The sequence below is a fragment of the Cyclopterus lumpus genome, chromosome 19 (assembly GCF_009769545.1).
Source record: "Cyclopterus lumpus isolate fCycLum1 chromosome 19, fCycLum1.pri, whole genome shotgun sequence".
In the NCBI taxonomy this organism is placed as follows: domain Eukaryota; kingdom Metazoa; phylum Chordata; class Actinopteri; order Perciformes; family Cyclopteridae; genus Cyclopterus; species Cyclopterus lumpus.
Genome location: NC_046984.1, coordinates 14,311,157 through 14,525,018, shown reverse-complemented (window position 1 = coordinate 14,525,018; position 213,862 = coordinate 14,311,157). Strand labels below are relative to the sequence as shown.

Sequence of the window (213,862 nt, the reverse complement as noted above, 5' to 3'; positions counted from 1 at the left end):
ATTATGGTCTGGGGCTTTCAAATGAGCATTTTTCAAAATAAAATGTAAATATACCAACATTTACATTTTTTTATCTGCAATGAAATATGTATATTTAGCTAGTATATATATTTTTAAATATACAAGAATTGACAACCAGCTGAAAAGCACAAGGATCTATATTTTTCTATATATTTTTTTATTTTTATTTATCTTAAAGTGTATTTGGCCTCTGACAGAAGCCTTTCTGGGGGTTAGCTACCCTCAGGGATGCTATCTGTGTGGATGAATGGTCTCTCCGTGTTAGGTGGGTGTTTCCTCTGACACAGTGCCCTCCCTATATATCAATATATATTATATAAAATATGTAAGGTGATAAACTTAGTTATTCATATTGGTTTGAAAAAGTTATTTCTATATACTATGCACTAAAAAGAAAAACTGTGAACTTAGTCTTTGCCTCGACTTTCAATCATTCAATATTAGTAGTAATATGCAGTAATTGTGGTCAAGCAAAGACCATTATAAAATGGGCGTTGGCCGGCATGTGGACGAGCACTACTCAACCGCTAAATGAATGTGGGCATTTTTACAGTACGCTGAGTAAATAGGCACTCCATCTGAGATCTATGATTACCACAGAATGCATGTTGATAGATGTTGGCCAGCAGCACTCAGAACTGTGTCTGAAAACCACATTTAGTTGCAGCAATTTAAAAGTTCTCTCAGAATTACGCATATATTCCATTGCTAGTTGTTTACAGCTAAAATACACCCAGTGTAATACAACATCCCTGCAATAAATGCTACTGTCGCTACCTTGTGGTGCTGTTGAGTTGTATTGCATTATACTGAGAATATCTAATATTTAGTCCTATCAGTTTCTATCAGTGAGTATAGGCTAGATATCAGAAAGCCTCCCTTTTTAAGCGTAATACCTTTCAACAGGCCCACAAAATACATCTTATTAAGTTATCCTAAAGTTTGTGTCTTTCAAACATTTCACACAAACATTTGACCAAATAACTTACTCAACCTCTCACGGTATCAATCCATGATTTTTGAGTTGAATTATCCACGTTTTTGAAAAATCTGTCTCTGCAGGAGGATGGAATCTCTTTTGTGGTTTTAGTGTTTGATCATTAACCAAAATATTAGACAAATATATCCTTTGACCTGATGATGGTGCTAGAGGATAGATCTATCCCAATTCACCATGAGAAGGACATGGATGGATGTCGAAACTACATTTCCAATAGTTTTTGAGACATTTCAATTAAAACCACAAATGTCAACCATATGCTGGCGCTAGTTAAATCATTAGGATTATTTTTTATGAGCCACATCACTAGTGGAGCCAAAACCACTAAATGTATAAAAAATGTTAACAGAAATTTAGAGCTTTGAATTTATTAGCCCACAACTCAGTCAGCTGAGGTGCTCTGGTTGCTACTTTAGATGTTTCTAGACGATGGTTATTCATAGCAACTTCAAAAATGACTGAAGCAAATGTTGCATTTCTCAAGGATTGCATTTTTTCATCTACGTAACATTTCAAAAATCAGGCACATCTTGTCTCAAAAAGATGCAGAAAAGCTGGTTCACGCGTTTGTTACTTCCAGACTAGATTACTGCAACTCCTTATTATCAGGCTGCCCTAATAAGTCTCTTAAATCCCTCCAGTTGATCCAGAATGCTGCAGCTCGTGTACTTACAAAAACTAAGAAAAGAGATCACATTACTCCTGTATTAGCTGCGCTGCACTGGCTCCCTGTAAAATCAAGAATCACATTTAAAATTCTTCTCCTCACCTACAAAGCCTTGATTGGTGATGCACCATCATATCTTAAGGAGCTTGTAGTACCATATTGCCCCACTAGAGAGCTGCGCTCACTAAATGCGGGGCTACTTGTGGTTCCTAGAGTCCTAAAAAGTAGGATGGGAGCAAGAGCCTTCAGTTATCAAGCTCCTCTTTTATGGAACCAGCTTCCACTTTCAGTCCGGGAGGCAGACACAGTCACCTCATTCAAGAATAGACTTAAGACTTTCCTGTTTGATAGTGCTTATAGTTAGGGCTGAATCAGGTTTGCCCTGGTCGAGCCCCTAGATATGCTGCTATAGGCTTATACGCTGCTGGGGGACGTTTTAGGATACACTGAGCACCTCTCTCCTCTTCTCTCTCTCCTTATGGATACATTTACATCTCTCCATTGCACCTTATTAACTCTGCTTCCTCCCCGGAGTCGTTGTGACTTCACGTCTCATAGGGTCCATTGGACCTGGAGGTGTCTGATGCCTGGTGAGCCGGCCTCCCACCTTGGCCCTGCTGATGCCCCGCCCCCTCCTCTCTACCTCCTTCTGTTTCATGGATTGGAGTTCCATTCATACATTGTCATATTCATGTAATGTGTTTATGTAACTTTGTAAATGCTGTTCATTCTGTACACATGACATCTATTGCTTCTGTCCATCCGGGGAGAGGGATCCTCCTCTGTTGCTCTCCTGAAGGTTTCTTCCCTTTTTTCCCTGTGAAAGGTTATTTTTGGGGAGTTTTTCCTGATTCGATGTGAGGTCCTGGGACAGGGATGTCGTATGTGTACAGATTGTAAAGCCCTCTGAGGCAAATTTGTAATTTGTGATATTGGGCTATACAAAATAAACTGAATTGAATTGAATAGAAGAAAAAAAATCGTGATATAAATAGGAAAGTTATCTTTAATCTTCTTCATAACCAATCTTATAAGGCTCTTACTCACCATTGCTCCCTGTATGGTTGGTTGGACTGCATTGTCCATCCGTAGACTGAATCATTGGCATGTCCTTATTTACAAGGCAATTCTTAACGTACTTCCATCTTATGTACGTTAACTCATCAGAAAAATGCTGGAAGCTACCATCTTCGCTCTGTGACACATGCGCAAGGCCTCCTCTTGCTACCTGTCCCTAACGTCCATCTGGAAATGGCAAAAAGGGCTTTTAGGTTTGCTGCTCCTGCGGCTTGGAATCTGGTGTACGGGAGCCGGTCTCTTTAGGTGGTTTTAAAAAGAGATTGAAAGAGTTGGAGGAAGGTTCATCTGGTTGTAGATGTTTTTCTGACTGAGGTATGTGCACCTGTGTGAACTGGGATGTGATGACTTGTGTCTTAGTTTTGGTTTTACTCATTTTTTATTGTCTCTCACTGTTTTATGTTGTATGTCTGAAACTTTGTTAAATGTGCTTTTGCTGTCTTGGCCAGGACACTCTTGTAAAGGAGATTTTTAATCTCAATGAGGCTTTTCCTGGTTAAATAAATTGAAATAAAAAAAGTTTCCTGTAAGAATCTAGACAACCTGTGAGAGCACGTACGATACGGAGAGCCTTTATTGAAGATGTATAAATGGAGAAAACTCCATGAACAAGACAATATAACATTTCTCAAAGCATAAAAGAAAAAAAACACATTTACATTTGGTATATAAGGTTTCCCATCCTCTATTTTTGAGAGGCAAGACAAAGATTAAAATATATGAAAAGTAATTCGTTGAAATAAACCATTAACAAATCCCAGTATGATCCCTAAAAAAAAAAATTGAAATTCTGATTAAAATGCTTCAACAATGACACATGCAGTATAGGCAAAAAAGTGGTTAAGGGCGGAGGAGGGCGGGGCCTCTTTTATCAAGTTAATGTAATTTTTGTCACGTGAATCTGGTATTGGCCAAAAAAAACCCGTAAAATTAGAAAAGTAATTATAACATGCAAATTGTGTTCAGTGTGACCGCTAAAGCCCGAGAAGACTCCCAATTCACAGTGTTTGCACAGTTTAGGGTATCGATATTAATAATAGTAATCAGTTGATTGTGGCTGCTCTGTAATGAGCACAATGCATGTCCATGTTAACAACCTGACGAGCCCTACTTCCCTGTGTTCCATAGCAAAAAGAGACCAGTTAACAACGTGATGGCAGCTATGACATAGAAAAAGAAGAAAACTATGTTAATTATTTTAGCCACTCTGGTCCAGTAGCCGGGCTTCCTTTCTTTCTCCCTGCAGTTTAAGACCTGAGTCAGTGTCTTCTCCAACTCCTTCAGCTCATCTGAGATCTTTTCCAAAGCATTGGACTCCTCAGTCGGTTGGCTGCTGTTGGCCTGCAGAAGAGGTTTAGTACATCGGTAATTGATGAGATTATGGACTACAAAAGATTGTAAACTGCTACATTTGATATGGTGTTTTTTTTTTTAAAGGGTCGGTTCATCCTAATTAGTTTTTGTTGTTGTTGGTTTTTTAATTTAGATGAACAGACCTTTTTAAAATGCTACACAATCCTCACCTCTGTGGTCACCGACAGTTGTTCAGGCGGAGTTTCATCGACAGACACATTGCAGACACCAGCGCAGGAAATCCATTTCTTCAACTCTGAAAGAACATGTGCGATTCAATGACAACAGAGAGTGTAGAGTTGAATCGGACGTTTGTAGAAGTTCTGCTTTTGATCTCACTTGTACAACAGTCAGCTTTTCGTTGCTCTTCATTTGCTTCATTATCTCGGGATGCCGAGTCTCTCTCCAACAGATACATCATCAAAATCGTCTCCAGGAGGCTCAACATCATCAAACCAAAAATCCCAATGCAGTAGATGGCTAACAGAGGGGGGGGGGGGGGGGGGGGGGGGGGGGGGGTAAGGCAGTGTCATTAATGCGGACAAATAACCACACGTTGAATCAGTATAGGTTCAGTGTCGGCCAATCAAAGGCACGACTCTCACCCTCCTTACCTATTAGAGGAATCCTGTCTGAAGAGGAAGGCAGAATTTCATTCAGAATAAGTTGCATCACAGTGACGGCAAGCAGCACCGTGACCTTGAAGCTGAGCTTCTCCCCCCCGTTGTCTGGGATCAGGAAGGAGGCCAAGTCCAGACACAAGAAGAACAGGATCGGTAGCAAGAAGTTAGCGATGTAGAGGGCAGACCGCCTCTTCATGGTGATCTGTGAAATGATGTTCAAGGGTCGGTCGATGTTTACATGTGTAAACAACTTCCGGTACAAGAAGGTAACCTGCTTTCAGATCAGGAAACAAACTGCGAAATATACTTGAGTACCCGATGTAAAAGTAGTCATTGGGAAGATGATCAGAGTCTCTGGAAATCATTTATCTTTAGATTTACACATTTTCATATATTTAGATCAATTCAAGTTAGAAAGGGAGGAAAGAAAGCACTAAAAGTAGAAGGAAGAAAGGAAACGAATACAGGGAAAAGATAGGATGAAAATAATGAATCAAAATGAAAGAAATGGGACGGATAAAGGTAAACAAAGAAAGACAAAATGTAACTGTTGAGTTTTTAGAGATCTCTTGAGTGGTGGGATCCTGCAGAGGGTGCTATCCGATGCACAGCCTACTTATTAGTCTTCTATTTATCTATCTCTCACTTGTTTTCCTATATGTTGGCCTTGACAAAGATTTAATAATGAATCTGTTCTCTACATCATTTCCAATTTTCTTTAAGCGTATATGACTGTGTGTGTGTCTGAGTCCAGAGAGATGCTTACAGTGTAAACCATCACGCTTTGTTGGAGGTAAAAATTGTTGACAATATGGTGTTCGTTGACCATGTCGATGAACAGCCACTCGGACTGGGCCATGTTCTCCAGAGACAGTTCTGTGTTCCACGAGGAGTCACCAAACACAGTAAGCTCCAAATGCTGACCTGAGGTGCGAGATTAAAAAAAAAAACGTAAGGTTAGCAAAGGATTGTATTATATGTGTGTTCAGGTCCCGAGACACTGTAAAAGTAATTAACGCAAACGCATTCGGACACGAGAACACATAAACAATAGGAATTTACACAGCGTTGTAGACAACGGGTGAAGGGCTCACTAGTGTGTATGGTGGACTTGAAAGTCAGGTTGCATTCCTGAACATCGAAGGGAAACATGTAGACTTCCATCGGGCAGTTGGTGACCACCACCATGTAGGTCCTAAAAAAGACTTGTCCGCTCGAGTAAAGCTTGAGATAAGGACTGGAAAGAGCCTTGTTCTTCTGTGTCCTGTATGAGAACAACCACACATGTTTTTAACTGGATTTCACATGTTTTCTCTATAATACTATACAATATAACAAGTAGGAACCCCCAAACCATGTAAACGCAATATCGCCATTTCATAACTGCACAATACAGCTTGCAAATTACAACGTAAATACTCTGTGCATGTGGGGAATCAGTTTAATACTAGCTACTGGTTGGAAAGGGAAGACAGAAAATAATAAAAAATAATACGTTAGAGATGAATTACACTTTAAATATTTTTTAAAGCAGAGCTAGTAACGTATACAAGGATAAAATACACAGTCTTCCCTTTTACAGATAAAAACGTCATAAGCAACAAAATAACTTCATAAGCAACAAAATAACAAAATAACTTTATGACTCTTCTCTACTTTTAATACTATTAAAATTGAACATGTTTTACTTACTTACTGCTGTTTAGCTAAAGTTACTGTCGATACGCATATTAAATAATCACAGTGAACAGACTGGTGACCAATACAAAGTGAAGGTGAAACAAGTGGGGAACGTGGTTAGTTATGGTATAATTATCAAACAAATGACTCTACTCATGTCTAAAACTGTTAAAACATAAATGACATAAATCTGCTGAAAAGACAATACGTGCTTCTTTCATCCGACCACAGCTGCGAGAAGAAGAGGACCAGCGTAAAAGGAGCCAAACTATGTTTAGCACATTTAGTTAGTGAACCAAAATAACTCTTCTGAGGTTAAATGGACAACGTACATAATATAGTAACTTTCATTGTGCAAGTTATCCCAATCCCAAACCACCTCCGAGTATCAAGAGACGCTGTATGGTTTCACATATTATGCTGTAGTCAAAATACTTTTTATTCTTAGCTCTCAAACTAAATCAAGATCCCTGAACAAAATCATATTCAATTCAACAATAACTTTTAACATGTTACCTATTCCACTATTGTACTTATATACTGCTCGTATAGAGAAATATTCACCAATTCCCTCACACAGTTAAAATACAATTGTACAAATTGTTAATAAAAAAAACATGTTTTTTTTTCGCATCTAAATGTGTTTGTGTGATTTCTAACCAGTGGCATGATGCTCCACCACCAGTTACTGTTGTGGGCATGTACGTAGTATGCACATTCACACTTACATCTCTTCAATAGATACATCTGGCTTCCACAATGCATTCGTAGGAGGATAAATCGTGTAAATGTAACAGAAATCTTCAGAATTCCAAGACAGGTCTGGATCATCCCACCACTACAGAGGAAAACAAGGGAACATGCATTGAAACAGAAGACATTTGAGTTCCCCAAAAACAGTGAGACGTGGGAATATAGTTCAATCAGGACGTGCTTTCTTTATCAGAGAGAACTCACCGAATCAACCCAAAGGTAAGAAATAAATTGCTGTTCCTTCTCGTTCTATGAGGAAAAACAAATATGCGTGAAACATTTTTCCAGCCAGACATCCTGGCAACTGTCACGAAAATGCAAAATTCAGCGGTAATACAAGTTTCTTAAAAAAAAATTGCAAACATCAGATTTCAGAAGACACCGTTTTTTAACATGGGCCACCAGGTCAGCAGGGTGTGGTGATTTTTAAATACTCTCTCAGCCAGTCCCAACACTGGTCTCATGGCTATATGAAACAGCTGTGTCCATGACAGTTAAATGTGATGACAACAGCTCAGCAAACGGGAAAGCTTTACATGAATAGAAATCACCATGAACCCAGAGTCAATTTCTCATCCATCTGCCATTCACTTCTCACGCATGTCATCATCAGCCTGTCAATCATAATATCAGCTGTTCAGATCAGCTGAGTGCAGAGTGAATTATTCATGTTATTCAAGTGTACTAACGTGAGGCAACATTATAAAGTTCTTCATAAATGGGCAAATAGCGATGCTTAAAACAAAGAAACATATTTTCTTGCTCTTGGGCCTATGGACTAAATTTCCAGTAGATACAATGTGGTTTTGTAATATCCTGTTACATCACAGGCAAACAGAAAATTGGAACTAATATAACCTCCTCGACAATATCTTTTAAATTTGTAATCATAAGCAACTACTCACCACGTCAAGGATGGAAAAGAGCAGAACGTCGAGGATCACCTCTGTGGGCGATGAATCAGAACCGGGCCGGATCGCGGTCTTCGCATTGCCTTCCGTCATGTTCAAGTACTTATAAACATCCCGATGGGAGCAGTTGTTGTTGTTGTTGTCGTTGCTGTGGTTCCTATCTACACCCAAAGCTTTAAGACATATTATCTGTGAGAAAGTGTAGTCTTAACGGTCAAGAAATCAGGAAATGTAATGCCTTTAATTTCGACCTTCAGATCGTTACCCATGTACCTCTCGCATTGTCCCGATAGTCCTTGTGTTGACGCCTTGGATCTTCTGAGGAATTGTATGTAACTGCATCTGACGAACAGAAGGGTACAGGTCTGAAGTGTTATCTTTTAACAACATCTCTTTCTGAACACAAAATAAACTTTTGTATTTTGAGATAGCCGTTGCTAAAAGGTTTTGACATATGTTTTTTTCCTTTGAAACAAATAATGAGTGTTCCAAAATTGTTGAATACATTTTTTTTCTTTTGAGATATACGTATGTCTCAGACTTCTGAGTGGGATTTTGTTAGTGGAGCTCACAGCTCTGTAAAATGACAATTCAACATTTTAACAGCATTGTTGAGGAACATTATGTTGAATAATTCACTTAAAAGTGTTAGGAAATTGCTTGTATTATTTTTAGTCACATTTTTTGTTCTGTACCATAAACAAAACTCCATTCACCTCAATTGTATTGGGGTGGCAAAAGATATTTCCCACCTGCATACAACATACATTGTTCCATCTTACCTGTGACGAGGAGCAAAAAGAAGAAACCTGCCAGCATCTTGACCTGAGATCTGCACAGTTGATGAGCCGCCATGTCCTGTGCTGTCTGGAAAATGTGTGTTGCAGTAATAATTACCCCCTCTTGTAGTGGGAGAGGGCCGGGCAAATTTTATGACCAACCCTTTGTTTTTGTATTATTATCTCAGTCTAATAATAGAAACAGACCCGATGCAATAAAAGCTCCCAGGAATTGCCAACATCTTCCACATTTAGCCGCCTGTTGAAAGAACGAAGTTCAACGCAGGTGCTGCAACTGAAAGAAATCTTATGTCAAGCATAGACTAGAGATTATATTTATTAACAACTGATCTCAGGTGTGACTGGTTACTGCTCCAAGCTCTGGAGGGAGTCTCCAGAATAAAGAGACAAAACCAAAGGTTTATTAACCCATGAATGATATAGGTACATAACAGAGCTGTAGAAAATATTGAATTCTTTGTTTTTGTCGTAATTTAAAAGAAACAAGCGGCTCCAGGACGCTGTACAGCGAGGCTTCCAGCTGAAAGCTAACATAAGTATGCCAGCGTGCTCACAATGACATTATTATTATTATTATTATACAAAATTGAAAATGTAAAATTCAGCATTGGCACCGAGTTGTGTGTTTCTACTCAAACATCCATCATAAGAGAGCAGTCTCTACCACAGACATTAGAGCTTAGAGCATTAAGTAAAGTGAACAGAGAGAGAGAAAATGAAAAAGATGATGAAAATGATGAAGTCCTACAATTAGGGAGTTCTCACAAGTCCCCAAAAAGACAGACAGCTGACAAATACTCGTATAACGACTGTGATCTTTATTTGTACGACAGAGTGAGTCTCATATTTCAAAGTCAAGATTGTACATACAACAGATCACAGAACTGCTCCATCAATTAAATAATGTATGCACGATATAATGTTGTAGGGTGAAGCAAACAGCATTGACTAAAACTATAATCTTTAAATTTCCTGCAATAATCTATACAATCTGTGATGCATAATAATAATAAAGACATGCAAAAATCATATTAGTGTAAGGCAAGCCAAGGCAAGTTTATTTGTATAGCACATTCCAACAACAAGGCAATTCAAAGTGCTTCACATGAAACCATTAAAAGCATCAAAATATAATGCAAAAGAAAACAAGATTTAAAAATAATTAAGAACATTAAATAAAACATTTAAAACAGTCAAAAAGTAAGAAATAGAATAAAAGTTGCAATGCAGTTAAAACAAATAAAATGCAGTAGTGAGATGCAGAAATTGATAGATATCCTTTAACCTGTTCAATTAAAGGCAACAGCAAGGAGAAAAGTCTTCAATCTTGATTTAAAGGAGTTGAGGGTCTCAGCAGACCTGCAGCTTTCATGGACTTTGTTCCAGATATGTGGAGCAGAAAAACTGAACGCTGCTTCTCCGTGTTTAGTTCTGACTCTTGGAAACAGAAAGTAGACCAGTCCCAGACACCCTGAGGGCTTGGGATGGTTCATAAGGTAGCAGCAGACCACAAATATATTTAGGCCCTAAACCATTCAGTGCTTTATGAACTAGCAGCAGCATTTTAAAGTAAATTCTTTGTTGGACAGGAAGCCAGTGCAAAGACCTCAGAACTGGAATGATGTGATCCACTTTCCTGGTCTTAGTGAGGACTCGAGTGATTGAAGCTGAGCGCTGACTTTCAATCGTTCGTCCTTGGGACCAAAAACAATTACTTCTGTTTTATCTTTGTATAATGTATAGGATTATAGTCCCCTGGTGATATAATTATGTAGATTTGTGTGTCGTCTGCATAATTATGATAACACACTTTGTTGTTTTTCATAATCTGAGCCAGTGGAAGCACGTAGATGTTGAACAGAAGAGGCCCCAGTATTGAACCTTGGGGAACACCACATGTCATCCTAGTCAGCTCTGATGTGTAATTAGCTACAGACACAAAGTATTGTCGGTCCTTCAAGTAGGATTCAAACCAGTTAAGTGCTGCGCCAGAGAGCCCTACCCAGACTTGTAGTCTGTCTAGTAGTATGTCATGGTCGACCGTGTCGAATGCAGCACTGAGATCCAGTTATACTAAGACTGAAGTTCTGCCACTGTCTGTGTTTAAGTGGATGTCGTTGAAAACCTTAACAAGAGCAGTTTCAGTACTGTGGTGCTGACGAAAGCCGGACTGGAAGACATCAAAACAGTTCTTTGTGTACTAGAAATGTACAACAGCACCAGACTTAAACATTAATTATTGATGTAACATAGAGTTAAACATGCAAACAGTAGTTGCAAAATATTGAACCACCAAGTACATATTTCTGCATAAGTGTGTGGAAAAACAAGGTTTTTATTCGTGAACATCTTCCAGCAGAGCAAGATGTGGTCAAATAAAACCACCATCAGATGCAGCAGTTAGGATATGTGTGAAAGTTACAGTGTTGTTGTCAATGACGCAACTGAACGCAATGACATAATTACCAATGTTGTCATTAGACTTTGTTTGCAATGCTTAAACCATTCGAAATAAATCAATATGTAAAACATAAAATGTGTTATAAAATGTCTCAGGTGTGGAAACAGACAACAGGTAGGGTCAATCCATATCAAATAAACAGAACCACTTCCCATGTTGAAATACAGTATGATGGCGAAGTGTTGTTTTTTGATTGTTTACATGCGGTTTTGAAAGAAACCGCATGTAAACACTCAGCATCCCTTCACAAACTTGCAGGAAGATGCTGCATTTTTAATGAATGCAGCCAAAGGCCCTCTTCATCCTCTCTTTGTTTGTGTGTCCGCTCGGCCACTGACTGAAAACACACACACACACACACACACACACACACACACACACACACACACACACACACACACACACAGAAGCACATAGTAATGTGCAGTCCTCTCTGTATGTAGCAATAACCACCTCTATGCAGTGTTCCATTGAACAAAGATAATAATTAAAAACAGGCTGACCACTGTTATATAGAAAATAAAGAAATATTTGTTGACTTTTTTAGCCACTTTGGTCCAATAGCTGGGCTTCTCCTCTTCCTTCCTGTTGATGAGGAGCAGCGACAGTGTTTTCTCTACCTCTCTCAGCTCATCCGAGAGCTTCTCCAAGGCTTGGTACTCTTCTGTCAGTTTGCTGCTATTGCCCTGCAAAAAGTACAAGTATGGAGAGTCACCAGCAAATATATAATCAGGCAATTTGTGTCCATTGTGGTTCAAATGCAACCCGATTCTAACCTCTTTGGCCACAGGCAGCATTTCAGATGGGGTTTCACCAGTAGAGTCATCGTAGACACACGCACATTGAGTCCATTCGTGCACCTCTGTTAGGACAGGTTTTCCCAAATTGAAGTAATGGGATTAATAAGAATGTACAAATTAGGTAAAATGACTAAAAGACATAATAACAACAGTAAAATATATAAAAGAACTGTGTATATGCCTGAATGGGTTGCACCAGCTTGTGTGTGGTCATTTAGTCTAAAGTTTCTGACATGACGTTTTGTAATTTAAGGTGTTAAAAGTATTCCTAGTTTACATAATTATTTTTAAAAGGTTTTCGAACAAGCATACTGGAGACCTCTTATTCGCTTTAAACAACAGTATACAAGTCAGTTGAATTAGTCCGCTCTACAACAGTTCCACGTGGCAGATATTAGTTGTAAAAATATTTATCTTAATAAGGACCAATAACTACCAACGACTGTCAAGTTATTTTTTACCAGGCTAATTGTATACCTTCAAACAGCCGGTGCAACTGGCTCCTGGTCTTACCTCCGTGAGAGTTTTGGAAATTGGCCTTGCCCCGCTTGTTACCGCCCTCACTCCGGCCTTTATCTGCCTCAGAGTCTTTGGATGCTTGGGAGTCTTTCTCTATCAGATGCATCACCACTATCGTCTCCAGGAGGCTCAGCAGCATCAGAGAAAAAATCCCAATGCAGTAGAGCGCTGGGGAGGGAAGCAGCATCATCAATGTGGACAAGCAACGACTGAGTCCAAACGGAGGAAGGACTCCGAGCTTCTTTACCTATAAGAGGAATTCTGTTTGAAGAGGCGGGCAGAATTTCATTCAGAATAAGTTGCAACACAGTGACGGCAAGCAGCACCGTGACCTTGAAGCTGAGCTTCTCTCCCCCGTTGTCTGAGATCAGAAAGGAGGCCAAGTCCAGACACAAGAAGAACAGGACGGGCATCAAGAAGTTGACGATGTAGAGGATAGACCGCCTCTTCATGGTGATCTGTGAAAAGATGTTTGTGTCACGGGGTTCAGATGTTCCGACCTTTGCGCATCTGGAAAAGGCAGCATGTCGTATCACATTTTACAAAACAATAGTAATTAAGTAAAAGTGGAAGAGGAGACGTAGAGCATCTAAATCTCTTCTTAAAAACCTTCTCCCCGTCTATATCTCGCACAGTGTAAATATACGTACGGTGTAAATAACCATGTCTTGGCCGACAATATCACTGGCATTGTTGGTAGTAACTTTCATGTTGATGAACAGCCATTCGTACTGGGTCCGCATCAGCTCACGAGACCACTCTGTGGCCTCTGAAGAGTTGTCGGTGGCGTGGAGCCGAATGTCTCTCGCTGTGGTGGGAGAGAAAAGAACTGCAATGTTGATTCAGTTGAGATGACAAGGAAGGATGGGATGGTAAGTGGTGGAATCTGGTGGTGCGGAGGCAGTGAGCCGGTGCAAGTTAGGTTCATAAGCCAAGCCAGTCGGGGCAAACCCAGGACGAGCGACACGGGACATGTCTTCATACCGGAGAGAAGATGGAAGCACAAGCTAGAAAACTATTTTGGTATACAGATCAAAGTCTGAGGCTCTGTTTGTGAAGGGTGGCATGTTGACGTTTTACTTTGAGCGAGTGTAGAATAGAATGGGAAGCTGCATGTATTTATTTTTTGGGGGCCAATGCGGTCCATTGCTGGAAGCCCCTGCGTTACAATAAAATAAAGGTTTAACAGCTCAGACTGGTCGCATCCAGCAGCCATCGCTACAAAAGAAATGACGCGCAACAAACAACCATCTTTTAGCCAGGGAGACCCGGAACATGAAATAATGTAATTACGGCACTTCAATGGATATTTCAACCCAAACGACTATCTTTTTCCGAAAAACCTAACTTAGAAGTCGTGCGTCCTCTGAAGACGGAAGTTTATTATTATACATGCATTCTCAAAGTTGCAGGGAAAAGGAAAAAAAAAACATGCAGCTGAATTTTAAGTTGTTTTTCCAACAATAATATACTTTGCTTCTGCAGTGACTCAACCAGTTACATTTATTAAAATATATACATGCACACACACACACACACACATAAACACAAACACACATAAACACAAACACACTTACTAGTGTGTATGACAGACTTGAAGGTGAGGTTGCAACTCTGTATGTCGAAAGGGAATTTGTAAGTGTGCATCCTGCAGCTGCTGATCAGCACCTGGTCGTTCTGGACTTCGACGTCCCCTTTATCATTGATGGTGAGATAAGGACTCGGAGGGGCTTTGTCCTTCTCTGTCCTGTATGAGAAGACGGAGACACGCAAACACAAAAACACACGTGATGGCCATTTCTTCAGGACGCTTTAAAAACTACAGATGCACCGATTTAGATCCAACACCGGTGCTCTACTTTCCCCCCAAATTCAAGCACAGTATGCCTCACTGAAATAATGTATATACATGGTAACTTGAGGCCAAAATGTAGCTTTTTGTTTAAAGCTAAGTTGGCCCCTTATTATTATTATTTAATGTGGACCGGTCACGTTGCTGATACCAGATCAGGTTAGTTTATCGGCATAGATTGGATTAAAACCCTTGAGCTTTAAAGTGCATTTCACAGTTATTCTGTACTACAAAGCTAAATATACTAAACGTTGAAAATAACACAAAGGTTACAGTGTGCAATTGTTAGCCCTTAAAATGTCCAGGGTGCCACATCAACTGTCAATTAAATAATCAATACATTAAAATGTATTGATTATTTCATTGACAGTTGATCAATGTGTGTGTGTGTGTGTGTGTGTGTGTGTGTGTGTGTGTGTGTGTGTGTGTGTGTGTTCATTCACCTACATCTCTTCAATAGTAATATCTGGCTTCCACAGCATTCCAGAAGGAATAGAAACATTATTGATTCCACAAAACTCATTTGGATCCCAGGAAATGTAGTCGTTGTGCCACCTCTGCAGAGGAAAACAAGTCATGAACCGGAACATGAAGGATAAATGAGGATAAGAAACAATAAATTAAAAAGTGCAGTCTCTCCCGACAGAACTCACCATGACAGTCCAAACATAAGGGATGAATTGCTGGTCTTTTTCAACCTGTAAACAAAGAATGTGTGAAAATGTGTCCGGCCAGAGAAACGCTCCAGACAAGACACGTCAAATCTAATCTCCGGGACCTACCATACCTCAGACGACTCACAATGAATTAATGGTTTAGAACAATTTAAACTGGATTTGCATTAAACATGCATAAATGATCTGCAAAAGTGCCTCAGAGAATACCTAAAAAAGGTTCATTTATTTCTTACATTTGACTGAAATATATATATAAATTAGGATAAAACATGTTTGTAATGTAATCAAGTTTATTGTAAAAAAAACATATATAAAAGGCCGAAACAAATAATGCATTTTACCTTCTTATACCCTCAAGAGCTATATAGATTTTTATTAAATCTATATAGCTTACAGGGTACATTTTTGAGCCAAAAGATACATGAAATTTAGAAATTCTGCCGAATGTGCTCAAGAGTTATGAAACTCTATTACAACAAATGTGTCAGCTGAAAGAAATATAGAAAGTTGACTATCATGACCAATAATTACCACATCCAGAATGGCGTACAGCAGAACCTCCAGGGATACCAACGTGGGGCGCTTGTAGTTTTTAACGGGGCGGGTCATTGTGTACAACTCGTTGCTTTGGTTCAGCTGCAGGTGATTTAAAACATCCTGATAACTGCAGTCACGCTCAGAGTCCACCCCATCTGCAGCAGAAACATCAGACATCATTCTCTACGACGGAAACTTATATTTTACGTTAAATCGTCTTGTGTTTGCCGGGCTTGGAAATGTATCGTTTGTGCTTTATTTGCGTATAATTTAAAAGAAATTGGCAAGTAGTAGCCTCTGTGGGTCGTGTATGCATCGCTTCTGATTCTATTAGCAAACCATAAAAAAACACAAGCTCAGAAATAGCTGAAGAAACATTCAGTGCTCGCAGTCGCTGAAAGGCCATTATGAGATGGGCGTTGGCGGAACTGTGCGGGTTTGATCTCATCAGTCCGATAATGGTTTTCAAATTGAGAATTATTGCAGTCATTTGTGCCGAAATGAGCATTGTTCAGGTCAAAGCACAATTCAAAACTAAAAATCCTGATTTAAAAACCTTATTATGTCAGCGAATGTTTCTTAGTTTGTTTTAGTTTTTCTATACTAAGCTATTTTAATAGAAATATTAAAAACTACAAAAACATTTCATATAAATAAGCTTCCTTTTGCGTGGTTTTTATACTCTGGAATTCACATTTGTCAACAGGAAACTCTTGAGACTGGAAGCATCGTCTCTTCATTCCTTCACTATAAAACGTCAAGCAGACTCAAACAAAAAAAAACACTGTGAAAGTCATAATAGCTCGCCGAGCTTTTAAAAGACAAAAGATTAGTTCTTTTAATTATCAAGCCACAGGAATATCCAGGCAAGGAGTTTAGCCTTCATCCAACATGCAGGAGATGCCGAACATTGTCCAAGCTTACCTGTGAGGAAGAGCAGCAAGAGGAAAGCAGTGAGCATCATGACTGCAACACCTGTGAGGATCCAAAGTCAGCGTCGTCTGGAAATATCACCAAGTCGCCGTCTGATATGGAAGAAGGCCGGACGAACTGAATCACTTATCCGTGTGTTCTTTTTAATAATGTAATTAGTCCGAGAGCCAGACAGTGGCCACTCCCACAGTGGTCATTATTACATCATGTTTTAGTGGTCTTTTGGGGGAAGAATAAAAGACTCGGAGGCCCCTGGTGCAGACAAAATGGGCTGTAATGGTGTTTGGTGGTAAAATGAAGTACAGTTGCTGTAACCAATACACACGTTGCATCCACATCAAGGTGGAAAATACGTGTTCCAGTAAAACCTGAAACCGGTCAGAGAATGATGTTGTTATAACATGGATTTCTATTGTGTAACAAGTTATTGATCTAGGTTATCCTCCTAATTAATGATTGATTATACAACTCATGTCTGTATTGATCATTAATATGTAATGCATATGTCATCCATGCATTCTATATTCTAGTTGGTATATATGTGTATTAACTGTTGCCGTGGGTGACCTGCTGCTGTAACACAATAATTACCCAATTTGGGATGAATAAAGTACATCTAACCATCAACAAGCATCGTATTGGAGTGTGAGGTTGTGGGTGATTGTTAGTGTTGTTAGATTAAACTGCATTTGGGTGCAAATGTATTTCTTTGTTTTACATTTTGGAGAAGCCATTAGAGTGAAATCATTAAAAAAAAAAAAAAAAAAAAGTATCATCAACATTGATGAACACAGCCAGAGTGTGTGAATCAGATCTGGTGAAGGCAGTACGGGGACATACTGAAGCTGAGACAAATACTAAACAACTTGCTGGACAATTTTAATTCATTGTTGTATTAGGAATTGATGGAGGTGGATCACTCACTGGAAGGATAAGGGTCACTGCACAGGCCGTCCATAAACAAGTAAACAGTCAACACGAGACGTCGCCCATTGGTCTTTGGATCCAGAAGTGACACAAGAGGATGTAGCCAAGTACAACGCGGAGACATTTTTATATTACCAAAATGTAACAAATAACTTTCAGGAACTGAAAACACTGAAAGGGTTCAATTGAGGGTTAAATGGTCCATCATCGTCCAATGTGGCACCGGAAAATGTGGTACACTTTGGATGAAGCTGTCAGTGTGCTAACAGGATTTGGTCAGGGTTTATATTATTTCATTAAACTAAACGGCCGTATGTTATTGATCGTATCACAACGTCATTTCTGTCTCCACGTGGTCGCGTTAACGCTTCTCCTCGGCTCTCGGTATCGGAGCGCGGCCCCGCAATGCGCACAGAAAACGTGCGCGCGCACAGGTGAGCGCACTCCCACCGGGCGGCAGAGAGCGTCGAATATGTCGCGTGAAAAAGCAAACCGATATTTCTGCGTGCTGGAGATGGGACAAGTAGAACTCGGAGTAGCTCTCGTGCTCCGGGTTCACGTGCAGAAACGAGCCAAAGTGTCGAATATGTAGACGGCATAAACAGGCAGTTGTGAGAGGAAACCATTTATAGATTCTCCCTGTCCTACAGAAAGGATGTGTGGCTCTTCAATGCTGATGATGTCATTTCAGGCGACAGCGTCCTTACATCATTTGAGCCCACAGTTGTCCTGGAGCATGAGGCCGTCGTGGGGGCATTCAGGTGATTGTACTGGCTAATAAAGAATTAAATAGCTAAATATATATTTATATACATTATAAGTACCACACCAACTATCCAGCCTTGCTGCAAACTAGCTAATCTGTTGGGCTGATCTCTATATTGACAATGAACTAGATTTGTTCTTGCATAAAATGAGTTAAAGAATTCATATACTGCATTACATTGTCCAGTGTCTTTAAATATGAACTTTTCCAACTTTTTTTTTAGGTTGGCAAAAGCACCAGCTATATAGGTGTAGTATTTGAGAACATTGAGTTCAAGAGATTGAATTGAGTTTTGTAAAACCATGTTCAGATGCTCCTTTCGTATTGGTCACACACAGATTATGAGGGGATTAATCCTTCTGTATCCTGAGACACGAACACACACAAAATATGTGCATGTCATGTTTGCACAACGCTCAAGCAACACGCTATTTCGCATTAATCATGAACTGAAAGAATAGAGGATGGTCACCACCTCCGGATCATGTTTGCTTATCTCTTGACAATAGAAGAAAGACTTGTGTGTACTTTAATAAAGAAGGTAAATAAAGAAGTTATTCATCTCAGTATAGGTATTAAATGAATTAATGTTGAAGAGCTATAGCTCGGGAACCTCTAGAGGGAGTCCGGCACGTCACCAGCCTCAAATCCATTTGTTTTCTTTATACTCATAAATTCAACAAATGATATATAACATGTAAATGAGTTGCTGGCAGGTGGATTTTGTTTCGCTTCAGGCAGAGCCAGCCGTCTCATAAACGAAGAGGTCTGGTTACCAGAGCATTTCTCTAGAAACTGAAAACAGTTACGACATCATTTGAGAGAGACTATTATTTCGCAATTTAACATTAATCCAGTTAAACATGCATGAACTGTATGCATCGCTGTATATTCTCGCAATGTTCACACAGGTTTGATGTGTGGCCCATCGAATGCATAAGAAGTTATTGAAGTGGATTATTCTTTTACCGATATGTTTAATTGACAATTCATTATACTGCATGTCAGCTGAGGTGGTTCGGGCATCTAGTCAGGATGCCTCCTGGACGCCTCCCATTAGAGGTTTTCCGGGCACGTCCAACTGGTAGGAGGCCCCGGGGGAGACCGAGGACACGCTGGAGGGATTATATCTCCCGGCTGGCCTTGGAACGCCTCGGGATCCCCCAGAATGAGCTGGAAAGTGCTGCGGGTGAGAGGGAGGCCTGGGTCGGCCTGCTGAACCTGCTGCCACCGCGACCCGACCCCGGATAAGCGGGTGATAATGGATGGATGGATGGATATACTGCATGTAATTGATCACTTTAGGGTGCAAGGTTACAGGTAATATGGAGTAGTTAGATATTTGCAACATTTTGATTCACATTTCCGAGCTTCCATATCATAAAAGAATAATTGACTAATCAAGTCAATCATCAACTTTGACCTCACTCCTTCTGGAAAAGCGGGAATGTTAAAATACAAAGCTGGCCGTCTGCAAAGGGTGGAGCTCGCCACCTAGTGGCGGAACAAAGAAACAGCCAGAGGATGCTGATGGGATCAAATCTTCAGGGACACATTGAAACTGAAAGAACTAAAAAAAGGTCCAAGTAGCATGCACAGTATGATGATGGCATATACAGAAGTTGCTTTTGCAATGCGTCTAGGAATTAATTTGTCCACAACAATGATTGCATGATTATTAATTATTCAATCAAGCTTTTTAAATGTTTTCATTACATCATCAGGATAAATAGCACAAAAAATGGATCAACACCAAAAGTGTGTTTTCTGTCAACTGTCTTCCTCTGTGTTACAGATTGTGGACCTTTTAATCGACTCAGCATATTTTTAAATAGGCTGAAACTTGACAAACTGACCACATATTTGATGCTTGAACTAATAACTTCTCGCCTGAAAATATCCTAAAATTACAGTAGCTGCCGGTGCCAAATGTTTCGTTCTGTGAAGTCACCTCTGATGCATCATGGGTAAAATAGGCAAAGCAAACCATTTTTTCTTTGTGGATCAGCGGTGAAGGCCTTGGTCCTTCAAGCAGAGGCCTGAAGGTTCGATCCTCGGCTCCGCCTATCCATGCAGCCTTTAAGTCATATTTGCTCAAACTTTAAATACATCCTGATTGTACATTAAACAGGTTAATCTCGGAAGTAATCTGGTTCCTCTCCTCCATTTAGTGCTCCTCATAAGGGCATTTGTAAGACTCCACAGCTTCTGAAGCAAAACGACCAAAACGACCAACGTTTCCTGCAAACATGGTTCAAACTAAATCTACTGTAATTCAATGTGGTGAAACGTTAAAACGTTTAAGCCTGAGTGATGTACGTGCACGTGTTTTTGTCTCCTCTTGTTACTGCGTGCATCCACTGCAATAACCCCCGAGTCCCCTTCCCGATGATGTGTTTATGACATAGAGAATATCAGGCTGGCGAGGACGCACGTGATTGGTTTAAAGTCTGAGTGACAGATGATCTGTGAGGTGAAAGTAGACTGAAACAGGACACAATTGACAGATCTGTTGGTCTGAGTGGAGTGAAATGACGTGAAATGTTCCAGTGTAAGAGATATGCCATCAGTGAGGTCAGCGAGTCTGTGATCACGAGGCAAAGTGAAGGTTTGAACCGGAGGCAGTAAAGTTTAATCTCCTACAATCGATTGTCCTGATTGGATTAAGCGAGATTGCATTTGTCTCTATTTGTAGTGAACACACGCTTTTGTGGATTGCATCACCAGACACAGCTGCAACATCATTTATACAATTACATCGACATTGTTTTCACTTTTACAATGCAATGATAGATAGATAGATAGATAGATAGATAGATAGATAGATAGATAGATAGATAGATAGATAGATAGATAGATAGATAGATAGATAGATAGATAGATAGATAGATAGACAGAGCCCACAAAAAGATTACAATATATTTAAAGCGGTCAATGGTTTATTTTCTTCTCTTTTTTCGAAATTTAAATGTTTTACTTGGACTGAACATGGATTATTCACTACAGATTTTATACAATCATATTCAAAGGCAATGCATTAAACTGGACTCTGCAGTGACGTTTTCGTCATTGCAAAAATGAACCAAGTTTTCATCAGCGGTATAAATCTCAGCACCCCACGTCTACAGGATCGTGTCAATACACTTTCAACTAAAGAAACGTTATCTCATTTCAAACTACATAAAATAGATTCACAACGAAATACTGTAAATACAGAACGTGGCACGACTTCTAGATTCTAAATTGTTTTACATTACGTGTTGACATAAAGGTGTTACACAAAAAAAGTACTACGAGGTATTATTTTACATTTCTAAGTGTTCCATGCGATGAAGATGAGGGACAGAAACACTGGCACGGTGGTGACGTAGAAAATGAAGAAAGCTCTGTTGATTCTTGCGGCCCATTGGCTGAACTTCCCTCTGTTCTGTCTGCAGCTGAGGCGCAGAGTCAAAGTATTCTGCAGCCCCTTCAGCTCCTCCAGGATCAGCAGTAATGCATTAAACTCTACTGACTGAATGCCGCTGACAACCTGCACACACCAGGAGTAGACTGGGATTATTCATGCATTCATGTATTACAAGCCAGGTGGTCAAAATCTTCTTGTGTACGTTATCTACTTCTTTACAGGCCAAGTCATTAAGACTTTAAAGGGTTAAATCAGGCCTTTTAGGTTAAGAGGATGTAAATACATTGATATATTTTTTTGTTTTCAAAGTCAGCTTTATTGTCACTTCTTCCATTTGTGTAAACATACAAAAGATCTGAAAGTACGTTTATAATAATATATAATATTATATATATACAAATATATATATATATATATATATATATATATATATATATATATATATATATATATATTGCAGAAGAGAAACCACCAATGAGAGAAAACCATATGTAAAACATTTATGCTTCATGTAGTAAAATATCCCCAAACTGTCTCTTCGGTGGACTTAAGTCACATGCTTCATGTACATCGCGTTCTATTCAGTTTGTAGTTTTTAGGTAAACTCTAAATCGAAGCGTGAAGGTATATTTTTAAAGCAACAATGCATACAAATTCAATTAAAGCAAAAGGAAATGTTCTTGCTCCTGGTTTTGAACACATTGGAGAGTTCAAAATCGTGTGATGTTGATGTTTTATTTGAACCCGTAATGTCCGTACCTCTTGAGCCACCGGCAGCAACTCATCAGACGCTTTGCAGACGCACAAACAGCGCGTTTGTTTTTTCTCCTCTGAAAACACACAGGAGGTTTGTCAAGAGGTCGCACAGGAAATATGATTCACAATCATGCTGCATATTAAAAAGCACTGGAAAACAAAGTCTGTGTGATTCTATTTTATTACATGACCAAATATAAAAGAGAAAGCATCTCCAGTTACTGAGAGGTAGTTTTCAAGGCCTAGATTACCTCAAGATTATAAACTTAAACTAAAACAATAGCAGGAAAATTCCTCCAGGCATTTCCATTCAAGGAGCTTCTGATACGATCTGTTTCTCACCTGTGTTACGGTTCTTGACTGCCTCTCGTTGGACCTCCCTGTCGTCACTCAGACCGAGCTTCTCCTGGGAGTCTTTCTCCATGAGGTATGTAACCAAGATCGTCTCCAGCACGCTGAGCAGCATCAGAGCAAAAATCACGATGCAGTAGGTCGCTGGGAGGAGGAAACCAACAATAGATAGTTTTTGTTTTGGTGTCGTGAGCTCTTGACTGCATGAATCACAATCCAGTGAGCAGAACGCCCCTTGAAGCGCGAGTCGGTACCTATGAGTGGAGTCTTGTTGGATACGGAGGGCAGGATGTCATTCAGGATGAGCAGCAGGACGGAGATGGCCAGCAAAACGGTGACTTTGAAGCCCAGCTTCTCTCCTCGATGGTCTGCGATGAAGAAGGAGGCGAGGTCCAGAATCAGGAAGAACAGGACGGGCAACATGAAGTTGGTGACATGGAGGAGGGGCCTCCTCTTCATGGTGAACTAAGAAAATGGGTTCAAAGGTCAGGACAAGGTCGACCGACAGATATCACGACGTCATCGGGGGTTCAAGGCGTCAGGAGTACATTTAAGAAGGATTCTTCTTTACTTGTGTATACTGTGGTGGAAAATAAGCTTCACAACTCTATTCTTATCCTATACTTATACACTTAATACACCTGCTACGCCTCTTTAGTAGTAATACCAGCCTTGAATTATTTAATATGTATGTAATATGTAATTTATAAAAGTGTTTTGATCCGAGAGCACGATGTATTTAAATCCAGAGCAACTGACAATATTGTTTAAATTACGTTTTGGTAATTTGCACACCCAAATAAAAAAATGCAAGAGCACAAAATAAGTAACTAACTGTCAGGACTGTTCACCGCGGCGCTGCCCTAGGGCGCTGACCCCGCCTCTCACTTTATTTCGGTCCTCACTGTATATACATTTATGTCTGTATACACATACGTACAGTGTATATGAGAATGTTCCACGACCTATCGCCGAAGGTGAAATTGTGGCCGGAAACAGACAGTTGGAGGAACTCCCACTCTCCCTGAGTCTTTATCAGCTCTTGGGAGAACTGGGTGACCCGAGACGTGTTGGAGAAAGGACGGAGACGGATCTCGTCAACTGAGGAGAGAGGGAGAAGGTTTGAGTGAAAGGAAGTGGCGGTAACAACACCGGCCCAGACCGCCATGCACCACACGGTCTTACACGACACTCACCACAGTGTATTGCAGATCCAACGGAGATGTTGCAGCTCTGCGTGTCGAAGGGGAACTTGTGCACGTCCATTTTACAAGTGCTGACCACCTTCAAGCCCTCTTCAACAACGACCTTCCCGTCGTGGTACACGTACATGTACGGATTTTGAGTGGAGTCATCCTTTTGTATCCTTGAGGCACAAACACACACACAATGTGTTCATGTTGTGTTTGTAAATCACTTTACAGCAATCATTAACTGAATGAATAGAAGATGGAGCGCCTCCTGTCACCGCCTGATGATAATGTGTTTGTTTATTATTGCTCTTCACAATAGTATAACAGCTGTGTTCATACGATTCAAAGAAATACTTCCCATTCTCCACCAAACCTTTGCTTTCTTTTTGCCCTCTGTTTTTCCATCACCTGTTACACATTTGTTTAGCTGTCCATCAAATCCTTAGCTTAGATTAGTTTAGCGTAAAGCTCCTGCTCCCAGCCAGGAGGCTTTTTCACTTATGATTTAAACACGATATATCAAGTTAATTAGTGAGCTTTAGAGGAGCTGGTTGGTGGACGTGCTGTATGTATATGTGCTAAGCTAAGCTAAGCTAAGCTAAGCAGCTCTCAAATACAGTATGAGAGTGGTATTTTCTCATCGAATTAACTTTAAGATCTGTTTTTGTGAGCTTTTCTTTGCGCAAATCTTTGAATAAACTACAGTGTAATCTGCGTGTGCGACAGACTCACATCTCTTGGATAAAGAGGTCTGGTTTCCAGAGCATTTCCATAGGAACTGAAACCTGAGTGATTCCGCAAAACTGAGCAGGGTCCCATGAAATGCGTTCATTGTTCCACATCTGCAATAAATGAATTACCAGGAAAAAAAAATAAGAGACAGTGAGCTGTAGACAAATTAGAAATAAACAACAAGAACAAGAGGTGATTAAAGATAATAATTTATTTGCATTTAAATAATCAAAACTCACCATTATTACCCAGACAAAAGGAATAAAAGTTTGCGTTTTCTCAATCTGGGAATAAGCACACACACACACACACACACACACACACACACACACACACACACACACACACGTCAGAACAGATGCATGGCAACATTTAGCAGGTGACACAATAATGCAGCACCTACCACAGCCAGGATGGCATAGAGGAGGATGTCCAGCTGCACCACGGTGGGGTGTTTGTAGTCCAGAACGGGTCGGGTCATTTTGAACACACTGTTGTCTGCGGTCAGGTTCAGGTAGTCCACTACATCCTGGTAACTACACACTTCCTTACAGAACGACCCATCTACATTTAAACAGTTATCAGAAAGATGTTTTGTCTTAAAATGTCAAGAGAAAAAAAATATATGTTTCTTAGTTTGCCTCGCTGTAGTGTTTCTTCTTTCTTTTTATTAGATATTTCATTACTACTAATAGATTTGTATTATTTTATTTGTTTGCAATGTCTGTGTGCTAATCGTTTGATTATATAACACATGTAACAACTGTAACTGATGTTAAATGATCTTTTGTGTAAACAACTGGAGGTGTTTTGTGTTTAAATGTTGAGCGTATGAGAAAAAACACCCTAGATTCAAAAGCCATTGTAGACTGATCTTCTCTGATTGATCAGATTCTGGATTTCTGGTCATTTGTTGTTGTTTTTTTTCTTCTTTAAATAAAGAATAAACAGCAGCGTGAAGCCGGTAAACCAAAGAAGTCGTTGGCTTTTTCACATTCTCAAACAGTTTATAAAACAGATATAAACAAGTGCTGGAATGATGGAAAACACTACCGCAACTAAAGTAAACAAAACCCCAAAAATGATTTCCAAGGTTTCAAACACATAAACACACCGTAAACATGCTCATACAGCACAAAGTCTTACCTGTGAGGATGATCAGGAGGAGAAAAGTGAGGTGCATCATATCTACAGCGGTGTGTGTGTGTGTGTTTAAGTGTGTGTGTGTGTGTGTGTGTGCTAGAGCAGCTCCGTGTCGAGTGTGGGTCCTTCCTGTAAAACCAGACCGAATCTGTGAAGCTTCAATACGAACTTTCGAAGGCTGAATTAATGACCTCTGCCTGAAATGAGAAGCCCCTCCCACATGTGGACAGCAGGAACTCACATTGTAATTGGTTAACGGGCCTCGGTTTCTCTCTGGAGGCAGATTGAAGGTGACAAATAACAAAACTGAGGGAAAGGCAGGTGGGTCCATCCATATCTGGAACGAGACCTGATATGAATTTACGGCTCGCGTATTTGGGTGTAAATCTGCACAGTCACAAAACAGACACCCGCAGAGCAGCACACATCCTACGAGAACGTGGAATTAAATTAAAGTGGAACTTGATCACAAAAGACGACGTGGTAATTACGGCCAGCATGAAAGCAGAGTAATCATTGATGTATAAAGTCTCTCTTTGGACGGTAAGTGACTTTGTGCTGTTGCAGTTTCAATTCTGAGAAAGAAATGTTATAATAGTTTGAGTTAGGGTTCTTCTGTTCTCATGCTGGAGTTTATGAACAACTTATTATCATCTGATCAAAGGCCAAAGATATTTAAATGTGTAACCAATGTTTTTATTGGACTTTTGATCTGCGAAAAATCGGTAATAAAATGAATTAACAATTAAATTGAGTAAACAAGTAGTTTACTTCTTAAAAGAGAGTGAAATGTATTGTTTTAAAGTCTTACATTAGTGACCGGGTGGAAGGGTGACACACTGTGGGAAGGGGGAAACAAAGAGTGAGACGCAAACTGGGTGACCGTGAAGAATTATGGGGAAACAAATGACAGTTTCTAAGATATTGTTTGGTGGGAATTTAAAAGCTGTACTAATTGATTTTTGGCTCCTTCCCGCTGCAGCCCAAAGCCACGCGGATAAGAACAAAAACAATGAGCTGAAAGACGCTAAAACACTTAAAAAACACGTAAAGCCGAAGGGAAATACAGTCAGGGCTAATTCTCTGTGGCTTCACTTTTAAACACAGTAAATTGATTTTTGTTAACATGAATATATTGATTGGTGCACTTTTAAATAATCCGAAACATTCTTGCTTTGTTCTTTTTGTTTTATTTCTTGGTTTTGTTTCTTTATTGTAAATTGTCGACAATGTTTTAAATAATGTGTATGGATACGGGGCTTGCCACATTTTGCTGCTCGCATATAAGATACATTAAAAATAATTTAAAAAATATATATTTTGTCAAACGCAAATAATGCAAAGCAGACAATGTTTGAATTTCTTCCGTGGGAAGATGGTTATTTCCAGTCATTCCGAGTTATTTATACTGGTGGGCAGAAATACAAAATTGAGCTCTGTGGTGGAAAAAAAAAAGCTGCAGAGCAGAGTTTGAGAAATGATGAAGCAGCGAGGAGAATTTCATTTACGATGACCATGTTAGGAAACAACCTCGGAGCCGTGTTTCCTCTTCAGCCACAGGAACCGAACGTAACCCTGCGCTGATTCACGAGTCTTTCCCATTTAAAATAAACATTACATCACTCTTACGATTTAGTTGCAAAAACTTTATTGTCCTTATGATGTTTTTCTTTGACACGTTCACCCTTAGTTATAGAAAAGTGGGGGTCTTGCAGATCCAGGACCCACTCCTTTGATATCACACCGAGACTGGTGCCATGAGAGCGGCTTCATCTACACGCGTGGACTGTGATCACATGACTGTTTGCAGCTTGGATATAGAAGTGCGGTCCTCTTGACCGTAACGTTTCAGGTCAAGAGAATAGGGAGCCAGCCACCGATATATAACACTACAGATGGATATGGTCCGGCTTTGTGTGTATGCAATGATCCGCCATCAAGTATTCTACAGGAGGGTGCAGGCCGACCTAGACTAACATGCTTACTCTACAAACGCCTCGTGCTCCGCAAAGTGTGTCGTCTAGGAAACAGAGAATAGGGGCATTAAATGTTGATATCGTCCCTTTCAGTTTTGTTATGCGTGTGCAAGTGTGTAAAACTTGTCCATCATTTTTCATTCACATTCTAGTAAACAACGCAGCATTTTGCAACAAATTAAACAACAGAGAACATCAACGACCGGTGGAGATAGACATTAAAGTTATACAAAACCAAAACAACGAAAAGCTTCACAAAAACGAGGAGAAGAAAGGGCTCGAAATTAATATGAGGATGAACAAAACGCCAGCTAATGGCCTGAATGTCACGTTTAGGGGTTCAAAGTATAGGTGTGTTTTTCTCACAAAAGAAATGGCAACATTTTAATTAAAAAAAAACAAAAAAAACAATTAAACACAATGAAATGTCTGGATTTTAATGCAACAGGCGAGTGCAAACACAGTTTTTGTGTGAACTGCATACGAGCCTCCTCCTGCAGGAGACCCAGCTTCGGCATCTATATTGCTTGGTTGTACTTGTTGGTTTCGAGTTGCAATACGCTAATACTGACATGCTAAGATGGAGCTGCAGAAGGAGAGGGTGGCGTGGCGTGGCGTGGCGTGTGTGTGTGTGTGTGTGTGTGTGTGAGAGAGTTTGGAGAACCAGTTAAAGGTTCAAAGTTCATGTTTCATTCCAGTATAGATGACGATTTAATTGTCCCATATTGTTTCCCTTCCACGTTCATCGTGCTACATTCTGTGTGGAGAAGTATTTTTGTTGTTGTTGTCGTCAGTCCTTTTCCGTTTATTTCGGACAGTATTTGTTCCAGTATCGTGCGACCGCTTCTGTGTTCACATTCAGCAGATGTTGTTTGAAAATCATGAGAGGGAAACATCAACGGAGGTCAAAAGCTGCATGCGAAGTTGAGGAGGGAAGTTTTAGTTCACTAAAAGGTAAGGTAGTCTGGTGTGGCTGACTTTTAAATAGTGTACGAACACTCGTTCATGAATACAAGTTTAAAAGAGAGAAGAAGGATAGTACATTAGTAATACATCAGATTGCCCATCACAGTAGCCCCTGACTGTTTAGCTGGTAATAGAGAGAGAGGAGAAGGAAAAGAGCAGCAGTATTCTTCTAGAGATTAGTGGTCACAATACACAGATCTCATTAGTTTAAGACCTACATGTAATAAATAATTTACGTAGCAGAGGGATAATAACACCCACAACAAGTAAGGTCACATACAAAACAAACAAACAAACAACTCCTGTGAGATAAAAGTGCACAGACGAAGAAGAAGAAGAAGAAGAAGAAGAAGAAGAAGAAGAAGAAGAAGAAGAAGAAGAAGAAGAAGAGCTGAGTCTGGACGGAGGAGTCTGTGTGTTTTGGTGTTTGTTTGTTTCGAGTGCGTTACACAATGAGTGGTCCTCGGCGGGGATGTTTAGGACTCTGGCCGTCCCTGTTCTCAGGCCCCAGCTCCTCCAGGTTGATGTTGCTGGTGGAGGTGTGGTGAAGGAGGGGCTCCACAACAGGCCTGTAGCCTCCGAGGTACATCAGGCCTGAAGGAGAGAAGAAGACGGAGAGAGAGAGAGAGAGAGAGAGAGAGAGAGAGAAAGAGAAAGAGGGTTATGTTGCGAAACCTCAAACCTCTTGAGGACACAGTTGTATTTCCCCGGTGTAAATTAATATCCTAACGTACTGAATCACACTAATGATTTCTTTACTCGTAGGGCAATTTGGAAAAAAGATGAAAGATAAAAAAAAAGATAAATGTGAAGCGATGAGGAGACTGTGATGTTCCTCAAATGAATACATTAAACAAACATAAAAGTCATATTTACTTCATGTTTTCTTCCACCTAACTGGAGAATCAATGACACGAACCGTCTCCATGTGCCAAACTCATCTGTAAATGTTTGCGTGCCAGTGGTGGATGACAACACACATCACTTATATATTTTTGGGCTCAAGTGCTTCTCTTAAAAGTAGAATTAATAAATCAATCCATTGTTTATTGTTGCACTCTCTGCATTAAGTGTTTGGCTATCTGTCAAAATATGTGTCATATGTGTCTCCCGCTTTCTTCTCATCCTGTAAACACTCAAATATTCGACGACATCATCCTGCAGTCTGGTTTGGACTGGAGACCAGCAGCTCGGACACTCTTGACATGATACTCTCCCTTAACTGCACAATACTTGGTTGAATTAGTATTCTGTATTCTGGATCATGGTAAACAGAAATGGTTCATGGCAAACTACAATATAAGGCCCTGATGTCCTATCTGCCATCTAACCATAACTCCATACCTAGTCCTCAATGTGCACTGGGCACGACTCCTCATCTGTCCATCCGAAAGAAGGCGAAAGAAGGAAGAGAGGAGAAGAGAGAAAGGAGGAGAGGGGTGGGGAGGGAAATGTCCCAGGAAGAGACAGCCAAAGATGTGAAGAATGACGAGGGGAAAAGGAGAGAAACAGAGAGATAACAGAACACTTTTACGACACAGAAAGAGAAAACATGTCACACCATCCACCATAAAAGACCAAAGAGGTGACGTTAGGTTCAAGGTGATGATGATAAATCAGGATGTTAGTGGCTGAGAGCTACAAGAAGGATGCAGAGCTAAGCAAGCAAGTTTGTACCCAAACCAACACTTAAGAAAATATAGAAAAATCAGAAACTAGCTCTCATCAAAGGGAACCAGCTGAGTGTCACAAAGCAAGGAGGATGTTTAGGAAAGGACGGGAGGGAAGATGGAAGGGTGTGAGGATGAGTTGCAGATGTTTGGCGAAGCGGCAGACGCGGAGAACATGAACTTCAAACTCTGGGATGGACCAGACTCTTTTTGTCTCACACTCACACAAACAGAAAACACAGCATGCGGAAAGCGCTCGTCAGACACTCAGTAAGGTGCACTCATCACACACACACACACACACGCACACCACACCACAAACACACACACGCACACACACCAGGGCTTCAGCTAAAGGAGGAGAGGAGGGAGAGAGTGCACAGCTAACGGTCACTGAAACAAAGCAATGAAGCACCAGAACAACACCAAAGTGTAGGGATGAAGAGAAGAAGGAAGGCTCCAGATCTTCATGTCGGGCAGAATTGCTACAAAAATCTCCTCTCTGATCACTAACTGCGACTAAATTAAACATCTAATTAGTTGTTCTTGTTTCTGTCTGGCTTTAATGTGCATGCATGTTAGCATAGCAAGCACCCTTTCTCTCATCTTCCTCACATCTCCTCCATCTCTCCTAACTCCCCCCCGCCCCCCCGCCCCCCCACTCCCTCTTTACTCCCCTCACTCTCATGCCCAGTCCTCAGCTCTCATCGGTCCATGTTCGAGAGGTTGCCACTCACCGGCGAATCGGCTGTCGGGAGCCTGCTCATTATCCAACCCCAAAGAGGGCGTGTCACAGAGGGCGACGCCCTGATTGTTATTGGCCAACTCTGGACACCTGCTCCGCCCACCTGCAAGCGAGGGCAAAGGTCAAACAAGAGCAGCCAGGCACAGCAGGGGAGGGAGTGGGACAGGCATGGTGAGGGAGGGAGGGGGCAGGGTGTCAGAGGTGGAGGGGTGAGGTTGGCCATGCTGGAACGGCATTGATAAAATAATAAATGAGAGGATTTTTCTGCATTTTACCACCATGTATCTAACACCAAAATCAACTGATCCACTCTGATGCTCGGTGTCTTGAGAAGACTTTCTGTAAGGTGAAATGTGTGTGTGTGTGTGTGTGTGTCCACGGATTCTTAGACACAAAGACTCCTGGCGTTTTCCATTTGGTCTGAAGATTCATGAATTCTAACAAATATATAATATTCCATACAACAATATGTTGTGTGATCTGATCATTGCTCATTTTGCACAATTTAATTAGACAGGATGACTAAATGCTATAAAACATGCTAAAAATAACGGGAGAGATTTCTGTCATAAATGTATGAGTTAATTTTTTAAAAAGGTGGCATAGCGTACTGATACCCTTTATTTATTATATATAACTTCTAATATAGTATAATATCATATAGTACAATATCATATCATATAAACATACATCATGATGTTTTTATATATATATGAACTACTGTTATTTTTAAATATCATACTCAGATTTACGACATTTAAAAGCCTTGATTGTCCACTTTCTCTGGAAACAAAACTAAATAGATGATCTTATGTTTTTGTATGTGTGAAAATAATCTGCCATGTTGTTTTAATGCCGCTCTGCACTCTTACTCTCTCTCTCTTCGCTCATTACTCAACACAGTGCTCGCTGATACGAAATCACGACACACTGGAGCGAAAGAGCTTCTGAATTTCGGTTCCGTTTCCTCATTAATTAGGTAAGCTGACAAATGAGACAGAAATATTAACATGAACTTTCTGCATGAGCATTTTTCTGCCTTCTCCAGCATGGCCAGGTAACAGATACTGACATGTTTAATTAAGTCCCTCATGCCTGCAGCAAGCCTGCGTGTGCGTGCACGCACATGTGTGTGTGTATGTGTGTGTGTGTTAATGAGGAAGAGGATGACTGGATGATTGGCAGCCCAGCACAGAGACACAGACAGGGCACATACAGAAGCTGTCTGGCAGCGCTGGTGCAGATGCAAACACAACATCCGACAGCGCGTGTGCACATTCACAGTCTGTCAGGCAGCACAGGTCCACTCGTCTCCTAAAGAACTGAACGGTCATTCGGTAACTCCGGATAGATTGTTTCAGTCTGGCCCCAGGTGTCACACACACATACACACACACACACACACATATATACATACACAAGTTTCAAACTGTTGTTTAATGAAGGTGACCTTGTTGTTTTTGCTTCAAGCCTCTCTCGTCGTTGACTCACACTCTCTGTACACCGCAACACTTTCCCTCTTTCTTTCTCTCTCTCTCTCACACTTACACAGACAGACACACACACACTTACACAAACACAAACACACACAGATGAAGCATGAAGACGCTTGCCCTTCATGATGCAGCAGCAAAAGAAAATAAAGATGCTGAGCTTTTTAGCACATAAACACGTAAATGATATAACTCATACGCATAGATTAAATCTACAAGCACAAACACACACACACACACACACACACGTGTAAACACAAATATTCATTCAAAGGTGCAAATCATGCAAATGCAAGCCCGTCACCTGGTGTGCAGCAGAACCTCATCTCAACAACACAGGATGCCTGTACGTTCTCATTTCCTGTTGCGAATGAAAGGGCGCTCCAGTCGATTGGAATATGTTGATATTTGTGGCTAATTACGTGATTACCGGTAATTAAATTCAGCGATAAAGAAACACGGGAAGAATATAAATAAAAGTCACTCAAATAGACTTTTCCCTGTCTGATCCGTCAGCTGTGTAACAGGTCAGGGATGGATCCTCTGAAGGCTGTCGGGTTGATATCAGTTTGGTCTCTTTCATTATGTTTGTTCACATGTGTTGTTATTAGCTGGCTGGTGGAGGTTAAAGTTAGTGAAGCTAGCGGTCAGTAAATACCTCCGAAGTGAAGGCTGGCTTGTTGCCCTTGACTGTTGAACCCACAGTTTGTTGGCTATTTGAGGACAGCGGAAACAAGTTGTGGTACAAAGTTATTCAATCATCACTTGTAAGGTTGATATGGGGAACTTGCAAGCTAGCAGTTTCTTATTTACACATCCAGCAGTTACAAAGAAAGTAAGTCAGATATTCACTCTCTTTTAGTTCTGTTTTTGGTCTCTGTCAACATAACTTTAGCCGCGAAATGCTCCACTATGTTCACCCGCTGGTCTCCAACTGTGTCTGTCTGCTGTTTGGTACTGAGCAGGTTTTGCACCTTGGTTTTTTTTACTGCTTTATTTCTGAAAGCAGCCGTCGTTTGAGCCCCAGAGCTGAGCAATGAGCTGAAACTCATTATAAAGCTGCGTAAAGCAGAGAGGAGATGCAGATTGTCTTTTATCCTTCTTGCTTATTTAATGGATTTGGAGGAACTCTTTAATTGAAACGGGTTTTGTTGTTATGACATATTCGGTCTAGAAATACCGACTTTGGAGGATGCAGACCGTGAATTGGTACACAGTCTGAGACATCAAATGTTACTGTTTATCCTTTAACAAAATAAAAAGACAAGGACTGTTTTCTGTGGTGGGACTTGCTCTGGCAGAATCTTTGGGGTGAGGTATTAGAGGCAACGCAGAACTTCAAAGCAGGAGTATTTTTGGATGAAACAATGATCTTTGATCACAGTGTTAGAATCCGATTCGAGGAGCCAGTTTTTTTGCTACGTCCAGTCCAGTTCTGTGACCACAGAGGAAGACGACAGTGGGACAACCAGTGACAACTGGTTGAGTCATTTCAGTATTTTAATTAGGTCGGTCTTAAGAGCTCAGACTTCACTGTGAAGTAGACGGAAGTTCTGGTGCACGCATACTGTATGATAAGCCATTCACTCCAGTTCAGATAGTGCATGTTGCAATGGTTTCAGCCAGCATCACATGCATTTTGAAAGGGACTGCCCCATCTAGAGGACAATATCTGACAAAGAATCCCTTTACTTGAAAGGGTTGTTGTTACTCAGCCATGATTCGAAAAAGTTTACAGAAAGCAACAATATCGACCCCTCGGTCCATAATGTATAGTTTGTATGAAAAGGTGTATTTCTTTTTCACATGGGCTGAGAGCAACGAAATGCAAAGGGGGGTGGGAGGTCAGGGGTGAAAGGTGAAGGATGGTCACCATAGTTACCTTTCCCATTAGACGGGGAGGAGCAGTCCTCTTCAGTGACATCGTTTCCCTGGAGAAAACAGGAAAGAAGCTGTTGAATACTTAATCAAAGTTAAAGATAAATACATAAAATGTGTGTACTACTCACCTCTGAGTCCTGCTCCTCTACTGCCACTGAGTACTTTGGCTCCTGGGAAAACTCCTGAATGAAAGAAAAGATACAAAAGGGAGACAGTCCAACCTTTTTATAAAACATTTCTGGATCTTAAAGCCAATTTTCTCCTCCATCCCCAGATCCCTCACCCCGTCTTGCTGCGATGGTCCTCGGCTCTCCATGGGGGCATCCTGGATCTCCTCGCCCTCAGCATCTCCCCCCTCGTCCCCCCCAGGCTCGCCGTCAGCCCCGGCCAGGTAGGACCCTGACATGGAGGACATGGTGTCAGTGCTGATGTGGGAGTGCTGCGAGTGGGACGAGGCCATGGACATCACTGACTGGACCAGGCTGCTGCTCACTGGGTCTGACAGACAGACGGAGACACACATCACGGTCGGGCTCCGGGTCGGAGGACTTTTTATTGCTCGGTTGCCGCGGGGGAGATCTCCAACCTTGATAAAAGTAGTCCCTACTCTCACAGAATTACCAACAGCAGAACATGCATTCAGCAGATGATCGCCCTTTCTGAATAGTGGGCAAAGAAGAAATGTTTTTTTATCGTGTCTGTGCACGTAAGTACGGAGCTAGAGTCTAGAGGTTGGTTAGCGTCGCTTAGCATGAACCTACCTCTGAAGCTCATTAACTAACATGCTGAATCTTGTTTGTTTGTTTATTTAGATCCGAGTATCCCATCTTCTTAGTTCCAGACCTTAGTCAGGAGCACGAGGAGCTTTGTAGAAAAGAATAAACATGTTTGAAGTGATCATTTCACCGAGCCTTTCATTCCAGCTGGAACAACAGTCCTCTCTTCCTGTTTTGGGCCAAAAAGCCATCCAGGTTCTGGTGGTTTAAGTTTATGATTTATTTATGTTAAAATGATCTATCCAGCAGAGAGAGTTGTTTTAGCCTCTTCCAGTCGCATCATAAAAAAGGCAAAAAATATTTTTCATAAACTATTTAGATCTGAATTTCAAATTGGTTGTTGTTTATTAAACTATATTTTATGGGTGTTTATTCTTTGTCCAGAAGAGATCTCTCTGATTCAAACCATTTTAGTGAGGACATTTTGTCCGGTTCCCACTGCTTCAAAAGGGCTGTTTGGAGGTTTTGACCTGGTTAGAATTTAGTTTAGGTTAGGTAGAGAAAGACAAACATGTGTGCACCTTCAGGGGAGGTGATGGTGGAGGAGAGCGGGGTCCCCGTGCAGGACGACTGGTCGATTGCTCCAGACGAGGAAAGAGTCAGGTTCTCGCTGTCCGGCGTCACTCCACTCTGTAAAACAACACAGAGTTAAGAGAAGAGCTCACAACACACACACACACACGCACACACACACGATCTTTAGAAGTTTAAATGTATCCGACACTGGGATGAACAATAATGTATTTTCTCTTGTCACACACACACACACACACACACACACACCCACACACCTCCTGCGGGTCCACGGCGAGTTTGTGGCGGCAGGCCTCAGATTCACTGCAAGACTTCTCGTCCTCCTCCTCAGGAAGCACAGAGGAATTCTGGGAGAGTGACCTGAGATGAACAACACAATGGATAAGCTTCAGACCAAAATAACAGTGAGTGGGTTTGATGTAAAAACAAAGAAAAGAACAATTAAAAAACAAACAAATGAACCTAGTAGGATGTGGACACGATCCAAAAATACTAAACAAAAATCTGCTCACAAAAATCTGTATTTGAGTGCGAACATAAGCGCAGATTTGTGTATGGGAACATACTGTCTATACGTTAAATATAAGTTATTTTTTTCTTTATTATATTGAGGAACTATAGCGTATAATCAGTAGCTGTATTACATTTTCTCCCCATTTACTGTTTCTTTTATGCTGAGCATGTTCAACAAGGAGACCTGATAATAGGACTGTAAGGTATTGTGAAAAGTGCTACCTTGCAGCAGTGAGTGAGGACATCAAAAAAAAAGTTAGAAATCTAGTTAAAATCATACGTCAGCAGTTAAATAATCTGGGTAATCTTTTGCTAAGCACAAATAAACACAAAAGTAGCACTACATACATCTTCATTGACACAAATGGGGAGACGACAGTAAATAGATTTTTGAATATATTAATAATAATGTCCCAAAGACATCTGCTATCCCAGACAAACATTAACTGTTACTAACACTCACTTCGAACCACTCTTCTTGAGTTTGAGTCCCTGACTGGAGTTGGAGTGGTCTAGAGGGGAGAGGGAGCGTGCCGGTGCCGGGTGAGGCTCACTGCTGTACGGGGGCAGCACACCGGAGACGTGGCTGGGCCCGGAGTTGAGAGGAGGAGGATTCACCGAGGAGGTGTTGAGGGGGCCGTTCAAGGCCTCCAGGAGAGACACCACCTCGTACCCTGGAGGGATGTGCTCCGACGCCTGCAAACGAGGGGATAAAAACCTGGTAAACTTGACTGCGAATGATCATTATCTCATATTCACTGTTTTTTTCTGGGTCAGCTCTGTCTCACCGAGTGTTCCTCCGAGTCTGAGGTCTGTGAAGTGATGACGGGGTTAAAGCTGGTAGGCGACAGAGGACTGAGCTTCTTCCTCATGGCTCGGATCTGCAGCAGAGCTCTGAACGCTGAAAGAAAAAACAAGATGACAATATACATTGATTTAAACAATTTGTATATCAAAGAATAAAAATCAATGACGGTGGCATTTACACGGATGTATTTTGAGGCAACAATTAATATAAAACAGGCCAATGAGCCCGAATTTGCTGAAAAATAAGAGTGTTGTATAAGTCTAAAAATAAATGGAGTGCAACAGAAAGTGTTTCAATGAACATTGGCTGAGAGAGGCCACTTTTGGAAGTACAAGCATGTATTCATCTCGGGAAGACCATATGTGAGGAAATGTATTAAAAGCCTGATCTTATCAGCTCAACATAAAAAATGGAATGATGCACAAACTAGAGCAGCTGCTACAAGCCACAAAAGTCGAGAACAATAAGCATGAGCCAACTGCAGGACACAGAAGGCGGAAAAGATGTTGTTTGCCTGTGTCGTGGTGCTGAAACCGAGAGCTCTGCTAAGGTGACTTTGTAATGCGTCTTTTCTTGTTGTGTTTTCTTTTTTTTTTAATTTGCTTTTCCCAGATGTTACACTTTAGTTCAGTAGTTTTTCTCTGCTGCAGGGGTCAGCCAGCAGTGATGAATCAGTTGAAGTGGCTATTGTTTACATGTGTGCTTCTGAAGAGGAACGGCTACAAATAGATGTTGCATGAAACCAAACATTCCTTAAATAAAGGAAATACGCAATTTATCGCGTTTAAAAATTGTCCTTTTGGGTATAAAACACATCGTTCTTCATCGTAGGAGGAACTCACTGCAGTCTGCAGATGGGGCAGCAGTTGGCCTGGTAGCGCAGAGTGTCTGCGCAGGCGTTGCAGAGACACAGGTGTCGGCACGGCAGGATGAGTGTGTCGCGAACATCCGACAAACACACCACACACTCAGCACTGTTGTCACTGATCTCATCATCAGCAACCTGGAGATAAAAAAAGGACATTTGAATGTTAGGAGGAGGGATCATTTTTCAGCTACACTGATTTATTTTACCACACTGTCATGACACTTCTGACTCACTCAAAGAGGATCAGAAGAAAAGATATCTACCTTTGATTCTTGGCTGTTGTATTTGTTCTCTATCCCATAAATCTCCTGCAGTAGATAACTCACTCCATCCACCTGGGAAAAGGAACATAGTAAATAATGACTCGTCTTGTGGGTTCAGGGGTGTAATGTTAAAGAAGGGAATAGAACTTTGTGTATCTTTGGCTTTCAAAAACATTAAAACGTGTTTTAGAAAAGGAGGAAGAAAAACAGGTGTATTCACCACTTGTTTCTGCTTCAGAGGCTTCACACAGTAGCTCCCGTCCATGTGCTGCAGAAGAATAAAACAGTTGTTTCTTCCTTTGTCTAATTAATTCAAAAATGTGTTCAGAATGCCCTTCTTTCTTTCTTTTTTTGCATTGTTTATGCTGTGTAGAGGACTTCTGATGTGGTTACATATTCATATTTGAGGTCAAAGTTTTAACTTTGCGATAACATGTTATGTAATGACATGTAATGTAATATTTTTATTTGAGATGAGATATTCGCTGGTTATGGTTATTATGATATCCCTATCCAAAAGGTCCAAAAGGCTAGAAAGTGACAACATTTTTTAGAGGTATTTCAGATGAATGTTGAATGGTTTCTACCTGTGTTGCTGTCACAGTGGTACTAATTGTTTCCCAGTGTGTTATATATAAATATATATATATGTATAAATAAATATCTTCTGATATGTGCAATCATTGTTCTGATGACTACATATATGTAAGGTCAAGAGAGCATCAAGGCTCTTATTACGATGTATTTCATCAACACACAGCAGTATTTGTCTTTACACTATTATCAGTTATATAAAACCCAAAGTTTTAAAATGTACAATTATAGCAACACAAGAGAAAAGCAGAAAATACCCACAATTTAGAAGATGCAAGTGTTTGGTGAATCGTTTAAGACACTTTTTTTTGCTGAAATGCCAATTATCAAAATAGCTACTGAAAGATAAATCGTTTTGGCGATATCTGCAGAACAACAAATTCCTGCAACAAAGAGTGTTTTTCTCACCTTTTCAAAAGTAGCCAGCAGTATGTGAGAGTGGCCCAAATGTTCTGTAAAGATAAAAACACGGCGGACGCGTCGTCGCTTAAAGTTCTGCAGCTCTACTTTCACATCGGACCATCGGTGCGATAAACACGGCAAACTCACCTTCCCCCTCGTCGACGACCGCCTGGACCACCATCGGGAAAACCTCTTTGTCCATGTCAAACAGCAGCTGCGGAGAGAAAAGCAGATTTTCTATCTGCCCTGATTTCCCAGCACAGCTCGGCCTCCTGCATGTTTTTTTTCAGTATTCAGCCGACCGGCATCGAGCCGCTCACCTCCTCGTCGGCCCACTCGCTCAGGTTGACGGTGTGTGAAGGCAGACAGAAATGCTGGCCCACTCCCCTCTTGAAGTGCACCGTCTCCGACTGCAGGGAGCCGTCCTGGGGCAGGTAACTGCAGGAGACGCACAGACGCGGTCAATCGACGTGCAAAATATACATAACGGCAAATCAGTCACCTTATCGGTGTCAGGAAGTCGCTGCTGCAGTTTGACATGTGGATGATTCACTTGTTGGTTACAAATGCAACACATAGCAGGCTGTAATTTCTGTTTGAATGTGGTAGTTACAAGTGTTGAATACATTTTCTTTACGTATTTAAAGATGTTATGTGAAGCGGAGGATAGTCATCGTCTGCTTGCATGTCTGAACAGAAATAGAATCACAGACAGATCTTTATGCAACAAATGCTGATATATAAAGTAAGATATGCATAACTTATGAGTGTTTCTTTTCTATAGTAGCCTGTATTTCTATGTTCAGATGTCCCTCTTATGACGTTTACTACCAATGCAAGGATTCCATATGATACCGAATCTGATACCTCAGCTTTGGGTTTCTGCTGATACCGATTCGGGGTACAAATGTCTGGAAAGCTCAATTCTGTCTAACTCCACCCCCCAGATTTGTTCTCTTTTTCAAACCTGTAGTCTTCAACCCCAAGCGCCACTGAAGCAATTGATCCCGCTTTTGGGGAATCAGTGTCGGAGTAAGTACCGTTCAGGGTAGTGCTTAAGGGTGTCGACAAACTGTTTGAAGACATTACGCCAAAATAAACAACACATTTTCAACATTTGAGTCAAAGTAATTGGTCCTTTTCTAGATTGATTGCAGATTCTTCATTACAGACAATTTAATGTTTAGCAATGCAGCTGCAATTTGAAGACAACCGAGTCAACGCAGACAAATTCTACTCGTCGAATTTAGATTAAAAAGAATTCAAAATATAGACGTCGAAACAAAAAGATTGGATTTGACACACATCCAGTGTTATCTGTTCACCGTGTTTCCACTTACACTGGCACTCCATTATGAAACTCCTCTATGGCCTGGTAGTAGATGGTTATGGCCACCTGAGTGTCGGCGTCGAAGGTGAACTCTACGTTGTAGGAGGCCCTGTTCTTCGCAGCCTCCTCGTCACCCGGCAGCTTCAGGTCCTCGCTGCACCTACGAGTCGAGAACAGAAACCAGAGCAGGATCAAAAATCTATTTTCCTTCTGAGTAAATGGGTTTGGTTCATGGGGAGTGTGTGCATTTATAAAACAGGCGTGAAATTTAGGTCTCAATAAGTATACAGAAATGATCTGCAAGAGGTGGATTTATTTATTGTTCGAAGTCTTCCCTAACATGCATTATTTAAATCACTTTTCATAATTGTATTGTTTGTTATAGCATTAATGTGTTTGTGCTGTTTTCAGGGATAAGGGACATTCTGTGCTTTCATTTTTGCCTTGAATCTTGTAATGGGATGTCATGTTGCGGCGCTTAATTGTGTTTGTTTTTTTTCATGGGTTTGCCAAACGAAAGTAAATATAAATTACAAGCAAACACATGAATGACATGACACCATCCATTAAATTAGCTGTTGAGGCTTGTCGTCTAAAAATAGCTCAGTGCACATGAAATGCAACGGTGATGCGATGAGGGGCGGTTACGTGTATGTTTCGGTGGATAGAGGCGCGTACCGTACGAGCCGCAGTGTGTCCTTACGGATGTTTATAAGGCTTCGTAACGTCTTAACTGGTTCCTGAGGTGGAGGTGCTGCGTACGGGAACTGAAAACAAAAATAAAATTAATTACACATGTAAAACACATGTTATGAGACCGAAGAGTAGTGGCATTCATCTTCCCTCAAACCGCCCCGACATTCTTCCCTTAACCACAGGGAATTCAGGGTTACACAATGACACCGGCTGCAACCTTAACACAAGTGTTTTTCGGTTGGTCAGCACCAGAGAGATCCGTGCTGATAAGTGCTGAGCCAGAGCAAAAATTCTGCCCAGATTGTGTCTTTCCAAAGACGAGGCCCGACACCTCAGACAGTGTTTAGGCACATTTCTGCACACGCAGGCAAAACAGTTCAGGGTCAAGCAGTCTTTATTTTAAAGACCAGATGAAGTGAAGATTACCGTATCAGATAACAAATAAGGAAGTGAAAATACCCTCTTTTCACTATTTTCCTCTCGTGACCCATCTAATCTTTAGTGATTAAAAAAAACAATAATAAAAACCCTGGTGTTACGTCGCACCCGTACCCTTCAAGTTTGACCCAATATGTGGTTCATTTTTCAGCACGGCGTTTGAAGCCGGAAGTTGCTGAATGAGCGTAAGAGGAGAGCTGAGGTGGTTTGAGGATCACTGGGGGAGAAACATGCAGGATGTGGTCAGATACCTCCCCAGTACAAGGCCTCATCTGTCCATGTGTGTGTGTGTGTGTGTGTGTGTGTGAATGTAAGCGTGTGCTTGTGTGGCTGTGAATGGCACCATATTCAGTACTATTACACATCTGGGCTCAGCGGGAGTCACGCCTGTAAACTACACAAACAAAACACACATGGAGTAAGATGCTGAAAAGGACCATTCATTAGGGAACTCACAGGAAACACTGTGGGTCCTCAGAACGTATATTAAGAATCATGAGATCAACGGTTCTTCACACATGCTTAGACTTAAAGCTTACACTGTTTTCCTTTTCAAATCCAGGTGAGTGGTTTTCCCAGTACATTTACTTAATTGCCAAATACAAAATATATATATAATACAACATATACTGTACAACAGGCTAATCTTAAACAGCACAAATTGAGTTTGATGCTGCCATTAATTAGATCAATTCTATTGTTTTCCCCACAATGTATTAATGTTGGATACAAACGTTGACATAAGAGAGTGACGGTTAAGTTATATTTGCCCAGTATTACGTGAACATTTCACTCTTTGTGTGGCTTACTTGGAGCTAAATTAATTGTAAAAGTAGGAGTCTTTTTGTGGCAGTAAAGGACGTGATGTATCTCATGCCTGGGTATATTTCTGTCTTCCCATTGGCTCGCACACCTGGAGTCTCCAGATGCGAGTTGGTTATTGCAATTCATCCTTAAAAAGGAAGTAATCCATCCATTCCACTAAAACCCCAACCTCATCATGCTGCTATGCAAAGTCAGCAGGTTTCGTTCTCTGGGGACCATGAACGTAGGCGCAAAATTCCACAACAATCCAACCAATAATAGCTGTTTGGATATTTCAGTCCGGACCACAGTGGTGGATGGAAAAAAAAAAATTTAGTAAATCTATGTGCTTGATGCAGGAGTTTCTGAAAACCCCTAAATATAGCCCGGGCCATTATCATATTTGTAGAGCGGTGCAGGAGACCGAGAACACAAAAACTGCAGCCGGTTTTATGATTCCACAGCACCATTTGCTTAGAAACCACCAAACATTATATAACGCTGGTAGAGCTCCAGACACAGACACACACACAGACACACACACACACACACACAAATCACCAGTTGGATCCTGTGCCCACAGGAAGATTATAAACACCCACATAATCGGGAGAAAAACTGCACTCCTAATTTTAGCCCCGGTCGAGACTGAGACAGCAGCGCGACTAAGATGAGCACACACGGTGAGGGAGCAGAGCCTGTTCATATCAAAAACTTTAACTCCTTCCAAGCCTTTCCGTCTGTGACAAATCATCTCTTTCCTCTCCGGACTTCAGCTTTTTTTTTGATCCACAGCTTTCATTAGTGACCTTCAGGTTCACGATTAGGTTGAACGAGCCCTCCGGAGGAACCGCCGCTTATCAGCCTCTCTGAATTTCAAAATCGGTGACAGTCTGAAAGCCTGTTAAATGGCACTGCAGGAGTCACAGCTGCTGCAATGCATCAACGATTGTTAAGTGTCAAAGAGAGAGCTTCAGCTTTTGGTGAATTAACCAATGACTCAATTGACGAAAAAAAAAGGTGCTGTATTATTCTTTTCAAATGTGAGAATTTGCGTTTTTTCTCAGATTTTTATAATTGCTAATTAAATATCTTCGGTGCTCGGACTGCTTGTCAAACAAAAAACAGCTAATTCTGAAGCCATCAACATGCCCTCTATGATTGTGTCACTGTTTTCTGACACAATATCCCATATAAATGGTGGCTGATTGATCAATAATGAAAAATACTTAATTTGCAGGCCGAGAACCTCTCTTTATTTTCACCCTCTTTATACTTTTATAATCTTCATGTGCGTGAAATATTCTTTAAAATGCTCAGATGGTGTGATGGGAGCTCCAGAGCGTCCGCTGGGTCCAACTATTTAACCATTAACCCCGCTCTTAGTGAGTGAGAACACCTACCGCCACAGGTCGGGTCCCCAGGAAGTTAAGGTCGGTGTTTTCCCCAAACAGGTAACCCTCCGGATGGGTGGAGTCGAACTTCTCTCCTCCCATGATGAAATGGCTGGCGAAGTAACTGCCTGCACGCAGAGAAAAGACTCACATTTAAACACACGTAAAACACAAAGAAAACATCACATCTCCTGAAAAATATATTAATAATAGTCAATCATAGCTGTGCTATGTAGCTGTGAATAATGCGGTGCTTTAAATGTGTGTGCACTCAGTTGCCATGTCTATATTGTGTGTGAAATACTCATTTATAGATTCTTTAAAAAAGTTCATGATCTGCGTTTTGAGAAAAATAAATAGTTAGGAAACGTGAAAGTTGTGCTTTGCAAGAAGCATTGTTGTTAACTTAATATCATGAGCCATGAAAGACGTATTTTCTTCTTTGAACAAATCATATTTCTGCCTCGAAAAATGGTGAAAGCAAGGCACTCACATTTGAATCTAGTAAATATTTACAGTATTTTTTTGCTATTCAAATAGTGAAGCAAAAACGCGAATGGCACAGTCTTATTATCAGGCTCCATTTTCATGGGAAAGTTGAATAAATAGATGCTGTTGTTATAAGAAAATACAATTTTAGGGTCCGATAACAGAAAAGAAAATAGTTTTTTTGCCACCATTCTAGTTTCGGTTGCAAATTCTACCCACGTAACCAAAATTAGTAATATTTCCCCGTAAATATTTGAACCCTTTGGCTGGCACCGTTATCCACAAATCCTCTAGTGCAAGTGGCAGGTAAAACTACAAATTACTTTTGTGATTTCAAGAAGACAACCAACCCTGAAAAAAGGTTTCTGTGGGTGCAAACTGAAGTTAGGGAGTTATTAGGTGTTCAGCAGCTTGTCCACCTGTTTACCAAGACTGTGCATCAGTGGCCACAAAACTAAATAGACGTTCTGCCATCTAATCACAAGGTTTGCTCATATCATAAGACTGTAATGGTGGTTTGGAGTCTTTAAATACATGCTGGACAGGCAAGTTGTGTATCTGCTGGAAGGACGGCTGGCATCAGGATGAAATGTTCTGATGCTGTGAAATTAAAGCCAGTCACCCAAATAGATCACAAACTAAAAAAAGCCCAGACGATGACTCTGTCTGTCACTCTCTCTCTTTATCCCCTTATTATTATTTACAGCAGGTGGGGAGAGGCTGTGGCGTTGTCACCAGATCCCAGAAACAGGAACTGGGGCTGACAGATCGGTTTCACCAGCAGCCATCGCCACCTCTTTTCTTCCCTTCCCACCACCACCAGGCTGCCACCGGGACCAGTATGTCACAGATTCACACAGCATGTGACAAATTCATCTAAATTATGTTCAGAGGGGCGCTAATGGAAATCACAACTCAACAGTTTTTCCTTCCCTTCCATCCTTTCTCCAGCATATAATATCACCATCGATCTAATATATTATCATGGTATCAGAAAATAGCCTAATAAAACTCTACTTTGGTTCCAGGCCTCATTTTGTAAGAGATTTTCATTTACTTTATGTCTTTGCTTACGATAGAAATGAAGAGTAATAGCATTATTTCTTCACGATACGATTTTGTGACGGCGATATTGGATTACAAAGCCTGGTGGAGAGCTAAACACGGTGATGCTATCAGAAAATGTCACAGAGGGGAAATATTACAACAAGTCAGCGTGGAGGTCCAAAGGACAGTTTTATGAGTCGGGTCAGCCGAGTACGGTAAGCTTCGGTTGATACATGTGCCAATACCTGAAGTTTAGTATCAACATGAACCTTTGAGGCATTTCTAAAAATACGCATTCTTTCCGCTTTGGACTGTTGTTCGGACAAAACAAACATTTTGGTGACGTAACACTGTGTTCTGGGAAGTTATAGTGGGCATTTGTCACTGTTTTCTAAAGTTTTATTGACAAACAATTATTCTATTAACCAAGAAAATAACTGAAATGATGAATCGATAATGATGCCATTTGATATATGTGGTAAAGAGACGTATTACAATTGTGTATACTTTGTACTGAATTAGCTATTATTATTTTTAGTAATTTAATCTTTTAGTCACTAAGCACAGAATCATTTTTTAAATTAATTTACAAAACACTAATGACAAATATTCTCTAATTATATCTTCTAAAATGTGAATATGTTCTGCTTTTCTCTGTTCATTATCATAATAAAGTCAACATTTTGGCCGTTGGGCCAGCTCAGCTCTTTGAAGACGTCAACATCGGCTCTGGGAAATGTCAAAACATTTTCACTAATTTCACATCTTATTTGATAAATAAATACACAAACTAAAAGGAAAATGTTGGTTGCGGTCCTATTTTCAACAACAACCAAAAAAACAAATTTACACTAGATATTTTTCCACCGCTAACGATCATGTTGGTCTTATCATTTTTATCCCCTTAGGCTCCATCATTACTTATTTATTTCACAGCGGCTGAGGCAGCAAGAGATGCCATCCACACAAGCTCCCTGCGAGATGCTCACAGATGCAACAAGATGAGAGCCGATCCCAGTTATATATCTGACACTGCAAATAGATGTAAATTAAAGACTTTCTTGTACAAGGGGTATTCACATAAATACATTCATAAATTAGATATGTCCCTGTGTTGTTGTCAATTTCTCTCCATTGACAATTCAACAATGCTGCAGTGCCAGCAGTACATTATAATACATGATCCAATGTAATTCATATAGCTAGATGAAGTAAAGGCAATGTACAATTTAAAGCTGTTAAGGGGAAAGATGAGACGAAAGGCAGCACAGGAGAAATCAGGCACTGTGCTCTCCACAGGTAGCTCCCCCAGGTTAGAGGCTCAAATGCCCCGAAGGCCTGTAGCTACAAGGTAAGGAGGTGATGATGGTTTTCATGGTGATGTCTACTTCTCGCAAGCATTTTAAAAGCACAGAATAAAATCGTCTGCATTGAGGGTTGAACGCATTTATCAGTCAGCCTGACCTTACCAGATTTCGGGGGATAACGGTACACCGAGCTGGACGGGATGTCCACTTCTTCCACGCCTATGTTTTGTCTGCTTGTTAAAGCTCCCATTTCCAGTCACATATAAAGTCCCCGCGGATTAACGGGCATAACACGTCAGGGTCGCTTTGTTCGCTGTGAGTCTTTTAGTCTCTTTTATTCCCTCGGATCTAATCCAGTTCCCGCTGCCCTGTCCATTTTTCTGTCGGGTCCAAGCCCCGCCGTGAATGTGACCGTCCCGGGTGGATTAGTGGTTGTTCTCCGGCTGCTTATCCAACCTCTCCCACCACCCCCCCTCCGTCCACCCCCACCCTCCACTGGTCAACGGCTCGTTTGTGAGGCAGAAAAAAGCAGCCGTTGTAGTCCCTTTAACGGAGGAGAAGGCGCTCTCATGGTGGGCGACAGTCGCACAATCTGAGCGAGGAAAAAAAAAAAAAAAAAAGAAGAAGAAGAAGAAGAAGGAAAAAAAAAAAGAAAAAAAAGAGTGTGTGTGTGGCTCAAAACGGCCGTGTACCCGTCGACATCGCCCGGCCCGCTGGATGATCACACATCCCCGGCGTTGCTCTGGTTGTTGGAGCCTGTCAAAGAGGTCTGAGGCTCCCCATGACGTCAGACAGGCACAAATCCGGACCGTTTTTTTTTTTTTTGCGCAGTCCTCCGCTCCCTCTCCCTCTTTCTTTCTTTCTCTCCCTCTCCCTCTCTCTCCCTCTCTCTCTTTCCCAAGCAGCAGTTAGTGCTACGCCAAACGTGCGAATGGCGCTGACTGCAGTGCAGAGAAGGACGGCGATGTTGAATACTCGGAGCAACGGAAAAAAAAACTACATTACCCAACGGAAATCTTTTGCCCGCAACAACAGGAAATACTTTCCCTATGATATAAAAAGCAAGAGTTGTACAACTACTCGGGATTCACAGCAACAACCCCAGTCGTTAATATACTAGAAAAACAACCGTTAACCGGGATGTTTTTTTTTTAAGGAACTCAAGGGAACATGGACAGAACAACTGCCCCATTCCAACGTAGCCGTAAAAAGCGACTCCTCGCCGGAAGGGGGCAGTGTGACGGTTAAAGTGGCCGTTGAGTAGCCAATCAGAGGAGGCCAACAAGGACGCAAAGAAAGGGGGAAGGAAGCTTTATTGCCGCCATTTCGCGTGAGACGACTGTAGAGACGACGACCGGAGCAAAACAATAGAATCCGCCAGAATAAACCAATTCGAGATTTTAAATTAACTAGCGGTGACCGTTCAACCCAAAGGTCGGGCTCAACGGGTTTTGACTTCTGCTGTGAGCATGAGCTACGGAAGGGCGCCGCCAGACGTGGAGGGGATGACCTCCCTGAAAGTGGACAACCTGACTTACCGAACTTCTCCGGAGACTCTGCGCCGAGTTTTCGAGAAGTACGGCCGCGTTGGAGACGTGTACATCCCCCGCGACAGGTACACCAAGGAGAGCCGCGGGTTCGCCTTCGTGCGGTTCCACGACAAGCGCGACGCCGAGGACGCCATGGACGCGATGGACGGCGCGCTGCTCGACGGCCGGGAGCTCCGGGTGCAGATGGCCCGCTACGGGAGACCCCCGGACTCCATGTACAGCCGTAAAGGCGCTCCGCCGCGCAGGTCCGGAGGAGGTTATGGCGGACGCAGAAGCAGGAGGTAAATGCCGGTGTTTTACTTAAAAAGAAGACTAGCTACATGCTAAACGATACAAGTAATTCCCTGCTTGATTTTACTGTAGCATTATCGTGTGCGTGCGTGCGTGCGTGCGTGCGTGTGTGTGCGTGTATAGATAGCACCTTGTGTTGCACTACTGTGTTGATATAATACACAAGGGTTGCAAATATGATTGTAGCAATCTACAGATTTTTTTATTATCAATTAATACGGTATTCAGATTGTCAGCAAGCAAGGTTTATCAATGCAGTAGTCTTTACCTTGGCATTACAGCTACCTCTGTCTGATAAGCTTCATTAAGGGACTGTTCATTAACAGAATTTATTATATACTTTTTGATTACATTTGCCAGTTTCCATCTTTTTATTTAGGTTTGCTCTTGTTGTTTAGTTCAAGTGCTTCTCTCCATCCACAGCCGTTCAGGCAGCCCTCGTCGCCGCAGACGGAGTCGCAGCCGCTCCAGGAGCAGAAGCCGCTCCAGGAGCCGCCACCACTACAGCCGCTCCAGGTCTCACTCCGATTCCAGGTCACGGTCTAAATCCAAGTCCAAATCCAAGTCCAGGACCCCCAGACGGAGCAAGACAAAGTCTCCCTCCAGGTCTCGGTCCTCCAAGTCCAAGTCAAGAAGTCGAACCCCACCTTCCAACAGAGGGTCGAAATCCAGGTCTCGCTCCAAATCCAAGAGTAGGCCTAAATCTCCAGAAGACAACGGAGCAGAGGCTTAATCCAGACCTGCACACAACATGACGGTATTCAGGGAAATGGGGGGGATTTTATTATTGGCTTCAAATATTATATCTAAGATGGCTTTCTGTCATCACTTGGGTTGGTATTCTACAGACTTGGTGCTACGTTACTCATTTGCACACAAGCAACAAAGTCTGCAGAATCCTGAATATTTTTAGACGTAAAAAAACAAAACAAAGTTTGCGGCTGACGTCCTTGTTCTGTTTGGGCTTTAGTTTGTTTGTATTTTCAACCAATCTACAGCACACACAGACCGCAGGAGATTTGGGTATCATTTTGATCTGCCGTATCATATATTTCAAACGGGGTGTGTACGGGAGGGACATGGGGTGCTGCACTCAAAACGTTCACCTAAATGTGGAATTCTTTCCTCCAAGCTGCGGAGTCCTGTTTGCAAAGGGAGGAGGAGGAGATGATGTGGGTGTGGCAGTGTGAGAGCAGTTAGTGTGTGACCCGCCCATGTGACCTGCCTGTTGCTGAGAGCGATGGCAGTTGCTAAGGAGCAGGTCACCGAGGCAACGGTGGTTGCTATGGAGCAGGTCGTCAATGGCAGTGGTTCGGGCTGTCAGTTGGTGTATGAGGTGGTGTGGTGAGGTACGTTCGCGGGGATCACAGGCACTGAGCACTGTTCCCCACCTGTGCCTGTGGGTTCCTCCACCTCTCACAAAGGGAACGGACCCCGAGGTTTGTTTTTCAAATTCGCCCGGATGTAAGAGTCTTGGATTTAGTCTTTTGGGGGAGAGGAGAAGGATGGGGGGGGGGGGGTGTAAGGTGTGTAAACAATGTGAAAAAAAAAAATAGAAATGTGAGGTATAATTCATGAAGATGGTGCCCAGATAACAAATATGCAGTTTGATAAATGTTGTTGTGGGGAGGAGAATGTCAGACCAGTACTGTGTTTAAATATCCAGGTCAGCTGCTGGAGTTGAGGAAGCCATTTTGTTTTTTACTCCTTAACTCTGTTGCGTCTTTCTCTCCAGATCTCCGATGATTGAGCCTTTGCTGAGGACATCAGGAAGAGTCTCACATTGAGCAAGTGGACTCCACTATTACCACTGAATGCAGACTGAAAGGTTATTGGAGCTTGGTCTAAAATGTTTTGAATTTGACCTAATTTACATAAACAACATTCTGTAACTTTGATGTACTCATTGTTTGTAAAGTTGAGCCTTTTGAAAGGGATTTGTAAGAACATTTTCTCATTTTAATTATTTTGATTACACTTGTACTTTTTTGGGGGGGAATTAATCTAGATTTTATTTAATGAAATCCCTTGTTTAACACTCTTTCTAGATGCTTATGAAAGAGTTTTATTTGCAGGGTGTCCTGTTGGATGTTCAAAGCCTTTACAGCTATGTTATACCACTCTGGCTTACTGTGAAGGCAAAATATTCAAAGTATCACTGTGCCACTTAATTCGTGATTTGCTAATCCAGCAGCATACATTTTCTTTTCTGATAAATCTATTTTCTGTCTGGTTAAAGTTGCTTTCCTATGACTCTAACCCTCTTTCTTGTGTATCTTTTGTGCACTAGGCGCAGTTGTGTAGCAGTTGAGTAATGCTGGTTAGCTGTTAAGATGCGGTGCAGTGCGGTGGTGACATGGTGTGGCGTGTTGCGGTGCTGAGTGCCCGGCGCTGTTCCGGGGCTCGACCCTCCGCTGCCGTTTGCCGGTTTGTAAGATCACAGATGTGGCAGATCATCCATCCTCTCCTGTCTTGTGACCTTTCCTTCCATCCATGTGCTGTACAGATTATTTCCTCTTTCCTTTTTTCTCTTTATTGTCACTCCCCCCCCCAAATCTCCTCTTGTGGTTTAGCCACTGTTATAACTGGTTCTGCTCTGCTCGCCATTTTCATTTTTTTTTTCTCCATTGGGTCTAGTGTGACTCCTAGTGAAGGGTTTAAAGGGCAGTCTTTTCTGCTTAATGAATATTTTGTGTGTATTTTTTTTCCCCCCCATGTGAACCTCTCAAATGTCTTGTAATTGCTTCAGGTGGATGCTAATAAACATCTTTGTTGTTCATAAATTGTAGATGGGAATTTTGTTCTGTCTTGAGACGATGTGTCTCAACGGTGATATGAATTCTTTAACACACAAGAAGAAACCGGGCCTCATCTTGGGTTTGTGTGGTAATTGTGTATATGCAGTCCATTAAGAAATTTAAATATTTTAGTTTGTAGGCGAGTCAAAAGCATAATGTTTGTAAATCAACATTTATTTTGTTATATTTTCAGAAAAATCAATAGATACAGAAAATAAACGTGAATTGGATCTGTTAACTCCATAAATTACCACCAGTTAGGTGTTAAATCACAACATCTATAGTCAGATTAACCCACTTTGGGGAGAAAACAATTGGCATTGAATTTTTTTAACTTCCAGGACTGATATGAGGATGGACTTAACAGTGAAGTAGGAGCCATCTTGTGTCTAACAGTTGAAGTAACGCATAACTTTTAAAGGAAGAAATGGGATGTGGATCTTAATTGACGCTGATTATGCACAAGAAGAGAATACACCCTTGTTTAATTAAATACACACTAATTGGATACTAAATATTCAGAGCTGGGAAGATGTTTAAACTACTGTGATTTTTATTTTTTTCAAGCAAGTGTCCTTCAAGATAGAGCTTTAAGTTAAGATATCAACATTAATTTGAGGGATGTAGTCACACATTTCCACAATGAGTCCGATTGGTGATTCAGCCACTGACATATTAAGATATGTTTGTGATTGATTTCAACTCTTCCGTTGTAACATTGGTGATACTATACATTTAAAAATGTGTGAAGACACTAATCTGGGCTGGAAAAAGTACTTCACTGTGTTGTTTTCAGATGAACAAGTAAATGTATTTAATCCGTTTGTTTTTTAATGTTCTGATGTTAAAGTTAAAAGACCAGGCAGTAAAACTCAAAGCTCTTTAGAGATGCAACATTATCTATCAGCAGTAGTTTAATTTGGGTCACTGTATTTAATTTATTCATTGTGAATATATGTACCAGGTTCATCGTGCAAGGAATTACCTCTTTGGTGACAATAAACTGAAAGAGAAAAAACTAAAAAATACATATATATATATATATGTATTTGTTTAAAATAAAATAGCTGTACGGGATTGGAAACAAACAAGCGGGGGTGTCCACTATATCCGTGGGCACTAAGTGGACTTTAACTCTCAGGTGTTTATGGTCCACAGTAAATCCTCAGGTGAGAGAAAACACACCTTTCACTCCTTCACCTGCCGTAAACCCGGCTCGACTCCCCCCAGCCCGCACCTGCAGTCCACGGGTCCTGTCACAAACCATTGCCCTCTGATGGGATTACCGGCGAAAAGCAGAGAGCCGAGAGAGAGCACGTTGCACGGCGCCGTGCCAGAGGATGTGACGTCATGCCCGGAGAGGGGGATTGTCCGCCACCAGGTCCCGTAAACGCCGCTCGTTAACCGCGATGTTTGCCGAGGATTAACACAAGCAGAGGGGGGTGGCCATCTGTGAGTGGATGCGGCCGGCTCAAGTGTGCAACAAGCGGGATAGAGACGGTCGCAACACGGGGCCAACGACCAAACAATGGATCTAACTTTTGTCCTGTCAGCTGTTATCTTCACGCTGCTCGCCATCGTGGTCGCGACGTCGCTGTTCAGCGGCTCCTCGCCCGCAGCCGACTTATTTGCGAGTTATTTCGGACGCGGTGCAGCCGGAGGATCGGATCAGCCGGAGCCGAGGTACAACGGGCATTTGCCGGACAACAAGAAGAAGAAGAAGCCGCAGAGGGCGGAGGACGACTGGTGTGAGATCAGCGGGAGCTCGCATGACCACTGGGATGTAGTGAAATCTGTGCTTTCAGTAAGTGGGGCTGTGGTCGGCCTGCCAGAAGAGAGCCCTGGTTGTTTGTCTCGTTAATCTGATTTACTGACTTCCCACTACAGATACAGTGCAGTCAGAGCTGGAGGAAGCACTCAAATCCTTTTATTTAAATAAAAGAAGCCATGCTTATAAAAGGAAAAAAGACTCCTTGACAAGTAAAGTAAGTCTTATAAATCGGTTTAGTGTAAAGTAATCGAGCATCACAAAGAAAAGAAAAGGGGAAGTTACAAAATATTGAAAGATATTTAATTGAATGGAAAATCTGACTTATTTGGCGAGCTTATGAAAAGTGAAGTACCTTTACCTCTAATGTGTGCTTGAGCAAGGTCGAAAGTATTCAGATAGAAATACCACAAGTAAAAGTCCTGCAGTAAAAGGTATTATCAGAAAAAATGTACTGCTTATTGCTTCATTATATTATTAGTGGTGCATTGACATGTAAGCAGCATTGTAACACTGTAGTAGGTCCAGATGAAGCTGTATGATAGTTTAATCTGTAAAATTGCATTATATTTTATTAGCTGATCACAAATTGTATGTGCAGAACTGCAACAATTATTAGATTTATAAATGGATGGACAGGACATTAATCAGCAATTATTTTTTGCTAATAGTGTAAGTACTTTTTGTATTTGGGGTATTTTCTCTTTGGTTTTTCTTACTCTTGTTTAACAGTAACATTATTTTGGTTTTTGGGCTGTTGATCCGACAAAAGAAGACATCTGAAGACGTCACATTGATCTGGGAAACTGGGCTATGCTATGTAGACAAAAGATTATTTGATTAATCCAGAAAATAATCAGAAGATTATTCAATAATGAAAATAATGTACTAAGTAGCTGCAGCCCTGTGTATGTCAAATCAATGTAGTAGAGTAAAAAGTACAATACTTTCCTGTGAATTGTAGAGGTTAACGTGTGAAGCACAAGTACTTAAGTAGCTTAAATGTAGTTGAATTCCACCTCTGCGGACATTTTAAGTAGACAACATGCCCGTCACTTGCGTTGGCATCTTATATATACAGTCTACAGCCTGCAGCAAAATAGCGGGCAGGACAACAAGAATACGAGTATTTAACATAACAACTAGCAGTAACTCTTTAAGCTTGAATTGGTACCGATAAGAAAGAAGCCGCATGGCTTTACCCTCATTTTGAACTCTTAGTTTGATTGATAGAAAGGTGGCAGGATGAGCCTCCTCCACACGTCTCTCAGGCAGCTGTCAGGACCCGCCCTGCTCTGTTTTTAGCCTATTGGGTGCCTGTTGAGGACATCTGGATGTCTGCTGGTCGAGAGGACAAAACAGGACAGGGAGAGAGAGGTCAAATCAGCACCTTTGGGAGCAAAGTATGAAACGATAACCTGACACCTGCACCGAGTGTAGGCCAGATGAGCATCAGGTGAGGTGAAGAATACAGGTAACGCAATGCGCTATTTGTTTGTATCTAAATATCTTCGCATTCAATCTGGGCCTGCCTGCAAGAAACGTGCACATTTTTCACGTATGCAAAAAATATTGCTATATATTGCTCATTTCCTAAAGGGGAAAACCTGTGAAAGAGTTCTGGTTTGATGCTGCTGATCTGACCCCTTAACTCTCTGGCAGGGCGAGGCATATCCTCAACCTCACACTGAAGTTGAGCACTCCTCCATATCCAGCCTGTCCGTCCCCAGGCCTGGATCCAGGCACACAAACTTAGAGAAAGACTCGCTGTCCGAGGCCTCGTCGGGGATGAGCCGCAGGTCATTCATCGGGCTCTCTGATAAGCAGCTCCTAAAGTGTGCTTTCTCACACCCCCAGACTGAAGGAGCCACAGAGAGCCCGGAGATCAACGGTGAGTACTTTAACCCACTTTGGAAAAACTTGTGAGAAATCTGAACCTTCCAAACAAAGGTTTAGATTTCTCATCAGTGTGTCTTCTGTTTCATCAGATAAAGTGGAATCGAACGCAGACGATTCCTTGAAGTACGTCCCCGGAAAGGCGCGAACCCACCACTTGCAAAAGATGATGTCCACAGAGGAGCTGGAGGAGGAGCGGAGGTCAGTGAAAACTACAAATATGGGCGCCACTTTCTGATAATGCACCCTGAACAAAGAATTTCTAAGCCATTAATAAGAACAATTTAAATGGGCAAACCTCTCTAACAGCTGAGCAGCGCACTGGAGGGGCCTTCCTGATTTATCAAAGCGCCATTGAAGTGTCATGCTTGAGGAGGGTTTTCTACAACCTGGAAACCCAAGAGTTGTTCTTATTAATTAATTAATTAATTATGGCCAATTATAAGTAAAGCATTATTCAACAATGTATTAACTGTTAATAAAGCTATTGAAATGGTGCCTTATGAAAATGTGCCCAGATATGTCACATACAGTAAATTCCCCTTTACTCGTGGTTATATTCTCCCTTATATTCTCCCTCTGCTCTCCTAAAATACTCAAACAGAGCAAAAAATACTTTGATGTCAAAAAGATTCTTTTCCAACGTTTTACTGAAAATCAAATGTCAAAAGTAGTTTCCTTGTTTCCACATAGCTGCTCTCCCATCGACCACTCCTCTTCCTCCTCCCTCTAATCTCCCCAACGCTGTCGTCACGTGTGTTTATGTGTTGTCGCCGTTTTGCTCCGCGTTTAGCCGCCGTATCGGTCGTCCTCTTCAGGCTAGACTGAGTAAGGCGAGATTGAGTCTCTGCCAGGCATTAGCCGAGAGGATGAATGACGCGAGACTCAAGGAAACCACTTCGGAAAAATAGGAAACAGAGGAGGACTCGCAGACACTTTTTTATTTTCTATAATGTATCTGCATGCCCCGCTCTTATCATTGCAGGATACACTCCAACACAGGCTTTAACTGTCTGTAAGCCTGAAAAAAAGGGAGCAATTATGTGGTAAAGTATGAGTCATTCTCACCCGTTTATCTCAGGGGAGTCACTTTCTGGCCATTGTATGAAAACTACTCCTAAAGCCATTTTGCATTCTCATTTTTGAGCTCAACAGTGATTTTGGCCTCATCAGCTCTTTTTTTTTTACTGAAGTGGCCACGAAGCGACTGATACACACATCCCACGTACCCGCCTCCCGCTGCCCCCATCGTTCCACATTAGACGTGTGATTCTCAGGTGTCGCAGCAGGTGTTGATTGTGTCTCCAGTCGTCACCTCTGACAGAAGAGTGTGAGTTAATCCTCTCAGGACTCCTCTGTTCTGCCACAAGGAGGACTCAGGGACAACTAAAATTGATAGAGATGGACAAAATGAAAAGGCAAAAAGGGCAGTTGAGTAAAGTATAATGTGAATAGTGTTAGTCTGTATTAATATGTATATATAATGTAATAAATCAGTGTAACTTATTACCTATTATAGTATGGGGTGTACGTTTATAGTACCAGGGAAATTGTAGTAATATAGTATACCATTGAATATCAGATAAGATAAGATAATCCTTTATTAGTCCCGCAGCGGGGACATTTACAGATGTAAAGCAGCCGAAGGAAAAGTGCAAACAAACATAGTAATGTATAGAGAAGGCTCTGTAACATTTGGGGGCGTCACATGCTGTTGTACAGTCGGACGGCAGTGGGCACCAATACCCCCAAGGTGCCTCTACGAGTCCAAGTTCGACTCTCAAGGTGACAGGAGCACAAGTTGAACTGGATCTCTTGGGTGTTACACCTGAAGAGGGCGGCAACCAGTGGTGCGTGGATGTTTTTTTTAGTACATTCTTTATTACAGTCTCTGAGGCATTGTCCTCCACCCTGACAGCCCTGATGCTGGGCTGGATGGTGTTGAAAGCCCTGACGTGACTTACAGAGCTTCCTTGCTGGTACAGGAGGGCCTTGTGAGTCTGGAACTCCTTCTGAGACTCATCTTTCTAGTTTTGGATCCACCCTCTGATGGCATCCTTTAACCCATTTGCGCTACTGAAGGACTATTCTAGTACGCAAAAAATACTTAGTTACATCGTGACATTACATTTTAAAATATGATCACACGTTTTGTATGTGTAGAGTTGACACAGGTAGTTGATTAATTGATAAACTGATTGACAAGAAATGAATCGGCAAGAATTTTAACGGTAGTTCAACTAAGTTTTGTATTTTAAGTTTGTCTATAAACGGCCATCTCTTTGTTCTCGATGTCAACAATGGAGGAGAAATCTGAGGAAGTTCTCACGGTGACGGTAAACAAATTGAACTGGATTTCTCGGATGTTAGACTTTATTTATTTCCTTGAGATGCGCAGGTGTTGTTTTTCCCTCTTGTGTGTCCCTCGTCTTAAAGTAGACACTGAAGATGTTTGATTTGCGAAAAAACATCTTTTTTTTCTAAGCTGTTCTTGCACGTCTAAACATGACTACAAAGTGCTCGCACGCCAGAGAGTCTCATAGATAGTCTAAAATAGACTCTGGATCTCATGTTTTCACTTTATGAATTACTTTTTGGTCTTTTTCAAGGTAAATAAATATACTTATTTGCTTTCTGGTGTAGAGTTAGGTGCGAAAATTGATACCACTCTCATCATGTAGCTACAACCAGCAGCCAGTTCGCTTAACATAAAGACTGGAAACAGCTAGCTTAACTTTGTATAAAGGAAACACAATCTGCCGACGTCACATGTTATTTTTGGGTTTTGTTAAGCCGAAGTCTATGAATCACTTCTCAGAATTTTACTGGCGGTTATGTGTCAGACTATTTCTTGGCAGTCTCTTCTGGGAGTTTTGAAGTCATAATATTTCACTTCATTTTTTCTTTTTTTTTTAGTAATTTAGTGAGGGTCAGATGTGTTTTATAACTGTTAGACAGATCAACAGTCTTTATGCTACGCTAAGCTTATGGTATATGGTGTCATTCTTCTCATTTAACACTCTTTCTGACAGAAAGCGCTAAATCGTGTTTCCGAAAAGGTTAAATTCTCTAATATATGTGTTTTATTTGGTTCATCCTTTTATATAAAATAATATGTACCTACGTAGTTTATCTTTTGACATTTGTGACCAAACCTGTATTTTTTTTACATTTGGAAAAGCTCAGTATTTAGAGGAGCTCTATTTCGATTTGTTATTATAAATTTACCTGATGAACGTTGTTGAGAAAATTTGTGCAAAAGAATTTGTTGGGGTGTGGTTCTTCCACGACTTAAACATTCTTTGACATACTTCCCTCAGGGTGCAACGTGAGCAGCTGGCCGCCATCTTCCAGCTGCTAAAGGACAACCAGGAGACGTTTGGTCACGTGTCTGATGGAGACATGGAGGACCAGCTCAGACTCTACTCCATCTGAGACTCATCTTTTGTGTTTTTTCGGATTCACCCTCTGACGACGCTCTTGTAACCTACTGAAAAGACTACTCGGCACAAAATGCTTGAATAAACTTATTCACAGTATTCAAAACAAGATCTACTGTCCACCCGACAACCGTTCACATGTGTGTTTCAGTAGGATGTACTTTGTTTGAATCGTGTTGTATCTTTGCTGTTTCAGTCCACCTGTCTCATGAAGACGAAAACCCAAAGCAGCTGGATATCTTGCATCATAGAACATGATTTTCTAGCTATATGTAAATAAAGTAGATAAAGGATTATTGTTTCTATTAGTTTTATATTATAATACAATCAACTTTTTTGTATTCAATGTTATCATTAAATGTGTAAAGGGTACAAATCCTGCAAAGTTACTTCTATTGTGTAATGTACCATTGGGAATGTGTTTTGTGGGGTTGAGGTTTTATCATGCAAGTTATTTAACTGTACTGTAGCCCTGCCCATCTCTTGCATTTAAAATGACTCCCACCTGTCTATGTACTAGTAATACCAGGGGTGAAAACAAACCTGTCAGTGTTTAATCAAAGATTATAGTTTCCAGGTCTCAGACTCAGGAATGGCAATCCAAACTCCCAGGGCATTTTATTTCCTGCTTGTGATCTCATTTTGCATTGGAGTCTTTGTTCTTTCATTGGGACTATCAATCAACAGGTAAGTTGTATTTAGAATTACTTAAGGGAAAGGACAGGATGTTAACTTTTATCTATTTTCTGGTTAAGTAGTTTTAATTTTGTTTTCAAAGAAATGTGTATTGGTACATTTCCAGGTACAGGACTATAACTGAATTAACTTACAACGGTGTCTTGCTAATACTTGTGTCATTCGTTATCTATCTATCGTTCTTTTGTCAAATGTCCATATCAGATGGAACACTTTCTCAGGACAAACCAGTCAAGCCAATGAGGAAATGGTTGACTTCGGGGATGTAAAAGGACACTCGACTGCGACACATGAGCGTACCACCAAATCAAACCCGGGGGCAACGCTAAAAAGTTATCCAACAAGATGCTCCACATGTGGCGCTGAGACTCCCATGCCAGTCCTCTACAGAAAATCCTTCAAGAAGTATCCTGAGTGGGAATTTGAGGATATTTATAACCAGGATGCTCCACCCAGGCAGTCTGTAAGCATGCTATGACAAGAACAGACAGAAACATAACAAATAATTAACTTTTGTGGGTAGTGGGGTAATCTGCTCAGTTGTGCGTTTTTGGTGTGAGCTGTATGGTTGTTTTTTTGCTTTTTCCTTAAAACTTTACAGCAATTCTTCCAATTTCATTTGTTGTTGTTTTTGTCGATCTGTTGCTCTGTTGGATTTTTTTCCTGCTGTAATATGAAATCAATGGTTTTAGTCACATTGAAAAGGTGGAAATAAACTTTTCTTCTATTTATTTTTTACTTTATTTCATAATTCAAATATGTTATCCGACATTCTCAGACATGTGCCCAATCTCTGCGAAACTCGATGGAGGACGAAGGCTTCAAGAAGGCTTTTCTCCCCAACATTCGTTTGTTCATGCACAAAATCAACATGAGCGAATGGAACCGGCTTTCCCATTTTAACAGTCCTTTTGGTTTCATGCAGTTCAACTACGACGGTAGGTGCTCACGTGTGTTCTGTGAGATGAATGTGTCTAGATGGTCACCATAGCTTTGCTAAAATGTGCAAAAGCTGAACCATTCGAGGTCATCTCCTCGCCTCAATCACCTCACGAGTGATTCACAAAGTAAAGGTTATCAAATAGACTCAACTGTGTGAGACAGATACCAAGCGTGCCAAATGATATCTGCACACTCACACATTTTCAATTTGCGCGTAATAGAACCTGAGTGGAAACGGTTGAAATTTGAAAGAAATGTCGCAGAAAAATGTGATCAAAATGGATGTAAATATAGGGCATTATCCTCTCATAAACTAAACGTTGTTTTGCTCATTTGCACATACACACAGAGCAACATTATCATTCATTTGAAGTCAAGTTTCTGTGAACGTCAGTTGATGTTCTCTCTCGTTTTAACTCTGTTTGGGTCTCCACTAACTCAATGCTGGGCAGGCGTGGGACTTTAGAGCATTTTCTTTGCAAACAGCAGTGGCCAAAATGAGAGAATTAACCAAAACAGTGACATTGCTGCTGGACAGTGTGATGGTAAATTTCCACTGGGACTTGTGCGTGTGTTAGGGTTGTGTGGTGTGGAGGACCCAAACGCAGGCTCACACAGCAGCCTTTAAGATACAAAATGAGGATCTTTATTTCCCTAACGGATCGGGAAGGAAAAAACAGCAAAGAATAAAACAAACAAAACAATGATCAGAATAGTCCAGCTGATCAGAAGCGAGTGTTCCCTCGCTGGAGCCGGGAGGGCAACTCAACCAAACTCTAGTCCTTGATACCAACGGGATCGGTAGAGATCTGGTGTTCCCAACATGCAGTAAGGAACCAGACTGGTGACAGGAATGATCTGACAACCCGCCAGGGAATGCCATGGTCCTTAAAACAGCTGGCAGCACTTAGGGCAACGAGCCCCAGCTGAGCCAAAGGAGAGGGGCGTGGTAGTGGGCAGAAACCGGAGGTGGAGACTGTGGACTGACAAAAGCAAAACATTAAGCACATAACACACCGGACAGGAGGGGAACAAAGAGGGGAGCCAACACTAACATCAGACAGGGATCCTAACAGTACCTCCCCCTCAACGGGAGCCTCTTGGCGAACCACCGGGTCTGATGGGGTTCCGCTGGTTGAAATCTGTAATGAGCGACGGATCACAGATCCGGGAACAGGGAACCCAGCACCGCTCCTCCGGTCCATAACCCACCCAGTCCACCAGGTACTGATACCCCCTACCTCGACGGCGGACATCCAATAGGCGGTTGACCGTGTAGACGGGGCCCCCCTCGAAGAGACGGGGGGGTGGAGACAACAGGTTTGAGGAGGGAGACATGAAATACTGGGTGAATCCTCATGGAACGAGGAAACTGCAGTTTAACCAAGATGGGGTTGATGATGGAGATGATGGGAAAAGGGCCGATATATCTGGGGGAGAGCTTCCTACACTCTGTGCGGAGGGGGATGTCCCTGGACGAAAGCCAAACCGACTGTCCAACACGGTAGGCCGGTGCTGGAACACAACGTTGATACGCCACTCTCTTGTTCTGCTCAGCTGTGCGAAGCAGAGCGGCCCGAGTCTCCCTCCACACGCGCCTACAACGACGAGCACTGCTCTGGACCGAAGGGACAGCAACCTCGACCTCCTGGCTAGGGAACAGGGGAGGCTGATAGCCCATGGAGGCCTCAAATGGGGATAGCCCGGTGGCGGTAGATGTGTGGGAATTGTGGGCATACTCGACCCACGGGAGGTGACGACTCCATGAGGAGGGATTGGTGGCGGTCACACACCTGAGGATGGCCTCAAGCTCCTGGTTCATCCTCTCAGTCTGGCCGTTAGTCTGTGGGTGGAACCCCGAGGAGAGGCTGGCCATGGCGCCGAGGGTGTGACAGAATGCCTTCCACAACTGGGAAGAGAACTGCAGCCCACGGTCCAAAACTATGTCCGCAGGGATCCCATGAAGCCTAACCACATGTAGAACCAGCAAGTCGGCGGTTTCACGGGCTGATGGAAGCTTGAGCAGGGGAATGAAATGGGCGGCCTTCGAAAACCGGTCCACCACCGTCAGAATGTCTGATGGGGGGAAACCAGTGACAAAGTCCACTGCGATATGAGACCATGGGCGTTGAGGCACAGGGAGTGGTCGTAGTAACCCCACGGGGGGTCGGTGTGAAGCCTTGTTGCGGGCGCACGTAGAGCAGGCCAGCACAAATGAGCAAGTATCCGCCTCGAGAGACGACCACCAAAAGGAGCGGCGGAGCCAGCTTATTGTCCGGCGGATGCTGGGGTGGCCAGAGAGACGGGACTCGTGGGCCCACCGCAGGACTCGGGAACGGACAGCCAAAGGGACAAACAGGCGATTCGGGGGGCCCCCTCCGGGGTCAGGTTGGGTCTGCTGGGCCTCACGTACCACTCTCTCGATCTCCCAGGAAACAGCACCAAGCATGCACGAGGCAGGTAAGATGGTGTCGGGAGGAGAATCTCCCTCCACCGAGGCAAACTGACGGGAAAGTGCGTCCGGCTTGGTGTTCTTGTGCCCTGGCCGAAAGGTGACTGTGAAGTTAAAACGTGTGAAGAACAAAGCCCAGCGGGCCTGGCGGGAATTGAGGCGTCTAGCCGTATGGATATACTCCAGATTCCGGTGGTCGGTCCAGACGACAAAGGGGATCACTGATCCCTCCAGCCAGTGCCTCCACTCATCCATGGCCAGCTTGACGGCCAACAGCTCACGGTTGCCAACGTCATAGTTTCTCTCCGCCGGGGAAAGTCTACGAGAGAAAAAAGCACAGGGATGAAGCTTGGAGTCGGCAGCTGACCGCTGGGAGAGTACAGCTCCGACGCCGGTGTCAGAGACGTCCACCTCAACAACAAACTGGCGAGTCTCGTCCGGGTGAACCAGGATTGGAGCCGAGACGAACCACTCCTTGAGGGACTGAAAAGCCTTGTTAGCCTCAGGGGACCATGAAAAACACACCTTGGAGGAGGTGAGCCGTGTCAGCGGTTCTGCCGCTCGGCTGTAGTCCCGAATGAACCGGCGGTAAAAGTTAGCGAACCCCAGAAACTGCTGGAGCTTCCTTCTTGAGGCGGGTACCGGCCACTCAGTCACTGCCTTCACCTTCTCGTGGCCCTTTCTCACCTGACCCTCCTCTATGAAGACGCCCAGGAACTGCACAGAGGTGAGAATCCGAAAGACTGCTGCGATAAATTCCTTTCAGCGCCTCCTTGTCCCAACCAGACTCCGTGGCCAGAATCTGGAAATCCACAGAGTACTCCACTGCGCTAGTTGAGCCCTGACGAAGACTGAGCAGGCGCTGAACAACGTCCCGGGTGTACACCGGGTGGTCGAATACTCTCTTGAATTCCTCCACGAAGTACGTGTAGGAAACCTGGGCAGAATAGCGTCTGACGAACCAAGCTTCAGCCCAGACGAGTGCCTTGCTGCGCAGCAACCCCACCATATAAGCCACCCTAGCATTGTCCGAGGCTATGTGCGGGGCTGTTGGTCAAAAACAAAATTACACTGGAGCATAAATCCTCTGCACTCCCCGGACGCTCCGCCATAGGGCACAGGAGAAGGAACAAAAGACTCATGGTTGCCAGCTGAGTCCTGCGGAACCGGCCTCGGCGGAGAGGAACGGGGCTGGTAGTCGGGCTGGGGAAAACGGGGCAGCGCGACTTCCCGTAACAGACCTCTTATCTCCGCCACCTGGGACCCGATGGAACGCTGGGAGTCGAGGAGGTTCTGCAGCACCAGATGGTGTTGGTCGAGGAGATTGCCTTGCGACGAGATCGCCCTCTGCAGACTCTCCTCCGGAAGCGATGCTGCTGCGGCTGCTGGATCCGTCATGTTGGTCAGATCAGGGTTGTGTGGTGTGGAGGACCCAAACGCACGCTCACGCAGCAGCCTTTAAGATACAAAATGAGGATCTTTATTTCCCTAACGGATCGGGAAGGAAAAAAACAGCAAAGAATAAAACAAACAAAACAATGATCAGAATAGTCCAGCTGATCAGAAGCGAGTGTTCCCTCGCTGGAGCCGGGAGGGCAACTCAACCGAACTCTAGTCCTTGATACCAACGGGATCGGTAGAGACCTGGTGTTCCCAACATGCAGTAAGGAACCAGACTGGTGACAGGAATGATCTGACAACCCGCCAGGGAATGCCATGGTCCTTAAAACAGCTGGCAGCACTTAGGGCAACGAGCCCCAGCTGAGCCAAAGGAGAGGGGCGTGGTAGTGGTCAGAAACCGGAGGTGGAGACTGTGGACTGACAAAAGCAAAACATTAAGCACATAACAACAAACCAGACAGGAGGGGAACAAAGAGGGGAGCCAACACTAACATCAGACAGGGATCCTAACAGCGTGTGTGCTTTACATTTTAACAAGACCATATATGGTATTTCCCCTCTGCTTCCATAAGAGGAAGCGACGAAAGGCGCGTGCAGACGAGTTAACCAGAGATGGTCAGTTGGAAACGGTTGTACAGCCGTGCAGTAAACATTCATCCTTACCAGCTTCTCTTAGTCTTAACACAAACAGAGGTCGTAGTGAAGACTCCTCCTGCCCCCACCCTTGGGCTCTCACTTGAAAGCAACCACCTCAACCCATTAGCAATATGCATTTAAGTGTTGCTTGCAGTAAAATGTTCTTTTTTGTGAACTGTTTTGCATCTTAAAACACATTATGTGTCTAATATGTGTTTTGGGTTTATTTTTGCAGATGTGATGGCTGCAGTGCAGTTGATCCCAAAGCCAAAAGAGCCACTACTCCTTCCAAAGACAGGCAGTGACAGGTGTTTGCGCTGTGCTGTGGTGGGCACTGGAGGGATCCTGAATGGCTCAAAAATGGGGAAAGAAATCGATGCTCACGATTACGTTTTTCGGTAAGAAACCCGTTGATTTGGTTTGTTAGGCCCCGATTGCAATACGGTTTAAAGCAATCCGACAAGTCATTAATGATGAAGATCATAAAAACCTGTGATATCAGGAGCGCAAATTATTATCTGTCGTAACCAAGTTAATATTTGGTTATAGCAGGGATCTCATAACATTATGCTTTGTGCACACTGACTACGTTAGCGTTTAAACCCCTCTGTATAAACCACCTGTCAACAGTCCATCACAAATCTATACCTTCTTTACTATGAGCTTAAATAGGTATAGGTATTATGTTGAAAATTAAAAGAAAAGTTGTATAAACACGACTCTCCACTCTACATCGGTGAATGTCTTCGGGAGCAGCTCACCAATCCTCTCTTTAATTCACTGACATCTTCTTCCAAATCGGTGCAGAGAAGAACTGCTGCAGGTTTTATCCTGTTTAAAAGTGATGTCGGACACATTGCATTGAAATGTGCAATTAACAAGTATCTTGTTTTTTTTAGTGCCGTCCCATTATTGAAGGTGTTTGATCGTAACGATTTAGGGAACATCTGTAAAATAATAGTGTCTCTCTGCTTATTTCTGAGCTATAGAAAAATGCATGTGGTTGTGTGTGTGTGTGTGCGGCAGGATGAACGGTGCGATCATCAAAGGTTATGAGGAGGACGTGGGAAACAGGACATCGGTGTACGTTCACACCTCTCATTCTATCACCACGTCGCTGTATTTGCTACGGAAGTACGGCTACACATCTGCCCCGAATGATGAGGTACTGAAACTCGAATGTAACACGTGGTAATGCATTTTAACCCACACGTGCACACTCATCTGTCGTCGTTGTCCTTTTGGCAGGGAATAAAATACGTATTGATTCCTGAGGGGATGAGGGATTTTATTTGGCTGGAGGCTCTTTTCAAAAGAAAAAGGATCACTTCCGGGCAACGTAAGAACACCAGGTGAATATCAATATCTTCTATTTAATTAGTCGACGGCAACATGCACACAAAAACTAAAATACATCCAGGGCTGGAACATATTGGATTGGACCTGGAAACGAGTCAACACGTCGGGCTGGGCTATAATTCATCATAATAAAGTATCAGCTTCAACTATTAACTATTGGCTTCAACTATTAATCTGTTTAATTATGTAAACATAGTTAGTGTATGGCGAGAAGTACTTATTCATCTTTTCTCTCTAATTTCACTCGAGACTGAGAAAATAAATATTAAGTACTTTTCATTTTACGTACTTAATTCACACATAACATCAACAAAAAGGCTGCATGTGGTTATAAAGCATGTATTTATTTGAATTACTGTAAACATCAGCAAAATCAGGATATCAATCGTTTAGATTTGTGGTCAGAGTGGCCGGCCAGTGAGGTAGTCTGTGATCCAGGATGCAGATGTCAGTGTAGCTCTAGGATGCTGGGCTGGATGGTGTTGAAAGCCCTAAAGACCCTGAAGAACCTGAAGAACCTGAATCCAACAGAAACTCTTTAGGATCCAATTCAACCGAGACAAGATACAAAACGTATAATCGGTGAAACACTGCAGCTCTTGGATGCTGGGCTGGATGGTGTTGAAAGCCCTGAAGAACCTGAATCCAACAGAAAGTCTTTGGAATCCAATTTAAGATGCAAAACTGATAGTCCGTGAAATACTGTACCACATTGCCTTTTGGCAGCACAATCGGTTTTTAAATATGTACAACATACTGTTGTGTGTAGCTACAGGACACTGGACCCAAACGCCATCAACACTGGAAAAGGCAACTTTATTGCTCCACAGGATTCAAAACAAACAAAACAGGCTCACACACATGATCTTCAATGATCTAGACAAGCCTAAACGACCAAGGGGCATGACACGAACAGGACTTAAATACAGAGGGCTGGTGCAGGTGATTGGACACAGGAGGAAACAATCAGGGACAGGGCAGACAATCACAGGGACAGGAAGTGCAGAGAAAAAGAGGACACGAGAGACAAGGACTTCAAAATAAAACAGGAAACACGACACAACACTACAGATCCTGACACATACGACACGTTTCCTCCCATTTCTTCACGCTCTTAGGGAGTAGCATGTTGGGTGGAGTGGTGCCACTGCAATAGTTATCGCGTGGTACTGTGGTGTTTAATACATTGATTGTCTAAGTTTGCATTATATATTATTCCATTATACATGTTGAAAATGTCGCTCTTAAATTTGTATTTCAACCCTGCAGGCCAGAGACATACTATGGCGGACAGTACAATGAGACCCGCTTCTATGTTCTGCACCAGGATTTCCTGAGATACGTTCGAAACAGGTCACCCTCCTCTCACAATGCTCCCCAAACCTTTTTTGTTATTGCAATGATAATACCTATTTTATACATAAGGCACTTTTCATGCAGTGATGCATCCAAGAGTGATTCATAAAACCGGATTAAAGACAATCAGGAAATGTAAATAAATAATAACAATGAGTGAAATGTTTGCTAACAACAAACAACCTTTTAATGGTATATTTAGAGGCTGTAGTTTGTATAGATTTGTTAAATGTTTGTTTATTTAACACTGTTCATTGTCCACAGGTTCTTAAAGTCTCCTCATCTGAATTCTTCATACTGGGACATTGTCAGACCAACCAATGGGGCATTCACTCTCTTCCTGGCTCTGCAAACCTGTGACACTGTAAGTTAATATTACTTAAACTTGTCCACATGTCATCCACACTGTAGATATCCACGCCTCTATAAACATGAAGTATGCATACTAAAATGTACAGCCATTATGTATAGTTCAATATGTTTCTATTCCTATGAGATTAGTTTGACATTCAGAGAAACGTGTCAATTTACTTTCTTGTAAACTAAATATTTACCAAATAATTATGAGGATGAATGTTTTTTTACCCACAAAAACGCCGACACAAATCTTTGATCCGTGTCTTTTATAAATGGGCTTTGAACAGTATTTATTTTGTCCGTAGCACAACATTCAGGAAATAACAACTTGCAAATATTGTTAATTTTTTCACTGATAACTTATATTGTGCATTGAAAATAAATGCATCCTTAACATTTTAATTCAAAGTGAATGTTTAATTAATTATGGCTGTTAATTTATAATCATTGTTGTATTTGACACCCTTGCTACCAAAGTGGCCTTGCCCCTAAAATTATTAAATTCCACGCTCGGTTGAGAAGGTCGATCCCGATGAGAAGGTCGATACCACTCTCATCTGTCCATTGAATATGTAGCCAGCAGGTGGTTAGCTTAGCTTAGCTTAGCATAACAACTTGGAAAGAGGGGGAAACAGCTGCCTATAAGCATCTTTAAAGCTCACTAATTAACATGTTAGAGCCTTAAATTGAAGTGTAAACACTTTTTTAATGTATGGTTTTAGTAACTGGCAGATTACCTTCAGACAGAGCCAAGCTAGCAGTTTCCCTTTGTTTACAGTCCTTTATGCTAAGCTAAGGTAATCATCGGCTGGCTGTATGTAGCTTGCAATTCTTCGGACAGCCAAGAGAGTGATTGATCTTCTCATCTAACTTTCCTCAAGAAATTTAATGAGCGTATTTCCCAAAATGTCAAACTTTTTCTTAAAACAATCTCCTCTAGCTGTAAATTGTTCTCTATTGTCCCTGTTTCTGTTTTTGATGTCGGCAGGTGAGTGCATATGGATTCATGACTGAGGACTACAAGAAATACTCTAACTACTACGTTGAGCATGTAAAAACCAAAGTCATTTTCTACGCCAACCACGACTATGACCTGGAGAAGAACCTGTGGAAAAAACTACACAACAGCAAAATACTTAAGTTGTATCAAAGAACAGAAACAGGGACAGAAGCGCCAAGCATGACACCGATGCACTGAGAATGCACCCGCTTAGAAGTTCAGAATTTTACTTGATGGCGTGGAAAGTGGAAATTAAACTTAATTAAACACCAATTATCTCTATAGACGTTGGCTGCAAAATGAAGGAAGAGGGAAAAGACAATGAATTACCCTGCGATCACTTTTCCTAATAATAGTGTTTTTATCTACATTTTTATAATAATGGGAATTTACAGGTCATAAAACGAAAGCATATATTTAATCTATCTAAAACATCAAATATGTATATTTTTCCTTTTCTTTTAATGTTTTTTTTTTTTAATATGTATTACTATACTGCAGGCTTTGGCTCGGTTTTATAGTGACGGATCAATGTGTTGACCTTCCTTCTCTCAAGGGTTAATTAATGTGCATGTGTGATGCCATTAGAGCAGATTGAAACTGAATGTAAGGATTTGATCAGCATTTGATCTTTAACAATTGTGTATATATATATATATATATATAGATTTTTATACAAATCCCAAAATAATGAGACGGTAATATCTGAAGAGGACCATGAAACCTCTTCTTTATTAAACAGTTTGATTTGAACACTTACGAATAAATAAAGACATCCTGCAAGCTTACTCTTTGAATTTGACTTATTTTAGTGTCTGAATTACTTCATAGATACAAAAAACTAGTTGGTTACTTTTTTTATTTAATTAATTTAAGTGCCGTGGGGCAGACACAGTCTCTATAGGGTTTTGGTGGGTAACTGCTCGAATGGAAGTGCAGAGAAGGGTGTAACTCTGCTTCTGCTTCCTGGTCTGAGCTCCGGGTTGTCATGGATTAGTTCCGTTATCAATAACATGAATATTAACATTTTAAGTTTTGCCCAGCATTTATGTTTGTAATAGTTTAAAGCCTGCATGGTGGGTGAGACCCCAACTTTTACTCTTGTTATTTATTGTTTGACTTTACTCAGTGATAAAGCATCCTGATTTGTGGTCGTGTAAAAAGGAGAAGTGTGTTTTGTTACCACAGGGAGTCGTTCCACAGCAGCTTTGTGCTTTATAAGTTATCTGTTGTGTGTGATTACATTATATCAATATATTATATATGTACGTTAAATATACACACAGTATGTAGAATATTGCAAACTACTGCATTTTAAAGTATAATGAATGTATAGAATTCAATCAAAACGATAAAGGAAGCTGAAAAGAAAAAGGAAATGACAGCCCTGATGCTGGGCTGGATGGTGTTGAAAGCCCTGACGTGACTTACAGAGCTTCCTTGCTGGTACAGGAGGGCCTTGTGAGTCTGGAACTCCTTCTGAGACTCATCTTTCTAGTTTTGGATCCACCCTCTGATGGCATCCTTTAACCCATTTGCGCTACTGAAGGACTATTCTAGTACGCAAAAAATACTTAGCTACATCGTGACATTACATTTTAAAATATGATCACACGTTTTGTATGTGTAGAGTTGACACAGGTAGTTGATTAATTGATAAACTGATTGACAAGAAATGAATCGGCAAGAATTTTAACGGTAGTTCAAGTAAGTTTTGTATTTTAAGTTTGTCTATAAACGGCCATCTCTTTGTTCTCGATGTCAACAATGGAGGAGAAATCTGAGGAAGTTCTCACGGTGACGGTAAACAAATTGAACTGGATTTCTCGGATGTTAGACTTTATTTATTTCCTTGAGATGCGCAGGTGTTGTTTTTCCCTCTTGTGTGTCCCTCGTCTTAAAGTAGACACTGAAGATGTTTGATTTGCGAAAAAACATCTTTTTTTTCTAACCTGTTCTTGCACGTCTAAACATGACTACAAAGTGCTCGCACGCCAGAGAGTCTCATAGATAGTCTAAAATAGACTCTGGATCTCATGTTTTCACTTTATGAATTACTTTTTGGTCTTTTTCAAGGTAAATAAATATACTTATTTCGCTTAACATAAAGACTGGAAACAGCTAGCTTAACTTTGTATAAAGGAAACACAATCTGCCGACGTCACATGTTATTTTTGGGTTTTGTTAAGCCGAAGTCTATGAATCACTTCTCAGAATTTTACTGGCGGTTATGTGTCAGACTATTTCTTGGCAGTCTCTTCTGGGAGTTTTGAAGTCATAATATTTCACTTCATTTTTTCTTTTTTTTTTACAGTTAAAATAAACAAAATTATAAAGTGTAATTTAGTGAGGGTCAGATGTGTTTTATAACTGTTAGACAGATCAACAGTCTTTATGCTACGCTAAGCTTATGGTATATGGTGTCATTCTTCTCATTTAACACTCTTTCTGACAGAAAGCGCTAAATCGTGTTTCCGAAAAGGTTAAATTCTCTAATATATGTGTTTTATTTGGTTCATCCTTTTATATAAAATAATATGTACCTACGTAGTTTATCTTTTGACATTTGTGACCAAACCTGTATTTTTTTTACATTTGGAAAAGCTCAGTATTTTAGTATTTAGAGGAGCTCTATTTCGATTTGTTATTATAAATTTACCTGATGAACGTTGTTGAGAAAATTTGTGCAAAAGAATTTGTTGGGGTGTGGTTCTTCCACGACTTAAACATTCTTTGACATACTTCCCTCAGGGTGCAACGTGAGCAGCTGGCCGCCATCTTCCAGCTGCTAAAGGACAACCAGGAGACGTTTGGTCACGTGTCTGATGGAGACATGGAGGACCAGCTCAGACTCTACTCCATCTGAGACTCATCTTTTGTGTTTTTCGGATTCACCCTCTGACGACGCTCTTGTAACCTACTGAAAAGACTACTCGGCACAAAATGCTTGAATAAACTTATTCACAGTATTCAAAACAAGATCTACTGTCCACCCGACAACCGTTCACATGTGTGTTTCAGTAGGATGTACTTTGTTTGAATCGTGTTGTATCTTTGCTCTTTCAGTCCACCTGTCTCATGAAGACGAAAACCCAAAGCAGCTGGATATCTTGCATCATAGAACATGATTTTCTAGCTATATGTAAATAAAGTAGATAAAGGATTATTGTTTCTATTAGTTTTATATTATAATACAATCAACTTTGTTTGTATTCAATGTTATTATTTTAAATGCAAGAGATGGGCAGGGCTACAGTACAGTAGAATAACTTGCACGATAAAACCTCACCCCACAACAAGTTCAAATCCTTCATAATTACTTCTATTGTGTAATGTACCATTGGGAATGTGTTTTGTGGGGTTGAGATTTTATCGTGCAAGTTATTCAACTGTATTGTAGCCCTGCCCATCTCTTGCATTTAAAATGACTCCCATATGCCAATATATGTCAGTGGTGAAAACAAACCTGTCAGTGTTTAAGTAACGAGTATAGCTTGCAGGACTCAAGAATGGCAAGGCAAACTCCCAGGGCATTTTTTTTCCTGCTTGTGATTTCATATAGCATTGTAATCTTTGTTCTTTCATTGGGACTATCAATCAACGGGTAAGTTGTATTTAGAATTACTTAAGGGAAAGGACAGGATGTTAACTTTTATCTATTTTCTGGTTAAGTAGTTTTAATTTTGTTTTCAAAGAAATGTGTATCGGTACATTTCCAGGTACAGGACTATAACTGAATTAACTTACAACGGTGTCTTGCTAATACTTGTGTCATTCGTTATCTATCTATCGTTCTTTTGTCAAATGTCCATATCAGATGGAACACTTTCTCAGGACAAACCAGTCAAGCCAATGAGGAAATGGTTGACTTCGGGGATGTAAAAGGACACTTGACTGCGACACATGAGCGTACCACCAAATCAAACCCGGGGGCAACGCTAAAAAGTTATCCAACAAGATGCTCCACATGTGGCGCTGAGACTCCCATGCCAGTCCTCTACATAAAATCCTTCAAGAAGTATCCTGAGTGGGAATTTGAGGATATTTATAACCAGGATGCTCCACCCAGGCAGTCTGTAAGCATGCTATGACAAGAAAAGACAGAAACATAACAAATAATCAACTTTTGTGGGTAGTGGGATAATCTGCTCAGTTGTGCGTTTTTGGTGTGAGCTGTATGGTTGTTTTTTTGCTTTTTCCTTAAAACTTTACAGCAATTCTTCCAATTTCATTTGTTGTTGTTTTTGTCGATCTGTTGCTCTGTTGGATTTTTTTCCTGCTGTAATATGAAATCAATGGTTTTAGTCACATTGAGAAGGTGGAAATAAACTTGTCTTCTATTTATTTTTTACTTTATTTCATAATTCAAATATGTTATCCGACATTCTTAGACATGTGCCCAATCTCTGGGAAACTCGATGGAGGACGAAGGCTTCAAGAAGGCTTTTCTCCCCAACATTCGTTTGTTCATGCACAAAATCAACATGAGCGAATGGAACCGGCTTTCCCATTTTAACAGTCCTTTTGGTTTCATGCAGTTCAACTACGACGGTAGGTGCTCACGTGTGTTCTGTGAGATGAATGTGTCTAGATGGTCATGTTGAGTTGTAGTGGATTTTATATACACTTGCACATGTAGAGGTTATGTTTTAAATTAATACATAAAGAAAGTTATGATAATTAATTTGAGGAATATTCTGAGGAATGTATTATGAAGCATAAGAGAGGATCACTGTTTTATTAGATAGATGTTGCTTTTATTCTGAAGGCAGGATAATAGGGTTTTATTCTAAAGAGGAACTTCCTGTCCTTGACCGGAAGTGTGAGCTTTGACCCCGCTACTTTATCGATTTGAGGCATTCTTTGAAGTGGCGAATGGAACTAACCCTCAGGTGTGAACCTTATGTCTTATTCGCTGGTCAGCGTAGCATGCTGTGTCTCTGAAAGGTATTTGCATGAATACCTCCACTAACCGATGGGAGCTTAGCTCAGCGAATGCACTGCGAATAAAACTAATTGTAAGACGTGAATTTGGTCTCTTACGTGGTGACGCCAGACAGAAACTGCTGGCTACGTCAGGAGACTGGAAGCGAAACCATGTGAGCGCGTCCGGGCCTGGACTGTGTGTATGTATACAGATGACTCTTGTTTGTTATGATTAAATAATGATTATTATATATCTCTGGCTTCGGAGCTTCTTCTTCCAAGCACCAGGCAGCTCGAGATTCTCTCAAATAGACTCAACTGTGTGAGACAGATACCAAGCGTGCCAAATGATATCTGCACACTCACACATTTTCAATTTGCGCGTAATAGAACCTGAGTGGAAACGGTTGAAATTTGAAAGAAATGTCGCAGAAAAATGTGATTAAAATGGATGTAAATATCTCATAAACTAAACAACGTTTTGCTCATTTGCACATACACACAGAGCAACATTATCATTCATTTGAAGTCAAGTTTCTGTGAACGTCAGTTGATGTTCTCTCTCGTTTTAACTCTGTTTGGGTCTCCACTAACTCAATGCTGGGCAGGTAGTACACAGTGGGACTTTAGAGCTTTTTCTTTGCAAACAGCAGTGGCCAAAATGAGAGAATTAACCAAAACATGGTAAATTTCCACTGGGACTTGTGCGTGTGTGCTTTACATTTTAACAAGACCATATATGGTATTTCCCCTCTGCTTCCATAAGAGGAAGCGACGAAAGGCGCGTGCAGACGAGTTAACCAGAGATGGTCAGTTGGAAACGGTTGTACAGCCGTGCAGTAAACATTCATCCTTACCAGCTTCTCTTAGTCTTAACACAAACAGAGGTCGTAGTGAAGACTCCTCCTGCCCCCACCCTTGGGCTCTCACTTGAAAGCAACCACCTCAACCCATTAGCAATATGCATTTAAGTGTTGCTTGCAGTAAAATGTTCTTGTTTGTGAACTGTTTTGCATCTTAAAACACATTATGTGTCTAATATGTGTTTTGGGTTTATTTTTGCAGATGTGATGGCTGCAGTGCAGTTGATCCCAAAGCCAAAAGAGCCACTACTCCTTCCAAAGACAGGCAGTGACAGGTGTTTGCGCTGTGCTGTGGTGGGCACTGGAGGGATCCTGAATGGCTCAAAAATGGGGAAAGAAATCGATGCTCACGATTACGTTTTTCGGTAAGAAACCCGTTGATTTGGTTTGTTAGGCCCCGATTGCAATACGGTTTAAAGCAATCCGACAGGTCATTAATGATGAAGATCATAAAAACCTGTGATATCAGGAGCGCAAATTATTATCTGTCGTAACCAAGTTAATATTTGGTTATAGCAGGGATCTCATAACATTATGCTTTGTGCACACTGACTACGTTAGCGTTTAAACCCCTCTGTATAAACCACCTGTCAACAGTCCATCACAAATCTATACCTTCTTTACTATGAGCTTAAATAGGTATAGGTATTATGTTGAAAATGAAAAGAAAAGTTGTATAAACACGACTCTCCTCTCGAATGTCTTCGGGAGCAGCTCACCAATCCTCTCTTTAATTCACTGACATCTTCTTCCAAAATGGTGCAGAGAAGAACTGCTGCAGGTTTTATCCTGTTTAAAAGTGATGTCGGACACATTGCATTGAAATGTGCAATTAACAAGTATCTTGTTTTTTTTAGTGCCGTCCCATTATTGAAGGTGTTTGATCGTAACGATTTAGGGAACATCTGTAAAATAATAGTGTCTCTCTGCTTATTTCTGAGCTATAGAAAAATGCATGTGGTTGTGTGTGTGTGTGTGCGGCAGGATGAACGGTGCGATCATCAAAGGTTATGAGGAGGACGTGGGAAACAGGACATCGGTGTACGTTCACACCTCTCATTCTATCACCACGTCGCTGTATTTGCTACGGAAGTACGGCTACACATCTGCCCCGAATGATGAGGTACTGAAACTCGAATGTAACACGTGGTAATGCATTTTAACCCACACTTGCACACTCATCTGTCGTCGTTGTCCTTTTGGCAGGGAATAAAATACGTATTGATTCCTGAGGGGATGAGGGATTTTATTTGGCTGGAGGCTCTTTTCAAAAGAAAAAGGATCACTTCCGGGCAACGTAAGAACACCAGGTGAATATCAATATCTTCTATTTAATTAGTCGACGGCAACATGCACACAAAAACTAAAATACATCCAGGGCTGGAACATATTGGATTGGACCTGGAAACGAGTCAACACGTCGGGCTGGGCTATAATTCATCATAATAAAGTATCAGCTTCAACTATTAACTATTGGCTTCAACTATTAATCTGTTTAATTATGTAAACATAGTTAGTGTATGGCGAGAAGTACTTATTCATCTTTTCTCTCTAATTTCACTCGAGACTGAGAAAATAAATATTAAGTACTTTTCATTTTACGTACTTAATTCACACATAACATCAACAAAAAGGCTGCATGTGGTTATAAAGCATGTATTTATTTGAATTACTGTAAACATCAGCAAAATCAGGATATCAATCGTTTAGATTTGTGGTCAGAGTGGCCGGCCAGTGAGGTAGTCTGTGATCCAGGATGCAGATGTCAGTATAGCTCTTGGATGCTGGGCTGGATGGTGTTGAAAGCCCTAAAGACCCTGAAGAACCTGAAGAACCTGAATCCAACAGAAACTCTTTAGGATCCAATTCAACCGAGACAAGATACAAAACGTATAATCGGTGAAACACTGCAGCTCTTGGATGCTGGGCTGGATGGTGTTGAAAGCGCTAAAGACCCTGAAGAACCTGAAGAACCTGAATCCAACAGAAACTCTTTACGATCCAATTCAACCGAGGCAAGATACAAAACGTATAATCGGTGAAACACTGTACCACATTGTCTTTCGGCAGCACAACCGGTTTTTAAGTATGTACGAAATAGAATTAACATATAATTATTTCTAATAATAGTGTTGACATTCCTTCTCTCGAGGGTTAGTTAATGTACATGTGTCATGCCATTAGAGCAGAGTGAAACTGCTTTGAATAATGAGACGGTAATATCTGAAGAGGACCATGAAACCTCTTCTTTATTACACAGTTTGATTTGAACACTTACGAATAAATAAAGACATCCTGCAGCTCTTGGATGCTGGGCTGGATGGTGTTGAAAGCCCTGAAGAACCTGAATCCAACAGAAAGTCTTTGGAATCCAATTTAAGATGCAAAACTGATAGTCCGTGAAATACTGTACCACATTGCCTTTTGGCAGCACAATCGGTTTTTAAATATGTACAACATACTGTTGTGTGTAGCTACAGGACACTGGACCCAAACGCCGTCAACACTGGAAAAGGCAACTTTATTGCTCCACAGGATTCAAAACAAACAAAACAGGCTCACACACATGATCTTCAATGATCTAGACAAGCCTAAACGACCAAGGGGCATGACACGAACAGGACTTAAATACAGAGGGCTGGTGCAGGTGATTGGACACAGGAGGAAACAATCAGGGACAGGGCAGACAATCACAGGGACAGGAAGTGCAGAGAAACAGAGGACACGAGAGACAAGGACTTCAAAATAAAACAGGAAACACGACACAACACTACAGATCCTGACACATACGACACGTTTCCTCCCATTTCTTCACGCTCTTAGGGAGTAGCATGTTGGGTGGAGTGGTGCCACTGCAATAGTTATCGCGTGGTACTGTGGTGTTTAATACATTGATTGTCTAAGTTTGCATTATATATTATTCCGTTATACATGTTGAAAATGTCGCTCTTAAATTTGTATTTCAACCCTGCAGGCCAGAGACATACTATGGCGGACAGTACAATGAGACCCGCTTCTATGTTCTGCACCAGGATTTCCTGAGATACGTTCGAAACAGGTCACCCTCCTCTCACAATGCTCCCCAAACCTTTTTTGTTATTGCAATGATAATACCTATTTTATACATAAGGCACTTTTCATGCAGTGATGCATCCAAGAGTGATTCATAAAACCGGATTAAAGACAATCAGGAAATGTAAATAAATAATAACAATGAGTGAAATGTTTGCTAACAACAAACAACCTTTTAATGGTATATTTAGAGGCTGTAGTTTGTATAGATTTGTTAAATGTTTGTTTATTTAACACTGTTCATGGTCCACAGGTTCTTAAAGTCTCCTCATCTGAATTCTTCATACTGGAACATTGTCAGACCAACCAATGGGGCATTCACTCTCTTCCTGGCTCTGCAAACCTGTGACACTGTAAGTTAATATTACTTAAACTTGTCCACATGTCATCCACACTGTAGATATCCACGCCTCTATAAACATGAAGTATGCATACTAAAATGTACAGCCATTATGTATAGTTCAATATGTTTCTATTCCTATGAGATTAGTTTGACATTCAGAGAAACGTGTCAATTTACTTTCTTGTAAACTAAATATTTACCAAATAATTATGAGGATGAATGTTTTTTTACCCACAAAAACGCCGACACAAATCTTTGATCCGTGTCTTTTATAAATGGGCTTTGAACAGTATTTATTTTGTCCGTAGCACAACATTCAGGAAATAACAACTTGCAAATATTGTTAATTTTTTCACTGATAACTTATATTGTGCATTGAAAATAAATGCATCCTTAACATTTTAATTCAAAGTGAATGTTTAATTAATTATGGCTGTTAATTTATAATCATTGTTGTATTTGACACCCTTGCTACCAAAGTGGCCTTGCCCCTAAAATTATTAAATTCCACGCTCGGTTGAGAAGGTCGATCCCGATGAGAAGGTCGATACCACTCTCATCTGTCCATTGAATATGTAGCCAGCAGGTGGTTAGCTTAGCTTAGCTTAGCATAACAACTTGGAAAGAGGGGGAAACAGCTGCCTATAAGCATCTTTAAAGCTCACTAATTAACATGTTAGAGCCTTAAATTGAAGTGTAAACACTTTTTTAATGTATGGTTTTAGTAACTGGCAGATTACCTTCAGACAGAGCCAAGCTAGCAGTTTCCCTTTGTTTACAGTCCTTTATGCTAAGCTAAGGTAATCATCGGCTGGCTGTATGTAGCTTGCAATTCTTCGGACAGCCAAGAGAGTGATTGATCTTCTCATCTAACTTTCCTCAAGAAATTTAATGAGCGTATTTCCCAAAATGTCAAACTTTTCCTTAAAACAATCTCCTCTAGCTGTAAATTGTTCTCTATTGTCTCTGTTCTGTTTTTGATGTCGGCAGGTGAGTGCATATGGATTCATGACTGAGGACTACAAGAAATACTCTAACTACTACGTTGAGCATGTAAAAACCAAAGTCATTTTCTACGCCAACCACGACTATGACCTGGAGAAGAACCTGTGGAAAAAACTACACGACAGCAAAATACTTAAGTTGTATCAAAGAACAGAAACAGGGACAGAAGCGCCAAGCATGACACCGATGCACTGAGAATGCACCCGCTTAGAAGTTCAGAATTTTACTTGATGGCGTGGAAAGTGGAAATTAAACTTAATTAAACACCAATTATCTCTATAGACGTTGGCTGCAAAATGAAGGAAGAGGGAAAAGACAATGAATTACCCTGCGATCACTTTTCCTAATAATAGTGTTTTTATCTACATTTTTATAATAATGGGAATTTACAGGTCATAAAACGAAAGCATATATTTAATCTATCTAAAACATCAAATATGTATATTTTTCCTTTTCTTTTAATGTTTGTTTTTTTTAATATGTATTACTATACTGCAGGCTTTGGCTCGGTTTTATAGTGACGGATCAATGTGTTGACCTTCCTTCTCTCAAGGGTTAATTAATGTGCATGTGTGATGCCATTAGAGCAGATTGAAACTGAATGTAAGGATTTGATCAGCATTTGATCTTTAACAATTGTGTATATATATATATATATATATATATATATATATATAGATTTTTATACAAATCCCAAAATAATGAGACGGTAATATCTGAAGAGGACCATGAAACCTCTTCTTTATTAAACAGTTTGATTTGAACACTTACGAATAAATAAAGACATCCTGCAAGCTTACTCTTTGAATTTGACTTATTTCAGTGTCTGAATGACTTCATAAATACAAAAAACTAGTTGGTTACTTTTTTTATTTAATTAATTTAAGTGGCGTGGGGCAGACACAGTCTCTATAGGGTTTTGGTGGGTAACTGCTCGAATGGAAGTGCAGAGAAGGGTGTAACTCTGCTTCTGCTTCCTGGTCTGAGCTCCGGGTTGTCATGGATTAGTTCCGTTATCAATAACATGAATATTAACATTTTAAGTTTTGCCCAGCATTTATATTTGTAATAGTTTAAAGCCTGCATGGTGGGTGAGACCCCAACTTTTACTCTTGTTATTTATTGTTTGACTTTACTCAGTGATAAAGCATCCTGATTTGTGGTTGTGTAAAAAGGAGAAGTGTGTTTTGTGTGTGTTTTGTTACCACAGCAGCTGTGTGCTTTATAAGTTATCTGTTGTGTGTGATTACATTATATCAATATATTATATATGTACGTTAAATATAGACAAAGTATGTAGAATGTTGCAAACTACTGCATTTTAAAGTATAATGAATGTATAGAATTCAATCAAAACGATAAAGGAAACAGAAAAAAAAGGAAATGACAGCCCTTTTCCCAGCATGCCTTGCTTTACGATTTCAAACAGAGGGAAACAATGTGTTACGTTTAAAGTCACGCAGTTAATCACGTAAAAAGTACATGGTCGGAGAACAACAATAGCACTGAATGTATTCATGACTTTATTATTTCGAAGAGTTTATAATGTACCATGGGTGAAGCACGTGTCCTTGAGATACTGGTCCTCCTCTCTGGCTCTCTTCCGGTATCACTCTTGGTTCTCTTCAGAGCGCATAAATCTTTCGCCTTTTACTAAAGATTTCCGTGGAGAGGACCATTAAGAGTCTAACTCAATTTTTTGATGCCCTGCGCAAGCGGGGCTTCCTCACTGGTATAAAAATAACAAGTAACACGTCTCTGTGATGACATCCGGTATTTTGGAAACCTGCACTATTTCCAGGGTAGGTGCACAACCTGCAGAGTCAATGTTCTCGCGTAGTCACAGCGCCACCAACTGGCAAAGCGAGTCATGGTTTAGTGACAAACAGCATCCGCTCCATGTGACATTTACATGACGTGGTCGACCCTTGATAAACACGACATATAAAGATACTTAATGCATTCTTGTGAACGTCCCTTTGCGCCACGCAGTGTAAACAGGAAGTGGTGGATTATTTTCAATACATCATTTCCAGCGTTACAAACTTCACGCAGAAAAGCGGCGTCCAATGTTCACAGACAGGTTGGTGTGTGTGGTTACTTTTTATATATATATTTATATACATATATATATATATATATACATATATATATATATATATATATATATATATATATATATATATATATATATATATATATATATATATACACAGTATGAAGAAGACCACAAACCACTGAATTTTAAAATATTTTTGAATGGATATGAATCAGACAATACGATAAAGGAAACAAAAAATAAAATGGAAGTTTGACCTGCTCGACTGGTCTTCAACCTAAATTCACTCACACTATTCCGTCTCTACAACTTCTGCCAATAACTAAAAACACATCTTTACCGACTACACCTTGAATAAAGAAAGTAACACTTTACTTGTAGCACTTTGTAGTTTGGCTTTCTTGAAGAAATGTTCCTTTCTTGATTATTGTTGTTCAGAGTCTGAACTCGTGGTTGAATGCACTTATTGTATGTCGCTTTGGATAAAAGCATCAGCTAAATTAAATGTAATGTAAATGACATGCTCCACTCCCAGCATGCATTGTGTCACAATTTGAAAATAAAGTTGGACACAATGTGTTACGTTTAAACTAAAGCGACAAGCTTTAAAAGTCAGATTAACGTTTTAATCACGTACAAAATAGAAGCTCAGACAACAAACACGGCACTCAATATATGTATGACTTTATTAAGTCGTGAAGTTTGGACACCAGAGGTGGAGCACGTGTTCCCGAGATACTGGTGCTCCTCTCTGGCTCTCGTTCGGTATCACTCTTGGTTCTCTTCAGAGCGCATAAATCTTTCGCCTTTTACTAAAGATTTCCGTGGAGAGGACCATTAAGAGTCTAACTCAATTTTTTGATGCCCTGCGCAAGCGGGGCTTCCTCACTGGTATAAAAATAACAAGTAACACGTCTCTGTGATGACATCCGGTATTTTGGAAACCTGCACTATTTCCAGGGTAGGTGCACAACCTGCAGAGTCAATGTTCTCGCGTAGTCACAGCGCCACCAACTGGCAAAGCGAGTCATGGTTTAGTGACAAACAGCATCCGCTCCATGTGACATTTACATGACGTGGTCGACCCTTGATAAACACGACATATAAAGATACTTAATGCATTCTTGTGAACGTCCCTTTGCGCCACGCAGTGTAAACAGGAAGTGGTGGATTATTTTCAATACATCATTTCCAGCGTTACAAACTTCACGCAGAAAAGCGGCGTCCAATGTTCACAGACAGGTTGGTGTGTGTGGTTACTTTTTATATATATATTTATATACATATATATATATATATACATATATATATATATATATATATATATATATATATATATATATATATATATATATATATATATATATATATATATATACACTTTAAATATACACACAGTATGAAGCCTGCAAACCAATGTATTTTTTAAGTATTTTGAATGGGTATCATTTAAAAAGAAATGATATCAGGAACAAAATAAAATGTAAATGACATGCTCCACTCCCAGCATGCATTGTGTCACAATTTGAAGAAAGGGGGAAACAATGTGTTACGTTTAAAATAAAGCGACACGTTTTAAGTATCTGATTAATCACGTACAAAGTAAAAGCTCAGGCAACAAACACGACACTGAATCTATGTATTACTTTATTATATTGTGCAGTTTTTAATGCACCAGAGGTGGAGCACGTGTCCCAGAGATACTGGTCCTCCTCTCTGGTTGTCTTCCTGTATCACTCTTGATTCTCTTCAGAGCGCATAAATCTTTCGCCTTTTACTAAAGATTTCCGTGGAGAGGACCATTAAGAGTCTAACTCAATTTTTTGATGCCCTGCTTCTGCGGGGCTTCCTCACTGGTGTAAAAGTAATATATAAATGATATTTTTTTCTATAATTTCATGGACCATGAAACTATTTATTGTGTCTAAGCTCGTATTCTGTTATCACATCCAAGATTATGAACAGTATTTCTAGAAACGACTCATTTTAATATTTAGTATGTACATGTGAGCACTTGACATAAAGCAACTTAATGCATTATTGTTAATGTCCCCTTGCGCCACATATATATATATATCCATCCATCCATTTTCAATACCGCTTATCCTCATTAGGGTCGCGGGGCGCTGGAGCCTATCCCAGCTGACATAGGGCGAATATATATATATATATATATATATATATATATATATATATATATATATATATATATATATATATATATATATACATAAACACAGTATGAAGAAGACTGCAAACCACTGTATTTTGAAGTATTTTCAAGATTCAAGATATTTTAAGCTACTCCGCACAATGTATAACTTACTTTTCTTGGTCCTCCTTCAACACAGTATTACAATAATTTAAAATCTAAAGCAAACATATTTTAATGAAGAATACAAAAAGAGGTAAATGCTAATAGTATAAACAATATATATTAAACATAATAATAAGGAATTAACAGAAATAAACAGAAATGAGAACAGTATTGCACAATTAGTTAAATCATAAGGTGCACTATGCATTGTTGCAAATATTGCAAGTAAGGCAGTCACAACAGCAGCCATTCACAGTTCAGTAATGTGTGAAGTCCTCGCTAATGTGAGTTCAGTGGAATTTAAAAGGTGTTCACCTTTTCCACCTCTGTCTCACCTATGTAAAGGGGTGTGTGCTTCACCCTCTTTCTCCTTGGGTCAATAATCATCTCCTTGGCCTTTGTCTGGTAACTAAATGTAGAATATAATCGTGGTGATATCTCAGCTGTTGATGTTATTCAAAGACACAACGTGTACTGAGTTTGTGTGCCATTTACTTAAAACGTTACATCGCAATGATTTGCTCCACCTCCCAGCATGCCTTGCGTCACAATTACTTTTTTAAAAAAGTAACACAATGTGTTACGTTTACACTAAAAGTAAATGTAAAGTTTGAATCATGTACAAAGTACAAGTTCAGGCAACAAACACGGAACTGAATATATGTAATACTTTATTGTCTCATGTAGTTTGTAATGCACCAGAGGTGAAGCACGTGTCCCCGAGATACTGGTCCTCCTCTCTGGCTCTCATCCGGTATCACTCTTGGTTCTCTTCAGAGCGCATAAATCTTTCGCCTTTTACTAAAGATTTCCGTGGAGAGGACCATTAAGAGTCTAACTCAATTTTTTGATGCCCTGCTTCTGTGGGGCTTCCTGAACGGTTAAAAGTAAAAATATCAATATGGAAAAATCTAAGAAAATATGTTACTCAAAGACACAACGCTTATTTAGTTTGACCATTGGTTTAGTGACTCTTTTATGAGCCTCCTGTACAGCTGAGCTAAGAAGAAACTGAAGTATCTACAAAGTGCTATTATTAATGTAACACTCACTTTAGTATATATAATATAATAATATATTTCTTTTATCACATCAACGTTAATGCACGTATATCACCATAGCGAGTGTTGCCTGTGCAATCACGTGTTTGAGTTCGGTAAATGATGCACGAATAAAGGGTTCACATTTTATTATTGTGAAGCATTTTGTAATGTGAATGTTATATGCTTTGTCCTTCCAGTCAGCTTGTTAGTGGTAGTTCAGAAGACACTGTTTTTTTTGTGCATAATGTTATTTTTGAACGGCACAACCTGGAATTGTTTATGGTTCTGATACTGCGATTCATACCACGTATGGTCTGAATCAGCAACATAACTTAGTCACTAGCATCAATTGTGTTTACTGCCAATCCCGTGTATCTAGCGTAAATGAAGTATTTGAGTCACTCATGATGCCACGCCCCTGTAGTTGAAACCACGCCTCCTACGCCTGATCCCGCCCAGAAGTCATAAAACTGGGGTTGAAAGAGCTCAACCTGAAAAGATATGACAATAGCTTTGATATTTAAACAGTATGAATAAGACTGCAACCAAATGCGTTTTAACGTATTTAGAATGGATATAATTCAATCAAAAGGATAAAAGAAACGTAAATTACTCGCTCCACCTCCCAGCATGCCTTGCGTCACAATTTAAAAAAGGGGGGAAACAATGTGTTACGTTTACACTAAAGCGACACGTTTTAAATGTAGATTAACGTTATAATCACGTACAAAGTACAAACACGGCACTGACTGTATGACTTTATTGTCTCCTGTAGTTTGTAATGCACCAGAGGTGGAGCACGTGTCCCAGAGATACTGGTCCTCCTCTCTGGCTCCCATCCGGTATCACTCTTGGTTCTCTTCAGAGCGCATAAATCTTTCGCCTTTTACTAAAGATTTCCGTGGAGAGGACCATTAAGAGTCTAACTCAATTTTTTGAGGCCCAGGGCAAGCGGGGCCACCTCACTGGTATCAATAATAATATAAATGTAAGTATATTTCCCTGAGAACTTGTTCGTCATAATGAACTTTATTTAGCCTGCAGTATTTGAACAGGTGCATGTCCTCCTTGATAACAGTGGTTTGTATATTGAGTATATTTACAAATCAATGTTCACACGTAGTAACAGCGCCACCTACTGGTCAAGTACTGGTCAAGTCATGGTTTACTCAGCGATAAATCACCTTATAAATACTGATTTTGTGTGCACAGTAGTAGCTTTGTGTTTTATAACTTTGTTATGTGTGATTACTTATATATATATATATATATATATATATATATATATATATATATATATATATATATATATATATATATATATATATATATATATATATATATATATACACAGTATGAAGAAGACCACAAACCACTGAATTTTAAAATATTTTTGAATGGATATGAATCAGACAATACGATAAAGGAAACAAAAAATAAAATGGAAGTTTGACCTGCTCGACTGGTCTTCAACCTAAATTCACTCACACTATTCCGTCTCTACAACTTCTGCCAATAACTAAAAACACATCTTTACCGACTACACCTTGAATAAAGAAAGTAACACTTTACTTGTAGCACTTTGTAGTTTGGCTTTCTTGAAGAAATGTTCCTTTCTTGATTATTGTTGTTCAGAGTCTGAACTCGTGGTTGAATGCACTTATTGTATGTCGCTTTGGATAAAAGCATCAGCTAAATTAAATGTAATGTAAATGACATGCTCCACTCCCAGCATGCATTGTGTCACAATTTGAAAATAAAGTTGGACACAATGTGTTACGTTTAAACTAAAGCGACAAGCTTTAAAAGTCAGATTAACGTTTTAATCACGTACAAAATAGAAGCTCAGACAACAAACACGGCACTCAATATATGTATGACTTTATTAAGTCGTGAAGTTTGGACACCAGAGGTGGAGCACGTGTTCCCGAGATACTGGTGCTCCTCTCTGGCTCTCGTTCGGTATCACTCTTGGTTCTCTTCAGAGCGCATAAATCTTTCGCCTTTTACTAAAGATTTCCGTGGAGAGGACCATTAAGAGTCTAACTCAATTTTTTGATGCCCTGCGCAAGCGGGGCTTCCTCACTGGTATAAAAATAAAAAGTAACACATCTTTGTGATCACATCCGGTATATTGGAAGCCTGCAGTATTTCCAGGAGAGGTGCACATCCTGCAGAGTCGATGTTAGTCAATGTTCTCGCGTAGTCACAGCGCCACCAACTGGCAAAGCGAGTCATGGTTTAGTGACAAACAGCATCCGCTTCATGTGACATTTACATGACGTGGTCGACCCTTGATAAACATGACATATAAAGATACTTAATGCATTCTTGTGAACGTCCCTTTGCGCCACGCAGTGTAAACAGGAAGTGGTGGATTATTTTCAATACATCATTTCCAGCATTTACTGTATATATATATACATACTTTTATATATATATATATATATATATATATAAATAAAAATATACACATAGTAAACTAATGCAGTTTTAAGAATTTTGAATGGATATCATTTTTAAAAACGATATAGGAAACAAAATAAAATGTAATTGACATGTTCCACTCCCAGCATGCATTGTGTCACAATTTGAAGAAAGGGGGAAACAATGTGTTACGTTTAAACTAAAGCGACAAGCTTTAAAAGTCAGATTAACGTTTTAATCACGTACAAATTAGAAGCTCAGACAACAAACACGGCACTCAATATATGTATGACTTTATTAAGTCGTGAAGTTTGGACACCAGAGGTGGAGCACGTGTTCCTGAGATACTGGTGCTCCTCTCTGGCTCTCGTTCGGTATCACTCTTGGTTCTCTTCAGAGCGCATAAATCTTTCGCCTTTTACTAAAGATTTCCGTGGAGAGGACCATTAAGAGTCTAACTCAATTTTTTGATGCCCTGCGCAAGCGGGGCTTCCTCACTGGTATAAAAATAAAAAGTAACACATCTTTGTGATCACATCCGGTATATTGGAAGCCTGCAGTATTTCCAGGAGAGGTGCACATCCTGCAGAGTCGATGTTAGTCAATGTTCTCACGTAGTCACAGCGCCACCAACTGGCAAAGCGAGTCATGGTTTAGTGACAAACAGCATCCGCTCCATGTGACATTTACATGACGTGGTCGACCCTTGATAAACACGACATATAAAGATACTTAATGCATTCTTGTGAACGTCCCTTTGCGCCACGCAGTGTAAACAGGAAGTGGTGGATTATTTTCAATACATCATTTCCAGCATTTACTGTATATATATACATACTTTTATATATATATATATAAATAAAAATATACACATAGTAAACTAATGCAGTTTTAAGAATTTTGAATGGATATCATTTTTAAAAACGATATAGGAAACAAAATAAAATGTAATTGACATGTTCCACTCCCAGCATGCATTGTGTCACAATTTGAAGAAAGGGGGAAACAATGTGTTACGTTTAAACTAAAGCGACACGTTTTGAATTCAGATTAACTTTTAATCACGTACAAATTAGAAGCTCAGACAACAAACACGGCACTCAATATATGTATGACTTTATTAAGTCGTGAAGTTTGGACACCAGAGGTGGAGCACGTGTTCCTGAGATACTGGTCCTCCTCTCTGGCTCTCGTTCGGTATCACTCTTGGTTCTCTTCAGAGCGCATAAATCTTTCGCCTTTTACTAAAGATTTCCGTGGAGAGGACCATTAAGAGTCTAACTCAATTTTTTTATACCCTTCTTATGAGGGGTTTCCTTCTTGTACAAATAATAAATAACAACTTCCTCCCAATGTGCTCCGGCATTATGATTCTTCTTGCTGCAGTATATCCAGAAACGTTGTCTCTTATAATAAAATGTAGATTATATACAAAACTTGGTGATAGCTCTGCTGTTGATGTTATAGATATTTACTCAAACACGCAAAAGGAATTGAGTGTGTGCTCGAATGACTTTAAATGCACCAATAAGATGGATTCCAACTGCCGTTAAACCACAAGAAAAGGAAGAAGACTTAAAACGGTATATCCTTCCAACAATGTAAACGGTCCGCCGTTTTTTATGAATTTCTCCGGTGTTTTTGTTTCAACCTCTAACAGTAGCGTTTATATATAAACAGAATGAATAAGACTGCAAACCACTGCATTTTAAAGTAAAATGAATGTATAGAACGCAATCAAAACGATAAAGAAAGCTGACCAAAAAAAAGGAAATGACGTGATCCACTCCCAGCATGCCTTGCGTCACAATTTGAAATAGGTCGTACGACACGTTTTTAAAAGCAGATTAACGTTTTAATCATGTACAAATTAGAAGCTCAGACAACAAACACGGCAATGAATGTATTTATGACTTTATTAAGTCGTGTAGTTTTTAATGCACCAGGGGTGAAGCACGTGTCCCCGAGATACTGGTCCTCCTCTCTGGCTCCCATCCGGTATCACTCTTGGTTCTCTTCAGAGCGCATAAATCTTTCGCCTTTTACTAAAGATTTCCGTGGAGAGGACCATTAAGAGTCTAACTCAATTTTTTGATGCCCTGCGCAAGCGGGGCTTCCTCACTGGTGTAAATAATAATAATATTTCTCAAGTTATTCATTCTCTATTTACTTCCTAGTGTTTTTGAAATCTGCAGGTTTGGCACATCGGTAACATTAGGAAACAATTAGAGCTACTTACGGGGCTTTTACTTTGTAGTTTGTCCCCTGTAATAATAACATTTTATTCTTACGGTTTAACTATTGCAACAAATGAGTTCCTTTGTTCACTGCCTTTTAAAGTGTTTGTATCTTGGCTGTAAATATGATCTGAGTGGCTGATGGTCTATATTGTTGCGGGTCACGTGAACAGGAGGGCTCCCACGTGCAGCATTAAATAATCCCTCGTTTCTCTTAAACGCACCATGAAACTGCCTCCAGTGTGTGCAACTTCATTGTTGATGTATTTATTATCTAAGAAGTTTATTTCAGTTTAATACTGTATACTAAGTAGCGAGGAGGATTTAGTGTGGTGACAGGGCACAATTTACTTGAAACCGTAATAATTTCATGATTTATACTCTCGTTCAGCAAACACAGCCAGATGTTGTTTGTTGTTGATTAATTATGGTAATGACCATTACCATAATTAATTATCTTTCTGCCACTCAACATTTACAAAAGTCTTATTTCAGTTGCCTGTTTATTAACTGTTTAACACATCATCACAGTTACACGTTTGTTAAGATAAAACAAACTTAAAAATACATATTTAGTTGAATATCGATAACTCATAGGCAGTATGGAACATGCACCTCTTTATTCCTCATCAAAAGAGAACAGCTTTGTGTGTGTGATGGGGGCGGGTCCTTCCGAAACTTACTATCAGGTTTATTTTCCATTAGAAAGACGTAAAGCAGCTTAAAATAATTAATTTGACAGTGTAGTCGTGGCTTTTATTGCAAAATTCTGGTTTATTTGTTTTAGATCAACGAAATTCACCGTCAGAAGTGTGATATTTGAATGCTTTATACACAGGATTCCCATCATGCATTGCGCCATAGAACGGATCGCTAACACACGTTAAATAAACATGGGCTTTTAATATTTACATACACGTCTGCCGTAATATTATTTGTTGTGTCTTTGTTCACACATTGTGTGACTTGAGGTTGTTGTATAAGTGACATTGGACCGAACCATCATCTAAAGTAGTGATGCCGCGAAGCTGTTTGGTTTCGGCGACGGTGGCCGAGCAGATCACTCTTGGTTCTCTTCAGATCGCATAAATCTTTCGCCTTTTACTAAAGATTTCCGTGGAGAGGACCAATAAGAGTATAACTCAATTTTTTGATGCTCTGCGAAAGCGGGGCTTCCTTATCCATGTTCAAAGAAAAAAGTACAAAGATATATTAAATGTATCTTTTAACGCTGGCATTAACCATGTCGTCTTTATCGATACAGAATATTTAATAGGTGATTAAACTGTCAATGTGTATCAAATGTTTAAATCGTCTAGTATGTTATTCAAAGTTTCTTAATGTTACATTATTCCCGGGACCAATTTATTAGTTTTAGAATAATTAGTACTAATTGTATTCAAATTAAGTACTACAAAGTAGTTTAAACCTACCTCAACATTATATTTAAACGCTTTTTATACTAGTAATGCCCAGACTCAATGGAATATTTCAAAATACCATCAAAAATAAATATGATTAACATTCTCTGTACATTGTCTCCCTTAGTTGTGGTCTAAAAGGACTATACAATGAGTATATTTATATATGGCGATACCTTATAACTTAATTATACATTTTATTAAATGTAATACAGTTTATTTACTTCAATATATATATTTAAATGCTATGGTTACCTTGCAGATAAAGATTTAAACACAAAGTATGTGATGATTGTTAAGATATGATGCCTTGTTATAGATGAAACTACCCAACAATAAAAAATTAAGGACGTTTCTTACGACTTCCGTGTGAATGCTTCAATAATAATACTAATACAACATAATATATATGAAGTACTCTTTATGAGTTATTTTACTTCTGATCATTTAAGTATATTTGTACTTTTGTACCTAAGTAAAACTCTAAATTAAGGATGTTTACTTGTAGTAGTTCTACATTGTGGGATTTAAACCTTTATTTAAATAAAGATTTTGTCCATAAAATTAAGTGTCCATAATAATTTAACTAAAGACGGTATTACTTATTGTCTTGTTTTGTCTGAACAACAACTCAAAACCCAACAATATTTAGTTTGATTTATCATATCAAATAATATAAAACCAGTTAATTCTTACATTGGAGGACGTTTTTTGGCTTTTATAATTACATTAAATTATCAATTGATCATCAAAGCAGATTGAACAAATATTTTTACGTCGACTAACTATATTCTTTTCCAATTCTGTAAAATACATGCTTTTACATTTTATACTTAAAGAAGTGGAAGAAGTACTCAGATATTTTTACTTTAAGTAGCAATACTGGAGTATAAAAATACTTACAAATCAACATCACAATATACACAATGCACCAGAAGTGAAAGCACTGATTATTCAGAACGGCCCATTTCAGAATAATTTGTATTATATTATTGTGATAATAAGTACTTGACTTCATATTCTGCTCGGTAGTTTGTGAATTTACCCACAAGGATTAATCAAGTCTTTTCCTTTGATAATTGATTTATTATTTGTTTTATTAATCTGACTTTAAAATAAATTAAGTGTAGTAAAAAGTACGATATTTGTTTCTACAAGTATAAGAGAAAAAAACATTTTACTTCAGCAGAGTACTCGAGTAAATGTACATCAGTGCTTAAAGTACCTCTTGCTGATTTGTATTTCCAGCAACGATTGTATACTTTTACATAAGTAAAGTATTTGAATACTTCTTCCAGCACTTAGTTATGTTTTCCTGCTATACACATGCAGAAACACGCACGCGCGAGCACGAGCACGAGCACGAGCAGAGCCGTGCAGCGTTGCACAGGAGCAGCATCATGAGCGTCCAGGCCATTAACAAATGCAGTAAGCCCTTTAAGTATGTGATTCCCTGCCCTTCCTCCCCGGTTCGTCCCACAGCTCCTCCCAGTTAAAACGTGACACACATCAGTTGTGTGACAGGTCACGTGACGGTAGCATTGATCCGGTAGGAGGGAGGGAGGGGAGGGGAGGGAAAGGAGGGAGCAAGGGAGGGAGGGAGCGAGGAAGAGGAGGGGGTGGCTGATGTTGCCGAGAAAGTGCGTCAGGTCAGCCAGAGACAGCCGGATCCCTACAGGAAGCGAGTTGGTTCACCTTCAGAATAAAATATTGTATCTTAGACGCAATTCCTGATTTCACATGTGACTCCTTCTGCATTGTGACACGAATAGGCCACTGGTTTCCTAAAAAAACGACAACATTATATCGTAAAAATCGTGGCTGGACAAAGCCCACAGAGTATTATCAACCACATCTGCAGCTCTGTTCAGCTTTTTTTAAGTTTAGCTACATATTTTAATGCCATGCCACCCACACTCTCACAGCTCTCATCGACCTTCAGCCGGTTGCTGTTTTCAGCAACGAGCTGGTGGAGGAAATGGAACATCAAGTGACTAAAACATTTTTCTTTTTCACGATAAAATTAGAGGGATTTTGATGACTTAGATGCATCAGAAACATTTTTGAAAGAAACAACAAGTTAGCAACTATAGGGCAAAAATAATGTCAGTGATGTGTGCCTGTTCTGTAACTTTATAGACTTGTATCATTAAACTGTGAGGAACCTTTCGCTGGTTGTGAAACTGTTTCAATATGATGCCTCAATATGAGCGTAAGTAAACGAGACCATCGGCGGGAAGATTGTCTATTTCTGTATAGTTATTCTTAACGCTTGTCAGCGGCTCCTCCTGCAAAGGAGCAGAGCTTCGCCTCGCTGAGCCGACTCCTCTGCTGCAGTAAAATTACAGGTTTTGTAAAGGGAATCTGGTGCTTGGAAACACGACCACGTTCGTGGTAAAATGAACGCAAAATGAAAGTTCCTTGTTTTAGCTTCAAGTTATATTTAATATTAGAAAAAACACTTCTCCGTAGGCCAATAACTCAACGCCACTTACAGCCTCTAAAGTGACCATAATATTCAATATTGCCCCTCTAAAACTGTTTCAACAAACATTATTGGGAAACAGTGCAGTCACATGGTGACCACTTAGACCACAATGCTACTGTGAAGCGTGGTTAAGTTTTATTCTGAATGAAACAAAACATGTTTGGTGTGTTTGAAACATAAAGAGCTGGATCAAATAAGCATTTATGTTGCTGTTCTGATGGATTGGCTTCATCTCCGGGTGACATGGAGCTTTTCTTTCCTCCATAATGGGCGAAGCTGCTAATGGAGCATGTAAAGAAAATGCAGTGTAGGGAAAGCCTCACAGCTGGAGAGGGTCCACAAAAGGCCCACAAGTAATTATATGAAATTACAAAAGCCTAAAATTACTAGCTGTTACTACCCCTGTAAGTAATTAAATAAATGCAGCAGCCTTAGAGGCTGCTGCCTTTATTTAATTACTTGTTTCTACATTAAAATTCAACAACTATTATAAAAGATATGATACTTTCACAATAACGGTCACCTATATACAGACTTACTTACGTGACCATGTGTTTACATGAATAGTAAACGCTATAAAGCAAAAGAACCTACTGTGAAATTCATCGCTTACTGGGATGTTTTAAAATGTGCATATACGCACCAAAGTGCCATCAATCATCTTCTTCTTTTGGAATTGGCAGCAGTTGTCATCCAGGGTGCATTATCACCACACTTTGCTCGGGCGTGTGGTCAACAAATAAAATCCTGCCCATTAATGCTGTTTGTCTAATAGAAATTAATGAACCACTCGCCATGTCCTGAATTCCAGCCTCCCAAATGTTCCTCTCATCGAACACAATCCCTGCAACCGTTGTTCACATACACACATCTTCCTTATCACTTTAAATATTTAATTGAAGTAGGGCGATGCAGCCTTATTCTATTAGACATGACGTCCCTTCTCTCTCATTACTATATCAGATGGACTCATCGTGCCCTTTTGATAAACAAGGTCGCCTTCCTTGTATTTTGTATTTTTTACTGCAGAGAAAACCTCCCTGTGGCGCCACATGTGAATGTATATAACATAGTATCAGCATCCTTATACTCCAAGTCAGCTATAATAAACATTTCTATATTATAGTGGGTCATAGTGTATACTGTATATGATGTTTCTGGATTATTACTGCCACATCAGTGTATGTTGCATTTTACTGCTGTAGATGTTTAAAGTTGTGCTAATTGTATCTCTTTTAAACTGTTGAGTAGTTTAATCTACACCAGTGCATCATGTTTATATACACATATATATAGTACATGTCTATATGTCATCACCAGTGGTGTATAAAGTACCCTAAAGCAATACTTGAGTAAAAGTAAAGATACCTTACTGAAAAAGGACTCCAGTAAAACTAAAAGTCACTTATGAGAATAAAAGTAAAAGTCTTAAAGTATCTGATATTTAAGTATCAAAATGAATTTTTCTGATATTAAATGAAAGTAAAAGTGCAAGTAAATGTTGTTAATAAACATTTAAATGGTGAGAATGTTGAGAATGATGAAGTTTATTCTTTTACCATGACCAAGGACCAGGAGTTGTGTTGAACCTAATTTAGTTGGCTGTGATCCATCCAGGATCAACAATGTACTTTTGCATCTACTATGAACTTATCATCATAATTCTCCAAGAAGCAATATGACACTATGAAGGAATTGTAACAGTGTGTTTATAAGTATGCTCAGTCCGACTAGAGGAGGTAGAGGGCAAATGCATAATATTGTGTTCAGCCAAAAATATCTACTTGAAGCATCAGGTCAGTGTTTTGAGAAAGGACACCTGCCTTGTAAACTCCTCTGGGCCTGATCTGAACACAATAGGAAAAGGTTTTGCTCAAGCTGAATCTGCAATTGGGCGACTGCTTCCATCATAACTCGATCTGATCATCCACAAAATGACTCAAATATCAAAAAGATGATCAATACTAAAGCAGCACCGAAAGTAACAACCCAGTGCTAACGTAAAGTTAGCTAACGTTAGCCAACTAGTGCTGTAATGATTATAGCTAAAATGACTCAAATCAACAAAATCTCACAACTGTCAACACTTCCTCAACTCACTAACTCGCTATCGGTCTGTCTACTACACTAATTGTCTCATTTGATTTACGATAGCTAGCGAACGTTAGCCTAACATAAAAACAGCCTTTTTTCAGCTTTGTGGTGATGTATTTATCAGCAGATGAGGAGGATTTTTATGGTTTATGTACCTTAAAAAATGGGAGAAAGGAAACAAAGGAACGTCCTTTCTTCAGTTAGTCACAAACATTCAAAATCATCAAATTTGCAGATTCATGTTTTTTACTGGACAGGAAGGGGGTGAAATCTGAAGTAACTAAAGCTGTCAGACAGTAGAGGTGTAAAGTTGCATAAAATTAAAACACTCCAAGACTATTACCATTGCTTTTAGTAGTAGTAGTTGTGCGTACTTGAGTAAATGTAGTTACTTATATCCCCACTGAAAACGTTGTGTTCCAACTAATATATATAATGTATCATTTGTATGCACAGTGGATGTTTTAGTATTGATTAATCGTCTTAACTCAGTTTGACCTCAGGTTTTATTTTGAAAAGCGTCCCCGGAAGTGGTCCGTCTCGCCGGTTTCCTTGACGCTGGTTTGGGGAGACCAGTCCAGCTCGCCTGCATTCCTCCTCTCTCTAAAGCCTGACCGATATAGACAGAGAAAGAAAAGAGGAGGGGGGAGGAAACACCGATTATTATTCTCATTCGTGTTGGATTTTAAAAGAACCATTCGCCTCGCAGGACCCGATAGAGCCGCAAACGAACCCCCTCTTCAACCTGCTCCGGTCGGACCTACAAACCTACAAAACACGACCCCAAAAAAATGGCGTTTATTTCCTCTTTAATAAGGACGGGACTTTACCGTTAACGGGCAGCTCAGCTGTCGAAACGCATCTTTTGGAGAAACAGCCTCTTCACGGCGGATATCTCCTCTTTTTTTATCCTCCTTTTATTGTTTTCTCTTTTTTTTTTAAATGAGGATTTTCAAGATGGCTGATGACAGCTAACAAGGACAGAGAGGCGACGTCCCCTTTAAGATTATGAGGGCTTTTTTTCTCACCCTGTATTCCTAATTATTTAAAATATATATATATTTATTATATATATAAAATATGGCTGCTTCAAATAAATAATGCCCACAGCTTATTCGAACCGTCCTCTCCGGTTGATCTAGTGTTTCATCTGTTACCTGTGAGATGGTCAGGTGACGTCTAAAGGAAATTTACACCTTTTTAATCGAGATAAGGAAGTAGGGGGGAAAATGTTGTTTGCCAAAGGCTGAGGCGCCGATAGGTGAATAAGGTGGAGGCCACGAGCAGGGTGAAAATACTAATACTGATCTTTGTGTGAGGATTTATTTGATAGATGTGTCGGAGAGGGGGGGAACCAGAAGCCTCTGCAACAGAAGCCAACATTCCTGCGGATCCTAAAACCCTTTGTTTTGTGCGCAGGAGGTGGACTCGATTATTAAAACGATTAACTATGCAGTAAACAGGCTCGAGATCAGGGCTCCGGGGGTGATTTTTTTCATGTTTAATGAGATTATAAGGCCTTTGTTGTCGACAGGAACCTGGTAGGAGGAAGAGAAGAAGAAGAAGAAGAAGAAAAAAAAAAGCCGAGGCCTTGTGTACAGATATGCGAGCTGTGCCACATAGCAGGCGTTATTCATCTCATAGAAATGTGGCTTTTATGTTGAATTGAAGGGGCTGACGGAAGCCGTGCTGTCAATCTGACTCGTTGGAGAGTGTTTTCTTGTCTGCTGCCAAACCGTCGCTGGTTGTGTGTGTGTGTGCGTGTAGTACACTGCAGGTGGAGGCTCCTCGGATACTTATTTGTAATCCAGCGGACAAAAGCGTCGCGCTGCGTTGCGATTATTGACGGAATCATAGCGCCCTTGAAAGGTCCAGATAAAAAACAGATTCTGGTTTTGTGGGGGGGGGGATTTGCTGTTGAAAAGACTCTTTGTGTGGATAGTAATCGGGGTGTGGACTGGACTGGAGCAGTCCGTTTTCTCGTGGTTTTCATGCTTCGTTTGTTGCTCTGAATTCGGTCCACAGTCGATCATAATCCGACGCTGGAGTGGAGGAAAGCATTGAAGGTAAAAGGGCACGAGCAGGCAGCGAGGAAGGGAAAAAAAAGAAGGATCAAGTGTCTTTTCATGTGCTTCACAGAGATTGATTGGGCTCGTGATCATATGAGTAATTATGTAGATGTTTAAGTTTCTATGTGCCTTGCTTGCATTTCATGGTTTTACCTGCAGCTGACAGGCTTTTAGCTTCCTGTAGGCCTATAAACACACAGAGGGCCCTGTGTGTGTGTGTGTGTGTGCGTGTGCGTGTTTGTGTGATTTAGAGGAAAGGAAAGCACCGTTTACTGTAATCTGTGTAACCAGCTCCTGCTGTGCGTGTTGAAATCACCGAGGTGTTGTCATCTTTGCCTTCTATGGTTACATTTTCTGTAATTGTTGCCTTCATGCTAAGCAATACTGGTCACCTGTCAGGGAGTCTCGTTTGGTTTGGTCACAAGGGTTGAAATATATACAGACTGATCTTTCAGGCTGGCATCGGGTTTGTTTAAAAAAAAAAAAACATTTTCCCTCAAGACTCGTGTTGAGTCGTGTTTTCCTTGCGAGGACCGAGAGGCCTAAGGGTCCGGTAGAAGTGTGGAACAGTTAGTGTATGCCTGCCCGCACCATGATGTCCGCTGACATGGCTGAGACGTGGAGGAACTGTTTTGAGGAGGAGCTCATCTGCCCCATCTGCCTGCACGTGTTCTCAGATCCCATCCAGCTGCCCTGCAAGCACAACTTCTGCCGGGGCTGCATCAGCGAGGCCTGGGCCAAAGAGTCCTTGCTGGCCCGCTGCCCCGAGTGCAATCATGCGTACACGCAGAAGCCAAGCCTGGAGAAGAACCACAAACTGTCCAACATAGTCGAGAAGTACAACGCCCTGAGCGTGGAGAAGGCCACCACGCCGGCTCTGCAGTGCATCCTGTGCCGCCGAGGCCCGCCGCTCCCCGCCGCGAAGGTATGCCTGCGCTGCAACGCCCCGTGCTGTCAGTCCCACGTCCAGACGCACCTGCAGCAGCCGTGCTCGGCCCTCGGGCACCTGTTGGTGGAGGCGGAGGCCGTGAAGGCCTGGACCTGCCTGCAGCACGACGAGTACAGGTTGTACCACTGCGAGGCCGAGCAGACCGCGGTGTGCCAGTACTGCTGTTTCGCCCGCTGCCACCCCAGCCACGGCCACGCGGTCACTGACGTGGAGCTGCGACGCAACGACATCAGAGTAAGAATCATGTGTCCGACACGTACATTAAACAAATACATTCTTGTTTGTTTTTTTCTTCAGGGTGAAGCCGCAATTTGACATTGTGACAGAAACTAAATTCCAGCCTGTGGTTTGACTCCATTGCTGGCTTTAGAAACAAGAAAGATGCAATTAATGGCCGCTTGAATTAATTATTCGATATATAACAAAATAAACCGACAACTATTTGATAACCGATTAGTCATTCTCTAAGCAAAACAACTACAAAGATTCACCAGTTCCAGCTTCTGTGATGGTAAACTAAATATCTTCTGTTGAAGACCTCGCACTGCACCCTGGGAAACTCTGATGTACATTTCATAGACTAATCCGTTAATCGAGAAAGCAATCGATTAATGTTTTTGCACCCTGCTCTCTGGTGGAAGATAAACCGTTAGTTGTGGCCTTGCTTGCAAGAATTTGTCAATTCACTGGTGATCAATACGTGTTGGCTAAGTGCCCACTCAAGCACCAAAATGGAGCTTCACACAAGCCAGTGAGGTCATTTTTATTTATCCAAGCAAATACCACCAGAACAAAGGGCATATTATTCTATTCTTGGCCAAACGAAATAACAGCTACGGGGAGATTTTTAGGTACCCTTCCTCATGTAGTGCCGAAATCAATTCACTCCATCAGAAGCAGAATAACCCATTCTGAAACAATATCGCATTTTACGGGTTTTTCTTTCGCGCTTGTGCATTTTTCAGTTGTGATCCTCTCCAACCTCCATTCTCATCTGTTGGAATGACAAACAATGCAGTCGAGGGTGGAACAATGAGGGGCCCTCAGAGGGCCTTATCTCCCCAGCACAGGTGCATCCTTGCTCAGGGATCGCCAGTTGTGAAGGGGCGGGGGGGGGGGTTGGGAGTGAGGCGCAGGGAAGGGGGATTAAAGTGATTCGTCGCCTGATTCTGCAGTCGACTTGGGCTTTTTTTTTATTAACCTCTTCCCTTCCTGGGGATTTGGTGCTGGCAGAGGTCGGATTGGTTTTTCCTCCCCCCTTCTTCCTTTTTAAAGGTGGTGTGTGACCGGCCAGCTTAGTCAGAGGGAGAGCCGTGGAGGCCTCGCTGCTGACTGACGTTGTTCACCCAACACCCTAATTAGATGTCAACTGTGTCATGCTAGGGTGTATTTCCTGCTGGTAATGCCATGACTCAGCTTTATCTATAGTTAATCGGTTGCCCGAGGCACAGGATGGCCATTGGGTGGGACCTGTTCTGAATATAAAAACTGTAAAAACAAATAATGAATAAGCCTTCACATTGACAGCTTTTTTCATCTTTAATCAGGATGGGGCGATAAGTAGAGCCTGATTTAACCATGGCTGCATGCTCATAACAGACCCCTTTCATGGCAGACATTTTGACATTACATAGTAGGGACAGCACATGGGACATTGATAACAATACCGAGGGCCCAGTTCAATAATGTGTCTTAGTTAGCCGGCGCCCACAGTACCGGGACCTCCCTTAAGTGGAATGCAGTCATCATTAAGGTTATTACATAGCCTGCTGTGTAAATATGATGTTATTAAATGGGTTTACTGCGTTAACCGTCCTGTAAGTGTGTGTTAGCATTCCAGGTATAGCAGTGCTTTGAGCTAACATGCTAACATTAGCTATTTAGCACTAAAAGTATAGCGGCTGAGGCGGACAGGAAAGGCTTCAGCTAACGATTATTTATTATATAAAATGCCCATTATAGTTTCCCACAGTCCAAGGTGATGCCTTTTAAATGTCTTGTTTTGTCCCATAAACTTAAAAACTACAAAGATGCTCATTTACTATCATATGACCACCATTCAAATTAAGTAAACATTTTAAAGGGCAACATTTACCATCTTCTACTGAATAACATCGAATGATTTCGTGGGGAAACCACATGTGAAGAAATCAGAAAAATAGTCTTTATGGCATCGAGACATTGAGTTCAGCCCCGTTGACCCTGAATGTAACATCAAGAAGAGTGAACCCCCTTCTCCACACACACACACACACACACCACCCTACAGCGACTGCCCCCGCCCCCTCTTGCTCTTCTCATCCGTCAGCCCCCCAACTAAATTCACCTCTCACACCATCCACCAGCCGCTGCAGGCGAGTACCGACCTCCCCTCTGGCCCTGCTCTCCTGCTCTGGTGGCTCTGATGGAAAAGATGCTGTGGTGAAATGACAGCTGAAGAGCACCCTCCCCTCTTTATAACCCCCATCTCTCCCCCTCACTCCCCCCAAAGGTATCCCATACATGTAGTTGCTACCCCCCCCTCTGGGAAGCTTCGGCTTCTTCGACCCCGTTTGTTCCCCTGGCTTCTGCTCGGAGCCTTACTCAATCAATCAGCACAACCAGGTCACAGTCCTGGATCTAACCATGCCATGTGTGTGTCTGTGTGAGAGGGGGTGGGGGGGTGAGAGATATCTAGGGCAGTGGTTCCCAAACCATGTGCTACCGAGGCCCAAGACTATGCAGGTTTTCATTCCTGTTGAGCTTTAACAGCAGCTGATCACTTAATGAAAAAACCAGCTGCCCTTTTTAGTTTGAAATGATTTGATGATGATGATGATGATGATGATGATGAAATATTTGGATAATTGATTTCATTAAAAGAAAATCAAAATCATCTTCAGTATTATGTACAAGTATGTGGAAAAAATATGTATGTTTACAATTATACAAGAATATTGTATGAATATTTAAAAAAGCACCAATAATACAATTTAAATAAAGTGTCTTTTGACAAGTCATGGGGTGTGTAATTTATAAACAATACAAATATTGCAAAGACATCCACCGACTGGTTATATATGGACGCTGACACACTGCGCTGAGATGGTTACCGTGGTACCTGTAAGCTCATTGTGAGCGTGTTGACATGCTGACGTTAACAGAGTCCAGTCTCAAGAATGAAGACTCTTGTTTGATTGAATCTAGATCATGTTGGCAGTTCCACATTATTTAGCGCTGTACTATTTTTATCGGCATGCTTCTCTGTCATTAAATGTTGATTGAGGATTATTCATATCACATTAAATATTAATAACATGAAGTATTAGCAAATCTGTGTCAATTACATTCCTACTCTCAGACCTAATGTAGGGAGCGACATAAAGAATCAGCGCTCTCATATGGAGCCATTAATTACGTTTAAAAAAAAAAAATTTGATTTTGACCTCAAGCTCAGCCAGATGGGCTTCTCGGCTTTGCCTGAGCAGGCGACCGTTGTTGTTCACGCGCCGCCGCCGTCGTCCTGGAAATAACAAGTGTTGTTGCCACAACATTGCCAAAGCTCACGGGGCAGCTTCCAACGTGTGAATGCAACTTTTTTTTTTTTTTTTAAGAGTACTGAGAGGAGAGCGGCTGGAAATTTTTCTGCATCAGTTTCCCCGTTTATCTATCTCCGCTCGCTACTCCCAGCTCCCCCAACATTAGTCCTCGCTCTCTAATGCAAACACAAAATAGCTGTCGGTTGCCATGACGGCGCACCCTCCCTACTCCCACCCCCCTCACAGGGATTGTGTGTTGGTTGGTTGGGGACTAAATTAGCCGGCTCCTGGATTCTAATATCTCCGGCCTGGGGAGGGGATGCTAGCTGAGGTCACAGCCCCTTTTTAAAAGCTAAAAACTTTCTTTCTTTCTTCCTCACCTCACAGCAAAGCCTGTTAAGGCAGCAGGAGCGCGTGGAGGAGCGAGTGCAGGAGATCGAAGAGCAGCTCTGCAAACTCGACTCTGACAAGTGTGTGGTGGAGGTAAGTTGTTTTTACGCCCTGAGTTGGGCTGTCAGCGCAAGTACGCGCATTTTCTATGCGGCGTTGATGCGAAGGGCCATTTTGAGTGGATTGATGTTTGCGTGTGTGTTTCTCTACAGGACAGGGTGTGTGAGCTGAAAGAGGAGGTGCGTCTGCAGTACCAGCGGATGCACCAGCTCCTGGAGGAGGATCTCGGTCGGACACTGGAGGCTCTGGACCGGGCTCAGGCTCGGTTCTGCCAGGAGAACGCGGCCCAGGTTTTGGCTCTGGGTGAGCAGCGCCACGAGGCCCAGAAGCTGCTGAGCTCCATCCACACAGCCTTCAGTAAGGCGGAGGAGCTGAGCTTCATGAAAAACACCAAGCCTGTTAAAATCCTCACAGACAGGTGAGGATCTTTTTTGTTTCATGGCCGTTTTCGCCTGTTGGTCCAAACTGACATCTTATCTTAAATTTGACATGACTCTTGGCATTTCTTTTGCAGGTCTCAGGCATGTGTGGGCAGCAGCCTCCCTCCTTACAAAGTGGGGAATCTAAACTCTAAACAATTCCTATCTGAAATCTCAAAAAGAGAGAAGAGCTTAAAGAGAACGCTGGAAGGTAGGATCTCAAAAAAAAACATTAATGCGCTTTTTATTTTAATTACCTCTTTTCTCTTATTTCACACCTTTTCTCTTCTCTCAGTTCCCCTCACCCCTCCCTCGACCTTCCTGCAGTCTGTTCCTGCCTATTCCAGCGGTCAGAGCTCCGGCTCTGGAGCGGAGAAACGGAAACATTCCTCTGCCTTCCCAGAGGGGAACGGGAACGTCGGAAAGACCGCCACTCCGGGTTTCAAGGACTCCTCCTCTTCTTCCTCATCTTCTTCCTCAGCGTTAGCCAAACAGCCCTACCTGGGCTCCGGCTCTGCCTCCGGAGAAGGTCAGTCCACCAATCAGCAGCCGCTGGGCCCCTGCGGCCCGCCTCACATCGGCGAGAGTGGCGGGACAGGAAGTGGAAGCGGCTCTCTGACCAACCACCATTCAGGCTCTGTGTTCGGCTCCTCGCACTTTCCTCCCGGGGGCAGCGGCTCCTCACACTCCTCCCAGCAGGCCGTGCTGCCTCAATATGGCGGGCGTAAGATCCTGGTGTGTACGATGGATAACTGCTACTGCTCCGGAGTGCCGTCGGTGTCGGGCCACCGCAGCCATCCCCCGTACCCACGCTCTGGCTCTTTCCCCTGGGTCAGCACCCAGGACTACCCCCCTCCTCCCGGCCTGGCCTCTGGAGGTCCGTCCATGCAGGGCTTGGCAGTGAGGGACTGGATAGACGCCTCGCAGACGCACAGACATGCAGATTTCTACGGGCTGTATGGGCAGCCGTCAACAAAGCACTATGTCACCAGTTAACAAAGTAGACATGTACACACACACACACACACACACACACACACACACACACACACTTGGATATAGAGACAGGCACCAAAATAGCACACTGTTACCGTCTTATTAACCGGATAAAAAAGTTAGAGTATACACACATTCAAATATTACGATTTGTAAACACACACACACACACAGACACCGATCTAGAACATGCACACACATTCGGGGGCAGGGTTGATCTCTTGTGTGTTTTTTATTTTCTTCTTTTCTTTATTTTCAGTCGGTGTTTCATGTAGTGTATTATACGTAAAAATGCAAGCCACCACGCTCACTCTGGCACAACTTCGCTCAGCATTTTACACATGAACAAGAGAGGCCTAAGAGAAGATTGTGACATGCATCTTTTTATTATTTATAGAGCAGAAGATGGATTGTTAGAAAATTAACTTTTATTAGAAAACGCCTCTTTGTGGCTGTTCACCGACGCTAAAGGGAAAAGAGATGACAACCGTGCAGTGTTGAGCTTTCCAGTTTAGCGCCTCATGTTTCTCTCATATAATCACCCCTCTAGTTGTACTGAGATCAATTGCCTTATGTTATTATTAGCATCATGTTTTTTCTTTTCTTCTGCCCAGCTCACTTTGTTTGGTTGATCCTTTTTAAAGATGGACTCTTAGTTTTCATCGTCATGTCACCACATCCCTTCTTTGCCGAGTTCAGGGATGGGTCGTACGGCTTGAACACAAAACGCTCTTCCATGGAACACCCACAATGCACTTGTGGACGCCTTGCTATGCCTGGACTACAGATGCGGACCCACAGAGGGACACCGGAGCTGCATCTGAAGGGCCGGTTGACCCTGGCCCAAAGAGTTTTGAGGATTTGGCCCTTATTCCGAGCACTCCCTTCCTGCTATCAGGCTTCCCATAGGACAGAAAACCTTCTTCTGACAAAGACTGTTTCCATTTAGTAATTACTATGACTTTGTGTTATTTGGTACATCTGTAGGTTTCATGCTTGTCTAGATAGACTCTTTTGATTTTAGAGGAAAAGGCAAGACTGGACAGACCAAACCAATCAAGCATCTGAAGGATCTGATGATGCTGTAATTGTACTTCCTGCAGGGCAAAGATGTCACTTCCTCTCAATAAGCACATGAGCTCTTGGCTTCCTGTTTGCAGCTGAAATCATGGAAGGAAGAGGTTTTTTTTAAGCACTCAAAAGAAGAACAATGGGGGCGGGCGGGTAGATGGGTGGGGGGGTGGAAATGTAGGCAGTTTTAAAAATGAGTGTATGGAAGAAAAGAAGGGTGGGAGGAATTTTTTTCATCTACTTTTTCTAAAAGAACAAGACTGGACTGCGAGATGTAAGCAAGTGTCATCATCCTAAAAAGGAGCAAAGTAAAGAGAAAAACAACAACAACAACAACAACATAAAAAGTATCTTTCTTTTGTACATATTTTGTGAAATGGAAAAATTACAGACGTGATTTGGAGAAGGGTTCCAAATAAACAAACACATTAAAACCAGTCTCCGCTGTCAACTCTGTCTGTGCAAATCACATTTGTTCATCTTCTTCGGTGGTGATACTCAACATTTTAGTGTTTGTACATTTCTCTACGATCTCCAGCAGCAGGTTCAACTTTTTTCGGCTGTTAGGAACACTGCTGCACTGTTTGATAGTGGAGAAGGTTATATCCTATGGTTTTTCCTTTAGTAATAATCTTATTTTGAGTAGTAATAATAATAATAATAACTTTATTTATATAGCACTTTTTAAAAACAGTTTACAAAGTGCTTTGGCAGACAAACTAAGGTAAGAATTAAACCCTGATAAATCATTACAATAGATGAAACAATTATTTAAAATTAAGAGATAAAATAACTTCATTAATAAAGCCGATGTGTATAAATGGGCTTTAAGAAGTGATTAAAAGAGATTATTAGTCTTTCAAAGAGTGATGGTGTATTGTCACACTGTAGACTCTCTTAACGTGTTTACAGTTAGTAATGCTTTGATACATTTATTTATTAACTTCCTGCATCAGATTATGAAGCCACTCCCTTTTTTGATGCTGCATTCGTGTCATATTGGAGTTGTATAGCGTACATGTCTACATCAAATTTTAAATCGTAAAAAAAACTCAACTTTATGTTATACCTGACATGGAAACCGAAAAAACGTGTCAACCAAAGTCTATTGATTTGAAGGTGCTTTTCGATATTCAGAGCCGATTCGGGGCTCTCAACACAGCTCGCAGCTAACAGTGCTGACGTTTGCTAACGGTGCAAAACACTACACAACAAAGCACAGAGGGAGAGCTTCTTTCTTCTCTGCAAAATTACTGCAATTTATCTTTATACAGCAAACGGTTGCCTGTATATTCATGAATGTCGAGATAAACGTTATTGTAAATATGTTTGATTTAAGTTTATATAGTCAATACGTCGATTAATACGACCTCACAGAGCTGTTGTTGAACATGAATGGAGCTCTATGGTACAGAGGAAGAAGTTAAGAAAATAATTGTTGCTGGAAAATTGTCAAGTTCATACAGTCATCCCTACACAGTCATCTGCTTAGTCTTCAAATAAAAATGTTTAAAAAACACCACCCAGCTCATCTCCTCTGGTGGCCTTTCTTAAACATGCAAATGATCTGCCTGGCTGCAGTATTAGTGTATTTATTTAACTTAAAAACACACATCCACAGGAGGACACTTTGAACAAACTTTAAATATCTCTGTTGTCTGCCCAGTTCAGACGGGGCTCATGAGTATGTGTGGGTGGAGGCCCGCAGAGAGAAAACAGGATGGAGAGAACAAGTTTTGAGATGAGTAGTTGTTTGTTCAACTCCTGATTAAGATATTGCATTAATGCTCCCGCCCACCCTTCCGGTAGCCCATTTCAGACAGCACAGCACGGACAATTTGAGTGAACAGGAAATTAAAATAATAATAATAAATATATATATTTTAGTAGAGAAAGGGGAATGGATATAGACATTAGGAAATACGCTTAATCACTTTCTTTCCGAGAGTTAAAAGAGAAGATTGATACCGTGTTCATGTAAATATGAAGCTACAGCTAGCAGCTGGTTAGCTTAGCTTAGCATCGAGACTGGTATCAAGGGGAGACAGATAGCCTGGCTCTGTCCAAAGGTTACAAAATGCACCCACGTGTCGTTTTTCCAGTCAAATGTTTTCTTCCAGATTAAACAAACAAGATATAACATTTGTAACCTTTGGATTGAGCCAAGCTAACTGTTTCAACCTGCTTTTAGTCTTTATGCTAAGCTAGCATGAGAGGGGTATCAACCCTCAGCAGAAAGAAAAAGCAAATGTTTTCTAAAAATGTCAAAACTATTCCTTCATTTTCTTATTTTTTTTAGGGTTTTTTATATCGTTTACAAGGTGAGTAATTACCTTTTAATCTCAAAAACCTGAAGCTAACGTGGATGCAAAGTCCTTAAATTGCTCAAAAAATGGAAGTATACTATTTCATTAACTCCATGTGCTGAAGAAGATCATGTGATACAACTGAAAGCTCTAAAAACCGTAGCCAAATTAACCTCATGATGAAGTCGAGAATGAACTTTCAAGACTTCAACATTCATTCAAAAATGTCCCTTTGAGTTTCTGAACACCGTTTCTTTCCATCTGACGCCAATCAGCGGTTAATGCACAAGTAAAAAGAAACATTTAAATCATATTGCTTCTTCTCGCTCCGCCCTCGCCTTCCTCCCACCTCTTTCCTGTCCTGAGGTCTGATGTTTTTGGTTTCTCACATCAGCAAACCTCAGCAGAGACACAGGCAGCCAAGAACTGTGGAGTCGGAGGTGCAGCATAAATTACAGCTCTGCTCTATCTTTCACTCTCTGACACACACACAAACACTCCCTCTCTCTCTTTCTGTTGACACACACATTTTCTCACACTTGCGCACAGCTGCTGCACAGCTGTGTGATCCATGAGGAGAAAGGCAGTAATCTGGTCGCCTACGTCTTTGATATGTATCTCTGACACACACACACACACGCACACACACTCACACACACACACACACACACACACACACCGTCTGGCTACCAAACACACTGTGAGGGCGAAAAGCTTTTATACACTGATAAAACAACCACAGACCTTTTTCTTCTCTCATTGGAGGTTTTTAAAAGAAACAGTTGTTAAAGTTGTTAAAACACCAAAGTCGACTGTTGTTTGCTGTTTTGTGTGTGTCGTCATGCAGTTGGTTAGCTTAGCTTACATAGCATAAAGACTGGAAACAAGGGGAAACATCTAGTCTGTCTGTTTTTGGTTAGCAGCCAAATATGCTGTTTATAGTCTTTATGCTATGCTTTAAGCTAACCGGCTACTAAACCTAGCTTCATATTTAATGTACAGAAATGACAGCGGTATCAATTTTCTCATTGAATTCTGGGTCAGAAAGCAAACAAGCATTTCTCCCAACTGTCTACCTGTTCCTATTAATGTCTTTACATGTGTTCAGATGTAGCTCCCAAGGTGCGTCATTCTGTATTTCTCATCGTGCCTTGTGAGAATGTAATGTTACAGAGTGCAAAGAGCCGAAAACGAGGGAGAAGAGAGTCTTTGTGAGAAGAGAGGATGCCTTGACAATGAGGATCTGTGTGAGCGAAGAAGAAGAGGCCGTCTGCAGGTCTCTGAGGCCCAGTGATTCAGTCACAACGTAACACTCAATAAAACACATGGCAAACTGTTCCTAGACCCTAAGGACAAAGAGTTGGACACGTAGCACCTCCACACGTCTTCTTCTTTTAGGCAATTGTTAGAGTTGCATTTACTTTCAGTCGCTAACACACTAAAAGGACACATGAAGCGTATTTATTGAAACTGACATTGGGAGAGCAAAACCTGAGCTCAAGTCTCCAAAACTCTAAACACATTTACTGCTTTGCTCCCAATTTGCAATTCAAAATGGCACATTTTATAAAGATGCACACGTTTGTATTTTTCAGGACTTCAGGGATATTCTTGTTAGTTTTTCTTGCAGAGTTCTAACTTTATTATTCTCATTGGTGGCCTCAGTAGGTCTAATCAGCCGCATAACTGACAACACCTGAGTGGGCTATAATCTATAATAATGTTTCATATCAGATGATCATGTGTTTTCTCTTTAAAATCAAAGCAACCACAGCTGTCAAATACAATAAAAAGTGCAATCTTTCCCTCTGAAATATAGTAGAGCAGAAGTTTAAATTACATGAATTGGACAAATGTGACCCTAACGTTGCCTTCACTCCCGTCTAACATGCAGCACAGGTATGCAGGTGGCCTCACGCGGTGTGATTTGTGCAATGCAGACTAACATGTCCATGAGGAGACAACCCAGATTCTCCTGACACGACCAGGTGGATATACAGCACCACCTGCCTGAAACTCCTGCCGTGTCAGAAAAAAAAAAACACCTTCATTTTATTTTAAATTTTGTAAACTGCAGATCTTACGCTGTTACAAACGTGGACAAACTAGACACCAATTAAACCTAAGTCATTAATCTTTTCTGAAGCAGTTCAATTTGTGATTGCATCCGTAAAGCTAAAGAATGACACAGGCTTTCATTTTCAGTTAGGAAATCAAACTTTTGAAATGAACACGTTTGTCTTAAAATGATGTCAACTTGTGTCCTCCGGTCCCAGTTGCAGAGCTAGCTGCACGAGTTGCAAGCAATTTCAATCCAAAAGTTATTTTCTTTTCTCAGACTGTTTATTTTGAATAATCTATGGTGCTCGAAGAAGGCTTGAAGGTTAATGATTGACCCCAGAAATACTACAATTCTGTGTACGACACGGGAAAAAAACCCAATGAGAGACAGGTCTGACTTTTTCTTTCTTATTTAGTGAAATTCACTGGTGTTTGTCATCTACATGTGGAACTAATGGGCTACCGGTACCTGGTCTTTATTTCACAGAGAACGGCTGTATTTGAACTATAATGCCCTATTGGTCTTTTCACTTTGACCATGTTTAGTTACGGTTTGTGAGTCCTCTTTAGAAGAGACATGCTGGAAATTTGACATGAATAGTTTTTTTGAGACCTTTTTTTTGTGCAAGTAATACTTGTACAGGGGGGGTATGACATCATAGTACATTCCAGTACATTTTAACTGAATTTAAAGCTCTATTTAATCCTGTTTCCTGTTCTCTTCCCCCGGCTGCTGTCTCCAACAGAGGCCTCTCCACACAGCCTCCGATGCTGTCATTGTCATGAGCAGCTGACTTCACCTGCTGCTGGTGTGCGTCTGACCACGAGAGCCTGGCGAGATCAAAGTGAACCGATAGCGCAGGAAGCAACTTTAATCAAGAATTAGGAACGCATGTATTTCTAAATTTCTTGTCTTTTTTTTTATTCACATACAGTACCTTCAATTCTGGACAGATTACATTCAAGAATATGAAAAGGAAATGCCAAAAAAAGTGAATTCCCCCACAAACCCAAGGAGCACAAAGAAATGCATTATAGTACGTAAACCTCGGTTAAAAATCTGCACGTTAGATATGCAAAAATTATAGACTACAAAGTACAGCAGGGTAATATATACTCTATAACATGTGCGTAACGTAACATTTGACATCAGGGCCGAGCTATTTACACTTGATCCAGAAATGTAGTTCCTCAACAATTTAATCTCATCTTTTTTTCCTACATAATCTTAACATGTACAGTATCGTTCTTTAGTGGGCAGAGTTGGAATCATTTCTTCAACATCCCTTTGAGTCGCACACACACACACGTCACACTGGTTGTTGTTTGAAAGCACTCTACACTCTACTTCACCATAAATAAGACAATTACAAAAATATACCTCACTTCAAACAGAGCCATCGTGGAATGATAAAAAAAAAAAAGCCCAGCACAACCTAGAATAAGATGGAGAAAAAGGTGGGGATGGAGGGAGGAGGTGGAGGGGCTGGTTTCCAGGACAGTGTGTGAGAAACAAGCTGGAATTCCAATGAAAGACAGCAGTTTAATGGGAATGCTTGAGGTTGTGGGTGGTGGCTGCGATTGGTTGGGACAGTGATGGTGACGTGGGTAGTCAGGGTGGAGGAGTTTGATTTCCCGGTATGGGTTTCCCTTTGAAGTCGAACCGCCCTCCTTCTATGTGGAGGCCAATATAGGAAGATGTGCTGAGATTAGTAAACCAGAGATACGGAAATGCAGGGGGTTAAAAAGTCCAGGTCCATGTTGGATTAGTAGTGTGTTTACATTCACATGTATATCCCATCGTACTAAGGCTCAGGAGGGTGCAATGTGTGTCAGTGTATGTGCTGCTGCTGTCCCTCCAGAGAAGCAGAAGACTAGAAGCGAAGCTATTTTTTCTTGGAGTTGACGCTCTTGCAGACCCAATTCATGCCCTCCTGAAAATGGGTTGAAAGGAAATAGCCGCACGGTGAGAAGAAGAAAACAAAAAGGCACGTAAAGATGATTGCAAAGAAGTAAAGCTCAGCCCGTACGCTCACCTGAATCCCCTCACCAGTGAGGGCGGAGCAGGACTGGATCTGCCACATGCGATCCCGGATGGTGTGCAGGTTGAGACCCTCCGCGATCTCGGAGGCGGGGGCGGCTGTCAGCAGGTCCTGTTTGTTTGCAAAGATCAGCACAGGAACGCCGCTCAACTTCTCTTCATCCAACAACTCGGCCAGCTCCTGCAACGCGCACAAACATCTGTCAATTACACATAAATTCCAAATATAAATCACTGGATCTAACTATTTTTTATTTCCTTCAGTCTCTAAATTGAATTTTGTTCAGCTGGTATGGACAAAAACAAAAGGAATTTTTTTACTACGTAATTTGAAGACACCACCGTGTGCTTTTTTGAAAATGTGATTGTCAATTCTAAAAGCTATGCATAACGCTTTGTGTTACCAGACAGTAGAAATACACTGCATCATGTAACTCTGACGTGGGTTTTCCTTTTATCAAGAAATATTATTTTCAGCAGCAGTCCCCAGCTGCCACCATGGCTGCTGACTCTGTCTTCAGCAGGTGGAAGGTGCACATTTCATTCCCCGGTGCACACTGACACAAAACAACACATGTTGAACACACCTGACCCGTCTCCTCAAATCTCTTTCTGTCAGCACTGTCAATGACATAAATCTGAAACAAAACAGAAAGTGTTCCTTTTTAGCATGTGCAGCATGTCCTCAGTGACTTCACCAGAGGCGAACAGATCAAAACAATAATGTAGACTTTGATTCATAAATATATATATATATATATATATATATATATATATATATATATATATATATATATAATAAAACCAAGCTTATTTGCTGTGTTGGATGCATCAAACTCCTCTCACCAGCACGTCTGTGTTTTCAAAGTAGTTTCTCCAGTACGGCCTGATCTTCCTCTGACCTCCAATGTCCCACACATTCAGTTTAAAACCCTGAGACTGGACGCTCTTGATGTTGAATCCCTGGACAGAATGCAACGGTTAGACAGGGGAAGCAGAGGCAATAACTGGGACCAAGAAAGGGATACATCCCTGTTGTATTACGTCTGTTTGCTCTCATAACAGGTGGTGGTGTGTGCGTGGACCTTCCCTCCATACCTGTGTGGGCGTGATGTGACTGATGTCTTCAGATGCCAGCTGTTTGAGCAAAGTGGTCTTCCCACCGTTGTCCAAACCCAGCAGAAGTATCCTCACCTCCTGGTCCGGTGTGCTCTTTAGCTTACGCAGGATGGACAGCAATCCCTGGAGAGAAAAAAACAGTGATGATACTTTTCCAGGGAGACAAGGAGACAGGGGACAAGGAGACATGAGAAGCACTGTTGCAGCTAACTACCATTGTAGAAATGCATCTCTCCCCCTTTAGTCCCCCTGCGGCTCATGAAGACGGCCAACTCTCCTAACGGAACCAATACGGGAGGACAACCGCGGGTCCTGCGAGCAGCTCGTCACATCAACTTCTTCGGCGTCACTGCGCCCTGTGAGTTACCTCGTTAGTGGTTTCAGCGCAGGGCTAGTTAGCGTCCAGTTGAGTCTAGTTAGTTAAGTCTACGCGACGGCACGCAAACAGGAGCTAGAAGAAGCTACCGTGCTAAGCTAATCTCCCCTGTGAACCGACCGATGCAGCCGTTTAATGTGTGTTTTCTCGGCGGCCATTAAATCCCCCAATGATTTACACAACGAGCGCTTCTTAAAGCGAACACGTTCAGCGAGGCGTTTAAACAGTTAAACGTCTCATTATTACGACAGAATGTAAACTCACCATCTTGTTGCCTTCTCTCCTGGAGACGCCGCCGAGGGTTACTAAGGGGAGTGACGTCAGACGTACAGTTACGCAGAGATCTCGGGCACGCGCCTAAAGATGGAGGACGCACGCCTGCTGAATGTTTCAAAATGCAGGCCGAGAATAGTTGCACGTGTCTTCGTCTTGCGGACGGTTCTTCGCCGTCAGACGTTGACGTGACGTTAAGTTAGTAGGAGTCAGGAGTCGGTAACATAAATAAAGCGTCACGTTGGGCGTCACGCGGGTGTGGGGGGGGGTGGGGGGGGGGTGGGGGGGGGGGGCTGCCCCGGCCCGTGATTGGTGGACGCCGTGCCACGTGCGCGTGTCTGAACTCTTGCCACACGAGCACATTCGGTTTACCTGACAGGTTGCTGCCGCTTTCTGCTGTGTGTGGGTGGCGGTTGAGGAGGAATCTCTCTCGAGGGTAATGTTGCGTTAACGTTATTCAGTTTCGGCTCACGGTTGCAGCTCGCGAGCCGACGCTTCGGCTCGTGTATTTGTGTCGCTCGCTGCCTGCAGAAGTCAGCTGGTAACTCGAGTAGTGAGTTGCATCACTCTGAGCTCACGTTTGAACTCTTTCTACAGCAGTTTGGTCGCTCGACTTAAACACAAAGACTTAATATTGAGTTTATGTCTGTTGTGTCAGTGTGATTCAACACGTTTGATTTACGCGCACGCTCCGGGTCGGTGTGTGAACTGAGGAGGTGAGTCTCCAGCTGTACTATGCTGCGGCCTGCACACCCAGTTTCTCCAGACTGTGGTGAACGTAACCTTTTGTCACGTAGATTACACTAAACCCTGTATACCTTCAAATGCATGGAGGACTGCGGCTACTTATTAATCTCCTTATTCATTCATACATTCCCATAAACCGAGTATTCAGTATGTCATTGGGGCTGCAACTCACAATTATTGTTTATCGATAGTTTATGGGGGGGGGAAGCCATTCACATTTTCTTAGCGCTCAACGGCGGCACCTTTTTTTTTTAAAAAGTGCTTATGTCCAACAAACAATCCAGAACATTAAGATATTCAATTAAATATGTCAATGACAAATAGAAAATCCAGAGAGCTTTGACATTTCTGCCTGAAATGTGACCTGAAACGATTAATCAACTTTGTGTTGATTGTCAGTCGACATATCATTGCAGGTTTAGTTATTATTAATTTAAGAATTGCACTCATTATGATGGTAGATGAAAGAAACCAGCAAATAGTCACTTTGTAGGAGCTGGATTCAGTCAATGTTTGGTGTTTGGGCCCTAAAGAAATCATTGAAATGTTTTTTATTTATTAATTTACTGCAGATTAATTTATCTTCCTTCCCGCAATTCATCAACTAATAATTTCAGTATCAGTTTATTAGTACATGAGCTTCTTGATCCAGTTTAAGTTGCAGATCTGTAAACAACAAGCAATACAATATATCCGTGAAGATATGGTTTGTTTATTTAGTTCTTATTTTTCGAGGTATTTATTTTGTCCAACAATGTTTATATCTAATTATTCTTTATCAATCAAAAAGGCCAAAAATATTCTCTGGTTCCAGCTTTTCAAATGTGAGGATTCGCTGTTCATGTAATTTGTAAACGTAATATATTTTAATTTTGGCCAAACGAAACAAGCCACATTGCAGCTGCAGTCTTGGTTCTCTGGGAAATTGTCATTTTTCAGTATTCACAAACATTTGCTAGCAGGAACGATCATTAGCTGTAGGTATCTGTTCTCATTCTATGGATTCCAGTCTTTTTATATATTCTTAATTATATGTTGTGGTATATAGAGCCACGTTGACTTTACATTTTTCAGGCGTTAACTCTACTTTCTAACTAACGGCTGCATAAACAATCCATTTCCAGCCAGATTGAGCATTCAAAGAAGCACACTGTTACGCTCCTCTCCTCATTTTGCCTTTTTATTTGCAAAAGATTAAACCACACGGGGTGTGTTTTCTTGTTGTGAGGTTTCACCGAATACCTCCATTAAATAATTGCTAATGTAACGGTGAAGATGCTCAGTGGGATGTTTGGGTAGTTTGAGCTGGAGTCAGCAGGTTCCCTCTGGTTCTGTGCAAGCAGAATGCTGCAGCTGCAAAAACCCCAAATGGCAACCCATGGAAACATTTACCAGGAGGTGGTCGATGATTTCGAGTCGAAGTTTGACCCCTGGGAATTTCTTTTGTTTGTTCAGGGTTGCGCCGGGTTCGAACCAAAGGGCCCATGCCGGCTTGGGAGAGGTTCAAAACCAACATGAGTACTTTAGGGCTGCAACTCAAATTTAAATTATTGTTTGATCTCGCAATTTGTAATATATCATAGCCCAAGGTGACAAATCTTCCAAAACCTAAATATATTTCATTGGCTATCATAAGACGTACGTATATGTCTTCTCACTCGAGAGGCCGTAACGAGAAAATGTTGAGCATTTTTGCTGAAAAATACCTGAAACGATTAATTTATTATCAAAATAGTTGCCTTTACTTTGATAAATCACTTGTAATCAATCGTATGTTTAACTGCAGGTACAGCCGAGTCGGTCTCTTGTACTTTTCTTTACTTTTCAAAAGCACATTTAGGCAATTATATTATTATTATTATTATTAATATTCCTCTTTTCTGCAGGTTTTCGACCGCAGCAGCTGAGTGACCTCCTGCAGAGTAAACCGAGGCGGCCATAGACGTGAACTCTTTTTAATGCATTAAGTTGTGACTGCTTTGTAGCAACCACGATGGCTTTGAGCTCGTTCGACATCGACGCGCCGCAATGGGACCAGTCGACGTTTATGGGCCGGCTGAAACACTTCTTCAACATCACAGACTGGCGAACGGCGGCCTTACCTGACTCTCGCTTGGATGAGGCCAAAGTTTTAGTCGAACACTGCAGGTAAGAAGACTCGTGTTCACTGTTGCAGTGAACATGCATCTGCAAGTTTCAACATGAAAAAACGCCTCTGCATGTTGTCGATGGTGTGAAAATACAAACAGACGGGAGATGTTCTATGTACAGATTGTAAAGCCCTCTGAGTCAAATTTGTGATTTTGGGCTATGCAAAGTAAATTGACTTGAATTAAGCATTTGCTGGTGCGTCTTTGGCCCTCTTCAGGTCGGGATTCGTCCCTCCCGGCACCACAGAGGAGCAGCTCCACTACGCTAAGAAGCTGTACGACTCGGCCTTCCACCCCGACACCGGGGACCGCATGAACCTCATCGGCCGCATGTCCTTCCAGGTGCCTGGAGGCATGGCCATCACCGGCTTCATGCTGCAGTTCTACAGGTACCCAACAGGAGGAGCTGCATTTTGACCACGTCGCGCTCGTTTCGCAGAGGAGAAGAGTCTCATGACTTTCTGTTTTCTAGGACAGTTCCCGCCGTGGTGTTCTGGCAGTGGGTGAATCAGTCCTTCAACGCTCTGGTCAACTACACCAACCGTAACGCTGCCTCCCCCATCACTCCCAAGTAAGAATCTACTGCCCGCTTTCAGTGGATGTCTTGAAGGATAATGCTGCTGTGTTGTGTGTCCAGCCTCTTTTAGACCTTTTTACTCAAACCTGATGGTGATTTTAGCATGTTGGTCTCATTTATAAATAACTTCCAGATTCAGTTTTACCTCAAAAGTCTCGTTACATTTCCACAACTCGTCCGTCAAGTCTGAATTATTGCCGGCATGTTAACGTAAAGGCAACAGCAGCAGATTAAGTGCACATATTGTCTATTAAGAGCACTTGTATATCATCTCTTTGGCACAAAGGAAATCAGTTTCATCACAAAATACAGTTATTGAGACAATTAAACATATTGTTTTCCCCTCATGGCTGCGGAAACAGATGCAACCTTCATACAGTCATCATTAGACCAGCACTCCCAATACGTTCTTTATTTTCATTCAAGCCAATAGCAGGACTGTAATTATTATTGCCCAGGAAAAATGCTTTACATAAACAAAAGTTAACGCAACGTTTTGTGATATAGGACTTTTTGAAATGTGAGGAACTTGATGAGTGCAGCCTGAGAAAATGGAAACACTGTTCCTCCTTCATGTTGGTAAACTCTTCAACTCGCTGTGGTTGGTCAGCAGTAACACCGCTCCCTTAGGCATCGGATGCCGTAACATTTATGTAACACACACGTCTGAATGTTGTGTATTCTATGTCTGAAAAAGGCTTTTGTTGTCTCTCCCAGGCAGATCGGAGTAGCGTATTTCACAGCGACTAGCACTGCGTTAGCAACAGCGGTGGGACTCAACCTCTACACAAAGGTGCACACAAACACACACACACACACACTGAGTTCTCCTTCTGGCTTAGTGTGTCAACAAACTCATCTGCCTCATTTTAGCAACAGGACGAGCGCTTTTTTTTTTTTAAAGCAAGACATTATCTTTATCAAATGAATTGTGACTATTGACAATTAAAGTTAATTCTGTGATGTCTTGTAAATGTCGTAGTTTTTCTGGAACCGTTTGCAAAATATTAAATTGTACCTGTTGTAATTAAGCTGAGATATCCGTCATTAGGTTTTTACTGATCCGATGTGAGATTCTGGGACAGGCATGTCGTACGTGTACACATTGTAAAGCCATCTGAGGCAAATTTGTGATTTTGGGCTATACCAAATAAACTGAATTGAATTATGCAAAGTGACCACTTCCCACTGAAGACATTCACCATGTGCATTTATTGTCTGTATAAAGCGGCGTAACGGGTTTTAAAGTTTGATTTATGAATTCTGAATCATCACTGTGCTACAGCTGCATTTCCCCCACTACAACATATATATAATGACGGTTGTGAGGACATTGATTTCTGTTCTCTTCTGCATCTGCACATAGTCTCAGAAATGATTCCTCCTTTTGAAGATCGTCATGAAGCATTAAACGTCTCTCCTCCTGCAGAACGTGTCCGCTCTAGCGCCATCTCCTGGCGACTCTGAGCGGGATGGGGAAACCTCTAGACTAGAGCTATGCTGAATTTAGGTCGAGATGGGTGTGATTTCCCAAGTTATGAAAGTTGATCAAATGTTTTCACTTCTAGTCCTAAAAGTCTTAATTTGCTTGAATACAATGTGGGCCCAGAGTGCAGCCGAAGAGATAAAACACATGAGAATCGGATTAAGTCGAAATCTCTGGAACTAGCTGGAAGGTTTTTGTTTTCTCTTGAGAGAGTCTTCATTCTCTAATTGTCGTTATACCCCTCATTTTAAATGTTTCGGTACCATCATGTGAAGTAACATAAAGCTGACGATCATAAAGGTAAATTAACTATTTTTGTGTCTTTCTGCCGCAGAAAGCTCCTCCTCTCGTGGCTCGCTGGGTCCCCTTCGTTGCGGTGGCATCTGCCAACTGTGTTAACATTCCTATGATGAGACAACAGTAAGTCCTCAAGTGTTACTGCTCCCAAAAAAAAACTCCTTAAAAGAAAAATGCATGCGGACGCATTATGTTGTGTTGCGCAGGTTTTAATGTGCTGTACTCCAAGTGCCTCTCTTGGATCTATTAGATAGTTAGACTGGAAATGTGTCACAGGACAAGAGGAGGCCACAGAATATCAAAAAGAAATACCCACCTCAACCCCGCTGCCATGTGACGTGACATGCAGAAGTATCAGCTGCCGTACCACCAGACTGCAGAACAGCTTCTTTCCTCAGGCGGAGCCTTCTCAAGTCACCCCCAGTACTCATAATATATTTATATTTATATTTATATATATATATATATATGTATGTATGTATGTATGTATGTATGTATGTATGTATGTATGTATGTATGTATGTATGTATGTATGTATGTATGTATGTATGTATATATATATATATATATATATATATATATATATATATATATATATATATATGTATATGTATATGTATATATATATATATATGTATGTATGTATGTATGTATGTATGTATGTATATATATATATATATATATATATATATATATATGTATGTGTATATATATATATATGTATGTGTATATATATATATATGTATATATATATATGTGTATGTATATATATATATGTGTATGTATATATATATATGTGTATATATATATATATGTATATATGGATGGATATAGCCCTGTGTATTAGAAAGACGATAAACTAACCTTGGATAGATGGCCATGAAATGTGTGTGTGTGTGTGTGCATGCGTGGTTCCCAGAGGATGAATCCTTCTCTGGTGATTCTGACTTTTCCTCTCGTCACCAAAACTTTTTAATGATAATTGTGTCGCATAATTGAGCCTGTACAACCCTGTCCAAATTTCTTCTTTTGTTTTTTTTTCAGGGAAATTCTGAATGGCATTTCAGTCACAGATGAAAACGGCAACAATCTGGGCCACTCTACGGTCGGCACTTTGGACTCACTTTAAGACACTTTTAGGATTAGTTTATTTAATGTTGTACTGTTCATAAAGTGTCTTGTTTGATCTCCCCCTGTAGAGAGCTGCAGTAAAAGGCATCACTCAGGTGGTCGTCTCTCGGATCACCATGGCTGCTCCAGGAATGAGTACGCAAAGAAGCCTCATTATATCAATATTGTGCTTTTTCTCTTCCTCTCTTAACCTTCTTCTTCTTTCAGTCATCCTCCCCATCATCATGCAGAGAATGGAAAAATACAAGTTCATGCAGGTGAGACCTTCATTGCCTTCCTAATCGTCCTCCAGCTAAATAAATGCGCATCCGTCATCGGACTCTTTGTGTCTTTTCACAGAGAATCACGTTTCTCCACGGACCAATTCAAGTGATGATGGTGGGAGCGTTGTAAGTAGAGAGGCTCACAACATGTTTTAATGAGCTCAGGAGTGGTTTATTACATTTTTATTGTGGCTAAAATAACTTTTTTTCCCTTGTTTTATTTTAAAGTTTGGTCTTCATGGTGCCAGCTGCCTGCTCCCTGTTCCCTCAGAGATGGTAACAAACTTGTTTCTGTACTTTCACCTGCAGACAAATGTCGCTTAGAGACAATAATTATAGCGACCGACAGATTTTAGCATCGCATTCCTGTAAAGTTGCCAGACTCGTGATGGACAGTTAAACGATCAAAATTGATGCAACAGAAAACCGAGATGTGGTCGGTTTTTATTCCACACATCCTTCCTGGTCAAGACCTGGTACATTACCCCCACAATGCTACAGTTTTCTAAATATGTAATGACTAAAATGCAAGCAAATAAGCTGATGATCTAAAAAAGAGACTTGATGAAGGGTCGTAGAAAATGTACATGTTGTAAATACGATGTTTCAAATATATAATAACTTTAATTCCTAATTATTAATAAACTGTCTCCTTTTTTTTCTCTGCTCCCTCCCTTCTTCCTAAAAATATTCCTCTGTCTTCATCAGCTCAATGGCCGTGTCCAAACTGGAGCCCGAGCTGAGAGCCTCCATTGTTTCTCAATATGGAGACGCCGTGCAACGCGTCTACTTCAACAAAGGCCTCTGAGGCCGTGAGGGCGGACGATCTGCTCGTCACGCAAGATCGAAGATCAAGATACACACGTCTGTCTCATAAGTCTTCATTTTCTAATTATGATTAGATCAATCATGTCACTTAAAAGAAGAAAATCAATTCCTTTGGTTCAAACTATGTCTGTTTGCTTCCATTAAACAGATACAAGGGGCACTGTGTTCTCCTGTCGAGAAACCAAATGATCTCCTCTCAGGAACAGCACATTACTTTGTCAGATTACAACTCTTGTTAGTTTGTCCTTCATGATTTAGTTGTTTTCATTGGCTTCTTTTTCTTTCTTTTTTAATGTCGTTCTCCTTTCTGTCTGCCAAGCTTTCTTACAATCTGTGCCTTTGTCAAAGCAACAACGACACTGCTGGATTTATTTTTCTTTAAACCAGATTTTCTTTGAAACCAGAAGAATACCTCTATGCACGGGTCAACACTCGGTCATTCTGTGTGGTGTTAAAGCTCTGTGTGATTTTTAAAAGTGGAGGATACTGCCCTCTTCTGCCAGAATGAGAGTAGACGTACGACTTGTTTGCATGATTTATCTGAAAGGTTTACCAGTCGGATTGTGTTGTGTGTTTAATTAAACTCAGACTTGTGTCTCAATCATCAGTATAAGCTGGAATAAAACCACAAATATTATAAATGTAGAACCCTGGAGTCTTTTTAAAAAAAAAATTTTTAGAACTATGTGATAAAATGTACTTTAAAAAAGAAAAGAAAAGGGGGTTGAGGCAACATTCACATCATTTGGATGAAAAGGTTGTTAGGTTTGAAATGAGACAGTGGAGGAAGAAATACTCCTTTACTGAAGTAAAAGTACCAATATCACCATGTAAAATTACTGCATTTCAAGTAGAAGTTATGCATTTACAATCAAGTATGTAAGTATTTTCAGTTAAATATTCTTTAATGTTCTAATTCTGCAGAAAACGGCTGTATAGACGGATGTATTGGATGCATCAATGTGTAGACGCCATTTTACGGTTGTAGCTGGGCAATGTGATGTAGTTTTAACTACTTGGATATTTCTTTATATGCAGTTAGAGGTTGAGAGGGATGAAGAAAAAAAAGACGTACGATCTGCTTCGAAAATGTGGATTAATTTCTTTAGATCTTTCTATAAATTGTGCTTTTACTGTGGAATATTAAGAAAAAAAACAAACCAAATGCAATTTGGTGGGACTCAACTCATAGTTACTGCTCTTGTGTTTAACAATGTGTTGTATCATTATGTGGGAAATAACATGAGTAAATCCAGCTGTCAAACGATTAGAAGTACAATATTAAACCCTGGAATATTGTGTAGAAGTAGAAATTAGTCTTGTTCAATATTTTTCTTTTCTCAACATTTTCTTCTCCAGTCTAATATTGTGTCTCATCGAGGAGAAAGAAGTGTCGATCACCTGCATGCGTTTGGTTCTTGTAAATATAATCCTATAATTTGCGGGTTGCACTGTTCCATAGTGCATGTTATTCTCCTGGTGTCCACTATGGGCATTCATGCTGTATTTGGGAGATAATGCATGTTATTCTCCTGGTGTCCACTAGGGGCATTCATGCTGTATTTTGGGAGATAATGCATGTTATTTTCATGGTGTCCACTAGGGGCATCAATGCTTTATTATGCAGATAATGCTCGTTATTGTCCTTATTATTTCATTACATTTTATTCCTGTTTCTATTCACACAATGTTTATGTACATTTTTTTTAATTAACATTCATGAAAATCATGGGTATTTATTTAAAAATGCTAAAATATGAGGATGGGGTACAATTAAGTAATTCCTCAAACATTCATAAATAAAAAACGAATATTCTAAACTAATTTATTTGGAGACATAGAGCTAATAGACATGTTTTGCAGCGCCCCCTGCCGGTTCAGCCGGTACCGCCGGGGGGGAGGAGGAGCCGCACGGGATGCTTTATAAAACCGCCTTGATCTTGGAAACGAAAACACTCCCTGAAGACAGACAGCTGCAGACACCAGTGAAGACCCCACAGAGGAGCAGCCGAGCACACCGTAAAACCTCACCGTTACACCGGAGCTGAGCGAGCACACCGCCCGGTGTTGTTTACCCGGTTTTCTGTCGGTTCAAACAAGAAAAAGAAAAGCGGAACGGGACGCTGCCGCCTGCCGCTGGATCTACACCGCAACGCATCTGCGCAGCACACACAGCTACGAAGAGGCTGAACAGAAAAACGTCGCATCCGTGTTTATGAAAATGCCGTTTTCCGTTAACGGCATCCTTTGCACGCTCGCGCTGCTGGTCCTGTGGCGCGCGGAGGAGCTCGCGGAAGCGTGCAGCTGCGCTCCGGTACACCCGCAACAGGCGTTCTGCAACGCCGATGTGGGTGAGTAACGTCACAGCACACCGGGGACTGTTGTTGTTGTTGTTGTTTACCTAGCTCATGTTGCACCAGACTACCTACGCAGATACCGGGAGCTGCAGCTCAGCCCGCCTCTGGCGCGCGCTGAATGGGCTCAAAGAAGCTGCTGGAAACCGCTGGAAAGCCTGAAGGTGGCGTGTGGAGGGTCCTCGAGGCCATGGCCCGACAGTTTGCGTTGCATCCAGATCGCACGCACGCACGCACGCACGCAGATCCCATCGTCATATTTTGTCACGTCACGGTGACAACAATACACCTTTAAAATACCTAAGTAGCCATATGGGAAGCACATGAATAGATATATGTTGTTTAGGTGTCATGGAGACATGTTATGAAGACACACACACACACACACACACACACACACACACACACACACACACACACACACACACACACGCACTCACACACAGCTCATGTTAAAGTAAAGTCCCCATAAAATGCATTTAAACATCACAACAAGGAGATAAAAGTGCACCTGTCAATATAACAAGGAACTGAATAGTCACCACATGTTGTTGTTGTTGTATCTCAGTGCAGTGCTCTAAAAGCCACAGTAAAGGGGAACACGGTGTCTCGGGATGTGAGAGCCCTTCAGTGTAAAACACAGGACGCCGTCTGACCATCACGTACAGAATGTCTGGAGGCGAAGTGCAGCTTCACCCCTCGGCTGCTCCGGGACGAAGCAGCGTCGCCTGGTTTCTGCAGGGCAACGTGGCACAAGAGGGGGAACGAGACAAGGAGGGAAAGAGCAGAGAGGAGGACAAGGGATGGAGAATGTGAAGAGATTTCTTTTTTGGGGGGGGGGGGGATCTTAACCACAGAATATGTCACACCGCAAGCGTTCCTCTTTTTTTTTTTCTTTTTTTTTTATATTTCCATTCCGGCCCTGTTTCTTCCTGCGAGGGGTGGTGCTGGGAGGAATTACAGGAATGCTGCTGGGGTTTTCCCAACTTTGCTCCGGTGTAATATACAAACACACACAAGCACACACACAAACACACACACACACCCCCAACTGTAGGCCGGCTGCCATGAATGGTGCGCACAAACACACACACACACACACACACACACACTAGCTACATATGCCATCTGGCTGTCAGTTCAGGGTGAGTTTTAGGAGGAAAAAGCAATAAAAGTCACGGTCCAAGTTAAAATATGCACGGTATCCTTGCGAATGAGACACTCCAAGACCACACGACTTTGGCTCCATCTTTTCTTCCTCCTCTCTCTCTCGACTCCGTCTTCACTTCCACTCGCACGGCTGTCTGTGGACGAGATGTGTATCTGAGTAATTTTCCCATTGCCAAATTAAATCTCTATTTTTAGGCGTGACTCAATGTCTCGCTGAGTTGGAAGGACTTTGAGACGGTATGTCTAACAGGAGAGGTGTATTTGTGGTTTGTGTGTGTGTGCGCTCATGTTGTCATTTTAAAGGGTGCATGAGTCAATATAGCTTTTGTCCGAGGAGGGAGGATGCACGTTAAAGGCACAATGGTCTATGTCATTGTGCGGCGATGGTTTTCAGGCTGGACCTGAGGATGAGACTGTGGTTTTTGGCGAACCTGAAAAAAACTCCAATCTGCTGGGAGATCAGGACTGTAGATGGAGGAGCAGCCGGGGTGAAACAGGGTTTGCAGACTCACAAAGAATCAGAAGAATACAGTTGGTTGTCTGCTTGCCCAGAATGTGCATGTGGGCCACATCAAAGTGACTTTGTCAACAGTTGTGTGGTCGGACAATTTAATATTTGTTTTGGTGAAATTGGGACACTCCCACACACACTGTACATGCAGGGACAAGCTGTGTGTGTGTGTGTGTCACCTTCTGTTTTTCATGCTAAATGATGCACTAGGTTAAGACCACAAGCCATTAAAATCTAACCGTGTCACACACACACACACACACACACGTACAGAGACAAACATCCTCTTTTCATATAAATCTGGTGCCCACAAAGGGGAACTTCCCCCGGCAGCCCGGCCCAGTCAGACTGTCCGGAGTCTGGGCGTTGTGGAAGACCAGAGGCACCCCACTGTCTGCAGGAGTGGACAACAACACCCATATTTATAGAAATGGAGAGCAGTTTCTTAGGGAAATGTACTTAACATGCAGCATATGTTGCTGTGTTAAGATATATATTTAACAGTAGAAACCAATTGAATAACATTGTATCAGACGATATTTGTATTTACAAATGTATTTTTACACAGATCGCTCACATATGGTTCATAAAGTGTTGTCACAGAGATATGCTTTGCAGTAAAGTTAATCATATGAGAAAAGATAGAAAAATACAGTAAACTTCAATAGAAATTAAAGCTGCACTGATTGACATTTCAGCTCATTGTTTTGGTTTTCTCGGCCACATTTTGGTTCAGTCTCACCACTCTAAATATTCGAGTGAAAAAAGCTCCAATACCCAAATTACACTTGTGAACGTAGTAGCGTAGTAACATGTAGCGGCCAAAGAGAGATCTTTCCCTCAGAAGTTTGTTAGAGACCAAAAACGGAGCTAGAAGAGAGTGGATGTTGGACTTTCATTCATCATGTTTACCTGAAACAAAAACTCCAAATGAATGCTATGTCTTGCTCTGTATCAGTTGGATGTAAACAAGCAACCGTTATTTGTTATGAAGTTCCCCATATTGACTTAAAAGGTTGATGAAACGTCAACTCAAGTAGCTTAAATATTGACACAATTGGCTTTATAAAATATGTCCGTTTTGTATGATTGCAAACTGAATACTTTACGTAGCTTGAACTGCTGGTTCGCACAAAACCAGTGCTTTTGTCATTTATAGTAATCCATAAATCTAAACACAAATAAAACTAATGCGACACAAATGTGGTCAAGGGTCACGAGGGCGGCTGAAGTGTGTTTTGAGGGCGTTTCGTCTCTGGTTAAACAGAAGGCAGAAGGCCCACATACTCCTGGAGCTGGACAAACCACATCAGGGATGATTTGTCATGCTGTGGGATTGAATGGTGGTGGGCGGGCACTTAGGATGTGGTGTGTCTTCGTACGAGGTTCGCATGGAAACCATTGCGTAGTGCGTCTGATGCGCAATGTATAAGTAATTAAACGTCGTCGTGGTAGAAATGTGGGTCAGCTGGTGGTTTTACGAAGGGGTCTCCTGGCTGCTGATTGACTGCCGGGCATCGGATGGCTTCAGGATCAATCTTCGGGGAAGCTCGGCCTCCTGCGGGCCTCCCCGGTGATCGTGCTGTTTTAGCATCACGCTGTGCAGTCTGCCGCCTCCGCAACACGCTGTTTAGACTGCACAGGATGATCCGCTCTGGCTTTACAACAACACCGAGGCAGACAGATAAGCTCCATAACAGCAATCCGTTGTGAACAACAGGCTCGTTTCACCTCCAGAATTGTGTCCTGCTGCTGATTCTTCGCTCATTAGTTTGGGGCTCAAGAATGAGGTCGAGAAATGAGAGCGGAAAAACTAAGAGGAATGCAGGAGAGAGTGCCAGCCAGGTGTGTGTGTGTGTGTGTGTGTGTGTGTGTGTGTGTGTGTGTGTGTGTGTGTGTGTGTGTGTGTGTGTGTGTGTGTGTGTGTGTGTGTGTGTGTGTGTGTGTGTGTGTGTGTGTGTGTGTGTGTGTGTGTGTGTGTGTGTGTGTGTGTGTGTGTGTGTGTGTGTGTGTGTGTGTGTGTGTGTGTGTGTTGTGTGTGTGTGTGTGTGTGTGTGTGTGTGTGTGTGTGTGTGTGTGTGTACTCTGGCTGCTGCTGCATATTTGCATAAACATCAGAGTGGAACTTGAATAAGAAGAAGTTTGCTTGTGAGGAGCAAGGATCCGTTTCCCTGCAGCCCACTTTAAATTAATTTATAAAGCCAGTTATCGGTGCCGATTGCTGCCTCCATTGTGGATTTGTTAATCGCAGAATCAACGAATCACAAGACGAGCTTTAATCAGAACCGTAACTTATTTTCACCTTTTTAAAAAAAAAAAGTTTTATACGGTTGATGATACAAACCGCTGCCTGTTTAAAAAGCAAGCAGATCAAACTGGATCAACTAAGTGTTTATAGTTTAAGAATACTGCATTCAGATTTAATACACATTCAGGCTTTCCTGCAGTGTTTTATCGTGGAGGAGGTGAGACGTTATAAACTCTTGGAAACCATGAACCCCCATATTTGTGTCTGCTCCAAGTCATAAACTGAACCCGGGGGTGGAAGAGCAACAGCAGTCCTGCTTATTTTATGTTTTCTGTCTATTGCTCATATTTTCCATTCTGAATAAATGCCCTAAGCATAGCTGCAGCTTGATGTAGTCAGTTCGGCCATTAAAACACACACACACACGGCTTTCAAGTTGTACTCTTATTTGTCAATTCTGCGCCGTTGCCGGTTTCCTGGTCATGTTTGCAAGCAGGAAGCTTCGTGCTGCAGGCCAAATCCCTTTATGGGTCTGGCCCTCATGCAGTTTTGGCCCTAATGGGAATCCTTAGTTGGGTTTTTATTGACAGGCTGCTCTCGACCTTGATGTGGTATGCTGTGCATGAGACTTCAGGAGGAATGCCCTTTTTGTTAGCCTGAGATGTGGTGATCGAGAATGGGACGTTTCAGTATCAACAACTTTCAGTGGGATCGTGTCATGATCTGATCTTTTGAGTGGACAGTTTCAGTTGATTTAGTCGTTTAAGCCATTTTTCTCCAGTTTTCTTTTGTCGGACAAAATAAGACATTTGAAATCGACGTCGATATTTTCGAAAACACACATTAAATTAATCATGAAAATACTTGCAGCCCGACTTCTATTGTTATCCATTATGTTCGCCATGTTTTTTTTGTCTAGGTGAATGATTCCAAACACAAATTAGTTGATAAACTTCTGTGAAAAGTGTTTGAGATTTTTGTGAAACGCTGAAATCGGTGAAACAGTATTGGCCAACACATTCAGTGATGATAACAAATCGCAAAGCGATGAAATTACGTAAACAAGAGGTGTTGTAAAAGGAAACCGGTTTCATAAAAGCTGTCAAATATGAGGAAGAAACATTTCAGCAGTATCAAATAAACATTAAGTACTCCCAGACATGCATACAATACACAACAATTAGCCAAACATTAACTCAACAGGTACTTAGAATCTTGAGTTGGCTCCAGATGGTTAATGTCGTAGCTAGCTTGGTCAGCAATAAGTGGATAATAGCTAAATTAATTCTCCAGGAGTGCCTATAAAGAATTCTCCATAAATGGTGTTTGGGGAGAAGATAACAGCAGATCAAACAAAATGGTGGATGTAACAAAACACTCAAAATATATACAATAGGTAAAACATAAACATACACAAACGAGTACATACAAAAAAAATAGTATTTTATATATAAAAGGTTGCATATAAAATAGGTTTAGTATAGTTAAAAAAATGCAGAGAAACAGAAGTACTGCTGTGTGAACAACAGTTTCTAAGAGTGATCATTTGTATTCTAAATTAACAGGGAGTATTTGAGTATTTCTAAGTCTCTTTTTGTGTGTAGACAATAACAAAGAGGAATCCATTAAATTCACAGGTAACACAATTGTAACACAACCCTTCTACAAAGGAAGATTCACAGCCTGTCTCGTTGGCTGATTAAGGAATTGTTGACAAAAGAAAAACATGTTGGTTCATGTATATATTTTTGGGATTACCCATTACACAAGACCTTCCCAAGAAATGTAATAAGTAGGATATAATCACAGTTTAAAAGTAAACCACACATAATAAACATGTACATCGATACCAATGTATCTGCTGTGAGCTCACACACACAAGAGCAGACTTGAGGACGTCGGGCTCAGCACTTTCTGCTTCCTTTTTTATTGGAAACATTTATTTTTTATGGTGGGATCATGTAACGGCGTGTAATCTGACGCCGTGTCCCGCTGTTTCCCAAACAGTGATCCGAGCGAAGGTGGTAGGAGAGAGAGAGGTGCATTCTGGGAATGATGTCTACGGGAACCCCATCAAGAGGATCCAGTATGAGATCAAGCAGATCAAGGTAAGAATACACAGATTTTGAGTCCCCACCAGATGCCTCCTAGTATTTTGATGCTCGGGCTCTGACGCCTTCATTCTGACCTTTGACCCGCTCGCTGTGGTTTTGATCCAGATGTTCAAGGGGCCTAACCAGGACATCGAGGCCATCTTCACTGCTCCTGTGTCCGCTGTCTGTGGCGTTACCCTGGATGTCAACGGCAAGAAGGAGTACTTGATCTCAGGTGTGTATTACTTATCTTTTTATGTCTGCTTTGGTTCTGGAGAGATTTCTTTAATCCAGACACAAACAGAAATCCTAAAACGACACCTTGTGGAACTAACAGATTTAAAACAAACAAGAAATAACGTATTAATTAATGAGCTTTAGAGGCGCTGCTAGGTGGACAGAGCGAAGCAGATTAGCATTACATTTTAATAGTAGTAATTATTTATTTATTAATTTGCTCCAATCTGTTCTATATCTTTGTGTATATAGTATTTGATAGTCAAAATAAATTGCTTTTATATATCTCTTTGGTCTCTAGTGACCTTTAACCGGTAACTAAGATTCAAGAATAGAAGGACAGACGGGAAAGCAACAGGAAACGGACGCATAATCAGATATCGACCTCCAGGTGTAAACAGTCGGGCAGACAAACATGAGATGGGATGAAGACTAACCGACCATTTTGTGTGTAGGAGGAGTAACTGTTTATGTTATTATGGGTAATGATATGCTGCTGACTAAACCCTGTGGAGACAGGGAGTGACCTTGTCTGTCGTGCTACAGCTCGAGCTCATAAGAGTTGCAAAATGTGCGTTATATGTGCCTTTTTATCTCGATGCTCAAGGTGATGACAGTGAAATGAAAATAAAACATTTAATTCTACAAGACAACAGCCTAAAGGGAGCTTCTTCCCGTTGGCTGGCTGTCTGTGACCTTCCACTGGAGGTCTCGCAGCTGAAAAAACACATATGTGTTCCTAGGAGAGTAAATATTGGACTTTCATTTATCAGGTGGACACTAGCTCGTCAACGGCTTGCTGTGTAAATAGGCAACTGTTTGCTAACAAGTTAGTCATATAATGATTAATATGTCAGTGTTTCACGCAGCGAGTTAGACGAGAAGATTGATGCCATCCTGCATCATCCGCTGCAGCCAGGAGATGTGAGCTGAGCATTAAGACTGGAAATGGCTAGCCTGGCACTTTATAAAGGAAATCTGTGTACCAGCACCACTAAAGTTCACTAATTAACACTTCATATCTGTTTAATTTAAAACAAAAAAACGTGTTAACTTCAGAGCTTTCAGTGCACAAGTAGGTTGGTTTTGTTCTCCCTCTGCCAGCTGCCAGCTGTAGCCTTGTATTTAACAAACAGATATGAGAGTGGTATCAATTCAGCTCTCCAGTAGGGAGTGAATAAGCACATTTGCCAAAATGTCAACATCTTCCTTTCGTGTTTAGAATGCTATAATCTGGCTGGTAACCTATTGTGACTGAAAGCAGCAGAATGAGATCATGATGTCAGGATCATGATGTCAGGCCTGCTCTGGTTTCCCCCCTGGCAGACAGAGATGCACCCGCAAACACTCTGCCCTAATTACAGAGTTGTAAGAGGAGGAACTGCTGAAGCCAGCGTTTCCTCTCTCAGACTGCAGGACTTGAGCAGTGGGAAAGTGGGACAGTTCTCTTTCTGCAGACCGGGGCATTTTTTAAATCAATTCATCCCTCCTCCAGTTGGAAGGGTTAACAGCTGGAAGCGTTTCAGTGAAACGTGAGTCAGTCTCGTCCGCGGAGGACATGCTGTAAAGGCTCCGACATGTTGAGAGTTGCTCTGCAGACAGATAGCGGCGAAGCCTGGAGGATGCGGCCTCGACAGATCTGCAAACCTAAGTTGAAATATCTTTCTGTTTTGACTGGTGCCACTCGTGCGTGAAATGTAAACATCAGCTTTTCACACAGAGGACAACAGTCTGTGTTGATGCCTGCAGCCACCAGTCTGATGTATAACAGATTATATCTGTTTTTACCTGTGAACATGTTGCCTGATGCTCATAGCTTTTGTCCTTTTGTCCAATGAGAGCATTGATGTTGATGCATGTATCATCATGTTATGTTGGCACATTTTTTTAATCGCTGTCTCGTTCTCTTACAGGCAAGGCCGAGGCCGACGGGAGCATGCATGTGACCCTGTGTGATTACATCATGCCCTGGGACTCCTTGAGCAACACCCAGAAGAAGGGCCTTAGCCAGCGCTACGAGATGGGCTGCGAATGCAAGGTAAGACACGGGAGGACTGGCTGTGTATGTTTATCTCCAAGAGATCACTGTCAGCAAGAAGGGAGTAAGCCTATTTCTTAAAATGTTATTTTTCTTGAGGTTATAATCCTTAAGATTTCCTGTGCTTACTGGCTGTTAAATACTACAGCAAACACATTGAGCCACTTTGTCAGTAATACAATAAAAAATGTTTTGCAGTGCAGCTGTAAACTTGAAACGTGCCAAAAGTGACACATCTTTGCTTAATTATCGCCGTCACATATTTAGCATTTTCATCTGGCTGCTTCCCACTAAAGGTCACCCTGTTGGAACGCTTCTTTAATGTGAAGCAGTAACTTAATGCAGATCAAACCTAAAGAGGGCAAACGGTAAACAGCGAGGCTGACATGAATGAGGTAAAATTACGCTCGGTTATTCAACCTGAATGCAGCGAGGGAATAAAAAGTACTGCATAGAGAGATAATTACTAAATTATACAACATTCATGGGCTTTTGCAAGGAAAACATTGAAAAAAAAGTGTTTATGGTCAGTAACTAGTAAATAAGGTTTAATTGGTTTGGTATTTGTACCTAGACTCTGTTATCGTATTGGTTCTTGTATTGAACATTTTTGAATGGTCACCCAATACACAGCAGGTTGTCCACACAGTATAGAGAGATGGTCCTGTGTGTCTCTGCAGATTGTGCGCTGTCCCTCTTTGCCCTGTGAGATCTCGGCTCCGGAGGAGTGTCTGTGGACGGACCTGATGATCGAGAAGCAGGTGCACGGACGCCAGGCCAACCACTACGCCTGCGTCAAGAGGGCGGACGGTTCCTGCTCCTGGTACCGCGGCATCGCGTCGCCCAAGAAGGAGTTCCTGGACGCCGACGACCCTTAGTCACGTGGCTGACCTGACTGCCCACTGCACAGCCTGGCTGGGAAAATAAATGTAAACGATTCCATTGAAATTATAGATAACAACATCAGGAAAACTGATTTTTTGATAAATATATATTTTAAAAAGGGAAAGCTAATGTGACTGAATTTACCTGCTGGTCTGAAAACAACCTTCAGCCTCTCTTTGTATTTGATGTTCGTTAGCTTGCTCGACTTTACTTGAAGGGGCTCAGAGGTTGTTCTCAGACACGGCGTCTCTGTAAAAAAACCAAATGAAATGGCATCATGAGACATAGACTGGTCAAGTGATGATGTCACTTCCTCCTGAGGCTGGCGTCAGGAGGATATAAAATCTCTCGGGGCGACTGAGCACTTCCTGCCCCGCAAAGCGCTTTAACAGCTCTGCTCTCCAACTCCACCAATCAATCCCCGATCTACCGACGATCATTCGTTACCCATCGTGTTCCTACTTTTATTACCTCATTCTCCATTTTATTCCAAAGCCAAATTCCAAGTTGCCTTTTTTTCTTTTAAATGATTGTCTCTCTCTCTCTCTCTCTCTCTCTCTCTCTCTCTCTCTCTCTCTCTCACTCTCACTGGACCAGTCTATGCTGTGTAAAGACGAGCGCTCTAAATTCAAACCTGCTCATGAGGTAAAACGCCTCCTCGTCGCCCCACAGTCCAATCAGAAATATCCCAAAATTCAACTTCCTCATCTTGTCTTCATCCCTCTCCCTTGCTATCCCCACTATGTAGCTGTACAGTACCCATGCATATACTTTTGTTGTTACTTGATGATTATTATTTACTGCATTAGAACTAGATTTGCACTTTTTGAGGATGAGTTCCAGTAAAGACAAGAGCCTGAACACTCTGATGTGACAGTTATTATAGTTCGCCGAGACCGACGGATCCCCCTCAGGTGCAGATTTCTCCTATTTTGAGTGCTTTTGGTGATTCATATTCACAGACTTATTCTTGCTATCTTTGTCATAACAGATAAAATAGTACTCGCAATGGAAGAAAAACGAAAAAAGTGGCGTGTGAGAGGTTTCGGATACAAGGGATCTTTTTACAGATTTTATGTGTGAAAGGGAAACAAAAAAGAGCTTTGTTGGCTGTTATTTCAGTGTCTTTGTATTATCTGTTGACTGTAAATGCCAACAGCCGTTTCATTATTTGCCAGTATATTCTCACAGATGGTTCATTTCATGAGTAATAAGGTCTTTACATGCTTAATGTTAGCTTTGACTGCTCCTTCCAGTTATTAATGAAAGCTTTACCGCTATCATAGAAAGCAAGTTACTCTATCCAAGTTTACAGTGCTGTTTTATACACCTCAAGCTACATTAATAAAAAAAAAATATATATATATATATATATGATGGAGTATTAGAGGCATAATTTAAAAGTAAACTTTCCATTTTCCATTACTTTTTTATTTTTTCAGTGTTATAATTATACCTGTCATGATTTTTATGTGTTTTTCGCTGTCTTTGTCTACGATGTCTTTAGCTGTAGTGTCGAGGTGAGAAAGTCCTCTTGCGCTGGAGTAACGTGAGAGTGAGAGAGAGAGTAATCTTTTTTGGAAAGGTGTAGAGAAATGAGAAATGGGTACCTTGTGTGAATAGAGGACTGTGCATGTGTTTAATGCTTTATGTAAGTCCAGGCGAAGGACAAAATATGCAGTATTATCAAATAAAAACCACACGTTTGAAAGAATAATTGCTGCCTGTGTGAGTCTTATTGGGTGTTTGCTGATACGGTTTTGGATGAGTGATGCCGGCTGGAGGCCCAAAGAAAGAACATGAAATGATAATAAGACATAAAGCTTTGAGCTAAATGCTGAGGTTAGCATTTAACAACACTGTAGCCTCACAGGGCCACTAGCATTAAGATTAGATAGTCACTTGAAAAAGTATACCATGTATTTTTAAATAAAAACCTGGTTTTATAATCAGGCTGGGGCTTTGTGCCAAATGCTATGAACAATGCTAACATTTATCAGGTATGTGTAAGTTTGCCTTCTAAGACAAACATCTCCAATGTGTGCTCAATTTCTATAATCTGTGGAATTAGCAAACTAACTAACTAGCTGCTAAATGAGTAAAATGTCACAACTTAATGCTTCGTCCACACAGTCTTGTCACAGCGTGGGAAACCACATTGCTATCGCCAAATGAGTGACACCTTTGTCAAACTTATTGTACCAATGTACCACGTGGACTCCGTAAACTAGCTAGCTAGCTAGCTAGCTAGCTAGCTAGCTAGCTAGTTTACGGAGTCCACGTGGTACATTGGTAGCTAGCTAGCTAGTTTACGGAGCTAGCTAGTTTACTGAGTCCACGTGGCTAGCTAGCCAGTCGTTAAACAGGTGAAATGTAGAGCTGGTACCCTACCAGCCAGAACTAGCCAATCACAGCACAGTAGGTCGGGACTAGACGGAACAAAAACAATAACGCTGCTGTGTTTTCTTGTGTTCACCATCTTCGTTTAGCTTGTCAGCAAACACAATACAGCTGAAGCTAAGAGGGAATATTGTCTGTTTTGCAGGTCAGAAACCAAAGTATTGAGGTTGATGGTACTAGAGGAAAGGTTAAAGATCACCAAAGTTCTGACATCTCGAGGGGATCATAAATGTCTAAACCAAATTTTATGGCAATCCAGTTGACATATTTCAGTCTGGACCAAAGTGGACCGCTGGAGCTTGCACGGCTAAACATGACCTTCAATAAACTCTCTTATTGTGAGAAAAAGTATTCTCTTCTTTTAAAAATATTATTATATATTATTGCACATTTTCGGTGTGGGTATCTATACGATTGTGTAATTAATACCGTCTTATTTATTGACTTTAAATCCGGAGAACCAGTAGAGTATAGCTTCTTCAAGTCTTCACACTGAATCCTAAATTTAACCTCCAAACATTTGTAATGTTGGTATGTAGAGCAGTCAAAACTTGGCCTTCATTTGGCAGCTGTTAATTTCCCACTGAGGTCGTCTGAGTGTGAGGGGACGTACTTTAAAGTGGAGAAGCTGTGCTGGGAGAAGGGCAGTCAAATACTCTTCAAGAGATGTGGTAATTGACTCAACTAGGAAAAAATTTGAGAAATGTGCAGGCAGAGCCCAGACTGGGCGTTTTTGCCATCTTTGTTCATTCTCTCCTCAATAATGTCAAACAGGATTGTAATAATCATCCGGTATTAGGAGGGATTTCTCTTCTCCCTACACTCGGATGTCACTGTGTCAGAGGGAGGGTGTGAATTCAATTATAAGTGTATTTAGGGGAAGTGGACTGACATGACTGACTTCTGTCACTTCTCTTAAAACGACACTTTGTACTTGTTGTGTTTTAAACACAGTTGGGTAACTCTTGAAATCGAGAAGTCGGTTAATTGTTGCTGTAACCTCTGAGTTGCAATCCTGGTTACCTAAGAGGGAGAGGACACAGAATAAATACTTGTTTGGACGAGAATATTGAATCCAAACATCTGTAGTTCAGACTCGATGTTCTAATTATGAATTAAAGAAAGACTAAAACTTTTACATATTGTTGATTTGAGGCAACATAACATCTTTTGAAACACTTATAGATATGTGGTATTTAAAATTATCTCCATGCTGACCGGCTACAGCTTTAAAAGCAATGTTATAGTAATAAGAATCAGATTACGTAATATTTTAACCATGGGATGTTGCTACTTTTACTTCAGTCAAATATCTGGATGCTGCTTTCCCCACTGGAGGAAGGGTGAGGGAGGATGGTAATGTTTTAGATTATCAGAAGGCCTCAATTACTTCACACTCCAGCAATAACCCAGGATGCAGATTGCAGATACTGATCTTTCTGATCAATTAAGTATAGCAAAGCCGAAGTTACCTGTAAATAATTCCACAGAAACACTATCCTTTGTAGTTGTGATGCCACCCGGTGGCCACCAGACAGCACAACAGCCTCTTTATGCTCCACTGAAGACCTCAACAAGCCAAAGTTACTTCTACAACTCTGATTCATGTAGCTATTTTAAAAGAAAACTCATATACAGAAGAATATAATATATAAAAAACACCAGGCATAAATTAAAGACAGACAGCATGAACACATTCTCAGAAGTATTCTTACTTAAGTAAAAGTGCAATAGTGTTGGCTTCAAAATATACCTGAAGAACAAAAAGTAAACTACTAATAATGCAAAATGGTCCATATCAGAATGATTTATTTTACATTTTTAAAATAGAATTATTGATGCATTAATGTGTCCAGCATTTTAATGTTGCAGCTGGTAAATATACAGCTGGGTAGCATGTGAATTTCGACTCTGCATCAATAAAGTCTCATATTCATCTATAAAAATACATGTTTTGGTTGAATATATTTTCTATCTCCAAAGTAATACACTGCAAATACACACATACAGAGTAACACATGTTAAATCTGAGAAGCAACCGAGCACAAAAATAAAAATGTCCAACGCTTTGCTAATGAGTGTGTGAATTGTGGATCACTGATATTATCACGTCAACGCCCACATGTTTTCTCTCAGAGGTTTTAGAGTCGCAGTCATTCTAATAGCGAACAACCCAAACAGTTCGTTATCAGAGTCGCATGATTCACACTCACATCGCCTGATGAATTTGAACAATCAATCTCGATTTCTCGTTCAAATTAGTTCGTCTCACTTCAATCTATAAGGGTTGCCATGGAACACAACAGTCTCTCTGCCCCTTAAGGATCATCCTGTGAATGTGGGCACAGTTTAAGAGATATTTTGGTTTCCATCTGTCCTCTTTCTGCCTTTCGCCTCCAATCTGTTTTGTCTTATTTTGTTTATGACAGATGAAACTGAACTGTTGCAGAAAACACTGTTTCAAAGACCTTTTCGGTGATGATTGCTTCGCCTCCTTCGAAGAATTCTTTGGGATGTTTAACCTGCAAGAGGCTTATTTCTTTAGATACTTTCAGGTCCTTTGAATGTTGGAAATGTGCCTCCTGAAACCCTCATCTTCTGTAAGTGTCTGTCAATTTAAAATAGTATAGAGCTCAGATATTTAAAGCAAATTCTCCTGACATGACCCCAAGCTGTCATAAATGTAATGTGTAAAGTAAGAGAAATAGTCTTTCATATTTTTAGGGATGCTTTTTTTCTAAACCTTTTCCACCCCTGCATAGATAATAACAGAAGCAATCGTAATAATAATAATAATAATAAACCATGCATTTTAACTGAGGTGAATGGAAGCTACACTCCCACACAAACCTTTTAGATTTGATCTATTTGAATCCCTGAAAAACGTAGATATGTGGGCATGCATTTGGGGCTAATCTGTCACCATGAACTTGATTAAATTCAGATCAGTTATTTATTTATTTATTTTTTTGACCTTGTCTTTTAACTCAGAAGTCTTCCCCGTTTTCTAATTCAGCAAAGCTAGCGGCTAAAACTGACATTGACTTGGTTTTGAGATAAAAGTCAAAAACTGTCAGACGAATGGAGCATTTAGCTCAAAGCCTTGAGCCATTAGCACGGATGTAGATGGGATGGATTTCTTCTTGTTGCCCCTTTTCTCACCGTATTGGTTTATTGTTATTATTATATTTATATCAATATGTTGTAATATTTGCTTATTAAGTATTTAGTTTATGTATGCCAATAGACCGAGCCTACTAGAGTGATTTTTGTTTTTTTGGAAGAAATTTGCTTTAATATTATGTCCAATAGCCTCCATCAAAGATATATGTATATAGATATATAGATATCTATATATAGATATATAGATATAGATATATTTTAATATCATAAGCCTAATACTAGGAGAGAAAAAGAGAGACTGAATATAGCTCAAAATTCATAACATTGTATAATTGAATATCCACCAGTCTCAATGAGAAATAGTCGCGACATTATATCTGTGAAAAAGGGAGAGCAAAAAACAGCTCCAATGAGCCTTCAAAGGAGCAAGACGAAGATGGATGATACTTGGTTTCTTATATGGGGAACAAAAAAGATGGTGATTACACTTTCTACTTCTCTTACATGCTGGGCTTTTTTTTGTGGTTGTCACGGCAACCACTTGCATTTAAGTGATCAGAGCTGTTCCGAGAGAGGTCATGAAAATAAGAGAATTGGGGTATTGTGTTTCATTTTTATTTTTCCACCAGGAGACGTGTTAAATTACAGAAAGTTTTGAATTTTCTGATTATGTTTTATACTTTTTCTGACTCTGTTTTTAGGATTGCTTCATCCTATTCTACACACCTACTATATATATATATATATATATATATATATATATATATATATATATATATATATATATATATATGTGTGTGTGTGTGTATGCAATAAGAAATCAAAGATAAAATGATAAAATAAAATAAACTTAATAATAAAACACAATAAACACTGAGTCTTGAATCTTGTAAAGCCACAAAACGCTGTCAAAGTTGAACACAGAAGATATTCCCGGTTCTCAGGAGTGCGAGGTCAACAGAAAGAGGTCAGCTCTACAGAGGAAGGAGAAGAAATTAGATAATCAAAGACTCAAATAGATTTAATGAGCGGAAGAAATAAACGGAGTGAGAATGATAGAATATAGTGCAAGTGAAAGTATAGAGAAAAAGAAGTACAAGGAAGTATTTTGTGCAGAATTAAACTCAAACAGCAGCCTTGAAGGGCAATATCACACTAACGTAAACCTAACAGCACTAGTGATTAATGGCATATATAAATAAACTGGATGTATATTTATATACGGGTATAAAAAATAGCAGCTCCAACACTTGATGGTATTTTTCACACAGGAACAAGTCTGCATGATAGGTAACCCCTTTCATTCTGTAATAAGACCCAGTGTTTCGTATACTGACAATAATGTTACAGATGATTACTTTTAATGTAATAATAATGCTGTAATCACTGCTACATTTTGTATTGCTGTTAAACTCTATCAGCTAAATGATAAATAAGGTTTTGATAGATGATATTTCTCCCACTACAATAAAGGCTATACCATTAAGTGCTACTTCTTTGACCTTTGTCATCCTTTCTTATCTTATATTGCTATACTGTTACTTCTGCCATATATACATGTATTGTGCTACATTAAGTAACATTTCAGAGGCACATAATATATTTTTTACTTGTTAATTTGGCAGCAATTTGTAGGTTGTTTTATACCAACTAAATATGAATGCAGGACTTTTAATTGTAAATGAGTAATTTCACACGTCATTTAATTCAAATAAAGGGTATTATTATATCTTCCCCCACTGAAATGCATGAAAGGTATGTGTCTATGTGTCTACGTGTGTTTGCTCAGCTCTGACCAAACTAGCCTGAGCCCCGAAGTGTGTGTGTGTGGGTGTGAAACAGCAGGAAAGTGTGCATGTGTCCATTTGTCACCACTTTCAAGAATAAATTAACAACTGTTCAAAGTGACACCGCAGTGGGTGGGTGTCTCACACAGCATCCGTGTCCTTTTCAAGTGAGGAATGTAGGCTATTATAACATGTATTATGAGGCGGACACCTTTTTGTTGTGTGTAATAGTGGACGTGTGGAGAGTGCGAGGCTGGATTCAGGAGTGAGGTCAAGTGTGTGAACCAGAGGGAGGAGGGAGGATAGAGAGCGAGAGAGAGAGAGAGAGAGAGAGAGGGTAGTGTGTTCTCAGTCTGTCAGTCTGGTGGCAGTCGGGAGGGAAAACGCTAAAAGACTTCTGATTGAGGCCAGAGCCTTTTTAGTCAAGTGTGATGTCGACTCAGGAGGGGAGTAAAGCCCCGAGATGCTGAGGGGGTACCGTTAGCATCAAGCGCTGTTTGGTCACACACTCCTGAATGCACGGCGTGTTGTGATGGGGACTGTGAGTGAGCTGTGTGCCTCCAGCTTCCAGGCATTTCTCTGTCCTACGGTGCGACCGGGGGCACCGGCTGCAGCCACAGGTGAGTATTTTTATTACACTTGTCTATTTTTGTCATCTTAGAACAAATATAAATATGTTACCTATTGTCTCTGAGCTTATGACTACATGTTGTGTGCCTTGATGAGTAAACCTTGAGTTGCATTACTTATACACTCGTCTTTAATTTTCTCAGTTTTAATTAAAGTGCTTTACGAATTGGTGCCATTATTGGTGTTATGACATTTTTGCTGGTTTAGACGTTGCTTTTTGCAGGACTCTTGAAAGCCTGGAGACAAACATGCAGAGCAAGACTGTGTGATCAGTGTTCAGTTGCCGTGGTGATTTTCTGTTACAGGTTATCTAGACACAGAGTGCTCTGTATATCTGTGTATGTGTGTGCGTGTGCCATGCTGTGTTTCTGACGTTTATCTACACATGAGTCAGACAAAATGTGTGTGTGTGTGTGTGTGTGTGTGTTGTGTCATCCTCTGGTCCAGGATCCTGCTCTCCAGTGGGTGCTCGAGTGACATAACCTCCATCGCTGCCCACTAGAGCTCTCCCTCTGTGTCTGTGCAGGTGCTTTTGTACTTTATCAATGTGCTCATTCAAAAGCCGTTCTTACTCAATGAAAGCAGCGCGGCGATCACACAGTTTGTTTCCACACACCGTAAAGCTTTTATGAGATATAGCTGGACTTTCCCTTCTATTTTCTTGTCATTTCTTCTGCTTAATTATTTGTGTTACGCCTCAGGGCCTCTGCAAACATGACGAGTTCACACATACACCAACTGTGAGGTAGATTTACTCAATAAGTATTACAGCTTCCTTTGAAAATGAATACATTACAAACTGTTGATTTACATTTTTATTACTTTTACCTTTTCAAGTTTTGTCAGTTACAGTATGGTGGTGATTATTAAAACATTTTTTAAATATAGAATTCATTTAATAATGACAAGATAAAATGAGTAATAATGTTTTTTTTATTTTATATAATATCATTAATATTATTAGTATAATACTTATTTTATTTTAGCATCTACCTTACTTTCTTTACATTCCCCCATCTTTTTTATTCCAATTTTCCATATTTTATTTTTGTTAATTTTCCTTTTTCCCTAATTTTCAAATTCAAATTCTCTTTCCATACAATCATATACACACAAATAAGTATGTTGTATATTATGGATTTTCGTGATAATCATAAAAAATGTATTAACATTTTTGCATTTTACCATTTATAATTACTAAAGAGTTGGATCATTTTCCATAAACAGCATCTATGTTACTCTGGATACTCCACATGACCTCACTGCCAACTGGTTTCATTTGAACTACTTTCTACTAAAGGAAACATCTCTGTTGTATTTGGGTGAGCTGACCCTTTAAATGGCTAAATTACAGCAGTTCTTGTTCCCTGCCCGTCGTCAGCATATCCTGTTTTTGGTGCGTCCAAACTCTGAATAAAGCACTGATTCAAGCGCACAGCTGCAATCCTTTCCTCTATCCTTCCCTACATCCTCTCGTCTCCCTTCCTCTTTCCCTCACATAGGCCACCGATCATCTGATATCAAATTCCTCAGTCTTTACACTCATTTATATAAATATGTCTGTCTTCTTCAGCAGGCGGGGGGATATTATTGCAAAGTTATTTTCTTTTTTACTTGTTCAGTTGTGTTTCCTCTTCCTGCTTTTAATGAAAGCCATTCACTACTTTGTAACGAACAGGGTGGAGTGGTAAAACTTGCATAAAGTGGAGCTTTTACACATATCCTCAGGGGTAAATTCATTAAATTGGCCGTTTCTGGGCTACACCCAGATAGAGATAGAGATACACACTATACACATCTAAAAACTCAAACAGATTTGAGGATGCAAATACATTTCTTCTTTTTATTTCTCCTTTTCTACACACATAAAGGAAACTGCTTCTGCCAGAGAACAAAAATAGGTGAAATGTAAAAATACTAAATCAAAATAACAAGACAGGCTACTGCGCCACAATTATGAGATGAGACTATTAAATCAACAATGTTGACAGCAGGTTACTGAGTCAATGACAAGCTATTATCACTCATAGAATATCATGATTATAAAGCTAAGACATCATAATCCTGGTTTAAAAGTCTAATTTCTGATTTATTATGTCATGATTATATAATTATTATATAAATGATCTTTAAATGTCACACACTTCACTTTTCTTTACTTACTCTTTACCCTGTATTTAATATTTAACATGTTTTACTTTAATTACATTATTACTTAAAGAAAGATAGATAGATAAATAAATATATATCTATATATGTATATATCTATATCTATATAGATAGATAAATAGATAGATGGATAGATAAATATATATATATATATATATGTGTGTATAGATAGATAGATACATATATATATATATATATATATATATACATATATAAAGATATATATATATATATATATATATATATATATAGATAAATATATATATATATATATATATATATATATATATATATATATATATATCTATATATATAGATAGATAGATAGATAGATAGATAGATAGATAGATAGATAGATAGATAGATAGATAGACAGACAGACAGACAGACAGATGTCAGTTTGTGCCTATCCGCTCTCTGATTGGCTGCTGCCGCTGAAGCCCCGCCTCCGTCATCCTGCCCCAACACCAGCTGCCTGTCTCTCCAGTCCACAGTTGTCATTAACTGCCACTCTAACGGTATCTGACTGAGGAAACACAGCACGTTTCGAGCTATAAAGTTACTTTAAAGTGAAACATCTAGCGTCGTTCTTTACACCAGCGTTGACCAACGTCCCAGATATGGTGTTAAAGTCGGAAGACGGAGTTGGTAAGTTGACCCGCTTTAGTTAATGTAAGCTAGCTAACCAGTTTAGCCAACCAGCTAATGAAACGGTATCTAACGATGTGTAATCGAAGTGTGCACGTGACATCACGTATTGCCCGAATACCTGCTGGTCTAACACTAATATGAGAGCAACCCGCAACAAGTCCTCATCTGACTGATTTGTTAACGTTAATGCTCTTTGGCAGTCTTCATAAACTGGTACAAGGGATCCATTATTATTCATCTAGATTGAGGCCAGAGCCAATGGGGGGTTGTGCTTATTGTGCAGCTTTATAGTCCATGTGTCTATAAATGCAATCAATGTACCCATTTATCGGGTGGAAGTTAGTTGGCTTGGCTGCAGGCACTTCTCTGCCCTTTTTGGACACTGGCAGGGAAAATTAGGTTGTGGGGAAACTAGAAAGGGAACACAACTTGGATGATAAATCAGTTTCCTCACAGCTACGCCAGAGTTTCCTCTGGCAATTTGAGCCACTCTTACAGGATGTGCTTTATGGGGAGGTATCTCATTCTGTCATGTGGGGGAAACCTGTTCAAACAGATTACAAAATGGGATTTAAATTAAGATGTCAGGGAGGAACAGCCATCAAAATGCACTACCAATAACATGAAATTGTTTCAGTAAAGGTAGCTACCTTCCACCAGTACAGGAAGTTTTTCATAGCGGTTTTTCACTTGACAAAGTGAGTGGTACCTTTTTTATTTTTAAGCACCATACTAGCTTTTTCTTACCACCCTGAGAAAGCAGCTCAAGTTGTCGTCATTTTCAACACTTCCTCGCTCTGCTGCTTGCAAGAACGTTTTTCTTTTTCTTTTTGTGCATCAAGGCACAGTTCGTTCTCCCCTGCTGCTTGGATTTATTTCTGCATCCTTACTGGACTTTCGAGCCTAAAGGCTGTGTGAATGCAAATCATTCAACGGGGAGTTTACCATGACCACAGGATGATGGCTCTGTGTTTATCTTGTTATCCTCGGGGCCAGGGAACATTGAAACGCACAATTATTGCCTTGTGAAGAAGGAAATTGACTTTTTTTTTGCCGTGTAAACTGCAAGATGCTGTAGCACTCAATCTCAAAACACAGATCATTTTCTAGTCATAACTGCTTTGCCTCGGGTCCTGGGTCAGCTGCAGTCCTGTGGGTGAAACACAATGAGACAAACACGGGTGAGCTGTTGTTGTCGGTTTCTATGAACAACCACATGTGATAAGCAGAAGATAATGAAGTATTTAATTCTACAAGAACAGAGAGCTCTTGTTTAGTAATGGGTTATTTCTTGCATTTTGGTTGTTGCTGCTGTCCGGGAGATGCGAGTCATGTCTGTGCCCCCTGCAAAGCTGTGGCTCCCTTCTTTCTCTCTGGGACACCAGTGTCCACAGGGGGGAGCCTGTGTTTGATACTGAGGGAAGGAGGGAGGAGTCAAGATGGACAGGGGGAGGTGGGGGAGAGAGATGGGAGTTCAAGGGTTTTCCCCTCTCTTTCACACACACACACACACACAATCGAAACACACTTGTCCTCATCTTCATTTAGCTGCAGGCCTGCTCTCTTCCTTTCCCCTCTGCTGGAATGAGACCCTGAGGATTAAGAAGCAGGGAGGCAGGACGAGAGAACCACAGGATTGGGATCATTGGAGGGCTCGGGCAGGACTGGATTATTTTGGGAGATTCCAGATTGGGCTGCAGTCCCTCTACATTATCCACAGGCTGTGTTGTACTGTGAACAGACCTTGTAGACTTTATAGAAAAAAAACAGGAGTGGGAATCAAACCTCTTTTTTTCAGCTGCACTGGGAGTACTGGGACCATTGACACCTCCTCAGCAGCAGATAGACGCTTTCTCTGGTATGAACCTCAGGATTATGACACAAATGTGTAGGTGTTCAGTGCGTCATCATAACTTCTGCATCAGAGCTATTATGAAGAAACGTATCTGAATGAGTTTGTGCGTGCGTGTGTGTGTGTTGTCACGTCTTCCTCTGAACATTTCAAGACAGCTGGAAACCCAGACAGAACATATGTGTGGTTTTAGTTTTTTTTTCACGTCATTGTGTCTTCAGAGGATGTAATGTGTTGCATAACTTGCAAAACAATGGAGCGGAAGAAGAAGGAAAGAGAGTGAACTTTAGTCCTGAATATGTTGGTTGTCCATAGCAGTTGGTCATCAGCAGCATTGCTATAGCAAGGTGTCCCATTACTTGCCAACACAAACGCACACTCGGTGACCTCCAGACTATGCAGAGCAGCTGGTTGAAGACGCATGTTGTTATTTATGTCGGAATGGGTCTCTTTATTTGTTTGAGGGGAGGATGACTATGACAGTTTCGTGAGTCTTATTTCCTCTCTCTAAATTTAAAAAGAGAGGAAGTGAGTGTGAATGTCAGTTTCACCGCCTCTCTGTTCTACAATGCTGCGTTATTCTCGTCCTCAGGTTTTATAATATGAGCTGTTCCGGCCTACTTAAACCTCTCTCTGTGGACGAAGGTTATGTGTACGCGATGAGCGAGTGCGTCACTGTCTGTGTGTTTCCAGTATGTAAATAATATCACTATCCAAGGCTGTGGCGCCTTTCATGCCACATTGGACCTTAGGCCTAGTTATTTTGCCCTGCACACGGTCAGAGGTGCCTGTCTTCATGTCCTGAGATGGAGTTTGAAGGGTTTACAGTATGAATTAGTATATGTGTACTGTACAACTGACAGTTGATGCCATGTTATTTATCTTTAACAAAACCAACAAAAAACAAACACTTGGCCTATTCCATTTTATAGACCGGATGATTTTTAATTGATTATTCAAGAAACAAGATAAGATAGGCCTTTGTATTGATGCACAGAAGGGAACATCATGTGTTGCACAAGAACAGAAATAGAACTGATGAATATAGAAAGTGGAAAAAAAGTAAAAAATAAAAACTCTACAAGAGCTGGGACATTGACCTTGAGCTAAAATGATATAATGCCATAATTCAGTGTCTCAAATGTCCATATGAGTAAACAGACTTCTGTTTGTGAAGTTGTTAAAGTATAATTTTCTTGCAGAAAGTTGAAGGTCAATTAAAAGACAATAAAAAAGATGGGTTTTTTTTTTCGAATTTTAATTACTAAAATCATTGTGACATGTTATACATCTTGAGTAATGGTGAATAGCTGCTCGAGAAGTTGACACTGAGTGTCTCGGTCGTGACTCTTGTAATGAGGCAGCAGCACAGCTCAACATGTCCTCTGTGGCTCCTTGTGACTCGACATCATTTGTGCCTTTTCTTCACCTTTTGTCCCTAGTTGGAGCCTTTTTTCAGAGAGTAGCCATAGCAGAAGCTTTGTTGGGCCCCCAGTGGAGAGGAACAGCATTTATAGTTGACGGAGCAGAGGTGTGATGTGTGAAACATGCCGATCAACACAATGCTGCATTCCCTCTTTCATTACTGGAATCTAATCTTCCACTTTCCATTTGTCTTCTTCTTCTTGCTGAAGGTTTCTTAAGAAAAACCACATGTCCGTGACTAACAGAGCCACGTTTCCCTCGCCGTCTTATCGTTCCTCTGCAGGTATCATGTGTGCTGTGGACTCAGGAACCTCTGCTCTATCAGAGTACACACTTGTTCATGCACAGTTAAGGGTGTGTATATAAGGTGGCATGCACAGTTAACTTAACAAATACAGTTAGATGTCGAATCTAATTAACCATTTTCAAACCATGTTTCTTCTATTTATAATCTCTAAACAGCCTGAATCTGGCTAAATTCTGTTGTGTCGGTCATATCAATATGAGGCTACAGTGCACCATGTCCTGTAATGTTTAGTCCTAGTTTTAGTTTAGATAACATCTAGATGTAGTAGTTTTCTCTCAGCCTCCTACACCTACAGGTTATTATTAATCTAACAATACTAACAACTAGAGAAACATAATTTTCATCAAAATGTAGCTGAAATGAATTTATTTCCCTTCATTTTTACACAGTTATTCGCGCTTGGGCTTCACGATACTCGGTCCAAAAAGCCGTCAACATTCTTTTGTGTTTTTTAGATGTTATTATTTCCTCCTCCTTACTTGTTGTTGTCACGTTTCAGCTTGTTTATGTGTGTCTGTGTGTACACGTATGTATAAGACAAAGGGGGGGTTGATTTCATTCTCCACTTTGGGGTTTGGATGCTGAGGGTAATTTGATGGATCAAAGATTGTGTTGCCATAGTGACCCAGAGCAGTGGGACTCTCGGGTCTATCTTCTTCCTCTGTCTGTGTGTGTGTGTGTGTGTGTGTGTATTTGATTGTTGTATTTGAGTGCTACTTGTCTTTCTCTCCTCAGTGCCTGATGATCTCAGTCCAGAGGAGAGACAGGAGCTGGAAAGCATCCGCCGCAGAAAACAGGAGCTACTGCAGGGCATACAAGTAATAAGACACACTCATCTCCCTTTCACCTTTTCATTTATTTAATCAGTTTGTTAAACCTTCATCTGAAGTTCCAGCTTCTTGTTTTTTTATTGTCCTCGGTTATTACTGCTTGGACAAAATGCTTTAAAAGAGCAGCTGTAAAAGGGAGTTTGTTTCGCTCGCTGCTTTAAAACCCTGCTGCTGTCTGCACTGTTGCACATTTATTTCTCTTTAACAGTTCTTTTATATATTTTTTTTATATTCAGCGTTTACAATGTAAGTGATGTTAAAATCCACAATGCTTGTTCTGTGCAGAAGTATATCTGATGTTAATAACAGGTTCAGCAGTCTGAAATAGACAAATCAAAAGGGTGTTGTCCAAAGGTTTATGTTTTTTTTTAGAGGGAAATTCCCGCTTTGCGTTTGTGGAGCTGCAGTGGAAGGAAGGAACGCCTCATATCAACTTCACTACAATGTTTCAATACATTTGGGCACAGAACGAGGATTGTGAATTAATGACTGCTGTTTTGAGGCTTACCTGAAAAGTTGTACATCTATCCTTTTAACCGTTTTATTTATTTCACAGAATTGCACAATCGTACAGTGCATTGATTTGCTTTTCGATTTGGAGGGGGGTGTATAGGCGTATGACCACTAGAGCGTTACTGTACGCATTCAAGACAGATGACCCCTCTTTGTGTGGTGTGCGAGGGGGAGGGGGGGGGTGGACCTTGTTTACATGTGTGTCCTCCAGCTCTCTCTGCCTGGAGGGACAGTTTGACCCCCTGCCTCAGTCACCCTGAAACCGTAAATAAATTAGCGGGATTGTCCGTGTCAGCCTTTTTATCTGGGCAAATGTGTTTTGCCAGATTAGGGAGGAATAGCTGTCCTGATCATCTTGAACAAAAAATAGTTAGTTAAAGAAATTCTGAAAGTTAAATCAAAGAACCTACAATGACCTTTTTACCCAGCCTCATATGTATGTTTGTTGATATATGACGGCGTTTAGGGCTGCGACTAACGCTTATTTTCATTACAGCTGAGCCAGTTTGGCAATACAGGAAAAATCTAACTATTTTGATAGTTAATTAGTAATTGATCATTCGTTTCTCAAGCTTAAAATCTCCCAAATTCCAGAGTTACAGTTTGTCAATTGTTTTATGTGATAATAGACTGAACATTTTGAAGTGTTTATGCACCACCACACAGAATAATGGTGGATTAGTTTTGATGCTGAGGGAATGAAAGATATAAGATCAACATGTATATTATTTTTTATTAATTTCTACCAAACAAAATATTTAATAAAGATTTATAAACAGGATTCGGGTTTGGTTAAGATTCTATCAAACCCCATTACTAGTCTCCAATCAGCAAGGTGAGCGTCAAAAACACACACACACACGTACACGCACACGCACACGCACACAACCTCAGGGCAGCACACTGTGCGACTAGATTGATGGAGTTTTATTGCCGAGGTCAACGCTCTCCTCTAAGCCCCGCCTTGTGTTGCCCTGGTGGGTCGGGAGACGGAGGATGCTGTTCGTTTTATAATGGGGGGTAACCATAGAAACACACATGCCAAGTGAAGATATCTACCTTGTTTACCTGGTTTCCACACGTCACATGCTACACACGTCCACTGAGAGTTGTAGATAGTTGTAGCTCTAATCCGAGACACTGGCCTTGTCTGCTTTTGCCACTTTTCTATAATTATCTCAATTCATTATCTTTTCTGCTGGGCTCAGTGTTTTCTCCATCTGTTGCTTTCCTCTTCCTCTTCCCTCCCATAACCTCTGAGCTCTCCGGAGCAGCTCCACTAAGCCAGTCCAAGTCTTTGATCCGGCATATTCCTGTTCTCCCCACCCGTGTGCCACTCAAGTATCCCGGAGGGGGGGCGTCTGAATGAATCTGGGTCAACACAGGGAGAGGAGGAGCTGGGAGCTGGTCGGCTCTGACCCCAGAACAGGTGCTACAGCTCCCAGAGAGGGTTTTCTGCAGAGGGCGGCTGTTCCACAAAACTCCTGCCGAGAGAAAGAATGAGTTGGTCTGTGGGAGAGTGAAGCATACGTGCACTCTTAGCCTTTCTTTCTGGGTCATCTCTTGTGTAAGAAGTGCTTGTCTGGATGTGTTGGTCAGTGAGATGCAGCTGGAACAGACAATCGTTTGAAAAGCATTTTGCTGCCGTGAGCCAAATTACCTCACACATCACACACATATCACATGTACATGTGTGTATCGTTTGTTTTCTGCTTCCTGATTCATCTCTGTCTCTCTCTCTGTCTCTCTGTCTGCCTGCTGTCAGAGGCTAAAGGATGAGATAGCAGAGGTGACCAATGAGATTGAACACCTGGGCCTGACTGAAGAGAGGTAAAGTATCTCTCAACCATTTCTCTGCTTGTGCGTGGGAAGCTGTGGTCCACTCAGCCTTTGTTTTAGTGGAAGTGCATTCATGGGGAAAGACAGAGAAAAAAAATCTGCTTTACACTCATAACAGAGTCCACTGCTTTGTGGGATTTAAGGCTGGCAACTAAGGATTGTTTACATTATTGAGTCTTCCGTCTAATTTCTGCCTAATGATAGTTTAAGTCCATAAAATGTGAGAAAATAGGAAATCACTTTTTCCCAGAGCCAATGTGAAAGTCTTCAAATTTCTTATTTTGTCTGACCACAATATTTTAATTTGTAAATATTCCAAAACACAAGGTCCACTTCATGGCTATTCTGGGAGCTTTCAACCATATTGAAAGCTCCCCCTTGAGCTGAAGAGGGCTTTCGGTAAAGGTTGAGAATGAATCTCCACTCAACGATATGCCATGAGGAAAAGCACCAGCACCTCCAAAGCGCCTTTTTATTCTTGATAAATAAATTAAATGATTAGTCGGTTGTTGTTGTTTTTTGCCTATTTTGCAGAGCCATTAATGAAGTTCTTTTTAAATTGTTTTTTAGGAAAAGCATGCAGAGGAATAAACAGATGGCCATGGGCCGAAAGAAGTTCAACATGGACCCCAAGAAGGTGAGAACAAATGAGGCGCTTCCTTTTCATCTAACAGTTAAGTGTAGGGCTGCAGCTAACCATTATTTTCTTGTCGATTTAAATGTTGTGATTATTATCACTAATCTCAAAACCTCTGGAAAATAATAAAAGTCTTTTAAAAAGATAATCAGTTTGCGGTGATAATGAAACGGAATAAGAAACAGAGCCTCAGCTGCTGATTGATGGTGGTTGCAGGTCTAGATTAATGGTTGTGCTGCATCTTGGTGTTGGTGTTTTCACCTCATTGGACCAAAAAACAAATGATGTAATTGTTATTCAGATCTTTTTAAGAAGTAATATTTGGTGTATTTGTAATTTCAGTGAATGATGTTCAGGGACTGAGTAGTTCTGATTTTCTCCATCAGGGGATTCGCTTCTTGATTGACAGCTCCCTGCTGAAGAACACCAGCGATGACATCGCCCAGTTCTCTACAAGGGCGAGGGGCTTAATAAGACCGCTATCGGCGACTACTTAGGCGAGAGGTAAGTGATGCGAATGACTTAAGCCATCGATTATTTTAATATTTACACCTGTGCTTTTCCAAAGGTGACATGTCTAAATGTCTTCTGATTATTGATAACGGAACAACTGTCTGTGCAGAGCTGTACATGTTTATACGATGCAGCCTTATCACTATGCTATTAGTATACTACATTATGGTGCATTATCAGTTCTAAAGAGTATCCTTTAATGTATTTTTAAGTGATTCGATAAATCTCATCATCTCTGTGTGTTGCAGAGATGACTTCAACATCGAGGTTCTACACGCCTTCCTGGAGTTACACGAGTTCACAGACTTGCACCTGGTTCAGGCTCTCAGGCAGTTCCTGTGGAGCTTCCGGCTGCCCGGTGAGGCTCAGAGATCGACCGCATGATGGAGGCGTTCGCCCTGCGATACTGTCGCTGTAACCCGGAGTGTTCAGAGCACAGGTACATGCTGTTCAGAAGAGGGAGGATTTAAAAATATTATAATGTAAATGATTGAAATCAGCTAATACGATTAGTAAAGGTTTAGTGGAGTCCTGAAGAAGTACACACAAAACTACAAGTACGATACCTGCCATAAATATCACGATACCGATACTTATGATACGATACTGGTATATTTATCTATAATAGTAATAAATAAAACATCTGTATGGTTCCCTTTTACCAGCTGTTCCTGCCCAAGCTTTTTGAACACTTAACAAATGGCATTAACATTAGTATTAGCCTACAGCAAGATATTAATGAAAACTACATGGTGCCATCATAGTATTGATTATACACGGCTATGTAGGCCTAGACTACATAGTTCCTTCCATAAGTATGAGCAATTGTACTTCCAGATTTCACTTCTGGCATTTTTTTTTTTTTTTTTACAAAAAAACCAGGACGGTCGGCAAAAAAACTCCGGCACTTGACTTGACGCCATGTTGTCTCCCAGCGGAGCGCTTCCTGTATGTTTATGAGCGCTGTGCAGCCCCGCCCCTTGCAGTCAATGCGTTGGGAGGCATGACAGAGATATTTTAATATAATGTGTCGATACTAAAAATATGCTGAACCATATCCTTTTGAACGTACGGGTACCGCGGTACTTTTTTTTTTTTAGTATCGGTACACCGTGCAACCCTAGTACACACACTCTCTGTCTTCTTTTACAGATACCTGCTATGTGTTGTCGTTCGCTGTGATCATGTTGAACACGAGTCTACACAACCCCAACGTGAAGGACAAACCCTCCGTTCAGAGATTCACAGCGATGAACAGAGGCATCAATGACGGTGGAGACCTACCAGAGGAGCTGCTCAGAGTGAGATGCATTTACTTCCTCAAGCCTTCCCCTCTGCGGTATATTTGGACAGTAACAAAGTGTACTTGGTCGTTATGCAGACAAAAGTACTACTACATTGGTTTTATTTGCTTTGAGGAATTGTGTATGTCACACTGTTTCCAGTGAGTTTAAAATGTCTAAAGTTAGTTAAACAGCTAAAAGACCAATTTAACACAACTAAAGTAGCTTTATCTTTATTTAAGAACTGTATTTAAGTAACAATATCAAAGTATCAGCATTAAAATATACTTAATGTACTAAAAGTAAAGGTGTGTAGACATCACTATGTTGCAGCTGGTAAAAGGAGAAGGTTCACTTCCTGTGTACTGCTGAGAGACTTAACCCATAAATCACAATTATTAACTTATTATTATTTTGTATTAATCTGATATTGTATAAAGCTGTACAAATAAATCAAGTGGAGTGAAAAGACAATATTGCCCATGAAATGTAGTGGAGTGGATGTACAAAGTAGCATAAAATGAAAGCACTCCAGAGAAAGAACAAGTACTTGTTCCCGTCTGTGTAGAGAACCTGTACGATAGCATCAAGAACGAACCCTTTAAGATCCCAGAGGACGACGGGAAACGACCTCACACACACCTTCTTCAACCCCGACAGAGAAGGATGGCTGCTGAAACTCGTATGTGCAGCCATGCGACGTGAAAGTCAACGAACAGAAATAGTAATGCAACTCATTTTTTTATATTTGGTGCATGATTATGACCAGAAAAGGCCGCTCTAAAACGTGCAGTTTTATCTTAAGACACATGACTCGGGCTGCAGATATGCTTCTTGGTCTCAGAGGATTTATACGTGAAGTAAACACGGCTTTCACCCACGAAAGTCAGCTCGAGCGCATCCACGGAAATGACTTTGAAGACGGCTTATTGTCGTGAAATAAAACGTTTAGTTCAACAGCCGATGTGATAATGGAGCGCTCCCTTAACATTTTGTTTGTGTCGTGTGATAAAACTGCACATTTTAGAGCGGCCTCTTTATTGTGACCAGTGACCAGTAAGCCACACCTGTGAGTTGGATGGGTTATCTTGGCAAAGGAGAAGCGCTCGCTCACACAGATTTAACCAAATTTGTGACCAGAGAAATAGAAAAGGTCTACTACGTGTTTGATTTCAACATTTTGGTTTTTAATGCATTCATTTCACTCATTCGGCATTATTCCTGGTGCCTCTCGAGCTGGGAGGCCCTCTAGTGGACTAGATTTGTAAACTGCACCTTCAAACATGAGGACAAAGTGGTGTGAATCAGTCAAATGATTTTGTTGACATTGTTCTTGTTGTGTTTCATGGGTTTTGATCCAGGAGGTATGTACCTTAAACTTCGCAGCATTAATGCACCGCTTTGCTTCTGACCCCCCCCCCCCCCCCCCCCCCCCCTCCCCCCCCCCCCCCCCCCCCCCCCCCCCCCCCCCCCCCCCCCCCCCCCCCCCCCCCCCCCCCCCCCCCCCCCCCCCCCCCCCCCCCCCCCCCCCCCCTCTCTTTCTACCCCCACTGGCTGTGTGCATTCGCCCTCGCATCACAATTTGCTTTCCATTGAAGACGGATCATTCCTGCGCTGTATGCTCTTCAGACCTGATGTGAAAACATTTAAAGTAGTTTCACATCTTTTTTTCCTAACTGCTGGCAACCTGACCCATGTTTTCACCTCGGCTTTCATCTTAGCGATCAGGAGGCTGATGTATAACTCGCTGATTTGTGCAGTCGGTGTGCTTCTGTCGTCAAATGAAGTCCAGCTTTCTGCTCCAACAAGTTGTGTGTCCTTAATAAAGTCGAAGCTCACCTGTAGTCTCTCCTCAGGTGGACGGGTTAAGACCTGGAAGAGACGCTGGTTTATCCTGACAGATAACTGCCTCTACTACTTTGAATACACGACTGTAAGTAATAAGAGATGTCTCATAAATAACGTATGTTGCCGCAAGTAAGTACTTGGATTTATTGTCTCTCTGCTGTTTTTCAAGGACAAAGAACCCAGAGGAATTATTCCACTGGAAAATCTGAACATCAGGGAGGTCGACGACTCCAAGAAACCGGTAAACTCCTTATTCAATAACTCCTTATTGAGGAACATAAAACTTTCATAAAACTGTATGTGATGATGCAAAAGAGATGCTGCGTGCCAAACATAGCATAATATAAACCAAAAGTTAAAATTAAGCAGTCGTTTGTGGATGCTTTTTAATGTCACCTTTATTCCCCATTAAAGGCTGATATACGTTATGTATCTTTCACCCATTGAGGTTGATTATGCATTAGTTTAATTAAAAAAACACAGAAATTTGTTTTCCTCTTTAAAACGCATCCAGAGTTTACAGCTTTTCACCAAGAATTGTTTTAAATATAAAATATTTCATGAAGCCAGGAAATGTATTTATTCCTAATTCGCGTTTTAGCACTTTTCGAGGTTCAAGGTTTTTTATTTGCCATCTGTGCCTAGACCAGCAGTCCAGACACATCGGAATTATTTTTGCAGGGTTCTCCGAGTCAACAGAGGTACAAAACAAACACACTATAATAATAATAGAAATATGAAGAATGAAAAATATATTTAAAAAAAAACACTGTACAAAAGACACTGTACATAGTGGTAAAGTGTATTTAGTATTTACAGTATTAAGTACAGGAACAGGTTATCAAAAATAAACATAAGAAAGGAAAGGAGAGTGCAGAGATAATAATTAGGTAAGTAGTACATCCGTAGTAGTAAATTATAGGCTAGTGCTGTACCTAGCTTGTAAAAGAAAGGGGGAAGGGGACAGTTATATGGGGATATTGCACATGTTCAGATGTTGGTGGAAGGTTGTGTGGGGGTATTGCACTGATTGTGGTATTGCACATTTTTTCACACTTTCAAGGAGTGCACATTTCTCAGTAGTTCTGTTGTGCCATCAGTCTGACTGTGGCAGGGAAGAAGCTGTTAAAGAAGCGTGTCCTGTGGGTGACGATGCTGTCCGCTCTGCTGTGTCTCAGGTTGTATGTGCAGTGTTTGTGTCTGAGCAGAGAGTGAGCTGGATGAAGTGAGTCTCCAATGATTCCCTCTGCTCTTTTACTACAGCGCTGCACACACAGAGTCCATGGACGGAAGTGTTGTCCCTGTGATCCTCTCCGCAGTCCTTATGACTCTTTGCATAGCCCTCCTCTCTGCCTGTGTGGTGTTCCCATACCACACAGTGATGCCTGCGGTGAGGATGCTCTCTATCAGTCCTCTATAGGCCTGGGTGAGAGGGCGGCGGTTCAGACCAGCTTTCCTGAGCATGCTGATGAAGTAAAGCCTTTTCTGGGCCTTTTTCACTGTGGCTGTGGTGTGAAGAGTCCAGCTCAGGTCAGATGTCACCTGCATTCCCAGAAATCTGTACCCGTCAGCCCTCTCCACCTCAGTCCCTTTAATGATGAGAGGCTGTAGAGGGGGAGGGTTCTTCCTGAAGTCAGTATTATTTCCTTGGTCTTGTTTGTGTTGACGATGAGGTCGTTCTCCTCTCCGTGGACCAGGATGTTGTTCACCAGGGTCCTGTAGCCCCACTCACCCCCGCTCCCCTTGATGAGCACCAGGACGGTGACGTCATCGGCGTATTTGATGAGGATGGTGTTGTCCTGGGTGGAGGTGCAGTCATGGGTGTACAGGGTGAATAGTTTGGGGCTAAGGCAGCAGCCCTGTGGGGATCCTGTGCTGACTGTGAGCTCGGTAGACACCCGTCCTCCCATTCTCACCACCTGGGGTCTTTCTATCAGAAAGTCCAGAATCCAGTTGCAGGTGGGAGTTGGACGCCGAGGTCTGTCAGCTTCTTGATTAGTTTGCCCGGGCGGATGGTATTAAAAGGCAGAACTATAGTCCAGGAAAAGCATCCTGGTATACGTTCTGCGGCTATCCAGGTGTTGCAGAGTGTGGTGTAGAGCTATTGCTACCGCGTCATCCACTGATCGGTTGGGGCGGTAGGCAAACTGGAGGGGGTCGACATTGTCCGGGACCGTGTGGTTGATGTGGGTGAGGACCAGTTTTTCTAGGCACTTCATGGCGACTGGTGTGAGTGTCACTGGCCTGAAGTCATTTACGGTGGGTGTGTCTGGTTTTTTGGGGACTGGTATGATGATGGAGGATTTAAAGATACGGGGAACTACAGCCTGAGATAGTGACAGGTTGAAGATGTCAGCATACACTCCGGCTAGTTGTTCCCCACAGACCTTTAGGACTTTGGGGGGAACTCCATCAGGTCCCACAGCCTTGTAGGGGTTTACCCTCTTCAGGGCCTTCAGGACCTGTGTGTGTGTGTGTGTGTGTGTCACCTGAAAGGCAAAGTCCATGGGGTCACAGGGGGCTTTTGATGGTGTGTCCGTATTCAGCCTGTCGAACCTGGCATAAAAGTTGTTGAGGCTGTCTGGAAGGGTGGGATCACGGGGGTCTGTGGTTGTTGTGGTTTTCTTGTAGTTAGTGACAGACTGGATCCCCTGCCACATCCTGCGCATGTCATGGTTGAGATAGTAGCCTTCAAGTTTTTGCCCCATCAGTCCAGGTGTTAAAGGTTCTGACGAGGACTGGCGTTGTCTTGAGCCGGATTGCCATGTGGTCAGACTTTCCAAAATGGGGTTTTGGTTCAGCTGAGAAGGCATTTCTGATGTTGCTGTAGCGTTGGTCCAGTGTTTTATTTCCTCTGGTGGGGAAGGTCACAAACTGATGCAGTTTGGGCATATTTTTCCGGAGATTGCAGTGATTAAAATCTCCCAGAATAATGACAGCAGCGTCAGGATATGTGTTTTCATGCTCACTGATCATGTCGTGTAGCTCCTTCAGTGCGGAGGGGGAAGATATACACAACTTTTCAGTCGTTTCCTGTAAATCTGACATCTCGTCGGTTGTGCTGCCTGACAGAACTGCTTCGAGCTCTTCATCTCGGCCCACAAAGATCAGGTGATCAAAGCCTGCAAGACGGAGGCCGATGGACGCGTCGTCGAGGGAAACCACACTTTTTACAGGATCTCCGCCCCGACCGCCGAGGAGAAGGACGAATGGATAGACAGCATCAAGTGAGCCACATCTAAACTCCCTCCTACAGGCGATCGGCAGGAAGTCTCGTATCTAACCCCTCCTTCCTCCTCCACCTGCAGAGCCGCCATCAGCAAAGACCCGTTCTACGAGATGCTGGCTGCTCGCAAGAAGAAGGTCTCGTCTCTGAAGGGGCTGTAGAGCTGCGGAGGATTACATCGACTGGATGTGGACCCGATTCCTCCGCTGCAGTGACGCTTGGATTCAGCTCTTAAAGAAGCTCTTCCTTTGTCTTTTTTGAACCGTCGGTACCGACGGCTCGTTCTCTCTGCAGGATTGCCCTCCCGTTTACAGTTTAATTTCCCACCTCGAGATGAAATGATTCAGTCGTAGATCTTTTTATTTTATTTTGTATGCTCTTTTTGAACTCTACTTCTGCAGCGTCGAAGCTGTTCCCTCTGGTTAGCACTCTTACAGTCTGCTGTCCGGTTCCCCTCAGCCAGGCGGTTCGGTCTCTACAGCTCCTCAAACAGGAGATGCTGTCAGTCAGAATTTATTTTATTCATGGTTGAACACGAGGTGATGGGAAAAAAAGACTGACTGTTTGATAACCTTTCTACACCTTTTTTTTTTTTTTTGAAAGACCCATTACATAACAGGAGGAGGAAGATGGGAACAGCTAATGATGAATCGCATGGTACATTAATGGGATTCAGAAAACACAGAAAATATCAGCTGGAAAACAAGTTTCATCCTGGACGCTGGACTTTTTTGTTGTATTGTCTGATTTAAAAAAAACCCAAAAAAAACTATTTTCTAAGCCTGTTTTCTTACTGCTGTTGGTCTTTTGTCAAAGCACTGTTAATGAAAATGAAGGTGATGCATAAATAGCTAAGTATTTATTTCCAGATTTCTTGTAATTTATTGTTTTGAGTTGTCTCATTAAAGTTTGCAAACCAACATTTAACTCCGAAATAAAAGTCAATGAAGACAAACCAGGACTGGAAAATACGTCATTACTGTAATTGTTCAGTCATAAAATTGTTGTGATTGCCGTGTTACGTTAAGTGCGTTAGATTTGACACTAAATATAAACAATGTGGGATTAACAACTTTCCTTTTCACTTTAATAAAAAAAATTTAAAAAATCTAATCTGGATTCCGGTTGAGCAGAAACAAGTCTTAACAAAATAACTTTTAAACTTCAAACAAAAAGCTTGAGTCCTTTGTGATAAATGTTGATTTGTATTCGTTCATGGTTACTTGGGACTTGTGACAGTAAACCACTATAAAGACTTGTAATTGGATGTAAAAGTGCTGATGCAGCATGACTACACGGTATCAGATGATTTTGAAACTGTTTTCCCCGCACGGTTATTTCCTGCTTCGCTTCACATGTAGCGATCACGCTGTCAAATACTTTACTCTAAAGGAATGCAGATTATTCAACAAGTAGGCACGTCGCGCCCATTCAAATATTTAAGTGTAAAAACATTACAGAAGTATCACAAGACAAGTGTTTTTTTTTTTTTCAAATTGTTTTTAAATCGGCTGCTTCCTTTAAGCGATTGTTTCCTTAGTCATAAATATTTCAAGTTCAAGAAAAACTAAAGATTTGAAGATGCAGGCTTTTAAAAATATAATTAAAAGATTTGTAAACCAAATATTACACTTTTATAAAACATGTTGGATTATAAAGAATACTTTTTTTTGTGATTTTTTTATCAGTACCTCAGTATTGCTTAAATCTGCAATAACTGACCTTTTGGCCACTTGGGTAAGGCGGAAACAAAGCCATAATATCACCTAATAAAGGTTATTAAGGTGAACTTCCTTTGCACATGCAGCAGTTATTGATGGGGTTGTTTCTGGACACCTGATGAATGTTAATATGAACCGTTTTAGCTCCGTTTTGGCCTCCACCTCTTACGGAAACTCTCCGGATGTTCACCAGGCACGTTCGGTGAGCTTTTAGAGTTGCCTGCTGCTGGTTGTCGATCTCTAAACTTTTAAAATAAAGCCTTGTCTTCATATAGTGCTACGGCGATGAGGGTAAAAATCCACCAACACAGAGGTTCACGCATTTAAAGTCATTGTAAAAACTCACATCGTCCTTTAATATACAAAGTTAACACAGACTGTACAGGTTAGCGCCGATTGCTGCAGTAAACTCTCTTCAAACGTATTAAGGCCCCTCATGGGATTGTAATTATTCACCATCACAGATGCTATTACTATCGAATACATGCAGCATGTACTTAGAGAGGTGTGTGCAGTAGGAGTAGAAGTAGTTTAAATGTTCGTAATGCTTGTAGCAAAAAAACTCAACATTTAAAAGTGTAATGACATTAGATGTTAAAACTAACACAGCAACAGTTGGGAAGGTAACATTGAAACTTCCTCGTGTGTGTGTGAGAGAGAGAGTCACTTCCTGGACACACTGAGGGTTAAAGCCGAAGAGAGGCTGAAGACTACCCAGCATGCCCGGTGGTAAAGTATCCCGTCTGCAGAACAGAAAGACCTCCAACTCGACCTTTGACCTCAACGCCGAAGAAGAAAACTAAAGACTCTCCTCCTGTTCAAAACACAGAGAAACACCGTAAGTATTTTTGCTTTTTACAACCTCATCATTTTACTGACATTCTACATTGTGACACAACACTGACTTTTCAACTTTTTGTGACATACTATATTTATAACTTACGATACTTTGACTTTTTAAATCAGTCACAATACCATAACTATACCATATCACTGCTTATCCGAATGTATTATAATTCATGAGGATGACCGGTTATCCTCATTCAACTAAATAGGCATTAAGGGTTAGTTCAATGTGTGAGACCACAGTGGGAAACTGCAGTTTCACCACTAGGGGGCAGGCAGCTCCACCCACACAAGGGTTGAACATGACTGTGTGCATCAGCTGCATCTGAACCCTGCTTCCCCTCAGACTTGTTCAACATGTCTCCAACCTGTTGTACATTTTTAGTTTCCAACAATAGACCGCCTGTTCTGCCAATAAGCAGTTTATTTTAATCAGTTATTTTTTTATTTTTAACCGGAAAAGCTATTGTTGGAGGTCGTTTTGTTTTTTCCTGTCAGGAATAAAGCACGAGATAAGCGGTAAACACAGATGACAATGCCATACGGACACAACACACGAGTAAACAGTCCGCTCTTCAAACCTAAAAGACAGCATTCAGACAATCACCGTTTAAAAAAAAAAAAAAAGAGTGATCCAAAAATAATAAAGGCATTAATGAACTTACCAGACAAAATTATTTTGATTTGCATTTTTGTTCGGGAGCGAAAAGCCACATTTATTTAACTTTGAAATCATTAGAAGTAGTTTGAAATATATCTTTGAACCGTTCGGCACACAAGGGCCTTTCCTGTTGTCATCTCGACATGTTTGCCAGTTCAACAACATTGAGTGTCTTTTTGGCAGCAGATCACTTGAGCATCTCTCTCTCCCCCCCCCCCCCCCCCCCCCCCCCCGGTCTCTATCCAGGTAGCGTTAAGGAACCGCCCATTTACTGTAATAATCCGGCATGCGACACTTCCTGTTCTCAGAAAGTAACACCCATTTTCTTTTTTTATCTTCTCCTGTGGTCTTGACATGTTTCCTCTTGGCTTGCTCTCGAGTTTATGAAATATAAAAACAAAAATCAAAAAAATATCTGCCCTGTTCTGAGTGAGTAGTTTTTCCCCCTATTTTTAATTTTAAAAAAAAACTCTTAAAAATGTTGACTGTCAGGGTCGACGAACCCTCTGACTTCCCCTCGCCAAGTCCTGACAGGACTCCTGGTAACACAGACCACTCCGTCAGATCATCAGCATAACACGCCGGTGACTCACGCCGACGCGGCGTCCCCGCTCAACCTCTAGTGACGGGGCTGCTGGGAAGACGAGGATGGGACCTGCGATTTAGGACACGCCACAATGACTGCAGGCATTTTTAAGAAGCCACAGCCTGTGTGTGTGTGTGCGTGTGCGTGTGCGTGCGTGTGTGTGCGTGCGTGCGTGCGGTGGGGAGTTCGTTACACTGTGTTCAGGGCTGTATTTTGTCCACAAGGCAAAAAACGGAAAAACAATGTAAAACATGCTTGAACAGGAACATTCTAATATATTACAACTTGGGGTCTTATTCTTAATGGATAACTCTGAACTCGGTCGTGAAAACTTATTCACACAAGCTCCTCAAAATAATACGTAAAGTATTTCCATTTTCTGCTACTTTATACTTTACTTGAAACGTTGTTAATGTGCTGATGGAGCAGGAAGTCGCCGTGTCATCACTTTAGCTGTTCATTGTCACGTTTTATTTTCTCCTTTTAATGTTTAGCTGAGGTTTGTTTAAAGCAGCTACAATTATACATTCTTTGGCCTCTCGGAGGGGCGGGATAAACTACACGCACAACAGTGACCTATCAACTTATTGGTATTTTACTGGATTTGGCAAACTTGTTAGCAGAGAGATGCCTCTGCTCTTTTCCAGCAGACACAGAGCAGCATTATTATTCATATTTTCTTTCCACCTAAAGATTAAAAAGGAATAATATTCACTCGTCTTTTAGCTCCGTTTTGGTCTCCACCAAGTCGTGAGGGATATTTCTGGCTCTTCAGCCGGTAAACACTGCAGTGTGTTCACCAGCTAGATGCTAACTGTGTCTGTCGGCTGTCTGGTGCCGAGCAGCTGGTGTACGGTGAGTTTTACGACTGTTTCCATTGAAAACAGCTGCGTCTGGAAATAAGGTTGATGAACATTAACGTTCTGGCTGTAAAGAAGAAGAAGAAAAAAAACTGAGATCTGAAAGACCCTTGAACGTTTCATGGAGCCGAGTCCGACGAGTCTGATCTGAAATAACCGAATTGATCAGAACAAAACAAACAAGTTAAATAAATTGGAAGAGACGAGCGATCACCTGGTGGCGACTTAGAAGAAGTTCTTGATGAGGGGAGTGACGAGTTTCACCCACAGCTTGACGTGGCGGTCCGGCCGCTCGAACGTAGAGCCGGACACCTCACTGGACCGCTGGTACAAGATCTCCTGCTCCTGAGGAGGCACATCGTTTAACACACAGGTGTGTCATCAGCTCACAGTCAATCAACATTTACGGCTGTGGTTAACTCACCTCCTGCAGCTGGCTCTGCAGTTCCTCGTTCTCCGTAACTATGGCGATTTGGGCCTCCAGGTCACGGTGAACCGACCGGTAACCGAAATTAGGGGAGCCAATTAGAGTGAGGCAGGGCCGATCCTGCCCCTGGAGGTAATACCACAGACCTGTGAGGAGGGGGAACAAGAGGAGTGAGAGGTAATGCTTCAGAGAGACGTTTTCCAGCAGGGATTTCTGTAAAGGCCCAGACCACAACTAAAAGGAAGCACATGCCGAAATCCCCAGCGTCTATCCAAAACCTCAAAGCTTGAGGAGAGAGAGAGAGAGAGAGAGAGAGAGAGAGAGAGAAAGTGAGTGTACATCCCCAAGGCTACGACAAAAATGACTGTACACGCCGTCTTCTCTCACGCTACATACCACTGTGACCACAAGAAGAACAACATCAGAGCATTGAGTAATGCGTTTTATTATTTTCACTGAGCCGAACAACACCAGTCTGGATGCTGAGCCCCGGCTTAAGCCGCTTTTATACACAGTTGCCGGTAAATTACTTCACTCTCACTCACACACACACACAAGCACGCACGCACAAACCAGACTGACCAGCTGACGGCGGTTACGCAATAATTACGGCTGCCAAACGCCATCTCGCTCAACAGAAGAGGAGGAAGACGTCTCTTAATATTTTAGTAGCCAAGGAGCAGCAGTTAACGTGCCAATGTTCGTGGAATTTATCAAATGTTTGAGAAAAAGTCAAGTCGCCCACAAAAGCATCGACGCAACGGCTTCATTTATCTACAACGTTACCGCTTTCATTCCTGCGCCACATTTTCCCCGAATTGTTAAGAGGTCTTGAGTTTGGGAAAATGCTCGTACAGATATTTCCCAGAATATTTTTAACCCTGCTTCCATTCAAGGGATTTAAGATTGTAATCTCTTGTAATCCACATTGACGTGAGTCCCTGCTCAAACTGTTAGTTACATTTTAAATATTTTCGCATTTTGCTCAGAAATGTGAAACTACAATGACCACATTAATGGGCATATTTGTGGATGTTTTCCCAGGGTTGCTAGGAGACGTGCCGTCAATTTCCCTGGTGGTTTACCGACTGAAGCGCGTAATACTGCGTTTCATTCTAATGTCTTTTAGAAGCTACTTTTTTGGTTTCTGGCTATTTAAAATATCTTGCCATTAAGTTTGTATTCATGCTTCCCAAACAACAACAATTTAAGGGGGCGTTGTCACCGTGTAAATACGGCTCATTTTCTGTAATTAAACATTTTAATCAAAGCACACAACATGGAAATAAATCAGGATACTGATTTAATTTAGTTTAGTATTTCTGGTGAAGCAGATCTGGTGCTTATTAAATGCCGTTTTCCACCCACAGGAGAAAATGCTGAATAATCAGGGTTTCGTCTCCGTTATCAAAAATGTCAACGTCATCTTCCTGCATCCCGGAAAACACAACAAGAGACGAATTCACACAAAATGTGCAACAAGCATCGAGGATGAGACCGATGCAGCAGTACAGGTTGTTTTAAGTCGACTTACGGAAATAACAACTCATACAGACACTCTAAACCGTCTAAGATTGTCTTGTCTTCTGTTACTAAATATCACTGCTGGCTGGTGAGGACAAATATTCTGTTTCCTGCTTCTGAAATCTAAGAATTCACTGCTTTCTTTCCATTATTCACACACACACACACACACACACACACACACACACACACACACACACACACACACACACACACACACACACACACACACACACACACACACACACACACACACACACACACACACACACACACACACACACACACACACACACACACACACACACACACACACACACACACACACACACACACACACACACACACGTTTTAATTGACTGAACTACTAAATCAAGACAATCTACAGATGTGTGTGTGAGCTTTTCGCCGTTTTATACAATTGTAAATTAAATATCTTTAGGTTTTGCGCTGTTGGTCTGACGAAACAAGCAATTTGAAGGCGTCGCCGTGGTTTCTGGGACGATAAACAGAAAAGGCATTCAACAGAAGAATGTGCTCGTTAGCGGCATCCCTCGCGGGACCTGGACAGGAGTGAGTGAGTGTGTTTCGTCTCACCTTTGGCGTGGAATGTCCACTGTGACCTCTGGTACTCGTGCAGGTGAACTCTCTCCTGTTGGCCCAGTCGGCGCACCTGGTCGTAAAACTGTCTGGCGATGTGGGTGTACGCTGCAGGGATCGCCCCGGCAACGCCCTTGGCTCCGAAGAACCCGTTGACCTCGGGGGAGGCGGTGAGGATGCGGTAGCTGGCGCCGGCCCCGAGCACCAGCCGCATGTACGCCCGCGTCAGGTTGAAGTAACCCGACGTTAGAAACACGGTGGAGTCCGGACCGGCGCCATTCAGCAGGCGCTGGAGTTTGATTACAAACGGAAAGTGAAGAAAGACGAGTTTATAATTTGGCTCATTAAAGAGCTGAAATCCATCAGGATGATTGGTCACCTTCGTCTTGACCACGGTAACAAGGAGGTTGAGTATAATTCCCCTCATGTTGGCTCACGTCTGATTCTTATGTCTTCAAGAATTACTCTGTGACCAGTTTAAACTTCTTAGCGCTTCTTTTTTGTGTCTTTTTTTTTTTTAATCATTAAAAACAGGTAAACGTTGAATCATCAGTGTTCACCGATTTTCTTTTCAGACACTAGTGGATAAAAAAAGCAATAATTTAACAGCAGGGCCAATGTTATATATTTTAATATTTAAGATCTTTTTTGTGTGCTCTGTGTATATTTTGGGTTCAAATGTCCTGATGTCAGGTGTGGCGCCTCACCTGTGTGACCTGCTCGTCCACCTGGATCCCCAGAGGCTTCATCTGGACCAGCGGGAACACCCAGGTGTCCTCCTCCTCCTCCCCCTCGCTCATCCCATCGTCCTCCGACCCCGCCGACCCGTTCAGCAGCTGCTGCCTGACGTGGGCCGTGTTCACCACCTCCATGATCCGCTTCCTCGCCGCCACCGAGAAGTCCTGCCTGTTGCCTGGTTACCACGGAGAGACAAAAACATGAGCGCGCACAAGTGGGAGGCGGGTCAAACCGATCTCTGGGGTCACAGTGATCTGGGCTGCGAGTGAGTTTGGGAGGATATACGGCCGCTTACGAGCGGGGATGTTGATGGGGAGGAAAACACAACCTCAGCTAAGGAGCCGTTACTCTGGAAAATACGAGTCTTTAAGTTCCCGGAAAATTACCCTAGAAACTGTATCCGTTTAAAAAGGTTGTGTTCACAGAAAGCGAAGCCTTCTGGATGCGAGTAGCTTGCTCATTAGCTTACTGCACTTCTTCTTACTGTTGACATGACGCCGTGCCAAGCAGCACAACACAAATCTCCTCCTTTGAACACCGAACTTTCCGCCCTTTTCTTGGTCGGCTCTTAGGAAAACGTGAAACGTGTCGCTGGCAAGTTCCACATGACTTGGAATCCCATGATGCCTTGAGATGCGATTCGCTCGTGTCCCATAGAAAAATTAATAGATGTGTCCCGTTGCCCTTTACCGTAATTCTCACAAATTTGTCAGCCGTTCGTGTTTATAACGACGTGCAGCACAAGGACACCAGCATGCCCAGAGGCACAATGTGGTAATTTAGTCAGATTATTCTGGTGGATGAGAAGAGAGCGAGAACATTTAATGAGTGATCTGACCCTTGAAACTACACTGACAGACTTATTTTTGTCACATCTCATCGCAGATCTTCAGTTGTTAACGTTTTAGAGTTCCAGTGTGCCGTCAGTTCCCAATCCATGTCGTCTTCCAGCAACAACGTGACGTCACAACTCTGTTCCTGGTGTTCGTTACCACGGCGACCCAGTCCTGCAGACATGATGTCATCATTCATCCCCCAAACTGACATCCTGCACTCCTGTTACGGACACCCAGCACCTGTGTGTGTGTGTGTGTGTGTGTGTGTGTGTAGAGAAAAGCCTGAAAATGTTCACATCCGGCTGCATGGCTAGCCAACCACAAGAGCTCTCATCATCTTTCTCACTGTACACACACACCATCTAGTCTTCTGTCGAAGCTTTCAAGCTCCATTAGTGAAATCCATCGGCTCCTCCTGCAGAAGAACTGGGCCGCTGCCACCGTAGAGCATGAAGTGTTAAACATAGAGGGTAAACATGCGTCTGTGTGTGTGTTCGGTGCCTACCGTTGTACGGGTGCACCATGCCCTCCTGCACGGTGACCGAGTCGTCGGGCTGCAGCTGCAGGGAAACGTCTCCCACGGCGTCCACCAGGTCGGAGAAGAAGTCGGCGACCTCGCTGCAGTTTTCCAGCAGCACGTAGCGGTCCTGCCTGTTGGTGAAGTACGAGTCGCTCAGGTTGGCCCTGAACAAAGAAAGAAAGAAAGAAAGAAAGAAAGAAAGAGAGAGAGAGAGAGAGAGAGAGAGAGTTAAGAGGCCTGTGACAACACATGCATGTGTTTAGACAAGTATGCATGTGTAATAAATAAATATATATATATGTTATATAACTGTTTCACTCTATAAAGAGGAAACAGTTTATGGATGATGGCTCTCAGTATCTCTGGGGAAACACTGGACACCAAAGTGTGAAAGTATTTTTAGAACAAAAAAAAATTCGAAATGTATACACGTTCACTATTCTTCTCTCTATAATCAGGTACACATAGTATTGTGTTTACTCTCTCCACAAGCCGTGGGTTCAGGCCATATCATTTGGAGCAGAAACTCAAAACAAACTCATATTGACACCGACGTGGAGAGCCGGGGAATCGACTCACCCGCTGATGATGACGCTGTCGTCAAACAGGTAGACTTTGATGTGCTGGACTCCGATGGTCTCGTTGAAGCGCTCGGGGACCAGCAGGCGCAGCAGCCCCCTCAGGTCTGGCGTGTGGTACAGAGACACCCTCATCTGAGAGACGAAGCGCTGCAACAATGGCAGCAGCATGGTCCTCGAGTTGGTCTGTCCTGCACGGGAAAAAAAAAACAAAAAACAGGACAAACGTCAGGAGGATGAGCGCCTTCAAACTCAAAAAAGAGGAAAATGGCAACAACCTCGTGAGCCGCGAGTGTAGTCCAGCAGTATGGTGACTTTGAGGTCGGGATCGTCGCTGTTCTCCTGCGAGCGCCGGAGAGCTTCCTCCATGCAGTCCACCTGAACACAAAGGAAGAACGCAGAAGACAACAACATCAACACGTGCAGCAGAACCAGAGATATCGTCTTTTTCTTCGAGACAGCAAGCAAGCGTTCGGCCATCCGTTGCACAATCAACCGGTTAGTCGATCGAGAAAGAAGTAAAATCAACCGATTTATTGTTATCGCGCAAAACAAAAGAAGATTTTAAACATTTATTGTCTTCAGCTTCTCGGATGTGAGGATTTACTGCTTTTCTTGGTTTCATACGATTGTAAATAGAATATCTTTACATTTTTGGATGTTGCAATAGTTGCACAATTATCCGTCATTTTGTAAATTAAACAATTCGTCAAGAAAATAACAGATCTATTAAGATCAATAACAACCACAGGCATTAAAATGCAGCCATCAAGCTGCTCGGCTCTTTTAACCGCAGCAGAAAACTTCTCAAGGACATTTTACAGTAACAAAAAAAAACGTTTCCTGTTGTCTGTAATCAGGTTTTCACTCCAAGTCATTGTTCTGCAAACCACAAACTGAAGTTTGTATCCCTTTTGTTGTCAGCCGGTGCCGTTTGTTATTACTCTTGTGCTCCTACAGTCTAGCAATTGGGTGTTTTTTAGTTCTAAAATACTGGACTGATGTAAATGTTAATAAACAGCTGGCTTCAGTCTGCAAACCAGTCTAACTTTTCTTTCCCGAGCACAACTCTGATCTTTCTTTTATTTACTTTGGCTTAATTGTGCATCTGGTGCCCAAATGCATTTGTTATACGCAATATATTATTATTCTGTTGTGCCCGTTTGCATGCCGGTAAAACAGTTCTTCCAGCGTGGCTCTGGAGGGAAATGTGTTCATGAGTTGGCGCTGCAGAGGGACACTGAAACAATAGTTTCCTTTAAGGCAAAGAAGCAGCATTTAGTCACGATGCAATGTGTCAAACACTTTCCAAGTTTGTGTCACTATTGCAATCAAACAAACTTGAGCATAAACACTTTAGTCATCAACCAACAGCCCTCTGACTTCCTGCAGACAGGAACCGTTGACACCAGAGGACAGCTGGTTAGAGGAAAGGTGGACATTCGATTATTGTGTAAATAAGTGTGACCGTGTGCCGTTTTCCTCTGCAATAGAAGAAGCTGACGTCCTCCAGAAATACACTCTCAAGCAGCAGAGTGAAAATATATGATGTAGTTATATAAATGATTGTTTAAAAAAATAAATAAAAAAGTATTCTGATGGGTATTCAAATGTCCCTCGAGAAGAAAACTAAATGGTCAGTGGCTCCTCTGTGATCGAGTTTGATACCCCAGATGTAAACCTTTCCGCATTCAAACACAAATATTGAACACTGTACGATTTATTTTTTCGATTGGCGAAGCTTTGACATTTGCTTTTATCCTCTCATGTTTTGTTTTTAATATATTTATCATCCAGCTAAAAGAGCAGTAACATTGTCTGACTCAGTTAAAAAACTAAACGTAGAAAGTGACATCAGACTCCACACAACTTGTTTTTCACATATGCGGTGGCAGTGCTCTCCACTCTGAACTACTTTTGCATATGGGGTGCTGAAAAGGCCTTCCTTTGAAATTTCAAGATTATTTTTCTCTGCCTGCACCTGCGCTTATGTAAACGCGCCGCACAGGTGTGAGAGCCAGTATCAGTCGGGGAAGCTTTGGTGCCGAATCTTTGGTTTAAACCCCACAGGCCGCACTCGTATTTTGTGTCTGAATTTAATTCAGGTCATTGTGTCCAATTACAAGCGAACCTGAGCTCGACAAATAACACAGACCCACTGTTCCTTGACTCAACGCGTGGAGTCATCCATCATCCTGTGAGGTTACAGAGTTTGGCAGCGATCACACCCGATTCAAACGCTGCCAACTGTAATTCAACATGTTGGACTTGTCCCTGCATTGTTCTGCGATTCGCCCTCTGCTGCTCCAAACCAGTACAAAAAAAACCCCATCTGAATGAGAGTCCAGACTGTGGTTTGTTCTGGGTTAATGTTGTTATGCTAGGCCTTCCAAGCATGAACAACAGCAGGATATCACATGCCAACACTGGTCTCCTTATACCCATAAACCCTTGCATTCTGGGGTCATTCCTTGTATCGGCCCGGAGTACATTTTAATTCCATGAAGAAAAGCCCACTGCGGTTTTCTTGGAAGGCGACTCTGACTCACATTTTCTAGCATCTCCAACCACTTATTTGGCACATGCTTGTGTTTGGATGCCGTTGTTCTCACCTGCCCAAAAACTAAGACAACATAAAAACTGCTCTAACAATTAATCATACACAGACGCCACTCTTCTCACCAGTTCCTGCTCCAGCTGACCTGTTCCTAGATACAATGAGGCCATCACCACGCGCCTCCTCGCAGTCTTGATCCGCGCCTGAGGCGAAACAAAAAGGAGAGAAAGAAACACACACGACAATGAATGGGTGCGGGTGTCAGGAATCCGGTGACAAATATCAGATACGGAGAATTATTAATAGGTACATTTACTGTCAGTCACATGTGCACATGTCGTGTTCTCTTGAAACTTCTACAATGGATGCAAATTAAATGTCGTCCGAGGTGATCGGGGGATGGGAGAGTGACACGTTTTCTTTGTGATGAAATGGATGTCTGCAAGTCTGTGAATTATCAAGACTAAACAGGACATTGTTTGAACAACAAACAATTATGTTGATTTATTTATTCGTAGGGAAAGAAGTGCATCACAATATTTAAAAAAAGGCCTAAAGCCATGTCTTCAGATTTCTAGTTTCTTCCCCCACACAGTCTAAAACTAAAATACATTCAGCTTCCAAGGATACAAGAAGAGGAACATAGCAATACACCCTCATAATTGAAGAGCTGGAACTTGGTAATGTTTTAATTTTTCTCAGTTGAAATTGACTTAAATCAAAATGAATCAACAAAAGTTGCTGATTGCTTTCCCATGAATCAGAGCTCATTTCTGGAAAGACGCTCTACTGATTTTATGAAATGTCAAAACTGTGAGCGCCACAAACAACATTACGTTCACCTCCATTGTACTGAAGTGAGCGACATCTCAGGTTGATTACACAAAAAAAGAAGTGAAAAGGTATGATCTTTTGTAATTTGGGGGAACTGACCCTTTGAGGATAAAGGTCGCCTGACTCCACAATGGACTACGACATCCTTTGCATTTGTCGGCAACAAATCCAAAAAGGCGTTGCCACTTTAAAAAAGAAAAAAAAAAGAAGATATTTCATCCTGTTCCTTGTGCCAGGTCTTTTCATTTTTGTTCAGGGCATCACACACGTTGTTGGCTGGCTCTGCAAACTCACGTATCCTGATATACTGTAGCACCAAACAAAAGGGTGTGTGTGTGCCAGAAAGTGATCTATAAAAAAAAACAATACATAAAAGAAGTGGAAGAGAACCTTCGTGACAGAAAGGTTCCTTCTTTTTTCCCGTCATTTTGGCAATTTGTGTGAGATGTGTGAATATTTTGCATAACAAGACTCCCCCATAAAAGGCGACGCTCAGCAGCAAATCCACTCTTCACATTTTGTTTTTTTGCCATAGCACCAACTTTGTAAAAAATAAATAAAATCATTCCTTCACTATTGTTTACCATTTGTTAACAATGCCAAAGAAAATAAAGCTTATTGAGCACGCTTAGTTGGTTTAATTCTAACTGAACATTTGCTTCCTTCTTTAATTTGAATGAGTCACAAATGAAGGGAAATGTGCCCACAACAACAACTAAGTCCTGGATGCTGCAGCGTGCTTCTCTGCAAACTTTGGGCAAAGTAATGCTTCCTCAAATACCTCAAGCACCACAATACATGACACTATGGAGCATCTCTTCAAACTTAATTTTGGCAGGCCTTGTTTTGTTCTTTGGGTTCTCATCATTCCTTTGCAGCTAAAACGAAAACACTGACCTTCATCGTGTGGTAGAAACTGGTCGGGTGAGGTGAGGATGTGGATGTGGGTGCCCGGCACGCGGAAGGCGGGTACGTGCTCCGCCATCCATTGGAAGTGGCCACAGAGGCCGTCTGTGCCCTGAGCTCCGGCTGACCCGGTGGGCCTGGAGACATGTCGGGGGGCCGGGTCGGCTTCAGCCAGGAGGGGAGCCAGCAGCAGCACCGAGGACCTGGAGGAAACCCATCGTGAGCTTTTTTGTTTTACACATGCGGAGAGGCTTGCATTAAAAAGTTGGACACGTCACAAACGCCAGTTGGTATTTTTAATAACAAGGGCTCATTCAAACAAAGGCTGTTTTCATTTCCCGCAGCTCAAGGTGACGTCTACGTTTATTCAGTTTTCACAGATCCATGAGAAGATTTAACGGTGCGTCTGGATGTTCTTCTTCGGTGTCCTAACATTCACCCCAACGCCACATCCCCTTTGTCTCTGCCAAACGATCTCACAATCCGGTCCGACAATGCAGCCACATTAAATAAAGACGGGGTGGAGTTTTGATTCTCAGACATGACGGTGAACCTCAGAGGCCGATTGTTTCAATTCTACTGAAGTCCTCCATATTCATTACGACCAGAACACACGTGCATAGTTTACGTTTTGGTTGGAATCAAACCCACAAAAAAAAAACGGCTGCAAGAAGTCAGAGAAAACAAAAGTCACATAAAAACAAAAAGACGCAGCTCGGGATTCTTTCCAAAGCCACTTTGCTGAGTTAAGAACTTCTGCAGAAAAGGGGGATTTCCTACGTTGTTTAGGATCAAAGTCCCATCATTCATAAACACGTAGTACCACTCAAAAGAACCATAAAACTATACCGTTGCATGTCAGAGAAACATCTTTGCATCCCATAAAAATTACAAACGTTATCTGGAAGGAGTACCTTGAGCTTGGCGATGGGTTATGCAATATGTGATGGACCCTAAAGCCTTTAAAGTGTTTATGCAAGCGGTAAAAGATAAGAAGCGTGTGACAGGAGATAAGATGTGCTTTGACATTATATGGCGTTGCGTTGCTTTATATATATATATATATATATATATATATATAAATAATTTTGTTACCTTTACAAAAGGGTGGAGTTTCTGCACACATGCATTATCGACATAGCGTGCCCTTGAATTAAGATTATCGGAGCGGTGTAGCGCACTTCGAAGAACGCAGATTTCCGTGAAACTGAGATGAAGTTCACTTGTTACATTTAATGAGGTTAGACGCTAAAGTAATAATGCTGGACTTTTGCTCGTTACTGCAATGAATAGGGGAGCCGTTTACTCCAATACGTGACTGCATCACATCCCTCTTGATTTGAAGCATGTGACGGGAAACAACAACGTCCGTCTGTCTTCCCCATAATTCAAAATTCCCTGAAAATCCCCTTGCGGCTTAATAGATTTAAACCCCCATTTGTCTCCACAGATTTAGATTCAGTTATCAAACTGGTCACCGTCTGTCTAATAGAGTGATGAAATCACTCTGTATTCTAAATCATATAATGTGTAGACCCAAGTCCAAAACCCAAGACTTGCCCCCAGATTCTGGTTGCAAGAGTTTTTGTGAGGTCAACCCCTGATGTTGGGTGACAAAGCCGAGCTCTCCAGTTCATCTCAAAAAGGTTTTGGTCGAGGTTTGCACACCAAACTAAAATATATATCTTAAGTTTCTTTACGGACCTGGCTTTGTGCACGAGGGTCACGCTGAAACAGGAAAGGGTTGTCCCCCAAACTGTTGCCAAGTTGGAAGCGCTCTCAAAAAAAACTTGAAACTTCAAAGTAGATGTTTGAACCCGCCATAAAGGGTCAAGAGTAGAAGAAAAAAAGAAGCCGTTTAAAAGACCGTTACATCGTACCAAAAAAAAAACCTGGAGCATTAAGATTTACCAGATACTCCAGGCCAGCACTGAGGGTCTCAGGCCACCGTGTTCCGAAATTAGGTCTCGGCCCCAGACGTTGCGATTGATCGACATCATCATTAAAGTCTGCTCAGATAGTGTCACATTAAAAAAAAATAAAAAAGAGTCCCTCTGACCAATAACACCTCCAGGTGCGTTCTGCTAACGAGTGACATCACCTGTGTGAACGCCGACTGGAAACATCAGATTATGGGGCGGCTGTCAGAAAGGTGTGGTGGGATGTAACCAAGTACATTTACTCAAGTACTGTACTTATACTCCATTTTGTGCTACTTTCTACATCTCAGAGGGATATATTGAATTTTAAAAAAATGGGTCATTCTGCATTCTGACAATTTTACTTAAAGTATATTTTGGTGCCAATACTACAATATTGCAGGACTTTTACTTTACTAAGTAGTTGTACAATATGGTAGTACTACTTCAGAGTTCAGGTTGCGCGCGCAACCTGAACTCACACACACACACACACACACACACACACACACACACACACACACACACACACACACACACACACACACACACACACACACACACACACACACACACACACACACACACACACACACACACACACACACACACACACACACACACACACACACACACACACACACACACACACACACACACACGAGCTAATTCTGACTTTAAACTTATACATGTTTCACCCTAAATAAGCTACATGTTGACGGCTAAATATGTTAAATAATACATTACATGTCATTTAGCTGACGCTTTTATCCAAAGCGACTTACAATAAGTGCATTAAACCATGAGTCCAAACTCAGAACAAAAATCAAGCAAGTACAATTTCTTCAATAACGTTAAACTACAGAGTACTATCCGTAAGTGCCATTTAAGTGCTACTAAAGTGCCAAACAACAAAGTGCTATCGGTAAGGGACATTTAAGTGCTACTACGGCTCTACCTTCCCTATTCAAGGTACAGTCGAAAAATACGAGATCAAAACAGAGCATCACATGTCAGATAATTGGCGCATTAGCAGTGACAACATTAGCAAAGCATCTGTATCTCTTCGTGGTCGAAAGCTTCACGCAGGAAACATAACAACCGTTGTATGCTCGTGTCCGCGAGTCGTGTCTCTTACCCTCCTCTTCTGTCCCGCGCGCGGAAAAGCCGGTCAGATATTCGGGTGAAAACCCCGGTGATGGCCGGTGAGTACACGGAGTACACCAGCCTCCTCCAGGACATGGGAGCTGCCATTGCTGCAGCAGAGAGACTTTGAATACAACTTTATTGACACAACGAGCACAGACACGCTGTGCTTATTGTCGGCTGTGGTCGAAACGGATGAGCACTGTTATGCAGCGTGTTCTTTATTATGTCTGTCCTGCGACAACAAGTGAATAAATCAGAGAAAATTATAATATTTGTGTTGTTTATGTCTGTCAGTGTTTTTTTGTGTGATAGTTTGAATGCCTTTAAATGACCTCTAGTGGTCAAACTGTAAACTACATTGTAACTTCAGTGTGGAAATGTTTTTATTGACAAAAACAGATTTACCCTGAAGTTAACCTCAAATTTAAAAAGTATCATCAATATAATTATGATTATCATGTTGTTGTCATTATTATTGTTATTATTATTATTGTTTTCCTTTATCGTTTTTTTTTTTTTTTTTTAAGTGTGTTTTTTCTTTGTGTATGGGAAAGAAGCAATGCAATATCATGTTTTGTCATCTTTGCATCACAGTGAAAAACATTTGAGATTGACACATGTAGTCATTTCTGGCTTCCAATGCATTTCTGGTAACACCCACTTGATTTTTGCCACTCACATTATCTTTTGCCGCTCACATTATCTTTTGCAAGTGTGACCTCAAGCTGTCAACCCAGGTTTGCGGTCGTGCAGTATATTGTTCACAGGTGTTTGTTCCAAGAAACAGTCCTCCTATAGAATACAATGGCTTTAAAATCATTATCACACTGTAATTACATATGTGTCCGGTAGTTGGTAATTAGTAGCACAATGAGCAGTAATTGCTGTCATCAATGGTGTTATTAAAGTTTGAAAGTTGTTTTATTGATGCCCACATACAGTGAGTAGGAGCAAAATAGTCGTACTCTTTGTTTAATTTTATTGATTGTGCAGGGTTTTATTTTTGTGAAAAAAGAAAAGAAAAAAATACCAAAGTAAAAGAGAAAAAGAAAAAAACACATTTTGTGAGCATATGAAAGGTATTTTGTTGTGTACAGTTTATGAAACTACCCAAAAGTAGAACCACTTAATAATAGCTCACTAGATAAAATATAACAATAAAATACTGCTTTCACATACATGTTCCAGTAATAATTTTTTTGGTAAATAGAGAGTTGATCTATAGCCGGTTGTTGCTCAAGAGCACTGACAGTAAGTCAGTTGCTTCCTGACATAACACGAGGGCCTGAGGGACATCATTTTTAAAAACGTTAACTGCATGCTTGCAGTTCACATGCATAATAGTTAATTATCTGTCATGTTGTGAACAAAGAAAATTAAAGGAGTATACTTCTTCCTGCAGTTAAGGTAAGGCGATCCTCTGCGGAAGAAACCAACATGTTACAGCAGCACAAGATACAAAAGGAAATTAATTGAGTATTTAGATCAAATTAATAAATTAATGCAATCAAGAAATTCTATGATTGCGTTAGAAAATGTGAAAAAAAAATGTGAAAATTAGATTAAACTACCCAACCGTATATAAAGCTATATAACAGCAGGCTTGTATAATAGCATAGTAGTCTTATATATATATGTCTCGTTTTTTATTACAATATAGTTTATATGTATAGTTATTCTTGTTGCCCGGCATAGACTCCTATATCCGCCATAATGTCTGGAACATACATATATGATAATGTACCTATTATCATTTTTGAATTGTTCCGTATGTGGAGTTTGTAACTTGTTCCCGTGTGCGCGCGTGTGCACGTTCACGTGTGCGCGCGTGCGTGTACGTGTACGTGTGAGAGAGAGGGAACCCATCAGTACCAGGAAACAGCCCGGCAAAGGTCACGCTGATTATTTATTGGCACTCTGTCGAGAACGAGCGCGGGCACGTGCATGTGTTCTCTGCGTGCACGAGCGTGATTCCTGGAAGAGCATCTGAACGCAGGAGGCGGAGCCTTACGAACATCGGCTTTATTCCGAAACAACCTCCAGTAACCTTTACGCACACACGGACACGGTCTCGCCTTCAGATTTCGCCGACACAACATTCCTCCGCACAGGCAAAGGAACCCACACTCTTTTTGGATACTTTTTTTTTTTTCAGATTTTAATGCCTGAGTTAATAATTCATTTAGCACTACTCTCGGGTAGTTTGCATATCTTTTCTTTTGGCGAAGAGCGGCTGCGGTGCGGGGCTGAATTTATCCGCAAGGTAAGTACAAAAAAAAAAAGGCTGGTTGTGTGCATCACTCAAGCAGACCCGGTGACAGAAAAGAGACGCGTTAGAATGCAGATTTAAGCACAGCTGCTGGTAGTGGCTGATCTTGGTGCAGTGCAGCCGAGGAGGTGGGAAGTATACATTTATTTATATTTTTTTGGGGGGGGCGGGTTGTTTCGCAATATTGTGAGTAGGAGACCGACTTCCATACCAGCGGCTCTGGTGCGGGTCTGAACCGTTATGGCGCCTCCTGCTCCCCTCGGCCCCGCACGGTCCCGCACGCTCCCAGCGCAGTCGTCTTCAGTTCCCCTTCAGGGGGGAGATCAGAGCAAACCGGACCAGACAGGACACTTTTTTGTCTCACGGTGAAACCGGAGAACGGGGGCCTCTGTGGCGGGGTCGAGCAGGGAATAAGGAGTTATTTAGTGAACGTGAGTGGGGGGTGGGATGAAGGAAAAAAAGCGCGCCGGACTCTTTCCCAGTCACCCCGGTTTCTGAAATCCCTTGTTGCGGTACGCCCGATCGAAGACAATTGAAAGCAATCAGGATCCAGTTGCTGTCTGGCTGCGCGGCGCAGGCATCAGGCTCAGCGCGAGTAAGCGAGGATTCATTTAAACTAAATATAAACCTGCCTGCCCGGTCTTGCCTTAAGCATTTGTCCGAATCGGCATCACTGCATTTTATGGGGCTCAACTTGCGAGCTCCAGTGTGGCCACAGTGGTCGTTTATTTTTGTCCACGAGCATGAATGAAGTGGAGACTGCAGCCTGAATGTGTGCATCCCGTCTTTATATAGATGGGGTCATCTGTGCTCCCTCTCTCCAGCTGTGTTTAGGTGCTCTCTCCCAGCCCCTCTCTGGATGCATCAGACTCCTCTGCCCCGGGGCCCTGGACCCGGTGTGTGACCCAGCCACTCTCACCCCATCCCCCCTCTCTTTCCTCTCCCTCTGCCCCAAACTCCTTTCCACCTGTCCACCTCTGCGCTCCTGTTCTGGGCCCCCTGCCTCTCGACCAGCGGGCAGAGGCAGGGGGCCATGGCGCCATGGTAGTCTTCAGCGGACGCAACCCCCTCGCCATGAGCAGCGTGACCCCTCCGGAGGGCAGGGTTCAGAGGTCAAACTCTACCCTGCATCACTACAAGCCCTTCAGCTCACATGCACACTACCAGCAGGTCAGTTACACATGAGTCTCTAGAAAAAAAGCTGTTTGTATGATTTAAAGTCTAAAAATGGGCTGATAATGACCGTTTTCTACTTGTTTCAGGTGATGCGTGCATTGCGTAAGCTGCAGGAGAGTGGGTTTTACTGGGGGGCTGTGGGAGGCCGGGAAGCCAGCGTCCTGCTACGCTCTGAGCCGCCCGGCACCTTTCTGATCCGCGACTCCTCGGACCACCACCACTTCTTCACCCTCTCTGTCCAGACGGCTCGAGGAACCAAGAACCTGCGCATTCACAGCGAGGGAGGCGGCTTCTACCTGCAGCCAGACCCCCAAAACACCCAAGCGCTCCGGCAGTTTGATTGCGTGCTGAAACTCGTAGCGCACTACATGGGGAAGGGGCCGGACTCAAGAGAGGCGGAGAAGACGGGGTGCAGCGTGTATCTCATCCACACCAGCGGAGAGAGGATTCCCTTGGAACTGCGGCGGCCCCTCTCAAGTTCTCTCTCCTCCCTGCAGCACATGTGCAGGAGGACCCTGAACAATCTGGGGGGGTCGGAGCGAGCGGAGCAGCTCCCGCACACACTTAGAGACTTCCTGGAGGAGTACGACGCTCCCATATGACTGACGGGAACTGCAGAAGCTCCACCACATGGACCAGGTGCCCGGAGGACGGCACAGACAAGTTCTCGGCGCGTCCGTGAATATGGGCGCCATCAGATGCCGACCAGAGTTAGCCTCAGATGTCAATGTGAGGTCAGTTTTTCATTGTGTCCCAGATCGGCTTCAACGCTGGTGGACACCATCTATATAGTCTCCTGGGGGTCTGGGGCGAGGAGCGGGATCTAGGTCACCAACGATTACCTCGTCCATCCGGCCTTTGCAAAAGAACTGACCACTAATGTGAGTGGCAAACGAAGTCGGAGGTCAAAGGTCAATGTTTTCTTATGATTGACTCAGACGCAGAGCACAGCCTCGTAGAAGATTAACCCTATTGGTCGATATTAACGACGACAGCGACGCCATGATCAATGCACCGACCAGTGATCCCCGAGGGTTAAATGTGCCGAAGAAGAAACCGCTCCTCTCTCAGCCTGACATTTACAACGCTTTGGATCAGCGGACTGAAAGAAAGATGACAAAGAACAGAATGGTTCAGAGGGGGTGAATGAAGGAGGAGTTAACAGAGAAAAGGCAAAGTCCAAACGTGGGCCGTGTGTGTGTGTGGTGGCGGGGGGGGGGGGGGGGGGGGGAGCAGAGAACATACAGTATTTATTTGTCTGAGTGTGTGTGTGTGTGTGTGTGTTTGTGTGTGTTGTGGTAGCGCACACATTTCCATTGCTGCTTCCCGCAAATGTTGCCTCACAGAGGGGCGAGGGAGAGGGGGTGGTCATGCACGCCAGCTCCATTCAAACACACGCGCACACGCACACACACAAACACACACACAGGTACTAGCCAGCATGTAGGTTGTTTGGAAGCGTGGGAACAACAGAGAGAGAGAGAGAGAAAAAAAAAGGGCAAAAAAAGCATTACAAAGCATTCTCTTGTTTGTTTCCTGGTTCTCCTTCATTACCTTTTCCCTGCAACCCCTTGAGTTGCATGTGCGCCTTGACAGTGACAGAAAACAGGCGGCTGTTGCCGAGACAAAAGCTTGTTACCGAGACAAAAGCCTTGGCACGAAATCAAACAAAACAGCAGAACTTATTTTTATCCAGACTGACTGGAAAAAAGTGTCACTGTTAAAGCTCCTTGGGGAATGACGACGGTGATGATGATCCATAATATTTGAGGGAGGGAGGGTGGGGGTGAGGAGAAGGATTGAACGAAGGAGAAAGAGGAGCGGGAAATGGGATTAGGAAAGGGAAATTGAAGAGGACGGAGAACTGGGGAGGGGGGCTCGGGTAAAGGAGAACGGGGAGGAGACATACTGGTATACAGCTACAGAATTGATGTGATTGATGTCCCAGACTTTGAGGAAATGATGGAGCTCAAATAGGACACCGCTCCTTTAAATATTAAGCCACGTTTGCCAAGATGTGAAGAAAAAAAAGAAAAAAAAGAAGTTTTGGCTGAGTCTTAATTCTGTCTTTCAGACCCTCTCACCGTGATTTTCTTTAACATTATCATCTCCAACGTATTTCTTTTTGTGCTCATGAAGGAGAAAGTGAACTGTTATGTGGACGTTTTTTTTTTTAAATCCCAGTAACTTTAGAAAGGTCCCCCAGTCTTACCTTCCATCGTTACCTCTGAAACAGGAGTTGTTTTTATCTGTCTGAATGTTAAGGGAACACAAAACCTCCTGAAAGTGATTCTTAAAAACAAAACTAAAAAAACAAAGTAAAACAAAGACTCAGATTTGATCAGAATGTTTTTATGTCTGTGTTTGATTAGCGCTCATACTTACCTGTGATCCATATTGGAGTGGGAGCCTTTTCACATCATAAAATGTTTTGATCTCATGTGGCCACTTGAGACAAGAGCACTGAAACAGTACCACGGTGATACTTATTATTTTTATTATTATTTTTGGTCAAATCTCAGTCTTATTTTCTCACCTCAACATCCAGTTTCTTTGTTGTTGTTTTTTTACATGTGTTACACCAGTGAACTACGTGTGTTATGTGAATCATTTTGTCTTTTATAAAGACTCTCTCGCTAAAGGCTGGCCACTAGTCTGGCAAAAATACAAGCTGTAATATCTGAAATGACAAAGCATTACATAAAAAAAAAAAGGAAAAGGAAACGTTGCACATATTTATATTTCTAAAATATTTCAATAATTTATATTAAAGAGCACTATTTTTACAAAAGTGAATGTGTTTGCCATGTGTGTTACTTCACTTCTTGCCTCCTTCTCTTTTCTCTCTCTTACTCCACCGAGTCAATATTGACTGATCGTAACATATTGTTAAGGCGGACCGTATTCCTGCAAACGGGCAAAATAGGATTTCCTCATGAAACAAAGCAGTGTTTATTCAGTCGGACCGTCCCCGTAGGGGCGCACACACACATTCATCATAGGGTTAAAATCACTGCAATCATCACTTCTTGTTTTCTCTGCTGGAGCATTGTGGGTAAATTCCAAAGGCATGGTGGAATGTATAGCAAGGGGCGTGGGCACGGTTTTGGCAATGCAGATGTACACAACACACGGTGACAAAGGGATTCTCCAGAAGCAGTTATGTTACACAAACACACACACACACACTTTGACAAAGCAGTTAGTGTCGAGAACTCACTTTGGGTTGATGTTGGAAAGGAATGCAGCCGGCTTTTAGTGCATCCTGCTGTAGGGCCTGAGTGAGGGTGGTGTCTTCTTCAGAGAGAGAGAGAGTGTGTGGTGTGTATTGTGTGTGTGTGTGTTTGTGGGTCATATAGGTGAAAGGGTCCACGTGGAAAGAGATTTATGATGGTCTGTGGTTTTAGTGTGCAGCCAATGCAAAGTGTGGTTTGTGTGTGCAGATTGTTGTTGGTAAATTAAGCAAGTGGTGAGTTTCTTCACTTCAGTATTCCTCAAACACACACACACACACACACACACACACACACACACAGTTCCAATTCCCTGCATACCTTGTGTTCTATCTGAGGCTTGGCTTCCAGGAAAATGAGGCACTTTAATTGAGTTGAGTTTTTACGGTTTGACTGGTGATGGGTGGTGTGTATGTACGAGAGCGTAAGAGCAAATGAGGTTGTCTTTGTGTGAGTGTGTGTGATAGTGTGAGTGTGTGTGCGTGTGGTGTATGAGAGAGAGAGAGAGAGATGGGGAAAGCCACCTGAAGCTACTACAATAAAAAAAAAGCAAAAGGAGGGCAGAAAGAGCTCAGCTCAGAAATGTTATGTTAAACTAAACTGAAATAGGTTATGAAAATATATATATATATATGATATATATATAATATATATATATATGATATATATATATATATTCACAAATACACACGCCGAGCCCACAGACCTCTTTGGAAGTGAATGGACAAAGTTTAACAACTGTTTTTGCAGCTTACCTCAGTGGCAGGTAGTTACAATAACTCAAAAGCCCAGTTTCATATTTCCCTATTTTAATATGAACATTTGCAGGAAGAAATGTGTGATGAAAGTTGCTGTGTGTGTGTGTGTGTGGGCTATATAAATATAATTGACATTGAATTGGGAACAAATCCCTGCAGCCGATCAGATGAGTCAACAATCACATAATATGTGTGTAACGTTTAGTCATTCACATACTTTTGGCCGTAAAATCCAGAGAACTGCCCCGATTGAGCTTCCCTTGCATCTTAAGAGCAGTGTGTGTGTGTGTGTGTGTGTGTGTGTGTGTGTGTGTGTGTGTGTGTGCGTGCGTGTGTGACACTAGTTCTTTATGGGGTGGACTGAGAGGGCCATTATAAACACATAAAAAATGACGTTGAGGAGCCTTCTTCCCAAAATCCAAACCAGATAATCCAGTTTTACACATAAACACATTGTCTAAATAAGCCAGCTCGGCTCTCTATGACTCACTGTGTTCCCCACAGTTGCCTGGGTTAGCAGAGCTGGAATATTCTTGCCTGCATCCTTCGCATCCTCTCGTGAATCTCACGACACTCATAGAAAGTCTTTCCACCATGATTCATTTTTCCCGGGGTAGTGACTGTGTGTCCAGTGCTCAACGGTTGTCAACAGTGTTCCCCCGGCCAAGCACAACACCCTCAAACAACTGAGGCTTGGTTCGGTGTCTTTTTTTTTTAAACAAATGAAAACATTCACGCTAAAGTGTGGACATTCCCCACTCGTAAAAGCTTCAATGACAGTGTCTCAATGCAAGTGGAGGCAATGAGGAAAAATGCTTTCAAAGTGACTGATAACATTCTTGCAGCCTGATTAAAATCTATGCCTTATTACCAGTTTATGTTTTCGTTTCATTTTTTTTGATCTCATGCCAATGTCAACGATGTCAATGCTAAGAAGGTGGAAAGAATATTAAAGGGTTTCGGGAGTATGCCCTGCAACGAGCAATCCACAGTGGTCTTCCAGGAAGGAGCTCCGGTTTGCTGAATTAATTTCTTCCAGGAAGGCTTTTTTGTTTGGCTGATCTGCGCTTATAGGAAAGACATTTGGTTGGCCCATCAGCTCGAGTATTGTCACAGCCGCTTCTGATAAAGCCAGACCAGCTTCCGAGGAAAACCGAGAGAGTTACCCTCCAGCATTCCATCATTCCTCCACCATAAGGAGCGCACAGAGGGAAAGAGAGGGAGCAGGAGGGGTATAACAGGGACACGGATCAATAAAAACCATATGAGAAGCATACAGATGCACTCAAAAATGCATGCATGTATGTATTTGTGTGCGTGAGTGTGTGTGTGTGTGTGTGTGTGTGTGTGCAAGAGACACGCTCACTGACCAGCTCATTGTGACAGATTAAAACCACAATATCTTTCTGAACTGATTACACCACCATCCCCCCTACAACACAACACACCACACACACGACACACCGCAGCATTTGGAACTCATTGTAACTTAACTGAAATGAATTTCCCGTAACACCTGGACAACCTGATGGATGGGTGTTCCTGGTTGTCGAAAGTGGTGTGTGAAATGCAGTTGTGAGGCGCGCTGTGGGAGACACAGTCCGCATTGTTTTATGGGAGGTGGCTGTTTTTGTTCTCCATTCACAGCTGTGCGTAGTGGCGAAGACGCTCGATGCCAAATGGCTTACTGTAACTGCATGGACGCGGACCAAAACCCTGCCAACACTCTCAGGTGTCACTGTGTCCCCTCTGCCAGAAATGGGTCTGCATAAGATTTGAACTTGAGACTGAGCATACACATGCACATGTGTAGGAGCACTCTCTATGCACATACATATGTGGTGAGTAAGGAGGGGGGGATCAATCGTCAGCAACCAGGAGATGTGGGACAATGAGAAGATACTGCATTCACAATTTAACTGTGGTTAAAGTTTATTAGCAGGAACATTTACACAAGTGACATAGAGTAAAAGTAGTCATTGAGAGAGGAGGCAACGCTCAGTTTCGGTGTCAAAACACATTCACACTTGTTTGGGCAATTTTATTCTTCAGAAGCAAAACCAAAAGAAACAAACAATAAAAGGAAAGACGCAAAACAATTGAGGTAAGAAGGAAAGATAAAATACAAGAAGCCAGGACGAAATGCGCCTATAAAACTGGAAGTAGGCTTACAAAAGAATAACACACTGTATATACAGTATCTAGTAAATTACCTCTACAAAGGGGGTTATGTTTTCATTTCACGTCTGTTTGTCAGCAGGATTACAGAAAAACATCTGCCTTACTTTAATGAAACGTAGTAGAAGGGTGTAGCATTGGTCCATCCAGTTTATATTTCACAATCAGTGCCAAGTAATTATTATTAATCCCCTTAGGACCATAAATGTCTGAAAAGAAATGTCACAACAACCACATCTCTTATATTTTGCATCAAAAAATAAGGATTCATCCTCCAGGGACAATGATGATCTGTTCATACTTTCATTCACAATTCACTGAATAGTCGTCGGGACACACACAGACACACACACACAACACACACACACACACACACACACACACTCACTAAGTCAACACTACTACCATGTGTAATGCATATGAATTAACAGCAGTAGAGAAAGTGTGGGAGGGTGTCAGTTACATAATAAAGAGGAGATTCACTTTAAAAAGGTTCCACTGGCCTTGGCGTTTCTTTATCAATACTCTTCCATTGTGGCTTCCACATTTGATGAAATCATTAACTGACTCTGATTGTACACTACATTTGAAGAGGTCTTTGCTGCACGTTAAACCTGACAGAGGCCTTCAATCCAACCTGGACATTTAAAATATGATCAGCGGCGCTTTACTGCCAATAACTGGCAGGCTGCTCTGTATCGTCTCAACAAGGATCCGATTGGCTTAAACCAGCCTCAATGCTGAGCCCCCTGCACCGAGTCCTTTCAGCCATTGACCTGCCACTGCACGAATCTCCCAACAAATGGCCCTTCACAGGCTCAAGAGTGTATGTGTGTGTGCGCACTTAAAGGTGCAGTGCGTAGGATTTAGGGAGCATCTAGCAGGTTGCCGTTTGAAATGAAACCTTTCCCGTGTGCTAAGCGTGTAGTTGAACTACGGTGGCCGACACGAAAACGTGAAACCGCGAATGTCCCTCTCCAGAGCCAATGTTTAGGTTGTTTGTTTCTGTGCTGCTGTAGAAACATGGCAGCCGTATGTAGATATAAACGGCTCGTTCTAAGATAACAGAAACAATACCGTTCTGATTTTCAAATGACTACATGCTAAAGAAAACATACTGAATAATATTATATTCAATTTCCGCTAATAGATCCCCTTAAATGCGACACACTGTTCTTTCAGGCTGGTCTCATTTAGCATTCATAGCTTCACCCAGGAAAATTGAGTACGCCGTAATTCATAGATATCCCACAAAATTATCGTGTATGTTATCCACGTAATCATGAACGAGGAAGTTTAAAAACTGCAAAAACACACACAAGGCGGGCGAGAGAGGAGGTGGATGGGTGAAGCAAACGGCGATCTTTCAGCCAGGAGACGAGCGGCTCGATGTGAAAATGAAAAAAAGTCAACGTAGATTTATTCATCACGTAACTTGCGTGATGTAGTTACGGCATTTCCGTGGTAATCTTAACACAAACAACAAATTTTTCCTAAACCTAAGTAAGTGGTTTGTTGGCTAAACCTTTCCTTTGAAGACTGCATTTCTTTTAAAGACTATACACATGTATCGAGTGAGGTCTGTCTTGTTGTCTGGACATCTGGACGGTCTGTCTTGTTGTCTGGACATCTTGATGTCTGGATGTCTGTCTGGAGGTCTGTCTTGGTGTCTGGACATCTGGATGTCTGGATGTCTGTCTGGAGGTCTGTCTTGGTGTCTGGACATCTGGATGTCTGGATGTCTGTCTGGAGGTCTGTCTTGGTGTCTGGACATCTGGATGTCTGTCTGGAGGTCTGTCTGGAGGTCTGTCTTGGTGTCTGGACATCTGGATGTCTGGATGTCTGTCTGGAGGTCTGTCTTGGTGCCTGGACATTTGGATGTCTGGACATCTGGATGTCTGTCTGGAGGTTCTGTCTTGGTGTCTGGACATCTGGACGTCTGGAGGTCTGTCTGGAGGTCTGTCTTGGTGCCTGGACATCTGGATGTCTGGACATCTGGATTGTCTGGAGGTCTGTCTGGAGGTCTGTCTTGGTGTCTGGACATCTGGACGTCTGGAAGTCTGTCTGGGAAAGCCAGTGTCACAAGTGCATTGAGAAACAATAGCAAGTAAAAAAAAACGCATTGACGCTTTAAAGCGAGAGTGTTTGAAGCAAAGCTTTTACATTTATGCACTATGGGTTTAGCAGTTGTATTAGAAACAACTGTTGGTTTTGAGGCCTTATATAGGCTTGTAAGTGTAAGACAAATGTTTTAACAGTGTCACCTGGTGGTGCTTTGTCTTATGACACAATTGGAGCATCCCTGCTGGGATAGAAAAGCCTGACAAGAATTAAGTTTTTCTATTTGAGCCATTTCATATTTTGGTTCCCAATATGAACAAGTATGTGATCCAAAGTATGCTGTTATTCCATTTAGAAAGTGGTGTCCCCACATGTAACCTCCTAGTCTGGCATCCTCCGGGGCAGCAAAAACAAGTATGTGTGTGTGTGTGTGTGTGTGTGTGTGGGTGGGGGGGGGGGGGGGGGGGGGGTCTCGAGAGCAGTGAATGGATGGAAGAGCCAATCGGGGAGCCGCATACACACTGAGCCCCCCAAGTACTGCTGGTTTATAGGGCTCAGCTTCAGGGAAGTCACATGACTTCCCAGAGAGAAAGAGAGAGAGAGGGAGGGAGAGGAGTGGGCAATGTGGGAAAGGAGGATGAAGAAGAGGAGTGAAAAAAGGGTCAGCTGTGAGGGGTGAACTGAAGGTCTGGTATATAAAGGGAGGAGAAAGGAGGTAAATGCCACTGTTCTCGGAAGTGAAATTGTACAGCCGGGTGTCTATAATTACAGCTGAATGAACAAACAATAAATGAGTGAGAGAGAGGAGAAGTCGGTAAGTGGCTGAATGAAGGACGAGATGAATGAGTGCACACAGGCCATCGTGGTTGCAGTTGATTACTACAGCGGGTAATCTTGATGGTCTAATTAACCCTGCCTCATACTGTCCTATAACAACTATCTGGAGCAACTATCTCCACCACATCGCTTAAAGGGACAGTTCACCCAAATTACATAAAAAGACAAGTGGTGGATGATTAATGCGCAGAGGTACTGAATGTCAGGCTACAATGGAAGTGATTTTAAATTAACTTTGAGCACTCAAAACCTTTTAAAATGTCAATTTTCAGAATCCATCCGTTGTTCATTGGGGACTGTTCATTTGGAAGAAAGTGGTTTCCAATGAAAATCCAATTTTTCTGATGTCATGCTTCAATCGGGGGTAGAGGCAGACGAATATCTCAAACCCCTCAGGTCCAATGACGTGAAATCATAAAGCTTCAGCATGCAATGATACTTTTGGAGTGTGCTTCCATCTTTGCTGCAAAAGTTTTGGGGGGAAGGCCCGTTCCCGTTCCACCAGGACAATACCCACATTGTACAAAGTGAGGTCCGTGAAGAAATGGGTTTCCCTGATTGTTGTGGGAGAACTTGACTGACCTGCACAAACCCATCACACTCACTAAAAGGTCTTTTTGGGACCGGTCAAAGGATCAGGAGATCAGAAGATTTCAGTAGTCAATCCCGGTAGCAATAACAGCGTAATGAGCTCTTGACATGAAGTCCCTGAGTTTGGCTACATTAGTAATACAATAAGAAAAAATCTGATCTTGTTACTGCTTTCATGTGGCTTTTATGAGTCAACGATATGTATAGACGTATGTATATATGCATAGACAGATGCATGTATGTATGTATAACATCTATGTATGTATACATGTATGTATGGTATAATAATAATAATGCATTTTATTTATAAAGCACTTTTCATTCAAAAAGAATCTCAGAGTGCTATATACATGTATAGATGATTAGATGTATAGATGTATGCATGCATGTATAGATAGATGTATGGATGTATGGACAGACACACAGACAGACAGATAGACAGATACAGTATATAGACAGATATATTGGATAGATAGATATATAGACAGATAGACAGATAGATAGATAGATAGAGTAGATAGATAGATAGAGCAGTGTACAGATTGTAAAGCCCTTGAGGCAATTTTGTGATTTGGAATATGGGCTGTATAAACATAATTGACATGAATTGGGAGCAAATCCCTGCAAGCGATGAAATGATCAAGAATCACATAATATGTGTGTAATGTTTAGTCATTCACATACTTTTGGCCGTAAAATGGCAGAGAACTGCCCCGATTGAGCTTCCCTTGCATCTTCAGAGCAATGTGTGTGTGTGTGTGTGTGTGTGTGTGTGTGTGTGTCCACATGTCGTCCTTGACATATGAGGGGGGGGGGGGGGGGGGGGTTGCAATGGGTTAAATGTGAAACAGATGTTACTCTTGTTTCACAGTCACTGATGTCGACACCTTTAGACTGCAGAGGGAAGAGTGTGTGTGTGCGTGTGTGTGTCTTTAGTGTGTGTATGAGAAACCTCATTTGAGGGAAGGCTTCCCATAAACACCTTGTTTTGTTCCAGTTAATAGCTTTCGTCATGGTGAAGAAATGATGGCCTGAGAGAGAGATGAGAGAGAAGAGAGAAAGGGAGAAGGGGGGTCACCTCCATTCCCCTCCTTCTGTGAAAGAGAAGAGCTCGTGTGGGATGAACACATTCGTTTATTCATTCGGCCCGTCTATTTTCAGCCCAGTGGGTTTATGGTTATTGGAAAGGCGTTGCCGTCTCGCTCTTCCCAGAAGGAGTCAATATTTCTCCCTCTCCTTCATTTCTCCCTCTCTGCCTCTTTTTTTTCTTCTTCTTTCTCTAATTCATATTTCTCCAAACACCACTCTCCCCTCTCCACACAGAGGCAAGGAATGCTGGAAGGCATCTGAGAGAAACAACACACACACGCACACACGGACCAAAGTGTGAGGTTACAGGAGCAAACCGGGATCCCGGAAAAAAACTAACTCCTCCTCAGGCCGTCTCCCACTCTCATCACAGCTCCCCGTCGCCGCTCTGTGTTGCTTACATCTTTATCTCTCTCCGTTCGCGGCTCTTGTGGGGCTCTCGGAGACCGACTGTGGCCTTTTTTACGACGCTGATGTTTGCTAATGACTTTTAATGACGACTTGTTATGGCTCATAAAACCTGGCTCTGTTACTGGCAATATCAACTTTAACTACAGTGCGGTGCGGTCCTGATAACACACACTGGGACCTTTATCGAGTGATTAACATCCGACAAGACAGCGAGAGGATGCGCGCGAGTGGGAAATGTGTGTGAAGGGGAGGGAGATGTGAATGTAATCGTAACATTGTGGATGTACTTGTGGGTCAGAAAGAAAAAAGTGAGTGTCAGAGGGAGGGTGGGAGTAGTTTTGTAATGAATGCAAATCCCTCGTAGACCTAAATCTCAGTCCACGGTAGATAAATTACCACAAGCCGTTGCCTCCAAATATTGAACCAAGTCCCGGAGACATGAGGGAGCCAGGGTTTATATTGCCGATAAAATAGGGTTACGGGCCTAGATATAACCAGTTCAGTTTGGCCCCAGTCCATGGCCCCATTATTTTAAAGCATTTGTGTACGTGTACCTAGGGAGATGCAGATTTGTGCACATGCTTTCACCTCTTTTATCATAAGATAAATGGATTATGGCTGACAGCTCGGTGGAGTCAGCTTTACATTCGGCGCGGGATAAAGGTCAAGCCAAAAGCAGGTTTGTGACCCCTGAAGAATCTGAGGGTGTCCCTCGTGGTTCACACATCATACACAGTGACAGACAGACACACACAGATGCAACAGAGACACATTTACGCATGTGCATGCCTCACTGCCACTGAGGATTAATGCCGGACACAGTTACATTAAAAGCATACTCGATGCAAATCACGACGTAATCTGTTTGTAGATAATTGTCGAAAAGTAGAGGAATGTGACCGAGAATATTTTGAGGGAAAAGCAGATCATTCAGAGAGCAGAGGGTGATCAGTGTGTCTGAGGGGGAATTAGTAACTTCAGTATTCAACGCTGACGATAACTCAGAAATTCTTCTTAACGAACAGAAGACAGTGTGAGAAAAATAGTTTGGTGACCGCTCAGGTGCTCTTTAGGTGCGCTCAAGGAGGGTTAACAGAGGAGATGTCACGCTTCATGTCATTGGGGTACAACACATAGACAGTAAAATGTGGTCCGCAAATAACATTAGTCCTATTCCCATCGCGTCACATTATAATAGCCCTACATTGTGGCAGACATCATGCTTAATGTTTTTAGTATTGTCTGGTTATGCTTGTTTTTTTCAGTAGGTGCTAGTATTTACTTCAATTATTTCACGAGGTGTCATGAAAATATATCGTGAAAATAATTGAAATAATTGCTTAAAATAATGTTTGCTCATCTGATTACTTTCACAGCTTGTGTGGCTGTGTTTGTGTGTGTGTGTGTGTATGTGTGTGGGGGGGGGGGGGTGACGTGACGTGGTGAAATGGTTGATCTTGTCCTCGCTAAAGATTACTACTAATTGTTTTTCTTTAGTTTTCACGACTAACTAATTTTAAACCGTAATGTATGTAATATCAACAACGGCCAGAAGATGTCGCCATCTTACCACAAAGTTAATGACGATTCTAAAGGGGCACTATGAGGAGGAAGACACATCAGACCTGTACCATTACCACTGCTACTCACTCCACTCTGACCAACTGCCTCACTGACATTAAATCATGGATGCAAACCAACTTTCTCAAACTCAACTGTGATAAATCAGATATGATCATCATCGGCCCCAAATCTCTCACCAAAACCAGTCACAACTTCTGCCTCACCATTGACAACTCCACTCTGTCTCCCTCCCCTCACATCCGCAACCTCGGAGTCATGTTTGACAGCAACCTCTCATTTGAACATCACATCAAACAAATCACCAGAACCTCCTTCTTCCACCTAAAAAACATTGCCCGTCTCCGCTCATCACTTTCCTCATCTGCTGCTGAAACTTTAATCCACGCCTTCATCACCTCCAGAATTGACTATTGCAATAGTATTCTTTATGGCACATCTTCCAAAATCCTAAACAAACTCCAATACATCCAGAACTCTGCTGCTCGCCTGCTCACCCACTCCCGTTCCCGTGATCACATCACCCCTGTTCTCCAGAGCCTTCACTGGCTCCCCGTCCCACAACGATCCAATACAAAATCCTTCTCCTCACTCACAAAGCCCTCCATAATCAGGCCCCCTCCTACCTCACCGACCTGCTCCACCACCACACTCCATCCCGTCAGCTCCGCTCCTCTGATGCCAATCTCCTGTCCATCCCACATAGGACCAAGCACCGGACGTGGGGTGACAGAGCCTTCTCCATATCTGCCCCCTCCCTCTGGAACTCTCTCCCCAAACTCATCCGAGACTGCACTGATCTTTCCTCATTCAAATCCCATATCAAAACCCACCTGTTCAGAACTGCTTTTAATGTGTGATTGTTTGTTTTTGTTTTCTTATCAGGGTCCGAGCGACTCAAAGTCCCTATTTATTTGTTTTATTTGTTTTACCTGTATTTTAGCTATTCTTATTTATTTATTTTTAGCTTTTAGGATGTTTTAATTATGTGAAGTGTCTTTGAGTACTATGAAAAGCGCTATATAAATTAAATGCATTATTATTATTATTATTATTACCAGGGACTCATAAGCATATCTCAAGAACCGAAAGAATCAGCTCAAAACTTCCTCTTCGGGGCGATAGAACTCAAAGACAGGCTGCTGTTTGCTTCAAAGGATAATGAATCACGGGAGCAGTATAGCCCTGATTTGATTGAAGTCCGTGGGAACAGGGCTGTAGAGTGATAACATTACATTTCAGATAAAGTCTTATCTGGAGGACCCAGCGGTCAGTGATGAGATGCTCCTTGAAAGCGTAAATGAGGCAGCACGTCTTGTGACAAAGACACTCAACAACACTCAAGAAATCCAGTCAAGTCAGCCGGTGTATGAGCTGACCCAACGGCACCGGCTGGGAGGAGCAGCCGAGACCAGAAAGAAAAGCCTCTGACAACCAGCCACACACCAGAGACTGACATCCATACAGTCGTGAGGAAACTGACAACAGAAATGGCAGAAAATAAAAATATGGTATTGGCTTCCATGAGCACAGACACAAAACCAAACAGGAGACAGGCAATGGGAGAGAAGCTGCATGGCCTGCCAGGACAAAGGGGAAGGAGAAAGCTGTCACCACTGTTTCATGTGTGGCCAAGCTGGACATTTGTCTCGTGGGTGCAGGGCTCCTTACCAGTCTCAGGGAAATGGGAGAGGGTTGCAGTCGAGGGACCCACTGTTAATTGAAGCAACTGATTGTGCTCCCAATTATTGCCGATGCATTTCAGGTGTGAGTGTGTCATGTGACTGGCTATATAAGCTGATGCACCTGAGCAAAATAAAGTTGTTCTTTTCTCAGAACTCAGATCCAGTCGCTGCATGTTGTTTGTGCGCCCAGGTTTGCATGTGTTGAGTCGGTATATGTGGCAGTCAAGCTCTGTTTAACACCCACAGCAACCCAACAACAACCCTCAGAGTCCCGATGATGCCACAACTGCCTGCAAGAGGAGGACCAGGGTGTTCAGTCACAAGTAGGGTTGCAAAGGGGCGGAAAGTTTCCACGGGATTTTTGTGTCGGGAATTTTGGGAATTTTGAAAAAAAAAAGTTTATTTGCAAAAGCATATAACAGGGAACTTAAATGTAATTGAGAACAAGACTATGCACGCCTAGCTCAGCTGGATCCTGAATGCAGTTGATTGCGAACATTGTCTGCCAGAAACATAGTAAACACAAAACGTTCTGTTGTTTTTGAACGTCTTTGTCATCAGTGTTGCGTCTGAACGTTTCAGCCCTATGCCTGCCAAGTGTGAGAGCGCCGAGTTGCGTAGAGGTCTGTGGTGTATTCGCAGCTGCCTTAGGAGCTCGCTCCCAAGATACCATCTCACTAAAAAGAATGCCCTTTGACCTCTAGGAGGCAGAGTCCAGACAGGTATGGGTTAGAGGTTTGTCTCCAAATATTCTTCGCTTTCTGAGAAGATTGGCTTATAAGATACCGTTCCACATAGTTGCCTTTTGACCTGTTGGAGAGGTGTCTGTCCCTGTGCCCGAAGGGCACCTGTTAAGAGGCCTTTGTGTGACCTCGTCCCTTACTTCTTAATCTTGATATATGGTACACATTCCTGTGTCTGAAAAGTAAGTGTTTAGATTGGGGGTTCCGGAGTCACGTTAGGTATCTGTGCACGACGAAGTGCCTATATAAACTGAGCTGCCGGGACTCTCAAGTCAGAACTTCCATCTGGCCGAGAAGCTTCTCCGAGTGATCTAGACGCTCGTCCTGACCTGTGATTCCTCTCTGTAATAAACTCTATTATAACGGAAAAGAACAGTGTCCGCGGAGATTCCTTCATCCTCATTCTTCAACATCACAGCCGTTTAAAAGATACGACAGGCCAAGAGCGGTATTGCAGACAGATAGAGATTTCAATTATAGCTCGCAACATATTGAAAAAATAACTGAACAAGTTTATTTTTTGGAGCTGTGAACTTAGTTCAAAATGATATTCCCGGAATTATGCAACCCTGGTCACAAGCCTCTCTGTGTGGCAATAAGTCAAGTGGAGAAAAAGGTAACTGAGGAGGAAGAAAGAAAACACAAACTACCAAATATGTGTAAGGTGAGGAAAAGGGGTGAAATGTAGCTTTGACAACATACCTGTTAGAGCACTCTGGGACACGGGGGCACAGGCAACAGTGTTGAAAGATGCCCGGAGAGTTAAACACCTCCATCACTTTATCAGATTTATGAACTTATTGGACCAGATACACCAAATGGGGTTGCAGCCATGACAGAAAGATCATTTATTGGTTGGGTACTATAGGGTTCTATTGCCAGTATTCCAGAGCATGTGTGCAGTGACCTGAAGGTAGCTGAGGATCCCATAGGCTTCAACGTGATCGAGGAAATGATACATACACAAATAAAACAGCCGGGAGTGACAACAGATGTATGTGTATAGCATTGACTCCACTGCTGCTGAGACCTTCATACAGTCAATGCACACTTACCAGTCAGAAAATGAGGAAGTGATTGTGAAAACGGGCAAGCATAAAATAGTCCTCATTGTTGGAATATCATACTATGTCCAACCTTGAGAAAAGCATGGGATCCACCTGTCACTGACCAGTGAGATGCATGGCTATTGCAAAACAAATGCTGAGAGGATTGCAATGCCTTTGCAAAAGATGACCTGGACGTCAGCTGCATTCCAACACTGAAAATGCACACGCACTTTGAAGGATCCGACTCCTGTCCATACGATTTATATCAGTGCTCCAAAACCAGTTCACAGGAAGTGAAGGAGTACCTGCAATTGAACCAGATGCAAGGATATTAATCAATTTCTGCATCTCACTACTGCATTTCATTTCTTAAACTGCACTGCAACTTTTATTCTATTTCTTGCTTTTTGACTGTTTTTAATGAATGTTCTTAATTGTTTTTAAATCTTGTTTAAATTACTTTGAATTACATGGTTGTTAAAATGTGCTATACAAATAAATGTGCCTTGCATGCAAGATCTTATCAACAGGGGCTGGATCACAAAAGAAAAGTAATCCTACTCCTCACCGATTGTCTGTATCAGAAGAAAAGATGGTGGTGAATAGAGAGAATGAAAGTTACGGATGTAACTACGGTTCTATGAATCCTGGATGACCGTCTCGCAGTCAATGCACATGTCCTGGACCGATGCACGAGGAAAAAACTCTATCTGCACCTAGTTTAATTTTAATTTAATACCCCTGGATTAGAGGATTCTTTCTTAAATTGACTTTTGTTCGGTAAATCTTCAGTTTATTACATATTTGATCTAATCTGTATTATATAATATTCATTTGTGTTTTGTATTTAAAAATAATGTAATTTAATGTGGGAGGGTGCTGCTAAAAACCAGGTTGGAGAGCAGGTGGGAGGGGTGTCAGCGAGAGAAGGTACGGCTGCAATCTTCATAACCTGTCACACTTGCTGAGAGCTCTTATGGAAGTTCATGTGGAACTTTTTGGAACCTCTTTATGGTAAAAACAAAAAAAGGGGAACATCATGTCCTTGAAAACATTTTCCAGCCGAGTTTTGTTTAAAGTTGTTTTGAGCCGTGGTCTCGTCGCCTGGAGCAAGCCGCTCGGGCCACGAGATGCAGCAGCAGCAGCCGTGGGATGCAGCTCTGTGCGGGGCTATCACAACCTCAAGAAACCCACGTACCGAGGACCGGGCCGGGCCGCCCACATCCGGGTGGTGGACCTCCGCAGCGACGCAATGTCCCAGCCCGGGCCGGCAATGAGGCAGGCCATGGCGAAGGCCGTGCTTGAAGATGACCTGATGAAAGGAGAGGAGACGATTCGAGGTGAGAGTCAAAGCAACTGACATATTTATGAATTACAGAAACTAACATTATTTTTTAAGGCACCTGCAATTCGTGGGGGTGCACGTTGTTCTGAGGCTACTTTTCTGAAGAATGTAATATTGTTGCCAGATGGAGCTAACGTACTCTTGACAGGATGAGCGTGCCTGGACTCGTCTGACAGCATTACTCTCCTTCTTGTCATGTCAAATCAGTCCAATGACTGATAGCACAACCTATAGCACAAGTTTACGACCTCTTTATTTGACCTTATACAGCATGTGTGCCATCCAGCAACTCTCACATGTGATGTGTTATTCTGGACCACAAGTGTCAGTAAGATCAGATAAATCACCACATCCACATATTGAGCATTAGGAAATATTTTGTTTTGGTTCCCTTCTTAATATCAATACTTTTTGATTGGATGAGAGACAGAAACAAGTGTGACATCCTTCCAAACCTCTGAGACAAAGGAATCGAATGTGATCTGTTTGCACTCTCCATTTATCTGTCTTAAAACATGGAGCTCTTCGGTCACATAGGAATATTGATCCATATTGTGTTTAATAAAATACAGCATGATGTTCATTTGGTACACAATAGTCCCATTCAGAGTAAAATAGACCATAAAGTTAAAGTCGTTAACACAGCGCTGTCTGGTCTGGGTGTCAAGATCCCCAAACATATTAAATGCCTCTCAACGACTGTCAACGTGTTGAGCCGGCGGCTAACAGTGAAAACTACGACAAAGTGAGTATGGGTGCTATGCATGAACATGCACTAAAAGAAATATGTCAAATATACACCCAAAATATGTCAACCAAGCAAGGAGGAGCTCGTATAACAGCACACACAGAGGGAGAGTGACTTTATTCTCTGCTCCGGTAGACGTCACTCCACTACATCTTTACATGGAAATAAGTTGGTTCAGTCTCTGATAATGTTCAGAATAATAAGTACAATTTGTTTGATCGCGTTGACTGTATTTAGCTCCTCTTCTGCCACTTGCCAAAAACCAAGACGCCACCGGCCTAAGTGCCAAGGCTCGAGGCTTCCAAACTACAGTTCACAAACCAATACACGCAAAATGTTATATATGTTATGATATATAATAACCAGTCAATACTAAAAACTAAGCATGACGTCTGCCACAATTATGATGGTTGTTTTTTTATTACATTAATATCATTTGTCAACTCTAATTCCTGCAGAGTTAGGGGAAATTACAGCTGATATGTTTCAGATGGAAGCTGCACTGTTCGTTCCCTCTGGATCAATGGGCAATCTCATTGCAGGTGAACTGTGCATTTATTGGCAGAGTCTGAATACACTTTTATGACTTCAAAATAGTCAATTATGTGCAATATTTTTCATGCAGTGATGGTGCACTGCAGGGAGCGGGGCGACGAGATGATTGTGGGTGACCTGTGCCATATGCATATCTATGAGCAAGGAGGGAGCGCACAGGTGAGTGTCCCACAGCAGCAGACACCTGTGGTCAAGCCCTCTGCACATCTTTCCTCATCGTTGTACATTCATTCATTGTGTGTATGTGTGTTGCCACAGATAGCAGGGGTCCACTCCACCACAGTGACCACTCTCCCTGATGGATCATTTGACTTGGAGGAGCTGGAATCAAAGCTCGTCCACAATTACCTGGACCCCTACTACCCCCGCACACGCCTCATTTGTTTGGAAAACACACACAACATACGGGGAGGGCGTGTGCTGCCTCTGACCTTCCTGCAGGAGGTGTGTGTGTGTGTCTGTGTGTAGGTGTTGATCTGTTGTACTTATATATATAATTTCCTGACTACAACAGAATATAAGAGCAGCTCTCACAGGTGTGTTTCCATCTCCAAGGTTCGTGCTTTGGCAGATAGATACGGTCTGTCAGTTCACATGGATGGAGCCAGAGTGATGAATGCTGCTGTGGCCCAGAGGGTGGCTCCATCCACCATACTGCAGCACACACACACCGTCAGTCTGTGCCTCTCCAAGGTGGGACTGCAAAACACACACTCACATAATTGACCAGAACATACAAATTGATGTGAACCAACAAAGAGCTTGTAGATGACCAAAACAGAACTTCTCAAAGTCATATTCACATTACGCTGTGTGTACCAGGGTTTGGGTGCCCCCGTGGGGACCGTGCTGGCTGGACCCCGAGACTTCATATCCAAGGCAGTGCGATGCCGTAAAGCTCTGGGTGGGGGGATGCGACAGGTTGGTATACTGGCAGCAGCTGGAAAAGTGGCTTTACTGGAGATGGTTGAAAGACTGGAGGAGGATCACCGTAATGCAAAAACCTTTGCTCAAGGTGAGCAGCTCATCATTCTGAAAATGAAATAATGAACTGCCTGCTTATAACTTCTTCTCTTTTCTTCACCAGCTCTGCTCGACTGCGACCCTCCTCTATTTGCTGTAGACATGGCTGCCGTGGAGACCAACATTGTGCGTTTCCATCTACAGCCCAGTTTCAGCCCCTCTGAGTTCTGTGACCGCATGGGTCAGGTTGGCGAGGGAGAGGAGGCAGCACTGGGACAGGGGATACAAGTTCTCATGTTCCCTTATTTTGGAAATTCAGTACGGGCCGTATGGCATCTCGGGATTTCCCCTGAAGATACCCAGCTGGCCATCCGGAAAATGCAGTTTGTGGCTTCTCAGTTCATGGAGGAAAAAGTAAGGGCCCAGTGAAACCTGATACTACCCTGGATGTATAATATAATATTGATGTGACTGATCTTAGTGAAAGAGATTGATTTTATGATTTTGGTAATTACGAAAGCTTTTATATCAGCAGATTGAAGAAAATACCTTGAGGAAAAAGCAGGATTTTCAGAGGGAAATTGTTATAGTGCGAGATAATCTGTGTTTCTATGTGAAAATGAATTAATATGTTTGGTACACTGCTGAGAAAAACATTGTCATTAAATTGTATCATTACAATTCAGACATTTGATGGTTCCATGTTCTCAAAGTATCTATTTTTAGTGTTTTTGTTAACTAATTATCTTTGGGTTTGGGACCATTGCTCATTTAAAGATGTCACAATGCCTTAAAGTACATTTCTTTAATGTTTTTTAAAATGTTTCTGGACCAACAAGCAATCGATCGACTGAGAAAACCCTCTGACAGTTTAATCTTTTATTAAAATACCTGTTAGTTGCAGTCCTAGTCACAATAAAATGATCACCCATACTTCATTACTCTGTCTATAAAATGTTGTAATAAATATATATATTTAATTTTAGTACTTTCTGAATGTAATTCAGTTCAGTGCAACACTACTACCAGAAACTGTAACTATAGAACTTACCAACTCTTCTTTAAAACAAAAGGAACAACAACACATTCATTTGGATTAAGATTGCAGGTCAGTGACCCCCATGTTATTTGGTTTAATCTGAACATGTAAATGAACGATTTATAATTTTCTGGATTATATTACCAAAAAGGATACCGTTTGAAATGACATAGATTACAAATAGAATCAGAAGTAGAGACTTCATCGCAAAAGAAACCTTTAACATTGGTCAGAGTTCGTATGCAGTATAATTAGCTTTGTTGGATAACAGCGACACCTAGAGGAGTACATTGCTCGGTGCATGCTGATGGGCTGATAGGTCATCCGTTAACTTTCCTTGACTTGCACTTGCGCTGAATGATTATCGATAACAAGATCCAAAGTTCAACACAAAACATCACATGGACATAGTTGTAAGAGCAGCATCATGTATTTGAAAACGTTTTCCAGCAGAGTTTTGTTCAAATGTTTTAATCTCGGTGTCGTCGCCTCGAGCAAACCGCTCAGTGCACGCGATGCAGCCGCTGCCGTGCTGGTACGGAGGTCCGCGCGGGGCTATAACAACAACGGGAAACACAGGTATCCAGGGCCGGCCACGGCGGCCCGCGGCCGGGTTGTGGACCTCCGCAGCGACACGGTGACCAAGCCCGGTCCGGCGATGAGACAGGCAATGTCGGAGGCCGAGGTTGGAGATGACGTCATGAAGGAAGACCCGAGTGTTAACGGTTAGAGCCGAAGCCTTGTGTAGTAATGACCACATTCGGAACCAACTTATGTATGAATAGTTGACATTACTGAATTACTCTGAATCAAGGACTGGAATATATATATATATATATATATATATATATATATATGTATATATATATATATATATATGGATTATTCAAAGTCAGGATATAATATGTTTGTGTATATAAAGATATAAAGGAAATGTATATATTAGGTATTATATACGTATAATAGCCTATTCTACTGTTTGTGGTGGCACAATCTGAATGCATGGATGGAGCCCTTCATATTTACATGTGAAATGAAACCTAATTCTTGCAGTATTTGACTAATGTCTGCAGAGTTACAGCAAATTGCAGCAGATATGTTCCGGATGGAAGCTGCACTGTTCGTTCCCTCTGGAACCATGAGTAATCTCATCGCAGGTGAGCTGTGCGTTCATTGGCACAGTCTGAATCTACCCACACAAGGTCAGAATGGACATTAATGTGCACACTTTTCATTATGCAGTGATGGTGCACTGCAGGGAGCGGGGCGACGAGATGATTGTGGGCGATCTGTCCCATTTACACATCTATGAGCAAGGAGGGAGCGCACAGGTGAGTGTCCAACAGCAGCAGACAGGCCCTCTGCACATCTTTCCTCATCTATGTACATTCATTCATTGTGTGTATGTGTGTTGACACAGATAGCTGGTGTCCACTCCACCACAGCGACCACTCTCCCTGATGGAGCATTTGACTTGGAGGAGCTGGAATCAAAGATCCGCCATGATTACCCCGACCCCCACTACCCCCGCACACGCCTCATATGTGTGGAAAACACACACAACGTCAAGGGAGGTCGTGTGCTGCCTCTGACCTTCCTGCAGGAGGTGTGTGTGCGCGCGTGTGTGTCTGTGTGTGTGGATATCTGTTGTACTTATGTAGCCCTGTATACAAATGATCATTTAACATCAGGATGTAAATAGTTTTCTAAAACATTATGTTAAAAGTGTATAAATATAAGAGTCAATCTTTATAGTTCAAAGGTTAGAGTTCATGTAAATGACCATCGTTTGTGTGCTGTGTACACGATTCAGTGTGTGCCTTCTGTCTAACAGCCTAACTTGTTTTAGCCGCGTAATCTGTCAATCTTACTTTTTCTGTGTGTTAATTGGGTTGTCCAATCAAATCTCCTTCTCAGCTTGAGGGGCGGGACTTAAGCGGATCAAGGGGGTATCGTTTGTTAGAGGAAGGCAGAAGCTAATTAACGCTGACAACCGTGAATATTGTATGAGAGCAATAATGTTCATTACTTTGTGGCTGACGACCAGTTATGCTATGGTTTGTGATCTACAAGAGGTAAATAAAATATGTTTATTGGTTTCTATACTTTGACTAAATGTTATATTGTAAAACAATTTATATTATGCTAATGCTACTCGCGATTAGCATTAGCATAATATTGTAGCGTTTCGCTACGTTTGCTTATGAAACGGAGACAGGTTATTGTCCTTGGAGGCACGCTTTATTGATAGCCGTTCACGAGACACTCACATGCTACCAGCACCGACAGTTTTACAACAACAACAACAACAACAACAGCAACAACAACAACGACAACAACACGGTTCCCGTCACACACACTTAACTCCCTCCTGTCTCCTGGACAGGTCAAACCCCGCCTTCCCTCTGTTCCACCAATCACAGGCACGCACCTCGACCATCATGACTGCGATTACTAGAGAGAAGGGGTTGTCGTACAAAGCCCCCTTTACAGGGTCGCTACAATATGGTTAGCTTTGCTTTCATACTGTTAGCTTGTCTTACCAACTGCAGAGCTATCGGGGTTTGTTGATATTGCGTAGTAGTTCTCTCTTTTGATATGTCTTTCATAAGGGATCTGCATTTCATTTTGTTTGTTGTATACGTGCTAAGGAATACCAAACTGTATTTTAAGGCAGTTGAAGTATCGGGTGTGTCAAAGTTCATGAACTGTTTTTTTTACTGTATTTTGCTACCGTAATTCTATAGTAGGCTCCGCCAGTTATTTCAGTTTTCAGAATAAGAGGGCAACAGTTGTAAGAACCATTATATTAATTTGTAAGAACAGGTAATAGCGCCATCACTTTTAAAACTGTACCCAGGACCCCACCCATAGTACTACTACACCTAGCAGATTCAAATAATACTATATAGCTACATGGGACGGGTGTTACACTTATAAATTCTTTCCTTACTACAACAGAATATAAGAGCAGCTCTCACAGGTGTGTTTCCATCTCCAAGGTTCGTGCTTTGGCAGATAGATACGGTCTGTCAGTTCACATGGATGGAGCCAGAGTGATGAACGCTGCTGTGGCCCAGAGGGTGGCTCCATCCACCATACTGCAGCACACACACACCGTCAGTGTGTGCCTCTCCAAGGTGGGACTGCAAAACACACACTCACATAATTGACCAGAACATACAAATTGATGTGAACCAACAAAGAGCTTGTAGATGACCAAAACAGAACTTCTCAAAGTCATATTCACTTTACGCTGTGTGTACCAGGGTTTGGGTGCCCCCGTGGGGACCGTGCTGGCTGGACCCCGAGACTTCATATCCAAGGCAGTGCGATGCCGTAAAGCTCTGGGTGGGGGGATGCGACAGGCTGGTATACTAGCAGCAGCTGGAAAAATGGCTTTACTGGAGATGGTTGAAAGACTGGAGGAGGATCACCGTAATGCAAAAACCTTTGCTCAAGGTGATCAGCTCATCATTCTGAAAATGAAATAATGAACTGCCTGCTCATAACTTCTTCTCTTTTCTTCACCAGCTCTGCTCGACTGCGACCCTCCTCTATTTGCTGTAGACATGGCTGCCGTGGAGACCAACATTGTGCGTTTCCATCTACAGCCCAGTTTCAGCCCCTCTGAGTTCTGTGACCGCATGGGTCAGGTTGGCGAGGGAGAGGAGGCAGCACTGGGACAGGGGATACAAGTTCTCATGTACCCTTATTTTGGAAATTCAGTACGGGCCGTATGGCATCTCGGGATTTCCCCTGAAGATACCCAGCTGGCCATCCGGAAAATGCAGTTTGTGGCTTCTCAGTTCTTGAAGGAAAAAGTAAGGGCCCAGTGAAACTTCATACTTCCTAAGGTGTGTTGTCTAATATCTAGGACTGATCTGAGTACATTTTTTCAGTCTAACCACAAAGAGATGTCAAACACAACACACATACTGTATAACTGGAGTCCCTTTGGATATCTTTATATTAGTATTGATTTCATTCAATTCATTTAAAAAATGATTAAATGTATGAACCACAGAGTCTTGTCAAAGTTGGTTTCCTTTTGTAATGTATTTTGTGTGGTACGTTTTTATTATAGAGAAATGGTACAGTAGAAACAAGGAATGGGGCACCCCTTTTCTATTGTTGATTTGAAATATTTTCTGAATTTGATTATCATAGTGGTCTTTCGGATTAATCAATGTTTTAAAGAATTCATCTTTATTTTCAAATGAGAGGATTTCGTTTTTTTGTCTGTCATATCCTGGAATTTCCGATATTTGCATTTGTTGACAGTTGCGTTAACTTTTAATTCTCGAATTATTTAGCCAAACGATGGCCCTGTAAATCCTTGATTTGTGTTGACAATTAGGCAGAAGATTTAGCCTTCCTGGTGGTCGTTTTTAATTTCCCATATAGCAAACAAAAAACATGGCAGCGGTGGGATTCGAACCCACGCCATCGAAATGACTGGAGCCTAAATCCAGCGCCTTAGACCACTCGGCCACGCTACCTCACAACAGCATTTTAGCGACTGTTGATCTATGTTTCAGAGACATCTTCAATGTGTCATCGCTAATATCGATAAGTAACGGTTGGTTTATCCTTCCTGCTGCTAGTTACCGAGTAACGACTGCTCGGTAAAGTTGGTGTTAACACCATTCGTAGACCGTCTGCATATATGCTTGTTTCCCCTCTTCCTTATACACAACGTGTGCTTTATGTGTGTAACGTTTTGTCGGAAATTCCTGAGTCAACTTTCCGAGAGTCCCCTTCTCGAGAGCGTTAATCTAACGTTACCGACTCTACGGTTTTGGCGTTAGTAGTTAGTTGTTTACTCGGTGCTGCTTTCAAATGCTCTTCCGTCGTCGTTTTAACCGATTCACCCGTTTCTGTCTTTCAATTTAATTGTTATGTATGTATGTATTTGCGGTACATGCGGTACGTGCACCCATATAATCTTGCTCGTGTCGGGTTTTCTATTTCCGTGAGCCTTGAAGGCAGCAGGATGCAGGGGTGTGGCTTCCCGTTCTACGTGCTCTGGGCTCGCGTCGCGGTGGCGGACGGTAACAAGAACTACAACCCCGCTGCCAGGCGCGTTCCCGGACCTTCAGGATACATTGGAGAACCAGGACCGAGTCGGGCTGGTCCGGGATGAGAGTTTAGCCTTCGCTGCTGCTGCTGCTTCCTCCCTATCTGTTTTAACTTCTCACTGAAACCGCGAGACGGAAGAGGACCCGTCCAACGTTACAGTCTGTCAAGATACGGTGATTTAAAGACGTGTTTGAAGGTAGGTTGTGTTGGCCACAATAGACCAAACTAACGTCAATGCCTTTGGATTAACTCGTATTGCATCATCCTCTAATATAATATACACAATCCATGGTAGCTGCTGAGTTTATGTCTGTGATATGACAGCTCACGTGACCGCACTAGCACATTGTTGTGCAGGTTGTTTATCTTGCTTGGATCTGCATTCCTCTCCACCAGCCATCTGGACATCTTCAAACACAATTTGCTCCTCGATTGCAGTTGCGGAACAACATATATGTTTATGGCTTTTGCATGCTGACGCTCACAATTAATGCCTTAAATCAACATCACATAAGAATGTATTTTTTGATTTTATGTTATATTCATATGAAGGTAATGTCATGGTGCGGGCACATCTAAGGCAACACAGATAACTCTCTCACATGAGATGATCTGCTGTGCATCTATGTTGCAGGGTTGTTGTTGTAAACACTTACTTACATGGCTGCCTGCCACAGATTAACTCCACATTACTTTCCACTTGGTGCCCTTCACTGCTCTCTCGGTCCACTCACACTCTTCTCCTGTCTGATCAACACCACAGCAGACATCATGGAGGATGACATGATGTTCAGCATGGAGGAGGAGGGAAGCGCCAAGAGGCCCCTCGTCCAACAAAGTGTCCCCCACCAGCGGGCCTCCTCCCTCAGTGAATCCGCCAGTGATGACGAAGACCACTTCATCTGCCCGATCTTGGACGACTCCGCCAAAGACATCTGTCACTACCTGAAGAATATGGTTTACACCCGGCAGCTGTCAAACTCTTTTCCGAAGAGCAACTTTATGTTCAAGGTGAGCAACCGCCTCGGCAACATGATGCCAAATGGAAGAGTATCAGAACATGATGGAATAAAGTGCTGAGGGATTGTTTAGTTCTTCAATTGTCTGTGAGAACAGCTCTTTGCCTTATTAGGAGATATGATCTGTACATGCCTGCACACACAAACGTACCAGCATGTGTACATCTATTTACTGAAGCTGTGCAGACACCTCTTAACTGCAATCTCACTGAAGAACAGGAAGTTCCAGACAGTGTTTTTCACTTCATGTGATTATGTTGCATATAAACACGTCTCTCACCACTTTGAGTCGGGCCTCCTCCACATGTGAGCGATACAAGGGCTGGTCTCTGATAAGACCCCCTGGACTCCAGCCAAATGCCCGGGATGTGTACTGTTGCTGTTTAAAGCAACAAGGCAATTTATGTTATCTGAACTTTTTTAATTTTGCAATGTAATGTTTTCTTGTTTGTTGATGAAAATCCGTACATTTTCTTTACCTTTTCTGCCTAGAATGAAACAGAAAAGTTGGCAGAACCTCGACCGTACAGGGTTTTGTCACCGAGAGCACGGGTACGTTATATATCAGTTATATCTTCCTTCTCTCCCTCTTCACCGGTGACCACCTGTGCCTCCCTTTTCCCAACTGCACTCTTTAATTTACTTTACTTTTCCTTCACTTAAAAAAACAACCACTTTTGTAACCACATACTTTCAACCTCCTCTCATTTCCTCTCTTCATGACTGCTGTGTATTCTAATCAATTCATCCTCCCTTTCTTCTCACCGTATCCATGTGTTTTATTTAATCAATCTACTTTAACATAAAACATGAATGTTATACTGTTATTTCACCAAACTACACAGAAAATGTGTCTTTTTCATTGTCGTTTTGGTTTCAGAAAGCTTTTAAAATGCCTATAGATGCTGCTGCTTTATTCTCAAAGTGCATTTCAGAAAATGAAATCCCAGAAACAAAGTAGAGCTTAGACTGTATTTTCAGTCCTGCACCATGTTGGTCTTAAAGCACGGAGAAGCTGCACACTCCAGCAGGGGAGAGAGGTTCAACGTCAGCTTTTTTGTCACAAACAGCCGTGATCCTCTTTCAGTTCAAAAACCTGACCCTCCACATTTCTCTTCATGGAACTCCCTCGATCTATATATGAACATGTCCCGAACGCCCGCTGCACAGTGACCAGTGGTGTACGAGGAATACGTGCAGCTGTGCAGTGCTGCGTGGGTCAGGGTTCTGGGTTACCGGAGCAGGTCTGGATTACTAGTGACACTTGATTCCCACCAGAAAAGTTATTTATTGCTTATGGCACGGCGGCAGATGGCCAAGAAACATCACATGGTTATCACATTCACATTGAGGGAGCAGTGAATGGAATGTATTTCACTTAATGTTATTGAATAGGAGACCTGGGTTGACCCCAATTAATACATGTTTTCTGAGGCCTGCCTAACATTTAAACCCGATGTACCCCTATCCTTTTTATTTGAACGCGTGTAGATTTTCTTTCTGGTTTGCATTGAAGATATGTTTTTTTTCCCCTTCATCCCATAACCTTTCTTTTCTCCTGATTTCCACGCTGCTGCAAAATAGGGATGCACCAATCTGACCCCCGATCAGATACCGATACCTGGGCTTTAGGTGTCGGCCGATACCGAGTACCGATCCGATGTTTAATTAATAAGCAGTATGCCTCACTGTGTGGAAATGACTGGGATCATTCTTTTATCTGTAAGGCAACAACAAGCTTAGCTTAATCATTGCTTTACTATCTTTGTTAAACAAAATATTACAAATAGATGGTTAGATCTGAATTGTTATTATTGATATTAATGGTATCCGATACCAGATCAGCCCATTGTAACGGATAGGTCATCCAGTGATTGGAGTCAGATTGGGGATGATATCAGTCCATCTCTACAACAAACCAAATAAGTGTAATCATCCCTGAGTCTTGTTGATAAGTTATCCTCATTGCGGGCTCCCCTAGCCCTAAACTGATTAAATACAAACACTTTGATCAATACCAGAAAGATGCTTAATGCAGAAACAAATTACTTTGCAAAATTAGCACAATAGAGAGAGAAAGTGTAGTGCAGAGAGCACAAAAAAAGGCTTTGAAATGCCTAAATTTCTCCTCCTGCGAACCTGATTTGTCCTTTGTCTTTGCATAAAAACTAATACTGTCTGCTAATAAGTGGTGTTTGCTCGTTCCAGGAGCTTTGGAAACACGCGATCGAAAAGGCCAAAGCGATGCCCGACCCCTGGGCCCAGTTTCACCTGGAGGAAATCGAGACTGAACCCTGCATTCGTTACAGGTACGAACAACTGTGTGTGGCTGTCAATCAACACAGAAGGCTTTTTGAGTTTTTGTAGCAGTAAAAAGGACACGTTTTGCTAACGATGGCTCAGCCCCATCAGGTGTACCAGTGAGCCATGACAGTTAGCCAGCATGCACAATACCAGGAACATAGAACCAGCCTCACCAGTCATCATCTTTCCCAGGTCGCCTATCCCTAACCCATGTTTTGCCCCATGTTACAACCTTGTTTGACTTCTTCAGAACTTCCAATTAAAGCTGCATTATTTGCTATCTTTGGTGGTCGGCGTAAATGCAACAAGCTGTAAACACAAAACTCATTATCAATTCACAAAGTTTATTCTATGGCTATTTGGCTGCTAAATGCTCCACTGTGTTTACCACTTGGCCAGGTAGCGTTGAATAATAATAATCGGACTGCTTTGACCAAAAACAAAGCTGATGAGAGCGGTGAGATGTTGCGGGGCTGGGAAACCAAAACATTTAACTGGAAATATGCTATACATTTAAGAGGAACTACAGTACTACTAACGAGTACACAGTCATCTAAGTCTTTGTTATGAAATATTGATAAAATGGTGTTAGTCGATGCTGCTATTCACATTTGGCTCATATATGGGTTAGTGGTGCTACATTTGATCTGTTGACAAACATTACTGCCCCTCCACTGGGCACATTGATGCCCTTTGGCCTGCCCAGGTCTTTTTTTAGCCCTCTCGTCCTGCAGGTGGGAATACTTGAGCGTTAACTCAGATATTCCAGTCAACATGGCGGCTACATGAACATGCACACCTCTTGCAGAGCTCTCGTACACATTATATCAAGATACACAATTAAATGAGTGTTTTCAGATAAGAAAGAATAGTGTGTGTGTGTGTGTGTGTGTGTGTGTGTGTGTGTGTGTGTGTGTGTGTGTGTGTGTGTGTGTGTGTGTGTGTGTGTGTGTGTGTGTGTGTGTGTGTGTGTGTGTGTGTGTGTGTGTGTGTGTGTGTGTGTGTGTGTGTGTGTGTGTGTGTGGTGTGTGTGTGTGTGTGTGTGTGTGTGTGTGTGTGTGTTATGCCCGTTACATTACAAACAGGACTGGGATTTGACTGGAGAGAGGAGGGATTGTCAGGAGCTGGGATTAGCCTCCGCTTTCTCTTTTCATGTGCTAATTTTACCCACAAGTAACCAAACTCCTCCTTCCCTCTCTAAACCCCGACCCCCACCCTGTAGTATAAACTAGAAGGAATTAATGTCACGTTGGTACGCTGTGTTCCTCAGGTTGAAACGGTTTGTTGGCAGAAAACAGTTTGGAAAAGTGCTCTGTTCTTGTTTCAGTGGAGGTGGAAAGCCCAATACTGAGTCTGTAGTTCAACGTCACCCGGGTTTCAGCTGTGAACACTCGCAGCTGCAACTACATTACATGCAGTATTTATTAACTCAGGACACACGCGCCGCCAAGCCAAACAGACACGCTGACCCAAACATACAGTGTGTAGACACGCATTTGTTTCGCCATATCGACTGCATGCGTTCCTCCCTAATTACATGAGTTTAAATCCCAAAAAGTAATGGCTGCAGAGACAGAGGGCCCTCTCTTTTGGGAAGAAACACAAAAGCACACACACACAACTCCTCTGTTTCATTCCTCACTCTTTATTGTTTTTCCACAGAGGAAGCCAGATGCTTTATGTGCCGCGATGATTAAGTATTCATAATGAGCTGTTGACATAGAAACTCCCTCCGAGAGGGCAAAGAGTAACTTGGCAGAACAGGTGGAGAAAAAAAAAAAAAAAAACTAGCACCAATTTATTATCTGTGGGTCATTTTCTCCCCAGAGAGCAGAGTCACATGACCAACAGTCTCTCGGCCACTCTGCTTGAAAGTAGACGTTGTTTTAAAGAGCTGCAGTAGATTTAGTATTACATATTATTGGACGTTGTGCTGCCCCTAAAATAAATGATTTTGATTAGTAACTCATCTCCAGATTTGTGTGCTAACTTCAGCACGCGAACATGCTCCAATGAAGGTGCCAACATTCTGATGTTTAGCAGATGTCATATTCACCGTCTTAGTTTTGTGTGTTAACATGCTAATATTTGCTAATTAGCAGGAAACACTAAATAAAACTGAGGCTGATGGAAATGCCATATGTTTTGCAAAAAAATTGGATTACAAACCAAAGTGGACAAATGGAAATTTTGAACCGTTGGATTTGATTTGATGTGATTTTAAAGAGCAGCCATCATGTTCAGAGAGCCACATTTGAGTTGGCATTTAAATGTTCATTTAAATTCCCTGTCCCTTTTCGTAGGTACAATGCCATCACAGGAGAGTGGGCTCAAGACCAGACCCACATCAAGATGGCTGCCCAGGTATTACTGCTCTTCAGATAAGGATTGTATTCCCACTATGAAAACAATAAATATATTCTCATATCTTGTCTTATTTATTTCTCACAGCCGTTTGGGAAAGGTGCCATGAGGGAGTGCTTCAGAACGTAAGTTGGAATATTTTTCTCCATTCATCAGTTCTCATCCAGCAGTTATTAATGCCCTCAGGTTCTAGTAACAAAGGCCTCAGTGGTCTCGGTGTAAAAAGAGCAGAGGGTTATTTTTAATGGCGCAGGAACACATTCCTCACATTTCTTGCTCCGACTCGAGAGGACAGCTGCTGACAAATTCTGTCATTTCCGAGCCAAAGATGGTACGGAAAATGTCGCACGATGGCCCCGGTGCTTCGGCTCAATTGATCCCCTGGTTGTTTATTGTTCTGGCTTCTTCATGCCACTGCAGAATGAAAGAGAGGAGGTATACTGGTCTAATTGTTCATGTTTAAACCTCAGTTATGTGGGAAATGTGAACTAGAGGCATCCAACAACCTCCCACAAACTAGCTGTTTGCAGTATCCCACAGAAATATTCCATTCTGACAAAACCTTGAGCATGAAAATAAATCATCCAGCTCTTACAAGCCCAAACCAGTACAAATAATAAAATCAGGAACGCTAGTATGCGGTCCCTGTGGGATTTGTACATATAGTGCAGAGCATGGACATTTTATGTGTGCATAAGAAGTGGACGTAGTCATCGTGACGTCATCCATTGGTTTGTGGACTACGGTTTTGAAGTCCTCGAGTTCGGCATTTTGGTCGTCGCCATCTTGTTTATTTTGCAACCAGAAGTGACACGAGAGGGCGGAGCTTCTGATTGAGATCATCCAGAGGGTTGGCGCCTGGTACGATAGGATGTGGCTTTAGTTGTGTGTATTTATTACGGTTTCTATCTGTGAGTGAACTATAAATACATTGAAATATAACTGAAATACCGCTCAGTAATGTAATATCTTATGTATTTTCCCTCCAGGAAGAAGGTGTCAAATTTCTCACACAGCAACAACTGGAAGTCAGCATCTAACTATGTGTCCAAGCGTTACATGGAGACGGTGGACCGGACGGTTTACTTTGAAGACGTCAGGCTGCAAATGGAGGCCAAACTCTGGGGAGAGGAGTACAACCGCCACCGACCCCCCAAACAGGTACAGAAAGAACATGTACAGTCGTCTGAAGTGCTGCCTAGTTAACAGGACCATCAGTGACCAGCACAACCCTCTTAACCAGTGTTTTAATCTTAGATTTAGGGATGGAATCATTATTTTCATTATCGATTAGTTTAAAATTTAATTGAAGCAATTGATCGTTTGGCCCATGAAATGTCCAACAAGTGTGAAAAATGTCAATGAGCCCAAAAATATTTATTTTGGGTTTTAATCTGCATCAAAAATAATTGCCGTTACTCAATAATACAATGTGTGAGATTATTTTTCACTCTAAATTCAGTAGTTCACTAAAACATCTTATCTCAATATTAAGAAATCCCACCTGCAGCCAGATCTGCACCAAAAACTACTAGAAATCAGAAAACATAACCTTTCTGGTGATTGTATGTATGTGTGGTATTAAGCATATTGTGTTATTAATGTTATTATGCAAGGTAATATAAATATGCTTTGATTATACGCACACATATTTCTAGATTAGTTTCAGGTTTCATCTTGGGGCTCAATTCAATTAGCGTTTGCGTTTTAATTGTTCAGACTCAAGAATTGGGAGTTAACTTTCATCATAATAGAAGGACAGTAAACAATAAAACTGAGAGTATCAGTCGCTGCAAAAAACAATGCACTTGAGCGTGTTCAAAATTGTCTGTTTGGTCTATGTTTGTCTTGATATTTTTACCTTTTAATATTCCTTAGGAGCGGCTCACTGCACATCTTGTTTGTGCATGTGACAAATCATCCATCATGACATTAGCATTACGTAATCATCAGCCCGGCTGCTCTTCATTTGGGCACTGAAGGACCTGTACTGCTGGGACGCGAGTGTTGTTTACCTCTCTCTAATCCTCAGGTGGACATCATGCAGATGTGTGTGATAGAGATGACGCACAGACCAGGTAAACCTCTCTTCCACCTGGAACATTACATCGAGGGCAAGTACATCAAATACAACTCCAACTCTGGCTTCGTGAGGGACGACAACATCCGACTCACCCCACAGGTGCGCTGCGTCACCTTTTTAGTGTTAATACACGTTAGAGCTAATACTAAATTATTAATTTCTTTTTGCATCCATCAGGCCTTTAGTCACTTCTCTTTTGAGCGATCGGGCCACCAGCTGATCGTGGTGGACATCCAAGGAGTTGGAGATCTCTACACTGACCCTCAGATCCACACAGAGAAGGGGACGGACTTCGGAGATGGAAATCTAGGTACAGTTCCCCTTTTGATGCTGCTAGATACACGTGTGACGTGAGAAATTATATTATGTATTATTTTTTTTTAAAACATCCCTGTGTTCCAGGTGTGCGAGGCATGGCGCTGTTCTTCCACTCCCACCTGTGTAACAAGATATGCAAGAGCATGGGCCTGACGTCTTTTGACATTTCCCCTGCAGAGAAATCCCAGCTGGACTGCACCAACAAACTGCTTGTAATTGTAACATTTTTATAATAATAAATAAAGTGTCAGTCAGGGCCAGGGGAAAACACAGTGGGTCAGGGTAAAAATAGTTAATAAGTAGTTAAGATAATAATAATAATAATAAATAAAAATGTCCAAAAAAATGTCCCTAAGATTTGGAAACTCGTAGATTCCAGGGCAAGTAGCTCAGCCCGCGAGGGAATCGACTCGGAAGCTGGACGACCAAGTATAGAGAAGAGGGAGGCTTATCTTCAAAGTATTCTGCTTTTTCTGTTGCCGTTTCATCAAAAAAAGATTGCTCTCCTTTTATGTCAGAAGTCAGCCAAGACGGTGCTGAGGGGGTGCGAGGAGCCCTGCGGTTCTCCTCGCGTTCGCACCATGTCGGGAAGCCGGGCGCCTCTGCTGTTGTCCCGCCTGTCTGCGACGTCTTCTGTGGACGAGAGCGAGGTGGACTCGGTGCCCTGCTCCCCTCTCACGCTGCCCTGCTCCCCGCTGGCTGCATATGGATTTCTGGGAAAGTCTCCTCTCGGTACGGTGTCCATGAACAATGTCATTACATACTGCACGTGTGTTACAGTACATTTTAATGTAGTTAAGCATGGTGTCCACCATTCAAATAGTTTTGTATTATTTCTACATTTTTACAGGCTTTTCATTTATCGGAATGGGCGAGCATGAAAGACACAATTATTACAACACAGGTGAAAACAAGGTGAGCGATAACTCTTAACTACACTGTAGTTAAGTCAGTGTAGCTCAGGTCCATGTTGAGTCCCAATAGCTCCAATTAAAGCCTCTATTTTTGTCCTTTTACATTACGTTTGTATCTATTTCTATATATAAACGGCTCACACTTGATCTTCTGATCTTTTAGCTGCTCTCGGCAGTGCTGCCAAACAACTCCCACGAGTCACTTCACTGGTTTAATATGCATTTCTGTCTGTAGGACTCTGATAGCGGCGGGGACAGCGGCTATCCCAGCGAGAGGAGGAGTGAAGGAGACCCGCATGACCATGTGGACGGGGTAAATATTTACGTCTGACTTTTGTTTGATTTAATTTTGACCGGGATTTCGGTTAATTTATTTATTTAATTTATAGACCCACTTGTAAGTTTACTCACAAATATTATCTCAAACAAATGATTATCAAACCCCGACATGTTAGACTTCTCTTGTTCACTCTCCTTTGTCCTTCAGTCCTCTCAGCAGCTGTTTCCCACATAAAGAAAAGTGTAGGTTTTTATAAATGCATGTTGTATCGTCACTCAGGCCCATCATCGCAACCAACGGCATCATTCAGAGTCGGACGAGGACAGTTTCAGACGGGTAAACAGACGTAGAGACAACAGTGTGTGAATGTCATAATCACCATCACCGTGATCAAATACCCTCCTCTGATTTCCCTCATCCTTGTTTTTCTTTCTCTTTGTCTGTTTTCCCTTTTTTTTCTTCTTTTCTTTTTCTCATCACTTAATTTAACAGCAGAAGTCGTTCCTCACCTGTCCTCTGATTTAGCTCCTCCTGCTCTTTGTGTTCCCCCCATTAGAGGAAGATGGCAGCGTCTCCAAGAGCCACTTCAAACTTAAATTCTTACAATGCCGAAAACGAATGGGTGATTATTTGCACGGAGGCTCGTGACGCCAGGCGGTTTCATCGCTATCTCAAGTTACATTTGATTGGATTACACTGGATGCGCCTTTTTGTTTTGAATGAAAACAAAAAAAGCAAAAGGCAAAGAAAGCAAAACTGAGATTTGGACGGGAAACACCATCTACCTCTGCTTCACCGACTCCGTCATCTTGCTAATTGTGTGTGTGTGTGTGTGCTCCTGTTCCCATCATGCTTTACATGATTTTTGCATTCACTGAGTCCTACATGGACGTACTCCTCCAGCTCTGAGCTGTGTCATCCATCAGCTAAAATTAAAAAGCAAACTTGTCTGGCTGCGTACACTCCTGAGTGTTCATATCCCTTCATCCTATGATTTGTTTTCTGACTATTGTGGTTCAGAGCGTCACCGTTCCTTCTCCTTCTTCGTATATCCCTG

At 41.8% G+C, this 213,862-nt stretch overlaps 18 protein-coding genes and 11 non-coding genes across 46 annotated transcripts in view; 22 read left to right on the top strand and 7 right to left on the bottom strand.

The window, feature by feature from the left end:
- Positions 1-3,872: 3,872 nt before the first annotated feature.
- Positions 3,873-8,940, bottom strand: LOC117749120 (5-hydroxytryptamine receptor 3A-like). The gene is made up of 11 exons (XM_034559335.1): positions 8,868-8,940; positions 8,359-8,427; positions 8,080-8,246; positions 7,379-7,423; positions 7,150-7,259; positions 5,836-6,005; positions 5,508-5,665; positions 4,733-4,943; positions 4,458-4,598; positions 4,289-4,374; positions 3,873-4,106 (listed from the first exon to the last, which is right to left on the bottom strand). The coding sequence occupies exons 1-11, from the start codon at positions 8,938-8,940 to the stop codon at positions 3,873-3,875; spliced, it is 1,464 nt and encodes a 487-aa protein (XP_034415226.1).
- A 3,084-nt stretch (positions 8,941-12,024) lies between these two features.
- On the bottom strand, positions 12,025-15,908 carry LOC117749119 (5-hydroxytryptamine receptor 3A-like). Its single transcript, XM_034559334.1, has 8 exons — positions 15,726-15,908; positions 15,171-15,215; positions 14,965-15,074; positions 14,239-14,412; positions 13,316-13,469; positions 12,913-13,123; positions 12,660-12,833; positions 12,025-12,032 (listed from the first exon to the last, which is right to left on the bottom strand). The coding sequence occupies exons 1-8, from the start codon at positions 15,906-15,908 to the stop codon at positions 12,025-12,027; spliced, it is 1,059 nt and encodes a 352-aa protein (XP_034415225.1).
- Positions 15,909-21,346: 5,438 nt separating this feature from the next.
- On the bottom strand, positions 21,347-25,984 carry LOC117749118 (5-hydroxytryptamine receptor 3A-like). Its single transcript, XM_034559333.1, has 10 exons — positions 25,945-25,984; positions 25,202-25,362; positions 25,038-25,082; positions 24,799-24,908; positions 24,070-24,239; positions 23,814-23,974; positions 23,128-23,338; positions 22,865-23,017; positions 22,526-22,596; positions 21,347-21,889 (listed from the first exon to the last, which is right to left on the bottom strand). The coding sequence occupies exons 1-10, from the start codon at positions 25,982-25,984 to the stop codon at positions 21,671-21,673; spliced, it is 1,341 nt and encodes a 446-aa protein (XP_034415224.1). The 3' UTR covers positions 21,347-21,670.
- A 2,354-nt stretch (positions 25,985-28,338) lies between these two features.
- Positions 28,339-47,806, bottom strand: rnf157 (ring finger protein 157). 5 transcript variants are annotated; one of them, XR_004611584.1, is made up of 20 exons: positions 47,098-47,419; positions 44,102-44,220; positions 41,439-41,527; positions 40,771-40,920; positions 39,751-39,868; positions 39,578-39,644; positions 39,437-39,480; positions 38,655-38,702; positions 38,435-38,506; positions 38,147-38,306; positions 37,284-37,396; positions 36,959-37,191; positions 36,240-36,342; positions 35,970-36,078; positions 34,956-35,170; positions 34,801-34,854; positions 34,674-34,722; positions 31,291-31,401; positions 29,274-29,477; positions 28,339-29,237 (listed from the first exon to the last, which is right to left on the bottom strand). XR_004611584.1 is itself a non-coding variant. In XM_034557930.1 (19 exons), the coding sequence occupies exons 1-19, from the start codon at positions 47,662-47,664 to the stop codon at positions 29,329-29,331; spliced, it is 2,040 nt and encodes a 679-aa protein (XP_034413821.1). In that variant the 5' UTR covers positions 47,665-47,806; the 3' UTR covers positions 28,339-29,328. The 5 variants fall into 5 exon arrangements, 4 of the variants coding, with proteins under 4 accessions (XP_034413821.1, XP_034413822.1, XP_034413820.1 ...); XM_034557930.1 differs by lacking the exon at positions 47,098-47,419 and adding an exon at positions 47,628-47,806 and having other exon boundaries at positions 28,339-29,477; XM_034557931.1 differs by having other exon boundaries at positions 28,339-29,477; positions 34,956-35,071; positions 47,098-47,420.
- Positions 47,807-47,848: 42 nt separating this feature from the next.
- On the top strand, positions 47,849-51,559 carry srsf2a (serine and arginine rich splicing factor 2a). 6 transcript variants are annotated; one of them, XR_004611588.1, is made up of 5 exons: positions 47,849-48,766; positions 49,200-49,533; positions 49,909-50,125; positions 50,512-50,604; positions 51,067-51,559. XR_004611588.1 is itself a non-coding variant. In XM_034557934.1 (3 exons), the coding sequence occupies exons 1-2, from the start codon at positions 48,405-48,407 to the stop codon at positions 49,507-49,509; spliced, it is 672 nt and encodes a 223-aa protein (XP_034413825.1). In that variant the 5' UTR covers positions 48,203-48,404; the 3' UTR covers positions 49,510-49,533; positions 50,512-51,559. The 6 variants fall into 6 exon arrangements, 2 of the variants coding, with proteins under 2 accessions (XP_034413825.1, XP_034413824.1); XR_004611587.1 differs by lacking the exon at positions 49,909-50,125 and having other exon boundaries at positions 47,851-48,766; XR_004611586.1 differs by having other exon boundaries at positions 48,228-48,766; positions 49,200-50,215.
- A 1,368-nt stretch (positions 51,560-52,927) lies between these two features.
- Positions 52,928-60,117, top strand: LOC117748930. Of its 2 annotated transcripts, XR_004611675.1 has the most exons (5): positions 52,928-53,378; positions 55,005-55,233; positions 55,331-55,439; positions 58,559-59,365; positions 59,579-60,117. XR_004611675.1 is itself a non-coding variant. In XM_034559078.1 (4 exons), exons 1-4 carry the CDS (start codon positions 53,103-53,105, stop codon positions 58,671-58,673), a joined length of 729 nt encoding a protein of 242 aa, XP_034414969.1. In that variant the 5' UTR covers positions 52,928-53,102; the 3' UTR covers positions 58,674-60,117. The 2 variants fall into 2 exon arrangements, 1 of the variants encoding a protein (XP_034414969.1); XM_034559078.1 differs by having other exon boundaries at positions 58,559-60,117.
- Positions 59,748-69,563, top strand: LOC117749117 (alpha-N-acetylgalactosaminide alpha-2,6-sialyltransferase 1-like). The gene is made up of 8 exons (XM_034559332.1): positions 59,748-59,837; positions 60,153-60,312; positions 65,041-65,203; positions 65,832-65,970; positions 66,054-66,157; positions 67,434-67,517; positions 67,785-67,884; positions 68,866-69,563. The coding sequence occupies exons 1-8, from the start codon at positions 59,748-59,750 to the stop codon at positions 69,073-69,075; spliced, it is 1,050 nt and encodes a 349-aa protein (XP_034415223.1). The 3' UTR covers positions 69,076-69,563.
- A 2,759-nt stretch (positions 69,564-72,322) lies between these two features.
- On the top strand, positions 72,323-79,722 carry LOC117749248 (alpha-N-acetylgalactosaminide alpha-2,6-sialyltransferase 2-like). Of its 2 annotated transcripts, XM_034559543.1 has the most exons (9): positions 72,323-72,481; positions 72,695-72,953; positions 73,269-73,428; positions 74,869-75,031; positions 75,651-75,789; positions 75,873-75,976; positions 77,641-77,724; positions 77,992-78,091; positions 79,072-79,722. In XM_034559543.1, the coding sequence occupies exons 1-9, from the start codon at positions 72,387-72,389 to the stop codon at positions 79,279-79,281; spliced, it is 1,314 nt and encodes a 437-aa protein (XP_034415434.1). In that variant the 5' UTR covers positions 72,323-72,386; the 3' UTR covers positions 79,282-79,722. The 2 variants fall into 2 exon arrangements, with proteins under 2 accessions (XP_034415434.1, XP_034415435.1); XM_034559544.1 differs by lacking the exons at positions 72,323-72,481; positions 72,695-72,953; positions 73,269-73,428 and adding an exon at positions 74,334-74,612.
- Positions 79,723-80,695: 973 nt separating this feature from the next.
- On the top strand, positions 80,696-80,809 carry LOC117749260. Its single transcript, XR_004611688.1, has one exon. It is a non-coding gene; the product is annotated as a U5 spliceosomal RNA (small nuclear RNA).
- A 1,104-nt stretch (positions 80,810-81,913) lies between these two features.
- LOC117749259 lies at positions 81,914-82,027 on the top strand. Its single transcript, XR_004611687.1, has one exon. It is a non-coding gene; the product is annotated as a U5 spliceosomal RNA (small nuclear RNA).
- An 851-nt stretch (positions 82,028-82,878) lies between these two features.
- Positions 82,879-82,992, top strand: LOC117749261. The gene has a single exon (XR_004611689.1). It is a non-coding gene; the product is annotated as a U5 spliceosomal RNA (small nuclear RNA).
- Positions 82,993-84,219: 1,227 nt separating this feature from the next.
- LOC117749263 lies at positions 84,220-84,333 on the top strand. Its single transcript, XR_004611691.1, has one exon. It is a non-coding gene; the product is annotated as a U5 spliceosomal RNA (small nuclear RNA).
- Positions 84,334-85,350: 1,017 nt separating this feature from the next.
- LOC117749262 lies at positions 85,351-85,464 on the top strand. Its single transcript, XR_004611690.1, has one exon. It is a non-coding gene; the product is annotated as a U5 spliceosomal RNA (small nuclear RNA).
- A 1,006-nt stretch (positions 85,465-86,470) lies between these two features.
- Positions 86,471-86,584, top strand: LOC117749258. Its single transcript, XR_004611686.1, has one exon. It is a non-coding gene; the product is annotated as a U5 spliceosomal RNA (small nuclear RNA).
- A 725-nt stretch (positions 86,585-87,309) lies between these two features.
- On the top strand, positions 87,310-87,423 carry LOC117749266. The gene has a single exon (XR_004611694.1). It is a non-coding gene; the product is annotated as a U5 spliceosomal RNA (small nuclear RNA).
- Positions 87,424-88,132: 709 nt separating this feature from the next.
- On the top strand, positions 88,133-88,246 carry LOC117749257. Its single transcript, XR_004611685.1, has one exon. It is a non-coding gene; the product is annotated as a U5 spliceosomal RNA (small nuclear RNA).
- Positions 88,247-88,933: 687 nt separating this feature from the next.
- On the top strand, positions 88,934-89,047 carry LOC117749265. The gene has a single exon (XR_004611693.1). It is a non-coding gene; the product is annotated as a U5 spliceosomal RNA (small nuclear RNA).
- A 1,182-nt stretch (positions 89,048-90,229) lies between these two features.
- On the top strand, positions 90,230-90,343 carry LOC117749264. Its single transcript, XR_004611692.1, has one exon. It is a non-coding gene; the product is annotated as a U5 spliceosomal RNA (small nuclear RNA).
- A 5,376-nt stretch (positions 90,344-95,719) lies between these two features.
- trim8b (tripartite motif containing 8b) lies at positions 95,720-104,797 on the top strand. Of its 2 annotated transcripts, XM_034558576.1 has the most exons (5): positions 95,720-98,424; positions 102,096-102,191; positions 102,311-102,576; positions 102,673-102,788; positions 102,873-104,797. In XM_034558576.1, exons 1-5 carry the CDS (start codon positions 97,819-97,821, stop codon positions 103,571-103,573), a joined length of 1,785 nt encoding a protein of 594 aa, XP_034414467.1. In that variant the 5' UTR covers positions 95,720-97,818; the 3' UTR covers positions 103,574-104,797. The 2 variants fall into 2 exon arrangements, with proteins under 2 accessions (XP_034414467.1, XP_034414466.1); XM_034558575.1 differs by having other exon boundaries at positions 102,673-104,797.
- Positions 104,798-109,914: 5,117 nt separating this feature from the next.
- arl3b (ADP ribosylation factor like GTPase 3b) lies at positions 109,915-113,079 on the bottom strand. Its single transcript, XM_034558609.1, has 6 exons — positions 112,812-113,079; positions 112,151-112,294; positions 111,899-112,015; positions 111,640-111,690; positions 111,048-111,233; positions 109,915-110,945 (listed from the first exon to the last, which is right to left on the bottom strand). Exons 1-6 carry the CDS (start codon positions 112,812-112,814, stop codon positions 110,898-110,900), a joined length of 549 nt encoding a protein of 182 aa, XP_034414500.1. The 5' UTR covers positions 112,815-113,079; the 3' UTR covers positions 109,915-110,897.
- Positions 113,080-113,124: 45 nt separating this feature from the next.
- On the top strand, positions 113,125-121,605 carry sfxn2 (sideroflexin 2). Of its 3 annotated transcripts, none has more exons than XM_034558600.1 (12): positions 113,125-113,256; positions 115,454-115,715; positions 115,936-116,106; positions 116,190-116,288; positions 117,012-117,087; positions 118,115-118,200; positions 119,122-119,182; positions 119,277-119,343; positions 119,416-119,465; positions 119,548-119,597; positions 119,700-119,747; positions 120,180-121,605. In XM_034558600.1, the coding sequence occupies exons 2-12, from the start codon at positions 115,561-115,563 to the stop codon at positions 120,277-120,279; spliced, it is 963 nt and encodes a 320-aa protein (XP_034414491.1). In that variant the 5' UTR covers positions 113,125-113,256; positions 115,454-115,560; the 3' UTR covers positions 120,280-121,605. The 3 variants fall into 3 exon arrangements, with proteins under 3 accessions (XP_034414491.1, XP_034414493.1, XP_034414492.1); XM_034558602.1 differs by having other exon boundaries at positions 113,128-113,256; positions 115,553-115,715; XM_034558601.1 differs by lacking the exon at positions 113,125-113,256 and adding an exon at positions 113,282-113,536.
- Positions 121,606-122,449: 844 nt separating this feature from the next.
- Positions 122,450-133,552, top strand: timp2a (TIMP metallopeptidase inhibitor 2a). Its single transcript, XM_034558604.1, has 5 exons — positions 122,450-122,650; positions 128,590-128,690; positions 128,802-128,910; positions 130,826-130,950; positions 131,631-133,552. Exons 1-5 carry the CDS (start codon positions 122,515-122,517, stop codon positions 131,826-131,828), a joined length of 669 nt encoding a protein of 222 aa, XP_034414495.1. The 5' UTR covers positions 122,450-122,514; the 3' UTR covers positions 131,829-133,552.
- An 8,858-nt stretch (positions 133,553-142,410) lies between these two features.
- LOC117748647 (cytohesin-1-like) lies at positions 142,411-157,823 on the top strand. Its single transcript, XM_034558611.1, is given in 15 exon segments — positions 142,411-142,592; positions 146,915-146,997; positions 149,288-149,352; positions 149,932-149,998; positions 150,385-150,445; positions 150,448-150,502; positions 150,760-150,878; positions 150,881-150,930; positions 151,642-151,812; positions 152,365-152,415; positions 152,417-152,466; positions 153,640-153,727; positions 153,812-153,883; positions 156,715-156,869; positions 156,951-157,823. Coding segments are annotated over 15 exon segments (1,194 nt in total). The 5' UTR covers positions 142,411-142,564; the 3' UTR covers positions 157,030-157,823.
- A 1,088-nt stretch (positions 157,824-158,911) lies between these two features.
- Positions 158,912-174,407, bottom strand: LOC117748636 (CDP-diacylglycerol--glycerol-3-phosphate 3-phosphatidyltransferase, mitochondrial). Its single transcript, XM_034558595.1, is given in 12 exon segments — positions 158,912-159,403; positions 161,757-161,887; positions 161,967-162,115; positions 164,091-164,382; positions 164,801-165,006; positions 166,173-166,351; positions 166,767-166,956; positions 167,044-167,143; positions 169,448-169,525; positions 171,054-171,071; positions 171,073-171,265; positions 174,120-174,407. Coding segments are annotated over 11 exon segments (1,641 nt in total). The 5' UTR covers positions 174,236-174,407; the 3' UTR covers positions 158,912-159,403; positions 161,757-161,767.
- Positions 174,408-175,462: 1,055 nt separating this feature from the next.
- Positions 175,463-178,779, top strand: LOC117748644 (suppressor of cytokine signaling 3-like). Of its 3 annotated transcripts, none has more exons than XM_034558607.1 (3): positions 175,463-175,537; positions 177,195-177,569; positions 177,662-178,779. In XM_034558607.1, the coding sequence occupies exons 2-3, from the start codon at positions 177,441-177,443 to the stop codon at positions 178,175-178,177; spliced, it is 645 nt and encodes a 214-aa protein (XP_034414498.1). In that variant the 5' UTR covers positions 175,463-175,537; positions 177,195-177,440; the 3' UTR covers positions 178,178-178,779. The 3 variants fall into 3 exon arrangements, with proteins under 3 accessions (XP_034414498.1, XP_034414496.1, XP_034414497.1); XM_034558605.1 differs by lacking the exon at positions 175,463-175,537 and adding an exon at positions 176,189-176,393 and having other exon boundaries at positions 177,224-177,569; XM_034558606.1 differs by lacking the exon at positions 175,463-175,537 and adding an exon at positions 176,189-176,393.
- Positions 178,780-194,830: 16,051 nt separating this feature from the next.
- Positions 194,831-197,831, top strand: LOC117748639 (probable low-specificity L-threonine aldolase 2). Its single transcript, XM_034558599.1, has 7 exons — positions 194,831-195,131; positions 196,343-196,426; positions 196,510-196,598; positions 196,698-196,883; positions 196,995-197,132; positions 197,262-197,454; positions 197,527-197,831. The coding sequence occupies exons 1-7, from the start codon at positions 194,831-194,833 to the stop codon at positions 197,829-197,831; spliced, it is 1,296 nt and encodes a 431-aa protein (XP_034414490.1).
- Positions 197,832-198,761: 930 nt separating this feature from the next.
- On the top strand, positions 198,762-202,442 carry LOC117748638 (probable low-specificity L-threonine aldolase 2). Its single transcript, XM_034558598.1, has 7 exons — positions 198,762-199,166; positions 199,515-199,598; positions 199,684-199,772; positions 199,862-200,047; positions 201,444-201,581; positions 201,711-201,903; positions 201,976-202,442. Exons 1-7 carry the CDS (start codon positions 198,869-198,871, stop codon positions 202,278-202,280), a joined length of 1,293 nt encoding a protein of 430 aa, XP_034414489.1. The 5' UTR covers positions 198,762-198,868; the 3' UTR covers positions 202,281-202,442.
- A 419-nt stretch (positions 202,443-202,861) lies between these two features.
- Positions 202,862-202,943, bottom strand: trnal-uag. The gene has a single exon. It is a non-coding gene; the product is annotated as a tRNA-Leu (tRNA).
- A 491-nt stretch (positions 202,944-203,434) lies between these two features.
- Positions 203,435-213,862, top strand: part of eef2k (eukaryotic elongation factor 2 kinase) — a 12,931-nt gene continuing 2,503 nt past the window's right edge. The window contains exons 1-15 of one of the 2 annotated variants that reach the window (XM_034558570.1): positions 203,435-203,719; positions 204,287-204,534; positions 205,035-205,094; positions 206,751-206,851; positions 209,150-209,210; positions 209,298-209,335; positions 210,200-210,371; positions 211,243-211,392; positions 211,471-211,603; positions 211,696-211,823; positions 212,130-212,343; positions 212,462-212,526; positions 212,761-212,838; positions 213,085-213,141; positions 213,362-213,427. In XM_034558570.1, the coding sequence (XP_034414461.1) occupies positions 204,295-204,534; positions 205,035-205,094; positions 206,751-206,851; positions 209,150-209,210; positions 209,298-209,335; positions 210,200-210,371; positions 211,243-211,392; positions 211,471-211,603; positions 211,696-211,823; positions 212,130-212,343; positions 212,462-212,526; positions 212,761-212,838; positions 213,085-213,141; positions 213,362-213,427 (1,563 nt within the window). In that variant the 5' untranslated portion in view covers positions 203,435-203,719; positions 204,287-204,294. The remainder of the gene's footprint in view (positions 203,720-204,286; positions 204,535-205,034; positions 205,095-206,750; positions 206,852-209,149; positions 209,211-209,297; positions 209,336-210,199; positions 210,372-211,242; positions 211,393-211,470; positions 211,604-211,695; positions 211,824-212,129; positions 212,344-212,461; positions 212,527-212,760; positions 212,839-213,084; positions 213,142-213,361; positions 213,428-213,862) is intronic. The other variant, XM_034558571.1, reaches the window with a different exon arrangement.

Coding starts and splice junctions, on each gene's coding strand:
- LOC117748639 (XM_034558599.1), top strand. CDS start 194,831: ATGTCCTTGAAAACATTTTCCAGCCGAGTTTTGTTTAAAGTTGTTTTG. Junction 196,884..196,994: donor CTCTGACCTTCCTGCAGGAG/GTGTGTGTGTGT, acceptor TCCATCTCCAAG/GTTCGTGCTTTGGCAGATAG. Junction 197,455..197,526: donor TGCAAAAACCTTTGCTCAAG/GTGAGCAGCTCA, acceptor TTTCTTCACCAG/CTCTGCTCGACTGCGACCCT.
- sfxn2 (XM_034558600.1), top strand. CDS start 115,561: ATGGCTTTGAGCTCGTTCGACATCGACGCGCCGCAATGGGACCAGTCG. Junction 119,598..119,699: donor GTGATGATGGTGGGAGCGTT/GTAAGTAGAGAG, acceptor TTTATTTTAAAG/TTTGGTCTTCATGGTGCCAG. Junction 119,748..120,179: donor TCCCTGTTCCCTCAGAGATG/GTAACAAACTTG, acceptor TGTCTTCATCAG/CTCAATGGCCGTGTCCAAAC.
- rnf157 (XM_034557929.1), bottom strand. CDS start 47,185: ATGGGAGCTTTAACAAGCAGACAAAACATAGGCGTGGAAGAAGTGGAC. Junction 38,307..38,434: donor ACAACAGCCAAGAATCAAAG/GTAGATATCTTT, acceptor TTTTATCTCCAG/GTTGCTGATGATGAGATCAG. Junction 36,343..36,958: donor CTCAAGAAGAGTGGTTCGAA/GTGAGTGTTAGT, acceptor TGTTCATCTCAG/GTCACTCTCCCAGAATTCCT.
- LOC117749117 (XM_034559332.1), top strand. CDS start 59,748: ATGCCAGTCCTCTACAGAAAATCCTTCAAGAAGTATCCTGAGTGGGAA. Junction 59,838..60,152: donor ATGCTCCACCCAGGCAGTCT/GTAAGCATGCTA, acceptor CGACATTCTCAG/ACATGTGCCCAATCTCTGCG. Junction 65,204..65,831: donor GCTCACGATTACGTTTTTCG/GTAAGAAACCCG, acceptor TGTGTGCGGCAG/GATGAACGGTGCGATCATCA.
- LOC117749119 (XM_034559334.1), bottom strand. CDS start 15,908: ATGTCTGATGTTTCTGCTGCAGATGGGGTGGACTCTGAGCGTGACTGC. Junction 14,413..14,964: donor GATATTACTATTGAAGAGAT/GTAGGTGAATGA, acceptor CTTCTCATACAG/GACAGAGAAGGACAAAGCCC. Junction 13,124..13,315: donor AAGACATGGTTATTTACACC/GTACGTATATTT, acceptor ATCTTTTCACAG/ATCACCATGAAGAGGCGGTC.
- LOC117749120 (XM_034559335.1), bottom strand. CDS start 8,940: ATGGCGGCTCATCAACTGTGCAGATCTCAGGTCAAGATGCTGGCAGGT. Junction 8,247..8,358: donor CTATCGGGACAATGCGAGAG/GTACATGGGTAA, acceptor CTTTGGGTGTAG/ATAGGAACCACAGCAACGAC. Junction 5,666..5,835: donor CAAGTCCACCATACACACTA/GTGAGCCCTTCA, acceptor CTCGCACCTCAG/GTCAGCATTTGGAGCTTACT.
- timp2a (XM_034558604.1), top strand. CDS start 122,515: ATGAAAATGCCGTTTTCCGTTAACGGCATCCTTTGCACGCTCGCGCTG. Junction 122,651..128,589: donor GTTCTGCAACGCCGATGTGG/GTGAGTAACGTC, acceptor TTTCCCAAACAG/TGATCCGAGCGAAGGTGGTA. Junction 128,911..130,825: donor GAAGGAGTACTTGATCTCAG/GTGTGTATTACT, acceptor GTTCTCTTACAG/GCAAGGCCGAGGCCGACGGG.
- arl3b (XM_034558609.1), bottom strand. Junction 111,691..111,898: donor TTGAAAACACAGACGTGCTG/GTGAGAGGAGTT, acceptor GTTTTGTTTCAG/ATTTATGTCATTGACAGTGC. Junction 110,946..111,047: donor TCACTGGTGAGGGGATTCAG/GTGAGCGTACGG, acceptor ACCCATTTTCAG/GAGGGCATGAATTGGGTCTG.
- LOC117748638 (XM_034558598.1), top strand. CDS start 198,869: ATGTATTTGAAAACGTTTTCCAGCAGAGTTTTGTTCAAATGTTTTAAT. Junction 199,599..199,683: donor CATGAGTAATCTCATCGCAG/GTGAGCTGTGCG, acceptor TTCATTATGCAG/TGATGGTGCACTGCAGGGAG. Junction 201,904..201,975: donor TGCAAAAACCTTTGCTCAAG/GTGATCAGCTCA, acceptor TTTCTTCACCAG/CTCTGCTCGACTGCGACCCT.
- LOC117749248 (XM_034559543.1), top strand. CDS start 72,387: ATGGCAAGGCAAACTCCCAGGGCATTTTTTTTCCTGCTTGTGATTTCA. Junction 73,429..74,868: donor CATGCAGTTCAACTACGACG/GTAGGTGCTCAC, acceptor TTATTTTTGCAG/ATGTGATGGCTGCAGTGCAG. Junction 78,092..79,071: donor CTCTGCAAACCTGTGACACT/GTAAGTTAATAT, acceptor TGATGTCGGCAG/GTGAGTGCATATGGATTCAT.
- LOC117748930 (XM_034559078.1), top strand. CDS start 53,103: ATGGATCTAACTTTTGTCCTGTCAGCTGTTATCTTCACGCTGCTCGCC. Junction 55,234..55,330: donor AGAGAGCCCGGAGATCAACG/GTGAGTACTTTA, acceptor CTGTTTCATCAG/ATAAAGTGGAATCGAACGCA. Junction 55,440..58,558: donor GAGCTGGAGGAGGAGCGGAG/GTCAGTGAAAAC, acceptor TACTTCCCTCAG/GGTGCAACGTGAGCAGCTGG.
- srsf2a (XM_034557934.1), top strand. CDS start 48,405: ATGAGCTACGGAAGGGCGCCGCCAGACGTGGAGGGGATGACCTCCCTG. Junction 48,767..49,199: donor GGCGGACGCAGAAGCAGGAG/GTAAATGCCGGT, acceptor CTCCATCCACAG/CCGTTCAGGCAGCCCTCGTC.
- trim8b (XM_034558575.1), top strand. CDS start 97,819: ATGCCTGCCCGCACCATGATGTCCGCTGACATGGCTGAGACGTGGAGG. Junction 98,425..102,095: donor TGCGACGCAACGACATCAGA/GTAAGAATCATG, acceptor CTCACCTCACAG/CAAAGCCTGTTAAGGCAGCA. Junction 102,577..102,672: donor GTTAAAATCCTCACAGACAG/GTGAGGATCTTT, acceptor TTTCTTTTGCAG/GTCTCAGGCATGTGTGGGCA.
- LOC117749118 (XM_034559333.1), bottom strand. CDS start 25,984: ATGATGCACCTCACTTTTCTCCTCCTGATCATCCTCACAG. Junction 24,240..24,798: donor GACCTCTTTATCCAAGAGAT/GTGAGTCTGTCG, acceptor TTGTGCCTCAAG/GATACAAAAGGATGACTCCA. Junction 23,339..23,813: donor GGAACATTCTCATATACACT/GTACGTATGTGT, acceptor CCATTTTCTTAG/TTCACCATGAAGAGGAGGCC.
- LOC117748644 (XM_034558607.1), top strand. CDS start 177,441: ATGGTAGTCTTCAGCGGACGCAACCCCCTCGCCATGAGCAGCGTGACC. Junction 177,570..177,661: donor CACATGCACACTACCAGCAG/GTCAGTTACACA, acceptor TACTTGTTTCAG/GTGATGCGTGCATTGCGTAA.